The 252,505-nt window shown below is 42.4% G+C and overlaps 1 protein-coding gene across 10 annotated transcripts; it reads right to left on the reverse strand.

Annotated features, from left to right (window-relative positions):
* Window positions 1-80,821: 80,821 nt before the first annotated feature.
* On the reverse strand, window positions 80,822-243,402 carry ATE1 (arginyltransferase 1). Of its 10 annotated transcripts, none has more exons than XM_049856098.1 (12): window positions 242,846-243,402; window positions 238,116-238,179; window positions 235,781-235,843; window positions 223,515-223,618; window positions 221,108-221,359; window positions 216,419-216,648; window positions 212,591-212,719; window positions 196,684-196,716; window positions 177,478-177,659; window positions 172,611-172,710; window positions 106,953-107,073; window positions 80,823-85,306 (listed from the first exon to the last, which is right to left on the reverse strand). In XM_049856098.1, exons 1-12 carry the CDS (start codon window positions 242,928-242,930, stop codon window positions 85,128-85,130), a joined length of 1,542 nt encoding a protein of 513 aa, XP_049712055.1. In that variant the 5' UTR covers window positions 242,931-243,402; the 3' UTR covers window positions 80,823-85,127. The 10 variants fall into 10 exon arrangements, 8 of the variants coding, with proteins under 8 accessions (XP_049712057.1, XP_049712055.1, XP_049712054.1 ...); XM_049856097.1 differs by lacking the exon at window positions 212,591-212,719 and adding an exon at window positions 213,632-213,760; XM_049856094.1 differs by lacking the exon at window positions 242,846-243,402 and adding an exon at window positions 242,340-242,539.
* Between the last annotated feature and the right edge of the window lie 9,103 nt (window positions 243,403-252,505).

A 252,505-nucleotide genomic window follows, 5' to 3' on the forward strand; every position in this document is an offset into this window, starting at 1 on the left:
ACAACAAAGCCTTTCCATGCCTTGGTGTCACCATCTGGAAATATTTCCTACTTCATAAGGTTGCTTCGATGTTTATTTCATTGACTCTAAGGCGCACCATTATTGAACCAACACTAAGAAAGAAAAGATGCTGCCAAGCTAGACCATGACACAGCACTTCCTTGTCGCTAGAACACGGACTGGCAAACTATGGCCCAAGGCCAAACCCGGCCCACCATCTGTTTCTGTATGGCTCACGAGCTAGGAGTGGTTTTGACATGATTAAATGGTTGAAAAGAAACAGTAAGACAATATCTTGTTGGCAAATGTTTTGTTACCTATATAGTTACCACAATTAAAAAAAATTAATTTTTTTAAAAGCAACTAAAACAATATTTGGTGACATGAAACTTATATAAAATTCAGATTTCAGCATCCACAAATTTTGTTGGAACAGTCATGCTCGTTTGTTTGTATCTTGTCTCTGTCTGCTTTTGTGTTATAAGCAGAGACTACGTGGCCCACAAAGCCTAAAAAATTTACCATCTGGCCCTTTAGGGCAAAACTTTGTTGGTTCCTGATTTAGAATATTTATTTTATGCTTATTAAAATAATTATTTTTTTTAATCGTATGTCACTCTTTTGCATTCTTGGTGAAAGGGGAAATATAAGCGAATTGAATTGGCTAAAGTATTCCTAATTGTTGTTATTAGGTGCCATTGAGTCGGCTCTAACTCATAGACACCCTGTGTATGACAGAACAAAACATTGCTCAGTCTGTGCCATCCTCACAATCTTTGCTATGCTTGAGCCCACTGTTGCAGCCACTGTGTCAATCCATCTCATTGAGGGTCTTTCTGTTTGTCGACGACCCTCCACTTTGCCAAGCATGATGTCCTTCTCCAGGAACTGACCCCTCCTGATAACATGTTGAAAGTACTTGAGACAAAGTCTCACCATCCTTGCTTCCAAGGAACATTCTGGCTGTACTTCCTCCAAGACAGACTTGTGCATTCTTCTGGCAGTCCATGGTATAATCAGTGTTCTTTGCCAACACCATAATCCAACGGTATCAATTCTTCTTCGGTCTTCCTTATTCATTGTCCAGCTTTTGAGTGTACATAAGGAGATTGAAAATGCCATGGCTTGGATCAGGGGCACTTGAGTGCTCAAGGAGACATCCTTGCTTTTCAACACTTTAAAGAGGCCTTTTGCAGCAGATTTGCCCAACGCAATTCGTCATCTGATTTCTCGACCTCTGCTTCCATGGGCGTTAATCATGGATCCAAGTAAAAAGAAGTCCTTGACACCTTCAATACTTTCTAAGAAATAGTAATATTTTCTCACTTTAAAGTACTCCTAAAGCTTCTTCTTATTCAGAGCCGTATTTTTCTCAGTCATCTTCTTAACCAAGAGCTGTCACTGTCCGTGTTTTTCCACACGATACTGTCCTGGGTGTCTGTTGGAGATGTTGCATTTCTTTAAATCCTTATCCTGTTAGGGGTGTCACTTTTCCTAAAAGAGTGCTCCACTACTGTCTCTGGAGTTTTCGTCCAGGCTGCTACCTGACGACAGGTTTTAATACTTACGTACAGTAACACCTACATCTGTGGCTGACAGCTAAGATAAAACGATCCCGACTTTTTAAACGTTGAACCGTGTGCATTAGGGAATCTTTGAATGTGGCCTGGTGTGGAGGAGTATTAACTCTATGTCAGGTGCCCTCTCCCTGCCCTTGTCCCATTCTTACCGTGCCCGTGTCTCTGCTCAACGAGGTTGATGAGATTCTTTGGCTGCAAGCAACAGAAACCAGCCCTGACTGATTCGAGGAATCCTTTAGAATGCTCAGAACTCCTGGCTGGTGCAAACATTTAATGCTCTCAGCTGCTAACCAAAAGGTTGGAGTTTGAGTCCACCCAGAGGCACCTCAGAAGAAAGGCCTGGTCATCTACTTCCAAAAAAAACCAGCCATTGAAAACCCCATGGAGCACAGTTCTACTCTGACACCCATAGGATCACTGTAAGTTGGAGTCGACTCCGGGACAACTGGTTGGGAGGGTCTAGAGAGACTAATGGAGCCCTGATGGTCCGACGGTTAAACACTCAGCTGGTAAACAAAAGGTTGGAAGTTGGAACCCACCAGCAGCATTGTGGGAGAAACAAGCTGGCCACCTGCTTCTGTAAAAGTTAAACCCATTGCAGTCAAGTCAATTCTGACTCGCAGCATCGCTGTAGGAAAGAGTAGAAGTGCCCCACAGGATTTCCAAGGCTGTGATCTTTACAAGGGCAGACTGCCACATTTTTCTTCAATTGCCAACCTTTCAGTTAGCAGCTGAGCACTTAACCACTGTACCACCAGAGCTCCTCCTATAAAGATTCCAGGTGAGGAATCCTATTGGGCAAAACCACTGTGGCCCATAGGGTCACTAGGCGTCAAGATCGACTCGAAGGCACACAACAACAACAGAGACCAACAGAACTAAAGGAGAGGCTGAAGATTTGAATCTTGGAAAATATTAGATCCAACTTGGCTCCGGGGATCTCAGCAAGGAGAGCCAGGGGACCTTCTCTTCAGGAGTGTCCCCTCAGGCCCATTTGTTCAGATCTGATTGAGGTCCAAGAGGGGCAAAGCAGCTTTGAGGAGGGCGCCCTGACTCAGGCTGTGGGTGGAGAGGAGGAAGAACGACAAATCTTTGGAGAAATGGTCCTGTTGGGGTTAACTGGGCTCCCACTGAGGGTATCGAGTGAGGAAGCCTGAGGGCTGGCCTGGCCCATCAATTCACATCCGCATAGCCACCAAAATGATGACCACAGGCAGGGCTGGCTGCCTTCCAGAAAGAGTGGGAAACAATGTGGACTAGACGATTTGGCTCCATAGGTGACTCATCGATAAATATAACCACTGTGCCCCCAGCATGATGGGGGTCCCCACAGGGCCCTCCAAGGTGCAAAGAAACCCCCCATCCTGAAGCAGCTTGTACCTAGGCAGAATGGCAAGATTGTCCTTCTGGCTTCGCCATCTTTGAGCCCTGACTGGGTCAGATGTCCCCTCTGTGCTCCTAAGCCACATGTCCCTCACTTTGCACATTGTGTGATTCCCAGTCAATGTCCTGTTGATGGACCATATCACGGGGGCCTTCTCTGAGGAACTGGGACGGTTTTCACTTTGTTGCTCTGTAATTGGAGCTGACTGCATGCTGGCTGAGAATCACGCCCGAGAAGACGCATGTGCTGTGCCACACATGAGGGGTTTGGACGTCGGGCTCCAGGGCTCAGAGCAGAAGCAGTTCCCACAGGCCGAGAAACTCCGAGGAAGCTTCAGAAACGAGAAGGGCTGTGAAGGAGTGTTGGGATTCGGAGAGGGAGCAAGCAGCCATCCCAGCTGGAAAGAATTCATTCATTCAACACCTGTTTATTATTCAACACCTGTTCATTGGGTGCCTACCATGTGCTGACGTATGGCATTGCGCAAATCTGCTGCAAGAGACGTCTTTAAAGTGTTAAAAAGCAAAGATGTCACTCTGAGGACTAAGGTGCTCCTGACCCAAGCCACGGTATTTTTAATTGCCTCATATGCATGCAAAAGCTGGATGATGAATAAGGAAGACCAAAGAATTGATGACTTTGAATCATGATGAAGAATATTGAATATACCATGGACTGCCAAAGGAACAAATAAATGTGTCTTGGAAGAAGTACAGCCAGAATGTTCTTTGGAAGCAAAGATGGCAAGACTTTGTCTCACATTATTTGGACATGTTATCAGGAGGGACTAGTCTCTGGAGAAGGACATCATGCTTGATAAATTAGAGGGTCAGAGGAAAAGAGGAAGACCCTCAGTAAACGGATTGGCACAGTGGCTGCAACTATAGACTCAAACGTAACAGCGAATTGTGAGGACGGCATAGGACCAGGCAGGGTTTCATTTTGTTGTACATATGGTCTTTATGAGTCCAAACCAACCGGATGGACACCTAACAACAACCATGTGCTAAAAAGGAGCCCTGGTGGTGCAATCGTTAAGCACTCAGCTGCTAACCTAAAGGTTGGAGGTTGAAACCCACCACTTGCTCTGTGGGAGAAAGACGTGGTGGTCTGCTTGCATTAAAGATTACAGCCTTGGATACTCTGTGGGGCAGTTCTCTGTCCTATAGGGTTGCTATGAGTCAGAATCAACTCAATGGCAACAGATTTCACCATGTGCTGAAGTCTTTGGGTGGTGCAAACTGTTTGTGCTCAGCTACTAGTCAAAAGGTTGGTTGTGGAAATCCACCCAGTGGCACTGAGGAAAAAAGGCCTGGTGATCCCACTTCCATACCATTACAGCCACTGAAAACCCTATGGGGTGCAGTTCTACTCTGACACACATGGGGTCACCATGAGTCGGGTGCTATGCGTACAGGACCTGAGGGGAGACTAGATTGGTGGAGTGGTGGGAGATATGGGCAGGGGTTGGAGGTCAGCTTCTGGAAGGTCTTAGTAGGACCTGGGAGAAAGGGCCCAGTTTGAAGAAACAGAATCCCATCCAAGCTCAGGAAGATCTGTTTGGCTATCCTGGCCTTGGCTTGCTTGGGCCAGGAGAGCCAGCTCACCAGGTGGACATCCAGACTGTGGCCTCAGCGACTCTTCAGATGGTTCCTGTGAGAACAGAGCAGGCCCCTCTCTTCAGACCCGGTTTATGAGCCTAGATGGAGGAGTGTGCGGACACCCACTTCCAACGCAGCCTCTGAGAGCAAAGGATCGGCCTGGAAAGGAGGTAACGCAGGCAGGAAGATGCTGGGAGGCCTGGCGGGTGGCCAGCCCGCATGGTGGTATGAAGCAGCCCAGAATTTCCGTGGAGAAAGCCAAGCGTGGAAGTAGGGCGGCTCTTCCAACTCTCCGGGCAGCCAGGGGGTGCAGTGCCAGGTGCAACACTTACAAAGTGACCCAGAGGAGCGTCAGGATCAACACGAGGCTCCAGGGGCCTGGCCCCAGCTCAGCGACAACACCGAAGGAAGCGATAGCAGGAAGGGGACGCTGGGGCTCCAGAGGGGAGCTTGGAGAGCCCCTGAGCCGGCAATGTTCATGGGGAGAGAGGTGGAGGGCTCCATCTCCCTTTCCCGGGAACAATGCCACCTTTATGCCACTCCAAGAGTCACCACTGTTTGTCAGCACAGATGCCAATCTTCTCTGGCTCCTCCAGGGGAAAACGTATTTTCAAGGGGAAAATTGTTTTAGGGTACAAAATGCTACACCCATTGATCCGATTCAGTTGAAAAGCGACTCCTTCCCAATAGCGCTGTTGTTGCTAGGTGCCATGGGGTTGGCCCTGACTCGTGATGACCCCATGTAAAGTGGAATGACACGCTGCCTGGTCCTGTGCCATCCCCATGATTGTGGATCAGACCATAGTGATCCATAGAGTTTTCGTTGGCAGATTTTCATAAGTAGATTGCCAAGTCTTTCTTCCTAGTCTGTCTTAGAAGTAAAGTTCCACTGAAGCCTGTTCAGCATCACAGCCACACACAGTGGGTGGTGGCTGCACACAAGGTGCATTGCCTGGGAATCAACCCGGGGTCTCCCACACGGAAGGCGATAATTCTACGACTGAACCACCATCGCTCCCATTTTCCAATAACGGTAACATTAAAACTCTCCACCTCCCATTGCCTGTCCTCTGAAGGACATGTTTGTTGAGGTCCTTCTGTGTAAGGCAGAGGCAGCCAGAACCACCCACATACGCAGCATCTTGGTCCTAGGATACCTGACAGAGCCAAACTCCGCAGATGAATGGGAGTGGGGGCACTTCTAAACGGTGCCTTCTAAGAACTCCCCAAGTTCTTCTCATTGTCCTCATGAAACTTCCTTCCAAACTAGGTCCTCTACCTGATTCCCCAACTCTGTTAATTGAATTCAATTCAACAAATATTTATGAAGCACCTACTACGTGCAAGCGCTGTCCTGGGCTCCTGGGATCCATCCGTGAACAAAACAGATAAACATCTCTGCCTTTAGGGGCCTGCAGTCCAGCTGGAGGTGGGAGCTTGCGGAGACAGAAATTAAACAAGAAACAGGATAAGTAAGTTGTGTAGAGGGTTGAAAGATGATAAAAGCTGTATGAGGTGAGAAAGCAGAGCCAGGGAGGGGCCCTGAGTTTGCGGGTGAGGGTGAGGACAGAGTGGAGTGTAGTAATAAGTCGGGTGGGCAGGCAGGGTGTTGTTAGTCGCTGTCCAGTCGGCCTCCAAATCATGACGGCCTCATGCACAACAGAACGAAACGCTGCCTGGTCCTATGCCATCCCCATGAGCCGTTGCAGACTGGACCATTGTGATACACAGGGTTTTCACTGGCTGATTTCCCAAAGTAGATTGCCAGGCCTTTCTTCCTAGTCCATCTTAGTCTGGAAGCTCTGCTGAAATTTGTTCGCCATCATAGTAGCACCCAAGTCTCCACTGACAGGTGAGTGATGGCCACACGTGAGATGCATTGGCTGCAGGTAGAACCCGGGTTTCCTGGATGGAAGGGAAGAAGTCTACCCCTGAACCACCACTGCAGGCGTTGTTGTTGTTGTTAGGTGCCATCAAGTCAATCTGGACTCATGGCGATGCCATAGGACAGAGTAGAGCTGCTCCCTAGGGTTTTCTAGGCTGTCACCTTTACGGGAGCAGATTGCCAGGTCTTTCTCCTGTGGAGCCACTGGATGGGGTTCGAAACACCAACCTTTCTGTTAGCAGCTGAGCTTTTAGCCATTGTGCCACCAGGGCTCCTTATTGCAGGACTCATAGCGACTCTATAGGACAGACTAGAACTGCCCCATAGGGTTTCCAAGAAGCAGCTGGTGGATTTGAACAGCTGACCTTTCGGTTAGTAGCCAATCTCTTAACCGCTGCGCCACCAGGGCTCCATTGCAGGCATTGTGCTATGAAAATGGCATCTCAGATCTTGGACTACGTGAGTATAACTGACCAATGTCCCCAGGTGTTGGGCTCTGAAAACCACCTGACTTCAAGACGACCTTCCCACAGGCTCCTCTGACAGGCCACTTCGGCTCAAGGACTTCCCCATGACCTTGCTGAACGTTCTTAGAACTAACTTGCAGATTAAGGCCCTTCCACCTGACCTTTCCTCCCTCTCTTCTTCACCAGGGTCAGACCCACACTGTGGTCTGGCGGCTCTCCTGGCCTCTCTCCATTCTTGCCTCATTTTCTCTCATTGGTGGCACAGTAGCTAAGAGCTTGACTGCTAACCAAAAAGGTCACTAGTTCGAATCCACTAGGGGCTCCTTGGAAAGCCTATGGGGTAGTTCTACTCCAACCTATAGGATCGCTATGAATCGGATTTTGACTCGACAGCAACAGATTTTTTTTTTGGTTTGGAGCTGCTTCTAGTAAATCTCTTGCCAGCTAATCCCATCTTGGTGTCTGCTTCTTGGAGGACATGGCTAACACAGCAGGTTAAACGGCAGAGAGAAGGTAAGGTTAGAGATTTGAGTCACGGCTGGGAGGACAGAGATTAGCCAAGTTAGAGGTGCCACGTCCTCCCAGCCTCAAGGCTTCAGGGTCATCTTGGAAGCTTTCTCAGTCCTCACTCCTCCTCTCACGAACCGCCAGATCTTATCCATCTCCTCTGAAATATCACCTGTATTTAAGCCGTTCATGCCTATCTCACAGTTATATCCCATTAGCATCTGGTTTCAACCCCTAGACTACTACCCTGTCACCATCCTCCTCCTCCTCACCCCTGCAATCCATGCTGCTTAGAACCCCCAGATGACTCATCCTAAGCAGAGCTCCAATCGCAGCTTCCCTGCCCAGGCACCTCCAGGGATCTCCAGGAGCATAAGGGTAAACCCCAAACAATTTAGCCATTAGGGCCATCCACAGTCTGGGTGTTCAGATGGGTGGATGGATGATGGATGCGTGGTCACTCTTTCATCTTTCTTGAACAGCAGATAGAGGGAAGGACAGTGACAAGCACTGTCAGTCCTTGGAGAGTCTTGGAGTGCTTATGAGACTGGCCAAGTTCAGCTGAGGAGGTCCACAGCAGAGCTGGCAAGAACCTAATTTTCTTGACTCCTGGAATCAACACTTTTGCCTTGGAATGGGGCAGCTTCCAACCTACAGGAATCGTAAAGCCTGACATTCGGCTCTTGTACAGCTCCTCCTGCTAGGGTTGCTGTCTGTCTTCCCTGCCTGCTGTGTCTGTGACAGTCCTACCTTTCTGCTCCGCTCAGGCACCCACCTCCTCTGGGGAGCCTTCCCTGATCACCCGCCTCTTCGGGCAGCCCATAGCAGCATTTAGGGCTGTAGGTCACTCTTCTGAACTGTCCCTTAGCATACACGACCTAGCACAGTGATTCCATCCGCCTGCAGGCTGTCTCCTTTCCTCACTTGAGGATAGGGCCTGTGTTACCTGTCCCTCTGACACTGCCCCCAGCATCTGTCCCATGCCCTGGGCAAGACGCTGCTCCATAAATCTTTGATTGATTGAACTGCAGAACCAGTATGCTTGACCCACTTTATAATGCCATGGAATTGGGTCAGGTACAATTGCTCTCTCCACGTTTTCAAGTGAAACCTCCTGCTAGAGACCTAAGAATACGGCACCTTTTCTTTTAACCGTTTCTCATCTGCCACCTCTGCTGTCCCAGCTTTCAGCAAAAACTTGAGCATAAAAGCCAATCTACCACACGCCCCCAAAACGATTCACGGACCCGAAACAGCAACAAAGGCTGGAAACCGGCCACAGGCATTAAAAAAAGTCGACAAAGAAGATTAATTGCCTTTGGAAATAAAAGATACTCATCGCGAGCCCAGTGAGTGTGCGCACCAGCAGGAAAGCATTTTCAGAAATTCCGCGTTAGCTGTCGAGGAGAGCCAACTGGCCGAGGCTCCCGCGGTGACATCAAAGGGCCAAGTCCTACGACTGATGACCGGGACTGGTGGGGCGAAGTGTAATAATAGTCCTGACCTTGCCCACTTGGCACAATTTGGTATCAAAACATCCCCACCAGGGGTTGCTTCTGGAGAGGTGGGCAAAGAGCCAGGTGACTCTCACCTGGAGATCTGCTTTTAGGGCTTCCTGAGGGCTGGGGAGGAACGTGGGCCCAGGCAGGGGCCGTTAGCATGCTGACCCAGAGAGAGAGCAAGAGAAAGCAAAAGAGCAAGTGAGAGAAAACCCACTCCTGACTCCCCCTGGATCTCCCCAGTTCCGAGCCAGCTTCCCCAGCCCTCAGCTGGAGCTGGCAGCCAGCACTCCAAGGAGAAGCAGGACAGGAAACGGCAGCAGGGCCACAGCTGGGTGCTGGAAAGCTGGGCAGCAGGAGGCTGAGGCTGGGAGGAAATTTGTTTTGGATGTGGGACCCAGATGGGGCCAGGGGGTGCGGAAGATAAGAAGAAGGTCTGATTTAACTAGAAAGGGAGGCGGGTGCTCAGGGCTGAGGCTGTTAAGTCTCTCCCACCAAAGCTGCAGAAACCACCTTGTTTCTGTTCTTTTGCCAGCCTGTTGGCCCAGCCTGGTTCAATTGGCTGATGATCTATGACTTCCCTGTCCAATACAGTGGCCGTAAACCACAGGTAGCTACTGAGCACCCAAAACGTGGCTCATTCAAATAGAGAGATGCTGTGAGCGTGAAACAGATGCTGGATTTCAAAGAGTTACTACAAAAAAAAAAAATGCAAAATATCTCATTAATAACTTTTATATGGATTATAGGTTGAAATGATAAGATTTGCATACCTTGGATTAAATAAAAGATGTCTAAAAATTAATTTCACCTGTTTGTTTTTACCTTCTTAAATGTGGTGACCAGAAAAGTAGAATACATATGCGGCTCCTATTGTGCCCTGTATTATATTCCATTGACAGCGCTGGTGTGTGACCTTACTCACCACCTCTACCTCCAAGTTCCAACAAGTCCATTCAATTAATAAATAACCTGAGGTGTGGGATCCTGGTGGTGCAGTGGTTAAGAGCTCAGCTGCTAACTAAAAGGTCGGCTGTTCCACTCCGCCAGTCGCTCCTCGGAAACCCTATGGGGCAGTTCTATTCTCTCCTATAGGGACACTATGAGTTGACTGAACCAAATGGTCAAAGCTTCAGAGAAACACCATTCCTGCTAGCAGTCGGCCTCCCACCTGACAACTAGAAGGGGGAGAGTAATAGAAGCGACACCTGCAGTTTGCCCAAAGCCCTGGCCCTTTTCCCTCCATGAAGCAGCCCCTGAAGGCACGGTGCTTCCACACGTGGTGCTTGCAGAGGCCAGGGACTAAACAGTGGCCTTGTGACACCACCCTTGCCCTCGGCGCTGGGGCTTCTATTTGCTTCTCAACTCTCCTGGGGTGCCTGAATTTCCATTTCCACGCCTTGTCCCCGACAAGCGGCAATCCTCCCCCACCACTCTCACCCCCAATTTTGGGTGTCCTTACTGCTGTGGATTGAATTGTGTCCCCCCAAAAGTGTGCTGGAATCCTAACCCCTATACCTTTGGATGTAATCCCATTTGGGAATAGGATTTTCTCTGTTTTGTTAATGAGGCCGTATCAGTGTTTTAAGCCAATCACTTTTGAGATCTAAAAAGAGCAGATTAGGCACAGAGACGCAGGCATAAACGGAGGGGGATGGTACTCGCCAGGTGGAGGTCACCAAAGAACGAAGGAATGGTGGGTCTGTAGAAACTGAGAGATCTTCCCCCAGAAATGACAGAGAACAAGCCTTCCCCTAGAGCTGGCGCCCTGAATTTGGACTTTGAGCCTCCTCACGTTCTGTTCCTTAAAACCCCCCACTTGTGGTGTTTCTGTTACAACTGCACAAACATGTAACAACACATCTTCCCGCCATAAAATAGCCGACTGAAGACTTTTCCGCTTAGCTTTGCTGGCAGTCAGGGCAGGAAGCCTCTGAAGGGAACTTTCTGCTTCAACTTGTCAAAACAGTTAGTCATACACCTTCCAAGAAAATGGTCTCTAAACGCTGCCCCCATCTTTCCACCTCCAGGGTAAGGCCCACTGCAGACAGACAGCGGGCTCCGTGGCCTGCCTCACTTTCCCGCGGCCTGATGGCTCCGGCCCAGCCTAAATAAGCAAACACCAAACATCGGGTCATTATGCTCTTTAATGAAAGCCTGTCCCTGTGTCTGGTCCCTGGGTTGGGTTCAAAGAAATGCCTATTAATATTGCGAATCTTTTGCTAAAACAACCACGCCCTTTTGCAGCAGGCTTTCTGCCAAGGAGATGGTTTCTCGAAAGGAAGAATCTGTCTTGGAACACCTGGTTTTCTTTCAGAAGGAAGCTGAGCCCTTCCTTCTGAAGCCAGGCCCTCTTTCTCGTGCACTGTAATCTGCTTGCACTCGGTCCCCAGTGCTAGAGCAGAAACAGCTCAGGGCATTAAGTCCTGGGGGACGCTAATAGGATAGGGCTTAAAGAATCAAGGCCTTGCTGAGGGTGTGGAGACTACCTGCCTGTCCTGGCCTCGCTAGCCAGGCCTCTGGCTTTCCTTTCTTCTTCTCCATCCCTGAAATGCATTGATTGCTACGCATGAGAATGGTCAGGGCCAGAGAATAGGAATTAAACTTTAGCCCACTAAGCCGCCATTAGGAGAAAAGGAGTCAGTGGGGGAGACTGAAATGGTCAGCTACATTGGGGACACGATGAGCCAGTGATTCCACTCATCCACATCTACTCGGGCCAGAACCAAGAGGTGGGCGGGGCCGGCCAAGTTGTCCAGGGCAAGAGACCACCCAAAAACCCATTGCCCTCAAGAAAGAGGCCCCGAATAAATAAGGCATTACTGAAAAAGAAGCATAAAGTGGGAGGCCTTACTTTACCTGATTTTAGAACCTGTTATACCACCACAGTAGTCAAAACAGCCTGGTACTGGTACAACAACAGATACATGGACCAATGGAACAGAATTGAGAATCCAGACGTAAATCCATCCACGTATGAGCAGTTGATATTTGACAAAGGCCCCAAAACAGTTAAATGGGGAAAAGACAGTCTTTTTAACAAATGGTGCTGGCATAACTGGATATCCATCTGCAAAAAAATGAAACAAGACCCATACCTCACTCCATGCACAAAAACTAACTCAAAATGGATCAGAGACCTAAATATAAAAACTAAAACGATAAAGATCATGGAAGAAAAAATAGGGACAACGTTAGGAGCCCTAATACATGGCATAAATGATATAGAAAACATTATAAAGAATGTAGAAGAAAAACTAGATAACTGGGAGCTCCTAAAAATCAAACACCTATGCTCATCCCAAGACTTCACCAAAGGAGTAAAAAGACTACCTACAGACTGGGAAAAAGTTTTTAGCTATGACATGTCTGATCAGTGCCTGATCTCTAAAATCTACATGATACTGCAGAAGCTCAACTGCAAAAAGACAAATAACCCAATTAAAAAATGGGCAAAAGATATGAATGGACACTTCACTAAAGAAGACATTCAGGTAGCTAACAGATACATGAGGAAATGTTCACGATCATTAGCCATTAGAGAAATGCAGATCAAAACTACAATGAGATTTCATCTCACTCCAACAAGGCTGGCATTAATGCGAAAAACACAAAAGAATAAATGTTGGAGAGGCTGTGGAGAGATTGGAACACTTCTACACTGCTGGTGGAAATGTCAAATGGTACAAACACTTTGGAAATCGATTTGGCGCTTCCTTAAAAAGCTAGAAATAGAACTACCATATGATCCAGCAATCCCACGAACAGATATATGCACACCCATGTTCACTGCAGCACTGTTTACAATAGCAAAAAGACGGAAGCAACCAAGGTGCCCATCAGTGGATAAATGGATAAATAAATTATGGTACGTTCACACAATAGAACACTATGCATCGATAAAGAACAGTGAGGAATCTGTGAAACATTTCATAACATGGAGGAACCTGGAAGGCATTATGCTGAGTGAAATTAGTCAGTTGCAAAAGGACAAACAGTGTATAAGACCACTATTATAAGAACTTGAGAAATAGTTTAAACTGAGAAGAAAACATTCTTTTGTGATTACAAGAGGGGGGAGGGAGGGAGGGTAGGAGAGGGGCATTGCCTGAGTAGATAGTAGATAAGAACTGCTTTAGGTGAAGGGAAAGACAGCACATAGTACAGGGGAGGTCAGCACAATTAGACTAAACCAAAAGCAAAGAAGTTTCCTGAATAAACTGAATGCTTCAAAGGCCAGCGTAGCAGGGGCAGGGATCTGGGGACCATGGTTTCAGGGGACATCTAAGTCAATTGGCATAATAAAATCTATTAAGAAAACATTCTGCATCCCATTTTGAAGAGTGGCCTCTGGGGTCTTAAACACTAGCAAGCAGCCATCTAAGATGCATCAATTGGTCTCAACCCACCTGGATGAAAGGTGAATGAAGAACACCAAGGACACAAGGTGATTACGAGCCCAAGAGACAGAAAGAGCCACATGGGACCAGCGACTACATCATCCTGAAGCCAGAAGAACTAGGTGGTATGCAGCTACAACCGATGACTGCCCTGACAGGGAGCACAACAGAGAACCCCTGAGGGAGCAGGAGAGCAGTAGCATGCAGACCCCAAATTCTCATAAAAAGACCAGACTTAATGGTCTGACTGAGACTAGAAGGACCCTGGTGGTCATGGCCCCCAGACCTTCTGCTGGCCCAGGACAGGAACCACTCCTGAAGCCAACTCTTCAGACATGGATTGGACTGGACAATGGGTTGGAGAGGGATGCTGGTGAGGAGTGAGCTTCTTGGATCAGGTGGACACTTGAGACTATGTTGGCGTCTCCTGCCTGGAGGGGAGATGAGAGTGTGGAGGGGGTTAGAAGCTGGTGAAATGGACATGAAAAGAGAGAGTGAAGGGAGAGAGCGGGCTGTCCCATTAGGGGGAGAGTAATTGGGAGTGTGTAGCAAAGTGTATATGGGTTTTTGTGTGAGAGACTGACTTGATTTGTAAACTTTCATTTAAAACACAATAAAAATTATTAAAAAAAAAAATTGCCGTCAAGTCTATTCCGAACCATAGCAACCCTATAGGACAGAGTAGAACCGCCCCATAGGGTTTCTAAGACTATACTCTTTATGGAAGCAGACTGTCACATCTTTCTCCTTCGGAGCACTTGGTGGGCTCAACCAACCAACCTTTCGGTTTGCAGCCACGTGCTTAACCATTGCGTCACCAGGGCTCCTTTGGGGCAAGAGACACAGCCTGAGAAATTATCAGCCAAATCCACAGATTCAGACCCCACTGCCCCAAGGGAAGAATCTAAACTCAGAGAGAATATAGTTAATCTAATGATTTTTCTTCCTTGAAGTCATTTACAGATAAAGCTGATTATTATCCTCACTTTATAGATGGGGCAACAGCTTGGAGGTGATGGGAGCTGGGTATTGAAGGTATCGCAGAGTTTGACTGGAGGGCTGGCAGGAAGGGCATTCAGCAAGAGAAAAGCAGGTACAAAGGCCCGAGAAAGGCAGCTGCTTCCAGCCTGTGGTTATTCACCTCCCTCGGGGCCCAGGGAAACCCTGGTGGTGTAGTGGTTAAGTGCTATGGCTGCTAACCAAAGGGTTGGCAGTTCAAATCCACCAGGTGCTCCTTGGAAACTCTACGGGGCAATTCTACTCTGTCCTATAGGGTCACTATGAGTCAGAATCGACTCGACAGCACTGGGTTTGGATTTGTTTTGGTAGGGGCCCAGCGGAAACCCTAGTGGGATAGTGGTTGAGTACTGTGGCTGCTAACCAAGGAGTTGGCAGTTCGAATTGTTGGGCACTCCTTGGAAACTCTATGGGGCAGTTATACTCTGTCCTATAGGGTCACTATGAGTCAGAATTGACTCGACGGCACTGGGTTTGGTTTTTGTTTTTTTTTTTTAGGGGTCCAGCACAGGGACAGCCCATCATGAAGCCGATATCAGGCCTGTTAAAGTTCAGCACCACATTGGCGCTGACTTGGCATACTTCCGATAACTCTAACACCAGGAAGACAGTAATAAGCAACATCTTTCTGAAGTACAGCTCTGGTCTCCATTGACAGGCTTTATGGGCTCCTTGCCATCTAGGAAAATTCCCTCAAATGATATATAAGACCCTGAGAACCTGATGCAGGCCACCCTTCTGCCCTCAACTCCAGTCCCCCTGCCCACTTCCCCGAGGTTGTACCCTGTGACGCCGTCACATTTTGACTGGGACCCTGCCTGAACACCTTCTCCAACTTGTCTGTCGAACTCCTGTTCATTCTTCAAAGTGCATTTGAACTTACTCTTCTCTCTGAATCTTTCTTGAATCCTGTAAATCAGTGGTTCTTAATACTGGTTGCACATTAGATCACCTCAGGAGCTTTAAAAAAAATTCCCATGTCTGCTCTATCTGTCCCAAATTGTTGAATCAGAATCAGGGATGGGGTGGGGGTGGGGAGCTGGGCATCAGGGCTTTAAAAGCTTCCCGGGGGAGGCTAACCTACAGCCAAGGGTTAGGACCTGGATCTAAGCTGACTTGACAGCCAGATCTTGGTGAAAGCTACTGACAATACACCTGGGTGTCAGTTAGGACTTGCGTTCAGCTGAGAGTAACAGGACCCTGAAAACTGAATAAGCGTTTCCTTTTTTCGTAAACCAAAAGGTTGGCAGTTCCGACCCAGCCAGCAGCTCCATGGGAGAAAGACCTGGTGATCTGCTTCCATAAAGATCACAGCCTAGAACACCTGTGAGGAGTTCTACTCTGTCACATGGGGATGCTGTGAGTCGGAATCCACTCCATGGCACCCAATGACAAGAAGAAAAAGGTACAAGGATAGAAGTCCTGGCAGAGGTCCAGTTAAACTTCTGATTAAACCTCCCATGTTTTAGCCATTTTATTTCATATTGTGTATTCTTTTTCTCAAAGGTGCCCCCACACTGTAAATTCTTCAGGTCCCATAATACCTAGATCCAACCCACAAAATCAGCCAAGGGCAGGGAGAGCCACCTCCCAGCATCCTCGGGGATACAGATTCCTCCCAGCAACTCTTTCAGCCATCCTTCATGTGTGACTTTCATCATACAGGCAGTCTCATTGCGATTCTGTTCCCATTTAAACAGTTTGCTCAAAGAAAGCCCCATCCAGGCTCGTGCTGACCTCTTATTAGTGAGAACTGGGTCACAGGGCTTCCCCTAGCTGCAAGGGAGCCGGGAACTGGCTGAACAGTCAGGAGATCTTTAGTGAAGCAGAAAGGAGAATGGACTCTGGCTAGGACATTAGCAGGATCTACTTTGGTTCTCCATGTCTGTGGTGTCTGATTGGCTGCCTGCCCATTTCCCATTTAGGTCTGCTCGCTCTCAGAGGAAACACGGGAGCCATCTTGCAGGAGACAGCGGCATGTGGCTGGGATCTGAAATATGATACCACATGAACATCCAGAGATGGGGGAAGGACATCCCAGATGGAGGAACCATCATGAGCAAAGACACAGAGGGGAGGGAAAGAATGGGTTAGGGAGGGACCTGGTGGAAGGGGTGAGCCAGTGTAGTGTAGTTCCAGTACAGGGTTCCTGAGGAAAAGGAGTGAGGTAGAATGTTGGGACAAACCAGGAAGGCCTTGGCCCTCCTATAACCCTACACTCACCAGTAATAGAAACAGCTACCCAAGAGCTTCCCAGAGCAAGTGTGCAGGAAAACAACCTTTCTGGCACATAACTGCCACGTAGCGTGTGCGCCTCCACCATAGCCTGACAATTTATTCACCCTTAATTATCCATTGTGTATTCCAGATGGAAAACATACCCTTGCCTCATCCCCTATGAAAATTCCTCCTGATACAGGGAAGGAGTACCCAACAAGCAAGGCACACACGGGCTTAGTTGTGCTTACTCACTAATCTGTAGTGCATAATTTCACCTGGGTTTCACTACAGATTAGCAATTAAACACAATTAAGGCCATGTGCACCTGGCTTACTGTAAGCTGACACATCCCTGCTAACGGGTTAATCCACCCCTGCTCCTGGAGGTACATACTTGGGAGAAAGAAAGGAAATGTCCACAGGAGTAGTTTCTCCACCGAGTTTATTACTCTCCCTCCTCCCTTCCCCTTCACTCTACACACACACACACACACACACACACACACACACACACGCACTCTTGATGACTTTGAGAGCAGAGGGTGCCTGTACTGGCTTGGGTATGATGGCCTTCAGTGGCTGCTCGCTTGAGACATGTTTTTCAGAGCTGAGCTGTCAGCAGTAAATGCCCTAAAAGTTGGAGTAAGTTAGAGGCCCTGGATGGTGCAAATGGTTAACATGCTCAGCTAACCAAAAGGTTGGAGGTTCAAGTCTACCCGGAGGCACCTCAGAAGAAAGGCCTGGCGATCTTCTTCTGACAATCCTATGGAACACAGTTCTATCTGACACACATGGGTCACCATGAGTCAGAGTCAACCCGACAGCAATGGTCCTGGTAAGACACACAGTACGCAGCCAGGAGCAGCTATGGCATGGCCCTGCTTTGGTGGGAAACACAGCCGGCCATTTTCCCTCACAGCCCAGGGGAAGGATGGAGCCAGGTGGTGCTCAGAAGGGTGAGATGGAAGCTTCTGGTAATCCCCTCCCTGTGGCTGATGCCAGCCCAAAATGAGCAGGTGAGGTGAGACACACATCTGGAAGTGAAGCAAGCAGGGCCAAAGCTGCCAGAGCTGACTGGAGGCTGCCTGTCCTCAGGCTCCTGGGCCACCCTGCGTGCCGAGAGCCTGTGGAGGAAACAGCCTCTCAGTCCAGGGAGGGCCCCAAACCAGCCGATTGTAACCCCTCTGAGTGAGTCATAGCGCGACTTGGGTGGAGTCGGAAAATCTCAGACGAGGCTGATTTTTTAGCTCGAGGCAGAAGCAGGTGGAGGGAGGGTTCCTCTTCCCTCCTTAGAGCTGTCACTAAGCTGAGCTCTCTCTGAGGGGAACCCAGGGGAGCTTTCTTCCCTGGCAGCGGCTCCAAGGAGGCCTGGATCCACAGCTGCTCTAGGAGGAGCAGCCGGGTGCCTGAGGACCTAAGGGGGACCATCCCCTCCACGGCTAGTTCCCCAGGTCTAACTTTTCTAGGGTAGCCAAGCTCCCAGGGGCCCAGGCTAGTCATGCAGAAACAGGTCGCGGAAGTGGAGGAGAATCTGGGCCCCAAGCAAAAGGGCCGCTCACGATCCTGAGCACGGAAGTTTGAGTCATCACCTGGACGGTAAAGCTGCTCCTTTGAAGAACATCACTGGGAAGTGTGACTGTGACCATGGCCATAGACAAGTCAGCTTGCTCTTCTTGGCTAGTCTGTGCTATCAAGTCGACCCCGACTCATGATGACCCCGTGCATGTCACAGTAGACCTGTGCACCAGGGGTTTTCAATGGCTGGTTTCTTGGCAGTAGATTGCCAGCTTTTTCTGCCAACCAAACTTTTGCAAAAATAACTTTGTAGGAGCACTAAGGAGCCTGGTGGTGCAATGGTTAAGCATTTGGCTGCTAATGGAAAGGTTGGCGGTTCGAACCAACCCAGTAGCTCTGAGGGAGAAAGGCCTGGCAACCTGCTTCGAGGGGCAGTTCTACCTTGCCACTGTAGAAATGCAGCCTTTCCATCAGCAGTGAGCCCATTAACCATTTGCTCCACCCAGAGACACCTTACTGGAGCAGGCTCGGTCCTAAACCTAACCCCTTCTAAGTCTTGTTTAACAAAAGGACAGACTAGACACAAAGACACACACAGGGGGAAGACAGATGCCCTGTGGAGATACACCGACAAGCCCGTGCCAGGGTTGCTTGTCGGTTAGAACCCCCTCAAGCCCATAAAAGCTAGGGGGAGAGAGAAAGGGAGAGCTAGCATGCCCCAGGAACATGGTCAAGTGTATACGGGTCTGAGTTCATCAGATGATGGTGTGAATTCGGGAGAAAAGACCCAGGGATCCAAGATCTTGTTTGAACACACCAGGAGTTTCCCCCAATGGATTGTCACTAGGGTGTCCCCAAGAGTCATTCTTTCCTCTGACTCGGCAACTATTGGGGTTGAGGGCAGGTGGAAAAGGAGTCAAAGATGATCCCAACATTTTAAGGCTTGACCAAGAGAATGGGGGTGTGGTGACAGAGGGGATGGGGTGGGGCCACTGGAGAAGGGGCTGATTTCCTGGGGCTGGAAGGCCAGTGGGAGGTGGGATGTGGGGTGGAATTTGAGCCCCGTCGTGTTAGGCTGAGGCGCTGGACAAGTCCGGATGATCAGGAACAGATACTCAGCAAGAACGAGAAAAGGGGAAGCCAGAGGCCCCCTTGCCAGGCAGGAAGCCCAGAGCGGGGCACAGAAGACAGCCTGCAAGGGCGTCCCCTCCTCATGGCTTCTCTCTGCCTGGATAACCTCATAGCCAGAAGCGGGAGGCGGAAGGAGACACACCTGAGCCTTAGTCCCCCACCGTGGCTGGCTGACCTCTCTGAGCTGCAGTTTCTGCACTTGCAAAATGGCCACAAAATGCTCTTCCCCACAGAAGAGTGGGGGCTTTAAACAGGGCGATGCGTTTTAAAGCACAGCTCTCAGTGCGTAATAAGGGCTTAGTGATTATTTTATCACGATTAAATGGTGAACCACTGCATCGTGGTCAGGAGTGAGGACCTGGAGTCAGAGTGAGTGGGTTCAAATTCCCTAAAGGCCTCAGCTTGCACTTCTCTGTGCCTCAGTTTCTATATTTGTAAAATGGGGCTGTTGTGAGGATTATATGAGCTGATATGTGAAAGGCACACAGAACAGTGCTGATACAAGAGTGCTACCCATTGCTGTCAAGTCTATTCTGAGTCACAGCGACCCTACAGGACAGACTAGAACTGCCCCAGAGGATTTCCAAGGAGCGGCTGGTGGATTCGAACTGTCGACTTTTTGGTTAGCAACCAAGCTCTTAAGCACTGTGCCACAAGTGGTAGTGTAGCTAAACCGTGTGCTGCTAGCATTACTAACAGGAACTCAGAGAAGGGTTTTAGCAAGAAAGCAACCCATTTGTCTGTGATGTCACCTTCACCATCTCAATAGAAAATACAGTGTCATTAACAAAAGGCCAGTGCTTGAATGAAGTTGGGCTGGTGGGTAGAGATGCTGCCTTTCCTCCCATTTGGTCCCTCCCATCCTTCTGGGGCTGCAGGGGCTGCTGGGGACATCAGAGGCCTCCTGAGTCCGGCAGTGACATGGCTGAGCCTCCAGAAGCTGTACCCACCAGGGCCCAGTGGGAGAGTTAGGATTAGGCCCTATGGTGACTGAGTGCGACTTCCAATGGGACGGTTCCAGCATATCCCTGGACTCAGGAAACTTAAGGTTCCCCTTGGGGGAAATAAGAGTGCCAACCTTCCTTCCCCCAGCGCCACTGCCACACGAGAACCAATGAGCTCAGATCGAGGCCTAAATTCAGAAGCTGCCTCTGAACCACAGCCTGGCCATCTGCGGGAAGAAATCACAAAAGAGACAATAAGCTGGGGGTGGGGGCGGGGTGCCTTATTATCTACTGATCAAAGGTATGGGCGAAAACAAAGAAGGTGCAAACAGTGGAGAAGAGAGATGGGCTCAGAGCGTTCCCGCTCCCCACACAGCACCCCAGCTGTGGCAGAGAGGCATACCGTCACCCACCTGGCACAGACACAAAGCCGGAGAATGGAGGATGCCGGTAAGGAGCTGCGGATGCCAGGTTGGTTTTCCACAGCACTAGCAACCCTGCAGTATGAGTCTGAGTGCACTGCGGAGAAGGGACGCCCCAGGGGTCCTGACCCGCGCCCCTTAATCCCTGGCCTCTGGCTTTGGAATCCCAGGCTCATCTCCTTGGCCTCTTGGGGGCCTAATCCAGAAACCCTGTGACAAATTGGCTCTAAACTCAAAGGCATTCTGGCCAAATCTAATCCACAAGGAATTTCTGCTCTGCGCTGAACCTCAGCGCACACAGCTTGGGATTTCATCACTGGTGTCAGAAAGTCTGGTCACGTTTCACTGGAGACCTCTGAGAAGGCCCAACTCCAAATGCCAGGGTTTAGGGGAGAAGGAAATTAGCACCCACAGCCTTGGGTAGTTAACAGCTGTCAGGCCAGGATTATAAGTACAACGCCTGCAGGTACCACACAGAAATAGTTGTTGTTGCCATGGAGTCAATTCTGACTCACGGTGACCCCAGGTGTGCAGAGTAGAACCACTCCATAGGATTTTCAAGGCTATGACCTTTCAGAAGCAGATCACCCGGCCTGTCCTCCAAGGTGCCTCCGGGTAGGTTCGATCCACTGGCTAGTAGTCAAGTGCTTAGCCCGTTTGCATCGCCCAGGGACCCCTGTGGTTACAGAAATAACCATACCAAAACCCCTAGCCACTGAGTCCGTTCTGACTCATAGTGACGCTACAGGACAGCGTAGAACTGCCCCATAGGGTTTCTAAGGCTGTAAATCTTTACGGAAGCAGACAGCCACATCTCACTCCTGCAGAGTGGCTGGTAGATTCGAACTGCTGATCTTTCAGTCAGTGGAAGAGTGCTTAACCACTGTACCACCAGGGCTCCTTCGCCACAGGAATAAAAAAAAAAAAAAATAGGAGAGGATGTTTCACAGACTTCTCAGAGCCTGCAGAAGATGACAGCACTGGGCTGGTCGTTCTCGGAGCCCAAAGAGGGAAGACAGACTGTTCATCTGCTGCTGGACAATTCGCTTTCGTATTTACCGTATTTTCAGTTGCCCCATACGCATGTGAAAGCTGAACAACGAAAAAGGAAGACTGAAAAAGAATTCACGCCTTTGAATTATGGTGTTGGCAAAGAATATTGAATATACAATGAACTGCCAGAGAATGACAAGTCTGTCTTGGAAGAAGTACAGTCACAATGCTCCTTAGAGGTGAGGATGGCGAGACTTTGTCTCATGTACTTTGGACGTGTTATCAGAAGGGACCAGCCCCTGGAGAAGGACATAATGCTTGGTAAAGTAGAGGGTCATCGAAAAAGAGGAAGACCCTCAATGAGATGGATTGACACAGTGGCTGCAACAGTGGGTTCAAACACAGCAACAACTGTGAGGATGGCACAGGACTGGGCAGTGTTTGGTTCTGTTGTACATGGGGTTGCTATGAGTCAGAACCAACTCGACGGTACCTAACAACAACAACATTTATCATGAGGTTCATTACTCTGGGTCTCAAAATACCTCGATTACAACCCCTGTCTCCCTCTCAGAATGGCGCAGAGCCTCTCCTGTGCTGGCCCAAACAGCCCCACCCCAGGGCCTTTGCTCCTGCTGTTGCTTCACCTGGGTGTCCCCTGCCCCCTCCCAGAGACTTCCCCTGTGTTCAAGGTCTTTCCTTGCAGTTGTGAGAATGGAATGAATCAGCACATGCAAAGTGCTCAAAGCAGGGGTGGGGGGGGGCCACCACGATGGCCGGCACACAAGAGTCTGGGCCCTGGAGTAGTGGGCTTCAGGGCTGAGTGTGCCTGAGATTTGTGGGCACAGTGCATCAGGGTTCCTTGTGGTTCTGAGGAAGAGGAAATGGCTGAAAATTCCCCAGGTCCAGAGTAGAGGACCCCTAGTCTAGGGAAAGGGGGACCAGGTGCCAAAAGAGGGTTGAGCACCTGAAAGAGGTCAACATAAATTCATAAGCCCAGAGAAACAGCTCAGCCGAATAAGTAGCTACAGTTCCCTGGCTTCTTAAATACTATCATTTTAAATAACTTTTTATTTTGAAATAATCATAGAGTCACAGGAAGTTGCAAAAAGTAGTCCAGCAAGGTCCCGTGTAATCTTCACTCAGTCTCCCCCACTGGCGACATCACGTATGGCTGTAGGATGGTGTCCATACCAGGAAATTGGTGTGGGTGGGATCCAAGGGCCTTATTCGGGTTTAAACAATGGCATTTTAATCACCCCTTGAAAAACAACAATGACAAACAAAAAACAAGCCCATTGCCATTGATTCCAACCCATAGTGACCCTATAGGACAGAGTAGAACTGTCACACAGGGTTTCCAAGGAGCAGCTCGTGGATTCAAACTGCCAATCTTTTGATTAACTGCTGATCTTTTGGTGAGCAGCCAAACGCTTCGCCACTGCACCACTAGGGCTCCAATCACACCCTGAAATGGCCCTCAAATACTGTCCTACCAAGAATGTCACCACTCTTGAAAACGATTTGACACTGCTGTGTATGGCACCAGAAAGCACCTGCGTCCCCTCCTCCACCTATTCCTGGCCAGAGCTGGCTAAGGCAGGTGGCGAGAGACATCTGACTGTCCTTCTTTCCCTCAGTTCCGCAGGGAAAGTCAAGGAGACCAGGGTAACGGGGGATACAAAGGGCAAGTCCACATAGAGGCTGCTGTTCTTACCCAGCCCTTCAGAGCATGTGAAAGACTGGGAGGAAATGGGGTCCTGAACCTCCACATCAAGGGTAGGCTTCTTAGCCTCTCAGCAGCCCCCTTAGGAAATGTCCTTGGTGTCTAGGCCATCGCTTTTAGAGCGGCCCGTGGCTCCAGTTTCCTCATCTATAAAATGGGCAGAATAGAACCTGCCTAGCAAGCGGCCATCTAAGATGCATCAATTGGTCTCAACACACCTGGAACAAAGGTGAATGAAGAACACCAAAGACACCAGGAAAAAAGAGCCCAAGAGACAGAAAGGGCCACGTAAGCCAGAGACTCCATCAGCCTGAGACCAGAAGAATTAGATGGTGCCCAGCTACCAATGACTGCCCTGACAGGGAACACAACAGAGAGTCCCTGATGGTGCAGGAGAAAAATGGGATGCAGACCTCAAATTCTAGTGACAAGATCAGACTTAATGGTCTGACTGCACCTGGAGGGACCCCAGCAGTCATGGCCCCTGGATTCTCTGTTAGTCCAATACTAAAGCCATTCCCTAAGCCAACTCTTCAGACAAAGATTAAACTGGACTCTAAGACATAAAATGATACTTGTGAAGAGTATGCTTCTTAGCTCAAGTAGACACATGAGACTATGTGGGCAGCTCCTATCTGGAGAAGAGATGAGAAGGCAGAGGGGGACAGGAGCTGGTTGAATGGACACAGGAAATACAGGGTAGAGAGGAGGAGTGTGCTGTCACATTACAGGAAGAGCAGTTAGGGTCACATAACAATGTGTGTATGGAAACCCTGGTGGCATAGTGGTTAAGTGCTACGGCTGCTAACCAAGAGGTCGGCAGTTCAAATCCACCAGGCACTCTTTGGAAACTCTATGGGGCAGTTCTACTCTGTTCTATAGGGTCACTATGAGTCAGAACTGACTCGATGGCAGTGGGTATTGTGCAGTGGGTAACAATGTGTGTATAAGTTTTTGTATGAGAAACTGACTTGAATTTTACACTTTCACTTAAAGCACAATTTTAAAAAGAGAAAAAAATAAATACATAAAATAAACAGTTGAATCCAACCGGGGGGAAAAAAAAAGAATAGAACCCACCTACTTCATACAGTTATTAGAAGGATGAAATGAGGTGAAATTTGTAAAGAGCTTAGATGTGCTTGGCACAAAATAAATCTTCACAACTGATAAATTAATAACAAAAGTAAAGTAAAATATCTGTAAACGACTTTGCAAGACCACTAAAGGGCCTGGTAGCGCAATGGTTAAGTGCTCGGCTGCTAATAGAAAGGTTGATGGTTCAAACCCACCCAGAAGGTCTGAGGGAGAAAGACCTGGCGACCTGTCCCCAGGGGCAGTTCTGCTCTGTCACACCACGTTGCTATGAGCCCAAATCAACTGGACGGCACGTAAGGACAGCAAGCTGTGCTAAGGTCTCCCAAACAGCCGTGAGGGCAAGAGCCTTTGGGGCAGCACGGAGGTCTTAAGTAAGCATTTAATTTATAGGGAGATGCTTTTTGGGTGTAAAATTGATTGGATATGCAAATAAACTGTTGGTTAATGACAATGCAATGGAGCTGACTGGAACTGGTTGGGTTGATTGAAGACTATAAGCACATTTGTGAACAGTGGCTGTTTAAGGGCCACCACCAGCCTCAGTAAAGGCCTTGTTGGGGAGTCACGTTTTTCTTCTCTGTCCCTGTCCTCCTCCCTCACATGCCTACCAAGACCTAACCACTGCCGCACTATAACATCACCAAAGGTACACCAACAAGCTGTTGTCACTGTGTGCTGCCGAGTTGATTCCGACTCATAGCGACCCTATATGACAGAGCAGAGCCGCCCCACAGGGTTTCCAAGGCCGGAAATCTTTGCAGAAGCAGACTGCCACATCTTTCACCACAGAGCAGCTGGTAAGGTTGAACTGCTGACTTTTTGGTTAGCAGCTGAGAACTTAACCACTGCACCACCCGGGATCCTTAAATCAACAAGGTTGGGCTTGAATTTGGTATTTGTTCAATAGTCTCTAATGATTCCAACCAGAGTTCTGGTTCTGGAATCCTTAAAGCCCATTGTGTCAAATCGATTCTGACTCAAAGCGATCCTACGGGACAGAGTAGAACCGCGTCATTGGGTTTCCAAAGGCTGTAATCTTTACGGAAGCAGACTGTCACATCTTTCTCTCACAGAGCGGCTAGTGGGTTCAAACAGCCGACCTTTTGGTGAGCAATTGAGCGCTTAACCACTGAGTCACCAGGGCTCCTCGGTTCTGTAAGCCCGGCCAGGCTCCTCCTAGGCTACGATAACATTCCGCTGGTGCCATGACATTCTGCTGGTGCCCATCTGGCACCGAGACCTTCTAATGGGAAGCTCTCTGGGCGGGGGGTGCCCTGGGCACATTTCCTGATTGAGACTTCCAGGGAAGGCCAGCTGCGAAAGGGGCTTCCCTCTGGGCGGGGCTACGCTTTCCCTGGGGCAGTTCAGGGGAAGCCCGAAATCTTTTCCTGCCCAGGCCACAGCAGCTGGGATGGGAAAATGGGACCTTAAATAGATAATGTGCTTAACTGTGGAGAGTACCTAATAGACCCTATTCAGGGTGGACAGAAGACCCAAGGGACCCACAATAGAACCCCTGAGAATCACAGCCCTGTCTTTATCATGGTTGTTGAAAAGGCAAGGTGAGATTTTGCCTCAAAGCTCCACTGTCTTGGCTGCGGCCTGCAACCTGCACTAGCTCACGGAGAGAAGCTGCCGGGACTGATCAGCATGAATTAATCTATGCTTTCAGTACAGGGAGTCCCTGAGGGAGGCAAACATTTAATGCACTCCTCTGCTAACAGTGAGGTTGGAGGTTCGAGTCCATCCAACGGTGCCTCGGAAGAATGGCCCGGCAATGTACTACCAACAAGTCAGCCACTGAAAACCCTGTGGAGCACAGTTCTACTCTGACACACATGGGGGTGCCGTGAGTTGGAATTGAGTCAATAGCAACTGGATTTTTTTTTTTGTCATTATAAGAACACATATGCTTTTGACTGCAGGATGAGCGAGAAAAATGGACATGGTAGGCAGGAAGTGATGACGTGCTTCTATGGAGGAAGCCTCAGGCACAAAGGAGCCACAGTTGTTCAATATCCCCCACAAAGGTGCAAAGGTGGGGGAGGGCAGGGCTCCTCTGCCAGGGACGGAAAGCCCAGTGCAGGGTGGTACCGCACACTCCCCGTAGAAGTTACTGCCATTTGTTATCAGAAGTTCAAGAGAGGAAAACTAACTTCCGCCCCCAAACATAGGGTGATCTTTCACCAAAAAGAAGAATGAAACATGGATACACGCTGCAACATCCTTGAACCTTGAAAACATTATGCTAAGTGAAAGAAGCCAGTCACGAAAGACCACATAGCATATGCCTCCATTTACATGAAATGCCTAGAACAGGCAAATACATAGAGACAGAAAGTAGACGCGCAGTTGCCAGGGGCTGGGGGGGTGGGGAGTAAGGTGGGGGGCGTGATGGCTTAATGGGTACCGATTTCCTTTGGAGTAATGAAAATGCTGATGGTTGCACAACGATATGAATGTATTAGATTCATAGCCACTGAATCGTATACTTCAAAATGGGTAAAAAGGTCAATTGTAGGTTATGTGTATTTTACCACAATTTTTTAAAAAAAGGATAGCTGACCACATAAGCACACAGTTCCATTTTCTAAAGGTGAATTTGCCCCCATGCCACCATGGAAAATTCAGTCGGTGGCTCCAACCAAACAGTTTGGCGATATCTTTTAAATATATTCTTTTGAAGGTAGCTGTTGTGCAGCGGACTCCTGCCAAAAGTTCAAAAGAAATACAGCCTAAGGTGTAAAAGATGCTGAAATGCACGCGCCCTAACTCGGCCCCAGCACACTCGGCGCTGTTCTGAGGGAGGCCCGCTGTCAAAGTCTTATTTTTATTGGCACGACAGAGCAGGAGGTGGAAAGGCCTGACTGCAGACCTCGGGGCCTTTCTGAGCAGAGCCATTGCTCCGGTTTGCAGCAAAGAGGAGAACAGAATCTTGGCCTCCATTTCCGGCCCAGAAGCTTCCAGACGTGGCCTGTGGAATGCAGACTTGCCTTGGGCCCACAGGCCTCAGGGGTGGACTTTCTTTGCTTTGAAAGGAGCAGAGCAGTAGAAGCCATCTCAAACCAAGATGCAAGGCTGGGCAAACCCAGCTCACAGCCTGGCCTCTCCTGCCATCCTACTCTCGTGCCTAGGGCACCGGCCAAGACAAACAGCTAAGGGTTTTCAGAGCGGTCTCTCAAAGCCCTGCACACAGTGCTGGGCTCCTGTGCCCCCCGAAGGTGCAAGAACTGTACCACCACCCGGGCGGATGCTTGCTCTGCCCCTTCCCAGGGTGGACCGTCCAGAAAGGAACACTGTCGGGAATATTAGGTTAGCTGCTGGCCTGAGGGGAGAGGATGCAAGAAACTGGTGGATAGAAGGATCCAGAGTGTTTTCTTTTTCTTTCCCTTCTGTAGGCCACAAGCCCTGAGGAAGGGGTGGGCCTTGATCCTTCCCTCACTTAGCCAGCCACGGGGAAGGGAACGCCCAGGAGAGAACGAGCAGAGCCAGATGCCTGCCCCGGGTAGTGCAGACTCAGCAGAAAGCAGTCCCCTCTGGATGCGGAAAGTGTTGCCCTCCCAGTGGGGAAATTTTAAGAGCCCCCATTCTGGGTCTGGGTGGATTCTTGAATGCTCGGCTTGGGCCATAGAAACCTAGAGACACCTTGGCCGAGCATGCTGGGAAAAGGTGTCTTCTTTCCAGAGGTCCTCAAGCATGACCGAAACGGCTTGGTTTGGCCCAAATTCTTTCATTCATTCAGTGTTTACTGCACGCATTCCATGTGGGTAGAGTTGGTGCAGGTGCTGCGGGGGCCCGGTTCCCCATGGACAGAAGACGCTGAATAAATGTTGCCGTTGTTGGTAACTGCTGTCGAGTCAGCCCTGCCTCATGGTGACCCCATGAACAACAGAACGCAACACTGCCTAGTCCTGCACCACCCATCATAGGCTGCAGATCAGTCCGTTACGATCTATAGGAGCTTCACTGGCTGAATAGAGTGACTTCTTGGGCACTAATTACTGTCTGGGAGCACTGGCGACGCAGTGGTTAAGAGCTACGGCTGCTGACCAAAAGGTTGGCCGTTCAAATCCACCAGCGGCTCCTTGGAAGCCCTATGGGGCAGTTCTCTGTCCTACAGGGTCGCTATAAGTTGGAATTGACTCTACTGCAATGGATTTGGTTTGTTATTTTCTTTTAATTACTGTCTGGACACCCCACACACCCCACACTCCAACGCCACCAACAACACGGAGGTACACATTAAACAGTAACCAAAGGCCCAGACAGATTTACTTGGCTATTCTGAAAAACAAAGCAAAGCCCCCCGCCCAAAAAAAGAGGTGTCACCATTGAGAAAAAGTATTAGACTTTGGTGGAGAGAGGGGCTAGTGTTCTCCGTGGATGAACAAAAGAATGAATGAAACTTTGTCTTCAAGGAATTCACAATCCAGTTTGGATGGCAAAACATACACATGAATGGCTAACTAGATGAAATAAATAACACTGCAAGTTTATGATTAAGAGTGAAAACGTGTGTAGATAGTACAAGTTTGTGAAAAGGACTGAGGCTGCTGGTTGTTGGGAGAAAGGTTTAGTGGAAGAGTTGAACTTTACAGGAGTTGAAAGTAAGAGTCCGGAGAAGGGAGGAGAGGAAGCGTTTGAAGGCAGCCAGTCAGCACAGCGTGCTGGGCAGACAACATGCAGAACAGTCTGGAATGATAGGTGTGGAGAATAAGGGTGGAGATAGATTAGGAAGGCTGCAGGGGCGGGAGCATGCACTCTCCTGGAGGTAATGGGGAGCCATGGGGGCTTGGGGGCATGGACAAGACATGACAAGTAGGTTTTAGGTAGATTAAGCCAGTATAATGTAATATACAGGTTGGGGGACACTGGTGGTTCAGTGGTAGAATTCTCACCTTTCATGTGCGAGACCCAGGTTTGATTGCTGACCAATTGCACCTTATGCGTGGCCACCACCCACCCATCAGTGGTGGTTTGCACGTTGCTATGTTGCTGAACAGGTTTCCACAGAGCTTCCAGACTAAGACAGACTAGGAAGAGAGGCCTGGAGATCTACTGCTGAAAATCAGTCAATGAAAAGCCTACGGATCACCGCGGTCTGATCCGCAACCTATCATGGGGAATGGTGCAGGGCTGACGAGCGTTCCATTCTGTTGTGTTAGATCAACATGAGTTGAGGGCTGACTCGACAGCAGCTAACAATAGCAATATACAAGATGGACTGGAGAAAGGGACTGGAGGTAAGAAATCAGCTAGGGTGATGGCAAAGAACCTTGGGGAGATCACAGACTTCTTCGAGCACCCATTGAGAACTCTAGCCCCTCTCTCCACCAAAATCAATGGATGTCCATACAGCATCATGCTATCTCAGTGGTGGTTTGCAACCCTGAACCAGGTTCATGGATGTCTCAGTCATCTAGTGGTGCTGTAACAGAAACACCACAGGTGGGTGATTTTAATAGAGAGAAATTTATTCTCTCTCTGTCGGCTCTGGAAGAAGGTTCTTGTCATCAATCTTCCCTTGATCAAGGAGCTTCTCAGGCACAGGGACCCCAGGTCCAAAGGACACGCTCTGCTCCTGGTGCTTCTTTCTTGGTGGTATGAGGTCCCCTACTCTCTGCTTGCTTCCCTTTCCTTTTATCTCTTGAGAGATGAAAAGTGGTACAGGCCACACCCCAGGGAAACTCCCTTTACATTGGATCAGAGAGGTGACCTGGGTAAGGGTATTATATCCCACCCTAATCATCTTTTACATAATCTAATCTTTGTTCATTAACCACAGGCAAAGATTAGGAGTTATAATACATAGAAAAATCACATCAATCACAAAATGGAGGATGACCGCACCATAGTGGGAATCATGGCCTAACCAAGTTGACACACATTTTTGGGAGACACATGATTCAATCCATGACACTGGGCTTTCCAGGGTCCAGGGACCTCAGGTTAAGTTCCCCTACATCGGCGGAACTAACTTGTTCTGAAGACTTACGGGCCAAGCTGGACTCGTCATAGAAGACACAGGGTTTAGAGAATGATTTCACATGAGGATTGAAATAGGAGGGAAGGACACCCCTCTCTCCTCTGAGGATGGAAGCGTGGGAAGCTCAGAGAACAGTCCAGTCTCAAGCCTGACCCTTGCAGCAGTGGCTGCATCACTGGCTTAAAGCAGCACTGTGTGGTGGCCACGGTGCAGCACAGATGGACAACCAAAGCAGCCACGGGTGTCAGCCTGCAACACAGAGCCCAGCAGGGCCACGCTATCTCGGGAACTGAGTAAAAACATGCTACTTTAGAGAGAAAAAAAAAATATATATATATATATGATAAGAGGTATGCATTTTAAAAGGTAAAACCATTGAACACATTTTGTTTTTAAGTTAATGCTACTCAAGGAAAATACTTTTCTCAAATGTGATGCCTACTTTTTTTTTTTTTGGCTTTGTTTCGTTTTTCAAAATAGCCAGATAAATCTATACGGGCCTTTGGTTATGTCGATTGTGTCCCTCCGTGTTGTTAATGACATTGGAGAGAATAGTACCGTATGTGGCATACCCAGTCAGGTTTCCAAGGAGTGGCTGGTGGATTCGAACTGCCAACATTTTGGTTAGCAGCCTAAGCTCTTAACCACTGTACCACCAGAGCTCTGCTAGACAGGAATTAGTACATAAGAGAAGAGTAAAAGATTGTAAAGTTACATGGTGCATAAGCCCACAAAAAATATGGTAAGAAGACCAACAAGCTGGAATTCTTCACACACACACACAAAGGTCAAATAAATTGAGCACTAGCTTTCTTGTTTGATTTTCTTTTTCCTTCTGCTGAAGAGGCTTACAGCGTATCAACTCATGCAGAAAGAGAAACTTCTACAGGGTTTCAATCCATCAGCAAGAATTTATTTTCATCTCTTCTGCTCTGAAAGTCTGTGGGACCTCACTCCTCCTGGACCACAGAAGACGGGAGCAGGTTGCCACGAACACACCTGGGTGTCACAGAATGTGAGTCAGCAAGAGACCTTCAGGGCCTCTAGACTTTTAGACAAGGAAGTCACTTCCAGCTTTCCATCCCATCACGGGGAATACTGGTAACACACGGGAACATTTAAGGACAATTTTTAAGAGAAAGTCCCCTTCCCAAGAGTACGCACAAATACGTTCTAGCAGCTGGTCTCGTGCCAGGTTCAGCTTTTTCATACAAATTGTTCAGACTGAAACACATTGTATAGGTGAAGGAACAGAAGGCCTTTGAAGTTGATTGCATTTCTTTGGGTGGCTTAGATTTTCCTGGGTGACTGGTTTTCGCATATCCATCTTCTGGCTCTAACTTGGCCTCCAACAGGCTAACGGCTCAGGCCCTACCTTGTTGCTCATTAACTTGGAGGAATGCACATGGGGCATTTAGGTGCTTTCAAGAACTTTGCCATTGTAACAGACCTGATTTATGGCCCTGCTTTCACAACTCCAACTTTGTTCAGTTTGCCCAAAGATGCCGAGGTCACTCTCATGTACAATGCGCTGATTAATCATGGATCCCGGGTGAGGGACAAAGGACCGGGAAAACCAACACTACAAGGAGTTCTTTCCCTCCCAGCTTGGGAGTCCTGGATAAAATGTGGACAACTGACCTGGGCTCAACATAGGCCATCGTTGCAAGAGGAGTCTATTTTCTTCCTATGAATTCTTACCCAGGCTGAGGGCTGCAGAGGCTGTTGACAGTCTGTGCAAACACAACACCTCTGCGTAGATGTGTCTCCAGAAGAGTCTGCAGAAAGCTGTGTGTGTTATACAGAAATGCACGTTCTAAGGCAATTAATAACGCCATCAGGTAGATGGCACTGAGTTATTACTAGGATGGTTAAAATTCGATGTATTCTCACCCACATGAGGGTATTGCTTTTTTTTCAATATTTTCTTCTGATACTGCCTGATCCCCAGCACCTCAGCTGATATTTGCAATTGGACAAATAAACATGACTTGCTTCTGAGAAAGGAGAAGCCATCACATTAGCTGTGTAACTTTCTTCTGCGTAAAAATAAAAAGTGCAAGACCAGAAATCAAGTGAGAGTCAAGTCCAAAAGGCATCAGCCAAAGCCTGCTTCGCACCGTTGCTGACGCTATTAATTCTATAACTAAAAGGGCTTTGGAACCTCCTAAAGGCGTTTTGAGAGGAGCCCTGGTGGCACAATGGTTAAACTCTCAGCTGCTAACTGCAAGGTTGACGGTTCGAACTTACCTAGTGGCTCCACAAGAGAAAGACTTAGGTATCTGCTCCAGTAAAGATTGATGTTGTTCCTACCTAGGGCAAAGGATAATGAAGAACAGCAAAGACACAAGGAATATATGAGCCCAAGAGAAAGAAAGGGTCACATAAACCAGAGACTCCATCACTCTGAGACCAGAACTAGATAGTGCCCGGCTACCATCAATGATTGCCCTGACAGGGAACACAACGGAGAATCCCTGAGGGAGCAGGAGAAAAGTGGGATGCAGAACTCAAATTCTAGTAAAAAATCAGACTTAATGGTTTGACTGAGACTGGAGGGACCCCAGTGGTCATGGCTCCCGGACTCTCTGTTAGCCCAACACTAAAACCATTCCCGAAGCCAACTCTTCAGACAAAGATTACACTGGACTATAATGATACTGGTGAGGAGTGTGCTTCTTAGCTCAAGTAGACACACAAGACTATGCGGGTAGCTCCTGTCTGGCGACGAGATGAGAAGGCAGAGGGGGACAGGAGCTGGTTGAATAGACGTGGAAAATATAGGGTGAGGGAAGGAGCATGCTGTTATATTGTAGGGAGAACAACTAGGGTCACATAACAATATGTGTGTAAGTTTTTGTATGAGAAATTGACTTAAATTGTAAACTTTCACTTAAAGCACAATAAAAAAAAAAAAAAAGATTGGTGGCATTGTGTGCTATTGAGTCAATTCTGACTCATAGCGACCCCATGTAACAGAGTAGAGCTGCCCCATAGGATTTTCTAGGCTACAATGTTTACGGGAGAAGATCACCTGTGGATTTGAACTGCCTACCTTTTGATTAGCAGCCAAACGCTTAACCATTTTGCCACCAGGGCTCCTTCAGCCAAGGAAGCCCTATGGGGCAGTTTTACTCTGTAATATAGGGTTCCTATGAGTGGGAATTCTACTGAGTCGGAATTGACTCGACGGCAATGGGTTTGGTTTTGGGTTTTTTGGTACGAGTGGGAGTCGATCTGATGGCACCTAACAACACAAAAGGCATTTTAAGGCATCTTTCTTACTCTTTTACTCCAACTAAGGGAATAACCGAGCTTCAAGGCAGCTGAGAAGATAAATGCCTTCTGCTTCCATTTCTTACTACTAATACTCTTATTACTGCCTCCTACTTGTACAGCTGGGGCAGTGGTAGTTCAGGGGTAATTCTCACTTTCCATGTGGAAGACCCAGGTTTGGATCCCCAGCCAATGCACTTGGCACTCATGTTGCTATGATGCTGAACAGATTTCAACAGACAAAGAAGAAAGGCCTGGTGACCTACTTCTGAAAATCAGCCAGAGAAAACCCTATGGATCGCAACCGTCTAAGGGTGGTTGGTGTTTTGTTCTATTGTACACAGGCTCACTGTGAGTCATCGGCAGCTAACAACAACTAGCCATTATTGATCATAATAAAAATCTAGATTTTAAAGCCTTTATAAGATTATATGCCATTTTCTAGCTTTGTTTATGGGCATTCTTAGAATCAGCCTCCTCCCCTTTCATCTTTTAATTTTTAAGCAAAGCACCGATACCAACCTTGGACCCTGGAAGGAAAGTGATCTCAGGCAAGACTAAATCTGCCTGGGACTACCCCGTCCCCCAGCCCTACCTCCCCATGGTCAGCGCTGTTCATAGACTTTATCTTCAGCTATGAAAATCCCCAACAACTGCCCTTGTAGGGGAGTCTACAAAGTGCCCTGGGGTGACCACGTGTTCAAGAGGGAAGTGAACATGCTGCCAAGCTTTTCCTGTAGGGCGTTCAAACACAAAAGAGGCTTTAGTCAGAGCGCAGACCCCAATTCTCTTATGTTACAGCGTATGCTGTGGACCCCTTTACTATTTTAGATTTTTAAAATAAATAGCTCTAAGGGGAAAGCTGGCTCTGGGTCAACACACAGAAATTTAATTTTGACTTCCATGAATACAGCTATTTACAAGTGGTCCCTCTCGGCTAGGAAGGGCTCCCACCAGCAGAGGCCTTGGCTGTGACACACACGTTTCCAGAACGGTCACCTGCGTGTGTTTAAGTGTGTGTGTGTGCGTGTGTTTAACAAGGGGGCAAGGAGAACCACTGACACCACAGTGCCTTTTACTTCTCTCTCTGTTTCATTCAAAAAATTCTTTCCAGTTTATCATCTTAAATAAACTGGAAAGAAATCCCATCATCTTCAATAAGGGAACTACCGACCTGGAAACTTCCAGTGCTCAAAAATGGACACGCATGTGGGCACCAACATTGTGGGGGACATTCCCAGACCACTGCATTGAACACAGAGTGCTGACCACGGTTGGCAGGCTCTCGGAGCAGGTTGCTTTATTTCTTCCTTTTCAATTTCTTTCCTTCTTCTCTTTTAGTTTCTTTCTCTCTCCCTTCCTTCTTCCCTTTTTTATTCTCTTTCCCCACCCTCCCCCTTCTCTAATTTCATGGGCAACAGAAAGACAAATTTACCTGTATCATCTTTGATTCATTTACCCTTTGTCAAAAATATTATTTTCCTACCAGAGGTTGATCTCTAGTACTAAAAATAAACAAACCCAAATCCATTGCCATCAAGTTGATTCCAATTCTTGGTGACCCATACATTACAGAGTAGAACTGCTCCATAGGGTTTTCATGGCTGTGATCTTAATGGGAGGAGCCCTGGTAGCATACAGGTTAAAGCACTCAGCTACAAACTGAAAGGTCGGTGGTTTGAACTCACCAGCCATTCTGGAGGAGAAAAATGTGGCAGCCTGCTTCCAGAAAGATTATAGCCTAGGAAACCCTATGGGGCAGTTCTAATCTGTCCTATAGGGTCATTGAGTCAGAATGGATTCGACAGTGATGGGTTTGGTTTTTTGTTTTTTAAATCTTTATGAAAACAGATTGCCAGGGCTTTCTTCTGTGGCACTGCTAGGTGAATTTGAACCGCCAACCCTTTAGGTTAGTAGTAGAGTGCAAACCATTTGCACCCCCTAGGGATGAATCTATTGTACTGTGTCCCCCATATTGTTTTCCCCATCCCTCCATTTTTAAGAAATCAGTAACACATGCTTGGCTAGGTGAACCATGTCTATTCCACTATCAAAAGTCCGGAGCCCTGGTGGTGTTGTGGTTAAGAGCTTGGCTGCTAATCAAAAGGTCAGCAGCTTGAATCAACCAGCCTTTCCTTGAAAACTCTATGGGGTAGTTCTACTCTGTTCTACAAGGGCACTGTAAGTTGGAATCAACTTGACGGCAAAGGGTTTTTTTTTAATCAAAAGTCCTGGGTCTAGTTCAAACTTTTAAACAATGTACCCTCGATGGGATTGAAATTAGGCTCAATCAATAAAGGATTTGCTAGAGCGTACCTAAGTGTTGCCAACACATGGCCCAATATGGCAGAAGGAGCCTGCCCTGGTTCATACAGTCAGTGCACACCACTTCTCCTGCCCTGTGCCAACCAGGACAGACAAGACTGTTGGTTAAGCCAAAGGCTAGGAATATCACAACTTTCATTCTAATGTGTGGTCTTTTTTATGAGCTTGGACAAGTTCACTGACATCTTTGGGTCTTGACTTAACGTCTCTGTAAAATGGAGGCTTTGAAGTTTCAGTTACAAGCTGAAAATGAAATTATTATGATGCCAACTATAACACTACCTCGTAACTCAAGGCAAGCTTAGTTGCTTGTGAAAATTATTTCTTTGTTCCCCAGATCGCCCCACTCCAAACTTCCTCCTTCCTGCCTCTTAGCAGAAAGTCCCAGTCTTGCCTCTGAGCCTTAGAATATACCTCCTTTTCCCTTCTTGCCCTCTGCCCCCACCCTTTGAAGCTGGGGACATTTCCAAGTGCTTTTGCTAACCGTCTACTGACATCTAATTTATGATCACACCAGCTCTATCCCTGGTATGGCCTTGGCATGGCTATACAAATGGTTATCTAAACTAGACTGCTCATCACCAGAGAGCCGCACCATCTTCCTCAGTTTCCCCCTCTGTAAGGATGTATACAATAGCCCAGTCTTTTTCCCAGTGGTGCACGTGGAGGCAGCCATTTCTACACAGATTCTGAACTCCTTGGAAGATGTTAGGCTCTTATTTCCTCATCTCTTATCACATGTGTCATTTCAGAAGACGAGCAATGGGGACAATAAAAGCTGGGGGTGAAATTGTAAGGAAATGATACTAGTTACCACATATCCAGGTCAAAGCTCTGAAAAACCAGCTGAGGCCCAGAATTAAGATGATGAAGCTTTTTAAGGCTCCAAACTGTAACTCTTTGAAACCCACTATCTTCAAAAAACAGAGCCCTGGTGGCACAGTCGTTAAGCTCTCGGCTGCTAACCAAAAGGTCAGCAGTTAGACCCCAACAAAGGCTCCACGGGAGAAAAGACCTGGCAGTCTGCTCCCATAAAGATTTCAGCCTTGGAAACCCTATAAGGGCAGTTCTACCCTGTCCTTTAGGGTCTCTATGAGTCGTAATCGACTTGAGAACAAAGGGTTTATCTTCCAAAAACATCCAAATGATCTTACAATCGTGACTTCACAAAGTCTTAGGGAAACCCACAGAGGAAGGCAGGCACAACTTCTCTGTGGCAAAGAGTTTCATTTAGAAAATTAATAGAAAGTAGACGAGTCCTTACATGCAGCCAAGCTGTTGCTACAATAAATTATTACATTGTTGAAGGCTTTCATAAAATTACATACCTGGGTAGCAAGGATAATTAAGCCCCCCCGCCCCCTGCCCTGCTCCCGGACTCATTTATCAGAAGGATCAGTGGCAACTGATATAACTCTATCAGGGAACAGGATTAAATTTTAACCTTTCCAAAAAATATTACTTAAATGAAAAAGCTCATCTAAGATGGAGTTGCATGTTGGAGCCTGAGCTGACTCTGAGATATGCACCGAAGATAGGCACCCTGCTTGCCTGTTCCCGCCAATCTAAACGCCACGATGTCGTCCTTATCCACCTGCTTGTCTAGCCCCCAAGCTGGATGACAGCTAATAGCCAGCAGCTCAGAGCGGGGAGCAGCCTGGCCGCTCTGAACTAGTTTAAGATGGCACGTGTAGCTGCCTTACCAGACAGGACATTTTGATAAATTCGCAGCTCTCCTAATGGATACCGGGGAAAAATATCTTTGGTATAATTTCAAATGCTCAGCTCCTTCCTTAAGGTGTGTATCAACCATCTCAACCTAATTAAATTCAAAAAAATCTTCTAATAGGATGCCCACCAGACTCTGGAGCCCCAGGTAATGCTAGCTCGCTGGAATCTGTTTATCTGCTGGTCCTGTCTAGACTGGAGGAACCACGCCTTCGGGAATTCTTTGATGACAGGTATTCCTTCTTTTTGCTCAAAAGAGTCTCTGCCTAAACATCTTGCCTTTCACGTCTGTTTGCGCACGGGACGTACTTGATGAGGCACACAAACAGCCTGTGGACCTTACCAATGACTCCTTCTTTAACAGGTTTTATGTCTTTTCTTAAAAAAAATGGCCAGAAAGCCACCTTCTGCTTCTTCATTGCTTTACAGGCAAAAAATTCTAGTAGAGAATCCGTTGCTATCGACCCCGTATGTGACAGAGTAGAACTGCTCCGTAGGTTTTCTTGGTGGTGATCTTTACAGAAGCAGATTGCCAGGCCTTTCTTCCGTAGCACCACAGGGTGGGTTCGAGCTGTCAATCCAGGTTAGTAGTCGAGCACAAACCGTTTGCGCCCCCCAGGGGCCTGCTCCAGCAGAAAAGACAAATCCAAATCGAGACACTGAGCCACAGAGTCTGTAGCTCTTCTGAGAAAATTTGCTAGAAGGGACCTTAGAGGCAACCCAGGCAGGCCTCTCATTTTGTAAATGAAAAAACAGAGACAGGAAGAGAGGTTTTGCAGTTGCCTGAGCAGACTGCATCATTCCCCTGTCTGAAGCCCTTTAGTCGTTTCTCATCCAGTCTCCTCCCCATGGAGGCTCTGTGTGGTGCAAATGGTTAATGTGTTTGGTTGCAAACCAAAAGGTTGAAGGTTCAAGTCCACCCAGAGATACCCCAGAAGAAAGGCCTAGACATCTTTTTAAAAATCAACCATTGAAAACCCTATGAAGCCCAGTTCTACTCTGACACATATGGGGTCACCGTGACTTGGAACTGACTTGACAGCAGCTAGTTTCTGGGGATTTGACCCATGGCCCACAGGGCCATGACTAGGCCTGTGCTGCCTCTCCAACCTCACCTCCTTCTACTCTGCCTCTCGTTTGCCAGCACTGGGTCCAGTCACGCTGGCCTCCAAAAGGCAAAGCTCATTGTCCCCTGAGGGTCCTTGTCTTTGCCAATCTTGTTGTCTAGCATGATGATCCCACTGCTTTCTCCATGTCTGACCACCACTCATGACACATCTCATCTCAGATGTCACCTTCTCAGAAAGACGGTTCCTGATCACCTGCACACTTCCATTCTCTCTTTGTCCCATCCCCCTGCTGTATGCCATCATAACATTTATCACCATCTGCGGTCAGCTGTTACCAAGCTGGCCCCAGTGAACGTGCCCCCTGGGCTCTAGCCCATTGTGTAAACACACACAAACACACTGACTGTAGGCTTGAATCACCCTGGCCAATGGGACTTTAGCACTGTGTGATGCAAAAAGAAGCTTAATAAGCACTTGCCCATTGGGCTCGTCCTCTGGGAACACTCATCATGGAATATTCCCTCACGAGCCCCGGCACTACTCCATGAGAAGCCTGAGCTAGTTACATGGAAAGGCCACATAGAGAAGAACTAGGGCCTGGTCAATTGCTCCAGCTGAGCCACCAGCCCACTTGCCAGTCACATGAGTGCACCATCTTGGAAGTGGATCCTTCAGGCCCAGATGAGCTGCCCCAGCCGAGCTACGTGGAGCAAGGACGAGCCGTCCCTGTCCAGCCCTGCCGGAATTGCAGAATCCTGAGTAAATCAGTGGTGCTGGTCGTTTTAAGCCACTTTGTTGTAGGGTGTTTTCTACACAGCAATGATAACCAAAGAACTATCAGAAATGACCTCATTCATAGATGGTTTACATATCATGGTCTGCCTCCCCGGATACCCCTCAATAAGGACATAAGCTTCTTGAACTTGTGTCTCTTGTTCACCAGCAGAGCCCCGGAGCCCCGCACAGTGCCTGCAGCTCAGTGTGTGCTCAGTAATATTGTCAAGTGAATGTACGAATGATGGGAGAATGAATGGCATCATGCCCATTTTGATCCATTAGACCTAAAAGCCAGGTGTCCTGTTCCTAGTCTTCCCATGGACACCACCATCCCGCCACTTCCTCTCTCATGTATATCACCTTGAACTTGGTAGGGCTTCAAGTCCTCTACTCTGTCTAGTTTACCCAAGAGTGTGTCCTAAATTCAAGACTAAACTGTATCTCTAGCTAATCAATCAGAGATTGGGTTTCCAGTGGACACTCCTGGTAATAACAACAGGCATTTCTCAATGGCATCAACGGCCCAGCCCTGAGCTAAGCCCTTTGTATGTGTTAGCTCACTGAGCCCTCTTCACAATCCCTGAGGTGGGTGCTATTTTTTTTTTACAGACATGAATACAAGACACACAGAAGATAAGGAACTTGCCCAAAGTGAATGGCAGAGCTGGGCAGTGCGGCTGGCGGGGAGCCTCGAGCCCACACTCTGCACCGCCATGTGCTCCAGGGAGTGGGAGAAGCATCCTCCATCCTGCCTTAGAGGCTGGCGGGTCCTCCTTGGCTTGGTTTTGTTAGCACTGAGCATGCTCACTGTCCTCTCCCCCAGTCTTGATCAAGGAAATGAGATTCCCTCAGTGGGGTTGAGGACAATGTTCTCGCGAGGTTTTTAGAGCGGGGAAGTCCCCAGATTGCTGGGAAGGTAATGGAGCAAATAGCTCAGTGTATTCTGAAGTGGCAAGTTCCCAGCAGAAACCCAGCCCAACTCTTAAGGCATCGCTAGCTTTGGGCAGAGGCTAGCACCTGGGGGAGTCTCCGGGTGGTGCAAACCGTTAACACACACTCAGCTGCTAACTGAAAGATTGAAGGTTCGAGTCCACCCAGAGGTGCCTTGGAAGAAAGATCTGGTGATTTACTTCCAAAAACCAGCGGTTGAAAATCCTATGGGAATAGGGGCTGTGCAACGTGAAGAGCGTAATCAATATCATTAATTTGCACCTGTAGAAACTGCTGAATTGGCAAGCGCTTTGTTGTATATATTTCACTTTGACCACAACAAAAAAAATTAAAAAGAAGAAAAAAAGTCCTCCAGAGCACAGTTCTACTGTGACACACATGGGGTCACCATGAGTCGGAGTCGACTCGAGGGTAACTGGTTTCGGGGGGGTGCTGTCTTGGAACGTACACAGAGAAACTCAAGCAACGTGAGATGCGGTGTCATCCCTGGAGAAAGCCGCCCAGCTCTGCCCTGAGGGCTTGGCCTCCATCCAACCACTAGACCCACAGCTCAGTCCAGCAATCATGCATCAGGCATGCGCGGTGACCCAGGCACTGTGCTGGTGAGACTGCTCTCAGGTTGTCCGAAAAGTCAGGTCCAAGAGCCAGAAGGAGAGTGGTGCCCTTGGAGCCTAAACCCAAACCAAACCCACTGCCATCGAGTCAACTCCAACTCATAGGGCCCTATGGGACAGAAGAGCCTAGAAGACTTTATTTCCAAAATGTATCAAAAAATCTCCATACCAAGAAAGTAAGCAAAATTCTTCTTATTTTCTGGTCTTCAGGCAGAAAACCCAGCTGAAGGCACCAAGCAAAGATGACCCTTCTTCAGCGCCCCAGGACTTGAGGGCTTCTCATCCTCTCCCGGAATCAGAAGCAGCCACCATCTGGCCTGGCACTCGGCTCCACGGGCTTGTTCATGCCAATCTGGGTGCTTTTATCTTCCCCCTGGCCAGTCCCCAGGCCCCATGCCCTCTCTGCAGCCAGCTTCCTGAGCAGGGAAGTGATGCGTGCCTGGACGGAGAATGGGTTTGGGAGAGATGCTTCCCTCTGGGGTCTTCAGGTCACAGCCAGATCCACAGTCAAAGGAAGACAGATACCTGGGTGTGCCCTGAGGGGACCACAGCACCATGCCAAGACGGATCGGCCCCAGTGCAGCCACATGGGGCAGAGCACAGGGACAAGGGCTCGGGGCAGTCAGGGCCGCTCACAGATGCCCCGGACAATGGTCCATTCAGGCGGGCTGCTGAGGGTCATGAGAAAAACCCGCCTTCCCTGATGAAAATGAGTAAACAGCCAGTGGAGCTTTTTCAGAAAGGCTGCAGCTGACACAGGTTCTCTTTTAAAAAAGCTTCAGTATCCTTAATTAGGATTTTAAAGCACAAACGCAAGGAAAGCGTAATTATCCTTGCCTATTTATTCCCCAATATTCCCCAACGTCAAACGTATAAACACACCGTCCTGAGCCATTAACAAGGAACACCATATGTGCCAGAAGACAATAAGACCATCTTCTTTATTGCCTCCAAGTGGAGCTGAGAAAACTGTGAACGTTTTTGTAAGTTTTACAGATTTGGGAAGTGAGGAGAGACTTGGAAGCAGCGCCTTATAGTTGTTAGCCCAGCAGAGAGCTTACGTGCCCGGGCTCCAGAAATCACCAGAACAGGGTTCAGATCCTCATTGGCCTGCCCGGCGGGCTGACACTGGTGCGTGTCTTAACCCCCTCATCTCTGGACTCCTTTTCTGTAAACTGCAGAGAATCCTACCTGCCCCTTTGCAAGGCCACTCTAGATGAGTTCCTGCCTGTGGAGGCTTCCCGCAGAGCCAGCCACGGAGTCTCCTGTCATCTGTATCATTATCTGAGTCCTTCAGATGGAGAGTGACACGGGGGGTCGGGGCAAAGAAAAGTTACGCTCATTGAGTTCCCTCAAGCTTGAAACTTCACATGCGATGACCTCCCTTCATCCTGGGAGCAAGCCTGGGCATTGTTGTTGTGGTTAGTTACTGTTGAGTCGATTTCAACTCATGGCGACCCCATGTGTGCCGAGTAGGACTGCTCCATGGGGTTTTCAAGGCCGTGATCCTTCAGAAGCAGAGTGCCAGGCCTGTCTTCCAAGGTGCCTTTGGTGGGTTCCAACAGCCAACCTTTCAGTTAATAGTCCAACACAACCATTTGTGCCACCCAGGGACTCTAAGGCGGGCATTACTCAGAGCTTGTCATTCAAAGTCAAAGTGGAGGTTTGCTCCTGACCCCACAGCCAGTGGCAAAGCTGAGTGCAAGCCCACCTGCCTTCCACCTGCTGTCCATAGCACACAGAGCCTGTAGTTTGGGGTGCAACAAAGCCCAGATTGTGTGATTCTGCCTGAACCCCAGGGGATGCTGGCTTAAGGAAGGGAAAAAGTCATTGCTCCAATTGATCCCCAGAGTTCTTGCTGAAACAACCCCATCCAAAGGAATCCAGAGGTGCCTCCAGGGTGACTCCAGGTTTGAAAGGCAGAGGGAAACTCAGCACTGAAAGTCAGAGGACACATGGCCCTTGGTGCAGCTCTACAGATGAGGCAATCACTCCCTCTCGCATTCATTCATTCATTTATCTGGTCAATAAATGGATTTCCTCCCATGCACCAGGCGCCACCCTGGACGTCACGCAAGAGACTAAGAAAAAGAGTCTCTAGAACCGACAAGATCATGTTTATTGTTTTTATAACCTTTTTAGAAACCTCCAGTCTTTCTTTTGACAGAATGTAAGGAGTCTTTGTTGTTTGTTTTGTGTTTTGTTAATTTTTTTAAAAGAAAACATAGTACTCAGGATTAAAAACTTGGATTCTAGAAGAGCAGCCTGTTAAATGTGTACATTGTTAACTTCAGAATTCTTCAGTGGCTCATCGTTCCCCAGAGGGTCTTTTTCCCCATTAACTAACACAGCCAATAAGCAGGAGCCTGTGTCCCAGCCAACACGTCCCCTTCTCTGAGACACCTTCCCTGACATCCCAGTCAGAATAACACGCTTCCTCCTGAGCTATTGCAACACCCTGTTTTGTCTATAGCAGGTGTCACTTTCAGAAATGGCCTGATGTATATATGTTTACGGGGCAGTGGTAGAATTCCTGACTTCCAGGCAGGAGATCTGGATTCTGTTCCTGACCCATCTGTCAGTAGAGGCTTATATGTAGCTATGATGCTGAACAGGTTTCAGCAGAGCTTCTGCCTATGATGGAGTAGGAAGAAAGGCCTGGCAATCTACTTCTGAAAATCAACCAATGACCTTACGGATCACAATGGTCCAATCCACAATCCATCACAGGGATGGCACAGGACCAGGCAGCATTTCCTTTGTTGGGCATTCGGTGGCCACAAGTCAGGGGCCAACTCGATGGCAGCTAACAACAATCATATATGTTTGCAGGTATGTATATATCTACTTATTTATCTTCTGTCACTCTCATTTGGACTGTTGTTGTTACATGCCATTGAGTTGGTTCCGACTCATAGTGACCCTGTATACGACAGAGCAAAACACTCTGCACCTTCCTCACAATCGTTGCTATGCTTGAGCCCATTGTTGCAGCCACTGTGTCAATCCATCTCAGTGGGTCTTTGGCTGACCCTCTACTTTACCAAGCATGATGTCCTTCTCCAAGAATCCCTTCTGATAACAAGTCCAAAGTATGTGAGACGAAGTCTCGCCATCCCTGCTTCAAATGAGCATTCTAGCTGTACTTCTTCCAAGACTTATTCATTCTTCTGGCAGCCCATGGTATATTCTTCACCAACACCATAATTCAAAGGTATCAATTCTTCTTTGGTCTTCCTCATTCATTGCCCAGCGTTCCCATGCATATAAGGAGATTGAAAATACCATGACTTGGGTCAGGCACACTTTAGTCCTCAAAGTGACATCTTTGCTTTTTAATACTTTAAAGAGGCCTTTTGCAGCAGATTCTCCCAAGGCATTATGTCATTTGATTTCTTGACTGCTGCTTCCATGGGCATGGATTATTGATCCAAGTAAAATGAAATCCTTGGCAACGTCGATCTTTTCTCCATGTGTCATGATCTTTTTTATTGGACAACCTGAGGGCTGGGACCTCGGCTTTCTTGTTCAAAAAGTATATCATCAGCACCTAAAGCTGTGCCTGGCGCATAGCAGGTGTTCAACAAAATAGTTGTTGGATGAGGTAAGACCCCAAGGTCTTAAAAATGGCACCCCTTAATTCCTCCACATTGGTATTTTCAAAATCTTCTCAAAGCCCTTTTATTATACAGAAGTCTCTCAAGGCTGCCATTCCTCCCACCACTGCTTTGCATTTGGACTAGACTGAATCTGCTTCCCAGCTTTAACTCAGGAATAGCTGCTGAGAACGCAAGAAGAATGAGAAAATTCTTATTTTACCTTCTTCAATGATATGAGCAAAATAAACATGGTTTATATAAAAGGGCTCAATTCAACCTGAGAACCAGCCATTTTATTTTGCCTATCACGCCCAATGTGGCTTGTACACGCACGTGCACACACATGCACAAGAATAGGCTCATGAATGCGTACACATGAGCACACACAAATTAATCAAATAAACTCTCGCACGGCTCTACATACAAACACTCACAGGGATGTGCACACAGGAGCACACACAGATGTGCCTGCACAAGCACACACACACAAACATTTCCTACAGAGCTACATCATTAGCTCATGCCACAGATGCATACAGATTCCAGAAAGGCACAAACAAAACCTGGAGTTGAGAGGATGAATAAGTAAAATAAGGTTATATCACAGCCCATCTCCTACCCTAGGCCCTGATTCCCTTGCAACCAAGTGTCACTATAACTGCTGGCCAATAGGATGTAAAGGGAAGTGTAATGTGTAGCTTTTCCTCTTCTTCCTGCTGATTGGCAGGTGAATGTGATGGCTGGAGCTTGAGCAGCCATCTTGGACCATGAGGTGTCAAGCTAAGGTTGACAGATACGAGAGATAGAAGGGGCCAAGATGATTGTGGAGCCACCATCTTAGCCTAGATTGCCTATTATAGGAGAGAGAAACAATTTTCTTTCTCCCATAAACCCTTGTTATTTTGGGTTTTCTGTCACTCACTCAGGATTAGCCAAACTTAATCCTGCTCCATCTTTCTCCATCTCCATATATCTGACAGAACCAATGCCAATCACCATGGTGCCCCTTCCCCTATGTGATTGGTGATCTCTTTTTCTGGTTTTATTTATTTATGTATTTATTTTCTCTCTCTCACCAAATATCTGCCTTTATTTCAATATGTCAAACTCTGGAAGCAGTACATAAATGATGAACCCACATGGCAGTAATAAAATCCATTATTCTGAGCACACCTTATTTTGAGTGCATCTTATTCAGAGAGTTTGTGGACATAAAGGAAAGTCACCCTGAAGATACTTAAATGAACAGGCAAGTGGAGTCCATACAATATGGCTCCTCGGTACAACAGCTTAAGCATTCTTTGCCCTGAGGTTTCTATGGTCCTTCTGGAATAAATGAATAAGAGTAGAGCCTATTAACCCACTAGCCAAAGTCGTTGCTGTGGACTCGATTCCAACTCATAGTGAAACTACAGGACAGAGTAGAACTGCCCTATAGGGTTTCCAAGGAGCAGCTGGTGGACTCAAACTGCCAATCTTTCCTTTAACAGCTAAGCTCTTAACCACTGTACCACCAGGGCTCCAGAACCTATTGCTGTTGTTGTTTTGTTTTGTTAGATGCCATCAAGTCGGTTTCAACTCATAGCGACCCTGTGTATAACAGAAGGAAACACTGCCCAGTCTTGCACCATCCTCTCAATCATTGTTATGCTCGAGCCCATTGTTGCAGCCACTATGTCAATCCATCTTGTTCAGGGTCTTCCTCTTTTCCACTGACCCTCTACCCTACCAAGCATAATGTCCTTCTCCAGGGACTGGCTCCTCCTGAAAACATGTCCAAAGTGTGTGAGACAAAGTCTCACCATCCTCGCTTCTAAGGAGTATTCTGGCTGTACCTCTTTCAAGACAGGTTTGTTTGTTCTTCTGGCAGTCCATGGTACATTCAATATTCTTCACCAATACCGTAACTTAAAGGTATTAGGAATAATCAATATGTTCCCCAAATGGACCCAAATTGCCTTAGCTAAGAAGTTTAGACACTTCTGGTAGATTCAGTATTTGTGCTTTATGGACTCTCAGGAAGTTGACTGGGAAATCCGGAGCCTTGTCAAAGTTCTTAGGGAGATCTAAGAATCTAGTTTTTATATATCCTATGCAAAATATTCACTTATGGCTTGTGTTACCACCTCTAGACCTGAGAGTGAAGGGAGATTGATGCGTCAGGTAATTTTACAGGTGGGACGGAAATCCCCACCTTTCTTTCAGTCTCACTCTTTTCAGGCCTTCTCAAAAAACAACCCTGTATCCGGAAGTACCTGCAAAAGGCATCAAACTGCCAGCATTTCCGCCTTGTTTTTAGATTACCGAAAGAAGCTCTGTAATTCCTAAAGTTCATACAAACACAAGGGCATTTTATTTAACAAGTCATTTTGCCCCTCCCTCACCCCCAAAAGGAACAACCACACTGACCTCACTGTCCACGTACAGGGACAGGCTGCTTGGCCTTCACCCCAAAACCTGCCTAGATTTTCCCTCTAAAGTACTGCCAAGGATGTGTTTACGGATTTCCCAAAATGCAGCTGACAGGAATTACCAAAAGACATCCACTAAAGTAAACTAACTAGAAAATAAAATGTAGGCGCGTCGAACTTTCCAAGTGCCACAGCCATTCATCAGGCACTGACTCTCCTCAGGAGAGACAGGCTTGTAAACGGCCTCCTAGGCACACTCTCTCCATCACCCTTAAGAATGTGTGTGTGCGTGGGATGTCGTTTTTATTTCGTTGATATCAATTTGGACCAGTACTTAAAAAAAAAGAAAAGAAAACGTCCCTGGTAGCTCTCCCTCATTCTACCTTAGGCTCAAAATTATTTTATGACTCCATCATCAAGCTTACAAGCTTACTCGTCTGGCAACAGGGTATTTATGCCCCAGAGAGCTGAGTCTTTGGAGTCCCCTCAGAGAAGATGACAACAATGATAAAAGGGTAAGAAAACAAGGCCTAGGAAGAAAGGATCAAGGTTCGGGATTGATTCAGGCTGGAGAAGATAAGTGTATCAAAACCCTTAATAATAAAACTTTCACCTAAAACACAATAAATTTTTTAAAATAACCCTGAATAACAATGTTCAGGCTTAAAGGGCTCTGGAAAAAAAGAGTCCTCGTCTATTCTCCACCTTAAGGGAAAATATTCACAAAAAAAGATTTGGAAACCGAACTTCAAATTCTTAAAAGAATCCAGACTTACTGAACTCATCGAGGCTGGAGGAGTCCTGAGACTATTGGCCCGAGTTACTGTTCAAACCTTGAAGTGAAACTATCCCCTGAGGTCACCTTTAATATAAGTAACAGTTTAGCTCAAAAAATAATGATCGTCACCCCTGAGTACTGTGTTCTTTTTAAAAATGATCTATGTGAGACCAAACAGACAACAGCTATAGTAAAGCAGAGACGAGAAGGTTGAGGGGCAGAGAGTTTAAGACAGTGAGAGCAAAACAACTAGAACAGAAATAAGGAGAATGCTGACAAATGTGAAGAACGTAACCAGGGTCACTGATCATTACGTCCAGAAACTGTGGAAAGGGAGCGGGTTTTGCTATGTATTTTTTCACCAGAAATAAAAAATTAATATTAAAAAAAAAAGTTTGTAGCAAGAATGAAGGCATAACGGAATTATTAATAGAGAGACAGGCCCCTGAGAGAAGCTGCCCTGGCTCACTCTTAAGAATGGAGGCCATCCACCGGCCTGGCAGACCCAGCACAGAACTCCCCAAAGGCCACGGGACCAAGCTAAGGGTCTTGTAAGAACTCTCTGCTCATGGTGTGGCAACTGAAGACCACCCCTCCTCTCATCCCAGATTCCATTCCCTTTATCTCCTCAGGGTGGGCTGCTTCCTCCTCAGGTAACATTTGCCAAGTCTCTGAAGCATGGAGAGACAGGTGTGGAACAGGCACTGAGCACTATTTACCATCTGTGGGGCTCCCAGCTTGATGTAGCCCAGAGCTCCCCACCACAAGCTCTCTGGTACTGTCAACACTACACTGGTGATACGTCCAGCGCCTGAAAACGTTTACTGAATGGAAAATAAATCTCATTTGGTAAACTCAAACAAAATGCTAGGTGAAGAGGAAAATAGTCCATTTACTCCAATGTCTTTCGGGAAATGGTCACTTGGAAAATTTGAGTAAAGACCTGGAAAACCCAAGAGATTGGGGGCAGCTCCAAGGCCTTGTAAATGGTTGCTTCTTCCCCCTTTATTCCAGTTGTAAATACAGGTTGGGTTCGAAGTGTAAACCAGGCCGCTAATGCAGTTACGGCTGATGCCGTTAGAAATGCATAAAAGTGAGGAAATTCAAAGTTACGATTCCCGTTGGCACAGTAACCCAGCCACACCGTACGATCTGTTTGTAGCGTGCACTACCGAGCGCTGTGTGAACTTTTATGGTCTCCATTACATATGTGTGATGTGAAATGGTTACAGTGGGCAAGGGACTCATAATTCTGAATTTTCTGATAGTTATGACTTTAAGGTGAGTTTAAAATGGCTACTTTCTTTCATTTGATTTTTCTTGTTCTGGTTGAGTCTGTTTGTCGTTGAATTTTGGGTTCTCAGAACTATTCTGGTGGATTCTTCATTCTGATGCAGACATCGATTGTTTAGTTCATTTGAACAAGTATTCATTAAGTGCCTATTACAGGTAGAGAAAGGAGCCCTGGCGGTACAGTGATTAAGTGCTCAGCTGCTAACCACAAGGTCAGTGGTTCAAACCCACCAGCCTCTTCAAGGGAGAAAGATGTGGCAGTTTGCTTCCATAAAGATCACAGCCTTGGAAACCCTGTGGGGAGGTTCTATTCTGTCCTACACGGTTGCTATGAGTCGAAATCCAGCTCAATGCCAATGGGATACACACACACACACACATTAAATCATATACACGTATACACACATGCACACATATACATATAAATGTGTGCACACATATATGTGTGTATATGTATTTACATATCAATATATTTACATATTCATCCGCCACCCATCTGTCAATCTGTCATACCATAGTGGCTTACATGTTGCTATGATGCAGGAAGCTATGCCACCAATATTTCAAAGACCAGCAGGGTTGGTTACCCATGGTAGACAGGTTTCAGCAGAGCTTCCAGACTAAGACTAGGGAGAAATGCCTGGTGATAATCAGTCAGTGAAAACCCTATGGATCACAGCAGAATGTTATTGCTGGAAGATGAGCCTTTGTGGTGCAATGGATCAATTTTCTGTGGCCTTTCTCAGCATCGTTTTGTAACTCCCACCCAGGTGATCGGGCAGGACTGTGCAGATAGGGCAATCGTCGCCCACTGAAGGGATTGGTCAGTGTTGCCATGCTGCTGGGCTTGAAACAGGCCATCCCAGAAATGGGGGAGAGAGGATCCCACCAGGACCCCCACACTGAGAAGCTCCTGGAACCAGGAGACACACAGAGAGAGACTTTTCAAGAAGCTGTGGCAGACATTGTAGGGAGAGCAACTAGGGTCACATAACAATGTGTGACAAACTGACTTGAACTGTAAACTTTCACTGAAAGCACAATAAAAAAAAAAGCGGTGGCAGAGAAATGGCGGCAGGAGAAGGCAGGATGGGCTTCGCGGCCCATGGAGTGAGAAAGCTGAGTGTCTTTGGGGCAAGGCTGACTGGCAGAATAGGGTGCCTCTGGGCACTTATCAGCAGAACTAAAAGAGCTTTGTAACACCTACCGGAGCAAGTCAGAGGCTGAGAGCCAGAGAGAGGCATGCCTGTGAGCACAGCTGGGAAGAGGCTGCCCTGATGGAAGAACTGTATCCTAAGCATTCCTGAACCTGAATCGTAACCTGTTACTTCCCTAATAAACCCCATAACAGTAAGTATTGTCTGTGAGTTCTGTGTGGCCATTGCAATGAATTATCGAACCCAGCAGAGAAGTAGAGAGTGCCATGGGAGGGACGGTTGGTGTCAGAGTTGGTAAGGATGGTAGAAAAAGGAGACGAGACGTGTCTGACCTCTGCCTCACAGGAATCAGCTGTGGGCTGATGATCTTGATTCTCCTTCCCCCTTTTGAAGTTAGAGGAGGTCAGATGCCACCCCCACACCGTTTTTACAGCCCCTATGTGAGAAGGCACTCAAAATACACAGTGGCCACAACAATAGACTGGAGCATACCAATGATTGTGAAAATGGCATAGTGCTGGGCAACAGTTTGTTGTGTTGTACATGGGGTCACCACGAGTCAGCACCTACTTGACAACAATTAACAACAATAACAATATATCTCCATCTATTAAGTTGTGCCTGCCCCCCAGCCTGGCTGTACTGCCCTTTCCTGACCATAACGCAGTTTAAGAAAGAGATCATGGTCACTCAGCAGTGCCTTCTGCTACCAGGTTGACTTTGCTTTATCCAAGTGTTTCTGAAAGGAATTTCCTACAAATCTGATTCCTCTACATGGAATCAAATTCAAAAAACCTATTGCCATTGAGTCGATTCCAACTCATAGCGACCCTATAGGACAGAGTAGAAGTGTCCCACAGGGTTTCCAAGGCTGTAATCTTCATGGAAGCGGACTGCCACATTTTTCTTCCACGGAACAGCTGGTGGGCTCCAACTGTCGGCCTTTTGTTTAGTAACCAAGGAGTAAACTAAGGTTGGCGGTTCGAACCCACTTGGCAGCTAGACCACCAGGGCTCCTAGATTTAGTCTATTTCTAGAGAGAACTTCACTAATCTCTGCTTCCATGGACCATGTGGGATTATAGACATTAGCCAGCTCCCCAAGAAAAAGACTTAGTGATCTGCTCCCATAAAGATTATAGCCTAGAAAACCCTATTGGGTAGTTCAACTCTGTCACATGGGGTCGCTATGAGTCAGAATCAACTTGAAGGCACCTAACAACAATGACATTCCAGCTATGGAGAGTATGTGGAATAAAAAAAATAGGAGGCAGAAATTCCTCCCTCCCATCCTTTCCTCCATCATAGCCAGCTTGTCAGAAAAAATTCTGCTTCCTCATCCTACCCGCCAGTGGCAGGGCCGTGAGCCCCAAAGCTGTCTCCAAGATACCAAGTGTGTCCAGAGAGAAAAGCGTCTCCCCTCAACCCATGAAATTCATTCTCCACGCCCAAGTGAGTCCCTGGTGCCCATTCCCACTGCCTTCTCGCTCCCCCATTCTCTGGCCCTCGGGAGGGCCCTGTCAGAAGCGAGGCTGCAGCTGACAGGCTATTATGCAGGTCCCTGAATTCATAATTCAAAATAAACCCATCGAAACATTTGCTCTTACTTTTAACCCCATTGTTCCCCAAGTGGAAGTGTTAAGACACAACCGCAGAAGAGATAAACATGGCAGACAAAAGTGTTCCCACAGCCCTTAGCCCCTTCAACATTCTAATCCCATTGAGCAACTTTCTGCGGTACCAGCACAGCCACCAGGGACTGGGCTCCTGCTGGCCGCCCCCTTGCAGAGCCCTGGGCCCGGCTTTGTAGAGACCAGCTGCCTGTTGCTATGGCAATTTGGTTATGGAAGGGCAATGCAGGGCACCCAACCCAAGTGCTTTTTTAACCAAACCACATGCTTATTAAAAGAAAGGAGAAAGTTTCCATTAAAATATCTGGGCTGATTACATTTGGAAACTCAATAACATGTGTTGACTCAAATAACTCCCATTGAACTGAACCCCAGCGGTGCTTAGAGTTCACCAGGGGAGCAAATCTCTCCGATGAAGCTTGGCATCTTAACCCTGTTTAACATTTTAATTAAGACGGGAAAATTCGGTGTCATTTGCTTTTCTTTGGTCTCCAAGAGAGGAAAGGAGCCCGCTGGAGAATTCCTCCAATAGTGAGGCAGAAAGAAGTACATTAGCTAATTAGGGAGGATGCGAACATTTAGATACAAGATGTATATGCTACCTCTTAGTTTTGGTGGCCAACTTTTCTCCTGCCCTCTTTTTGTCCAGATGGGTTTCTTAGGAGAGGATGCAGAGCCCACCTTCTTATTTTTCTAATACTGCTCAGGGAGAGTTACATTGTCACGGGAGTCTTTTATCCTCCGCAGCCAGAGGAAGGCCAGGACAGTGGCACAAAACTAGAAACCTGCTCTGGGGAAATGCCCAGAATTCAGGAACTTTAGGAAACTTGTCCCCAAACCTTCATTTCATAACCATCACTACCATTAGCATTTCCCTTTTCTAGGCAGGCGAGCCCCCTGGGGACTGTTTCTTACCACGGCCCAGTTTAGGAGAAAATATTGTCTTGCCTGTTTTGCAAATGAGCTTGTGAAAGGGTGTTTAAAGCAGCAGGGGTGGGGCGGGAGGGGGGTGCAGGGGCGGGGAGGAGCAGACGTGCTGGGGTACAGGTCACCTCTACGCACACCCGGCCAAGCTACCGGTTTATCCCTGTTCTGGAAAGAAATGTAAACTGAAATAAGAACTAACAGAAGACTGATTTCACCAGAGGGTGTGTGGACATATTCAGTATATTTCCAAACTCAAAAGAAACCAGCACAGGCTTTTTCTTCGTTTTGTTTTGCTTTGCTTTTAAATGCTCAAGGCTTAACCTGAGTTTTCTGTTAGTTTTAAGCCCAGTCCTCCTTTTAATCTACAAGCCAGTCCTGCACCGTGGAGAGTTCACTTCCTGGGAATCCTCCCGGCCCCTTGGGCCCGCTGTGTCCCCCGGGGGTGGGGGGGAGCTCCCAGGAAAGTAATACTCCATCACCTCCTCCATTTCAGGGCCCCAAAGGGGTGTGGAACAACTGAGCTCTGTGTTAATTGCGTTAAGGCGCTTTCTCTAATGAAATAGTGGCTTTCTCCATAGCAACGGTGATTACAAGACACAGAATGGCGGGTCTTCCAGGGCCTGTCCGTGGGGAAGTGATTGCCACTTTACGGAACAATTCAGTCCCAGATAGAAGTTTATTGTGCACAGCTCGCCTGCTCTGACCGCTTGGGTCACACTGCCCAAAGCCCTCTTTCTCTCCCTCGGAGCAATGTTTTCAGGCTAATCTGGGGGACAGAGCCTCGGGATGCTTGCAGCCTGGCTGGGGGGTGCTAAAGGAGAGCCGTTTGGAGATGGGGAGGGGGGACGAGAAGGGGGGTGATGAGAGCTGCTCTCCCTGCAGTTCCGAGGTTGGGGAGGAGAAAACCAAAGCTTGCAGCTTGGATGTAAGTCAGGTCTAAAGCAGCCTCTTGCTTCAGTAGGCATCTTTCGGAATGCTCACTGAAATGCCGGAGGGGGCAAGGTAAATTCCCTTTGCATTTCTGTGCAGTTCGGTAAGTGATTTTCAAAGTTGGAGAGAGGGGAGGGATAAACATTATCTGGACAAAAACCTGCAGAACGGGTGGGAGAATGGTCCAGACAGACCACAGGACCCTGAACGAATGAGGAGGAAGTGTGGTAGGCTACCTTCTCTCTCTCTCTTCTTTCCCGACCTGGTCCTTTCCTCGGCTCCACTCTACAGGGTAGACCAGAAGTACAGAGGCCTAGCACACCCACAAACACAGTGGCAAGGTCCCAAACTTACACATCAGCACACATTTACTATAAAAAGAACTACTGATAACAACTACAGTCAGACACCGTGAGTTCAAAGTTGCCCCCAAAGAATTCCAGGTAGTTAAAGACACATCTTGGAATTTTAAAAGAAGCTAAATACAGTTTAAATACAGTTGTCATTTTAAAATTTAGACTCAGGCTTGAACATATCAAAAATATCTTCTCACTGTGTAATATAAGCAGATTTAAATGTATCCAATTTAAAGGCCCAGGATCTGGAGTCTTACAGCCTAGCCTAGGTTTGAGTCCTAGCTCCTTGGCTCAGCCATTAAATCTCAATTTCTTTATTGGTAAAATGGAGATGAAAATAGCACCCACCTCATAAAATTGTTAAGAGAATTAAAGAAGGGAGTTATGTGAAGTGTTTCCTTCCTGGCACACAGTAAGTACTCAAAAATTATTAGTAATATTATCATTATACAGAAGAGCGCTGTATTATGGTTTCTAGGACTTTATGTGTCTTGGAAAAAGTACAGCCAGAATGCTCCTTAGAAGCGAGGATGGGGAGACCATCTCACGTACTTTGGACATGTTATCAGGAGGGACCAGTCCCTGGAGAAGGACATCATGCTTGGTAGGGTAGAGGGTCAGTGAAAAAGAGAAAGGCCCTCAGCAAGGTGGACTGAGGCAGTGGCTGCAACAATGGGCTCAGGCATCCCTGCTACTGTGAGGCTGGCACGGGACTGGGCAGCGTATTGTTCTGTTGTACATGGGGTGGCTATGAGTCAGAACCGACTCCACGGCACCTAACAACAACAACAACAACAGGACTTTATGATTCACGAGGGCTTCCACTTACCTTGTTGTTGGTGGCTGCTGCTGTCAAGCCGGCCCCGACTCACGGTGACCCCACGTACAACAGAACGAAACGCTGCTTGGTCCTGCGTCATCCCCATGATTGGCTGCTGATTGGACCCCTGTAAGGCACAGGGTTTTCATTCACCGGTTTTCAGAGGTACATCACCAGTCCTTTCTTCCTAGCCTGTCTTAGTCTGGGAGATCTGCTGAAACCTTGTTCAGCATCATAGTAACAATCAAGCCTTCACTGACAGTTATTTTCTACTTTAGAAAATAACTCATTTTTATTATTATTATGCTAGTAGTACCATCGGAGCCCTGGTTTCCCAGTAGTTAAGAGCTCAGCTGTTAACCAAAAGGTTGGCAGTTCAAATGCACCTGCTGCTCCTTGGAAACCCTATGGGGCAGTTCGCCTCTGTCCTATAGGGTTGCTATGAGTCAGAATCAACTCTATGGTAACAGGTTTGGGTTTATTATTATTATTGTTTGGACTAGTATTATCACCTACACTTTCTGATCCTAAGGAAAAACTCCAAATTCTAAGATAAGAATTGCTTTGTCTACAAAGAGCCTTTTAATTATGCCTTGTACACTGACCCATTGAACATCGACTAATTCTTCTTGGTATAATGACTCTGTGTATTCCTTCTATCTTCTTTTGATGCTTCCTGCATCGTTTAATATTTTCCCCATGGAATCCTTCACTATTGCAACTTTAGGCTTGAAATTTTTCTTCAGTTGTTTCAGCTTGAGAAACGCCGAGCGTGTTCTTCCCTTTTGGTTTTCCATCTCTAGCTCTTTGCACATGTCATTATAATACTTTACTTTGTCTTCTCGAGAGGCCCTTTGAAATCTTCTGTTCAGTTCTTTTACTTCATCATTTCTTCCTTTTGCTTTAGCTGCTCCATGCTCAAGACCAAGTTTCAGAGTCTCCTCTGACATCCATCTTGGTCTTTTCTTTCTTTCCTGTCTTTTCGATGACCTCTTGTTTTCTTCATGGATGATGTCCTTGATGTCATTCCACAACTTGTGTGGTTTTCAGTCACTAGCATTCAATGTATTCTTGGGATAGTCTCTAAATTCAGGTGGGATATACTTAAGGTCATATTTTGGCTCTCGTGGACTTGGCATATGATGAGGAACCAATGGTACTGAAGGAAGAAGTCCAAGCTGCTCTGAAGGCTTTGGAGAAAAACAAGGCTCCGGGAATTGATGGAATATCAATTGAGATGTTTTGACAAATAGATGCTGCGCTAGAGGTGCTCACTTGTCTATGCCAAGAAATATGGAAACCAGTTTTCTGGCCAACTGACTGCAAGAGATCCATATTTATGCCTATTCCCAAGAAAGGTGATCCAACCGAATGTGGAAATTATAGAACAATATCATTAATATCACACGCAAGCAAAATTTTGCTGAAGATCATTCAAAAACGGCTGCAGCAGAGCAGTATATTGACAGGGAACTGCCAGAAATTCAGGTCGGTTTCAGAAGAGTACATGGAACCAGGGATTTCATTGCTGATGTCAGATGGATCCTGGCTGAAAGCAGAGAAAACCAGAAGGATGTTTACCTGTGTTTTATTGATTATGCAAAGGCATTCGACTGTGTGGATCATAGCAAGCTATGGATAACACTGTGAAGAATGGGAATTCCAGAACACTTCATTGTGCTTATGAAGAACCTTTACATAGATCAAGAGGCAGTTGTTCGGACAGAACAAGGGGATACTGATTGGTTTAAAGTCAGGAAGGTGTGCGTCAGGGTTGTATTCTTTCACCATACCTATTTAATCTGTATACTGAACAAATAATCCGAGAAGCTGGACTGTATGAAGAAGAATGGGGTATCAGGATTGGAGGAAGATGCATTAACAACCTGCATTAAGCAGATGACACAACCTTGCTTGCTGAAAGTGAAGAGGACTTGAAGCACTACTAATGAAGATCAAAGACCACAGCCTTCAGTATGGATTATACCTCAACATAAAGAAAACAAAAATCCTCACAACTGGACCAATGAGCAATATCATGATAAACAGAGAAAAGATTGAAGTTGTCAAGGATTTCATTTTACTTGGATCCACAATCAACAGCCATGGAAGCAGCAGTCAAGAAATCAAAAGACGCATTGCATTGAGTAAATCTGCTGCAAAGGGCCTCTTCAAAGTGTTGAAGAGCAAAGATGTCATCCTGAAGACTAAGGTGTGCCTGACCCAAGCCATGGTATTTTCAATTGCATCATATGCATGTGAAAGCTGGACAATGAATAAGGAAGACCAAAGAATTGATGCCTTTGAATTGTGGTGTTGGCAAAGAATATTGAATATACCATGGACTGCCAAAAGAACAAACAAATCTGTCTTAGAAGAAGTACAACCAGAATGCTCCTTAAAATCAAGGATGGTGAGACTGTGTCTTACATACTTTGGACATGTTGTCAGGAGGGATCAGTCCCTGGAGAAGGACATCATGCTTGCAGAGTACAGGGTCAGCGGGAAAGAGGAAGAGCCTCAACAAGGTGGATTGACACAGTGGCTGCAACAATGAGCTCAAGCATAACAACGATTGTAAGGATGGCGCAGGACCAGGCACTGTTTCTTTCTGTTGTGCATGGGGTCGCTATGAGTCGGAACTGACTCGATGGCACCTAACAACAACAACAACACTGCCCCTTTAGCCGAGTATTTAATATGTATATGTAACAACCTCCAAAGGTGTTTGCTGGGCACAAGGTGCCTTGGCCAGAAATCAAACCCAGGTCTCCCACATGGAAGGCGAGAGCTCTACCACTGGACCACCACAGCTCCCTGTTCTACTTACTTTTTCTAACCACCAACCAGTTGCTGTTGAGTTGATTCCCACTCATGGCGACTCCATGTGCATCAGAGTAAAAATTGTGCTTCATAGGGATTTCAGTGAGTGATTTTTCTTCTGAGGCAAACTCTGGGTGAACTTGAACCTCCAACCTTTCAGTTACCAGCTGAGCATGTTAAACCTTTGCATCCCCGGGGGGACTCCAATCTTCCTAACAACCCCATGCTATTCTGACAAATCCTGGCTGCGCCCTAGGGCAGTCAAGGCCCCGCCACCAGAGGCTACCAGGTCCTGGAGGAAAGGCCAATTGCTGGGCAAAAACACACTGAGAAACCAAGCCCTGGGTACAAGGAATGTTCAAGGCAGCGGGACACAAGGGAGAACAAGACCAAGAGAGTCAGACCTGCCATCCTGGGCTGAGTAGTCAGGGCCATGAGGGGCGTGAAGGGCACAGCAGAAGCTCCGAGCAAGAAAGATTCCCAGGGATGTTCAATCTATTTTTATTAAAAGCATTTTAAAAATAACATACTTAAAGAACTCGAAGTGCTAAGATTTCTCTAGGAAATAAAAATGCTATTTGTGCTGGCATAAAATATAATTTTTTACACTTTCAAGTATTTGAGGAAAACTGGATAAAGGCCACAAATCTAAATATTTATAGTGCCGAGAAATCTGTGTGCTACTGTGATTTGTTTTCTCCTTTAGAAAATAACTCATTTTTATTATTATTATGCTAGTAGTACTATGGAAACCCTGGTGGTGTTAAGTGCTATGGCTGCTAACCAAAGGGTCGGCAGTTCAAATCCTCCAGGCGCTCCTTGGAAACTCTATGGGGCAGTTCTTCTCTGTCCTATAGGGTTGCTATGAGTCGGAATTGACTCAACGGCAACAGGGTTTTTGTTTTTTTTTTTTTACAGTGGCTGCAAGGAGCCTTGGTGGCACTGTAGTTAAGCCTTGGCTGCTAATTGGAAAGGTTGCTGGTTAGAACCTACCCAGCAGGTCCACAGGAGAAAAGATCGGCAATCTGCTACCGTAAAGGTTACAGCCTAGGAAACCCCATGGGGCAGTTCTACACTGTCCTATAGGGCCGCTGTGAGCCAGAATCTACTCAACAACAAATAAGAGTGACTGCAAGGCTAGGCCAGTAGAAAGACAGACAGGCCCCCAGGTGTTGCCCTTGAAGGGAAGGCGCGGCTCTGGCCTTTCCACCTCCCATTTCTTGCTAGCTGGAAGCAAGCAATATGGCAGGAGATGGAGCAACCATCTTAGACCACAAAATGGAATCCCCATGCTGAGGTTGCAGAGTGAAGAAGGGACCTAGTTACCTGACGGTTACATACTAACTTTATTTCTAGATGACTACAACCCATCTGCATTTCTGTACTCTCACAGGACACTTGCTCCTGATCAAATAAACCCGATTCAGTGTACATTTAAGAAATGTTCGCTCATACGGAAATTCTGGTGGCGTAGTGGCTAAGGGCTATGGCTGCTAACCAAGAGGTTGCCAGTTCGAGTCCACCAGACGCTCCTTGAAAACTCTGTGAGGCAGTTCTACCCTGTCCTGTAGGGTCGCTATGATGCAGAATTGACTCAACGGCAGTGGGTTTGGTTCACTCACTACCTACAATGTAGATGTGTGACCCTAATCCTCTTTGCAAGAGAATTTAAATAAAATTAATTCATGGACGTGGTGAAAAATCTAAACAGTTAAGAAAAGAAAGGTCTAAGATAAAAATGAAAGGCCGTTTTCCAGTTTTTCTGCCCTCAAACCGTAACTATGTGCAGGACCACCTGTATTCTTCCAGAAAACACTTTATGCAAAGACAGCATAAGTACGTATAGTCCTTAGGATTATTTTTACACAGTTTGTACATGGTATATGTGCAGGTCTTTTGTTGTTGTGAGTTGTCTTCTAGTTGGCTTCCACTCATGGCAACCCCATGTACACAGAACAGAACAGGGCCCGGTCCTGGGTCATCTTCATGGTCACTGGTATGCCCGAGTCCCTTGTGGTGGCTGCTGTGTATTTTGAGTGCCTTCCAACCTAGGAGGTTCATCTTCCAGCACTGTATCAGACAATATTCTGTCGGGATCCGTAAGGTTTTCATTGGCTCATTTTTCATTGGTCAGTGAAAATGAAGAAGACCTTTAACGAGATGGATTGACACAGTGGCTACAACAATGGGCTTAAGCATAACAATGATTGTGAGGATGGCACAGGACCAGGCAGTGTTTTGTTCTGTTGTACACAGGATTGCTACGAGTTGGAACTGACTCAACAACAAAAACAATTTTTGGAAGTAAATCACCAGGCCTTTCTTCCTAGTCTGTCTTAGTCTGGAAGCTCCACTGCAACCTGCCCCCTGCTGGTATTTGAAATAGCTGAGACATAGCTTCCAGCATCACAGCAACACACAAGCCACCACAGTATGACAAACTGACAGACAGGTGATGATGATATTAAATTTAATTAAGGAATTATTGAGATTGCCACAAATTGGGAATGTGGTGAGGAGTGCTGGTGATTTTATGGTTAATTATTTTAATAAAACCAAATCCGTTACCATCAAGTCCATTCCAACTCATAACGACATTATAGGACAGAGTTGAACTGCCCCATATGGTTTCTAAGACCGTAATCTTTACAGAAACAGACTGCCACATCTTTCTCCCGTAGAGCAGCTGGTGGGTTCAAACCACCAAACTTTTGGTTAGTAGCTGAGCATTTTAACCGTTGTACCACCAGGCTCCTTTAATTATTTTCACAGCCTATATCTTTTAAGCTACACACTGCAATATTTATTGATGAAATGACATGATATTGGGATTTTATTCAAAATAATTCAAGATAGGGAAGGGAAGTTGGGGTAAGGAAGGATAGATGAAGCAAGACTGGCCGCGAGCTGATCATTATTGAGGCTGTGTAATGGGTACCTGGGTGTTTGTTACATTACTCTCTCTAATTTACTTATGTTTGAAACTTTCCGTAATACAGTTTTTTGTTTGTTTAATAGAATAACCAGCAGTTCCAAAGGTGCTAGTCTCTACTTTCTGGTCTCACATCGAGCACCTGACAATCCTACTGACATTCAGTAAGCTGGATAAGGTCCTAACATCTGAAACTTTTGGTCACAACTCTCATTACCATGTACAAATGTCTTGGACAAATGTCTCTTTGAGACCTAAAGAAATATTTCCAGACCAGAGATACTGTCTTAGTCATCTAGTGCTGCTATAACAGAAATACCACCAGTGGATGGCTTTAACAAGGACAAATTTATTCTCTCATAGTCTGGTAGGTTACAAGTCCAAATTCAGGGTGTCAGCTCCAGGGGAAGGCTTTCTCTCTCTGTCGTCTCTGGGGGAAGATTCCTTATCATCAATCTACCCCTGGTCGAGGAGCTTCTCAGGCGCAGGGACCCCAGGACCAAAGGATGTGCTCTGCTCCCTGCACTGCTATCTTGGTAGTATAAGGTTCCCAGCTCTCTGCTCACTTCTGTTTCCTTTTTATCTCTTGAAAGATAAAAGGTGGCAAGGGCCACACCCTAAGGAAACTCCCTTTACATTGGATCAGGAATGTGACTTGGGGAAGGGTGTTATAATCCCACCCTAATCCTCTTTAACATAAAATTACAATCACAAAATGGAGGACAACCACACAGTACTGGGAATCATGGCCCAGCCAAATTGATACACACATTTTTGGGGGGACATAATTCAATCCATGACAGATATCCTGAGGGGAAGATGGGCATTGTATTAGTTATCTAATGCTGCTATAGCAGAAATACCACAAAGGGGTGGCTTCAACAAACAGAAATTTAATTTATCATGGATTAGCGGGCTAGAAGTCTAAATTGAGGGTGCTGGCTCTACGGGAAGGCTTTCTCTCTGTCTACTCTGGGGGAAGGCTCTTGGTGATCATGTGACCTGGTGTCTATCTTCTTCATCTCTGCTTGCTTCTCTGTGCCTAGTCTGCTGGTTTTATACCTCGAGGGTGATTAGTTTAAGACACACCCTACACTGCTCTGCCCTCACTGACAAAAAAAGAAAATCCTATTCCCAAATGGGATTACATCTACAAGTATACTGGTTGCCGCAGAGTGGATCTAGACTCATAAAAAAAAAAAAAAATCTAGACTCATAAAAAAAGAGACCCTATAAAACCAAAAAAACCAAACCCATTACCCTCAAGTTGATTCTGACCCTATAGGACAGAGTAAAACTGCCCCCTGTGGTTTCCAAGGAGTGCCTGGTGGATTCAAACTGCCGACCTTTTTGATTAGCAGCCGTAGCTCTTAACCACTATGTCACCTTACAGGATTGAGTAAAACTACCCCATAAGGTTTCTTAGGCTGTAATCTTTACAGAACAGAAATCCCTGTAGATCCTTCACTATTGCAACTCGAGGCTTGAATTTTTTCTTCAGTTCTTTCAGCTTGAGAAACGCCGAGCATGTTCTTCCCTTTTGGTTTTCCATCTCCAGCTCTCTGCACAGGTCATTATAATACTTTACTTTGTCTTCTCGAGAGGCCCTTTGAAATCTTCTGTTCAGTTCTTTTACTTCATCATTTCTTCCTTTTGCTTTATCTGCTCCATCTTCAAGAGCAAGTTTCAGAGTCTTCTCTGACATCCATCTTGGTCTTTGCTTTCTTTCCTGTCTTTTCAATGACCTCTTGCTTTCTTCATGGATGATGTCCTTGATGTCATTCCACAACTCGTGTGGTTTTCGGTCACTAGTGTTCAATGAGTCAAATCTATTCTTGGGATCGTCTCTAAATTCAGGTGGGATATACTCAAGATCATATTTTGGCTCTCGTGGACTTAGCATATGATCAGGAACCGATGGTACTGAAGGAAGAAGTCCAAGCTGCTCTGAAGGCACTGGTGAAAAACAAGGCTCCGGGAATTGATGGAATATCAATTGAGATGTTTCAACAAACAGATGCAGTGCTGGAGGTGCTCACTTGTCTATGCCAAGAAATGTGGAAGACCGCTTCCTGGCCAACTGACTGTAAGAGATCCATATTTATGCCTATTCCCAAGAAAGGTGATCCAACCGAATGTGGAAATTATAGAACAATATCATTAATACCACACGCAAGCAAAACTTTGCTGAAGATCATTCAAAAACGGCTGCAGCAGTATATTGACAGGGAACTGCCAGAAATTCAGGCTGGTTTCAGAAGAGGATGTGGAACCAGTGACATCATTGCCGATGTCAGATGGATCCTGGCTGAAAGCAGAGAATAGCAGAAGGATGTTTACCTGTGTTTTATTGACTATGCAAAGGCATTCGACTGTGTGGATCGTAACAAATTATGGGTAACACTGCGAAGAATGGGAATTCCAGAACACTTCATTGTGCTTATGAGGAACCTTTACATAGATCAAGAGGCAGTTGTTCAGACAGAACAAGGGGATACTGATTGGTTTAAAGTCAGGAAAGGTGTGCATCAGGCTTGTATTCTTTCATCATACCTATTCAATCTGTATGCTGAGCAAATAATCCAAGAAGCTGGACTATATGAAGAAGAACAGGGCATCAGGATTGGAGGAAGACTCATTAGCAACCTGCGTTATGCAGATGACACAACCTTGCTTGCTGAAAGTGAAAAGGACTTGAAGCACTTACTAATGAAGATCAAAGACCACAGCCTTCAGTATGGATTATACCTCAACATAAAGGAAACAAAAATCCTCACAACTGGACCAATGAGCAACATCATGATACGCGGAGAAAAGACTGAAGTTGTCAAGGATTTCATTTTACTTGTATCCACAATCAACAGCCATGGAAGCAGCAGTCAAGAAATCAAAAGATGCATTGCATTGGGTAAATCTGCTGCAAAGGACCTCTTTAAAGTGTTGAAAAGCAAAGATGTCACCTTGAAGACTAAAGTGCGCCTGCCCCAAACCATGGTATTTTCAATCACATCATATGCATGTGAAAGCTGGACAATGAATAAGGAAGACCAAAGACAGGAAGGAGGAAGACCCTCAAGGAGGTGGATTGACACAGCGGCTGTAACAATGAGCTCAAGAATAACGACGATTGCAAGGATGGCTGAGGACTGGGCAGTGTTTCGTTCTTTTGTGCATAGGGTCGCTATGAGTTGGAACCACCTGGACGGCACCTAACAACAACAACAACAACACCATGAGTTAGACTCGATGGAAAGGAGTTTTGGGTTTTTAATCTTTACAGGAGCAGATCACCAGTTCTTTTCTCTCCTGGAGCCCCGGTGGGTTCAAACCTCCAATCTCTGGGGTAGGAGCCAAGTGCTTAATCTTCAAGCCACCAGGGCTATTTACCCAAAATTATTGTTGTTGTTGTCATTGTTAGGTGCTGTGGAGTCACTTCCGCTTCAGTGACTACTATGTACAACAGAATGAAACACTGCCCAGTCCTGCTCATCCTCACAATTATTGTTATGCTGAAGCCCATTGTTGAAGCCACTATATCAATCCTTCTTATTGAAGGACTTTCTCTTTTTCTCTGACCCTCTATTTTACCAAGCATGATGTCCCTCTCCAGACTGATGCCTGCTGATAACTTGTCCAAAGTACTTGAGACATAGTCTCGCCATCCTTGCTTCCAAGGAGTATTATGGCCGCACTTCTTCCAAGACAGATTTGTTTGTTCTTCTGGCAGTCCATGGTATATTCAATATTCTTCACCAATACCACAAGTATAGGGGTTAGGATTTACAACACATATTTTTGGTGGACACAGTTCAATCCATAAGAGGCATTACAAGGAAAATGACTGAAGTCCAACTCTGCTTTTTTTTTAATCATTGAACTCTGAAAACCCAAACTTTCCTCCTTTGAGACTCTTCATTTCTAGAAAAATGAATATATGTTTCAGAAAGTAATAGCACAGGTAATGTTTTCAAGAAGTTTAAGCTAGCCCTCAATTTGCAGATGACACAGCCTTGCTTGCTGAAAGTGAAGAGGACTTGAAGCACTTACTGATGAAGGTCAAAGACCACAGCCTTCACGTGGATTGCATCTCAACATAAAGAAAACAAAAATCCTCACAACTAGACCAATGAGCAACATCATGATAAACGGAGAAAAGATTGAAGTTGTCAAGTATTTCTTTTTACTTGGATCCAGAATCAATACCCATGGAAGCAGCAGTCAAGAAATCAAACGACGCATTGGGCAAATCTGCTGCAAAAGATCTCTTTGGAGTGTTGAAAAGCAAAGATGTCAACTTGAAGACTAAGGTGCACCTGACCGAAGCCACGGTGTTTTCAATCACTTTATGTGCATGCGAAAGCTAGACAATGAATAAGGAAGACCGAAGAATTGACACCTTTGAATTGTGGTATTGGCAAAGAATATTGAATATACCATGGACTGCCAATAGAACTAACAAATCTGTCTTGGAAGAAGTACAGCCACAATGTTCCTTAGATGTAAGGATGTAAAGACTACGTCTCACATACTTTGGACATGTTATCAGGAGGAATCAGTCCTGGAGAAGGACATCATGCCTGGTAAAGTAGAGCATCATCAAAAAAGAGGAAGACCCTCAATGAGATGGACTGACACCGTGGCTGCAACAATGGGCTTAAGCATAACAACAATTTTGAGGATGGTGGAGGACTGGGCAGTGTTTCATTATGTTGTACCTAGGGTCGATTTGTGTTGGAACCAACTCGATAGCACCTAACAATAAAAAAACAAGTAAGGCATGGTGCCACGCCAAACAATTGTGAGGCCATTCTTCCACACTCATCCTGCACACCTTGTTTCTGACTATTTTGTCTATTTTCTCATATATTGTTCAGCTTCTTGTGCAACAGTAATTTCCACCTGCTATTGCTGCAGCGTTTACATCATAACTCCCCCATTTCTGCAGAGGGACATTTTCTTGGGGACGGCTATCTGTGAAGCTGTACTATTTAAATAATTTGCAGCATAGAATCAAAGGGATATTAATGAAACTACTAGGTTATCTCAGTTATTATAGGGTATTGATTTATAACATAAAGTCATATATAAATTCATCTTATTTTAAAAGGTAAAAGATAATTGATTCATATAGGTTATTAGCAAGTTAGGAGCCGTGGTGGCATGATGGTTAAGTGCTTGGCTGCTAACTGGAAGGTTGGTGGTTGGAACCCACCCACAGGCTACTAGGGAGAGAAACCTGGCTGATCTGTTCCTATAAAGATTTCATCCTAAGAAACCCTATGGGACAGTCAGAATCAACTCCATGGCACCTAATAACAACAATAAATTTACAAGTTAATTGTGTTCTCCTTCAATTCTTTGCAATCACCAACTTCTTTTTCTACTGGAAAGGGTGAGAGAGTGGAATGGGCTGACTTGCTTAATCAGTGGTCAGAAATTAAGGAGTCTATGCTGCTGAAATGCAACAAATTTGTGGCCCTAGACTGGAAGAAGAATTACTATAGAAGACCAAAACCAAAAACCAAGCCCTCTGCCGTCGAGTTGATTCTGATTTATAATGGCCCTAGAGAAGAAGACATTACTGGGGAATTGGTAGAATTTGGTGTACTGTAGACACTATTGTGCAATATTTCATTTCTTCATTCTGATCACTGTCCCATGATTGTAAGAGTGAAAGAGAGAAGTAAAACCTTAACCACTGACGTATCTGGGTAAAAGGTATGCAGTAGTTTTTTGTGCTATTCCTGCAACTTTCCCGTAAGTTTGAAATTATTAATATATATATATATATATATACACATATTTAATGACATGGAATCTGAGGCCCAGGCGCCCTGGCATTAGAACCCAGAACTATTGGGGCAGCCTAGCTCTTCCCTTGCTCCCTGGGGTGGATCGGCTGAGGACGATGTGTCATGTTGCCTCCTGAGCAACGCAGAGTGTGTGCGTGTGATTGGACGAGAGGAGAGTGCTATGCAGCCAAGGAAGAAATGGTTCCTTTTAAGAGGCAAGTGAGGGGTGGCATCAAAAGTTAGAGCCGTCAGCACTCTTAGGCCAGATGCCTGGGGACTTTTACTAGCAAAACAAAATAACAGCATTCAGAACAAAACAAATATTCTGTAGAGTTTAATCTTTATTTTTACAGGATTTGGCAGGAGCCATCAGGTCTGGAACAGTGGGGCTTTGAGGGAACTTTGTATTTATTAAAATGGTCTGGACACTGGTTCTTATTATTCTTTCTCTTTGAAATGGGAATGGAAAGTCTCCTGATAAACAAGCAGAGACTGGTCCTGATTCTCGTAACCCACTACTCTCATATCCTTTTGTGCGCCAATTCCAAAATGTACGTCCACAATTTACCTTCTTGATATTCTAGGTTCTCAGCCCACTAAAACCCAAAACCAAACCAAACCCGTTGCCATCAAGTTGATTCCAACTCATAGTGACCCTACAGGACAGAGGAGAACTGCCCCATAGGGTTTCCAAGGAGCACCTGAGGGATGTGAACCACCAAAGTTTTGGTTAGCAGCCGAACTTTTAACCACTATGTCACCAGGGTTTCCCAGCTCACTAAACATGATGAAAATTCTGAGCCAAGTAGAACACAGGGACCCTTGGTATAAAATAGCCATAGTAGTAGTAATAGTATCTGAAGTAGCGCCAGAACCAGTCTAACTTCAGGAGGAATAAAGCAAATCAAGATCAGTCCAAGGCTTAATCCTATGAGGTGGAAGTCGGACATACCTCCACTCTCCAAACTTTTTACCAATTCTGACACCAGCCATTCCTCCCACGGCACTCTCTCCTTCTCTTCTGGGTTTGACAATCCGTCACAATGGCCGCACAAAACTCAGAGACCATACTTATACGTAAGTGGTTTATTAAGGAACAGGGTACAACTCAGGATTAGGATCAAGAGGCTACAGCTCAGGAATCAGGATTAGGAAGCATACAATCAAAGTCTCCCTCCCTCAGGGCAGGATAGCTCTCTCAGCTCCTCAGTCGTGTGCAGGGCTCCTCAAGGACCCCTCAGGACAAGCTCCTCTCAGGCCCCTCAGGACAGGTTCCTCTGGCCCTGTGCTCTGTTGCCACTGGCTCTGCCACTAGACCCCTTCTGGGCCTCTCACTGTCTTTGGTGTTACAGCCCTTGACTGGTGTTACAGCTCTTTTAGGAGGTTCCTGGACTCTCTCTCTCTCTATGCTTTTTCTCATCTTTCTTCGTTCTCCTTCTTCCTATTGCTTCTTTTTGTTTGCCTCAAACCTCTGTGGGGTTGGCTGTATATATACAAAAACTCCTCATAAATTTCAAGGCATGGCCCTCCCACCAGGGCCACAAACTGACCAATCCCCTCTTGCTAGACCAGAGACACTCCATTTGCATAGTAGGCACGACTGGTCTAAAACCCACCTTATTTGCAGAGTCTATTGACCAATCCCTGCAAGGTACATACAAATCACAGAGCAGGCTGCAGCCCAGGGCCAGGCAGGAAGTATCAAACCAAGTTGTTTACAATTTACCCAGGGAATGTCAATCAACCTGGACAAAAGTAACAAACTCTCTGGGGCAGAAAACTAGGGCAAAGGTAACTCCTCAGGGTTTAGGGGGAAAATCTGTCAAGCTATTTTTCCAAAGAACCAAGGCAAAAGGCCACATAAAGGAACTCATTTCACCACACTCAGTCACTTCAATATCAAACCAAAGTTTTGATTGGAAAGTTTCATCTAAAAGAATCATATAAATATTATAAATTTACTACGCAGAATCTCATTCATCCTTCTTAGAAGACAGATGAAATCTCCAACTTTAGAATTTGTATTTTGCTATTCTACAAGTTCTGCATAGTTTTCAGAGCTAACTTCTGCCAAATACTGAACTTCATCTTCATGAAACAGTATAACAAACAACCCGGGCTCTATGTCATAATATAAGTTTAATTTAATAGTTTGAATTTCTCATTTAATTGCACAATAAAAGGCTAAATTGGTCAAAGAAATATCAGGAATCCATAAAAAGGCACGGAAGGCATTTTATTTTATTTTTAGGAAGGAACATCCTTTTCCTATTACTTTGCAAGATATAGGTTGGATTGGAGAGAAAAGACAGAAGTTTGAGAGACCAGACAGGAACCCATTGAGATAGTTAAAGTGAGAGCTAACAGACGGCGAACTCAAACAGTGCCACCGGAACAGAGGAAGGCGAAAGATGCTAGAGCTATTTGGGAGGTGGAATTGACAGGGCTTTTCAAGCGACTCCATGTTGGATTCAAAAGAGAGGGAAGAGTAAAGGACAACAACAAGGCTTCCAATGTGGGTGACCAGGGGAATTGATGCCATTCATGGGAACACAAGGAGACCTGGTAGTGCAACCATTAAATGCTTGGCTGCTAACCCAAAGGTTGGAGGTTTGAACCCACCCAACGGCTCTGCAGGAGAAGGACCTGGTGATCTGCTCCTGTCAAGATTACAGCCTAGGAAACCTTTTGGGGCAGTTCTACTCTATCGCATAGAGTCGCTATGAATTGGAATCAACTCCACGGCACCAAACAACAACAAAAATAACATGGAACATGAGTAAAGGAGGAGGAGCTGGCGTTGGAAGAACAAGTGGCAATGAAGGGGTCCGACAGTTATTAGAAAGCGGAGCTTGGGGCAGCGGTGAGAGAAGGGGGTGGAGAGAATGACAGGTGGCCCCAGAGAGTGGATGATACCATTGAAGAAGATAAACAGAGAAATCAGGGGGCCTTTGTGAGAAGAAAGGAATATTTATGAAGCTATCCTACATAGGGTGTACTGCCAACTCTTTCACCCAGAGCAGAGCCAAAAACCCTCCCTGACTTTGGCCGAAGCTTTGCAGCTAAAGCGTGCAAAACGATCGGTCGAGTCCTGGGCTGGCTCATGAGCGACACTCCACACCACGGCCACAGCTGGCACACCACTCTCAGCGAGGTGTTTCTCAAGTTGAGATCCATTTGTCACAGGGGGGCCTCAGGCAAAAGCCCTTCTTAGAAAAGTAATGCGAGGCCAGTCATTCCTGCTCACTGCGTAAGAAAGTCCTGTGTGTTCCCAACTACAGAGCCACGATTCTAAGTCTCAGAAGTGAAACATAAGACTTTTTGAGTATAATTTCAAAGTTGAAAGCGCATGCCGCCTTAGATACAGCATTTTGTCAATGGAATATGAAACCAGCTGTCCTCCCACTGCATATCATTTGGCAATTAAGACAATGTGTTTGCAGGCATAGCAGGGAGCAAGAATGTGGTGGTGTAGGAATTGTTCACATCCCGAGCATTCTGCCTTCTATGGAACCATCAGCAAGTCTGTATTTCAGCTATACTAACTAGCCCTGACCTTTCACACGTAATTAACACTTGCAAAGTTTTTTTTTTTTTTCTTTTTTAAATATTGATATAGGCTTGCATGGAATGTAGACACATTTGGTTTTGATTCTCCTTGACTAACTCTGGGAGTAGCTAAAGATCTCTTTTCCCTGAAGATAATACATAGGTCACCTCATGAATTCTCCAAGTACATCATGTGGGTTCACTCGCATGTCTTTTGTGAAAGTCAACGTGAGCCATGGGGCTGTGTCCTGGGAGTCTGGGAAAGCATGGCCCCCCAACTCCCTGAGGAAACAGGGCATTGGTAACAGATTCGGTAGAGGGGACAACATGTGATGGGTGTCTTATTCCTGGTCAGGTCCCCAACAGTCCTGATATTGATGTCTTATGAAATGGTCCATTCCCCCAAGCAGACCTTGCGTGTTGGTTACGTATTTAAGATGGTAGCACATGAAAAGAGGGGGGTGAGCAACTCAAGTGTCCATCACCTCAACAGATGAACGGATAAACAAATGCGACCCATCCATACAACGGGATATTAGTCAGCCATAAAGAGAATGAAGTTGTGATACATGTCACAACATGGATGGACCTTGAAAACACTATGCCGAGTGAAATGAGCGACACACAGAAGGATAAATGCTGTATGATCCCACTTACATGAAATATCTAGAATGAGCAAGTGCATAGAGACTGAAAGTAGACTGGGGTTTCCAGGGACTGGGAGAGAAGGAGGTAGTGGGGGGTTATTACTTAAGGGATTCAGAATTTTTGTTTGGGGCGATAAAGTTTTAGGGGGAAAAAAACAGTTGCCGTCGAGCTTACTCCAACTCATGGCACCCCGTGTGTGTCCGAGTAGCACTGCGCTCCACAGGGTGTTCAATGGCTGGTTTTTTGGAAGCAGATTGCCAGGCCTTTCTTCTAAGGCACCTCTGGGTGGACTTGAACCTCCAGTCTTTGGGTTCGCAGCTGTTTGTGTGTAAACTGTTTGTACCATCCAGGGAGTCCTTGGAAATAAATAGTGGTGATGGTTGCACAATATGGTGAATATAATTAATGCCACTGAAATGGGCACTTAAAAATGGTTAAAAATGACAAATTTTATGTTATATATATATTTTTTCCCCAATAAAAAATAAATAGAAAAAAGAGGAGTGGAGAAAGGTAGGGAGAACATCTGGGATTGCTCTGTCTCTGGGGGCTTCGGTCTCAGCACGTGGGCCCATGTGGGTGGGTGGTCAGAACAGGGAGAGGCCAAACAACTCCCCCCATACCGCCTCCTCTACACAGGCCCAGGGAAAACAAAGGCCCAGGCAGCAGACAAAAATCACCTTATGCATAAGAAAGATGTTGGTGGGGGATTTTCTGGGTTTCTTCTCACAAACAAGGGGGAAGAAAAGCCAACAAAGCCACAATTAAAAAAAAAAAAAAAAGATTTGTTTTTTCTCTGCCATTTGATACATGAACAAATCACCAAATTAAACAGCACACTGTTCCATTTCCCCTGCCTGGATGTTCTGACCTTCTTTCCCAAAATCGACTTTAGGTCAGAGGTCAGCTCTCCACAAACCACTTTGCCTCCAAATAAAAAAAACCAAACCCATTGCTGCCCATTGCTGTCCAGTTGATCCCTTAGCAGCTGAGCTCTTAACCACTGCGCCCCCAGGGCTCCGCCTTCAATCAGAGGTAAGCTTTTCTCCCCAAGAACCTCTGTGGGACCTCATCTGTACTCTCTCAGGCCAGTTCTCGACCTCGATCCATCATGGTTTGGGTCTACCCTCCCCAGCTGTGAACTCCCCAAAAGCAGAGATCCTGACTGCTCCAATTCTGGCCCTCTGCCCTTTGTGCCTTGACCCCACGAGTTCATGGTTTCATCACTCAACACACATTTACTGTCACTGCCTCAGGGAGGTCCACTCGTCCGTTGTCTGGCTCTCCTCCTACAACACAATTCCAAGAGAACGGAGACCCAGTGTGTCTCGTTCACCTCAGTGGCCAGCACAACATTGGACACAAAGAAGGTGCTCAGATATTTGTTGGGTGGGTGTGTCAATGAATGAATGAATGAGCGAAGCGCATGTGTGCGATTTGGCTTTCAAAGAGTAAGCAGATTGAGAGCCACGGGCCTCTGCAGGGTGTCAGTCTGCAGCCCAACAGGTGCTGGCTTAGTGTAGGGCTGTGGCATACCCTGGAACCTCCTCTCCTTGCCAGTTAATTCTGCGACCGGGCCGTCTGGTGACTGCCTGTAAATGTTATCGTGCGCTTGACTCTGTAAGCGGGTCACACAGTTGGGTCTGCTTTTAGGTGTCTGGCTAGCTTCTAGGGAAAGCAACCATCTCATAAAATCTAGGAAGAGTAAATAGAATTCAAGGCCCAAGAAGGAGTAAAGTGAAAAAGCGATGAAGTCTTCACAATTAATGTTTTGCCTTGATTCCTCATTACCCTTCACCCTTCAAACATCAGGGAACCCATGGACACGTGAAGCCCTGAAGGGAAGCTGAAATTCGATTACAGATGCCACCTGGATGATGCGGGGGGCTCTTTTCTGCTCTCACAGAGGTTTGTTTGTAGGTTTCTCCCTTCCTGCAGGAACTCAGTGAGGTGCCAGTGAACAATTCCCAGGGGAAGAGTGTGTTCACATGTGTAAGAACGCCTTTGCGGCCGTTGCAAGAACCTCTTACCAAACACAAAATGAATTTAAGAGGCAAAGTCCAAATTAGCTAGAGATTACACTGATGCCCTTTAGAATTCATAGCGGCACCTTCTATTTTTTTGGTGCGTGCGCTAAACCAAAACCAGGCTGCTCACAAGTACAGGACCCATGCGCTCATTAGGTCAGAAACTCATTATGTAAAGCAACCGCTCTACCAGCAGCCAAATGTCCCTGACCATCCCTCCCCATGTGTCCCCTTGCCTACTCAGAGGGTCAATCCGAAGCTGTTCTTGAGGTCCTTTATTTGTTCCATTCTCTCACTGATCACTTGGCAGCAGGTGACCACGACGGTCCCTGCCTAGACGCAAGTCTCCACAAGTGTCACCTTCACCTTTTGGTGACATAAGAAAGGGCACATTCACGGAGCACCTATTTATCCCCACCCACCTGCCCGTTCCTTTCAGGTGAGCGGACAAGCAGGCAGATCAAAGGATGGCTTTCTTAGTGATAATCCTTAGTCAGTACACCTTAAAAAGCAAACAGACTGGGCACTTTTCTAGAGTGATAAAGCAAAACTATTTTATATGGCTCCAATTTACAACTCTGCCTTATGGGCGTTTCAAGGGTTCTTAATGAGTTAAGAGCCTGTGGGTTTCAATATGGTCCAGTTTGGACTCGCTTCTCAGGAATGCTTCCTAAACATTGCCACTGAGTGTGTGAAACTGACCCCGAGGAGGCGAGGCAGCCCAGCGTCCCAGCAGCATCCACACTGCACACGCCTGTTTTCTCCAGGGAGGTTTCACCAGCCATCCAGATCTTGGCCTCATTTACTGGCACCAACGTGCATCCTTCTTATGGCTTCAGTTGTGTGGGTATTTTCTAGAGCCTTAATTAAGAGAGAATTGCCAAGTGGAGAAAAGGTGCCTGATAAGGTCCTTGACAATTTGAACCTGTGAAACTTGAAGGGGTTGGGGTGTGAGGAAACAGACCCAGAAGACCAAGAAATAGGAAAGAAAAGACCTCCGGGTTGGTGTTTATGGAAGGAAGAGATAGGAAATAAGGCAGAAAAAGGAGCCGAGGCACACCAGGTAGGGGAGTTCGTGAGGATCTGTGTGAAATCTCCGACTGGGAGAGGGATGAGGTCAGATGGACGGTGCGCTGAGAAGATTAACCTGGTGGCTTGTGCGACATGGGCCTGGGGAGGGCGGGAGGAGACTGGTGGAAAGGCTACCGTAATAACCCAGAAAAAAGCACTGGGAACTGCACCAGCCTAGTAAGGCCGGCAACAGGGAGGATGACTCGTGAGATGCTGGGATACTAGGTTAGCATGGCGAGCTTGTGACTAAATCACAAACCAGCAAAAGATGCTGCTCACAGGAGGGTCTCCTGCTCACAACCACCTTAATTACGGAAGGAAGAATGAGTTCAAAGCCAACTCAAATCTGACCAAAAAAATGGAAATATGGGAAATGGGAAACGGAATTTATATGAAAAACGTTGGCCAGTGGACCAAAAGAAAGGCCTTGCTGTGCAGATTTAGTCAGAACTAAAAAAAACGAAGAAAGAAAAAGAAGGCACGGAAGCTTCTTTATGCCCCCTGGTGGCCTTTGTGAAAACTTAACTGCAAGGGCAAAAAGAGGAAAGGGGACCAATTTCCTCCACTTAGTACCCAAAATATCAACCGAGCAAATAGCACTGGGAACAGTAAGGACATTTCAGGATACACATTCCCTGGCAATAGCTCCCTTCCTGCCTGCGGTTGGCATGTCGAGGTCCGGCCAAAGCCGGGGTCTTCTCCAGTATATCTGAGCAGGTGGTCCTGTCCACTTCCTAGCTGGATGGTGGACTTGGCTTCCACTGAGGCTGCTCTCAGAGAAGTTGCTAGAGTGTGATCTGTGATCACAGCGCTTCTGACAGAGCTCGGGAAGCAGCTCGACCAACCTTCGTGTCAAATCCCCCCGACCCAGGGGGTTGCAGGAAAACACTGTTAATGTATACTTTTTTGAAAAGAAAAGCAACGAATCTATTTCTAAGTCTTCTCTTCCACCTCACATCCTCCCACCCTACCCTACCCCCACGAAGAAGCACCCTCAAATACTACGTAATGGCACTCTTTTTCCATTCTAAACAACGTGCTTTTGATTTCCTGACCCATTCAATAATGCCCTCTGGCTAACCTATGGCTCGGTGAAAAGCCAGTTTTAAGATGTAATGCCTCCTACAGAATTGGCCTCCATGAAGAAGAATGCAGGAGAAAGAGGAAGAAAAGCCGGAGCCATTGGGGGCGAGATGAAAACAGTCCAGACATTATCAGTTCAACTGTAACTGGATATGGTGGCCTGCTGGGCAAAGCAATCAGCGGAGCCCACGCAATGCTGCTGGTTGTCCAGATATCCTGTTGTTTAGTTTTGTCTCAAACAAAACAAACAGAAATGCGCATAATTGTACTGAGGCCTAAAACCCGTTTTATTCCCTCATTATACCAAGGAAATCCTGAATAGCTGCACCACTGGACTGTGGCTCTCTCCCTGGGTTCCTATGAATAATTGTTTATCCACATTCTATTAGAGAAAGGCAGCCGTCAGAAAGTTCTTACCCTTTAACATCAGAGTATCCTTTGTGAACAGGCATTTAAAATGGATTCAAATTCCATGGTCTTGAAAACTGGTTCCATATTGTGAGTTTTGCAGACCACTGTAACTTATCCAGTAATGGAATCTTATTACTTTAATAATGCTGAATGGAAATATTTTAGATACATTAAGCTTTTTCCTGTATAAGAATACACTGAATCTATTATAATCATTTCCTTGACAACTCGGCATGGTCACTGTGAATGTCAAGTGTAAGACCGACCGAAAACTGCTGTTTGCTCAGATGCTGTTGAGATGTTTAGGTGCTGAGATGCCTTGGACTGGTAGGGTTTACTCCTTCTCTTTTCTTTAAAATTTTGTCAGAATTTTATTTTTATTACCTTCTTTTTGCTGGCGCCTCTGCTCTGCTTTGGGAAGGTTTAACAGCTAAAGCAGCTTGCAGCAGCAAGGCAGAGCGCCAATCTCACCAACTCCTGGGACCTGGGTACAAGCCCGCCCAGTTCACAGCTCCTGAAGAGGAAGCTGAAGCTTGACTTTGTGGCGCTTGTTCAAGGTTACACAATTAGTAAGCGATCCTGGGGCTTGTACTCAGTCCTGTTTGTCTTTGGAATCCAAGCCTCCTGTCCCCTGCCCCGATTTTTTTTTTTTTTTTTACCTAAGGGCTAGTCAATGGTGGCATGTGGTCAGGTAGTCCCACGTCTGATGTCAGGACTCCCTGCCACACAGTCCTTCCTTCCCTCCTCCCAAGTCCAGCCCCATTGTCTAGGTGGGCACTGTGCACTGCCAGGCAGCACAGTTGGGCACACTGTGGGAGCTGGCCAGGAGATGATGGGCACCTTCCTGTTAACATGTCCAACTCTATCATTCTTCTTTGGCACCAAAACTCTTCAGAGATGTGTCTCTAGAAGCCCACTCTCCTCCCCTTGGCCACACGGAAATCCCACGGAGACCGAAAGGCTGCCCCACAAGTACAGCGTAAGCGCTGGTCCATTCTAGCCAATTGTAGCTGCCAAGAGGCAATTCTTTCTTCCTTCTTTGCCTTCCTTTTTGATACTCCACCTATATTCCAGAAGGGGAAGTGGTGAGATAAGCGACCTGCAGATAAACCAGGTCAAGTGTGCATCACACACCGATAGTGCTGACAAAGAAGTTTCCCTATCTCAGCAAAGGCAAAAAAAAAAAAAAAAAAACCCGGAATAAAAATGGGTAATGCACTTGTAACAAGGTCAAACCTTTCCCTTGGCTTTTTCTCTAAACTTGCTTCCTTTATTTCCAAACTTTCCCAACAGTATCTTCTTAGATATCATTAGAAATATCAATTAGTGCAAGTACAACCCACCAGCTGCTGTGGACGCACGGCCCTTCATTGCACACAGCTGGCCATACACCAACACCTTTCTGGCCTTCTTAGTAAGGTAGCGAATCGGATGGTACTAAGTAGTGTACCATGTGGCTCTCAAGAATAGGAGAAAACCAGGGAGACTAGAGAGAGTAATTTTTAATAATTACATTCACTTGAAAATGCCTTTCTGTAGACATCGCCCATCATGCTGTGGACCTGGGACCTGGACCTCCCTTCAGATCTGCCACAGCCCCAAGCTCTGCTTAAGGGGTGGTGGCAACCAACGTGGCCAAGTCAGTCCAATCCAGCTTCCCTGCACCTAAATTTACAACCTCCACTGAAATTCTCGAAGAGCTCTGTCTTCAACATTGACGTATACTTTTGGCTAGAAGTAGACCGTGCTAGGAAAACATCCGCAATCACCACAACCTTAAAAAATACAATAAAGGAATAAAACATCTTCCAAAGGTAAGGCTGTAAATCTATGTAACCTGTCTTACAGATTGGCTTACTCAAGAGAGTTTCCGCCAGCTGTACATTAAATGGTATAATAGGGAGTCATATTGATGATTTACTTCTTCCCACCTTTCTTTTACAAAGTCAGGTCAGCCCACGTTTTTGGGTTGACTTCTTCTTGGAGATGCACTGAGATCCTTTGATGGCTGTAGATTTGAGACTGTTATTGATAAAGTCATGAACTTTTTTTCCTTTTTGATCAAAATCAACATGTAACTAGAACAACAACTAGAAACCTGGGAGAAAATTCAAACTGAATTTAAAAAACAGGAAATAATAAAACAGCAGGAATCGTGTATGAATATTTCTGAATTACTCTTTCAGTCATTCAAATTGGTCTTTAACGAAGTGTCTTCTGTGTAAACAGTCTACCTGTAGGTGACAGTGACACAGCAGTTATCTTAGGAAACTGACATCATCAGCCCAGTGATAACAAGATACTATGGATTCACACATTTGGAATAAAGACCTGTTGCCGTCTCACAGAGACCCTACAGGTCAGAGTAGAACTGCCCCACAGACTTTCCAATGAGCACCTGGTGGATTTGAACTGCTGACCTTCTGGTTAGCAGCTGTAGCACTTAACCACTACGCCACCAGGGTTTCCATACATACGCATAGTGTTATTTTAAATAAATAATAGCTGCTCTTAAATCTAAGAAGGAACTAGATTGCACAATGGAAATTACAAATGGGAACCCAGAAAGTGTCAAAATAAGTCGCCCCAAATGTTTTGCTATAAAAGCTCCGTGGTGTTTTGCCATCTAGAAACTCAAAGAAAGGTATGATGCATTTTAATTTTTTAAATCACCTTACCACAGCTATCCAATAGAACTTTCTGCATTGTCCAATATGGTAGCCAATGGCCACAACTGGCTACTAAGTACTTGAAGTGTGGCTAGTGAGGCTGAGGAAATTGATTTTTAATTTTATTACATTTTAATTAACTTTAATAGCCACATGTAGCCAGTGAATTCCTTATTGGATGTTGAGTGCTGTCGAGTCAATTCCAACTCATAACAACCATATGTGACTGAGTAGAACTGCCCCATTGGGTTTTCTTGGTTGTGATCTTTACAGTAGCAGATCGACAGGCCTTTCTCTTGTGGAGCCACTGGGTGGGTTCAAACAGTCAACATTTTGGTGAGCAGCCAAGCACCAGGGCTCCTAAAAAGGTTACTACAGCTTAGAATTTTTTGAGAAAAATTAACCCATCAAATAATATTGAGGGTGCAATTTTTATTTTTTGTGTCTCACATATTGGATAGTGCGGCTTTATCAGTTGGTGTGACTCCTTACCGTAGTCTTATAAATTCAAACTCTTTACCAAGCTGATCCTTTGAATCAAAACTGGGAATAAATCACACTAGTTACTAGCTTTAATTAAGGATGCTGTCCTTCTCTTCCTCTTTCTCTGTATAGAAATGTACCTATCATCTTTGCTTTAATGGTTAATAACTTACATCAGTAACCATTAGCTTTCAAACTGCAGTCTTGGCCACCTCTCAATATTTTAAAATATGCTGGGGAAGCACAGAGGTCTGTCCACATACAAGTGAGCTAAGAGCCCTGAACTCTGAATTCACAAACCTGGAATGCTATTTTTCTTCTTTCTTGATGATCGAAAAGCTCCATTAGTTGAGAGATGCTATTCAGACTCGCTGAGTACTGAATTGACAAAGTGTGATGAATTGGACTTCATGAAGTATTCATGAGTTCTCATTTAACACTAATTTAAAAAAAAAAAAAAAAGGCCTATGTGAGATGATTTTAAGACTCTGGCAGAGACCTCCGAAAGCGTGCAAAACTGAGGTTCAGGGGGAAAATTCAATCCAAAATCACACAGTTGAACTACACAAGTCAGGAGCACAACGTTGAAGCTTTTTTTGTGATAATGCTTCTCTTCTGCAGCAGTAAAATAAAACATTAATGTCAAATCCCACTTTTTGCATTCTGATCTAATCAATCTTTAATGATGAAAGAAACAAAATATTCGTGCTTGTCACTGCTGGTCTGCTCTATGCCTGCCAGGCAAGTGAGGATGCTTTGCTCTGCTTTTCCAGTAGGTTAAACATTTACATTTCAGTATCTTATTATGAAGGAGCCCTGGTGGCATAATGGTTACGCACTTGGCTGCTAACCAAAAGGTTCGTGGTTTGAGTCCCCCAGCTGACCCATGAAAGAAAAGACCTGGCAATCTGCATCTGTAAAGACTACAGCCTAGGAAACCCTACAGAGCAGTTCTTCTCTCTCCTGTAGGGTCACTGTGAGTCTGAATCAACTCGATGGCACCCAGAGACAGCAACAACATGTTTTGGCCTGTCTGTCTCTTTACTGCACTCCAAATTTCAGATGAAAAGATACGAGGAGGAAACCAAACTATAAAAACTTGAGAACTATTTTAAAGCTCCAAATGAAGAACAATTTGGCACACAAAGCATCTTCGGCAGCTCTACGTCTTCGTCTAATTGAAAAATAGTTAATGGGACAATATTTCCTAGATAGGACTGATGACACCAACTGTGACCACCAACTGGATATAAAAAACATAGTTTTACTTAGAATAAAATCTGAAAATAGCCAATGCATTTTAAAAGGTAAAGAACTTAGCTAAATTAATAATAGTGGTGGTGTTCTCCACCCTTTTCAGTAAACCCATCTAAAGACCTTTCTATTAAGAATCAATACATCAGAAGCTTAATTTGTTTTGGGGTCCCTGGGTGGTGCTATTAACATGTTTAGCTGCTAACCACAAAGGCCGTAAGTTCAAGTCCACCCAGAGGTTGGAAGAAAGGCCTGGCAATCTACTTCCCAAAAAGCAGCCATTGGAAACCCAATGGAGCACAGTTCTACTCTGACACACACAGGGTCATTATGAGTTGGAATCCACTTGACGGCAACTGGTTAATTTGTCCCAAACAACCCTAAGTGTTCAAGTAAGAAATTTTTCCAATCGGAAATGTTAGAGAAGAACACACTGTAAAAACCACAGTTAGGTCTCCCAGTAAATGTTTAGTAGAATGGACAAGAAGAGGGGCACCGTTCTAAAAGCTACGTCTTCTGAACCTTTAGGTAAAGAGAAAATGCCTACTGCCCAGTGACAGGCAAAGGGAGCTGGGCGATGGGAAACAAGAACAGTGTTACCAAGGGTAGCAAAGTGCTAATAAAAACTAGTAATGCAGGTCAATTACAACTCCTAGTACCCAGAAATAGAAGCCCTGGTTGCGCAGTGGTTAAGCACTCAGCTGCTAACTAAAAGGTCAGCAGTTTGAACCCACCAGACCCTCCACAGGAGAAAGATGTGGCAGTCTGCTTCCATAAAGATTACAGCCTTGGAAACCCTGTGGGACAAGTTCTGCTCTGTCCTGTAGGGTCGCTATGAGCTGGAGTCGACTTGACTATGGGTTAGTACCCATAAGGAAGAGACAAAGTCTGAAACCCTCTTTCTCAAAATAGACACAATGAAATATTATGCAGCCATGAAAAAGGATGATTTCTACCTCATTTATTTTCATGTTCACAACAGATCAAGATGTTCGCAATATATTGAGTAGCTAAAAAAGATTATGAAACAATACCCATCAAATAATTCCATTTTTATTTAAAAATAAAACTTATGCACCTATGTACATAGGAAAAAGATTGGAAGGATAAACACCAAGACGTGAACAGTCGTGAGTAGTAGTGATGGGATTATAAGTGATTTTTATTTTTTCCAATATTCTTTTCTACACAGTCTAAATATTCTCTGGTGAACACTGTCCATTTAAAATAAGGAAAACAGTAAAGCGACTTCCATTCTGGAAAAAAAAGAGTCAGTGGGAGTAAGTCACCTGGAAAATAGGATCCATTTTATCCCAACCTATCAGATCCTCTTTATTGTAAAAAGAACACTTGTAAATGTATTGCATAAATATATTGTAGACTATTAACAATTAAAGTATACTTTGCTTCATGAGATATTTATGAACATTGCTCTATAAACTTGAAAGCCAAAATTTTCTTGGAGTGTTTTCTAGTTAACTTTTAATTCAAATCCCTTTGGATAAATGAATTATCTATTCTTGTGGAAACCCTGGTGGTGTAGTGGTTTAGAGCTTGGCTGCTAACCAAAAGGTCGGCAGTTTGAATCCACCAGGTGCTCCTTGGAAGCCCTGTGGGTCAGTCTGACTCTGTCTGATAGGGTTGCTGTGAGTCGGAATTGAGTCCATGGCAACGGGTCTTAATTTTCTTGTGAAAATCCAGAACTTTGTTTACAGAGACAGCTATTTTACATTGTTTTATTCCTGAGAAGAGAATACATTGACTTAGGTAACCAGATGTCTGCCAGCTCCAGTAACTGGAAATGAAAAATGTTCAGTTCGTACAGTCAGTCAATGTTTCTCTCTGATTGCTGCACAGTCATTGCAGGTGAAATTTATTAAAAAATTTAAAAGATGGAAACATGTCTTTTAAGTATTGACCAGCAGAGCCACTGCGGATAGAAATAGCTTTTATTTTTTTCCATTCAAGTTTTACCAAATGGACTGTTCAAAAAGCATAAACAAGAGCAAAACAAAAACAAAAAACAAAAAAATCACAGGCAAGCAAACTTGTTTTGCCTTAGAGTCAGTCACTGGCTTTCTTTTGGAAAAGAACGCATACTTGAATAACTTCTGATTCAAACATTTCTCATTTGTTTCCAATTCATTTCCTTCTTTTAAGTTAGCACTAATACACTTTAGTCAACAAGTTACAATTCTTTCTCATCTTGAAATAATACAAATGCCCATAAATCAAACCACATCTTGTTCAGAAATCTGAAATTGTTTATTAACTAATAGATTACAGTATGTTAAGAAACCACACACTACTGATATTTGCAAAATGGATAAAAAAATAGGAAAGCCATTTTGGAAACCCTCATAAACAGCAATCATTTCTTATCTAAATAATTTTAAACAAATAATATATTCATCTGAGAATAGCCTCTATCTTTTAGAATATAAAAAAAGTGCTCAGGTTACATTTAAAAAATAAGATAATGAAAACGTCGCAGAGCTGAAATAAAGTTGGTGAACTGAAACGAAAATCTTCAGATAAAGATGGTAGCCTGGCGAATCTCTATTCCACCTGTCCTCCCCAGCCAGGGAGGCAGGTGTAAATCTATTTGAAGTCAGAAGGAGACTACAACACAAAGATTACAGACACTTTTACCTCGAAATGATTTCTATCGTAACTTGTCTTTGAAAGGCTCTACTGAACCTTCTTTAGATGAAATCCATCATCCATATAAAATCAGATCTCTCAGCTAGATTGCTTGTCAACTGACAAAATCGAGACCCTTCCCATGACAGTCTTTTTCTAGCCCATTATCAATATTCACTCAGCTAGGGAAGAACAAGTAACTCTCCTGGGAAGATACCCTGCTCATTAGGGCAATGTACTATCTATTCCCCAAAAAATAATGCACGGTAGCAACCAAGAAAAAGAACTTTCAAGCACAACTCATTCCAGAGCTTCATGGAGCCAACCTATAAAGCCACCCTCAAGGGTCAACACCATGGTTCCTGGGCAGGGTAGAAGGAACCCCAAATAGAATCTGCAGGAAGACGCCAGAATTTTAAGATTCAAGCTTCTCTTCATTTGACACTCAAGAGTTGTGACCTTTATGAAGATCATTCCACAAGCTCATCTCTAAGATGAAAGTTGGATGTAACAAACCTGCTAAACATCAATAAGCTGAAAACCAAATGCCAGCAGCACCCTGTACTGACCAGGCCCTGTTTATTTTAACAATACTGAGCACGCTCAAAACATTTTCTGAAATTTCTTTCAGATAGGTGCTCATAATTTATTGTTGAGGAAATCAAAGACCGTAATTTTACTTATATTAAAATTATGCGTGTGCGTGTATATCAATTCTGTCTTTCTCTCTCTCTGGATGTGGTGGGATTTCAGATGATTTTTACTTTCTTATTTATGCAAAGGAATAAAGAATGCTCTATGAACCCGAAGGCAGTTCCAAACAAGAATCTTTCAAATGGTCTTGGGAGACTATTTTGAAGGACAAAACTCCAGAAGAACGTGAGATCCATGTGATCAGAGCAATCGTTTTTGCTCGCTATCCTATCTGCAGTTAGCGAATTACCTGGCAGATATTACACACACACACACTCTCTGAGTGAATAAATATAGTTTATTTGGATGTTGAATTACTAGACATTTCAGTTTTAAACATCACTGTTTTATAATCCTTCCATATATTCTGACTAGCTGAAGGTTTGGAAACCCCGGTGGTGTAGCGGTCAAGTGCTACAGCTGCTAACCAAAAGTTCAGCAGTTTGAATCCCCGAGGCGCTCCTTGGAAACTCTACGGAGCAGCAGTACCCTGTCCCATAGGGTCACTATGAGTTGGAATCAACTCGATGGCAATGGGTAGCTGAAGGTTATTTTTTAATATTGTATCTAAATTCAGTGGATTGTGGAGAAAGTTTAAAATCACACATTTAACTGTCTACAATAGTGGGATTCACTCCACTAAGCATTATAATATGGCTTTTAAAAAAATCAATAGAAAAAGAGGCCAAATGGGGGCTGATAAGGGCTCCGTGGCCACAAAGCTGGCAGCAGAGGTTGGGGATCTGCTGAGAAAGGGAACCCGGGAAAATGGCCCTCCCCTGTTCTTCACCATCCCCAGCACACCTGGATCATGGCGCCTGCCTCTCTGTGACACTCATGGACATATCTGCATCTCCTCCTGGCCTGGGGCCTCCCGAAGGCCCAGGGCTGGCTCATCTTTGTACCTAGCGCAGCGCCTGCCACCATGACAACAGTGGACAGGGGACATTTGCTGAATGGGCGAAGGACTGACCCAAACAAAGGGCCAGTCTCTGCTCCCAAGTACTGAGGGTAGCGTCTCCTCCCTGACTCCCACGGCAAAGGGCAAGGAGTGGGCTGTTCCACCTTTTGCTCTAGAACACAGAGGTCAAAATGACCCCTACGCTTCATCAAATGTGATTCTCGGCATCGCAATAAAACAGTCAGGGAGTAACTCATTTTCATCAATAACCAAAGCCGAGTATCCTGAGTCCTAGGAATGGAAAATGAGCCTATATTTACATTTTATGAGGCTCAGATCAAGGCAGGAGCCACCCTTTAAAAAATAAAACAAAACTGAATTTCTTAGATTTTTGGATATATAGCAAATAATTTAATGCACAACATTTCATTGTCCATACTGGGATACTTCTGAGAGAAAAACGGAGCACTGGTAACAATTATTCATGGGAAAAAAACCATGTCAAGAGAAGAGACATGAGCCGAGCCATCCCGAGCAAGCAGACGCTGGTGCTGATACAAGGTCTTCTTGGGGGGTTGTATTTTCTTTTTTCCTAGTTCTCTATTAAGCTACATAATATAATATTAGGCAGTAATACTGAACATTGAGTAACAACATAGTTTCGCTGTCTCAGATTTTCTACGTGATAAAACGGACTTTCAACCTTCCTCTCTATACTTAAGGTTTTCTAACGTAAACTAATGTCTTAAATGGGTCTGAGGAAAGTTTAATTTCTCCAATTGGAAAAAAAAAAGCACAACTGTGATTCAGATTACTTCCGTTGATTTCCTAATTTCTTCTTTCCAAAATATTAACCAGAAAGGAAGCTTAGCACACTCTCGCTCATAAAACACACCCCCGAACTGATCAACCCCAATTAGGAGGCTCGGTCATAAAGTATTTTAAAAATCTTTATATGGGTCATGAGAATCTCACAAATACACTGCCACAAAATCAATTAGAAAAGCCGTGGAACGGTGACAATGAGAACGTCTAGGTGCTGGCTGACGATGGGGCTGCCCCGAGGTGAGGACGGCACGCGCTGGGCCCGAGGCCGGACACAGGAGGATGGGACGGGGCGCACACGAGCCTCTCAGCTTCTGAACAGCAGCATCCTCTCGGAGCAGCGCTGGCCCACCAGGCTGGCGTACTGCAGCACGGCCGCCTCCTCCCTAGGGTCTGGCCGCTGTCTCCTGTACACGCCGTAAGGTAGGACGGCTTTCCTGTAGAACACCTGCAGCCGGTCAGGGTCCTGACTTCGGCCTTCATCCCCTGCAACAGCAAAGAGAACACCCATGTCACCTATCCAACTACGATTAAGTTTGCCATTTGAAAATACAATTCCATATGTAAATTTTCACTGGAAAGATAATTACTTATTAACTAAGACGTCTACTTTGCATTAAGACTTTGGAAACCCCTGGGGTGGTTGTTCTTGTTTAATATTCTGAAGAGTATGGTGCTGGCTCCATCAGCAACTCGCTGAATGATGCTGAGACTTCATGAAAACCTTTTATTAATTTATTGAAATACAAATTAGTTTTCTTAATTGTGCCAAACTGTTTAGTTTTCCCATATGACACTTTGGCTATAAAAAAGGCACTTTGACGTCATTTAGATAATATGTGCAGCCCGCATCCGCCAAGCTTCTGCCCGTACCTTTCTGCAAACCTAACCGTTGCCCTGCGTTAACGCCCACCACACCCGCACACACTGGATTCTCACATTTCATAAAATCCTTGACGATGACATCAGAGAAGAAAAACCGCATCATCGTAATTCTCCAGTTACATCAATTTGAACTTAATTCCACATTCTCTTAGGAATAATTTGATTTAGTCAACCTAGTAAGCATTCTGTGGAGACACCAACATATAAACAAACAAACAAAAACTAGGTTCCTTTAAAAAAAAAAGAAGCACTAAAGAAAATTCTTCCACTTTCTTAAACTGCAATTCAAACCTGGACTGCAAACTTAGAATTCTGTGTACCCAATGAAACCAAAAATATTCATCTAAAATTGCCTGTACTCTGAAAAAAGGAAATGCGGCTCAACGAGACAAGACATATAGTAAGAGAAACAAAGGAAAGACAGACTACACATTTTTAAAAACTTTTGATATTTTATTAACCTGAGGTAATTCAACTATTGTTCTAGAATTAGCGATCAGTGAATTCAATAAACATTCAATAATAATCACATTAAAATTTTACTTTATATCTTTTTTGTAAACACAGAAGTAATGCTTTTTGTAAAAACTCAAAAACAGAAATATACACAAGAGTGACGTCAGCCCCCCATAATCCCTGCTTCTACCACCAGCCCCCTCCCCAGCCTACCGCACTCTAAGTTATCAGTGTTTTAACAATTTCATCAAATGCACTTAAATATTCAAACACAGAGTTCTGGATCACATTCTAGACACACACCTTAAATCAAGGTTGAAAAACCAAATCGGTCGCCCCTCAGTGGCTTTACTGTGTTAATTCGAGGAACCACTGGTTATCGCTACAGACAAAATACATTTCTGTTTTTGGGGCTTGACAGTCTTTGGTTTTATGATCATTCGATTGCATTCTTGACGAAAGCAGATTCTGATTCTTTGTACCTTCTATATAATATTAAAAATCAATTAAAAATCTACACAAACAACCCACACCTCTATGATCAACTGGTTTTTGACAAGGGTGCTAAGTCCATTCAATGGGGAAAGAAGAATCTCTCCAGTAAATGGTGCTGGGAAAACTGGATTTCCTCATGCAGAAAAATGAAACAGGATCCATGCCTCACACTATACACAAAAACAAATTCAAAGTGGATTAAGGACCTAAATGTACAAATTAAAACAATAAAATTCTTAGAACAAGCAGGGGCAATGCTGTCAGGCCCAGCTTTCAACAATGGATTATCTAAGGTAATAACAAAAGCACAAACAGCAAAAGACAAATAAATGAAACCTCATAAAAATTAAAAACTTCTGTTCATCAAAAGACTTTACAAAAAAAGTGAAAAGACAAGCTACCAACTGAGAGAATAATCTTCGGAAACCACATATCCAAGAAGAATCTAAAAACAAATATATATATATATAAACTTCTTTTACTTCATCATTTCTTCCATTTGCTTTAGCTGCTCGACGTTCGAGAGCAAGTTATAAAATCTCCTCTGACATCAATCTTGGTCTTTTCTTTTCTGTCTTTTCAATGACCTCTCACTTTCTTCATGTATGATGTCCTTGATGTCATCCCACAACTCATCTGCTCTTTGGTCACTAGTGTTCAGTGCATCAAGTCTATTCTTGAGATGGTCTCTAAATTCAGGTGGGATATACTCAAGGTCGTATTTTGGCTCTCGTGGACTTCCTCTGATTTTCTTCAGTTTCAGCTTGAACTTGCATATGAGCAACTGATGGTCTGTTCCACAGTCAGCCCCTGGCCTTGTTCTCACTGATGATATTGAGTTCTTCCATCGTCTCTTTCCACAGATGTAGTCAATTTGATTTCTGTGTGTTCCATCTGGCAAGGTCCATGTATATAGTCACCATTTATGTTGGTGAAAGAAGGTATCTGCAATGAAGTCATCGTTGGTCTTGCAAAATTCTATCATTCAATCTCTGGCATTGTTTCTATCACCAAGGCCGTATTTTCCAACTACCAATCCTTCTTCGTTTCCAACTTTCACATTCCAATCACCAGTAATTATCAATGCATCCTGATTGCATGTTTGACCAATTTCAGACTGCAGCAGCTGATAAAAATCTTCTATTTCTTCATCTTTGGCCGTAGTGGTTGGTGTGTAAATTCGAATAACAGTCGTATTAATCGGTCTTCCTTGTAGACATATGGATATTATCCTATCACTAACAGCACTATACTTCAGGATAGATCTTGAAATGTTTTTTTTGACGATGAATGCAATGCCATTACTCTTCAAGGTATCATTCCCAGGATAGTAGGCTACATGACTGTCTGATTTAAAATGGCCAATACCAGTCCATTCAGCTCACTAATGCCCAGGATATCAATGTTTATGAATTCCATTTCATTTTTGATGATTTCCAATTTTCCTAGATTCATACTTCATACATTCCAGGTTCTGATTATTAATGGATGTTTGCAGCTGTTTCTTCTCATTTTGAGTCACGCCACACCAGCAAATGAAGGTCCCGAAAACTTTACTCCATCCACATCATTAAGGTCAACTCTACTTTGAAGAGGCAGCTCTTCCCCAGTTATCTTTTGAGTGCCTTCCAACCTGCGTGCTCATCTTCCAGCACTATATCAAACAATGTTCTTCTGCTATTCATGAGGTTTTCACTGGCTAATGCTTTTCAGAAGTAGACTGCCCGGTCCTTCTTCCCAGTCTGTCTTAGTCTGGAAGCTCAGCTGAAACCTGTCCTCCATGGGTGACCCTGCTTGTTACCCGAACACCAGTGGCACAGCTTCCCGCATCACAGCAATAGGCAAGCCCCCACAGTACAACAAACTGACAGACACGTGGGGGCGGCAGGACCAGGCAATGTTTCGTTCTGTTGTGCACAGGGTCGCTATGACTCGGAACTGATTCAACTGTACCTAACAACAACATATAAAACTTCGACAACAACAAAAAGACAAATAACCCAATCATACCATGGGCAAAGGACTTGAATAGGCATTTCACCAAAGAGGACATTCAAATGGCCACCAAACACATGAAAAGATGCTCAGCATCATTAGCCACCAGAGAGATGCAAATCAAAACCACAATGATGTTAACATTTTACTCCCACTAGGATTGTTAAGATTAAGAAAAAATAATAACAAGTGTTGGTGAGGACGTGGGGAAATTGGTGAGAATGCAAATGGTACAGCCATTGTGGAAAACAGTGTGCTGGTTCCTCAAAAAACTAAAAATAGAAGTACCATATGACCCAGCAATTCCACTCCTAGGTATATACCCAAAAGACGTGAAAGCAGAGGCTCAGAGGCTTGTACACCAGTGTTCACTACAACACTATTCACAACAGCCAAAAGGTGGAAACAACCTAACTGCCCATCAATAGATGAATGGATAAACAAAATGTGGTACACACATACCATGGAATACTACTTAGCCAGTAGGAGAAATGAAGTCTTGATACATGCTACAATATGGATGGTAGTGGAAGACATTAAGCTGAGTGAAATAAGTCAATCATGAAAGGATAAATATCGTATGACCTCACTTACATAAAAAGACAAGGAAAAGCAAACGCATAGAGAACAAATTTTATTAGTGGTTACCAGGGGTGGGAGGGATGGGGAAAGGGAAGTTAATGGAGGTGGGAATATTACGTTGATTAAAGGTAGGGCTGCACAGCCGATTATTGTATTTGCTCTAAGTTGTATGCCTGTAAAAAGTTGAATTGGCATAAGTTGTGCAATAGGTATATTTACAACAATGACCAAAAAAAAAAAAAAAAAAAAAGCTGCTTATACTGCTTATGTACAAAAACCTCATGGGATTTAGTTCCATGGTTTGGAGACTTAGGGTCATGGTTTCATGGGTAATCCTGGTTAATTGGTCTAATAACATGTTTAGTGCTTCTGTTCTACCTCCTAGTCCGATGATATAATGCCTGGGGTCTTAAAAGCCTGCAAGTGGCCATTCAAGGCACAACTGGTCTCTATTTGGCTGGAACAACAGGGGAAGAAGAGTCAGGAATAAAAGGAGAATATGGAATGTGTGACTAACTGCCTCCATGAACAATAGCCTCCTTTGCCATAAGACCAGAAAAACTGGATAGTACCCAGCACCATGACTGAATATTTGGATCAAAGATTCCACGTAAGAATCCTGATCAAAATGGGGAAAATACAGAACAGAATTTCAAATTCTTATGGACCCCAGCCTTCCTAGAGCCATGAAGGTTGGATGAACCCCAGAAATTATTGCCCTCAGATAATCTTGAAACCTTAAACCAAAAATATATTCTGAAGTCTTCTTAAAACCAAACAACAGTTTAGCTTAACTAGTAAAAAACATCTGTCTGGAGCATTGTGTTTTTTTTTGAGCATTATGCTCTTTTAAGAACTATCTGTATGAGATCAAACTGACAACAGCAACTCAAAAGATTAGATAAGAATCTTAGGGGGGCAGGGAACTTATGTTAATGGGGGAGAAACAACTCAGAAAAGGAGGGTGAGAATGATTACACAACCCGAAGAATGTACTCAACGTCACGACATGGTACATGTAGTACTGTTCAACTGGTATATGTTTTGTTGTATATATTCTCAACAACAAAATAAATAAAATTATATTAAAAAATAAAAATAAAACCTACACAAGCAAACAAAAATCCTACCAGATATATAAGGAGCCTTACAGTCTAATGCATAAGCACTTGGCTGCTAACCGAAAGATTCAAAGTTCGAATCCACCAGCTGCTCTGAGGGAGATAAGACCAGGCAATCTGCTCTTGTAAAAAGGCAACAGCCTAGGAAACCCCATGGGGCAGTTCTACCCTGCCCTATCCCACTAAACCCGCTGAGGGCCGCTATAAGTCAGCACTGACTCGACGGCACACCACCACCACGGTACTTAAACACTGAAAATAGCACCATGATTAACTTACTAACGTAAAAAAAATGCAGCCCTAATTCTCATCAAACCTTTTATGATGATCTTGAATTGTGTGATAAATGCCGTCTGTGCTCACAAGCATCTACATAGCTAACTCCACACGGCACACCTTGTGCTAATGCAGGCGGGGCCTCTTCTCGTGGGGACCTTGAGGTTAACAGCAAACTAAGCCATTCTGAGGTCATAGACCATTTGCCATCTCGGCTAAGGGAAACTGCCCGCTTATTGAGGTGTCTTGGAAATGTGTTCCAACAGGGACTTCCTCTACCTTCTCTGACATATCACCATTTAATTTCATAAAATAAAAACCAAGGCAATCCTGCAAACCCTTTTCTGAGAGGAGCATCTGATTACTACTGATACAAATATGTTGTCAACTCTATGATATTTTAATCTTCCAGGAAAATTCCAGGGGGCAACAACTGCTAGCTTCCCCCACCCCCGAGTTTATATTCACAAGAGAAGAACCGTGCATCACAGGTGCTTTCAAAGGAAAAGAGCCCAGAGATCAAAGCTTGCCTTCTCCTCGTTACGGGGATTTAACTCATTTGTTATTCTTAAAGAGACTTTGTAACTTCTAGGCTTTCCAGAAAATGATGAAACGGTCTTTTTTTTTTTTTAAACTTCATTATTTTTTGCTACAGCATTATTATACAAACATGAAAACAAGTTAGGTTCTTCACAGTGTCTCGTAAAGACAGGTGTAGTAATGTTAACGAAGCTAACTGTAGTTGGGCAAAACTGATACAACTAAAGACTTCAAATTTTGAATTAAATGCATCACAGAGGAAGAAACAATCAACAGATATCCAAGTCTGGAAGTTCAAAGTCAAATATGATTGCGAATATTTTAAAGAGACAGGAGACATGAACAAATGTTTTGACGGCTACGGGGGGGTGGGGGTGGGGGTGGGGAGATTTTCCTCTGGGATGTCAAAAGGCCAGGCAGGGAGTAACGCAGAGTGGGCCCGACAGAAACCGCCGCTCAGCCGCCCAATTATTCAGACCCGTTACTTGGTGGCGCGTTCAAAAGCTGCTTTGGGAATCCATCACGGAGAATTACACATTTTCACATTCTAAGAAACACTGTTGCTAGTCACCGCATTAAAATATTTCTGGTAAAAAACGAAAACTAAGAAAAAAATTTAAACTTACCTTCTTTGTCAAATATCATTTCATAATAATAGTGCCACTGAGATATAATTCATATACCATACATTTCACCCCTTTCAAGTGTATGACTCAATGGTTTTTAGTATATTCAGAGTGGTGCCACCATCACCACCATCGCTATTAGGACATTTTCCTCACCCCAAAAAGAAAGTCGTATCCATTAGCAGTCATTCCACTCTTCCCCAAACCCCTCTGTACCCCTGGATTTGTCTATTCTGGATATTTCATATAAACAAAATCATACAACGTGTTGTCTTTTTAAACGGGTTTCTTTCACTTAGCATCACGTTTTCAGGGTTTATCCATGTTGTAGCATCTATCAGTATACTTCATTCCTTTTTGGAAACCCTGGTGGCATAGTGGTTAAGTGCTACGGCTGCTAACCAAAGGGTCAGCAGTTCGAATCCACCAGGTGCTCCTTGGAAACTCTATGGGGCAGTTCTACTCTGTCCTATACGGTCGCGATGAGTCTGAATCTACTCAACGGCACTGGGTTTGATTTTGGTCCATTCCTTTTTATGGCTGAATAATACCACATTGTATGGATATGGAAACCCTGGTGGCGTAGTGGTTAAGAGCTACGTCTGCTAACCAAAAGGTCAGCAGTTCGAATCCACCAAGTGCTCCTTGGAAACTCTATGGGGCAGTTCTATTCTGTCCTATAGGATCACTATGGTTGAAATGAACTTGACAGCAACGGTTTTTCTTTTTAATGGATATACATTTTGCTTCTTCATTCATCAGCTGATGGACAGCTGGGTTGTTTCTACTTGTTGGCTATTAGGAACAAGGCTGTAATGAACAGTCATGTACAAGTTTCTGTGTGAATGTATGTTTTCATTCTTCTTGGGTACACACCTCGGAGTGGAATTACTGGGTCACATGATAATTGTTTACTTGTTTGAGGAACTGCCAAATTGGGTTACAAGTGGCTGCCCTGACTTTTAAAAGGCCCCTCTGGCTGTTATGTTGAGAACAAACTCGGGGTGGGGTGGTGAGAGTGGAAGCAGGGAGATCACTAGGAGGCTTCTGCAGTCACCCCCAGAGTGGCAGTGTCACTCAGAAAATACAAGCACATTGTGAAAAAAGGAAAACCTTCATTGGATCATAAAGCCAAATTCCCATTTGCAAGGAAAGCTAGCCATCATACTAATGTCCAAAGAATGCATTTGACATGGGGTTGATCTCTGATTCCATCCAAGGGAATTCAGCTAGAGGTGTCTTCCTGAAGTACCTATGAGCGGCTCTACCTGGAGAATTTCCTGGGGCAAAAAATCAGAAATTACATTGCGTTCCTGAGGGCATTAACACATTCACTTGGTTTTCTTATGGAGGCTGGGAGGAGTGGCAGAAATGGCCTAACTCCAATTTGCTGGGAAATTGAGGATGCACTGATCTCTGTTAACTGCCCAAGGTCCTTGTGTAGAAGTCCATTCTTTGGCCCAGGCTTGGCCTCAGCCCAACCTACATGTAATCATAGATTACAGTACCTTCTGTAATCAGTTTTCCTCTCTACTAGTTCCTTTTCATCAACCTTATAAAAGCTTAAGCCTCTGCCATCTGGCACAAACAAGCAAAACTCTTTGTGACCCCTACTGACCTGACCCTCGAGTTAGTTTACTCAACTTTTCTCTCCTCCTTTAAAGAGTAGTGATTTAACAGGCACTTCCCCACCTCCCACTCACTCCAAAATCTAGCCCAGTGTGTATCTTGGCTCAGTCACCTTCACTCTAGTCACTAGGGTCAAAGGGTCTCCTTGTTCTCAACTCCAATGGGTACATCTCTGGCTGCATCACTCTCAGCACTGTATAAGACCAAGGGACAACTTCCACCTCCTTGAAACCCACTCTGTCTTGATGTTCCCAACACAACTCTCCTGGTTTTCCTCTCACCACCAGGGCTATCCTTTTACATTCGCCGACTTCTCCCTTCTTTGCTTGACCGATAAATATTGGGAGGTACACAGCACTCTGTTCTAGGGCAACCTTTCTGCTTGTTCTACACTTTCTCCCTGGGAAATTTCATTCACGCCTGTGGCTTCAGTACCATCCTCCAAATCTTCAGATCCGTCCAGCCAAAACGTTTCTCCTGAGCTTCAGAAGACTTGAAAATTCTAAAGGTGGCTGAGGCTGGGACGCTATCGTGTACAAACTGCCTTTTGGAGGGCAAATCCACATGATCTTGGACAGAGAAATCCGACTTTTAGGAATCTGGCCTACAGATGCATACACAGTAAAACCTGCGAAAGCCAGAGCCTGCGTAAGGTGGAAACCTGTCAGAGAAGGAAAACGCAAATATTTTCCACCAAAGGCAGAAAACTTCCGAGACCCAGAAAAACAAGGCAGTCCTGTCGAGTTTCCGGCTCCCAAAGGTTCCACTGCATTTATGAGTTTGCTGTAGCACTGTAATAGGAGAAAACTGAAAACTTAAATGTTCCTCAAGGGGAACTCATTATCCATACTACATCACAGTATCCAACCACTAAAAAAGTATGAAGACAGATGTAAGGTGTTAGTAACAGGAAACTGGAGGTGGGGACATGAGAACACTACTATTTTCGCAACTTTTCTATCTACAGCTATTCTGAAATATAAAGTTTACTTTTAAAAAAGAATGAGAAAGTTCTTTATATAATAACAAAAAGATTTCAAGAGATCCTAAACTTAAAGGAAAAAAAAAAGCCACAGAATATTTCAGTATGATTTATTTATATAATTAAATATTTAAATCAATTACATAGTTAAAAATTACAAAACACATGCACAGAAAACGATCCCAAAGCCCCCTACCAGCCCTCAACAATGCTCACTGCCGGTGTGTGAAGGTGTGTGCTCGTGTGTGCCTGCACACTGGATGTGGTGTGGGAGCTTCACTTCCCACGAGATTTTAATAATATTAAGCATATAATCATACGCTGATTGTTTGCAGTAAAAAGGAAAAAAAAATTTTTTTTAAATAAAGTCTCCTAGAGAGTTAAAGGAGCCCTGGTGGCACAGTAGTTGAGAGCTCTGCTGCTAACCAAAAGGTCGGCAGTTCAAATCCACCAGCCACTCATTCAAAACCCTATGGAGCAGTTCTACCCTGTCCCATGGGGTCGCTATGAGTTGGAATTGACTCTATGGCAATGGGTTTGGTTTTTGGGTTAAACAGTTAAAATGCTGGTGAATGTCATAGATTGAACTGTGTTCCCCTAAAATGTGTGTCAACTTGGCTAATCCATGATTCCCTGTAGTGTGTCCACCATTTTATCATCTGATGTGATTCTCCTATGTGTTGTAAATCCTACCTCTATGACATTAATGAAGCGGGATTAGCAGCAGTTATGCTAATGAGGCAGGGCTTAATCTACAAGACTGGGCTGTGTCTTAAATCAATCTCTCTGGAGATATAAAAGAGAAAAGCAAGCAGAGAAACATGGGGGACCTCATACTACCAAGAGTGCAAAGCCAGAAGCACGCGTCCTTTGGACGGGGGGTCCCTTCTCTGAAAAGCTCCTAGACCAGGGGAAGACTGATGACAAGGACCTTCCCCCAGGCCCAACAGAGAAAGAATGCTTTTCCCTGGAGCTGGCACCTTGAACTCCAACTTTCAGCCTCCTAAACTATGAGAGAATAAATTTCTCTTTGTTAAAGCCATCCACTTGTGGAATTTGTTATAGCAGCACTAGATTACTAAGGCAGTGAACAAATAAATACGACCTGTCAGGCTCAAGGTAGGTGGTACAGATAGTGGGAGCCATTATTACTGCTGATCTCAGTAGAAGTAGTGCTACTGCTTCTGGTTGTTTGTGAATTCTCACCTTGGGTCAATTCACCTTTTTTTAAGGAGCAAGCTCCCATCTGCTGTTGTGGGCTGAGCTCTGTAGGAAGAACGTGGTCCAGGTCAAGCCCTGCCTCTAGAGTTCTCTCCCTTATTCTTGCTTGAGAACAGAGAGGAGGGAACTTGCCCAGGTGCTGGGAATGAGTGCTCACAGCCAGGGAGCCCCAGGCAGTGTGGGTCTCAGGCAGGGGCTGCCTCTCCCTTAGAAGAGGGCTCATCTGACCTCCAATGTCAGGCTCTCAAAAAGAAAACACACTGAGCAGAGTAAGCTAAGTTCTAGTGCTGTGGTTCTGGATCTTGGCTGCATGTTAGCATCACCTGCGAAGCTTTAGAAGCTCCTGGTATCAGGGCCCACGGGAGAGCCATGAGAATCTCTGGGAGTGAGGCCTCTGTTAATTACGTACAAAAAGCCCTCATGCTGTGTTCAGACACATAAGACACCTTACAAAAACTACCAGCACGCAAATCTACGTGTGTATTCACAGTCTACTGCCACCTGGCTCTAAAAAGTGTTCCAGGACAGAGAATTATTAAAACCCAGGGATGATATGGCAGAAAACTCCCACACTGCCACATTTGAAGGGCCATTTTTCAATTCTGCTCCCATCAAGGCTTTAGAATGGCAAGAGTGTCGCTTGTGGGTGCCTTACTAACAGTGCAAGTAAGAACATAAAACATAACTTCAGTTGTCATACCTTATTCAGTACAATAATGTTTTGATTCGGTATTTTTCTATTAGAAGTTAGCACACTTCCTTTTAATTTTATTTGTAGTTTGATGAAGTAAATCTGTGGAAACTAAAAAAAACCAAATGATTAACAATAGATTAAAGAGAGATATTGTTGTTGTTGTTGTTAGGTGCCATCGGGTCGGTTCCAACTCATAGCGACCCTATGCACAACAGAACAAAACACTGCCCAGTCCTGAGCCATCCTTACAATCGTTGTTATGCTTGAGCTCATTGTTGCAGCCACTGTGTCAATCCACCTCATTGAGGGTCTTCCTCTTTTTCGCTGACCCTGTACTCTGCCAAGCATGATGTTCTTCTCCAGGGACTGATCCCTCCTGACAACATGGCCAAAGTATGTAAGATGCAGTCTCACCATCCTTGCCTCTAAGGAGCATTCTGGCTGTGCTTCTTCTAAGACAGATTTGTTCATTCAAGAGATATTGATGGCTCTAAAAAATCAATTTAAGAACATCAAAGTCTCAGGAGTATGGGGCTGTTACAATTTGTTATGATCCACACGATCAAATGCCTTTGCATAGTCAATAAAACACAGGTAAACATCTTTCTGGTATTCTCTGCTTTCAGCCAAGATGCATCTGAGATCAGCACTGATATCCTTCGTTCCAAGACTTCTTCTGAATTTGGCCTGAATTTCTAGCAGTTCCCTGTCGATATACTGCTGCAACCACTTTTGAATGATCTTCAGCAAAATTTTACTTGTGTGTGGTATTAATGATCTTGTTCAATAATTTCCACATTCTGTTGGATCACCTTTCTTTGGAATGGGTACAAATATGGATCTCTTGAGTCAGTTGGCCAGGAAACTGTCTTCCAAATTTCTTGGCATAGACGAGTGAGCATCCATTTGTTGAAACATCTCAATTGTTATTCTATCAATTCCTGGAGCCTTGTTTTTCGCCAATGCCTTCAGTGCAGCTTGGACCCCTTCCTTCAATACCACCAGCTCTTGATCATATGCTACCTCCTGAAATGGTTGAACATCAACCAACTCTTTTTGGTACAGTGACGCTGTATATTTCTTCCATCTTCTTTTTATGCTTTCTGCGTTGCTCAATATGTTGCCCATAGAATCCGTCAATATTGCAACTCGAGGCTTGGATTTTTTCTTCAGCCCTTTCAGCTTGAGAAAGGCCAGGCATGTTCGTTCTTCTCTTTTGGTTTTCTAACTCCAGCTCTTTGCACATCTCATTATAGTCTTTACTTTGTCTTCTCAAGCCACCCTTTGAAATCTTCTGTTCAGCTTTTTTACCATATCATTTCTTCCATTCACTTTAGCTACTCAGCGTTCAAAAGCAAGTTTCAGAGTCTCTTCTGATATCCACTTGGGTCCTTTCTTTCTTTCCTGTCTTTTTAATGACCTTCTTGCTTTCCTCATGTATGATGTCCTTGATGTCATCCCACAACTCATCTGGTCTTCGGTCATTAGTGTTCAATAAGTCAGATCTATTCTTGAAATGGCCTCTTAACTTCAAGTGGGATATACTCAAGGTCATACTTTGGCTCTCGTGGACTAGTTTTAATTTTCTTCAGCTTCGACTTGAACTTGCACATAGGCAATTGAAGGTCTGTTCCACAGCTGACCCCTGGCCTTGTTCTGACTGATGATATTGAGCTTTTTCATCTTTCCACAGATGTAGTCGTTTTGATTCCTGTTTATTACGTGTGGCCAGGTCCACATGTATAATAGTCTCCATTTTTGTTGCTGAAAAAAAGTATTTGTAATGAATAGGTTATTGGTCTTGCAAAACTCTATCATTCGATCTCCAGCATTGTTTCTATCCCCAAGGCCATATTTTCCAACTACTGATCTTTCTTCTTGGTTTCCAATCATGTATGAATCAAAGTATAAATCTAGGAAAATTGGAAGTTGTCAAAAATGAAATGGAACGCTTGAAGATAGCTATCCCAGGCATTAGTGAGCTCAAATGAGCTGTTATTAGCCGTTCTGAATCAGACAATCATATGGCCTACTATGCAGGGAATGGCAAATTAAAGAGGAACGCCGTCACATTCATTGGCAAAAAGAACCACCAAATCAGAGCGCTCAAAAACCCCCAAGAAGGCTGAAATTAATGAAGCCAAAGTTACACACAGCCACTGACAATGGTAGGAGTTCAAAGGCCAATGAACAGGGTTAATTGTTACAGTAAATGTTTCTAAGATCTTTTATGCAATTAGAGAAAGTGTTAACTCTTATGTCCTTTAAAAAAAAAATACAAAGACTTCACATTTCCATTAATTTCCATCTATTTTAATTTAGAGACTTGAGATGGAACAAGCAAGGAACTCCACAGTTTAAAAAGTAAAAAAGTAAGCCACAAGGAAAATGTGTGCAGCCTTCATTTTATACTTTGTCAACGTCACTTGGAAAAATAGTTAAAACATCTTAGCAATTTCAGTCCTGTAAGCCATCTTATTGTTAACTTACAGTTTCTTCCCCTTTATTATGACCACTTAAAAATGGTGCTATTTAATGAAAAAAAAAAATTCAGGTATTGATAGGAATAATATTCTGGCTGACTTTTTCATTTTACTCTTGGATTGCCTCCCCGACCTGGCAGTAAACTCTTTGAGGGTGGGAACCCAATCTTACACTTCTTTGTACTCCCAGTGGCAGATACCGTATCCGTCAGACATCAGGGATACAAAGACACATACGACATTGTACCAAGTAGGCAGCCAGTACATGCTTGTGACTCACGATGATCCTAATCTCACGTCCTTCTGAGACAAGCCACAGAAGGCATATCTTCATAGCAACTACCCTGCTTTTATCAACTTTCTTGTTAATTAGCAGCACATGTTTATTACTCAATGTCTGAATTCCCAAATTAAATCATTCTTGGATTATTTTCCTTGGTTTCTGAATGTGTTATAAATGTTGAAATCAATCTGGTCACAATAGCTTTAAATTGTGTTCCAGGCTGACCTGTTTTTAGTGCTAGAACGGTATCTGAAATCTTCACAAAACTCCTGTTAATTAACCACAATAAAATATAAGAAACTCATGTTAATGCAAACAACCCATCAAAAAAACCCTCGGCTTATCTGGGAGAAAAGGCCCTGTCTGGTGCCTCAAATTCTAGACAAGTCTATGTCTGCTTCTCCAGAGAGGCTGAGAATTCCAGAAACAGAGACACTTCCCAGAGAATACCCATGCTTCGGAACTTTCAGGTATTGGCAAAGCTTAACTGACGATTTGTATGAAGAGAGGGGAATTTGGTCCAAACCCAGTAGTACACCCCAGCCAAAGTCAACTGCTTCAGTAGAATTTACAGATACTTTCTGAGACAGCCATGAGCTACAAATTGCTTTACCGCTGCTCAGAAACCCTGTTGGTTATTACTCCTAAATTCAGTATGCATAATCACCCGAAGTTCTTTGATTCTCTTTGGATACTCGATTGGAACATACAATCCACCTCCACAAAGTGCACTTCTCTTTCAAGGTGATAAACAGAAAGTACTAAGTAGGATAAGCTTCGCCATGTTTCTCCTGGTACTTCATCCTCTTGCTCAGAGGAAGAAATACTTTCTTTAACCTCTTACAGCTACCAAGGTTTCGGTGTTTCTGCTTTAAGCTTTCTTTGTTAGGTCCTCTCACCCTCATTTTTGTGTACCAGAGCTACGCTTTCATTAATTCACGTCTGCTTGTGATGGAATTCATTTGTTACCTGCTGACCCAGATCTCCCCCAATGACCCAATACTTTTGGTTTTATTTCATTACATTGCACTTTTCAGGTCTACTGTGGAGCAAAATATTTTAACAGGGAAGATGTGCGTGGCACTGTCATAAGAATACCAAAGTTGGTTGTGGGTGGAGCAAAATGGCTTAAGAAACCCTTGGAATGTTACAGGTCTGTCTGTGGGGACAAATACCTAGTAGACATTGCACTGAATATCAAATTACTTAGGCCCCCAAATATAGCATCAAGTAGCCTTGAAGAATTTTTCTCAGTTAAGCTGATTATTCATATTCTATTACTACAGAGCCATAAGTTAAACTAAGAATGTTGTTGTTAGGTGCCACCAAGTGGATTCCAACTCAGCAACCCTATGTACAACAGAAGAGAATGAACACTGCCTGGTCCTGTGCCATCCTCACAATTGTTGTAATGCTTAGACCCATTATTGCATCCACTGTGTCAATCCATCTCGCTCAGGGTCTTCCTCTTTTTTTGCTGACCCTTTACCAACCATCAAGTCTACTTTACCAACCATCAAGTCCTTCTCCAGGGTCTGGTCCCTCCTGACAACATGTCTGAAGTATGTGAGATGAAGTCTCGCCATCCTTGCTTCTAAGGGGCATTCTGGCTGTACTTCTTCCAAGATAGATTTGTTCCTTCTTCTGGCAGTCCATGGTATATCCGATACTCTTCGCCAACATCATAATCCCAAGGCATCAATTCCTCTTCAGTCTTCCTTATTCATTGTCCACCTTTCGCACGCATATGAGGCGATTTGAAAGACCACGATCCTTACTAGCAATTCACAATATAGAAAAATGTTCAATCAGTTGCAGATTCAATCACAGCTGATGACAAGCTCGATGATATTCTGGGATACCATCTTTTGCCCCCTTCTTTATTAAATACTTGATCATTCCATCAACTGTCAGAGATAGCTGAATTTATTTGCTGAGCAAGGTTTTTAAATTCTCTACTTTTATTGCTGCCTTCCAATATCAAAGAAAATTTTTAAATTTTTAATTTGTTTAAAAAACAGAATGTATTGAGATTCATCAATGTTTGCAGAATTTTAATGCCTTCTGGGCAGTAGAAAAGTTTTACTTTCATTACAATAAAGTATCTTTGTCAAGTGGTTACTTGGCTTCTCAAAATTTGCCTAGGAAAAAAAAAGTACCTAGCTCACAGTATTATAAGAACTCTATTATTATACATCAATGATGGTTATCTTATTTTTATATAACAGTGCCTGAACACAAACTCTGATACATAAAGGTACATTCCATCTACAATATTTCTAATGCTAAGAATTAAGAGGCCATAAAGTTTCCTAACATATAAAAAAATGAGTCTCCTAAACACTCCATAGCTTTGCTGGGTATTACAGACTGACATTTATTCTATGTGAACATTCACATTTTGACATCTCTGAAACCCAGATACATCTTACAACTGATGGGGTTATAGTCTAATTGGCAACATTTTTTGTCTTTCCTAAAGGTACATAAAGTAAAGGACTTAAAACTGATTTTGTCTTAGATCCAACAGACTATCAGAGTCCAACTAGCATCTATAAAGCAGGCATGGTTTTTATTTTTACTCTTTAAATGAAATTTTGGACAATCCCCTCATTACATGAAAATGTCAGTTTCTCATTCAAACAAGCAAAACAAAACAAAAAAACACAGTAAGATTCCACTTACCAGAACTATTTATAAACATGCTCTAAAGTGTCATGATATTTTTGAGCTTACTGAAGTGGTACTGAAATGATCTGTATTATTTATTGTGGGATTAGTTTAATCAACTAAAAATAGGGTGACTATAAAAGAAATTGCTTATTTTGCAAATTTTATCTATTCCACAAGAAAAGCAAAATGAATCAGAGAAATATTTCTTCAGTAGCTAGATGGAAATCTTAAGTCAGCTTTTCAAACCTTTTAAGTGGTATTTCAGTCTGTCCCTGGGTCAGGGCACTAATGATTTTCAATTGCTGGCTTACTGTTCATGCACAGCATATTGACCAAATACTGGCTGGTAAAAATTTATGAATTTTTAAAATTTCTCTGCAAGACTAACTTAAAAACAACCTTTTAAAAAATGAGAAAAGTCACTGACCACTGTTGACATTTATCTTAATAAATCTTAGTTTTCAAACCAAAGATACAATAAAAATATTAGTTCAAAGGACTAATGGACACTATGAACCACAGCCTCCACCAGCCTGAGCCCAGAAGAACTAGATGGTGCCCTGCCACCACCATCAGCCACTCTGACAGGGATCACAACAGAGGGTCCCAGACAGAGCAGGAGAAAAATGTAGAACAAAATTCAAATTCACAAAAAAAGACCAGACTTACTGGCCTGACAGAGACTAGAGGAACCCCCAAGACAACTGCCCCTGGACACCCTGCTAATTCAGAACTAAGTTACTTCCAACGTCCACCTTTCAGCCAAAGACTAGAGTCTATAAAACAAACAAGAACGCACATGAGGGATGTGGTTCGTAGTTCAATCAAATATACGAGACCAAACGGGCAACAACAGCGAAGAAGGTAGGAAGGGACAGAAAACTGGACAAATGGACATAGGGAACTCAGGGTGGGAAGAGAAAGGGGGACAGAGCTGACACATTGAGCGGACTGCGAGCAATGTCACAAAACAATTTGCATATACATTTTTGAATGAAAAACTAGTTTGCGCCATGAACGTTCACCTGAAACACAATAAAATTAAAAATTCTTAGTTTCCACATTTTTTTAATGAAAAAACGCAAATTATGAAATGCTATAATATTTCAGTCATGTGCACAAGTAAGGTAGGAAAAACCGGTCTTTTTGCTCTGTAGTGTCCTCACTACGGAGCCCTGGTGGTACAGTGGTTAAGTACTCAGCTGCTGACGAAAAGCTGGAGAAAGATGTGAGTTTGCTTCCGTAGAGATTACAGCCTCGGAAACCCTGTGGGGCAGTTCTACTCTGTCCTACAGGGTCGCTGTGAGTCGGAATCAACTCTATGGCACTGGGTTTTCTTGTGATTTCTTTATCCACCATTGGTATAGTTGGAACCAACTTGACGGCAACAGGTTTGGTCTTTTGGGTTTTGGTACAGGGTAATGCTAGCCTCATAAAATGAGTCTGAGGTACAGAATTTTTGAAATTTATACGTATTCAACATCAATTTAAGAACAATCTAACAGGCCTTTACTTAAAATTCATTTGGTAAATATTTAAACTCCCTTCTTTGGAGCAGAAGGCTGTGGTTAGTTGCTGTTGAGCTGATTACACTTCATGGTGACCCCAAGTGTGCAGAGCACAACTGCTCCATGGGGTTTTCAAGGCTGTGACCTTTTGGAAGCAGATCACCAGGCCCGTCTTCCGAGGCACCCCTGGGTGCGTTTGATCTGCCAAGCTTTCAGCACTTGCAGTTCGTGACACCCAGGGCCTCTTTTGGAGTAGGCAGAGATCCTGAACTGAAAGCTGAAAGACTCATTTGTGTAATAAGAGGAGTTCAGCCTCCTTTAGAATATTCCAAGTTACTTCAGTTTGTCAGCCCCTCCCCCAAACAGTAAACCTACAATAGATTTTTATTGTTACACAGACTTCCTAGTTGAACAAATAACCACAGAACCCTAACCTCAACTCCAGGGGGGTTAGGGGGTGAAGAATAGGGTTATCAGAGGCTTACAGCAGTTCAGGATGGGGAAAGTATCCTCTGTCTTACAACTTTTTTTTTTTTTTTTCTTACAACTGGCCACTGCTGCACTCTGAAGCCATCTTTTGTTTTACAGACAACTACCGTGACTTTCGCTGAACAATTTAACTACTGACAGCTGGGAGGAAAAAGAGGCTTTGGGGGAAAAAAAGCACCACTCTGACTAACAGTATGGCCCATATTAAGCTCTGTATTTTCTCTGAGTCACAATCTGGGTCACGCAAAAGTAAAAGTGGCCCCAGAGAAGAGAGCAGTTTCTCACAGACTGCCACTGAAAACTCAAACGACCGGGCCTCTCAGCATGCTCAGCCTGTTCCAGCACGTGACTGGGTTTTAATTTCCTAAAACCACAGGCCTCAAGTCTCACTCCAAACACTGTCTGGACTGTGATACTCAATACTGATAAAAGTGTATAGTCTTCTCTTGAAAGATCCAAGGACTCAGGGTATGGGAAGGGATCCTCATTTTCTTCCAGGCACTATCCTCCAAGAAATGGACGCATGCGACTTCGGTAAATGAGTCCTAAACAATGAACAGTAAGAGCTAAAGCTACTTAGGAAATGTCACTTGTGAGATTACAGGAAAAGTGCTTGCTATATATTCATCACTCACCAGGGTATATTACATACTTGACAAATACAGTCAAAGGGAGACTTTGCACTTTAGTCTCAATACACACCTTCATCAGCAAATTCTCATTAGTGCTTATTTCAGAAAATAATGTAAAAATCGATTAACTTGAATGAAGAGTTACTTGACTGTCCATCCAGTAGGAGGCACAGTGCTTAAGCACTCGGCTACTAACAGAAAGAAAGGTCAGTGGTTCAAACCCACCAGCTGCTCCGTGGGAGAAGGACGTGGCAATCTGCTTCTGTAAAGATTTTCAGCCTTGGTAACCCTGTGGGGCAGTTCCACCCTGTCCTACAGGGTCGCTGTGAGTCAAAATCAACTGGACGGCAGTGGGTTTGGTCTGGGTCCATCTGGTGCATGGAATGGATTCAGTCACCTTCTCAACTTTCTAAAACAGTGACAGCTTATGGTTTAATCTCCAAGTACCAGAAGAAAAAAAGCAGCCTTTAAAATAGATCAAGAAGAAAAAATGGAAGATGAAACTGTCCCATGAGTTTGGGTGTCACAAACAAATTTAAGATCATAATATTACTCAGCTGGAAGAAATTTTTAGATAAACTTTTATACGTGAACATGAAATAATTCAGTAAGGTTTTCACCATACGTACGGAACAGCTCTGCCCTGTCCTGACTGAAACTAAAAGGAGGACTTCTTTTTTTGGGGGGGGGGGGGGGAGGGGGAAGGAAATGGATAAGTCTATGCTTTTTCTATTATACTATTGCATTTGGCTTTAAACTTGATTTCAGACAAATTTAATGTTTGCTTTTTAAGCAACAAATGTTTGTTCAATGAGGTATAAATTTGCTTAGAATGAAATGACCAGATTCTAATCAATAGTTTCAGATAGAAGGAATACAAGTTCCTGGTTATCCCATGAAACCTAAATCTCTAGAAAAAACGTGCCTGGCTGATGAGTCAGCTGGGTCCCTGTGGCCGTTCTTCAGATTCTAAGGTGCCACCATGTGCAAGAAGTACCCAACCTTGATTTTGTAAGAACTTCTGAAGGAGGTAACAAAATACAATGTTATTATGCACTAATTTTTTATGAAAATTATAAGAAAAAGATTTGTGGGGAAATAAATGCACAATTTAGGACCGAAGCAATTATTGTCTTTATTTCTTTACCCCTTGTCTTCCTATTTGATTCCATTTACTCTTCCCCTCCTCTTGATAGTTTTTATTTACTCTCCTCCTCCCTCTTTTCTATTTCTCTTGCCTTTTTTCTCCTTGTCCCCAAACTAAAGCCACAGGTGGTGGTAGCAAAGTGTTCACACAATGAAGACTATGTATCATCTCCTCTGCAGTGGGCTCTGAAAGGACTCAAAGCTTAACTAAGCACAGATCGGGAACATCAAGGAATGCCACTCTGATGGAAGAGACACACATCAACACGATACAGTAAAACCAGCGAAAGCCAGAATATGTGCATGGCAGAAGCCTGTCAGAGAAGGAAAACTAATCTTTTCCACTAAAATGAGTGACAGAAAAGTGGTAAGACCACACCCTATCAAAGGCGGAAAACTTGTGAGACCCAGAAAAAAGGCAGTCCCATCAAGTTACAGCTCTCACAGGTTTCAATGTACAATCTAGCCATCATAAAACCAAAAAAACCAAATCCGTTGCTGTCGGGTCGATTCCGACTCTTAGAGACCCTGCAGGGCACAGTAGAACTGCCCCATACGGTTTCCAAGGAGCAGCTGGCGGACTCAAACCGCCAACCTTTTGGTTATCAGCAGCACTCTTAACCACTGTGTCACCGTCCATCGTGAGAGCATCAAAATCCATGCCGTTTACCAAAGCCCTGTTGAATCCGCTGAGGATTCGGAGCACAGCACAGAGGAGGACTACTTTAAACTGTGAGTAGTATGCAGACTACAGGGAGGCGAACGGAAGCGAACACTTTCCTGGAGCGATGAACGAGAACAAGTAACGGCAAATGCAGAGGAAAGCCCGTGGCATGGATGGGATCCAGTACACTGATGTGGCTAACAAACCCTGAAACCACAGTAATCAAAGGGGAGAGTGGAAATCAACGCTGAAAACAAAAAGGCTGGGGCTCTATTGGGCAAGAAGTACAAGAGGGATGGAAAAACAGAAGCTGTCACAAAACCCGTCACAGCCCGCTGCACATGCTTCCACGTGCCCCTTCTAGCACTTTCTTCAGCTGAATACAACTTCTTCTCTACACTGGCTACATAATCAAATACCGCACAATTCCCATGCACTGTGACAGTTGTGAAAGAAATGGAAAACGGTGTCAGCCCCCAAAGCTCGTAAAAATTCTTATCTAATGGGAAAAGCTAGGTCAGGAAGTGGCACAAACACACGAGGTTCCTGCTTTGCAGGACTGTGAGTGTGAGTGTGGGGGGTGGGGGGGTAGGGAGGGCATTTCCTTCCACCTCTCACGTGAGCACACACACTCACTAATACTGCGCAATACACAAAAATCAACCTGGATCCTAGGAGGAACTACGGTCACATGCACACGGACCCCAAAAACAAAGCCAACAGCTTCCAGCCCAGCTCTGCTACACACGTACCTGCTTCTGGGTCCTGGTTGAAGCGGCAGTACTTGGAGTTTTCAAGTGAGGGCAGGCACTGCTCAATGGGCACCCAAACATATGTCTCAGGACACAACAAATCCGAAGGTCTGTACTGACCCTGAAGAGAAGTGAAGAAAAATGGACAGGCATTACTAACACCATAATCTCCTAGTTGGACGGCTCCAGAGTTCCAGGAAGGGTTTTCATCACAAGTTTAAACAAGGTTGGTCAGACACGCTTTACTGTAAATACTAAGTGTCCCTCCCTGCCAGGTGCTCTTTCCAGCCTCACAAACACACGCTTGACTAAGAGGCTCTCTGTGAGTTACAGGTCACCATGTGGAACGCCTGTGCTGACTGGAAGATTCGAGTGCTTACTCTCTTTTGAAGTAAATACTTAACGTAGGATTCTTGCTGAGCTGACTGCTAACAATACCGTTCCAAAATCAAACTGTCTTTGATTTATTTATTTTTCCCAACTTGGAGTCTACCAAGTGGCTTACATTTCTAAGATTCCTGGACCAAAGACATAAAAATAGCATAACTGGATACTGTATTAGGAAAAGCTCATAAAGGGCTTCTGAAAAGGTTTACAAATACAATATAAATATTTACAAAGGTAAATGGAGCCTTTTTTGTCCTCCCCAGTAGCTTCACTATCTTTTTTCTTTTCTTATTGTACTTTAGATGAAGGTTTACAGAACAAATTAGCTTCTCGTTAAACAATTAGTACACATACGATTTGTGACATTGGTTACCAACCCCATGACAACCTTGGATTCCCTTCTCAACCTTGGATTCCCTGTTACCAGCTTTCCTGTCCCCTCCTGCCTTCTAGTCCTTGCCCCTGAGCTGGTGTGCCCCTTTAGTCTCATTTTGTTTTATGGGCCTGTCTAATTTTTGGCTGAAAAGTGAACCTCAGGAGTGACTTCATTACAGAGTGCAAAGGGTGTCTGGGGGCCACACTCTCAGGGTTCCTCCCATCTCTGTTAGGCCAGTAAGTCTGGTCTTTCTTTTGTGAGTTAGAATTGTGTTCTGTATTTTTCTCCAGCTCTATCCGGGACCCTCTACTGTGATCCCTGTCAGAGCAGTCAGTGGTGGTAGCTGGGCAACCGTCTAGTTATGCTGGACTTGGTCTGGTGGAGGCTGTGGTAGTTGTGGTCCATTAGTCCTTGGGACTAACCTTTCCCTTGTGTCTTTGGTTTTCTTCATTCTCCCTCGCTCCGTCGAGGCCAGTGCAGTATCTTAGATGGCCACTCATAGGCTTTTAAGGCCTCAGACGCTACTCACCAAAGTAGAATGTAGAACATTTTCTTTATAAACTATGTTATGCCTATTGAGCTAGATGTTCCCCAAGACCATGGTCCCCACAGCCCTCTAAAACTGTCTTAATAGAACATGTTCTTTTAATAACAAAATGAAATTTCTTTTCATGTATTAGAGCATTATATAAAGTGAACATATTTTCCAAAGTGGCATTTCATTGTCCGCAATCACAAAGGAAACCCTGGTGGCACAGTGGTTAAGAGCTGTGGCTGCTAACCAAAAGGCCGGCAGTTCAAATCCACCAGGTGCTCCTTGGAAACCCTATGGGGCAGTTCTACTCTGTCCTATTGGGTCACTATGAGTTGAAATTGACTTGATGGCAATGAGTAATCACAAATTTTTTAATTTACAGATGCAGTTCATAATTTTTATTCTCTTCTAATATATTGAAAAACACTGCCTTCTCAATATACCATATCTTTCATGCAAATAACACGCGCCTTCTACATATGCTGCCAACCTTGCCCTCCCTCTGCCTAGAATGCTTATGGAAATACCTTGGGGAAGGGGCACGGTTGGCAAAAAACATAGGTATGTGTTAATGTTTGTAAAAATACAGTACTTCCATAGCAATTTAAACTGATAAATGTATAATTAAAAAAAAAAGGAAAAGGAGGTGGAGCCAAGATAGTACTATAGACAGAAGCACCATGCCATCCCCCTGTAGCAAAGATCTGAAAAACTAAGTAAAACAGACATAAACATCAATCCTGGAACCGTAAGTACCAAATGAAGGAATAAAGAACTTGATCAAGCACCAACTGGAATAAGAAAATGACAGAGAACGGAGAATGAGGAGGGCTACGGAGTGGAGGTCCCACATCAGCTAATGTGGCCAATTTACCAACTTGGGCTTCAGCTGCCAAAGAACTCGGACAGGGAGTACAGGAAGGCAACTTGATGGAGCTCCCAGCAGGAGACAGGGCACCTGGTTACCGTGGATACACACTTTCCTTCCTTTTATTTGTTTGCTTTCGTGTTTTTTTTTTTTTTGCTTTTTTAATTGCTATTCTTTCTCCCTTGCTTCCTTTTCTCTCTCCCACCCAGCTGGCTCCACGTGCTCTCTCCCCTCCCCTTCATGACAGGCTGTGATTTTTTTGGTTTGGTTGCTTTGTTCTTTGTTTGTTGATATATTTCTCAGCCCTTTTAACTGCTTCTCTTTCTCCCTTCCTTCCTTTCCTTTCTCCCACCCAGTTAGCCCCTTGTGCCATTCCCTCCCCTTCTTGACAGGCTGTGATTTTTTTTGGTTTGTTTTGCTTAATTTTTTTCTTTTCCTCTCTTTTTTTCTGTTTCTTCTCTCTCTCTCTCTCCTTTCCTTTCCTTTATTCCACCCACTCAGCCTTGTGCACTGCCCCCACCCCTTCTGGAGGGGCTGTGCTGCACAGCTCAGTTGAAGAGTCACTGCAAGCGGCCTCCCCACGTCTGTGCCGCCATCACTGACAGGCACCATCAGTGCCATTTTATACATTTGTTTATTTATTTTTGTTATCGTTTCTTCTCTCTCTCTCCTCCTTCCTTCTTTTCCTTTCTCCCATTCACCCACCTGGATGCTTCACCCCCAACTTCTTGGTGGACTATGCTGTACTGATTGACTGGAGAACCTCTGGCACGCAGCCTCCCTGAATCTGCAGCATCACCAAAGGAAATATTTAAAAAATTTTTTTCTTTATCTTTCCCCTTCTCCCTCCCACCTAAGCCCTGCACTGTCTCTGCCCCTTCCTGATGGGCCGTGCCATGCCACTGAACGAGAGAGACATCAGCTCACTGCCAAATTCTGCCCCACCCCCAAGAGCCAGTACAACCACCACCATATATTTTTGTTGTTTGGTTCTTGGTTTCTTCTCTCTCTTTCCCCTGATCACGTAGCCCCGTGTACCACCCATGTCACTTCTTGACAGGCTGAGCCACACCATTTGGCTACAGAGCCACCAGCATACAGCTTTGCTGGATCTGCCCCAGTCCCACCCACTGAATCCTACCATACTACCATTTTACTTACTTTCTTTTTATTCATTTTTTGCCCTTTCTTTTCTTTTTACTTTTTTTGCCTTTGTTTCTCTTTCACCCACCCACTTAGCTTTGCACGTAACATCCTCTCCTTTCCCTCCTGCCTATTTGCACTGTGTGCTGAGTGCCACGCCCCCAAGCAGTACCAACATGGTCCCCCAGGCCCTGCCCTGCACTGCCCCTCCAGCCCCACCTGTCTCCCCCAGTTCATGCTGCAAATTACCCATCTCTACCCCTCCACCTCTGTTGGACATGCCTTGCTGCACCATAGCATACCTGGACAAGATGGTGAGAAGTACTGTGTCCGCTGACTAGCAAAAACAAAACACACTCAGCCTGCCTGCCTGGACATAACCAAATGAAGCAAAAAAAAAAAAAAAAAAAAGGACAAAACAAACCCACAGTCAATAAAAAAAAGAATATAATTTCTGAATTTCCTGGAGACAGTGGACAATATCAAAACATGTAATAGAATAGGAGAAGATGGCTCCAGAAAGTGACCAAAATAAAACACCGTAAACCTCTGCTACAAGAAAAAGCACTGGAACTACCTGATAGGGAATTCAGAACACTAATATTCAGGGTTCGCCAACAGATGAAGGAAAATGTAGACAAAAATAAGGAAAAAATAGACGAAATCACGGAAAAAACAGACAAAACAATGGAAGAAATAAAAAAAAATAGGAACAAAATGTTAAATAAATAACTAGAAATCACGCAGAAATAGCAATTAGAAATCCAAAAGATAAACAATAAGATTTCAGAAACGGACAGTGCAATAGAAGGTTTTAGGAGCAAATTTGAAACAATGGAAGACAGGGTCAGCAAACTGAAGACAAATCCTTGGATACCACTTTGAGGAAAAATCAGAGAAAAGAATGAAGAAACCCTGAGAACAATATGGGATACAATCAAAACAAAAAATCTGTGTGTGATAGGAATTCCAGAACAAGGGGAGAAAACGGAAAACATGGAGAGGATCATTGAAGATTGCTGACAGAAAACTTCTGCAATATCATGAAAGATGAAAATCCGACTATCCAAGAAGCTCAACAAACCCCATATAGGATCAGCCCCAAAAGAAAAACACAAGACAATCACACTCACTAAAGTGAAAGGCACATAGAATCCAGAAAAACAAAAAGTCACATACAAACGGGAAACAATAAGACTAAACTCTGATTACTCAGCAGAAATCATGCAGGCAAGGCGGCAATGGGATGACATATATAAAACCCTGAAACAAAAAAAAAGCCAACCAAGAATAATATATCCTACAAAACTCTCACTTAAATACGATGGCAAATTCAGGACATTTCCAGATAAATGAAAACTACGGCAATACGTAAAAGCCAAATCAAACTCACAAGAATTATTAAAGGGAGTCCTTCACTTTGAGAACCAACATCAGACAACAACCTGAATCTGCCACATAAGACAAAATCAGCCAGACACCAATCTAGATAATGAACTCTCAAGGATAAAACAAAACTAAAAAGTTTACAACAGGGAAGCAGAGACATCTATAAATGACAACAACATCAGAACAATAAAAGAGGGAATAAATGGTATAAGGTATAGAACTTTCAAATGGAAAGGAAATCCAGGTGTTAACAAGTAATAAAAGACTGGTTTAAACTTAGGAAAATAGGGGTAAATTTCTACTTAAGCGCAAAGAAAGTTAACAAACCTACTCATCAAAATAAAGATAAACAGAGTCTCAGTAAACGCAAAATCTACAAAAAAGAAAAAAAAAAAGCACAAACCAAAGGAATTCGGCACATAAGAGTAAGAGGAACAACAACAACAAAAAAGTCAGCACCACAAAATGACAGCAATAAACTTACACCTATCAATAATCACACTGCATGTAAACGGCTTAAATGCACCCACAAAGAGACAGAGAGTGACAGAATGGATAAAAATATGCTGTCTACACCTCAGAAACAAAGACATAAATTTATTAAAAATCAAAGGATGGAAAAAATATATCAAGCAAACAGCTACCAAAAAAGAGCAGGAGTGGCAACACTAACCTCAGATAAAATACACTTCAAAACAGAATCCACCATAAAAGTCAAAGGAGGGCATTATGTACTGACTAAAGGGACAACCCACCATGAAGACAACCTTAATAAATGTCTACGCACCCAATGACAGGGCTCCAAAATACATAAAACAAATGCTAACAGCACTGAAAAGAGAAATTGATACTTCCACAATAATAGCAGGAGACTTTAATGCACCACTCTCAGTAAAGGACAGAACATCTTGAGAGAAACTCAACAAAGATACAGAAAATCTAGAAGGCCACAGTCAGGCAATTTGACCTCATAAACATACATAGAACACTCTACCCATGAGCTGCAAAGTATACACACGTTCTTTTCCAACACGCATGGAACATTCTCCAGAATAGACCACATCTTAGGGCCACAAAGCAATCCTCAATAAAATTCAAAACACTGACATAATACAAAGTATCTTCTCTGATCACAACACCATCAAAGTTGAAATTTATAACAGGAAGAGTAAGGAGAAAAAAATCAAATACATGGAAACTGAATAACACCCTGCTTAAAAACCACTGGGTAATATAAGAAATCAAAGATGGAATAAAGAAATTCCTAGAATCAAAGGAGAATGAAAACACATCATACCAAAACCTTTGGGACACAGCAGAGGCAGTGCTCAGAGGTCAATTTATAGCAATAGATGCACCCATCAAAAAAGAAGGGATGAAATCAAAACATTAGCTATACAACTCAACCAAATAAAAGAATAGCAAAAGAAGCCCACAGCCACCAGAAGAAAGGAAATTTAAAAAAAAAAAAAATTTTTTTTTAGAGGAACATTTGTAAGAATAATTTCCTAAAGCTTCTTAAAAGCTGTTTCTTTAGAAAAATGCTTTATCTAAAACAAAAGCTATATAACAGATGCCAAAGAAAAAAATCATTCACTTAAGAGCAATGTGGTGGTCACCAGTTAACAGAGGAGATAAAGAAGGTGGGAGGATTTAGTGAGAATTTTCAGAAATGTCAAGGCTCTGTTATTTGAACTTAATTAAAATTCCAAAGGTTTCTTCTCTAAGCTTTAAAATTTATTACACTGAGGTTTTAATCTAGTATTGTGTTTTTCAAACTTTTTGAAAAATGCATTTATTTTGTTGTTACTGACAATATTCACAGCAAAACACACACCAATTCAACAACTTAGTGACATTGATTATATTCTTGGAGTTGTGCAGCTATTCTCACCCTCCTATTCTGAGTTGTTCCTCTCCCATTAACATAAACTCATTGCCCCCCTAAGGCTCCTATCTAATCTTTCCAGTTGCTGTTGTCAATCAAGGCAGACATTTTTTACTAAAAAAAATAAAAACTACTGTTTGGTTTTAAGAAGACTTCAGTGGATAGTTTTGGTTTAAGGTTCAGAGATTATCTCAGGGCAATCAACTTTTTTTTTTTTTTAAATACCACAACCCATAGTAAGAAATATTTTACTTTACAATCTAGTAAACACATATGCATATATAAAACTGAGCACAAGTCTTTTACTATTCAATGTTTACCTATGTTATAGGGAACCTTGGTGGTGCAGTGGTCAAAGCACTCAGTTGCTGACCAAAAGGTCAGCAGTTCGAACCTACCAGCTGCTCTGCAGAAGAAAGATGTGGCAGTCTGCTTCTGTAAGGATTTACAGCCTTGGAAACCCTATGGGGCAGTTCTACTCTGTCCTATAGGGTCCCTATGAGTCGGAATTGACTCAACAGCAGTGGATTTCTTTTTGATTTGGTGGTGCAATGGTTAAGCACTTGGCTGTTAACCAAAAGGTCCACAGTTCAAACCCACCACTGTCTCCGTGGGAGAAAAGACCTGGCGGTCTGCTCCATTAAAGATTACAGCCTAGGAAGCTCTATGGGGCAGTTCTACTCTGTCATATAGGGTCATTATGAGTCGGAAACGACTCAGTGGCACACAACAACCTATGTTACATAATCCTTTATTTTCTATTCTGTTTCATTTTTTAATGATGCTTTTGAACCATCAAAGTTGCTTTCACCAGCAGCAAATGGATTGCAATCCTAGAGTTTAAAAATTACTGTCTAGTGTAAAACTTATTACAAAGACTATTGCTTAAGGGCTCAGCATTATTTCCACTGCTTTCTATCAGAAAGGCACTCTACGCCAAGCCTGCTCTGTGCAGGTCACTGTTGGAAGCAGCACACAGATATCAAAATAATGCCATGCCCTTCCAACAGTCAAAGCACCCCAAAAGCCTGTACTCTCATGGGAGAGACCGTACATAAATAAAACGTAAGGAAATAAATCAATTCCTGCTTGAGGGTTGGGAGAGAGTTCAAGGAGGATATGGAGTTTTACTGAGGATTTAAAAGACTGGCTGGATTAAATCTAGGGCGGGCTGAAAAGGAATGAGGGCAATCTAGATGGAGAGAGCAGTATGAACGAAGCCCCAGAGATGGGCCAAGTACAAGACGGCTCTGAGAAACCGGAAATAGCAGGGCGCTGCAGAAATGGAAAGGTGGGTGGGATTCGGTTTTGCGAAGCTGTGCTACCACACTTTGAACAACATTCTACATGAAATGAGAAGCCTTCCCGGCTGAAAAAGGAAGAACCGTGTCCTGCATTCCAACAGGAACAGGCAACAGGACGTACACCAGGACTTGGTTCTCTGGCCTCTTATTCCCCTGGAGTCCTCACTGCGTTATTCAAGCTTTACTGCCCTGGAGCAGTAAGAGGTCACCTGTAAGGGGCGGCGCCAAACGGACCACACATGTGCCTAACGTTAAAATTCGTAACAGTGGATTATTTAGAAATGAATTAATTTACTTGGGAAGTATAATAAAGCCAGCTATTCTACTGGTATCTGTTTTAGCAAAAGCAGTATCATCTCTACATTAATTCCGTAACTGCTTTATCAGGGCTCAGGGATAGCATGATGTGATGTTATCCATGCTACCGATACATCTGAAAAACTAAACAGCTGCCTAAAGCAGTGACTTTAAATCTTCTTCCCCCCTTTTTGCTTGCAGACCTTACAGATTTGCTTACAGAAAATCTGAGTAAAAAACAAGATAGGCCATTTGCTCTGCCACGTGCATATACACACAGAATTTTGGATAAAATCTCAGGGTATGGGGACCCCTGGAAACCCACCTTTGGCCATAGGAGATCCTAGGTTATGAATTCTAGTCTACAGTTGAGGGTCTTATAAGAAAGGAAAGCGATTCTTAGCAACTCTTACTCTTGATAAGACCCTGCCAAGGGGCAAAGAACGTGAAGGAATAACTCAAAGAAAAAAAAAAGTGTGTGTATGCATGTGTATATGACATCTCCCCAAATGACCACATATCTGGCCATAAAGCAATTCTCAACAAATTTCAAAGGATTGGCATCACACAGATCATCTCTCTGAATATAAAAACACGATAAAATCAATAACAAAAAGACAAGCAAAATCACATTATCTGTCTGAAAATTAAAAAAAAAAAAAAAAAAAACAGTCCTAAATAATCCAAAAGGAATGCTGATGATGGCACAGGGGTTAAATGCTCAGCTGCTAACCGAAAGATCAGTGGCTCAAACCTGCTAGCGCTTCGCGGAAGACCGGACAACTTCGTTCCATAAAGATCAGAGCCTTGGAAACCATATGGGCAGTTCTACTCTGACCTGTAGGGTCACTATGACTCGGAACCGACTTGACGGTGCACACAACAGCAAATAATCCAAGGGAAAAGATGAAAATTAGCAAATGTTCATAACTAAACTGTAATAAATATACTGCGGGATACAGCTGAAGCAGTGAAAGGCACTTAGGCTCTCTGGGCATACATACAGGTGGGCTATATTTCTAAACCTTTTTCAGTTAGTGTGGCCACAGGACTGAGTTCAACCCAATGGAACGCTGGAAGAAGTTAAAGGCACTACTTCCAGGACTGGGTCATAAAAATCCACGCACATGCTTCTTCACCCATCTCCCCTTCCAGCAGGTTGTAATGTAATGAGTCCCACAGGGTGACCTTGGAAGTCACATGCTGAAGACAGCAGAGCCTCCATCAGCCTGAGTTTCTAACTGCACAGAGAAAGGCTGTCCGGCCCACTGGTTCACCCACACTGTACTGTTATGTAAGTAAGAAATAAACTCCGACTGTGTCTAAGTCATTATATATTTTGGAGGCTTTTTTGTTATAAGCAGCTTGTGGTACCCTAAGCAATATAACTGGTTTAATATACATAAATCAATTAGTGTTATTCACGTAATTCACAAATTAAAGGAGATAAATCACAGATTTATTTCAATAGATTTTGAAAAGGTATTTTATAAAATTCAACATCCATTCATGATCAAAACTCTTTAGCAGACTGGGAATAAGAGACAACTTTTTAATCTAATAAGATTAATATTAAGAAAAAACATAGGGCACAAATCAACGTTAACAGTGAAAAATTTAAGTACTTCTAGAGTAGGACGAGGGTAGCATCTTTCCCCACTTCCACTTAACAATGTACAGGGAGCCCTAGTCAGCACAGTGAGACAAAGAAAAGAAATAAAAAGCATAAGAATGCAAAAGAAAGCAATAAAACTGATTTAGTAGTAGCTTTGGGTTCAGTAGTAGCTTACATGACTGTATAGAAAACCGAGAAACCTGCAAATGAATAGAACTGAAGTATTTAGTAAAGTTACTGAATTAAAAAAAAAAAAGAGGTACAAAAGTCAAACGCATTTCTATACCTCAGGAACAAAAAAATAAATGACATTTTCAAAACGGTTCCTATGTTTAAAGGAGATTTGTATTTCCTTTTCTATGAACTTGACCCATTTCTCTTGTTGTACTGATGATCTTTTCTTATTAAGTGAAAGAACTCTTTATATATTAAGGAAATTAACCCTTGGTTTGCAATTGTTATATTTTTCCTACTTTATCCATCTTTTGACTTGGTATGCCACGTGGAAATCTAACACAAAGTCAAGTTTGTCATTTTTTAAACAGCTTCTAGGTTTGCACCATAATTAAGAAGGTGACCCTCACTTGAAGATGATGAAAACATGCTTTCATGTTGTCTCCTAATACTTTTATGCTTTCATATTTTACACTTACATTTATGCTCCACCTGAAATTTATTTTAGTGCAAGGTATAGGAAAAAGATTCAACCTTATTTCTTTCAGATGTTTGCCCAGTGGCATCAGCATCATGTTTTGAACCATCTTCATTTCCCCACTGATTTAAATGCCTCCTTGATAGTTTACTAAGTTCTCATTAAATTTTAATCTCGTTCTGGATTTTCTATTCTGCTATACTCACTTGTTTACAACTCATGTGCCGGTACCATACTGTTTTAAGTATTAAAAGCTTTTTATCATATTTTAATATCTGGTAGATCTAATTCTCCCTCACCACTGTTCACTGCAGAATGTAATGCCTTGTCTCATTACTCTAGGATCCTGTATTTACTACAAAAAAATCATCAACATGAGTGAGAAACAGTTATAAAAACAGAATGGTGTATCATTTCTATTGTGTTGGCAGAACATGAAAGAAGAAAATTCCAAAAATGTACAGTAATAAAAAGAAACACATCACCTTAAGTTAAAATAACAATCAAAATAAAATCCAAAATAGATGACGTTTTTTCCTCATTTAAGGCGGAAACTGACTGCTGACTACCTAAGGAGGCACAGGTCAAATACTGGGGGACAGGAGAGCAGGGAGCTGGCATCAACTCTGTGCCCTCAAGGTAAAAACAGATGTGGTTTTTCTCATTACCATATTCCATGCAGATTCATCAACAGCCATCCGAACCCGGGAACTGGACTTAACGAAGATGCTGACCATCAAAAACATCCAGTCAATATCCATTTGCTGAATCCTCACTGTGAGACAGGCACTAGGTAGTGCAGTAAAAAGATAAATAAATGCATGCCTCTACATACTTCATACTCTAGTGGGAATGACTGATGGAGTACACATAAAAATATATTAAGGGCGATAGGGTACAACTGACCAAAGTTCCTGAATTTTCACAGTGTTCTCTTAAAGATGCTGCTCTTAAGAGCAAGTCAGGTTTTGTTTTGTTTTTTTTTCCTCACTTACAGAAAAAAAAACTTATTTCTTGTATACCTGCATTACTGAAGTGGGAGTCAGATGTTTGATTTTTAACTCTTTACTCCCTTGAAAGACCGTAAATGTACACATTTTAACATCTGCTTGTTATCTGAAATCAAACTTTCAGTTAGGTTAAAACAATATTTTCTCCTAAATGCAGGCTTTTTTCAGTGCTTCAAATAGTCTCTCAAGCCATCAAAGAATGCAAAGAGTTTTATTAAATAAGCCCCTTTGAAATGTTATGCTTTCGAAACTCAGCTGGCTGAGAGTTATGTGACCAAAGTGCCTGAAGCTCAATGTTCAGTCACCATCACGCAAGTGAAAAACGTAGGGGCTTGAAAGCCACCCTGTCTTTTCAGCTGGAAGAAGAAAATGAGAACTGTTTGTATTAAGAATGTAATTACTTAAGGATTTGGGCCTGCTTTCCTGTGGTCAGAACAGAAAATATTTAATCAACTTCTAAGTACATTCATTCAGAATGGAACAATGAAGTAAAAGCAGATTAATTCTTTCCTAGGGTGCTGACTTTTTGTAAATAAGAAGAAATCTGAGTTGCCAAAAATTTCTAGAGTAGTCAAATTTTTGAAACTGCAACTGGTCTGACAGGGCTTATCTCACAAATTTTTTTTAGTGCATTCTCTCCATTTGATCTACCATTTTAGAAGATAAACTCTGGACTCCCCCCATGCACACCCCCAAAGACAACAACAACAAAATATGAAATCTTACAAGCATGGACACTCTTTCAAGAGGGGAGGCTACAGGAGAGATAAGAGGCGTAAAGTTTCCTGGCAACGCTAAACACACATTTTTATTTTTTTAACCAATAAAATGTGGTTTTTCTTTATTCTTTTTTTTTTTTGTACTTTAGATGAAGATTCACAGAGCAAACTAGTTTCTCATTAAGCAATTAATACACACATTGTTTTGTGACACTGGCTGCCAACCCCACAACATGTCAACACTCTCCCCTTCATGACCTTGTGTTGTTAGTTGTTGTTAGGTGCCGTCGAGTCAGTTCCGACTCACAGGGACCCTATCTATGCACAACAGAACGAAACACTGCCTGGTCCTGCGCCATCCTTACAATCGTTGCTATGCTTGAACTCATTTTTCCAGCCACAGTGTCAATCCAGCTCGTTGAGGGTCTTCCTCTTTTCCACTGACCTTGTACTCTGCCAAGCATGATGTCCTTCTCCAGGGACTGATCCCTCCTGACAACTTCTCGGCCTTGGGTTCCCCATTACCAGCTTTCCTGCCCCCTCCAGCCTTCTCGTCCTTTCCCCCAGACTGGTGTGCCCACTTAGTCTAATCTTTGGCTGAAGGGTGAACCTCAGGAGTGACTTCATTACTGAGTTATAAGGGTGTCTGGGGCCACACTCTCAGGGTTTCTCCAGTCTCCATCAGACCCATAAGTAAGTCTGGTCTTTTTTTTTTCATGAGTTAGAATTTTGTTCTATATCTTTCTCTGTCCACGACTCCCTATTGTAATCCTTGTCAGAGCAGTTGGTGGTGGCAGCTGGGTACAATCTAGTTGTGTTGGCCTCAGTCTGGTGGAGGCTGTGGTAGTTGGGGTCCACTAGTCCTTGGGACTAATCTTTCCCTTGTGTCTTTGGTTTTCTTCATTCTCCCTTCCTCCTGAAGGGGTGAGAGCAGTGGAGTATCTTAGATGGCCACTCAAGCTTTTAAGACCCCACATACTACTCACCAAAGTAGAATACAGAACATTTCCTTTACAAACTATGTCATGCCAATTGAGCTAGATGTTGCCCGAAACCATGATCCCCACTGCTTCTGGTCCAGTAATTTGGTCCTCAGGGAGTTCAGATGTGTCTATGGAGCTTCCATGACCTTGCCTTGGCCAAGTTGTGCTGGCTTCCCCAGTATTGTGTACTGTCTTACCCTTCAGCAAAGTTACCACTTATTTATTGTCTATGTAGTATTTTTCCTCCCCCCCAACCCCTCCCTCACCACCATCAAAGATTGTTTCTTTTTGTGTGTAAACCTTATCATGAGTTTTTATAGCAGAGGTCTCATACAATATTTGTCCTTTTGTGATTGATTTATTTCAGCATAATGCCCTCCAGATTGATCCATGCTGTGAGATGCTTCGCAGATTCATCGTTGTTCTTTATCGTTACGTAATACTCCATTGTGCGTACGTACCATAGTTTGTTTATCCATGCATCTGTTGAGGGGCATCTAGGCTGTTTCCATTTTTTTTGCTATTGTGAATAATGCTGCTATGAAAACATGCAATGCACGTATGTCTATCTGTGTGACGGCTCTTATTTCTCTAGGATATATTCCTAGGAGTGGGTATTTCCAGCTTTTTAATGCCAATGGTGCAAGGTGAGATGGTATTTCACTGCAGTTTTGATCTGCATTTTTCTAATGGCTAATGATCATGAGCATTTCCACATTTATCTGGTAGACACCTGAATGTTTTCTTTGGTGAAGTGTCTGTCCGTTCACATACTTTGCCCATTTTTAAATTGGATTATTTGTCTTTTTGTTGCAGAGGTGTTGGATTTTCCTGTAGATTTTTGAGATTAGACCTTTGTCAGATTTGTCATAGCCCAAAATTTTTTCCCAGTGTAGGTTCTCTTTTTACTCTTTTGGTGAAGTCTTTTGATGAGCACAAGTGTTTAATTTTTAAAAGATCCCAGCTACCTAGCTTATCTTCTGGCCTTTCTGTACTGTTAGTTACGGTTTGTATCCTGTTAACACCGTGTATTAGGTCCTCTAGAGTTGACCCTATTTTTTCCTCTGTGATCTTTATAGTTTTTGGTTTTATATTTAGGTCTCTGATCCATTTTGAATTAGTTTTTGTGTATGGTGTGAGGTATGGGTCCCATTTCATTTTTTTTTTTTTTTTTTTTTTTGCAGATGAACATCCAGTTTTGCCAATACCATTTGTTAGAAAGACTGTCTTTTCCCCATTTGATGGACTTTGGGCCGTTGCTGAAGATCAGGTGACCATAGGTAAATGGATTTACATCTGGGTTCTTGATTCTGTTCCATTTGTAAAAGTGTCTGTCATTGTACCAGTACCAGGGTGTTTTGACAACCATAGCTGTGTACTAGGTTCTGGGGTCAGGTAGTGGGAGTCCTCCTACATTATTCTTCTTCAACAGTATTTTACTCATCTGGAGCCTCTTCCCTTTCCATAAAAAGTTAATGACGAGTTTTTTCATCTCTTTAAAGAATGTTGTTGGTATTTGGATCGGGATTGCATTGTACTTGTAGATTGCTTTGAGTAGAACTGACATTTTCACAATGTTAAAAGTCTACCTATGCATGAGCATGGTATGTTTTTCCATTTATGTAGATCTCTTTTGGTTTCCTACTGTGCTGTTTTGTAGTTTTCTTCGTACAGGTCTTTTACATATTCAGTTAGATTTATTCCTAATTTTTTTAGGGGCTATTATAAATGGTATTGTTTCCCTGACTTCCTTTTCATTGTTCTCTTTGTTGGTATATAGGAATCCACCTGATTTTTGTATGTAGATCTTGTATCCTTCTACTCTGCTGAATTTTTCTATTAGTTCCAATAGTTTTCTGGTGAAGTCTTATGTATTTTCCATGTATAGTACCATATCATCCACAAATAGGGACAGTTTTACTTCTTCCTTACCAATTTGGATGCCCTTTATTTCTTTTTCTTGCCTTACTGCTCTAGCTAGAACTTCTAACACAATGTTAAATAGGAATGGTGACAAAGGACATCCTTTCTTGTTCCTATTCTCAAGGGAAATGTTTTCAGCCTCTCTCCATTAAGAATGATGTTGACTGTTGGTTTTGTAAGATGCCCTTTATTATGTTGACCTACTTCCCTTCTATACCTATTTTTATGGAGAGTTTTTTTTATCAGGAATTGGTGTTGGACTTTGTTGAATGCCTTTTCTGCGTCGACTGAGATGATCACATGATTCTTCATGTGGTGGATTATGCTGATTGATTTTCTAATGCTGAACCATCCTTGCATAGCTGGTATGAATCCCACTTGGTCATGGTGTATTATTATTTTGATACAACACTGAATTCTACTGGGTAGAATTTTGTTGAGAATTTCTGCATCTATATTCATGAGAGATATTGGTCTGTAATTTCATTTTTTTTTCTTTTTGGGCTGCCTTTGCCTCGTTTTGGTATCAGGATTATGTGGCTTCATAGAACGAATTTGGATGAATCCCTTCCATTTCTATGTTCTGAAATACTTTGAGTAGTACTGATGTAAGCTCTTCTCTGAATGTCTGGTATAATTCTCCAGTGAAGCCATCTAGGCCAGGGTTTTTTGGTTGTTGTTGGGAGTTTTTTTTTTTTTAATAGCTTTTTCAATCTCTTGTTATGGGTCTGTTCAGATTCTCAACTTCAGTTTGTGTTAGTTTGGGTAGGTAGGATTTTTCTAGAAATTTGTCCATTTCCTCTAGGTTTTCAAATTTGTTGGAGTATAATTTTTCATAGTACTCCATTATTATCCCTTTTATTTCAGTTGCTGGGTCTGTTGTAATGTCCCCCATTTCATTTCTTATTTGGGTTTTTTGCCTTCTCTCCTGTTTTTCTTTTGTCACCTTGGCCAATTGTTTGTCGATTTTGTTGAGCCTTTCAAAGAACCAACTTTTGCTTTTGTTGATTCTTTCTATTGTTTTTCTATTCTCTGTTTCATTTATTTCTGCTCTGATCTTTACTATTTCCGCTCTTTTGGTGGCTGTGGGCTTCTTTTGCTATTTTCTATTTGAGTTGTGTACCTAATGCTTTGATTTTGTCCCTTTCTACTTTTTTGATGTGCACATCTACTGCTATAAATTGGCCTCCAAGCACTGCCTTTGCTGTGTCCCAAAGGTTTTGGTGTGATGTGTTTTCATTCTCCTTTGATTGTAGGAATTTTTTTTATTTCATCTTTGATTTCTTCTATTTACTCAGTGGCTTTTAAGCAAGGTGTTATTTAGTTCCCACGCATTTGATTTTTTTTCCCCCTTGCTCTTCCTGTTACTTATTTCTACATTGATGGCTTTGTGATCAGAGAAGCTACTTTGTATTATCTCAATGCTTTGGATTTTGTTGAAGGTTGCTTTGTGGCCTAAGATGTGGTCTATTCTGGAGAATGTTCCATGTGGGTTGGAAAAGAATGTGTACTTTGCAGCTGTTGGATGGAGGGTTCTATATATGTCTATGAGGTCAGCTGGTTGATTGTGGTCTTCTAGATCTTCTGTATCTTTGCTGAGTTTCTTTCTAGATGTTCTGTCCTTTATCGAGAATGTTGCATTGAACTCTCCTACTATTATCGTGGAATTACCAATTTTTCTTTTCAGTGCTGTTAGAGTTAGTTTTATGTATTCTGGAGCCCTGTCATTGGGTGTGCAGACATTTATTACGTTTATGTCTTCATGTTGGATTGTCCCTTTAATCAATATATAATGCCCTTCTTTGTCTTATATGGTAGATTTTGTTTAAAAAAAAAAAAATTTTTTTTTTTTTAATCTGAGATGAGTATTGCCACTCCTCTTTTTTGGTAGCTGTTTGCTTGACAAATTTTTTTCCATCCTCTGGTTTTTTAAATAAATTTATGTCTTTGTTTCTAAGGTGTCTTTCTTGCAGACAGCATATTGACAGGTCCTGTTTTTTATGCATTTTGTCACTCTCTCTTTATGGGTGCATTTAAGCCATTTACACTCAGTGTGATTATTGATAGGTATGAGTTTATTGCTGTCATTTTGTACTGCTTTTTTTTTTCGGTGCTGACATTTTCTTTGTTCCTCTTACCGTTCTCTGAATTCCTTTTGTGTGTGTGTGTGTGTGTGTGTTTTTCCTGTTTCTTTTGTTTTTGGAGATTTTGTGTTTACTGAGACTTTGTTTTTCTTCTTTACTTCAATGAGTAGGTTTAGTAACTTTCTTTGAGCTTAACTTGAAATTTACCCCTATCTTCCTGAGTTTTAACCAGTCTTTTATTACTTGATAATGCCTTGACTTCTTCTCCATTTGGAAGTCCCATACCTACACTGTTTATTTCCTCTTTTATTGTTCTGACATTGTTGTCATTTATAGATTGACATCTCTCGTTCCTTGTAAATTTTTCAGTTTTGTTTTTTCCTTGAGAGTTCATTATCTGGGTTGCTCTCTGGTTGATACTGTCTTATGTGCTAGATTCAGGTTATTGGTCTGATATTGGTCCTCGAACTGAAGGACTCCCTTTAATAATCCTTGTATAAGTCTGGTTTGGTTTTTACGTTTTCCCATAATATGTTTATCTCAAAATGTCCTGATTTCGCCATCATATCTGAGTGAGAGTTTTGCAGGATGTATTATTCTTGGTTGGCAGTTTTTTTTCTTTAAAGACTTTACATATGTCATTCCACTGCCTTCTTGCCTGTGTGGTTTCTCCCGAGCAATCCGAGCTTAGTCTTACTGTTTCTCCTATGTACGTGACTTTTCATTTTTCTTGAGCTGCTCTCAGGATTCTCTATGTGTCTTTGGTTTTATCAAGTGTGATTATGATATGTCTTGGTATTTTTGTTTTCAGGTCTATCCTGTATGGGATTTGCTGAGCTTCTTGGATAGTCACTTTCTGTCGTTCAAGATACTAGGGAAGTTTTCTGACCACAAATCTTCAATGATCCTCTCTGTGTTTTTCACTTTCTCCCCCGTTCTAGAACTCCAATCACATGTAAATTATTTGTTCTGATTGTATCCCACATCTTTCTCAGGGCTTCTTTTTTCTTCATTCTTTCCTCTGATTTTTCCTCAAACAAAGTGATATTTAAGGATTTGTCTTCAATTTCGCTGGCCCTGTCTTCCATTGTTTCAAATTTGCTCCTAAAACCTTCTACTGCACTATCAATTTCTGAAATCTTGTTTATCTTTTGGATTTCTAATTGCTATTTTTGTATGATTTCCAGTTATTTATTTAAACATTTTGTTTCTGTATTTTTTCTTCCATTGTTTTGTCTGTCTTTTCCATGATTTCTTCTGTATCTTCCACGATTTTGTCTATTTTTTCCTGATTTTTGTCTGCATTTTCCTTCACCTGTTGGAGAGCCCTGAATATTAAGAGTTCTGAATTCCCTATCAGGTAGTTCTAGTGCCTTTTCTTCTACCAGAGGTTCACCTGGTGTTTTATTCTGGTTGCTTTCTGGAGCCATTCTCTCCTGTTTCTTACTATGTTTTGATATTGTCTGCTGTCTCCGGGATATCCAGAAATTATTTTCTTTGTTTACTGATTGTAGATTTGATTGTTTCATCCCACTTTTTTGCTTTATTTGGTTATGTCTGGGCGTGTTTTGGTTTTGCTCATGTGTGGGCATGACTGCACCACAGACCCACTAGCATCCCTGGGTGGGCTCAAACCACCAACCTTTCGGTTAACAGCCGAACACGCTGACCACACCCTGGTGGTGTAGTGGTTAAGTGCTACGGCTGCTAACCAAAGGGTCGGCAGATTCAATCCGCCAGGCCCTCCTTGGAAACTCTATGGGGCAGCTCTACTCTGTCCTATAGGATTGCTATGAGTTGGAATTGACTCGACGGCACTGAATTTGGTTTTCTGATTTTTGTGGGCATGATACTTCTCACCACCATGTCCAGGTAGGCAGGCCCACTCAGTTGTGGTGCTACAGGGCATGTCCAGTTGGGGTGGAGGGGCAGGGATGGGGGGGCAGTGCCAGGTGGGGCTCAGGAGATCATGATGGTAATGCTCAGGGGAGTGAAGCCACCTTTTTAAAAGCCTAAAAACCGAGGAGGGTAATGCATAATTTTCATCACATATTAAGCATTTTTGGTGATGGATAATCACTTAATTCCAAATCCCCGAAAGGAAAGAAACAAGTTCAGCAAACCCTGTGATCTATAACCTCACCAAGCTGTTTTAGAACTGGAAACAAAACAAAAAATGATAAAATGCCTCTGTATTTTGAGTTGCCACAGAAGATTAAATGTTTTGCTCAGAATATGGCTATAATAGTCAATGGTTTTATTTTCTCTTAAATAAAATCATTTAGATTATTTATTTGTAAAACCCAAAGTATACGACACACATACACAAACACACAAGTAGGAAAAAACATATGGCCACATAATATTTCAATCAATTTTAATAGGTAGTCATAGAATAAAAGTCTAGGAAATTCCAAAGCTAAATCTAAAACACTGCAGGGGGAAACAGCCCTGGCTAAATACAAGTTCTGTTCTATTTCTATTAGAAATGACTGCTTTTTCCGGAAGAAGAGATCACACAATTTTGGATTTTGGTCAAAGAAATGAATAAAGGCATTCTTTTCAGTTGCATGCTTTAGACTTTAATTTAAAAAGCATTATCATATTGATCTAATTTTCCAGTTTATAAAAGAATCACCAGATCTATTCTATGAAAAATATCTTCGTTTAGCAAAATATAATAATCAGAATTAGGCCTAAAAATTAGATTCATTATGATTCCATTAAAAAAACAAACCTGTTGTTGTTAAGTCAATTCCGACTCATAGTGACCCTATAGGATACAGCAGAACTGCTCCATAGGGTTTTCAAGGAGTGCATGGAGGATTCAAACTGCTGACCTTTTGGTTAGTAGCCACAGTGCTTAACCTCTACGCCACAAGGTTTCCTCATTATGACAGCCTGAGGTAAAAATATTTCACTGTAATATCTTACTAAATAATAGTGAACATAGATATCCAAAGAGTAATATTAAAGGGGTGAATATTTGGAAAAATTTGATTTCCCAATCATTGATAATTTCAGCAAAAGTACTTTAAAATAGACTAGCATACTTTACTTCTAACAAAAACACTAAGAGACCTTCCCTCAGTTAAGTTGTTGTTAGTTGCCGTTTAGTCAGTTCCGACTCATGGGGACCTTATGTATAAGGGAGCGAACCGTTGCCCAGTCCTGTACCACCTCTGTGATCATTGGTAGGTTTGAGTCCATCAGAAATCTGAATTACAAAGGCAAAAGCTATATGAACAAGATGGAGGAGGAGCAAAAACGGTTCTGGCAAGCATTGGCAATGTTTTTTTCTTTGTCTTAATGAGATATAATTCACATACCATAAAATTTACTCCTTTAAAGCATACAATTCAGGGTTTTTTAGTATACTCACAGGGTGGTGCAACCACTGCCATTATCTAATTCCCGAACATTATCATCATCCCCCAAAGAAATCCCATACCCATTAGCAATCACTCCCATTCCTCCTCCCCCCAGCCCCTGGCAACCGTTTATCTACTGGCAATACATTTTAAAAGGGACTATTTACTTATGTTGCCACACTTCCTATTGCAGTCAGAGTAAAAGCCAAAGGCCTGACACAGCTTATACGGCCCTAAGTGATGTTGCCATGCTACCTTTGGGCTAGTCTTCCACTACTTTCCCGTCTCGACATTCCGCCCTGGCCTCCTGGCTCCCACCTCAGGGCTCCTCACTGACTGTTCTGTCTTCTGGTCTAACAGACACTCTTATGCCTAACTCTGTCACCCACGCTAAGTTTGTGCTCAAATGCCACCTCCCAACAAAGCCTACACGTCCCCCCTACTTTTCAATCATGGACTTATCACCTTCTATCACAGTCATTAACAGCCTTTTTTATTATATCTATAGGAAAGGACTTGCTAGAACGTAGAGTCAGGGATTTCAGTCTGATTCATTCACTGGTGTCCTGTAAACTGTTCAGTAAATAACCACTGGATGGATGAACAGGGAACTCGGTAAAAACCCAGTTGTACCTCTCCTACTACTTCTCTCTCAACATCATAGACACTACTTTAATAATATCCTCGAACTTGCATAATGATATGGCACATGTGAATCACTCAATCAGTATTTGCTGAATTTGTATTTCTGATATAGCTACACTCTATTTTTATTGTATAAGAATAGGTCCCAGACTTTGGGAATTCAGTAAATTATCACTGAATACAAAAGTACAAGTATACTATCATGAGGGAGTCTATGAGTATTACTGAAATTAAAAAGGAGGTTCTCATCCTCAAGAAGGTTAGAAGCTACTGGCACGTGCCAATTTAGGTTTTTTACTCAAAGCTGCAAATACTTTTTTCCTTATGTCACTGACACGCACTGTCCAAGAAGAAACAAAGATTTCAGTAATAAGTTTCATTAACAAAGGTGGGAGAAATGTGACTTGAGAAAGGCTGTGGTTTTCACCTTTCAGAGCTGAGCACAGCTACTTTGGAGCCCTGGTGGTGCAAAGGCTAAGTGCTGGGCTGCTAACTGAAAGGCTGGCAGTTTGAACCCACTAGTGGCTCTTGGGGAGAGAAGACCTGGTGATCTGCTCCCGTAACGATTACAGCCTAGGAAACCCTATGGGACGGTTCTACTCTGTCATGTGGATGGCTGTGAGTCCAGGTCAATTTGACAGCACACAACAACTCTGGTTGTCAATAACATAATTATTATTATTTCTCCCTATGCTTAAGAACATAGTCCTTACAACAATTTCACATAGAATCTAACTTAAATCTCATAATGACTTAAAAAGGTAACAAAAACAGACATGATTTCCACTGCACAGATAAAAAAGTACAATCATGCCAAGGTACTGATAGATCCTATGATATGCCCCCAAATCACATAACGGTAGTGCTGAACTCAGAATCAGACTCTTGATTTCTGTTCTCATTCCACACCTAAATCTAAAAATATTCACAATTCTTTAAAGTAGCTTCAAAATCACTTCCACATATCTTAAAAACCACAGCCCAATTCAATACCCACAAGGACTCTGCTTGGCATCAAGGGCGAAGAGATGAGAGGAGCCTGGGGAGTCAGGCACTCACTATCTGCGGGGGTGGGGGGGCTTCAGCACCGAGAGGTCACCGCAGGGTGCCAGCACTGGGTGCGAGGAAGCACCAGGGAGATGCAGCAGGTCAGCATGGAGACACTGCTGAGACGAGCAACAAGGAATCCGCTTTTGTTGGAGTCGCGGCGGGAGCTTTCTTGAAGCCGGCCCTTCTGCAGTGTGTCTGAAAGGCTGAGTAGCACCACGTTTGGAAAAAAAAAAAAAGGGAGGCACTTACCAACAGCAAGTACAGATCCAAGACCTACATAGCTGTCTCCTTCCTGAGCTCCCAAATACCTGTCCATCGTAACTTCACCACACGGGGGTGACGTGAGCTCTGCAGATCATAGATGGGCCTGTGTCTACAGCTGGGGAAGCTTTATCTTTAGTCTCCCATTTAGAATGAACTGACTAGGTCAGTTATAACAAGAAACTCCATCTTCTCGCTGAACAAATGCCAATATCCATAAATTCAAATTTGTTACCAGTAGATACCTTTCCTCTTTAATACAAAATGATGTATTCAAAGCAATTTTCAAGTTCATGAATGGATCCAACTATAACCTGGTATTATTAGGAGGGATATTATCAAATTACATTCTGGTTCCTTTCACCTTACTACATATTCCTATCTTTCTAGGTTTCCACAGAAGGACTTTTTATAACTGAATGCACAATTGATGAAAAATAAAAGAAAAACTTATTTACATTATAATGGAAAATTCCCCAAACAATCCCGAAGAAAGCGCTGAAATTATTAACCATTGTTTTTTTTAAACAAATTCACAATATTATAAAAGTCTACTCTTTGATTATAACACAGAAATACATGATTTTAGTTTTTAAAGGGTTTACATCTTTTAAAAATCTTACTTATTTTTTGACCTTTGTAAGAAGACATGTGAACCTCTATGCATTCAGTACCTCGTGTGTTTGCAAATCTGACACAGAGAATTCTCTTTGAATAGTAAATATTTCTTTGTATGGGTTTAAACAACATGCAAATGAGAAGTCATTTCTTTAATTAAAGTTAAAGGACTTGAGACATTTTTTTTCCTCAGGAAAAAAAAAATCAGAAAGTAAAGAAATGCTTTCATATGATATTCAACCAAGTTAGCATTCTTGGCTTTTAACTGGAAACATCTGGGGATGGGCTTGGCCAATTGCAATAAAATTGAAGTTACCAATTCACACCCTGCCATTTTGATGATATTTTGTTTTTACAGTTTTCAAATCAAAACCAAACAGCCTTTCCTTTGAACTCTGGTCCTGAAGCAAAGATCTTTACGAGATTTCACTCTCAAGAATACTTTATAAATATTTTGAAAAATAGGACAGATTTTGTGAGTATCTGAGAAGACAATAAACCAGCAGAGTCTGTTTTCTAAGTTCAAGTTAAATTAAAATGTAAGAACTCCAGAAAGACAATTATTATTTAAATACACAGATGCACACACACACACACACAGAACACCAGTAGCTCTGAACAAAGAAGAAAGATTAAACAGACATTTAAGTCTTTTATCGGGAAGGTTGATGTGGTATCCCGTTTTTCTTCCATAAATCTGTTGATTTTACTAAAACTAATTGCTTAAAGGGAAGCTCTAATGCTACATAAACAAAAACAGTTCAGAATAATCACTGGAGTGGGGCTGTACCTCCAGAGAAGGCAAAGAAAACTAAGGGCTTATGAAATCCAGCCTTCTCCCTGAAAGACAACACCAGTGGAATCCTGTCCGCAAAGTACACGGCAGACCCCCTGCTCCCTGACTTCATCACATAAACAGGGACTGACTTTATCAGTCCCCAGGAGAGTGCTTGAGAAGTAACTCTAGCCGCTCGGTTTTCAAAAACTGTGTTTGGATTGTGCCACACTCAGTTGGCGAGGTGAGCCAAGACCCGGGAAGACAAAGGGCCTGAACATCTGAAGCTGTTTGTGTTCCCAAAACTCTCCAAGCCGACATATGTGCTCCACGTGCTGCTGGCTACGCTATGAACACTTAAAAATACAGATTTTTTCCACGGACACAGAAAGTGATGGTATTCTGTGTTTCTTTAATTAAAATCCAAGGGTTCTCAAAGGTTGCAGGACTTACTTTAAAGCTTCTTTAAGACTGGGCTATTTATTTTACTATTAGCAAATAATAGAGAGTAAAGATTCTAATTCAGTTTTAATCACAATTTTTGCTTTTATTCTGGAAACCTTGGGTTAATCTTTTTTTCTTCCAGAAAATACAAAGAAAGCCTGTGAAGGAAGGATTCAGGGAGTCAATTTTCAGGCCAAACTTAATTGCAAACTTAAGGGTCATAAGTTGAAAGGGACAAAAAAGAAAAAAAAAAAGATAAAGACAAAATGCTAAGGCTAAAGAAAAGAAAATGAAAAAGATAAACTCCAAAGCTTCTTATTTTCTGTTAAAAAATTAAATATGTATACGAATATTTATGTGTATATGTGTGTAAATACATACGTGGCCTTCAATCATATTGGTCAAAAGAATCGCTTTTGATATTTGTTTGATTTCTTAGGCTACTGTTGGGAAAATGGCGCTTAGAGTCACTGATTCTGACACAATGCTAGCTGAGCCGCCCTCCTCATCTGGACAGGGTTCCTGAGTGGCGCCAATTGTTAAGTGCTAGACTGCTAACCGAAAGGTTGGTGGTTCAAACTCACCCAGAGGTGCCTCAGAAGTAAGGCCTGTTGATCTTCTGAAAGGTCACGGCCCTGAAAACTATGGAGCAGTCCTACTCTGCACACATGGGGTCGCCACGAGTCAGAATCAACTCGATGCAACTAACAACCACCACACCGGCCAACAGTGAAAGGGGCCTGATGCCAATTCTTCCCCTCGAATCCATTGTCCTGCTGCCACTGAGAGAACTGATGGTGCAAATTCCCTACTTAAAAACCCTTTATGGGGTCTCCAATAGTGTAATTTTAGTTACAACTGATTAGAAATTACAAAGATAAAAAGCCACCACAAATTCTCTGAAATGAATGTGGCATTTACTTACCACAACAGAATACGTTTGTAAAGCAACAGTCCTCTCATGTCCATGTATTTATGCTGCATCCAAAGTGCGCGTGCGCAGTCGTCGGCCTCTTGCTGAAGCTCCCTGGTTGAGAGAGGGTGCAATCTCGAAGGCAGGGATGAGACCTGCTTTCAGCCTGGACGTCCTACCCCAGCACTCTCACCCAGGGCTTCCTGTTGAGGCACACGCGATTCACCCGCCTGAGGCGACCTACCTGTTCCATCTAATGCCTACCCCACTTCTGCTCCCTCTTTAAAAAGCCTTGCTGGGACTCTGTCCACCTCACCACCAACTGCTCCTATCCCCTACCTCTCACCTACCCTCCTATGCCTGCATTCGACACACCATTACTACATGCCTGGCACAGGCTAGGCTCTACACGAAGGACCTGGGTTCACCACAGTAGTGAGTAACACTGCCAGTTTCTGTTCTCTGGGACCTTCTCATCTAGAAGAGGAGACAGACTTTAAGGAAAGAATCATACAGAAACATATCATCACAAAGCGTGGGGAAGATGCTGTCAGATAATTCAGTAAACCGAAAAAACCAAACACACCGCTGTCTATGGAAGCAGATCACCAAGCCTTTCTAATTTAGATTGGGGAGGGTCAGGGTTGGCCTTTTTCAGAGATACCTGGGTTTCCACACAAACCTACTGCAGAGGTTATTACAGTCCATGGGGGTTGCCTGTTCACACACTGTACTTCTCTTCCCTCGCGGTACCACCCCTTCTTCCTCCCTCCCAACAACCCAACTGAGTTTCTTTAGAGCTGGGAGTACATGTTTTCTCTGCACGCCCGGCCAGGCAGAATCCCGTGTATGGCCTGAGTTCTCAGTACATACGTACTGAATATTTATTGACTTAAACTGAATTGAGTCAAACTGTATTTCTAAGAAATAGAGAATCAGAGACTCTAAACCAGAAGGGCCTCAGACCTCTGTAGTTAGTATCCAGTTTCTTTTTAATGATAAAAAAAAAAAAAAATTGGGAAGGGCAGGAAAGTTAAGCAGCTTGATTAAAGCCAATTACTGGTAAAGCCAAGATAAAACCTCGATCTCAATATTCTTTCTCTTAAGATTTCCAAGCTAAAACCAGACTTAATATGAGCACCGAAACTGTGTCAGCGATGTCCTACGCCCTAGTTTACGGGGATATGCCTACTTAGAACCATTCAGGGTCTGGCTCCTTTAAAAACATACTGGTTTTACTTTTCAACATTCTTTTTTAAATCAGTATGCCCTGAATCAAACAAATGCTAGGAGAGTTACCAGCAAATACACAGCTGCCAAAAGATCAGCAAGCTGCCTCTGACAGATCATGACTCTAACCAAAGCTATTAAGGTTTCTAGAATATGAAAATAGTAAACATTTTTCAATGCCTGAAAACCTTAATCACAAAAGTCTGTTTAATTACACCCACGAGGGAAATCAGAAGTTAGCTGTAACCTCATATTTATCCCGGGGGTGCGATCTTTGCTAATCATTCCTCTTTTTCTGCCTGATGGAAAATTCATCATAAATGACTTAAATGCTTCAAGTTGGAGGATAACCTTTCCCCCCTCGGCTGTGCGGCAGGAGGTGTCCTGCTGGGGTTTACACCCCCTTTCTTGGATGTCATCAGTATTGCGGGCATTACTGCAAGGAGGGCCTTGGACAGAGGGTAAAGTAATAGCTTGTTGTGAACTTTCTACACGTCAGCAAGTTCAAAAGATACCTAATAGATTACATCCCCCCTGCCCTTTCCAAGTGGTCATCAGTCATGCAACTATGAAGAACATGATCATTTTTAACTTAACAGAGTTATTCACAGGGTAAGCACATCAGGCCTATTCACAGAATTTTAGTTACATTACTGCCAAGAATTTCTTATGTTACAAACATCAAAGGATCTTAAATGCTAACTTGGGAAATCTTGCTTCTTCATTCCTTCGAAGGCATCCAGCCTAAAGGATTATATTGGTCCAAATCCTATTAACCACATTGTTAGCACAGAATTTAGAGTTATGATAATCCTCAAGATCACAGTAATCATTAATGTCGCTGTAAATTTATCATTTTGTTCATTTTTCGGTTCACTACAAAATCACATATGTACTAAACACAAAGATTTTTAGTATTTTCATGCATGATTTTTAAGTGTTATTTAGGACTTCATGTTAAAATATATGTATACAAAGAGAAAGTTTTCAATGGCTATACCACTAAAAGTTCTTCTATAACGGCACCTATCTTTGACTTTACACACACAAGAATACATTTTACCCTGGTATTTTAAGAAGCCAATCATCACATTTCCATCCAATAGCAGTTTGAAGAAATCAAAATATAATAATTATCTTATCAGTTTACCATGTCAGAACCCTCTGGAAAGAGTATAAATAAAATCGAAGCTGAAATCTACACAACTTCCAGATGTAGGAAAGTATAATCTTGACAAGTTACTATTATGCAGAGCCTGAAATTATGGTCGTTGTCATAGAGATGCCTCTGGTTTTCAGCTTAAAAGTCTGGAGCAATGAGAGTACTTGGAAGCTGCTGATCTGCAGAGTATCTGTCAGCTTCTGGTGACGCACGACCTGAGGAACACGAGGTGGCATACAGCGCTGGTTCTGTAAACGTATCTTTGGTATCATTATGAACTCACAGATTTAAAGATATTTAACGTATTTCAATCCACTAGTCACCCTCACTGATGCTTAAATTGTTACAATCGTGGCCCGTGGGAGCCAACTGAAGTTGGCTCCTGAGTCCTTTGGACACAACCCTAGTAGTTTATGATACCTTCCATTTTGCTAACATCTTTTTATCGTCACACAGCCTATTTATGAAAGGAGTTTAACTATCCGCAGACTTCACTGTGTGTTCATGAGCCACTGGATTTGAAAGTCTAGTACTGAATAAATGAAGCTGGCAGCCAGTTATTTAACCGTAGTCTATGAGTGGCTAAGTCTCCTTTCTGTAATAACAGCATGGAGCACTCTCAAGATGACTATGAAGAATCACACAGGCAGAATTAAATGTCAGCTTTCCAAAGCACTTATAGCAAGTATCTACCCTCAATGGAAGGGCATATTAAAAAAAAAATCTGAAAACTAGAATACACCAAATGCTTTGGGAACATGAAAAGGAAATTAATTATACCTTCAAATCAAACTTTAATAAAAGAACTAAATAAACTAATGTTTAAATTTTTATGTCTATAACAGAAGTCACTAATTGGCAAAAATACATAACTTTTAGTAAAAAAAATTTAAACTAGTGTTATTAAAAAAGAAAAAAGAACACTAATAAGCTAATATTAATTGAGTGCTTACTATGACTGAAACACGATACTAACTGCTTTACACAAACTACCTTATTAATCTTCACAATTATAAGGAGCGGTGATTATTATCCCCATTTTACAGATAAAGACACTGAGGCTTGGAAAGGCTGTACACATAATAAGGCACGAAGCCAAGATATGAGCTCTGCTATTCTGTCTTTGGGAATTGGATCTTAACTCTGCTGTCCGCCAGAAAAATGGTAATTAAAAATATCTAAATTCCATAAGGAAATATATTTATAGTCCACCTTTCTACGGTATTTCATTAGGAGAACACATAGGAGGCGGAGCCAACATGGCAGAATAGACAGACGCTTCCAGTGAGCCCCCCTTTACAACAAACCCAAACCAAAACCCACTGCTGTTGAGTTGATTTCAACTCATAGCAACCCTATAGACCCGAAAAAACAAGTGAAACGAGTATATTTGGGACAAGCTAGGAGCCCTGAGCATCAAAGGCAAGCTTAGACAACCAACTGAGGGGCAGGGGGAGGAAGAGGCCGTTCAGAAGTGGACCGGAGTTACCGGACCCGAATCATGGGGAACCCTCAGGTGCTATTCCTGGAACGGCAGTGGCAGCAGTGGTGGCAGACTGCTACTAGCATTAGGCCACAGTTTCCTCAGGGAGAAGAAGCCAGCCACACAGCCTACTCACACCTCTGGAACCTGAGGAGAACGGTGCTCTTGAAAAAGCTAAGTACTTGTGTATATTCTACCGCGCCACCCCCCCCACGCCCAAGCTGGCTTCAGCGACTGAATCCCTGGGCCTAAGAAAGACCCTGGTGAGCACCTACAGCCATCCTCCTGGCCTTGGGGAAGGAAAAAATTTGCAATTGGGAGGAAAAGATAATTTGCTAGCACCATTAACTGGGGGAGCTCAGGACAGAAGCGGCTCCTGTCCAGGCATAAACCCTCCGTGGACCTTAAGAACCTTTCCCTTCTGCATGGACCTCTGTGGGCCTATTTCAGCAGAATAGGCCCTTGTTGGCAAACTCCAACCATTTCAGCTGTGCGGTAGAGAGATGGGTGTTTGACATTTGACACCGCATCGCCTACTAAACAAGGTCCTCACCTACCCACATCAGGGACCTAAGGACTGGTAGCTCCACTCAGGTCACCCAGCCACCCACGACAGGGGTCCAAAGATAACTGGTACCTTCCAGTACTTACGAACAAAAAATTTGGGTGCCCATGGTCCCTCTGCAGAACCCACCCACCAGCACCCTCTAGGAAACACAGACGTGTTTTCCTCAGAGACACTTTGGGGTTGGTTCTCAGCCCCCTGCCTTGTTCAGAGTGTGACCCCCTGCTGCAATCAGATACCGGTATATACGCCAATCACCCCTGCCCCTCTAAGACTGTAGGACAGAGCCTGTACCACACACCTGATGATCAACTGCCTGGAAACCTGAGCTGAATTCATACAAGAAAACTGAAGGGACTCCTAGACTGATATAACTGATAACAGCTCTCGCCAGCTGGGGACAGGACACCAGAGCTCCAAAGCAAAAATAATCAAGCTAGCTCACTCAAGCAACCCACAGGGGTATACCAATACAAAACAAAGCAAGCAGCTACAACACAGTAAGCAAGCATAAACTAATACAATAACTTAGAGATGGCTCGGAGACAACAGTCAATATCAAGTCACATAAAGAAACAGACTGTGATCAACTCAACAGGCTCTCAAAACAAAGAATCCAGGGATCTTCTAGATCAAAGTGCATTCCTGGAATTACCAGATGCAGAATACAAAAGTTTAATATACAGAACCCTTCAAGACATCAGGAAGGAAATGAGGCAATATGCAGAACAAGCCAAGGAACACACAGATAATGCAACTGAAGAAATTAGAAACATTATTCAGGAACATAATGAAAAGTTTAATAAGCTGGAAAAATCCATAGACAGACAGCAATCAGAAATTCAGAAGATTAACAATAAAATCACCGAAGTAGACAACTCAACAGAAAGTCAGAGGAGCAGAACTGAGCAAGTAGAAGCTAGAATTTCTGAACCCGAAGATAAATCACTTGGCACTAATATATTTGAAGAAAAATGAGATAAAAGAATATTAAAAAATGAAGAAAACTTAAGAATCATGTAGGACTCTATCAAGAGAAATAACCTACAAGTGACTGGAGTACCAGAACAGGAAGGGATAACAGAAAATGCAGAGAAAATTGTTGAAGATTTGTTGGCAGAAAACTTCCCTGATATTATGAAAGATGAGAAGGTATCTATCCAAGATGCTCATCGAACTCCACATAAGGCAGATCTAAAAAGAAAGTCACCAAGACATATTATAATCAAACTTGCCAAAGCCAAAGATAAAGAGAAAATTATAAAAGCAGCGAGGGATAAACGAAAAGTCACCTACAAAGGAGAGCCAGTAAAAATAAACTCGGACTACTCTGCAGAAACCATGCAGGCAAGAAGGCAATGGGATGACATATTTAAAAAACTGAAGGACAAACATTGCCTGCCAAGAATCATAAATCCAGCAAAACTGTCTCTTAAATATGAAGGTAAAATGAAGACATCTCCAGATAAACACAAGTTGAGGGAATTCGTAAAAACCAAACCAAAACTACAAGAAATACTAAAGGGAGTTCTTTGGTTAGAAAATCAATAATATCAGGTATCAACCCAAGACTAGAACACTGGGCAGGGCAACCAGAAGTCAACCCAGACAGGGAAATCAAAAAAAAAAAAAAGCAAGATTATAAAAAAAGAAGAAAAAAAAAAGCCCAAAACAGGGTAACAGCGAAGTTATTATATAAAAGAAGACAACATTAAAATAATGAAGAGGGACTAAGAAATGTAATCATAAACCTTCCATATGGAGAGGAAGATACAGTGATACAAAGAAATAGAAGTTAGTTTTAAATTTAGAAAAATAGGGATAAATAATAAGGTAACCACAAAGGAGAAAAACTACCCTACTCATCAAAATAAAATACAAGGGAAAAATAGAGACTTAGCAGAAACAAAATCAACAACAACAAATATGAGGAAAGGACAATATATAAACAAAATCTACTCAGCACACAAAATCAAGTGGGAAAAAGAAGCTGTCAGCACATGAAAAAAGACGTCAAAATGATAGCACTAAATTCATACCTATCCATAATTACCTTGAATGTAAATGGACTAAATGCACCAATAAAGAGACAGAGAGTGGCAGAATGGATTAAAAAACAAGATCCGTCTCTATGCTGCCTACAAGAGACACACCTTAGACTTAGAGACACAAACAAACTAAAACTCAAAGGATGGAAAAAAATATATCAAGCAAACAATAATCAAAAAAGAGCAGGAATGGCAATATTCATTTCTGACAAAATAGACTTTAAAGTTAAACCCATCAGAAAGGATAAGGAAGGACACTATATAATGATTAAAGGGACAACACACCAAGAAGATAGAATCATATTAAATATTTATGCACCCAATGACAGGGCTGCAACATACATAAAACAATCTCTATCAGCATCGAAAAGTGAGACAGACAGCTCCACAATCATAGTAGAAGACTTCAACACACCACTTTTGGTGAAAGACACGACATCCAGAAAGAAGCTCAATAAAGACATGGAAGATCTAAATGCCACAATCAACCAACCTGACCTCATAGACATATACAGAACACTCCACCTAACAGCAACCAAGTATCCTTTCTTTTCGAGTGCACATGGAACATTCTCTAGAACACACCACATATTAGGTCATAAAGTAAGCCTGAGCAGAATCCAAAACATTGAAATATTACAAAGCATCATCTCTAACCATAAGGCCATAAAAGTGGAAATCAATAACAGGAAAAGCAGGAAAAAGAAATCAAACACTTGGAAACTGAACAATGCCCTGCTCAAAAAACACTGGATTATAGAAGACATTAAGGATGGAATAAAGAAATTCAGAGAATCCAATGAGAATGAAAAAACTTCCTATCAGAACCTTTGGGGCACAGCAAAAGCAGTGCTTAGAGGCCAATTTATATCAATAAACGCACACATCCAAAAAGAAGAACCAAAATCAAAGAATTATCCCTACAACTTGAACAAATACAAAGAGAGCAACAAAAGAAACCCACAGTCTCAAGAAGAAAACAAATAATAAAAATTAGAGCTGAACTAAACAAAACTGAAAATGGAAAAACGATTGAAAGAATTAACAAGACCAAAAGCTGGTTCTTTGAAAAAAATAAAAAAAATTGATAAACCACTGGCCAAACTGACTAAAGAAGAACAGGAGAGGAAGCAAATAACCCAAATAAGAAATGAGATGGCCGATATTACAACAGAGCCAACTGAAATTAAAAGAGTCATATCAGATTACTATGAAAAACTATACTCAAATTTGAAAACCTAGAAGAAATGGATGAATTCCTAGAAACACACTACCTACCTAAACTAACACAGAGGTAGAACAACTAAATAGACCCATAACAAAAAAAGAGATTGAAAAGGTAATCAAAAAACTCCCAACAAAAGAAAGCCTGGGCCCAGAGGGCTTCACTGCAGAGTTCTACCAAACTTTCAGAGAAAACACCACTACTACTAAAGGTATTTCAAAACACAGAAAAGGATGGAATACTACCAAACTCATTCTATGAAGCCACCATATCCCTGATACCAAAACCAGGTAAAGAGATAAAGACACCACAAAAAAAGAAAATTACAGACCAACATCCCTCATGAATGTAGATGCAAAAATCCTCAACAAAATTCTAGCCAATAGAATTCAACAACGTATGCAAAAAATAATTCACCATGACCAAGTGGGATTCATACCAGGTATGCAGGGATGGTTCAACATTAGAAAAACAATTAATGTAATCCACCACATAAATAAAACAAAAGAATCACAGGATTTTATCAATTGATGCAGAAAAGGCATTTGACAAAGCTCAACACTCATTCATGTTAAAAACTCTCAGCAAAATAGGAATAGAAGGAAAATTCCTCAACATAATAAAGGGCATTTTATACAAAGTCAACAGCCAACATCACTCTAAATGGAGAGAGCCTGAAAACATTCCCATTGAGATTGGGAACCACACACGGATGCCCTTTATCACCACTCTTATTCAACACTGTGCTGGAAGTCCTAGCCAGAGCAATTAGGCTAGATAAAGAAATAAGGGCATCCAGATTGGCAAGAAAGAAGTAAAAGTATCTCTACTTGCAGATGACATGATCTTATACACAGAAAACCCTAAGGAATCCTCCAGAAAACTACTGAAACTAATAGAAGAGTTCAGCAGAGTATCGGATACAAGATAAACATACAAAAATCAGTTGGATTCCTCTACACCAACAAAAAGAACATCGAACAGGAAATTGCCAAATCAATGAATAAATCTTACCAGAGATGTAAAAGACTTATACAAAGAAAACTAAAGTACACTTCTGCAAGAAACCCAAAGAGACTTACATAAGTGGAAGAACATACCTTGCTTGTGCATAGGAAGACTTAATATTATTAAAATCTCTATTCTACTAAAAGCCATCTAAACATTTAATGCAATTCCGATCCAAATCCCAACGACATTCTTTAATGAGATGGAGAAACAAATCATCAACTTCATATGGAAGGGAAAGAGGCCCCGGATAAATAAGGCATTACTGAAAAAGAAGCATAAAGTGGGAGGCCTTACTTTACCTGATTTTAGAACCTATTATATTGCCACAGTAGTCAGTACAGCTTGGTACTGGTTCAACAACAGATACATGGACCAATGGAACAGAATTGAGAATCCAGACATAAATCCATCCACATATGAGCAGGTGATATTCAACAAAGGCCCCAAAACAGTTAAATGGGGAAAAGACAGTCTTTTTAATAAATGGTACTGGCATAACTGGATATCCATCTGCAAAAAAATGAAACAAGACCCATACCTCATTCCATGCACAAAAACGAGCTCAAAATGTATCAAAAACCTAAATATAAAATCTAAAATGATAAAGATCATGGAAGAAAAAATAGGGACAACGTTAGGAGCCCTAATACATGGCATAAACAGTACACAAAACATTATAAAGAATGTAGAAGAAAAACTAGATAACTGGAAGCTCCTAAAAATCAAACACCTATGCTCATCCAAAGACTTCACCAAAAGAGTAAAAAGACTACCTACAGACTGAGAAAAAGTTTTTAGCTATGACATTTCTGATCAGCGCCTGATCTCTAAAATCTACATGATACTGCAAAAACTCAACTGCAAAAAGAGAACCCAATTAAAAAATGGGCAAAAGATATGAATAGACACTTCACTAAAGTAGACATTCAGGTAGCTAACAGATACATGAGGAAATGTTCACGATCATTAGCCATTAGAGAAATGCAGATCAAAACTACAATGAGATTTCATCTCACTCCAACAAGGCTGGCATTAATTCAAAAAACACAAAAGAATAAATGTTAGAGAGGCTGTGGAGAGAATGGAACACTTCTATACTGCTGGTGGGAATGTCAAATGGTACCCACCACTTTGGAAATCGATTTGGTGCTTCCTTAAAAAGCTAGAAATAGGACTACCATATGATCCAGCAATCCCACTCCTTGGAATATATCCTAGAGAAATAAGAGCCTTTACACGAACAGATATATGCACACCCATGTTTACAACAGCACTGTTTACAATAGGAAAAAGAGGGAAGCAACCAAGGTGCCCATCAACGGATGAATGGATAAATAAATTATGGTATATTCACACAATGGAATACTACGCATCAATAAAGAACAGTGACCAATCTGTGAAACACTTCATAACATGGAGGAACCTAGAAGACATTATGCTGAGCGAAATTAGTCAGCTGCAAAAGGACAAATATCATATAAGACCACAATTATAAGAACTGGAGAAACAGTTTAAACTGAGAAGAAAACATTCTTCTGTGGTTACGAGAGGGGGAGGGAGGGAGGGTGGGAGAGGGGCATTCACTAATTAGATAGTAGGTAAGAACTACTTTAGGTGAAGGGAAAGACAGCACACAATACAGGGGAGGTCAGCACAACTGGACTAAACCAAAAGCAAAGAAGTTTCCTGAATAAACTGAATGCTTCAGTGGCCAGCATAGCAGCAGCAGGGGTCTGGGGACCATGGTTTCAGGGGACACCTAAGTCAATCGGCATAATAAAATGTATTAAGAAAACATTCTGCATCCCACTTGGAAGAGTGGCGTCTGGGGTCTTAAATGCTAGCAAGCGGCCATCTAAGATGCATCAATTGGTCTCAACCCACCTGGATCATAGGAGAATGAAGAACACCAAGGATACAAGGTGATTACAAGCCCAAGAGACAGAAAGGGCCACAAGAACCAGTGACTATATCATCCTGAGACCAGAAGAACTAGATGGTACGTGGCTACATCAATGACTGCCCTGACAGGGAACACAACAGAGAACCCCTGAGGGAGCAGAAGAGCAGTGGGATGCAGACCCCAAATTCTCATAAGACCAGACTTAATGGCCTGAGACTGGAAGGACCCCGGTGGTCATGGCCCCCAGACCTTCTGTTGGCCCAGGACAGGAACCATTCCCGAAGCCAACTCTTCAGACATGGATTGGACTGGACAACGGGTTGGAGAGGGATGCTGGTGAGGAGTGAGCTTCTTGGATCAGGTGGACACTTGAGACTATGTTGGCATCTCCTCCCTGGAGGGGAGATGAGAAGGTGGAGGGGGTTAGAAGCTGGCGAAATGGACACGAAAAGATAGAGTGGAGGGAGACAGCAGGCTGTCTCGCTAGGGGGAGAGTAATTTGGAGTGTGTAGCAAGGTGTATATGGGTTTTAGTGTGAGAGACTGACTTGATTTGTAAACTTCACTTAAAGCACAATTATAAAAAAAAGAGAACACATAAAAATATTTAATTTCTAAATGTTCACAATAATTGGAATCACATAATACATTTTTAAGATCTGAAAGTTCAGAAGCAACTATGAAAAAGAAAGTGATTCTACCACTGCGTAAAGGTTGTAGGGGGAGGACAGTCAGCCAGTCTCGAATCATGACCTCACACATTACTTACTAAGTGCCAAGTGAAAAAAAGGAGCTTTTACAGGGGAGGAAACTGGCAGATCCACCGTAGCCAAGTGAGCTAACTTAACTTCATCAATACCACCAAGGACAGAAGCATCAAGGACAGATGAAGCCAACCTTAAATGACTCCTGATGCGATGCCCAAGAATGGCCCAGCAGCTTCTGGGTAGTATTTCCACCAAAAAAGTTTAACCTGAATAAAATTATGCAGAAATAATTAGACAAACTCCAATACTAGGATATCGAACTTTTCAAAAATGTCATTGTGAGAGGGGAAAAAAAAAAACCCCAGTTATAGTTCTAGATTAAATCATACTAAAGAAAATTTAAAATTAAATGTAACATGTGATTGTTGATTAAGCCCATGATTGATGGAAAAATAAAAGACATTATCTCCAAAACTGGGAAATTTGAATATGGACTGTAAATTTGATTGTATTATTATAAGAATTTTTAATTTCTTGAGAGTGATATTGGTATACTACAGCTAAGTAGGAAAGCATCTTTGTCCTTAGTAGATCCATGCTGAAGTGCTTAGGTGTACAATGTCACAATCTCTGAAACTTACTTTCAAATATTTCAGTAGAAAAATTATGTACACACATACACTTCCATATACTTCTATCTGTATACATACAAAGAAATAAAAGCAATGTGTTAAGATGTTGATAACTGGTGATTCTGTGTGAAGGATCTGTACTATTGTTTCAACTTTTCTGTACGTTTGGAATTTCAAATTTTGGGGGAAAAACATTCGATAAATACATACTTCAACTATAAATATTATAGAATTACAGTAAAAGCCACTTCATCCAAAGTGGATAGGACTAGTAGTGGTAAGTTAGCTGAAAATGCCCTTGACACTGTGTGTGTGTGGGGAAATACATACATACATACGTACACACATACCTTAAATATGTTAAGTTAAAGCCTGTAACTGCACATGCACACATTCATTAGTCTTCTTTATTTCGGGCCAACGTTTTCTTTGAGGATGCATCCCTGTGACTTTCAGTTACGGGTTCTTTAAAGTACAGTGTGAACTTTACAAAAATACAGAATCTTTCTGAATTTTTATGGATTTTTTCCCCCAACCTCTTTCAGTTATATCGTGTACAACTAATTTCACTGTAATTTTTTACAACTCATCTTTGAGTCTGTCTGAAGAATTCAAATTAATTTTAATGGAAATCATTATTTTAAAACTCTATCATCAGTTTGGAGCCCTGGTGGTACAGTGGTTAAGAGCTCGGCTGCTAGCCAAAAGGTCGGCAGTTCAAATCCAACAGCCACTCCTTGGAAACCCTATGGCGCAGTTCTACCGTGTCCTATAGGATCGCTAGGAGTCGGAACAGACTGGATGGCAATTTTTTTTTTTATCATCATTTTACTTAATTAAATTCTAGCATTACAACAAGTAAAACTGGCACTAGAAAGATGATCAAAAGAGACATGCGTGTGTACTAAAGCACAATCTATCGGTCATCAGCCATCACGGGGAAGTTTTGCAGAGGGAAGGAAGGGGCATCAACAGAGAAACCGAGAGCACAGGAACCGTGTCAGGGACCTGGGCAGGGACCAGCAAGCTAGAGCCTAGTCACTACGCCAGGACATGATGCTGACACAACAGTTACAAGGGTTCTCACGTCCCAAGGGGCTGAGGGCCACAGCTGAAATGGCACATCTGCAGGGGGACTGGGTGACCCTGATTAGGGGCTGGAAGAAAGTGGAACAAAGCCAGGACAGAGCTGCTGCAGCACTGCAGATGGCTTAAGAGAAAATAAAGCTAAAGAATGGGAGAAAAAAAAAAAAAGACAATTATCTATTTTCATATTGTTCAAAGTATTCCTCATTTTTCCTGCCAACTTGTCCTCTTAAGAGAAATAAATTTAAAAGAAGTAGAACTTTTATTTCCTTTATTGCAAAGGAGCTGACATCACTGAGTTATTCAATTTTCCTTATAATTCTCTTGAGAACTTGCAAAACTAAGCTTGGGAAATACTGAAAGAACAAAAGTAACCTTTTAGTACTTCAACTTGAAACTAAAATAGCCTCTATTAAAGAAATATAAAACTAAACAACTTAGAGATCAGCATTACTGGCTCCTCAAAGGTAGTTAAAAATGTGTCAGCACCTAAATAAATCTCAGAAGTTATAGGAACAGAGAGACAGACTTACATTTTATCAGTTTATAAAAAAAGAACTGAAGGCAATCATGTGAGTTTTTAGTGCAACAAATTTAACAGGAGTAAAAATAAAACTGGAAATCAACCGGTTTATTCTTTTCCAAACAGGAAGTACCCTTTGTTATACTCCTGTGTATGTTTTCAATCTAATTTTAAACAGCATCTATTAAAGTTTCCTCTGCTCTCCTTGGAAAGATAGTTCCCAAATGGACAGACGCTCAGTAAGTATGGAATCTTTACACTTAGCAGAAAGAGCTAATTCCTCCTGCAAAAGAACTAATTCTGTGATAATGTCTCAAAAAGACATACACAGACAGGTGTCTGCCACGATGTTATTTATAACAACAAAAAAGGAGTGAACTTAAACGTCCAGAAAGAGACTCAGTAAGCTGTGGCACATCCTTATATTAGAACATTTACAGTCATTTAAAATCATGTGTATGCAAAAGATTTAGGGAAAATACTCTCAATACAAGCGGCAAAAGGTAGAAAAGAAAATTTATACATCATCCAGTAACAACTGTGAAAAAAAAAAGTATGCACATTTATAAACATCTAAGGAAAAGTGTCAAAATCTTACAAAGCATCAACAGGGATCCTGTTGTTGTTAAGCTCCGACTCATCACGATCCTTTGCACAACAGAACGAAACACGGCCCAGTCCTGTATCAGCCTCACAATCATTGCTATGTCTGAGCCCACTGCTGCAGCCACTGTGTCAGTCCATCTCGTTGAGGGTCCTTCTCTTTTTTGCTGACCCTCTAACTTACCAAGCATGATGTCCTTCTCCAGGGACTGGTGCTTCCTGATAACATTTCCAAAGTACATGAGACAAAGTCTCACCATCCTCACTTCTAGCTGTACTTCTTCCAAGACAGATTTGTTTGTTCTTCTGGCAGTCCGTGGTATATTTAATATTCTTAAGCAACACCATAATCCAAAAGCATCCATTCTTCTTTGGTCTTCCTTATTCATTTTCCAGCTTTCTCATGCATCCATGAGGCAACTGAAAACACCATGGCTTGGGTCAGGTGCACCTTAGTCCTCAAAGTGACATCTTGCTTTTTCACACTTTAAAGAGATCTTTTGAACACATTTGCCTAATGTAATATGCCATCTGATTTCTTGACTGCTATTTCCAAGGACCGTGATTGTAGAGCCAAGTAAAATGAAATTCTTGACAACTTCAATCTTTTCTCCATTTATCATGATGTTGCTTATTGGTCCAGTTGTGAGGATTTTTGTCTTCTTTATGTTGAGGCATAATCCATACTGAAGGCTACAATCTTCGATCTTCGTCAGTAAGTACTTCACGTCCTGTTTACTTTCAGCAAGCAAGACTGTGTCATCTGCATACCGCAGGTTGTTAATGAGTCCTCCTCCAATCCTAATGCTGTGTTTTTCTTCACACAGTCCAGCTTCTCAGATTATTTGCTCAGCATACAGACTAAGTATGGTGAAATGATGCACACCATTCCTGATTTTAAACCACGCGGTATGCCCTTGTTCTGTTTGAACAACCGCCTCTTTGTCTACATACAGGTTCCTCATGGGCACAATTAAGAGTTCTAGAATTCCTATTTTTCATAATGTTTAATTAAACCCTAGGTTAGAGAATTTGAGGCAATTTTTATTCTTAATAGTACCTTTATTTACTCCTCTTACCACAAGAGGACTTATTTAAAAAAAAAAAAAAAGAATAGACTGGGAGGAGGCAAATGGAAGAAGGAAATAACCACAAGGATGGTAAACCTTCAATTGTGGAAGTTGTTCTACTCAATCAAATCTAATAATTCTCATAATCCCAAAAGTGATATAACTTCGTGCAGTAAAGAATATTTAGATGTCTTTCAGAAACATTTCTATATTTGTGAAAATCCAGCATGCCTGGTATCATGGATTGAATTACGTCCCCCGAAAAATTTATGTATCTATTTGGCTGGGCCGTGATTTCCAGCATTGTGTGGTTGTCCTCCACTTTGTGACTGTAATTTTATGTTAAAAGGATTGGGGTGGGATTGTAACACCACCCTTACCCAGGTCACATCTCTGATCCAATGTAAAGGGAGCTTCCCTGGGGGGTAGCCTGCACCATCTTTTATCTCTTCAAGCGATAAAAAGGAAAGGTACGCATGTAAAGAGTTGGGGACCTCCTACCACTAAGAGAGCAATGCTAGGAGCAGAGCTCGTCCTTTGGACCAGGGGTCCCTGCTTGGAGAAGCTCCTAGTCCAGGGGAACACTGACGAGAAAGCTGGCCAAGAGATAAAGCCTTCCCCTGAAGTTGACACCTTGAGTTTGAACTTTTAGCCTACTTTATTGTGAGAAAATCAACTTCTCTTTGTTAAAGCCATCTACTTGTGGTATTTCTGTTATAGCAGCACTAGAGAACTAAGACACCTGGTCTTCAAGCAGGTCCACAATATCCAATAAAATATGAGCGCCTCCCCCATCCCTTAGAGCAGGTGATCTAGAGTATCATTTTCTCATCCAAGTGAGAAATGGAAAACACACACACAGTATCAAGAGGTTTCAGTGGCCCAAGCATGCCACCAGAAGTAACAACCAAGATTGCACACACACACACACACACACACACACACACACACATTGATAATCATCAACCTCTAGGATTAAAAAATGTGAACACGAGAAAATCAAAACAAAAAAAACTTGCATGCCTTGGAAGAGATGAAATACAGATGTCTATGGCCTTTGGGAACTCAGAGTGCTTCTAAAACCTACATGAAAGATTTAAAACTGGAAATTTCCTACCAGGGAAGCAGCAGGGAATGGGCTCCTCTCAGACTACCTGAGTTCAAATACTGACTCCAACAAGAGCTATCTGTGTGGCCTTGGACAAGTTATTTAACCGTTCTGTGCCACAGGTCTGTCATCTATGAAATGGTAAAATAATAACACCTATGTCTAGAATGGAGCCCTGGTGGCGCAGTGTTTAAGAGCTCAGGCTGCTAACCAAAAGGCTGGCAGTTCTAATCCACCAGCTGCGCCTTGGAAATCCTATGGGGCAGTTTTACTCTGTCCTCTAGGGGCCCTATGAGTTGGAATCAACTTGAAAGCAATGGGTTTGGCTTGGTTTTATGTCTAGGATTGTTGTGAGCATAACATGAGTAATGATTATAAAATGTTTAGAGAGCACGTGACACAGAGTAAACACTCAGCAAATGTCAGCTGCTGTTACTGTTATTATTCCTATAATACAAATGGCCAAATACACTCAACTGACTTTTGACAGAGGTGCAAAGGTAATTCAATGGAGACAGGATAACCTTTCAACAAAGGATATGCAAAAACGGGAGGATCTTGCCACATATCTCATATCTTACACAAAGATTAACTCAAAACGGATCACAGACCTAATAAACAGATCATCTAAAACTATACAACTTCTAGATGAAAATATAGTAGAATGCCTGCCTAATTGTGGGTTTGGTGTAAGTTCTTTAAACACCAAAAGAATGATCGAGAAGAAATAAAAATTGATAACTGGACCTTATCAAAATTAAAAACTTTTCCTTTGTAAAGACACTGTTTGGAGAATGAAAAGACATGCCACAGACCGGGAGAAAATATCTGCATACCACATAACTGATAAAGGACTTGCATCCACAATATACAAACAGCTCTTAAAACTCAACAATAAGGGAATACAAAGCCAATTAAAAAGTTAGCAAAAGATCTCAACAGGCACTTCACCAAAGATGTACAATGGCAAACAAACACATGAAAAGATGCTCAACATCATCTGTCACTGGAAAAAAAAAACAAAAAACCAAACCTGCTGCCGTTAGGTTGATTCCTACTCATATCCACCCTATAGGACAGAGCAGAATTGCCCCACAGGGTTTCCAAGGAGTAACTGGTGGATTCAAACCGCCGATCTTTCAGTTAGGAGCTGAGCTCTTAACCACCGGACCACCAGGGCTCCTCGTTTGTCATTAAAAAAAAAAATTGTCATTAGGGAAATGCAAATTAAAAACACAATGAGATATTACTGCTAAGTATGTTTCTCTAAGAGCGAAATTGTTCTGGAATACTAAACAGGACTAGTAGAACTGTATCAATACCTTCTTCTTACTTAAATCAAAATCTATTTAGTGTTTAACTCTAAATTAAGAAAAAAAAGTTTTTTTTTTTTTTTTTAAAGAAAGTCTAACCATGCACAAAAACTAACTCGAAATGGATCAAAGGCCTAAATATAAAATCTAAAATGATAAAGATCACGGAAGAAAAAACAGGGACAACGTTAGGAGCCCCAATACATGGCATAAACAGTATACAAAACATTACTAACAATACAGAAGACAGACTAGGTAACTGGGAGCTCCTAAAAATCAAACACCTATGCTCATCCAAAGACTTCACCAAAAGTGTAAAAAGATTACTTACAGACTGGGAAGAAGTTTTTAGCTATGACATTTCTGACTAGAGCCTGAGCTCTAAAATCTACATGATACAGCAAAAATTCAACTACAAAAAGACAAATAACCCAATGAAAAAATGGGCAGAAGATATGAACAGGCACTTCACTAAAGAAGACATTCAGGCTGCTAACAGATACATGAGGAAATGCTCATGATCATTAGCCATTAGAGAAATGCGAATCAAAACTACAATGAGATTCCATTACGCTCCAACAAGGCTGGCATTAATTCAAAAAACAGAAAAGAATAAATGTTGGAGAGGTTGTGGAGAGACTAGAACACTTATTTATACACTGCTGGTGGGAATGTAAAATGGTGCAACCACTTTAGAAATTGATTTGATGCTTTCTTAAAAAGCTAGAAATAAAACTACCATACGATCCAGCAATCCCACTCCTTAGAATATATCCTAGAGAAATAAGAGCCGTTACATGAATGGATATATGCACACCCATGTTCACTGCAGCACTGTTTACAATAGCAAAAAGATGGAAGCAACCAAGGTGCCCATCAACAGATGAATGGATAAATAAATCATGGTATATTCACACAATGGAATACAACACATCGATAAAGAACAGTGAGGAATCTGTGAAACATTTCATAACATGGAGGAATCTGGAAGGCATTACGCTGAGTGAAATTAGTCAGCTGGAAAAGGAGAAATATTGTATAAGACCACTATTATAAAAAAAACTCCAGAAATAGTTTAAACAGAGAAGGAAATATTCTTTGATGGTTACAAGAGGGGAGAGGGAGGGAGGGAGGTTTTCATTAATTAGATAGTAGGTAAGAACTATTTTAGGTGAAGGGAAAGACAACACACAATACAGGAAAAGTCAGCACAACTGAACTAAACCAAAAGCAAAGAAGTCTCCTGAATAAACTGAACACTTTGAAGGCCAGCGTAGCAGGGGCGGGGTCTTGGGGACCATGGTTTCAGGGGACATCTAAGTCAATCGGCATAATAAAATCTATTTTAAGATAACATTCTGCATCCCACTTTGGAAAGTGGCGTCTGGGGTCTTAAATGCTAGCAAGCGGCTATCTAAGTTGCATCAATTGATCTCAACTCATTTGCAACAAAGGAGAATGAAGAACACTAAAGACACAAGGTAATTATGAGCCCAAGAGACAAGAAGGGCCACATAAACCAGAGACTACATCATCCTGAGACCAGAAGAACTAGATGGTGCCCCGCTACAACCGATGACTGCTCTGACAGAGAACACAACAGAAAACCCCTGAGGGAGCAAGACAGCAGTAGGATGCAGGCCCCAAATTCTCATAAAATGACTAGACTTAATGGTCTAAGTGAGATTAGAAGGACCCCAGTGGTCATGGTCCCGAGACCTTCTGTTAGCCCAAGATAGGAACCATTTCCAAAGCCAACTCTTCAGACAGGGATTGGACTGGACAAGGGGATAGAAAATGATACCGGTAAAGAGTGAGCTTCTTGGATCAAGTAGACACAGGAGACTATGTGGCATCTGTCTGGAGGGGAGATGGGAGGGCAGAGGGGCGTCAAAAGCTGGCCAAATGGACATGAAAATAGAGAGTGGAGGGAAGGAATGTACTGTCTCATTAGGGGGAGAGCAATTAGGAGTATATACCAAGGTGTGTATAAATTTTTGTATGAGAGACTGACTTGATTAGTAAACTTTCACTTAAAGCACAATAAATTTTTTTTTTAAAAGTCTACCATTTAATGTTATAAAGGACATTACGCGCCAATTGATGAAATAGGAATACAGAGAGTAGATTAACGTATTGATGTTGAATTTACTGAAATTGATAAGTGCACTGGGATTTTTTAAGAGAATATTTCCATTCTTGGGAAATACACATTGAAGTATTTCGACGTTCAAGGACCACAATATATGCAACTTACTTTCAAATGATTCAAAAATAAGGTGTGTGTGTAAACACATACACATATATATGCGTGTGTGTGTAAGGAGCTGTGGTGGCACTGTGGTTAAGTGCTCGGCTGCGCATTACAAGTTCAGTGATTTGAACCCACCAACCACTCCGCAGGAGAAAGAGGTGTCAGTTTGCTTCCACAAAGATTTACAGCCTTGGAAACCCTATGGTGCAGTTCTTCTCTGTCCCATAGGGAAGACTGACTTGACAGCAATGGGTTTAGTTTCTTAGTTTTTATGTGTGTAGAGATACAGATAACAGATAAAGCAAAAGGAGTAAAATATTACCAGTAAGTGAAGAGTAAAGCGTATGTAGATAGTACCATTTTTATTTCTGCAATTTCTCTCAAAGTTTAAAATTATTTTTTAAAAAATTAAATAAAGTTTACTATGTACAAATTAATTGTAATTCACGAACATGGGAGAAGCCCTGTGGTTTTACGGTCTCATTTAGAATAGTAATTGCAGGTCTTGGCCAGGGCTGGAAACAACAACGTTTCCCAAGCAGAGCTGGATTAGTGAAAGCAGACATTCACCCCTCGCTCAGAAAACAAAACTGCCTGCCAGATCTCATCCAAGACTCACCAATCCCACTAAGCTGACCCCGCGAAGAATTCAGTAAAGCCTCTGGGAATGAGTTCATTAGGTTTCATCTGAACTAAAGCAATAAAAATACTTAGCATCTCACTAGATTCTTCTTTCTAGGAGTCTGTATCGAGCTGTATGAAAAAGCTTAATCACTCTCATGATGTTTTCCTCGTGATCGAGTTGTGGAACTGTTCTGGAATGTGGCACCTTTAATACAGGGAGGGCGGAAATCCCCCTTCTGTGTGCCTTATTCCAAATTGCTAAATAAAATATGCAGCCAGTCTCTGTGACTCCATGATAACACCAGAGGCAGACAGCATCCCACCGAGTGTCTTTTGTTAATTTTTCCTCATCCCACCCAGAATTACTGGGAAGAAAATTAAAAAGTCAAAGAAAATCAATAAATGGTAACAAAGAAGGGAGAAACGGATAATTTTAAAAAAGGTCTTAGTCTTCTAAGACTCCCTAGAATTGATTATGGCTCCTGGCCCACCTCTTGACATTCAGAGGAAGGCAGTCTGCTAATTTAAATAAGTTATGGTTCTAATTTTCATGTTTCAACTTACTTCCTCCCTTAAGAAAATAATTAATGGGAAGAATAAACATGTTACTGGGGAACTCGGGAAAAACGAAAATTCACATCTTCTAGTGCTAAATTTTTAACGACAGAGTCTTTTCTCTTCTCCTTTCCTTCGCCATAATTTGGTTCAAAAAACAAGTTCAAAAGTATGCCTAGCCAGGCATGCAATAAAAAGCAGCAAACCGCCTAGATAAACTACTGTTCAAATTAAGTTAAATGAGGGCAGTTGCAAGTTATGAAAGAAACTATTACAAATCTTAGGAAAAAAAGGCCACAAACTCATCACCACCACCTTGGTCTTGGTTTTCACAGATTTAGGCCCAAAGAGCCAAGATGTTTCTCTGTCTTTCATGTATGAAGGCCATACACCTCCGTCATGACAACCAAGACTCTGTTTGTCATTGATTCTGTTTTGCAGAATTCTTAAGGAAATCCTCAACCTCAGCAATCTTTGCAATATTTTAAAACTTCAATTGATACAATAAAAGCCGCTGCTGTTGAGTTGATTCTGACTAATAGCAACCCTGTATGGCAGAGAACTGCGTCATAGGCTTCCCTGGACTGTAATCTTTACAGAAACAGATCCAGGTCTTCCTCCCGTGGAGCAGTTGGTGGGTTTGAACTGCCTACCTTTCAGTTAGCAGCCAAGCACTTACCCATTGCCCCACCAGGACTTCTCAATTGATGTAATAACCAAAAACCAAACCAAACCTGTTGCCGTGGAGTCAATTCCACATCATAACGGATTGGTATAATAACCAATTGCTCACATCAGTTTTAAAATAAATGTTTTTAATACAGCGTTTATCACACTAAATACTGTATCAAACCCAAATACAAGCATGGGCAATCAACTACTCTCCTGAATCCTCCGTCACAATCCCAAGGACAGCATCTGAGAGCATGAAACGTTTCACTTACGGGAATGACAAAGCACAATTCGTGACGTGGGATCTTATCACTTCTGGTCTAACGGAGTATTTTATCAGCTCTCCTGCTACCTCTCCGCCTCCACCTTATGTGGGTAGGTCATTTATTTACATGGACACGTCTATGTATGTACTGACCACAATACTGACACTTGTGGAAACAGAAGCCGTGATGGCACAGCTGCTGTCTTGTCCAAAGCAACCACGCTGCTGGTGGGCAAGGGTGCTAGTTTGGCCCTCTGGGTTGTAGAAACAAAGCAATTCCTTCAAGTGACCCCACTAACTGACTGGCAGTAATGGTGGAGAGGAACATAACAGCATAGGGAGCCACATAAAGACATGAGGGCAGACACACTGGTCTTGTAGATTCAGGTCTCAAAAGAGCCCCTAGGCTACACTGGAAAAAGAGGAAACCCAGCCCAGAAGGCCTCAGGGATCTCAGATCCTAACTGGAGAACTGGAAAGCAGGACTAACAAGAGGCTATCTGTGTTCCCACAGCAGTAGGAGCCCCCACAGATTTTTTATCTGTTCCCCCACCATCTCACTGCACTCTTCTCTTGATCTCTTCTGACTCAGAGACCCCTTTGAAAACTGGATGAAAGAAATCTCTGGGCTCTCTAGTAGAGATAAACATTCATGTCTATATAAGTTTGCCTACGCATTCAAACTTCACGGACCCATTTTTTTCAAGCTCTAATCTAACTGAGCATTTGCTTACTGTTTCTCTGGTGGGCTCTCCATTTGAACACCCACCACTAAAGACTGATCTTCCAGTGGGTTTAACTCAAACCTTCTTAAGAGAGAGGGTCTGATTGGTTTGGTCATTCTCTATTCATGGGCAAAGCTTTCATGATGGGTCTTGCCAGATACTAACCTACCCTAAGTTAGTGCTCTCTGGTCCCATCAGTAGTGGGCAAGATGTCACGGTACAGGGTACTATGCACGGTGACCTACACTTGAAGTGCTACACTTCCTTCAGCAGAACCTACAGGAAGGGCAATTTCCCTCGGAAAAGGGGTAAGTGGGCATGGCAGACACCAGAGTACAATGACCACCTCTGCGCAGGACAAACACAATGGGGAAAAATGTAGGACTATTTGCGAAGCACTGCACAGATCACAAATTAACTGTAAATCGCACACATGTATACTTGACAGACTACTGGCAGAAGAGGTGCTCTAAAAAAGGACAGTAAAAGTGGGATAAGATGGAATATTAGAGTCTTAAATTTTATTTTGCAAGAGAGAAGAAGAGCGAACTGGTGGAAAGGAAAAAATGAAAGGAACCATACCTGGGTGGGCAATCAGGAAGAAAAAGGAGCCTTGAAGATCAAGCTAAGGAATTTGATTTAAGGGAACTGTGTGAGACCCCACAGATTTTCCAGCAAAACGATCTCACACAATGTAAATCGTCCTTGAACAAGCTATGGGGAGGCTGGCACAGGATGGAGGGGAGTGAGGAGGCTGGCGACTACCTCCTGCAGGGGACACTCAGGCCTCCACTGCTGCTCAGCGCGGTCATTTATAAGTGACTGCTGTACAGCTGTGAAAATTACGCCCCTCGAAGTAGCTTCCCACTAGCTAACACTACCAACCGGACAATAAGGCTTTTGAAAGTGTTCCACATGGAAAAGACAAAAACAAAACCTTATACTTCGTCTGTTTCTGAAGACCGAAGATGAAACTATAGTGTATAGAACATATACAGACTTAAGAACATAATTAACAATGATGCAAACTGAAGGGGGGAAGGCACACAGATAACGTAAAAAGGGAGTTGCCTTGAAGTAAGGTTAGACACAGAATCCTGGAGAAAGAGGCTGACCAAATACCAAGCAGGACCTCCAGGGAACAGCCTGGGAAATGGAGGAAAGGCGACCTGAGCTGGGATGGTGTCTGGAGGGGTGGGGGTGGCTTTAATTCTAACATCAACACCAAAGCAAGAAGAACAGACCAAAAGAGTTAACCACATGTGCACATCCCATCTCTAAAACATCCCACTTCCCACCACGCTGGGTTGAAGCATACGAGCATAGTATGTGCCAGACATCCTGCCTCAGGAAAGCTAGCAATGAGTACAACTTCCATCCCGCAGTGTATACGGCAATGCTGTGCTCTTCGCTCTAAAAAAGATGAACTGGATTTAGCTGTTAGGGTAAGAATAATTCAATTCACTTGGTTATTAGGATGCTGCCAAGTTTCTTTTTACTTCCACAATGGCAAGGAAAACAGGATGATTTATAAATGCCAAAGGCCGAGCCTGCCATGGACATCAGGGCTGGAGAAGGAAGCGTCTTCTCCTTGGGAATTTCAGCTGTATTTGTTGCTGCTGCTGCTGCTGCCGGGGTTGCTTCTAAGAGACCTCAAGGTTCGCAAGCCATCTTGCACAGAAACATTCACTGCCTCTCAGTTGACATGGAGGTCACACATAAGCCCCCCAAAGAAAATTTAAGACAGTCCTGGGGTCATGGGTGAGTTTACGGCTGCACGGGGTCACGAATGAGACATGAGAGACTTCCCTCTGGTGTGTCACACACAGGATAGTTTATTTCAGCCTTGTTATGGTGAACTTAAAATTAATCTTTCTGGCAGTTCCTTTTGGACAGCTGTACTCAAATTACCCACAGTAGCTCTGCACTTGTAAAGCCCTACAGACTCCAATGGCAATTTGGAAAACCTTTAGAGCAGGTTTTCTCACCTTCAGCAGTGCTGACATTTTAGACCAGGTTGTTCTGTTGAAGGCGTTGGTCTGGGCATTGCAGGATATTTAGCAGCATCCCTGGGCTCTGCCCACCAGATCTGGTTAGCACTACACCCTCAGCTATGATGATCAATAATGTCTGCAGACATTGCCAAAGGTCTCCTGGTGGCTGGGGAAAGGGAATGGGTGTGTGCAGTGAGGGGTGGGGATGACAAAAATGCCCCTTTAGAGCAAGCAGGAACAGGGACTCAGGGTGGGAAGCCACTTCACTGTCCTGCTCCTAAGAAAAAAACTGTTAGAAGCAAATATATTTATTTATTATTATTTGCTATTATTCTAATATATACTTATATACAGTAGAGCAAATACATTAGATCATGAAACAGATTTAATGCTATTTAGTTAAAATAGTGTTTAGATTGTAAGTTTACATTATACAATTAACCAAAATTTATGATTATACTCCCTAGAAAAATTTGTTTTACGCTGTATTCTACTAGTTATTTCAGAAGTTTTAACTTACAATGAACTGTATTTAATTACATACATTTTTAAATCAACCTATTTAAAAATAAGCCTGTGATTCAAATACAAATCACGTGTTATACAGGATGAGCTTTTCAGAACTATAAACATTCCAAATTAAACTTATTTTCAACTCATACTGCCAAAATGACATATATATATATATATATATATCAGACTCTGTAGAAATGCTAAATGATGCCACTTTGTTTGGAATACACAGGCATTTTTCCCCTAACCAGTGACCAAATGATTGATTCCTTATTCTCACCCATCTAACTGCCCATCCGAAGATTTATTAAACATTTACATAAAGTGAGACTGCTCCTAGAATAAAAAATGAGGTCAAATTCCACCTCTCCAGAAACTGAGAGTCCAAGGAGACGAACAGACAGGAAGACAAGTAGTTACAAAACAATGCAGTAATTTTAGCTATATGCACACAAGTTGCAATGGAAGCATATACTTGAATCTTGGAGAGTCAGGCGAGGTTTCACAGGAGAAGCAAATGTGAGCTCAGTCTTGCAGGGTGGGAAGGAGTAGAAGGAGGATAAGCAGAAGGAAGCTACCACTCACAGAGCCAGCACATGTTACACAAAGGTTGAAGACAAGACGCCTCATTCAAAGTCCATGAGGAGATTCTTCTAATATCAACAAGAATGGTGCCAGCCCTAGGGCCCTGGCATAAAGTAAAAGAGGAATTAAAACTCAGATTCCACTTAAAGGCCTAAACGGACAAAAAGACATTGTAATTTACAACTAAACTCACAATTTCCCTTTCAAAAATAATTTGATTCTTGAGTAAGGTTAACATTAAAACCCACCAACCCAGTGCCGTCTAAAGATAGTCAGCTGCTAAATTTTAGTACTAAATTATTGGCTGTTCTATTACCATATCAAGAAGCCTTGGTGGCTCAGTGGTTAAGGTTGCCAGTTCGAACCCACTAGCTGCTTTGTGGGAAAAAGATATGGAAGTCCACTTCCATAAAGATCACAGCCTTGAAAATTCTACGGGGGCAGTTCTACTCTACTCTGTTCTGTAGGGTCACGTAAGTCAGAATTGACTCCACAGCAAGGGGCTTTTTGTTGTTAACATGTCACTTAGAGAAAATTGGGCTAGTCCGACATGTAACGTTTTGGCAAAAATGTTAGCACGTGAATATAAAAGCTATGCTTCCATGACTGTAATGTTTTAATAATAATTTTAAAAATACTCCCCAAGAAAGCAATTTAGAGCAATGAATTCCTATGGCTGAGGCAGGCATTCAAAAACGCAGAATTATGGCACCTAGAACAGGCTGCAGAAGTTATATCTTCAAAGCAAGTCAATGGCTACCTGCCGGGGGAAAAAGTGTATCCTTTAAAATGAACACACGGATTCTAACCCAAGGGTTCGTCTTTGTTCCAAACAACACCCGTTTGCTGGATTACATCTTGGGAGGAAGAAACTGCTACTGGAAGTGAGAGCTACAGCCTTGATATAGCAGAATTTATAGAAGCCTTGTTTCACAAGAGAAGATTCCTGGATACAAAAGCAGTCTAATTCATTTTCCACTTGAGCCACATTAAGTATAACGTACATACATGGAGATGCGTATAACCACACAACTTGTCCCAGATCATAAGGGCTGGAAAACGATCTACAAGGACAACTGTACTTCAAAAAAGCCAGAAAGCTACAGGTGGGTAGGCGAGAAAAGGATTCATGGACATTATAAACTCTACCATTGAGGTGGGAGTTTCAAACTTTTCCTAAGCCCTAAGTTTCCACTAGAACAACATGTGAGGTCAGCTCTATGCTCAGTTCTCAATACTTTTTGTTCGCTTCCCTGTTCCATTCGTGCAGAGAGGTCTGCCTCCCCCATGCGAGGCCCGTCAGCAAACTCACTGGGTACCCTCTATCTGCCTATTGGTTTGGTGGGCACTGGGAGCAGTGACAGATGAGACACGGTTTGCTCTAGGACCTAACAAGGACGGACCATGTCTCATCATGTTCCTTTTGCCTCAGCATCTAGCATGATGTTTGACACAGATTCCAAATACTCACTGCTGTTGAGTCGATTTCGACTCATAGTGACCTCATAGGACAGAGCAGAACTGCCCCACAGGGTTTCCAAGGACGTAAATTTTGACAGAAGCAGACTGCCAAATCTTTCTCCCACGAAGCAGCTGGCAGGTTCAAACTGCAGAACTTACGGTTAGCAACTAAGTGCTTCAACCACTGTGCCATCAGGATCCTTTTATACAGAGATTAGGTCCTCCATAAACATAGGCTAATCACATATTTAAAAAAAAAAAAATTGTCGCCGAGTTGATTCTGACTTATAATGATCCTATAAGACAGAGTAGAACTGTCCCATAGGGCTTCCTAGGCTGTAAATCTTTATGGAAGCTGACTGTCACATCTTTTTCCTGCGGAGTCGCTGTTGGGTTCGAACAGCTGACTTTTTGGTAAGCAGATGAGCTCTTCCTCACTGTGCCACCAGGACTCCTTAATCAAGTATACCTACAAATAAGTAGAGCCCAAGCAGAGCTGATAAAGCAGTTAAAATGAGAGATCACCTTCAGCTTCAGCAGGTAGGGAATGAGGTGGGTAAGGGATGAAGTGGGAGCCGCAGAGAAGGTTTCATGGAAGAACTGGTGCGTGAGCTTGGTCTGGAGAGGAAGATACAACATGCACACGCAGGGCTTAGTGAAAGGCATTTAGATGCAAGAGGTAGCATAAGGCACGGAGCAGGGAAGTTCAAGGGCATGTAAAGGAGTGCCTGACTGCCAGAGAACGGGCTATGTAAAGCATACGTTCCTCTTTCATAGGTCAGGGGTGGAGCTTCGACATTAGTATTTTTCAAAAGCTCTGTGGATGATCCTGATACCTTTCAAAGGCTGGGAATCATGCAGTATTCACCAACCTTTCTATTTCACTGTGGAGCCAGAGATGAGAAAGATGAGAAAAACAGGGCACATGATTCAACATACTTTTATTTCCCAGGTAACATACACCTTTAAACAACAGGCCAAGCATTTTAGGATTCTCCAAAATTAAGTTATATACACCTTATCCTAAACCTGATAAGCAATACCATTTATAAGAATTTCAATTCTTCACTTCAAACGGTCCCTAATGCTGCTTGAAGTTAAAATCAGAGTTCGTGCAAACCCTGGGAAGGTTAACCATCTTGAGTTCAAGTTTCTCAGCTCTAATGAGGTGCTTGGGACAGATGGCCTCCAAGGAACTGCTCCTGCCTCTGATGTCACATGATTCCACATGTGAGGACCTTGGAACAAGAATCTGTGATGAGCATGAGAACCTACATACCTCCCACTGCCTCTAGGAGGCAGCACAAATCCCTTACTGAAATGATTTTGTGGTAATTTTTTCTACTACGTCTCACTCATTGGACATCTGACATCTATAAAAATAGATGCTGAATAAAAAAGAATCGAGCATCTTGTTCTGTGCTGTGGGTGCTGTGGGGGCCTGAGATCACCCAGCAGTAGCAGTCACAGCCACGTGTCGCCATGTGCACCACCCGGAGCTGCAGGACTGCTGAATGGAAACATGAACCCATCCCTCTGCTCTGGAAGCTCTGAGAAGCCTGGGGGCTTGGGGATTTCACTCACACTTGATTTTGCAGATGCGGCTCCGAAAACTACCTTTCTGTGGTAGTGTCTTTTGTTAACAGAGATGCCAAGGACCTTCTTTTGGGCAAAGTCCTATAAACGTCCAGGGGTGCTGTTTAACCGTGGTCCAGCTGAGGCATTCGGTTGAAGAATGATTAAGCACAGATGAACCAGGCTTTTGCTTCTTTGCTGACATTTCAGTGCCCTTTCTGGTGTTTCGGCTATCTGATGTCTGGCCATGTCACGGAACCAAAGCCGCCTGCCTGAAATCACTGTTTATTTTGGCCTGCGCACAAGTCTGGATGAAGAATTCTGTCTAAACACTTCATTCAGATGGCAGAGTGGCCTAGAGCAGCACTCTGAGAAATAACATGGAGAAATGTTCAAATTATGCTTAACACCATTTCTAGATGTTCCAATTTTCACTTAGAAATAAAGTATTTTCTTCAGAAATGTATGGGAAGGGGTCAAAAGAATATAAGCTAAGCTTTACATGAAAATAATAAACAGTCTGAAAGCGTAGGAAATTCCATTCAGAAAACAAACGAAATAAAAGAATTCAAAGTAAAATACAAAATATAAATAGCAATTGTCTAGCATAGACAGAAAAGAAGAAAAAGACAAACAGAAAGAGGAAAAAAAGCCTATGTATAAGATTTTGAGATGTGACATTAACAAAATATAGGATTAATTTATAAAGGAATAGAAATGCTAGGAAGGAAAATTAAAATGAGCTTAATACCATGAACCTCACTATGCACAAATTTAAAACCTGAAAGATAGCTGAACAGAAGTGTTTTTAATAAAAGTTTACTCCTTCCACAACACTAAACCAAAAAAACCAAACCTACTGCTGTCGAGTCGATTCTGACTCATAGCAACCCTACAGGACAGAACAGAACAGAACTGCCCCATAGGATTTACAAGGAGTGGCTGGTGGATTTGAACTGTCGATTTTTTGGTTAGCAACTGAACACTTAACCACTGTGCCACCAATAGCTCACTTAAAAAAAAAAAAATGCTGGTGGTTAGGCAGAACGGAAAAAAAATCTGTTCTGGTGTTTACCTCTGCAGTGCCACGAGCTCAAGGACGGGGTTTCTCCTGACACAGATCACAGTTAGCTTAAGTCAATCCTATTCTCCATGCCAGTGACTGGTTAAGGCATAAACATGTCTGTAATTCCAACCAATGAAATGCATGACATCTGCCAGGAGGATTCTGAATAAGGTTCCCCTCTCTTAAAAAGAGACACATGAGGAAATTAGTCTTTTCTGGTTCTGATCACTCCTGTCAGCTGATGGTGCCCAAACGGGCAGCAACCACCTGGAAGTGGGGGAAGAGCCGAATCAAGAGGACAAGTAGCACTGAAGATGACAGGCAGGAAACTGTGCCCTCCCCTCCCACTCAGCAGTGTAACACCTCCATGAACAAACTTTTCCAAGTTGAAAATATACTTTCCATCCATTTCGGCCAGTTCCTGAATTTCCAAACGAACACTAATTTATGCTAAAACAGTACCATGCCTCGTTAAATTGGCCACCATTACTGTTAATGTGAATGAACGATAACACAATGTATCAAGACAATTTCTTTTCATTAATATTTCTATATACCAGCTCTCGTTAAATTCTTTTTTGATTACTCTATGCCTTACATCTAAAACTATAGCCACAAAAAGAATAACGTATATGTTCCAAAACCCATTGCCATCCAGTCGATTTTGACTCATAGCAACCGTATAGGACAGAGGAGAACTGCCCCGTAGAGTTTCCAACGAGCGCCTGGTGGATTTGAACTGCTGACCTTTTCGTTAGCAGCTCTACACTTAACCACTACACCACCAGCGTTTCCAATGTTTATGTAATTCAACCTTTATTTAAAAGACCACACACACATTTAACAGTAAACCCGAAAGAATCCAGTAACGACACATTTTAGGGAATAGGGTGTACGAGAATGTTAACTGCTGTAAATGACAAACTATGAACATGCAGAGAGGAAAATTTAACAAAGCACGTGTCATCTATATAATTGTGAAGATGACTACATGGTGACTTTCATCTTGCAGGGCTCGCCACTAGCAAGGCAAAGAAAATCCAAACTTGTCATCATGTTAAAGAACTGCCTTGTAGACCCAAGTCAGGGTATTAAATGAAATACCTTATTAAAGTTGAATTTTCATAAGCCAAATGGGCACATCTCCGGGTATGACTGCATATGGAAATTAAGAGACTCTGCCAAAAGTCTCTCACACTGGGCATTGAGAAACTGCTTAGCTAGGCTCAATTCAGGACATGAGTCTGCAGAGCTCAACAGAAAATGAAGTATGATTCCCCTACCTACACCATATGTTTCAGTCATCCACTGCTGAGTGAAGAAACCACTCCAGAACTTAGTGGCTTAAAACAACAATCATTTATTGTTCCTCATGATTCTGTGAGCTGGCTAGAGCTCAGCTGGGTGGTTCTTCTGCTGGCCTAACCTGGGCTCAATCACGCGGCTGTATTCAGTCAGGAGCCTGCTTGAGTCTGAAATATCCAAGATGGCTTCAGGCCTCTCCAAGGTGGTCTGTCTCTCCAACAGGGTTGGACCTCTAACATGATGGCTGGCTTTAAACAGAGAGGAAGTGAAAGCTGCCAGTCCTCTTAAGGCCTAGGCCTGGAAGTCTTAGACAGTTATTTCATGGTATCCTATTATTAGTCAGTGCAAATTATAAGGCCAGCCCAAATTCCAAGCGAGGAAAGTACACTCCATCTCTTGATGGGCAGACCAGCATGTGCATGCAAGGATAAAAAGAACTGATGGTGGCTACCTTTGGAAACCACAGTCCCTTCTAGCCATAAAGATAAACCCATTATTTCAGCATACCTTTCTGATAGCTCATTACCCAATAAGAGGGGAATACAATGAGCTTTTCTATGTGCATATCTCAGACCTGCTGTTAAATATTTTAATTTGCCCTACCTCATACAACACATGTATTATATGGTGAAGACTGCAACTTAACATATCCAAATCTACTCAGGAAAATTCAGATGAAACAGTAATCTAGGCCACTAGATCTAGGTCACTTTGCACCACTTTATGCACTGTATTGTAATTATCTACATGCTTCCCTCCAAGGGGCAGAGGCCATATCCACACGGCTTATGGCTGAAGTCCCCGTGTCCAGCATGTACCAGGCACTTAACAGACTGTTTCTTCTTAGTTATTAAAAATATTCCTATTTATAAACATATAAATTTAAAAAACATATAAACCAAACCCACTGCCAGAGAGTCGATTGTGACTCATAGCGACACTATAGGACAGAGTAGAACTACACCACAGAGTTTCCAAGGAGTACCTGGTGGATTCAAACTGCCTACCTTCTGGTTAGCAGCCATAGCTGTTAACCACTACGCCACTAAGGTTTCCAAAAATATACATAAGTATACAAAACAGAAAAATCTTTTCTTTAACGTCAATTAAACATACCTTTCGTAGATTTTTCCATGTATATTTATAACGTGGCAAAAATACACTATTACTAATGTTTTAAAAGCTTATTTGTGTTCTAGGAAAAAGAATATAATTGTAATTGTAGTTACATGTTAAATTTACCCCCATTCAATCTTGAAAGTGAGAGATTTTACAATAGCATGCAATTCATTTTCTGAGTTATTTTTTGTTGGTCACTAGTTCTAGCCCTTCGACTTGCAATTAAAAATATTTACGTCTGAGCCAATATCTATCTTACAATTCTGAACAACACTCTTTCTGATTGAAAAGTTCCATTTTTATAATCAAATGTGCTACTGCTTCATAACTGAACGTTCTCATTTGCTCAAAACATAATAAAGCATCCTTAACTGAAATGAAAATATCTTTACTCCTCAGTTACCTAAAACTACTTATCCTCACTCATAATTCAATGGAAACTATTTTCTTAAACTAGCAATACAAAAATTAAAATCAGTATGTTCTTAAGAACCACAAAAGTGTTCAAACAACTATGCCAGGGAAATGCTGCCTTTATGAAATTAAATATTCAAAAATTTTATCATTCTTATCTTACAAATATCTACAAAATCACAAAATATTCTATATTCAGAACTGTCTCTCACAGGAAGATAAACTATTAATACAGTATACTGAGGGAAATTTAAAGTTTTGTTTGGATGGTTAAATGTAGTCCCAGATCTTCTTTCCATGCTGCTGGTTTTACAGGATTCAGTAGTGTTTCCAAACTCCCAAGAGATAATTAATTTTGGGGATTTGGGAATGAGAAACTGGAGTTCCCAAAATCGTAAGTTATTCCTAAAATGCTTCCAACATTCTTCGTACTTTTTACTCATTACTATGGATATCTTAAAAGTTGCTTAATAAATAAGAAACATTTAGTTTAATAGTATTTACAAAGAACTATAGCTCATAGCAAACATTCAAACACTGGAAAATGCCAGCAACTATTATGGGATCCAGTTAAATAAGGTAACATTTGGCTCTCCTAGCAAGTTAGCAGCACTACACAGACTCACAAGTTGAACTTGCTAATTTATGGAGTTATTTTCCTTCCAAAACTTGTTATTTCTTGGAACATCATGCATAGGACTTGTGACTTGTTTTACGTGTACTTTGTATATACACTTATCAATATTTATTTTATTTACATTGTTATCAGCAGACACACTCAATAACATGGCAACAGCTAGGAAAGACCAACTTACTGGCTCATGACAGCTGCGTGTTCCACGTTTCCTGCTCTGCACTCCTGTCCTGGTGCTGGGAGATGTCAACCTTAACTGTCAGCTCCATGTGTCAGGGTTTCCTGCTCGGGGTTTCACCTTGATGTCAGTGGATTCCTTAAAACCAGTAACATTCTATGTTGATGGTTAAACTTTAATTCTTGTGGGAGGATACTTCCTGTCCCCCAATTTCTGGATTTTCAACCCATTTTTCTCAGGATTCACGACTGAGAAAAATATAAAATTCCTGAGAAATACTAGGAAGAGATTCCCAAATGGAAACCCTTGTTTTCATGTTAGCTTAACTCCGTTTAAGGGAAGACCAATCTACTTTTGAAGTTATTCTATCAGCTTATACTTGGTACTAATACCAGTACAGTGGCACAGTGGTTAAGCATTCGGCTGCTAACGAAAAGGTCGGCAGTTCAAATCCACCAGCCTCTCCTTGGAGGCCCTATGGGGCAGTCCTACTCTGTCCTACAAGGTCGCTATGAGTCGGAATTGACTCGATGTCAATGTGTAATACCAGTAAACATGTATAATCAAAGTTACACCTGTGGCTCTAGGCTCTTCTAGAGACAAAATAATTTACTATTTTAATAACAGGTATGAAATGGCATTAGTCTCTAGAGACCACAAAGCATTCTGAATTGTCTATCTTTATCCCTAGGTAAAGAAGTCACAGCCTTAATGCTTCTGATGCAGCAACAGTTGGAACAGGGACCAAACCAATGACGTGGTATCCAGCCACATTCCCTAACTATCCGTTACCTGTTGCCATGGGGTTGATTCCAACTTATAGTGCCCCTGTAGGGCAGAGCAGAACTGCTCCATAGGGTTTCCAAGGAGCAGCTTGTGGATTTGAACTGCCAACCTTGTGGTTAGCTGCTGTAGCTCTTAACCACTGTGCCACCAGGGCTCCATCCCCTCCCTAGTCCTCCTGAAATTCAATGGCTCAGTTTGTGGAATAACAAGAATATTATACTTAGGCTAGTGTATAAAGATGCCCTTTTCTGATATAAACGGCCTTCAGCTAAATATTGGTCAGACTGTCATTAATAATGAGATGCAGCTTGGAGTCCTAGTAAAACTATACCAAATTCTCCTCACTTTATCTAGTACAACAAGATGGTACCTGGCTACCACCACTGACTAATCTGACAGGGATCACAACAGAAGGTCCTGGACAGAGCTGAAGAAAAATACAGAACAAAATTCTAACTCAAAAAGAAAGACCAGACTTGCAGGCGTGACAGAGCCTGGAGAAACCCTGGGAGTATGGCCCCCAGACACTCTTTCAGCTCAGTAATGAGGTCACTCCTGAGGTTTACCCTTCAGCCAAGGACTGAAGAGGCCCACGGAACAAAACAAGACTAAAAGGGCGCACCAGCCCAGGGGCAGGGACTGGAAGGCAGGAGAGAACAGGAAAGCTGGTAATAGGGAACCCAGGGGTGAGAAGGGAGAATGTTGACATGTCGTGGGGTTGTTAACCAAAGTCATACAACCATGTGTGTACTGTTTGATGAGACACTAGTTTGTTCTGTAAACCTTCATTTAAAGCTCAATTAAAAAAAAAAAAATTCTCCTCACTTCAATAGAATAAAATAGCCAAGTTATTCTGCCAACAAATACGTGGCACTCCAAGAGACTTTTTTTTTCTGCCCTAAACAGATTAGGCCAACGCTGACAGACACCCTGCGGCACAATGCAGGACCCATTACTAAAGGTTCACCATGGAACACCAAGCCCTAATCTGACTCAGAGCCACTTCTCTCTAGGCCAAAGCCAAGTGTCCATAATTCTGGGAACTTATTTTCAGAGGCAGTACTGGTATTCACCAGCAGAACCCTCTCTTTTTCGCCAGCATCTAAACTGAACTAAGATGACTGGCTAATAGCATGAGCAGGCATTGTGCAAGTTGAGGGGCCGCTTACCAATATACAAACACAGAACCTTGCTGGGCCCCAACACAAGCACAGGTAACGGTTTTGAAATGCTACCCAACTACAGAGAATCAAGAGTGAAGGGGGGCTAACAATGCAATCTCTCTTGTTCCTACATCATACCCAGTTTGCAGGTGCAAAAACTGAGCCTAGCTGTAGCTAAGCAACTTCTCTAAACTGTTATACCCTCCTGTGTCACCACCTCCCTTGGTTATCAGAGTACTTATGAGTACTCTGTGATATCCCATCACAGTACTTATTCTATCTGTTATTACTCTCTGTGTGTCTGCTACTAAGTTATAACCTCCTTGAAAAGTAGAAGTTGTCCTATCATCCCCAATAAATATTTGTTAGGCAAATGAAGGTGTTTCTCACAATCCTACATACTTCTCACCTGTTGCTATTAGTACTCTCACTTTTTAATTCTACAAGTATCTAAAAAAACTTATTTGTTAGGCAAATGAAGGTGTTTCTCACAATCCTACATACTTCTCACCTGTTGCTATTAGTACTCTCACTTTTTAATTCTACAAGTGTCTACTAAGTACTAAATACCTATTCTGTGCCAGGCACGCTGTTAAGGGCCCAGCACACATGATGAAGAAGACAAACAGCATCAGACCCTCATGGAATGTATGCACAGGAGACAGGCTTGAAGAGTTTGGGGGAAGAAATGCAAAAATCTGTGGGAGCTGGGGCAGGGGATGGGTAGTCCCAGGGTCAAGTACAGATTTCTGGAGAAAGTGACTCTTCGTCTGAGAAGCCATGAACAAGGTGACTGCAGTATGGACAGCAGGCAGAGAGGAAGAAAAAGGAAAACAGCCTGGGTAAAGGCCTCTGGTGGGAAAACCCGACTGAAGGCCTGCAGGTGGGTGGGCCTTCTATCAGCATTATGTTCTAGGCCCCAGATGACAAAATACAGATATGTGCTTCTTCAACATGAGCAGTTGTGAATTTAATAAACAGAAAACAGCAGACTTTAAAATGGGTATAATCATCTTTTCAGCTCCTCGTTAGCTTCTCAGAGGTTAAAAAATAAAATGTCATGCAGCGGGTCTCAATCCTGACTTCATATTAGAAACTTCTCAGACTTAAAAAAAACAAAAAACAAACCTGATGCCCATGGTTGACCCCAGACCAACTAATCAGAATCTCTGAGTGCAGGGTCCAAGCATCGGTATTTTCAAACAGTCAAAACTGATGACCACCGACCTAGTCGATTGGCAACTTCAAAAGCTAAGGAGTGCTGCACTCAGGAGCTGTTCCTTCAGTCTCTAGGGGAAATGTCCCCCACCCCCCTCCTCACTGGCTGACTTCCTCTTGTCATTCAAATCTTAGCCTAACCTTGACTTCTCAGAGGCCCCCTCTGACCACCCAATCCAAAGCAACCACACCCAGTCAATGTCTCCACACGACACAGCACGTACCCCTATCTGACCCTTGCCCTCTTTATTAACTTATTAGGTCCCCCACCAGATGTGACCCTGGGGCTCTTGCTGTATTGTTCATGGCTGTATTTCCAGTAGGAGCTCAATAAATACTTGATGAACGAAGGAAGAAACCAAGCCAGAAGGCAAGCAGGCCTGAAGCCTCCCTCGTGGAACTGGAATTTTAAAAAAGTAATGTTCTGAAGCTGTAGCTCTGGTGGATTTAGGTTGGACACGATAAAGCCAGATTAAACAGCATGGAGGGCATTTTTAAAAACCTAAACCAAAAACGAGATACAGGCCAGGTTTTCACTTTCCAAGCCGAGCTCTACCTAGGGAGAAGACTAAAGAACATCAAATATTTAGGCTGGACAAGAGTCAACAAAGGTGTGAGTTAGAAGTCTCATGAAGAGGAGGGGAACGATGAATGCTCAGCATTTCCACTAACCACAGGAAAGGAAGAAATGGCTTCAAATACAGAACATCTCGGAATTTAGCTGAGGCATAAGGAAAAGTGCGCTGAGGGAAACGCTGCGATCTGAGAGTGAACAGCCCGTTAAAGACGGTGAGTTACAAACAAGATCCCCACAAGTTCCTAAGGCTGGTATAAAAATACCTCTGTGTGGAATGGCTCACAAACAAGTATTACATACAGGAAGACAAATATATAGGGCAGCCAGTTTTGAGTCCCATAATTATTTTACCATAACTTGAGGACTTCAATTTCCTGCAGTGAATTAATTAAGAGTTGTTGTTAGGTGCCGTCGAGTCAATTTTGACTCAGAGTGTCCCCACGTGACAGAGTAGAACTGCACCAGAGGGTTTTCGAGGCTGTAATCTTCATGGGAGCAGATCACCAGGTCCTTCTCCCACGGAGGTGCTGGGTAGGCTCAAACTGCAGCCAACTTTTCGGTTAGCAGCCGAGCGCTTAACTGTTGCGCCCCCAGGTCTCCTTAATTTAGAGCTAGTATTGCTATGAGTCAGAATCAACTCAACAGCAATGGGTTCGGTTTTGTTTTTTTATCACTGAAATTGGAGCCCTAGTGGCACACTGGTTAAGTGCTCGCTGCTAACCAAAAGGTCAGCAGTTCGAATCCACCAGCCGCTCTTTGGAAACCTGAGGGGACAGTTCTACTCTGTCCCACAGGATGGCTATGAGTCAGAATCAACTCGATGGCAACGGGTTTTGGTCGTATCATTGAAATTACCTAGACAGAGAAAACACTAGTAAAAACAATACCAAGTTAGGTATTTATGGTGAAAAAAGTATGTTCATGATTTTTCCTTCTGTATAAAACATATATCTAAACCTACCAAGTAAATGAATAATTCAAGCAAAAAGAAAATGTTTGAAGAAGACTGAATTCAGAAGTTATCTACAAGGCCTTAAATATGAGCTTGAAAGAGAACCTCCAAATGCCAGCGGGAAACCTCAACTAGACCATCTGGGTTATCAACGTAAACCCAGTAGGCAGTGTGTCCTTTTAGACTCCACAATTTCTGACAATGGAGTTGCCACTTCCCCAGCCATTTGGAACTCAGCCTCAAAGCTCTGGAATCATTCTTGATGAGTGCCACATTTTGTTAATCACCAGATCCTGTGGATCATTTCTTTGTGAGAAAAAACACAAGGGGCAGCTTCACAGACTACAGAAATTCAGGAGACACAATCGCACTGCACAGACCACAGAAATTCAGGAGACACAATCGCACTGCACAGACCTTGTTTGGGTCCTAATTCAAACAAATCAACCATAAAAAGGCTTATGAGACAACTGGGCAAATATGAATATTGGCTAGGTGTCAGAAATATTAGAAACACTGCTAATACTTTTAAGCGTGATGATGGCACTGTCATTATGTTTTCAAAGTGCCTTTATTTTTCAGAAATACATACTGAAATATTTACAGATGAAATGATATCTTGGATATGTTCCAAAATAATTCCAAAAGAGGTGGAAGTGGGAATGAGAGAAGAAATAGATTAAACAAGATGTGTTGTTAATTGTGGAAGCTGGCAATGGGTACACAGCGGTTCAATTACACTTTCGTCTTCAGTTTGAAGTTTTAAAATTCCCGTAACTAAAAAAAGTCCTACTTATGTACATGAACACATTTATACTTTTTGGTTTACACGTGCTATGCTCCTGGCTTTAAAACCATCAATGACTCCCAACCGCCGAAACACCTTAGAGTAGCTTTCAAGGCCCATCATAGTCCTCTGGTCACCCTTTTTCCTATGAACACATCATGGGCACCGTCACTTACAAATCCTTAGTTGTAATGCTCTTTTCCTGTGGACGTACATTCCCAACACACCTACTCTTTTCTTGAGCCATGGGTTCCTTTTGGTTAAATCCAATCTCTTTTATATACCTTTCCTCTTCCACCCAGTGTGTAGTAAACTACCTCCCCTGACACCATTTCACAGACCACGATACTGGTATGTTTTTAAAATATAAAATGCCCCAGTCTTCACCTAGGTCACAAGTCTGTCAAGAGGAAGATTCGTGTTTTCATCTTCAGAGCTTTGCTCAAAGGGCAGGAGGTGGTGTTTGGTTACCCTTATGATGGCAAGTGGAAGGTGGGGAGTCTGTCCCTCACTGGTCTATACTTTCCAGAGTCTTTACAGTGGGCAACAAATACTTAGAAAACATTAAAGAGTTTCATTAAACAGAGTCATAAACCTTTTTTTTAAAGGGAAATTTTTATATTTAAACCTCAACAATAGTACGACGGCTTACAAGAGCAGTGAAGGCTGCGGTGCTCAGTACAGAAAGCTTAAAGGCAATAAAGAGACGTCCTTATTAACCCATTCATCCTTCCTTCAAAGCTCCAAATCCTATGCCCTGAGATAAAAATTTAAGATTCATTTTTCCATAATAAAAACCTTATGAACATTTTGCAAATACTGTATCATTGGGAGTATCTCACTGCTGCATACACAGAGCTCCGGGTTTCCTGGACTGTTTAACAGGTACAAAGAAAGTAAGGCTAGAGACGAACAGAGGGGGAAAGAAGGGGGCTGGGGGGATTAGGATGCACAAAAAGAAGGCAGATTTCCTAGCGGGCTTCCTTGCAGTCACCCAGGCACCTGAAGGAAACAGGCCCTATGGAAAGTTGAAGTTTCTATATAATCATTTAGTTTCTAGCAATTAATTTCTCAAACACATATTTATTAAGTGCCGATGTGTCAGGCATCATTCTAGGCAATGACGCTGCTAGGCAATGAACATACGAGGTTTTGTGAGAAGTTTAAGACACGTGCAGAATTGATAATAATTATGATCTACATTAGAAATGTCCAAGCAAGTTACGCAGATCTGATAAAGAACTACAAAACACCAAAGCACCAACTGTTATCACCTGAATTCACAGCAGACACACATGAGAAATAAAATCCACTTTACCTTGTATTTCATTTTGGGGCACGAGTGAATGTAGAAACCCATGTAATAATAGCTGAGTTGAGACGTTTTCTCATGAAGCTGCTTAGTAAAGGCAATTTCCCTGCCAAAAGAAAAAAAAAAAGGACAAAGGTACATTTAATTCTGTTTCCAATATTCAAATAACTCTAATTTTATGACAAATATTTGATGAAATCTGGTATTAAAATCCAAGCCTTGAAAGAAAAACAATTTTAAAAACACTGTAAGATGATTTTTACTAAAGAGATACCAATGAAACTCTAAATAACTTTGAACAAACGCATCTAAGGTCTAGGTTTTACACTTCATTGGGCCAAGTAGCTGATCTAAAATTCAAACAGCATAAAAGTAAAGGGATCTACTTAATATAGCTTCTTGCTATTATTCATTATGCCCTAGAGTTCTCAAAGAATCTGGGCTTACTAGGTTAAAAACAGTACAGCAAACTTAGGAAAACGAAAAACAAATTTTCAGAATAAACAACATTTATTACACAATAATTATTATCCCGACTATTACATGCAAATGCTTTCAGCTGTATATGATACATAACTCCTTCCTATATCAACCTATAACTTTAAAATATTTTTTATTCGTAAACCTAAAAAAAAAAACCTAGGGAGGGGAAAAATCATGTTACCTCACTACTTTCTATTTGTTGGCACAGGTGAGGAGTTCTTGAACAAAGATCGTCAGCGCCTTCATTGCAGTGGTTTTTATTTGTGCCCAGATACGCCTGGGCACAGAATTTCACCCTACCTAGTCCAGGTGACCGATTGGTTGTATCTGACAGCTTTAAGCAAAACATGAATACATTTCTAAAATACGAGGAAAATTGTTTGCTTTGTTTTTTCTTTGCTTGTTTTTTGTGTTTGTTTCTTGAAGTTTTTCTTTCCTTTCTGTGTTTTATTTATTTTTCCTTCTGGTAACAAAGGATGCTTGAAATCCAAGGAGAAATTAATTTTTTTACGGAATATTCTGTACATTTTGCAGTTTCAAATTTAAATCTTTGACGGGTTGCTGCCCTAAAAATAATACTTCTAAATCCAAGCAGAGTAAACAGTATCAGGATATCATAGAATAAATCCTACTACTCCTAGATCTACTCCCAGGGCTTGAACTGAGGAATGAGTGCACTGATCCAAACAAATGCAGGACCATCCAACTCTAACAAAAAGCCCTAGCCACAGCGGTGCTCCTTCCCCTGGGTCCTGCCTATCACAGTTCCATCACTGGTCTTCCAGCTATTCACACTCAAAACCTACACCAAGCCTGCCAAGCCCAAGTCCACTTCCATCAAGTCAATTCCGACTCACAGACCCTACAGGGGTTACAAAGGACAGAGAAGAACTGCCCCACAGGCTTTCCGAGTCATTCTTAATTGCTCCTCCTCTCACTCCACGCTGTAAGTCCTCTTGGCTCTACCTCCAACATCTACTATGAATATGACCCTTTCTTATCCCCCTCCTCCTCAAAAATCAACAACTACAACAGCCTCCCAACTGGTTTCCGGTTTTCTTTCTCATCCCTCCATAATCCCTGCCCCCTCCCCCACCCCCAGCAGTCTAAGCAGTCTCTTCCAATGTTAGTCAGATTGGGCAACCTCCTCACATCCCCCTTACTGAGTTGGTATGGCTCTTAGATAAAATCCACACTCCCTGTAAGTCCTGCTCCATCTGCCACTCCTCCTTACCAGTGCCACCTGCTTCCCTGCCCTCCTTGTATAACACTGTTTCCTATGACCTCACCCCTAAAACCTTCTTTCTCCTTATTCCAACATGTTACAGAATGCCCCGCCTCAGCGCACTTGGACTGGCCGCACCTTCACCTGGCTTGCTGCACCTTTACCTGGACTTCTACCCTCAGATTTTTACAAGACTGGCTTTTTCTTTCTTCTCTCCCCAAATGCCACCTGTTCAAAGGAGTCTTTCCTGACCACCCTATAAAAACCAGGCCCTATGCCTATCACCACTGATGATTTTATTTTCGTAACAGCTCTATGGAGTATCTAAAATTATGTTGTTGGTTTTCTAGTTAACAGTGTGCTCTGACTAAGCTGGAGCCCTGATGGCAGAGTGGATAAGAGCTCAGCTGCCAACCAAAAGGCTGGCAGTTGGAATTCACCAGCTGCTCCTTGGAAACCCTCTGGGGCAGAGTTCTACTGTGTCCTATAGGGTCACTATGAATCCGAAGCAACTGGATGGCAATGGGTTTGGGCCTGGGTTGACAAAAAGCTGGAAACATTATCTTATTTGCTTCTATGAACAGTAGCAGGACCCACAGACTGTGCTTAATAAATATTTGTTAATTATATTTCAAAAATTCATCTTGCTAAAATACGTAAATAAAAGCCATGTTCATGATCCCCAATTCAAACATTTTTTTAATCTGCAGACTAGATTACATAAAAACATAAAAATATAAAACTCTATATTGATTGTAGGACTATTTAAGAAACTGAGGAAAAACTACTAAACAGGTGTCACTGAAATACATTCAAATCAATAATGGAATTGGTACTTATAACCTAAAAAAAAAAAATTCATCCCAAAATGTCAATCTCGCTTCTAAATGTCAATCTCCTAGCTGCCTTTCCTCTTCTACAAACTCGGCAACCCATATCCTCAAGAGCTCTGAGAGGAAGTGACAAGGCTGCAGGGCAGGAGCAACCAGGCTCAGCTAGCAACAGCTCTCCAGCTTACCAGACTCCTCAGCTACCACACCTCAAAGCTCTCCAGAGTGAGGATTTTCAAGGGGTACATCAAGCGATAAACAGAACTCTTTCCAATTTTACTGGGAATTGATTATTTACTCCTTCAAATGTACCCGGATTTCTAAACCATCTCTTATTGAGCCATGAAATAATATTCCACACAGAGGCTGAGTTTATTATATAGGAAATAAATAGTATTCTTAATATTTATCTGAGAAGTCTAGAAAGATTAATAGCTACACAGTGAAAAGTCAAAGATTTAAAAATAAAAAAAGAGAGAAAACAGCAATAATTTCAAAGTCCTGACTAATTTGGATACAAAGCTGTATCTTTTCTAAAATAAATATAAACTTCGAAAGTTACATAATTTGAATAACTATGAATTTCTAGTTACAAAATGTGAATGCTTTAAGTGATCTGTTCCAACTTCAGTGAGATCAAGAACCACTAACGCTTCTGAATTACTTTATACAAACAATGCCATTAAATATATGAGAAAAATAAAAGATCATTACAGACCTCAGTTAAAAACACCATATAATTGTGAATTTATTATAATTTGGTATTAAGAGTCAGATGGAAAGTACCAATATATAGACCTTCTTTATACAGTGGCCATCGAAACAGAGACCGGACTCTTTTTTCAAACCAAAGTGCTGACTGAAAAGGAACATAAACACTTCTACTTTGATGATTAAGAAAATGGCACATATGCAACCAGGAAAATAAATATCTGGAAGTACATTTTGTCATCACTTGAGAAATGTGACCCTCAGACACAGAGTGGAAAATGTAAAGAGAAAAAAATGACACAATGATAACGAGGAAGACAAAGAGTCAAGCTCCCCACCAAATGGAAGTAAAGTAATTCCCCTCCCTTCCCTCCCTTCTGTACCAATATACACCAAGAAACAAGTAGGAATAAAAATAACCCCGGCGCTGTCAAGCGTTCCGACTCTTAAGGACCCAACAGGACAGAGTACAACTGCCCCATAGGTTTTCCAAGGCTGTAAATCTTTACTGAAGCAGGCTGCCACATCTTTCTCCCATGGAGCGGCTGGTGGGTTCAAACTGCTGATTTTCAGTTTGCAGGTGTGTCACCAGAGCTCCATTAAAAAAAAAAAACTGCCATCGAGTCGATTCCTACTCATAGTGACCCTAACAGGACAGAGTAGAACTGTCCCATAGAGTTTCCAAGGCTGTAAATGTTTATGGAAGCAGACTGCCACATCTTGTCTCCTGCAAAGCAGCTGGTGAGTTCAAACTGCCAACCTTTTGGTTAGGAGCCCAGTGCTTTAATCACCGAGCCACCAGGGCTCCCTCAGGCTCCACTGGGAATAAAAACAGGAACAAACGTTTTCATGAAATAAAACTCTATTATTTCACCACTAGGATAATGCACCTAAAAAGTTTTGTGTTGCAGTGCATTTATCTGTGGCCATAGACATAAAAGGGGAATCATATTTTGATGAAGATCACAGAGTCAAGAGGACAGCCCAGGGCCCCGGCCCTGATCTGCATACTCACGTCACTGTCTATTTCTTCCAATGGGCTAATACTGCTTTAATTCACTTACACTAGATTCATTTTGGAAACCCTCGTGGTGTAGTGGTTAAAAGCTATGGCTGCTAACCAAAAGGTTGGCAGTTCAAATCCACCAGGCGCCCCTTAGAAACCCTATGGGGCAGTTCTACTCTGTCCTACAGGGTCGCTGAGAGTTGGAATCGACTCGACAACAACAGGTTTAGATTCATTTAACTTTTAATTAATAATGAAAAAATATCTCATAGTGATGACACAAAAAAGAATATAAATAACACTTTAAAAACATAACTTCTGACAGGGGAGCTTATAAATGGATAAACTTAACAGCAAAAGCATCACACAAATACAACAGCTTCTCACACACTACTCTAGACGGATACCTTAAAAAGACAGTATTATCACCAGACGTTGGCATCACTTCCAAAGGTGGGGCTTCTAAGGATCAGTATGTGGCTAAAGGACTACTCTAGTAATTAATCGTCAGAATATACTATCAAACAGGATTCCTGCTGCTACATAATGAAATATAATCAAACGAGGAATGACCGTAAGTTCTATATGACCCAAAATACCTGCCGAAAGCAATCTTACCTTAGTGCAGAGTAGACGCCCAAAGACAGAAAAGAGTAATCAGGATCATAGTACAAATACACGGACGACACGCAGTGCGGAAGGATATCAATCACCCCCACGGCAATGATCCTGCCGTCAAGCCAGTACTGCTGGTGAAAGGAGCCGTAACCACACTCTGGTCCATCCGGGGGGTTCTCTGCCTGTGAAAAGTAGACAAACACCAACAGTTTGACATGTTTCCCTTTATATTAAGAGTCTTTAAAATTTGTCTGACAGAGACTGGAGAAACCCCGAGAGTATGGCCCCCGGATACCCTTTTAACTCAGTGCTGAAGTCACTGCTGAGGTTTACCCTTCAGCCAAAGATTAGAGGGGTCCATAAACAAACAATAATACACATAGCTCAACCATGTACACCAACTAAATGGGCACACCAGCCCAGGGGCAAGGACTAGAAAGCAGGATGCAACAGGAAAGCAGGATGAATGACAACAGGGAACCCAAGGTCAAGAAGAGGAGAGTGCTGACACATGGGGTTGGCAACCAATGTCACAAAACAATATGTGTATTAACTGTTTAATGAGAAACTAATTTGCTCTGTAAAGCTACAATAAAAAAAAATTTTAAATCTTTAACAATCGATTACAGTGGTACTTTCCTCAGGTTAGTAGGTCCTAAAATTTCCTCACCTTCCCTGGTCAAACTCTAAATTATGAAACTTCTTCTTATAGAAACACTGACCCAACAAACGTATGAAAAGAGAAATCTTAATTTTTTTCCCAACTCACTTGTTTTCAAGTTGGACAGTAAAGAATATAACATTTTATAAAAGTAACCACTGAACTGTATTTTTCCGATCCATGTAAAGGCTAGGAAGTAAATAGCGTATGAAAGAAAAATGGAGAACATAAAAGGAGAGGGTTGGGTGAGAATGCAGAGCTGCCCCATACTTCCGGTCAGGCTAATTCTGTGACTGCCCCGATCTCGTTATTTTTTTCTAAGCAAGTGTTGCTATGTAAGTACAAAGGTCTTCTGATCTGGAATGTAAAGAGCTTAGAAGTCATCATTCCGGTCCTCATAATAAGAAAAGAGCTGAAAAACTAAAAACCAACAACTCTTCTTAGATCCATCAGAGAATGGAGGTCACAGGGTAAACTGCCACCCCAAAGATCAGAGAGACAGACAGGCTGATGCGGAGAATCACAGCTCACTGCGGTAGACACCGCTGCACTGGACTCAGCATCAGGTAGGAATACCTAAAGGGTCACTGCTGGAGGTGGACTAGCTTGAGACAGAAAGCCTCCTGGAGGCCCAGCCTTTAGGGTGGGGGGTTCCCAGCACTTTCCTGAGTTTCACCTCCAGGAGCTCTACCACACTCCAAGAAAAATCCCCTTGAGCTTCTCTTAGGGGGAGGGGAAAGGCAACCATTTTGAAACAGTGTTCTGTTCTTAACAAGGGCCTGCCTCAAGAGAAGCTAGAGCCGAACCAGTGGGTTTTATCAGAGCCTTCAGATTATAACCCAAAGTATGAAATAAATCTCTGTGAGTCCATATTGATATAAATGACTGAATAAATTAATAAATGGGGAGAAGAGACAGATCTCCCATGCAGAAAAATTCCGAACAATACATGGAGCTACTCTGCCCTAAGGAATGGGGGCATAACTCCCCACTCCTTAAGTGTAGACCACCACAGTGACCTCCTTTCAAAGAGGACAACATGAAAAGGTGGAGAAAGACTAACTCTCCAGTGGAGGAGCTTGACACCACTACCTCAGCCAGGTGGTCAAGGTCAACAACAATGGAACTGCAGGTCTGCTAAGGTGTTAGGGATATCAGTGATTTCCCAAACTTCCACTGCTGTCATTAAAATGTTGTTTGGGTAATAAATACATCTTTAAACTTTTAAGGGCTTACCCAAACTATAAAAAATTACGTCAAAATCCAGTTTTGACGTTCACGGTCACTACAGCATTTATCTTTAAAAAGTCACTTCTATTTCCAAAGAAACAGTTTGAAGAGTAGAGCAGTGACAGACAGAAGCCTCCACCAAAAGGAAACAGGAAAGGACATCAGCCTGTTACAATGACAACAGCTGAACCCACACCAATACTTTAAATTGCTACACTTGAAGCCTAATCCCGCCTCCGAAATTAGACTGCTCCAACTGTGTAATAAAAAACAAACGAATGTGTATAAATGACTGCATTTTATGAAGCCATCTTTTAAACACTGAAGCCCCAAGGCTTAGAGGAATGGAGCTCTCTATCATTAAAAATAATCATGCAAGAAAACAAGCACTCCAGTGACGTGGAAACAGAGAAGATGCCAGCTCCTGAGATGGAAGGAGGGGAGCCTGTCACCTGTTAGGAAGCCTCCAAGTCAAGAGCTAATGAGATGACTCTGAAATCAATCTGAACTGTTCCATGAGTTCACCTTCCTGCGTCAGTCATTCCAGGACTCGGTAAGTCTAATGTGTGTCTTTATTCATTCATTTGAAGATGTATTTATCGAGGACATAGTCGATAAGAAATTAATAAGCACACTATCAATAAACAACCAATGCATTCTGCTAGCCCTAAATATAATTCGGTCCTACTTGTGCCAGCTTGAGATGTATTTTCAAACTGCAATTACCTTCCCAGTTTCCAATTGTTACACTTCCTCTCATCCCCTGGCCCTTCCACCTGATAACATGGCTTCTTTACTGTTCACTGGCTTGTTCTTTGCTCTGGTCAATCTAGCCATGGCCAGTTTGTCCTCCAATGGGCATTATTCCCAGCACTCAAATCATGTGGAATCTAGGGCTCTGCCCACTTCAAAGCACTTAGCAGAGACTGAGCTGCCTTATAACTACCAAAACATGTTATCAGGACGGATCAGTCCCTGGAGGAGAACATCATGCTTGGTAAAGTAGAGGGTCAGGGAAAAAGAAGAAGACCCTCAACAAGATAGACTGATAGAGTGACTGCATCAATGGGCTCAAGCGTAATGATCGGGAAGGTGGCACAGGACCAGTCAGTGTTTCGTTCTGTCATACATAGGGTCGCTATGAGCTGGAACCGACTTGAAGGCCCCTAACAACAACAAGTAACTACCAAAGCCCAAACCTATTGCCATTAAGTCAATTCCAACTCATAGCTACCCCATCATTGTCTTAAATGTGGCTATATTTATCTACTGACTTGGGTATAGCAGGGATTTTTTGAAAAGGGAGTTTATTTAAACATGTTTGGTTAGCTGATTTTCTGATAAGCAGCATAAATATACCACTGATCCTAGGGGCTGGGGGCCCGGTTGTGAGTCAGCTTTTAACTTGCTGGTTTTGTGATCTCTGCACTACTTAATCAACTGATTACTCAGGACTTCACATTTCCTCCAGCTGTGAAGTTATGGGGGTCAGTAGATTATATGGTTTATTCCTTGCTTTTAACCCTGGTGGCACAGTGGTTAAGAGCTCGGCTGCTAACCAAAAGGTCAGCAGTTCAAATCTACCAGCTGCTCCTTGGAAACTCTATGGGGCAGTTCTACCCTGTCCTATAGGGTTGCAATGAGTCAGAATCGACTGAATGACAAAGGGCTTGGTTTTGGGGTTTTTTTTTTCTCAATCTGTTTAGTAAGTCAATTAATACATTAAAAGTTGTTCAACAGGTATTCAGTAGGTGCTGAGAATGGGCTGGAGGTGAACCTGAGATACTAATTTCCTTTGCCCTTCTTGTGGTGGGAGCAGCCAGAGACTCACATCACTCACCTGTGGCTGGAAAACTCTAAAACAAAGTCAGTGCCTATCACGTTTCCAATTGCACAAATTGAACCGATGTGACTAACATGTCTGATGTATGTCTACAAACACACACACATCTGTTGTATCGGTGCAACCCTTTCAACTGACATGCAACTACCGTAATAGGATTATTTTTCTCTCAAAAACAATTCCTTGCTTCAAATTATTTAAACACTTTAAATCATGGAAAGAATATAGGAGTTTGACGAATGGAGACCAGGAGATAAAAGTGTGAAGTACAACAGCAATAACCCAATCTGTGAAATCGGAAATCAGAGCTCGTGGTGTGGCTCTCCATTCATTCAGTAATATCCCTGAAGCCCAGGCTCATCGAGCTTTATCGTGCCATGTGCTTCCATATGTTATTACTTGGATGCCTACTGATTAAAAACGTGTTCCTGCATAGCAACTAGAAGCTGTCTCTACTGCAAATTTATATAATCAATGCAGATTTATCAACCTAATTCCCCATTCTAATACCAAAAGCTTTTGGTGTTTTGAAACATTGTTCATAAGCAAGATTAGCAAAATGTTGATAACTATTGCTGGGAAATAGGTTCACAGGGGTTTATTATACTATTCCGTCCATGTATATTCAAAAATATCAATTTTTAAAAATACAGATGCATCTTTTCAAGATTAAAACCAAGTTTCATTTTTAGCCATATTCCATTGCTTCATGTTTACTGTTAATATTCTCCCGTAGATGTTATTGAATAGTTCTGACGAGTGTTATTAATTACTCAAATTAGAAGTTTTGAATAGATTTATCTCATTTGGTAAATCTATCCAAAACTTCTAATTTGAGTAATTAATAACACTCGTCAGAACTATTCAATAATATCTACGGGAGAAAATGTTAGCACAGTTTATCACAACCGAAAACATTAATGTCTATGCTCGTCAACTTCAGACACTCAAATGTGCAATATATACACCAACTTCAACTTTTTAAATTTGGGTAAAAAAATCGTAGAAAAAACACAAAGAGTCAATAAGCATATGACAGAATGTTCAAACTAATAAATAACTAATGAATCTAATTAGACAAGATACTTTTTGTTTTGATCTCACAAATTGACAGAAATTAAAAATATTGGTAACATGCAATGTTGGCAAAGGTATACATTCCTTATGTATTATTTGTGCAAGTATAAATAGGTATACTGTTTTTGGATGGCAAAACTGGCATTATTTATCAATTTAAAATAAACATACATGGTTACACTTTAATAAAAAGGTTAAAAACAAAAAATAATAAACTTATCCCTTGAGATTCATCAATACCACAGCTGGGACTCAGTCCTCTCAGACTTACCAACATATTTATCTATAAGAATGTTCACTGCAGTATTGTTGCTGACGTGAAAAACCACAAGCCACTAGCTGTTGCTGTGAGCTGCCGACGAGTCGATTCTGACTCGTGGCGACGCGATGTGTACATTGTAGAACTGCTCCACAGGGTTTTCAAGGCTGTGACCTTTGGGAAGCAGATCACCAGACCTGTCTCCTGAGGCGCCTCTGAGTGGGTTTGAACTGCCAACCTTTCTGACTAGTAGTCAAGCATTTAACCATCTGCACCACCCAGGGATCCAGAAGCCACTAACCCACTGTCAAACAAGGAATTGGTGAAATACCTTAGCCACTCCATACGGCCACATAGAGTATACGGAGCACCAGTAACAGAAAGAATTTGTTCTTTTTATGTCCTGACATAGAAAGATGCTCAAAAATACTTTAACTGATAAAAACAGGCTGAAAAATGATCCATTTTTATCATAAACAAAGAAACAACAACAACAAAAAAAAACTTAACCAATCGAAAAGGAAAACAAAACAAAACCCTTTTGTGTTTATTTGTGCATGTTAAAAAAAAATTTTGCAGGGATTTCAAAGATAAAAAATTTGTTTTTTTCCAGGGAGTTAGATTATAAAAGATGTTAGACTGGCTTTCACATTTTTTACTTGCTTCTGAAATGTCTGAATTAAATAAATGAAAACGTTTCTTTGTAATTGGAAAAAAAATCAACACTAAAAAATGTATCAGTCATTTTGCCCACTAAAAAGAGGGGTGTTCTCCAACCTCTCACACTCTCCCCTACCACTCTCTTCTTTAATTCTCCGAGAGGCTCTAGCCCCCAACATTAGAGAAGCTTCTCCCCAAGTCTCTGACTCTTGTATGTACTTCCTTGACAGTCATGAGAGAATGGAAACGAAACAGCAAATAATGACTTAGTGTTAGACCTTGAGAACCCCCTGAAAAGGTCTCAGAAGACCCCAAGGGTTGGCACGCCACACTTTTGAGAACTGCTAATATAAATGTATTTTTGAAGTAACTACAGAAAACCCACTGAAACCCAATGCTACTGAGTCAATCCAGACTCACAGCGACCCTACAGGACAAAGCAGAACTGCTCCATAGGGTTCCCAAGGAGTGGCCAGTGGATTCGAATTGGCCGACCCTTTGGTTAGTAGCCAAACTCTTAATCAACTGTACACTGCAAACAGAGAGGCAGCAGGTTATAGTGACCTGTGTCCAGGATTCGGAGTCAAAAGATCTGGATTTGAACCCTAAATCCACTGTCCACTTCCTGGCTGTTTTATCTTTGCAAGACAGTAATTTAACTTTCTTTTAAAAGTATCAGTTTCTGCCTGTTTGAAACAGGAATTACAGCACTGCTCACCCTCACAGGCGGCTGTGAGAGACAAGTGACAATGGACAAATAAGAGCACTATGCAGACTGTGAGCAAACGTGAGTTTTGGCTTTTAGTTTTAAGGGCTCTGAATGGCATACTCTAAAGGATTATTCCTACAAAATTACATAAGTGGCTCATTGGATAGCAAAGTGATTTACCCTAGGAGCAACAATCTTTAATGTCCTCATCAGTAAATCCGGGGTACTATTAGGAATATTTAATGCTTTATCTTTCTTAAGTCTACGGCTTGTAACCAAAGTTATTTTTCAGAAGTTCCTCAATTACATGGATTTAACTGATAACAGGGACAAATTAATAAAGCTCACCTCTAGCCATACAGAAGAAACACATTTGAAATGTTAGGGAAGGATGGCCTGGCGTCAGTGATTAATGAACTACGCAGTGCAGTGCCAAAGGAACAATGTGGAAATGACATAAATATTAATAGACCAGTCCTGGCTTCCAGCCAAATGACTCCCAAAATGAGTGTATGTTTACTCTGATATAGCACACCTGTCTCCTGACCCACCTGCCTCCATGCGTCTCAGTTACACCCAAAACAAACACTATTGAGGCTCAGAGGAACAGGGCAAAAGGAAGTCGTGTGCCAGGCACCAGGCCATTATTTGAGGGATTTAACAGGGGGTTCAGACAGCAACTCTGAGAGTCTTCAGGGACTTTCAGGACAGCAAAACCTGTGTTCTCCTCCCTTCCAGACAGCCAAAAGGACCTCAAATGGCCCTGAGCTGCTGAAGACTGCCTAGTCATCAGAGAGGAGCACAATGAACCATCTGCCTCAGCTCTGCTAACAACCTCAAGAAACCACCCTCAGGAGGGTCTAACTTCAGATATGTAGTGGGCTCATATTAAATAAAAACCATGACATTGATAACATAACTTCTAGTCACTTCCAAATTGGGGAAAAAAATCAAACAAGATTGTAGAATAAGATAAGTTAATTATAGTACACTCATATAATAAACTATTATGTAGAAATTGAAAACCATGCTTACCAAGACTTTTTAATAACATTATAAATATTTCTCTAAGTGAAAATAGAGCAATATAAAGTGGGGTGTATGACCCCACTCTTATAAAAAAAAAAAATCTGTGTGTGAGCATGTGTGTATGTGTGAAGGGAAGAATAAGCAAATGGTAATCCCAGACTTCAGAGATTTAATTACAGAATTCCACCTGGTGCTTCTAACCCTGGCCAATAGCTACCTTGTCTACTCAACCTCTGATTCTACAGTATGGGACTCAGCCTGAAAAATGACATGACTTTTCCCAGCCCACACAGCTACAAAAACAATCCCCACCCATACTTCTGCTTTCACCCAGTGATCAGGCCACCCCCCAGCTTCCAGTTCTGATTATTCGGAACTAATCCCAGACTGCCAACCACTCTCTAAGGAGATCTAACTTCCCCAAAGTTACCTCTGCCTGCCCTGGCCCGGGCTCTTTAAACGTAACTAGTGAGAATACTGAATATACCATGGATAAACGAATCTGTCTTGGAAGAAGTACAACCAGAACACTCCTTAGAAGCAAGGATGGCAAGAATATGTCTCACGTACTTTGGACATGTTATCAGAAGGTATTAGTCCCTGAAGAAGGACATCATGCTTGGTAAAGTAGAGTGTCAGCGAAAGAGAGGAAGACCCTCAATGAGATGGATTGACACAGTGGCTGCAACAATGGGTTCAAGCATAACAACGATTCTGAGGATGGCACTGGACTGAGCAGTGTTTGTTCTGTTGTACACAAGGTCACTACGAGTCAGAACCACTTGACGACACCTAACAACAACAACAGCCCTCCCAGGCATTATACCAGAAAGCAGGTAAAAGCTTCCCCACCTCACCAGCTCAACCCTCTTCCTAGCCTTATGGCCACAGCTCCCCAGTTAAGCCAGCTCTCTGAGGACTGATTCACACCATCCTCCTCATTCTACAAAACTGCTTGAACTCCCTTCCCGAGCCCAACAACTCAAACTTCTGCAGACCTCACTCTCCGCTGCTGCCTCTACAAACTCCCTTCATTTCTATGAGACACAGTTGTGGGTAACAGTCACTTCTTCCAAATTCTGACTGTTAGAGATAGCCTGACGTCTACCAGAGCCATGCCAAACAAAGGTATTTCACACTGACAGACTAAAGACGTGGTTAGGTTTCTTATGATCCGTTAATTTTTTTCTGACAGAAAAATGAATGCTACCACTAGCTGTGAGGCCAGGGACCATGGTATTTGCCCATTGTTGCTACCTGCAGCCTGCCGTCAGTGTACAAACACACACCCAAATACACACACACACTGTCTCCCAGTCTATCACAAAGCTTTCCGTGAGAAGCCAAGCAGCTCTGCACTCCAAAAAGAGCTTTGAAACGTTTTATAAGCTATCAAAGAACACTAATGGCTAACATTATTTAATATTAAGTATATTAACTGAGTAGTTATAATTAAAATATTAATGAAAATACATCTATTTCAATACACACCACTTTCTTGATGACTACTAAAGCTGCTTCTGACAGCTATACCAGGACTAGAGATACCGTGTAGAAGCAGGATATCAAGTCACCTCAAAACTTTTCTACATTTTAGGAAACTAAAAGATAAAGCAATGGTATACACTTTGTACGGCTTCAATGATGTATAGATATAATATTCACCCATTGTGAGTGTAGAATTCTATGATTTTTAGCAAGTTTATGGAGTTGTGAAACCATCACCACAATCTAGCTTTACAACATTCTCCCCCAAATTCCCTGACGCCCACTTGCAGCCAGTCCCCACACCTCCCCAGTTCCGGAAAACCACTGATCTGCTTTGTGACTCCTTAAATTTCCCTCCTCTGAACAATGCAGATCAACGGAAACTCCTGTGTCTGGCTTTTTTCAGCTAGTATAATATTTTTGAAGTTTATCCATGTTGCCACAGGTATCAGTAGTTTCCCATTTTACTACTGCATAGTATTCCATTACATGCATATACCATATTTTCTTTATCCTTTCACCAGCTGATGGACATCTGAGCTGTTCCCAGTTCAGGGCTACTATGAACAATGCTGTTATGAGCATTCACATACAAGGCTTTGGGTAGACGTATATTTTCATTTTCTCTAGGTGTGGCATTGTTGGGTCACATGGTAACTGTATCCTTAGCACTTTGAGGAAGTTCCAAACCGTCTTCCAAAATGGCTGCATCATTTTACATTACCACCAGTAATGGATGAGGATTCCAACTTCTTCAGAACCTCACCAATACTTTGTCTTTTGATTACAGCCACTCTACTGAGCTTGTAGTGGTGGCTCATTTTGGTTTTAATTTTTATTTCCCTAATGACTAATGATGTTGAGGACCTTTTCATGAGCTTATTAGCCTTCTCTGGTAAAATGCCTATTCAAATTTTTTAGTGATTTTTTTAACTAGGTTGTCTTTCTTGTTTTATTGAGCTTGAGAGTTCTTCTTGTTAGTGATTTCTAATTTAACTGTATTTGAGTCAGAGAAAATTTCAATCCTTTTAAGTTTATTGAGGTTTGTATAATAGCGCAGCATATGCTCAGTCTTGGTGAATGTTCCCTGTGTCCTTGAAAAAAATATGTATTTTTTTCATTGTTGGGTACACTGTTCTATGGATGCCAATTAAGTTGATTAATAGTGTTGTTCAAGTATTCTACCTTCCTTCTAATTTTTTTGCCAACTTGTTCTATCAGTTACTGAGACAGCAGTGTGGAGTCTCCAACCATAGCTGCGGAATTGTCTATTTCTGCTTCCAGTTCCATCAGTTTTTGCTTCATGTCTTTTGCCCAGATACGCATTTCAAATTAGCGTGCACTGATGTGATAGACTGATTTTTTATCATTATGAAATGTCCCTCTTTCTTTTTGGTAACAGTTTTTGTCCTGAAGTCTTCTTTGTCTGATATTAATATAACCAATCCAACTTTCTTATGATTACTTTTTTGCATGGTAGATCCTACTCTATACTTCTAATTTTTAACCTATCTGTGTCTTCATATTTAAGGTGGCTCTTGCTTCTTAAAAACATTAGTCTGAGAATCTCTGGTTTTAATTGGAGTATTGAGAACTGTATTGTCCAAGTGCAGCCAGTGGCACATGTGGCGATTAAAACTTTAAAGTGTGGTTCCTAAAGAACTCAGTAGCCACTCGGGACTACTGGCTCCAGTTCACACAATGCACACAGAGAGACTTTCCATATTACAAGTTTTGGTTAGACCATTTCTATCTAATGTACTCATCATTATGGATGAATGTAAGTGAATCCTCTTTTTCATTTTTTGGTCTCACTTGTTCTTTGTTCCCTTTTCCTTCTTTTTCCTGCCTAGATTGAAAACTCTTTATCATTCCATTTTATCTTCATTAGTGAATTATTCTACTGCTCGTCTGTCAGTTTGTCATACTGTGGTGGCCTGCGTGTTGCTGAGATGCTGGAAGCTATGCCACCAGAATTTCAAATACCAGCAGGGTCACCCATGGTGGAGAGGTTTTAGCAGAGTTTCCAGACTAAGACAGACTAGGAAGAAGGAACTGGAGATCTACTTCTAAAAAAACTGGCCAGTGAAAACCTTATGAATGACAGCAGAACACTGCCATAGTGCTGGAAGATGAGCTCCGCCCCCCACCCCCCGCCATTGGAAGGCACTCAAAAGACGGCTGGTGAAGAGCCGCCTCCTCAAAGTAGAGTCGACCTTATTGACATGGATGGAGTCAAGCTTTCAGGACCTTCATTTGCTGATGTGGCACAACTCAAAATGAGAAGAAACCCATTAAAAGTTGGAACCTGGAATGTACAAATTATGAATCTAGGAAAAACAGAAATCGTCAAAAATGAAATGTAATGCATATCCTAGGCATTAGTAAGCTGAAATAGATTGGTATTGGCCATTCTGAATCAGACAATCATATAGTCTACTCTGTTAGGAATGACAACTTGAAGAGGAATGGTGTTGCATTCATTGTCAAAAAGAGCATTTTAAGGATCTATCCTAAAGTACAATGTCAGTGATACAATAATGTATATACGCCTACAAGGAAGACCAGTTAATACGACTATTACTCAAATTTACACATCAACCACTAAGGCCAAGAATGAAGAAACTGAAGATATTTACCAACTTCTGCCATCTGAAATTGATCAAACGTGCAATCAGGATGCGTTGATAATTACTGGATGAATGTAAGTGAATCCTCTTTTTCATTTTTTGGTCTCACTTGTTCTTTGTTCCCTTTTCCTTGGAATGCGAAAGTTGGAAACAAAGAAGGATCAGTAGTTGGAGCTGGAAAATACGGACTTGGTGAAAGAAACGACACCAGAAATCCCATGATAGAATTTTGCAAGACCAGAGACCTATTCACTGGAAATACTTTTCTTCAACAACATAAATGATGACGAGACCCACGGACTTCGCCAGATGGAATACACAGGAATCAAATCAATTATATCTGTGGAAAGACACGATGCAAAAGCTCGATAGCATCAGCCAGAACAAGGCCAGGGGCCAACAATGGACTAGACCATCAATTGCTCCTATTCAAGTTCAAGTTGAAGCTGAAGAAAATTAAAACAAGCCCATGAGAGCCAAAATACAACCTTGAGTATATCCCAGCTGAATTTGGAGACCATCTCAAGAATAAATTTGATACACTGAGTACTAATGACAAAAGAAGACCAGATGAGTTGTGGGATGACATCAAGAACATCATACACAAAGAAAGCAAAAGGTCATTGAAAAGACAGGCAAAAAAGAAAAGACCAAAATGAATACCAGAAGAGACTCTGAAACTAGCTCTTGAATGTAGAGGAGCTAAAGCGAATGGAAGAAATGATGAAGTAAAAGAGCTGAACAGAAGATTTTAAAGGGTGTTTCGAGAAGACAAAATCAAGTGTTACAACAAAATGTGCAAAGACCTGGAGTTAGAAATCCAAAGGAAAAGAACACACTTGACATTTCTCAAGCTGAAAGAAACAGAAGAAAAAAGTCAAGGCTTGAGTTGCAATTTTCAAGGATTCTATGGGCAAAATATTGAATGATACAGGAAGCATCAAAGGAAGATGGATGGAATACAAAGAGCCACTGTACCAAAAGAATTAGTGGACCATTTCAGGAGGCAGTATATTATCAAGAACTGATGGCTGATGGTACTGAAGGAAAAAGTTCAAGCTGCACTGAAGACACTGGCGAAAAACAAGGCTCCAGGAATTTTGACAGAATACCAATCGAGATGTTTCAACAAACGGATGTTAACACCTGAAGTGCTCACTCATCTATGACAAGAAATTTGGAAGACTGTTACCTGAACAATTGACTGGAAGAGATCCATATTTGTGTCCATTCCAAAGAAAGGTGATCCAACAGAATGTGGAAATTATCGAACAGCACCATCAGTATCATAGGCAAGTAAAATTTTGCTGAAGGTAATTCAAAAATAGTTGCAGTAGTACACTGACAGGAAACTGCCAGAAATTCAAGCAAGATTCAGAAGAGAACGTGGAACAAAGGATATCACTGTTGATGTCAAATGAATCTTAGCTAAAAGCAGAGAATACTAGAATGATGTTTACCGGTGTTTTATCAAGACTATACGAGGGCATGCGACTGTGTGGATCATAACAAATTATAGTTAACATTGCAAAGAATGGGAATTCCACAACCCTTAATTGTGCTCATGAGGAATCTGTACATAGACTAAGAGGCAGTCATTTGAACAGAACAAGCAGATACTGCCTGATTTAAAATGAGGAAATGTGTGTGCCAGGATTGTATCCTTTCACCATACTTATTCAATCTGTATGCTAAGCAAATAAGCTGAGAAGCCAGACTATACAAAGGAAAACATGGCATCAGGATTGGAGGAAGACTCATTAACAACCTGTAATATGCAGATGACACAACTTTACTCACTGAAAGCAAAGAGGATTTGAAGCACTTACTGATGAAGATCAAAGACTATAGCCTTCAGAATGGATTACACCTCAACATAAAGAAAACAAAAATCCTCTCAATTGAACCAACAAGCAACATTACGATAAAGGGAGAAAAGACAGAAGCTGTCAAGGATTTCATTTTACTTGGATCCATAATCAACGCCCATGCAAGCAGCAGTCAAGAAATCAAACAACACATTATCTTGGGTAAATCTGCTGCAAAGGACCTCCTTAAAGTGTTGAAAAGCAAAGAGGTCACTCTGAGGACTAAAGTGCACCTGACCCAAGCCATGGTATTTTCAATCACCTCATATGCATGCAAAAGGTGGACAATGAATAACGGAGATCAAAAAAGAACTGACGCCTTTGAATTATGGTGTTGGTGAGGAATGCTGAATATACCATGAACTGCCAGAAAAATGAACAAATCTGTCTTGAAAGTAGTACAGCCAAAATGTTCCTTAGAAGCTAGGATGGCTAGACTTCTTCTCAGGTACTTTGGACATGTTATCAGGAAGGACCAGTCCCTGTAGAAGGAGGACACCACGCTTGGTAAAGTAGAGGGTCAGCAAAAAAGAGGAAGACCCTCAATCAGATGAACGGACACTGTGGCTGCAATAGTAGGCTCAAACATAGCAACAATTGGATGGCGAAGGACCAGGCAGTGTTTCGTCTTGTTATATACAGGGTCGCTACGAGTCAGAACCATTTCAACTGCACCTAACAAAAGTGAATTATTATCTACATTTCTTTGGTCTATTTCTTTCTTCGAGTTGGTCTAGGGCAGTGGTTTTCAACAGAAGACATACTGCACCCAGCAATATTTAGCAGTATACAGAAACATTTTTGGTTGTTGCAACTTCAAAGGGGAAGGAGTGAGAGGTGCTCCTGTTATCTATCAGGTAGAGGCCAAGGACGCTGCTAAACATCCTACAATAAACAGGACAGTCCCTGACAACAAAGAGTTTTCCATCCCAATACTGCCAAGCTTGAGAAACTCTGCTGTAGCGTTTACTGAACGCATCTCTAACATTAACTGTTTCCTTCAAATAACAGTACATCAAGTCATGTACAACGTAAGAATCTTATGGCAGTACCATTTCAATTCCTCCTTGCTATCCTGCTAACACTGTCATACACTATTAGCTGTTTGATACTGAGCACTTAGCTCATCTACCTCTCTAAGGCTCAATTGTCTTCATGAGAAAACTGGGAATATCTACCTTATAGGCACTGTGTGAGAATTAAATAGGCAAAGTGCATATAACTGTGCCTTTACACCATGGGTACTAACTTCTTGGTAACAGTATTATGATTACTATCAATGTAAAAGATTGTAGTTGACTTGAAATGATGGAGGAACAGATTGACATTTATATGACTAAAGGCCCTAGGTATATTAGGAAAATCACTAATACCTGAAGAGAAACCCAAGCGCCCTGCACCCACACACGGTTAGCTTTCCTCCAAATGCCTCTCTTGTACTCTCAACCTCCAAAATGATGATGACCCTGTACCCTACTGGACTGGCTGGCCAGGTCTGACGCAGAGGAGAATTCCAAGAATCTTCTGGCCTCTGATACATAATCCCCTTTATTTACCTATGCTTAATTGAAGACATCTGTAAGTGGTGCCACACAAAATGTAATTCAGACTTAGAAACGTCAATAAAAATGTCGGTAAGGGAGGGGTCCAATGTAAAGTGTGGGGCGGGGGGGCACACCAGCAGCTACAGAGCCACACGGAATCAGGAATAGAATGGAAATATGTTGGCTGACTTGACGAGGTGATAAAAGCTCTTTTCCCATAAAGCTTAAGAGTTCTATTAGTCTTGCGCTTACAGGAATGTAAAAGGGTCAGCCCCACAGAGAGTAACCGACTCCACACACATGGCTCCATTCAAATGACAACATATCAAATTACTGATGTAATTACTATAACCTGACAATTTCATTAGATTCTTGTGGCAGTTAACTATTTAGAACTTAGAACAAAGGGACATGCTCATTCATTAGTAGTTTTTGTGGACAAAATGAAATTTAGAGCCTCCTTCATTTTCAAATGTAAGTTTCGTATATTTTATGATCTCTGCCAGAAATTATTGTTCCTTTATTCAAAATTAGAGGAGGTGTCTGGACATTTACCATACTTGTAATTTTCCTTCTCCAGCTAAAACATGAGCTTAGCAGCAAAATTCCCTATTTACAGGCTGATTCAGTTTCCCAACATTCTCCCGCCTTGGCTTTGCTTTGGCTTCCAGCTCAGTGCTGCTGGGGGAGTCTTGGTAGCACCCACCACTAGCTAAGCCATCAGGTGGCCACTGTGAAATTCCAGGCTAGAAAAATATCAACAAAAAGCCCTCAAAGTATTTCCCGCCAAGAAAAGAGAAGCACCTTGGTCTGAACTTTGATCATGATACTTTCCCTTCTGTTCTCCACCAAAGAGTAAAGTGTCCCCACAGATCCCAAAATTTAAACAAACTAGAAAGATATAATTCAAAAACATATTTGTTTGGCATACATAAAAAATGGCATGGTGCTGTCAGACCTCGTCACGTAACCTCATGACAGGGGAGAAGAATCACCATCAACAACAGCCCAAGGCTGATTCCTGTGAAGCCTACCTCCTCTGTCCAACCTTTTTACCAATTTTGACACCAGCTGTCCCTCCCACGGTATTCTGTGCTTCTCTGCTGTATTTCATAATTTGTTGCAATGGACTCCCAAAATTCACAGACCATACTCACGGTTAATTGGTTAGTTGTAACAGGGTACAACTCAGGATCAGGTTCACGAAGTATGTAGGCAAAGTCTCCCTTTTTAAGTGTAGGACAATTCTCTCAGCTCCTCTCTGCCATGCAGGACTCTCACAGCCCTCTTAGGACAGGCTCCTCTTGCTCCCCCTCAAGACATGCTCTCTCTCTTAGTGCTTGGCCTCTCAGCCCCTCAGCCTGTGTCCTGCTAGGACAAGTGTTAACAAAGCTCTTTAGCTCTGCCAGTAAGTACCCGGAGGCACCCCACTCCACCAGTAAGCCTTAGGACCAAAGGTGCTCAGTTCTCTCACTCTGTGGGTTGGCACACCCACTATCGCTGCCTCACTCCATGAGCTGGGAAGCCCACTACACCATCTCGCACCAGTCTCCTGGTTCTGCTGCCACCATTTCTCTGCCATGCTTCTCATCATCTCACGCCATCTCTGGTTTTACAGTCCCCTTCTCTGTCTCTTGGGTCTAGGAGGTTCTCAGCACAGGGACCCCAGGTCCAAAGGATGCACTCTGCTCCTGACTCTTCTTCTGATGGTAGTGAGATCCTTTCTCTGTTCTGGGATTGGCTACCTTTTAAGTCTAGTAGGATGGCAAAACTGACCAATCCCCTTGTTAAGGTTCCATACACCTTATTTGCATTGTCCCATCTGCATAAGGATTCCATGAACCTTATTTGCATTATTAGCAATGCTGTCCAATCCCCTTTGGAAGCCACATGGTCCCAACCAATCATTTTGTGGGGGGTCACAAAAGAGCCATACACAGCAATTCACTGCACTGCAGCTACCATAGGTACCAGGTCCTATCTATAACTGAGAGACCCATAGGTGGAAAAGACAATGGTTCTGTTCTTAAGGAGCTACAATCAAGCTGGGAAGACAGAGTGTTAAATATAAACGTCAGACCTTGTCTACTTTTAGTTTAGTCCTGACAAATTATGGTCTATGCTTACTACTCTCAGTCTCATCCAATTCACTTGTTCCTTTGTTTGTTCATTCATTCATACTACAAATATTTTTTTGGTGCCTCCTATATAGCAGTTATTGTAAGTAAGAATAGAAACACAAGGCAACAAGAAAAACAGGGCGCTCTTTTCACTGAGCTTATATTCGAGAGACGTCTCTCGGTGAGTGCTCCTGGGAGCACCTTGCCATTAGTCAGCATTATCTTCAAACAGCCGGCCACCTGCCCAGTGAATGGACATCAGGTTCCCATCTTACTACTCTCCATACAGGTTAGCCAACCCGGTCTGCCTGCCTTCTGCTGAATACCTTTATTCCTGGTCACTCCTCTAAGCTCTTATCGAAACAAGAGTCCAGCCTTAAACATTATCAGCATTATCTCTTCATCTAAGTTACTACCAGCTCTTTTGTCGTCAAGGCTAGGCCCTGTTTCTACATCAAATGAGAGATTGCCTGGATGGGAATCTGTATTCGTTTCCTACAGCTACAATAACAAATTATCATAGGCTTGGTGGCTTAGAACAGCAAGAATTTATTCTCTCACAGTTCTGGAGGCTAGAAGTCTGAAATCAAGGTATCAGCATGACCATGCTCCCTCTGACGGCTCTAGAAAGAATCTTTCCTCATCTGGTCCAGCTTCTGGTGGCCCCAGGCGTTCCTTCGGTTGTGGCAGCATCACTCCAACCTCTGCCTCCGTCTGCACATGGCTTCTCTGTTTCTGCTCTCTGTATTCTCTCTCTTCTTCTGATAAGGACACCAGTCACTGGATTTAGGACCCATCCTAAATCCAGGATGATTTTATCTCGAGATCCTTAACTAGTTACATTTGCAAAGACCCTATATTCAAAAAACATCACATTCTGAGGTTCTAGGTGGACAGGAATTTTGAGGAGGCACTATTCATACCACTACAACATCCTAGTCAAATTCCAGGTTCCAAGAACCATCATCAAAAATGCTCCAATGTCCTGGACACCCTTTTAACTCAGTACAGAAGTCACTCCTGAGGTTCACCCTTTAGCCAAAGATTAGACATGCCCACAGAACAAACAATACATGTAGCTTAACCATGTACACTAAACTAAATGGGCACACCAGCCTAGGGTCAAGGACAAGAAGGCAGGAAGGGACACGAAAGCTGGATAAGTGGAAATGGGGAAACCCAAGGTCGAGCAGGGGAGAGTGTAGGCACGTCATGGGGCTGGCAACCAATGTCACGAAACAATATGTGTATTAACTGTTTAATGAAAAACTAATGTGCTCTGTAAACCTTCACCTAAAACACGATCTTTTCTTTAAAAAATGCTCCAATGCATCTCCTTCCCCATTGTGGCTCCTTCATGGACGAGCAAAATTGTATATCACTGTTGCTGTGAGTCAGGATCAGTCGACTCAACAATGATGGGTTCCCTTTTTCAAAGGGGCTGGTTGTCTTAAGCTGCAGCTCAGAATGCTATCTCATTCTCTGCACATCTGGTAGCTTTCCTTTATCTCGGAATTTCACCGCTGGATTCTCTGTTCCATACTGCAGAATCATGATGAGGATTCAATGAGAAGGCAAATAAAGTGCCGAGAGTGGTCCCGATGCTTTAACAGGAGCTCGATACAGGCTACGTTCTTTGCTCTTCCCTGATCAATACATGGGTTTTAGAACAGTCTCCCCAATCAAAAGAAACTTCCTCAATGACTACCTCTGCCTGTGACCTCTCCAGCTCTCTTTTAACACCAGAGTAGTTTATACATAACATGGCTGATTTACACAGTTATGGGAATGATGGAGATACAACAAGGCTGTTTAAAATGAAGGACTGATTGTACTTTAATTACTGAAAATGTAATTAAAAAACAGTATAGCCAATGACCTGTTATGAAAATTCCTATAAAACCTGAATAGCTGTAACTTAACAAAAATTTTCATCAAAAAAGTCTGCATTCATCCATCAGTGTTTTTTAATATATGTGCCCATCAAAGTGACCACTCCTAAATTATCAAATAAATGCCTAACAGACGATACCAATGATAACATTAAATTAGTAATTCTAGTATTAAGATCAATGAGGAAGTTCTTACCTCCAGAGGTGAGCTGCAAAGGAATCTTGTGAACTTCAGGGTTGAATTTGAATAGAATCAATTTCACCCAATAAATGGGCAGCCAAAGAGAACAGAAAAAAAGAAAATTATTATAGTCTTCCAATAGTAAACCTAAAAGTCTACATAAAATTAATGTTTTCATACACTGTATAATTCATCCACAGAGTACAGAAAGGTTCATCATCCTAGTCCATATTAGGTACCCAACTATATGAATTAATTTAAACAAACATTTAAAAATGTGTATGAAAGCAAATACGATACAACAAATTAGTCCTAAATATTTCATTCTTTTTAGTTTTCTCTCATAATCCCTACATAATAATACACCCTCCAAGGGAGGAATCAATATTTCCCTGACCCTAAATGTCAACGGTAAAATTTAGTAAAGGCCAAGAGATGAAGCAGATATAAAACAGTGGGAGAACTAAGAAAAGGAAGAAATAAAAAAGTCAGGACCCAGTGAGGAGGCCGTGTAAGCAAGAGTGAACAAAAGAGGAAATGGAATCCCAAACTCCATCTGAGGGCACAATTAGGCACTTTGGCCTCGATATTTACCCTGTCCCACCCTCTTTTCCTCAGTCATTTATGCAGATTTTCTTTTTTGCTCCCCATAAGCACATACAGGCTTCTGGAATATCATCTGAAACTAAGCGCTCTCTGCTGCCTATTTCTTAGTTCTTAAATAAAGAAATATGAACTTCTTGGGGTGGGGAGGGGCGGGCATGAACAAACAACAAAGCAAATTACAGCTCAGCCCTGAAATGAGGACTTCATACATAATACATGATGAAATGCCTAATATTTCCCTCTCTGATATTACTTACAGAACCAACATTTCAAATCTTTAGAGTTACTATAATAATAAAATACCCAAGCAGTATAAATTCTCGATCTTCTAAATGCAAATTAACTACAATAAAACGTAGTGCTAAGGACTGTTTCCAAGCACTCTTGAACTTTTCTCTCCACAACAAAGCTAGCATGTACTCACTGGGAATATAAACAATTTGTATTCTCTTTTAGAGATACACATTGAGATAGTTACCAATGAAATCATATGACATCTGAGCTTTCCTTGAAAATCACTTGGGGGAAGAGTAATAAAAGAGAGTGCCATAGATAACACAAGACTAGTGATGATGGGAGATGAAGACAAAAAGCCCGAGGCAACAAGCAACATTACAGGGTTCTCTCTACTTTGTGAACATTTAAAGTTCACAAAATATATCAGACACCCCCCTGAAAAGCAAATACATTCCCATTAGTGCATGCCAAACCCATGCGATTTAACTAATAACATTTAGGGCCCTGATGGTAAGGCATTTTAAAACAGACTATACAAATTTTTTCTAAATTTAAATTACATCAATAAGCAATTCAATTATACCAACTGTTAAGAGAACTTTCTGAAAGTGCAAGTTATACCAAAATATTAATTTTCATAATGCTGATCTGACACAAAAGATTCTATTGAAACTTAAGATGCAACCCTTGTGGCCTTCAATTCTTTTTATGAAAGCCACACTAGGGCAAACCCCACCTTCCTTCCACCAGTAAAAGGCACTAATTCAAAGACTGGCCAATTTTAACAGTGGAGAAAAATGAGACATAGGGAGTTTTTTATTTTAAAATGAGAAATCTGATGTCTTCAGGGTTTTTATGCTTTTCCCCAGTATGTACATGTAAACTACATTATACACATTATAGGTTTGAATCTAGAAAAGTTCAAGTTCAGTAGCAATTGCTATATCAATTAGGGTGGAAGTTATTTTAAATAACAATAAAGAGAAGCATATAGAGCTTCTCCAAGAAAACGAGTGTCTCCCTGAAGCTCCAACCATCTGTACACATCTTTGTTGTCTGTTGTGTAACGTTTGTATTATCATAGCTATTTCAAAAAACACCTAAAAATTCCTGTCCTGTTTGAAGCTGCCAAAACATGAAATACATAAATAAAAGTTCTCCATCCCTAAAGCAGTAAAAACAGAATAACAAATCACAAGACACAATCTCGGTCCTGTTCACAGGACATGAAAAAGGTTTCAAAAAATGCTGCTTCTCTATTACAGTATCAGAAAAACCCACAGCTGTTTCACTTCAGTTAATTACGTGGTAAACTCTTTCATAATGAAATTACACATACTACATGCAATCCAAATGGCAATACTTAAAAAAGAAAAATAAAGCACACGTAAACGCAGACCACATTTTGTATTCATACTGAAATTTAGCAGTAGAAACAGGTACCTTTTAACAAATACCACCATGATGTCTGATCAGTATAAAAAAATGAAAAAAAAGACAGCGGCCACAGCTGATGGCCCAGGTTAATACCACTGTTCTAATACAGCTCTCCTATTCTATTCAATAAGGAATATTGCACAATGGCTCTGGTTAATAGGTGTTGAGAACAACCCTATTCTAGAAACTTAGACATAATATTTAGACAATAGAGAACTATATCTTTTAGACACTATCTTACTGATATTACAGGCAGGAACGTCCATCTTCATTTCAGAAACAACTGGAGGTAATCACAGCCATACTGCTCTCTTTCTGCATATCCATTTTCCATACCACCTCTAGGAAGCATCTCCTCCAGGCGGCCCCTGAGCAGTGCCAGATCAGCAGTCAGGAAGTTGGATGATCAAGCCCCTAGTCCTGCAATACGCTTTAGAATGAACATCTTCCTTGCATATGGACTCACATATGCCGTGCTGCCTGCCTGTGTCGGCTTGGTGAACTACCTATTTCATCGACTACAGATTTATAAAAGGGTTCACGGCTCCTCTCTGATACCCCTGCAGCTGGCCTTCCTTTAGGATCTGAGCCCGTAGGGTCGCAATGACTCATTAGTCAGGGGCCCTGCAGATGTTAACCTCCAAACCAGGAAGTGTTTCATCAATAAGAAAAAAAAAGCGCACACCCACGGTCAAGTCACCAACAACACCGGGAACAACGTGTCATACAGAGAGTACCTGATACTGCACTCAGAAACTGTTATCACAAAATGAATGAATTCAGACTTCTGAAGATAGCATTATCTTATACTTTTGAAATACAAACCATTCCTTTCCCTAAACCCTACCATCAAGTCAATTTTAAAAATAAAATGACCTAACACAAAAGCACTTGAAGAGCCTTACCAACGTAGACAAGAGTATTATTCCACCAGTGGGATTCGATTTGTATGCCGTGTAGGTAATGCGTAAAAAACACTTTATAGGGGCCTATTAAAGCAGGACTCCACTTAGAGTTTATGGCTCTAATACATATGAAAAAAGGAACAAGATGACTGATGGTGGACTTCTCAACCTTAAACAGGCAAGGTTTTTTTTTTTATACCAAAGGACAATAATTAATAGTATTATCAATTTGATTCACTTTATAAAATTCATAAAAATTTTAAATCATTAATTATTCTATCATACCTTGAATCTTTTAAAAAAGCATAAGGACCATGATCTGTTTAGAATCCAGGCATAAAGGGCAGCAGTCCAAAAAAAAAACCAAACCTATTGCCGTCGGTCGAGTCCATTCCAAACTCACAGCAACCCTATAGGACAGAGCAGAACTGCTCCACAGGGTTTCCAAGCAGTGGCTGGTGGATTTAAACTGCTGACCTTCTGGTTAGCTGCCACAGCTCTTAACCACTGCACCACCAGGCTCCAAAGGCAACAGTACTACTTTAAAAATCTTTTGGGCCTCTAAGAAAAGAGAAGGATACACAGAGATCAACGCTCTTGTTCTGTCGTTACTTACCGACCTCACTTCCCTTAGAGCACTCTCACGGACCACTCCCGGGGCCACGCTCTAGTCTCTACTTATAGCCTGTCTCCTAACCTTGTCTCATTCCCTCCAGAGAAGTCTAAAGGGCTTTATACTCAATGTTCACCAAAATTTTCTATCCAGTTTTCCAAGTGCACAAAATAGCAGTTAGACTTCCCATCAGTTACAACTAGTAAATTTCTTTAGTTTCCCGTGGGAAAAATTCCTGCCAAGTATCCCTTCTGTGGAGTAACTGCCAAGAGATACCGAGGACAAAACTAGCAATCACTTAGATGACGACAGGTTGAGTAAAAAAATTCAAGTTGACCTTGAAGAATTAGACGTCATCTAAAGATCAGAATGACGTGAATTAGGGAGAAGCACAAAAGACACACAAGTGAGAAATAAAAAATTAAACAGGACACAGGGCAAAATTTATCTTAAAGGCCCTCTGGTCAAAGTGATAAGAAATGGAATATATTATCAGATTATCAGCAATTTTAATTTTTATGCACTTTTAACGTTAATACAAACCTATGAAAAGCTTTTAGAAGTGTTTTGAAATTAATTTGTTAGCTAAAATGTGCAAGGACCATCCAGGCCTTACCCATCAGTGCATTCCCAGGGTCTACCATAGTGAGTGGAACATACCAGAAATTAAATGTTTATATGAGTGACTGGAGAGTAAAATCACGTTCTTCCACAGCCCCGAAGAAAGAAATATGGAAGCCATTCTAAGTATAAAACTCTGAGCTATTTCTAGGATATATAAACGCTAACAAATATATAATACACCACTATTTACAGACCTGTACAAATCCATTCCCTATTCTTACATGTTCTTAACAACAGAATTACGCTCTGGATAAATAATCATATATATAATATGTTCACTTGCCTTTTAAAACTAACTACTGACTAGCGCGAAATCAACAGTTTTTTAATCATGTAAGCAGTTACCAAAAGTTATTTGGCATATAAAATGAATTACCACCGGAGAAACACCAACTCCCCTTATTGAGACCAGTCATCAATAGGTAGTATTGTTCACTTGTCAAGTCATTACCAGGGGGTCATAAAACTTGATGCTCCTTAGATTTAATGGAAAAAACAGACCTAAAATACAAAAGCTAGAGACAAATGGCGCTCACAGCAAGATCATTTCTATCACATGAGCTTTGCACTCACTAAAATGTGCTTAACTCGTTGTGGGCGAATTGCTCAACACTCTCGCTCAGGAAATTAAAAGCAGCTTTTACTTATTATAGTAGGACAACTGTCAAGAGCTTTCGACATCATTCGAATATTCCTTTTTGCATTACAGCACAAGTTTCAAGAACACGATTTTTTTCTGAGTAGTTTTCCATGCAGCAACAACCAAGCTCTCACTTCAGCAGTTTCTTGAGAACAGTCGCCTCAGCGACTCCTTCACTCAGTGAATATTCACTAGCCATCAACTCCATTCCGGGCACTCAGCTGGCCACTGTGTGTGTCTTCTGCCTCTGGCACGCTAGTCTGAGAAGTGGGTGTAACAAGCGCAAAGTAGGCAGTAGATTAAAAAAAAACAAACCAAACCAATTGCCTTCAAGTTGATTCCGACTCATAGCAACACTACCACACAGAAAAGAATTGCCCCACAGGATCTCCAAGGAGCGGCTGATGGGTATGAACTGCCAACCTTTTGGTTAGCTGCCAAACGCTTACAGTATCATGCCACCAGGGCTCCATGCACTAGATTAAGCATCAGGATAAATAGATTTCTCAAGGATTTCATTTTACTTGGATCCACAATCAACAGCCATGGAAGCAGCAGTCAAGAAATCAAAAGACGCATTGCATTGGGCAAATCTGCTGCAAAGGACCTCTTTAAAGTGTTGAAAAGCAAAGATGTCACCTTGAAGACTAAGGTACACCTGACCCAAGCCATGGTATTTTCAATCACATCATATGCGTGCAAAAGCTGGACAATGAATAGGGAAGACTGAGCGAGGGTTGACACCTTTGAATTGTGCTGGTGAAGAATACTGAATATACCCTGGACTGCCAAAACAACAAAACGTACCTGTCTTGGGAGAAGTAAAACCAGAACATTCCTTAGAAACAAGGATGGCGAGACTGTGTCTTACATACTTTGAACATGTTGTCAGGAAAGATCAGTCCCTGGAGAAGGACATCATGCTCGGTAAAGTACAGAGTCAGCAGAAAAGAGGAAGAATCTCAATGAGATGGAATGATACAGTGGCTTCAACCATGGGCCCAAGCATAACAACGATGGTGAGCATGGCGCAGGAACGGGCCGTGTTTCGTTCTGCGGTATACAGGGTTGCTATGAGTCGGAACCGACTCGAAGGCACCTAACAACAACAACTCTAAGTATAAGGAAAAAACTCATTACCAGAGTTAAAAACAGAAACACCTATAGTTTCTCTGTCTCCAATTCTAAGAAAAGCAATTAAGTAATGTACATACAAATATTTACTGGATAATAATACATTTGACCTGTTTAATATGGCATGAAGAACAGGAAGAGTCAACAAAGTATTAAAAGCTATTACTTTAAGACTGAATTACATATTTTTTGCATACATTACTTTTTTCTTTGAAAAAACTGATCCTAATTTAATATTAAAATTTAAAGCGTGTTTCTTAATTTCAACAAATATTTGAGTTAAAATGGAAAAACAAAGAAAATTACAATTCCATTTGCAAGTGTTGACTGAATAGACCAAAAGCATTACCTATTTGTCCTTGTCTTATCTCTGATGATTCTGAGCAACTAAAGTTTAGTCAACAATTACCCGACCAAGCACCTTATGTGTGTGAGCTTATTTAATCCTCACAATAAGCCCTGTTGTACTACGCCCTGCCCCAATGTTTACAAATTTGAAACCTGAGGTGCAGAAAGTTGAGGAATTGGGGGACTTGTGCCAGGCCACACAGGTAATAAGTGGGGGAGCTGAGATATAAGGCTGGAATGTCTGATCAGAGCTCATACTTGCACTCTTGCTCCTCAGCGTTTGTATCATCCATATTCTTATTTAAAAATATATGCAACTGTAAATATAACAAGCTGTCACGTGGTAGTACCGGTATCATCTTTACGCAATTCAACCCAAATAATTTATCACTGGACACAGTTCCCAAGCAGGTAGTTAATCAAGACACAAAATCCATTTCATTGCAATCACTCCATATGAATAAGTTACATCTTAACTAGGGGTCATTTACCAAGCTACCTCAGAACTTCAGATGTTTAAACCAAAGGCAAAACCCCAGAAGAAAGCAAAAAGAATTAAAATAAGGAATCAAAAAGGTATCTTCCTAACGCTTATGGCCCTGACTCACAGAAGACCCACGTCCTTCTCCCATTTCCCTCTGCACTATTACTTTACTAACACCTCCAACAAAATTGCTGACCTAGTTTCCAAGCCAATGACCAATACGCCCGAACTCCCACCCCTTACACCTGGTCTACTTCTTCCATAACACTTGCTTCCTCCTAACCTATTACTCAATGGCACCTAACAACAACAACCTATTATACAACTTACTAATTTATTATGTTTATTATTTATTGACTATCTGAGCATCCCCATCCTCACCCCAGAATGTAAGCTCCATGGGAACAAGGGATCTTTATCTGGATCTACACACTCATTTGCAGACTATTCCAAGTGCTGAAACAGTACCTGGCAGGTAGTAGCCGTTCGATAAACAGTGTCGTTAACACATTTGTTGTTGTTGTTAGCTGCCATCAAGTCAGTTCCAACTCATAGTGACCCTATGTGCAACAGAACAAAACACTGCCCAGTCCTGCACCATCCTCACAATCATTGCTATGTCTGAGCTCATTGTTGGAGCCCCTGTGTCAATCCACCTCACTGAGGGTCTTCTTCTCTTTCGCTGACCAAGCATGATGTCCTTCTCCAGGGACTGATCCCTCCTGATAACATGTCCAAAGTTGTAAAATGAAGTCTCATAATCCTCGCTTCTAAGGAGCATTCTGGTTGTACTTCTTCCAAGACAGATTTGTTTTTGTTAGTTAACACATTAATAAATCACAAATTAGGAAGGGAAAGAATGCTAAAACTAAACAACACAACAAGAGCTGAGAGCACAGAAGAAAAACAGATTAAAACACAGGGCAACTTTACAGAAAAAAGCAGTGATCCGAGGATATGTGGCACACCAAAAATTCAGCAAGAGCAGAATAAGAGCAACACAGTAAGATCCTCCTGATGGCCCATGAGGGCCATGAGCAACAGGCAAGTCTTGCTCAGCGCTCTGCTGGAGAAGGCATGGAAGAACGCACTGTACTTGGGGAAGACTGCCATTTTAAGTGATTAAAGTACATAAACCCTTGGAAATAAAAATATGTCAACGCTCTGAGAAATCTGCTTATGTTGAACACTCATTAATTCAACATGTTAACGATGTTGAACACTGTTATGCTGAACACTGTATTAATTACTCAGGCCCACTTCAACGTCTTCATAAAGCAACAGCACGGTCTAGCGTAAAGCACTGACATTTCTAGACATTGCTCTGCCACTAACTACCCACGTTATCTTGGACAAATTACTTTAGTTCTCTAAATAAGAGTGGTTAATTTACACTCATTTTTTTTTTATACACAGAGTTATTATACCAAAAAGAATTAGTCGCTATTCAACCATTTCAAGAGGTGGCATATGATCAGGAACCGATGGTACTGAAGGAAGAAGTCCAAGCTGCTCTGAAGGCACTGGCAAAAAACAAGGCTCCAGGAACTGATGGAATATCAATTGAGATGTTTCGACAAACAGATGCAGTGCTGGAGATGCTCACTTGTCTATGCCAAGAAATATGGAAGACAGCTTCCTGGCCAACTGACTGGAAGAGATCCATATTTATGTCTATTCCCAAGAAAGGTGACCCAACCGAATGTGGAAATTATAGAACAATATCATTAATATCACACACAAGCAAAATTTTGCTGAAGATCATTCAAAAACGGCTGCAGCAGTATATTGACAGGGAACTGCCAGAAATTCAGGCTGGTTTCAGAAGAGGATGTGGAACCAGGGATAACATTGCTGATGTCAGATGGATCCTGGCTGAAAGCAGAGAATACCAGAAGGATGTTTACCTGTGTTTTATTGACTATGCAAAGGCATTCAACTGTGTGGATCATAATAAAGTATGGATAACACTGCAAAGAATGGGAATTCCAGAACACTTCATTGTGCTCATGAGGAACGTTTCCATAGATCAAGAGGCAGTTGTTCAGACAGAACAAGGGGATACTGATTGGTTTCAAGTCAGGAAAGGTGTGCGTCAGGGTTATATTCTTTCACCATACCTATTTAATCTGTATGCTGAACAAATAATACGAGAAGCTGGACTGTATGAAGAAGAACAGGGCGTCAGGATTGGAGGAAGACTCATTAACAACCTGCGTTATGCAGATGACACAACCTTGCTTGCTGAAAGTGAAGAGGACTTGAAGCACTTACTAAGGAAGATCAAAGACCACAGCCTTCAGTATGGATTATACCTCAACATAAAGAAAACAAAAACCCTCACAACTGGACCAGTGAGCAACATGATGATAAACGGAGAAAAGATAGAAGTTGTCAAGGATTTCATTTTACTTGGATCCACAATCAACAGCCATGGAAGCAGCAGTCAAGAAATCAAAAGACGCATTGCATTGGGCAAATATGCTGCAAAGGACCTCTTCAAAGTGTTGAAGAGGAAAGATGTCACCCTGAAGACTAAGGTGCGCCTGACCCAAGCCATGGTATTTTCAACTGCATCATATGCATGTGAAAGCTGGACAATGAGTACGGAAGACCGAAGAAGAGTTGACGCCTTTGAATTGTGGTGTTGGCGAAGAATACTGAATATACCATGGACTGCCAAAAGAACAAACAAATCTGTCTTGCAAGAGGTGCGGCCAGAATGCTCCTTAGAGGCAAGGATGGCGAGACTGCGTCTTACATACTTTGGACATGTGGTCAGGAGAGATCAGTCCCTGGAGAAGGACACCATGCTTGGCAGAGTACAGGGTCAGAGAAAAAGAGGAAGACTCTCAATGAGGTGGACTGACACAGTGGCTCCAACAATGAGCTCGAGCATAACAACGATTGTAAGGATGGCGCAGGACCGGGCCATGTTTCATTCTGCGGCATACAGGGTTGCTATGAGTCGGAACCGACTCGACGGCGCCTAACAACAAGGTCCTTTCCCCTCTGTAGTTGTACAATGCTATGAGTTTATGATCTTAGGTAAGATTTTAGAAATTACTGACCAAAAGAAACTTTAAGGAAAAACGTCCCCAGTGCTAGCTTTTACTCCACCTCTTCAGGTCTCCCCCAAAAGTAACATTATGCTGGGAATACAAGCATGCCTCATACAGAAGCTTTGGTAATTTAAACCACCACCAGTGACAGATGCCTCGCCACACACCTTGAGACAGACCACAATACAGCAGTGCACCCTGACCTAGTAGCTGCTCCTGAAAAGTCGTTTTTGTTTTTATTGAATTATTCAAATAGTTGCCTAAGCCCTCTACTTTATTCAGCTAAATCAGCCCAGGCCTTAAAAATACAAACACATAAAAACCCCAAATGCTCAGATCTTGGCATCATTCAAATTCTATTAACTCTATGCCAGAGTCATATATTTATAAAATGGTCCCTGTCTAGACATGATACAGTCTGGCTTCTTAGGAGAACTGAAGGAGAGTATCGGTCTCTACGGTGAACCGCTTTCTAGATATGCACTGTTATTGTTTTCAGATACATAGAGTGCAAGGAAGTTAAGAGGGAAAAATGAAACTCAAGTTCGGAAAAAAATATTTAAAACCTTTAACAAGCAAAGAATCACTTGTAATGATCCCATTCACTGCTTCAGTGCAAATTACTTCTAATCAATGGCAGAAGAAAAGCCTTTATCCCTATTTCCTGGGTCGCAAACACGCAACTTATGCATCCACACAGGAGCAGAAGGGAGCCACGATGGAAGAGCAAACCCGTGCTAGGTCTAGAGCACCCCCTGGTGGTTGGAGTGAGACAGTACTCCAACATTCGTCCATCTTTTATTTCTACATGGGGTTAGAAGAGCCCCCTCGTCTCTTTCCCCCTTTTCCACACTCACTGTTCAATCGTGTATACCTGCATGTAAGATAACTTTCTCAAAAACAGTCATCTCTTAGAAGCTGAGGTCTTCTATACCTACATCTCTCCTACAAAGTTCTCTGAACTAATTTAGAAAAGAGTGCTTTCTGGGAAAGCACAGTATCCTGAAATGATCTCAATCGATGTAAGTTTTAGATTCACAGATCACCTGATGGAATTAGGGAAAAAAAAAAAATACTGAAGCATTTATGGTGAAAGGAAATGCTATCAGGTACTCGTTTTCACATAATCCAGCAAAAAACAAAAGCCTCAAAAATATCACACCCCATAGTTTTTCTAAACAGCAAAGGAATAAAACCCATTGCCGTCTAGTCGATTTTGACATATAGTGACCCTACAGGACAGAGTAAAACTGCCCCACAGGGTTTCCAAGGAGAGACTCATGGATTCAAACTGCCGACCTCTTGGTTAGCAGCTGCAGCTCTTAACCACTGTACCACCAGGGCTCCAGCCAACGGGATAGTGCACCTTTATAATGAATATCCCACGGACTGCCAAAAGAACTAATCTGTCTTTGAAGAAATACAACCAGAATGCTCCTTATAAGCAGGGATGATGGTGAGACTACACCTCATGTACTTCAGGAGGGATCAGTCCCTGGAGAAGGACATCGTGCCTGGTAAAGCAGAAGGTCAGCAAAAAAGAGGAAGACCCTCAACAAGATGGCATGACACAGTGGCTGCAACAAGAGGCTCAAGCGTAACGATTTTAAGGGTGGCACAGGACCCAGCAGTGTTTCAATCTATTGCACACAGGGTCGTCACTATGAGTGGAACTGACTCAATAGCACCTAACAACAACAGAATTTTCTGTAATACAATGTCAAAAAAATTTCAGCTAAAATCCATGTTTATATCATACAGAATTACTGGCTACTCTGAGGAACAAAGATTCTTAAATGTTGGTTATCTATTATACACAAGCTAGGCCATACATTACTCCAGCAATTTATATTGCATAATTTTCTGAAAATCTATTATCTACCTGAATGATTGAAAATAGTAATGGAAACAAACACACCGGGGTAACTGATCAAGTCCTCTATAAGCTCACTATCTTCAGTCATGTGCTACTTTTGTAAAAGTGTTACTAAAAATTGACTTGCCATTTTGGGATATCCAAACAATCTATATTTATTTATGTTCTCATCAAATATCTCAAAAAATACTGAGTGGTTTTTAGATAATTATTTTACGGTTACGAACAGAGTCAAAATGGACTCAATACCCTGATATGGTTGCCTGAAGTCCCCAGATTACTCTGCTGCCTGTTATTTACCTTAAATGTTTTACAACAAGAGCAAAAACGTACTTTCTTGAACATAATTAAATCAGTTTCCCCATTATGTTAACAAAACCACACCCAGTGAACTGCTGCTCAAAGCCCCTGAAGAGAGTTAGGAGAGCAGGGAAGCTCATCAAAGACGCTTTTTTTCGCTTCTCATTCTGCCGCAGCACAAGAACAAGCACACTGGCTGTCTGCTCATATAGAAAACAGCAGTCACGTGCAGGAGGAAGTTATTTCCGCCCTCCAGGGTGAGAATTAGCTTCCTTCAACATAAAACACCAGACTTCGAGGCTGAGAAGCAAAGTGTTGTTAGCTGCTGTCGCGTCCCACAGCAGAACAAAATGCTGCCCAATCCTGTGCCATCCCCATGACCAGATGTAGACAGGACCACTGTGATCCACAGGTTTTCATTGGCTGACTATCAGAAGTAGATTGCCAGGCCTTTCTTCCTACTCCATCTTAGGCTGAAGTGCCACTGAAACCTGTTCAGTATCACAGCAACAGGCACGCCTCCACTGACAGGTGGTGGCTGTGCCTGAGATGCAACTGGTCAGGAATCAAACCCAGGTCTCCCGCATGGGAGGCAAGAACTCCACCACTGACGCACCAAGCTTCCTTCAGTATAAAACATCAGACTTCAAGGTTGCAACGCAATGCAGTATGCCCAAATCGGTCTCTCTCGCAGCTGGCCCCACCGGCAGCGGGCACTCATTCTCTAGTTGCGAGCAGGGGAATCAAGACAAGAAGGTGAATACCAGTTGGACCTTCGGTGAATCACTCCTCAAAGCTTCCATTTCCTCAGAGTAAAAGGGAGTAACAGCAGCCCCGTCCCAACATCACAGAGTTGCTATGAAGATCAAGTGAAATAAAGGTTCTAAGTACTTTCAAAATTGTTATAAAAAGATAAACTGAAGTTATTTTTAGCCCATATAGAAATTTCCTCAAAAATCACACAAGAAAGCCCCAGAAATACAGCCCAAGAGACTGACCAGACACAACATTTAATATTAACTGAGATCTCTCCCTAAACACACTCCTTTAGAATCTCCTTGACAGCGTTGCAAATTTAAGAAATCACAAAATAAAACTTCTATACATCTCTGTGGAGCCCTGGCAGTGCAGTGCTTAAGAGTTTGGCTGCTAACCAAAAGGTCAGCCGTTCAAATCCACCAGTCACTCCCTGGAAACCCTATGGTACAGTTCTACTCCGTGCTAAGGGTCACTATGAGTCGGAATCAACTAGATGGCAACGGGTTTGGTTTTGTTTATAGATCTCTATATTTAAAGAAGAATTAATCCCAACTATTTGTAAACTTTTCAAAAAAAATAGAAAAGAAATACTTCCCAACTCATCCTGCGAGGCCAGAGAAAGACATCACAAGAAAACCACAGACCAACATCTTATAAATACAGATGCAAAATTCTCAGCAACATACTAGTAAACCAAATACAGAAACATATACAAAGGATTATATGCTATGATCAAGTGAAATTTATTCCAGGTTGGTCTACTTACTATCCAAAAATCAATTAATGTAATACATCTTTATCAATAGAATAAAGCACAAAAACCCACGATCATCTTGATAGATGAGAAAACATTTTGACAAAACCTAACAGCCCTTCAGGAACTCGGAACAGAGGGAATCTTCTTCAACCCTATGATAAAAGGTACCTTCAAAAAACCCACAGCTAACATACTGGAGTCTCCGGGTGGTACACATGGTTAACAAGCTTGGCTGCTAACCATACAGTTGGAGGTTGAGTCCTCCCAGAGGTACCTTGGAAGAAAGGCCTGGTGATCTACATCCAAAAACTGAGCCACTTAAAACCTTATGGAGCACACTTCTACTCTAACACACATGGTGTACCATCATACTTCATGGTGAAAGACTGAAAGTTTCCCCCCCGAGATCAGGAACAAGACAAGGATATCTGCTCTTGCCACCCCTGTTCAATACTATACTAGAGGTTCTAATCAGGATAATTAGGCAAGAAAATGTATTACAGGCATTCAAAACGAAGAGGTAAAACTATCTGTTTGCAGATGACATGACCTAGAAAACCCTAAGGAACCCACTGAACAACTACTAGATAATGAGTTCAGCAAGGTTATAAGTACAAAATCAATATAAAAAAATCAACCGTATTTCTATGCACTAGCAATGAACACCGAAAAAATGAAATTAAGAAAAGAATTCCATTTACAATACTATTTACACTCTGAAAACTATAAAACAGTTAAGAGAAATTAGAGGAAAAAATGGGAAGACAGCCTACATTCATAGATCAGAAGACATAAAATAATGTTAAGATGTCAATACCCCCAAATTGATCTACATACGTAAAACAAGCCCTATCAAAATCTCAGCTGACTTCTTTGAAGAAACTGATAAGCTGATCCTAAAATTCTTACAGAAATTCAAGGCGCCAGGAATAGTTAAAACAATTCTAAAAAAGAACAAAAGAGTTGGAGGGCTCACACTTCCAGATTTCAATCTTACTACAAAGCAACAGTAATCAAAACCATGTGATACTGCCATAAGGAGAGGCACGTAGACCAAAGGAATAGAAGTGAGGTCCAGAAATAAACCTTTACATTTACAGTCAACTGAGTTTAACAAAGGTGCCACGGCAATTCAATGGGAAAAGAAGATGTTTCACAGATGGTTGTGGGTAACTGGATGTTCACATGCAAGAGTGATGTTGGGCCCCTTCCTCACACCATACACAAAAGAAATCAAAATGGATCACAGACCTAAATGTAAGATGAAAACTATAAAACTCTTAGAAGAAAATATAGGAGTACATCTTCATGACTTTGGGTTAGGCAAAGTCTTTTAGCTATGACACCAAGACTCCAATTCAGAAGGTCCGAAGTGGGGCCTGAGATTCTGCATTCCAGGTGCTGCAGAAGCTGCTGGTCTGCAGACCTCATCCTAACTAGCCAGGCTCCAGGAGACCCAGAAAGTCATACCGCTCTCAGGGAGCATGAGCCACGAATGCTACCATATTGTCTCTTTTAAGCTTATGCACTCTGTGTCATTAAACAAACTGAAGACAAAAATCAAAACTTTAATTCACTGGCATCTTTCTTCCACCCACCCCTCTCCCACTCTGACAACTATGAATCTCACTCGTCTCGATATCCTCAGCACCTAGCACACCCCTGGAAAATAGCAGGCCCTCAATAAGTGCTTGTTAAATGATGCCCTCTATACACTCCCCACATGCTTCATTTCCACCTGCTTCTTGGTAAGATGTTTTTGTTGACTGGCTTGTCTTTCTTGTTTGATTATAAATTCCTTGAAGACAGATTCTTCCCTTTGTTCTGGGGCACACATGGGCACTCACTAAATGTCTAATGACATAAATGGGATGCCTGAACATAGTAAGATGCTACATTCAGGTTCCTGGAGAGACTACATAAGAAGAACATATCCTGAAGTTGCAATCCTTCCTTCTGAGGAATTTAAAATGTTCAAATGCATGACTTGTGTTCATAAAAGTTTGGTATTACACACCGAAAGGCTTACCAGCTCTACTTAATAAATAAGAAAATGGCAAGAAAATATATTACGCCATCATATTATGCTTCTTCACAGACAACCTCATCAACATCGGAAAGAACGTTTAACAAACGGTACCTCAGTCTTCCCACATTCATCAGGCGGATCCTGGTGTATGGTCATTTGATACTTGACATATAAAGAAAAGGACTGGCTGAAGGACGACTTGAACTCTGGGTCCTCAAAAGAGACAGGTACTAACCTCACCTTCAGAGCAAGGAAAATACAAGCAAAGGCTATTGAAACATTTACACTGGACGACGTGCTTCTGAAGGTGAGGCTAGAGTAGCATCTCCGCAAATCCACTTCCAAAGCTCAGCACTGGAATTTGTCACGAAATGGAATAAACCCTGGAACGGGTTGACTGGCACAGAGCCTGGAAGGCTAACTTTATAGTAATTGAGATAAAAACTGTAAATTCCTAAGGGCCAGAGCAATGGTTTGTTTCTCTAGTCGCCTATTATAATTTTCTGCAAACACTGCAGTCAAAATCACCACTGCCTACTATGAGAAGTATCCTCGCGGCTACTTTTCTGACCTGACTCACATTGGGTGTTTTAGGCTGTCTCCCCTTTGAGGTTTACTCCTGGGTAACGTAATTAAGAAAATTACAAGCATATTAGGACTTCTATTAAAACATTTTACTATCTTAATTTTTTAGTCTCAGTTATGTACAGGAAGTACATTAACAAACACTTCAGCCGCTATGAACTTTTTCTGAATTTTACATGTGGATGAAGCATATTATCAGTGTTGTGCAAAGTATGCCGACCAAAAAAATACAGTGTTTTGCTTTTTTTAACTCAGAGCTCTATGAATACTAAGTATTATTACTAACTTTTAGACGAATGCAATCAAACACAGCAACTTTAAATAAAGACAATTTATCTCATGTGTTACTTTCCAATTTAGAATTATACATGGCTGGCACTTAGCATGGCAACAGGCGAAACTGGCACTTTCAGAATGCTCCTTAATTCACAGTCCTATCTCTTTGCAGTAATGCTGCAAAGTGACTATAAATAAAATGTACCAGAAATAAAGAAGGAATTCATAGGATGACAGCAATTGGAGGGGAAAGTTCCGTTTGCACGTAAGAACCACGCGTGGCCCGCTGACCTGGCTCACAGTTGGTTTATCAGGTGGATCCTTGTGAACAATCATCTGGTAACGTTTATAGATCTGATAAGACTCCTGAAATGTGGCTTTGAACTGAGAACTTGGTGGAGATGACCTCACCACCCTCACCTTCAGAAGGAGTTAAAAACAATGCTCATTAATTCATTCATTCATTCCACAGACTAGGTATTCACAGTTACTCCCATCCAAAAAGATACAAAACAAATATTAATGTATAAACATATTATAATAACATTTTAACATTAAAAAAATCAACCAACGAGTAAATAAGTTATTTCTCCAGCTCACAGAACTTACAGGAACACAAGGCAGGGGATCCTCTTTAAATTCTACGGCTCAGCTCAGAAGCTGACTGAATTATGTAAGCCCGCCTGTATTACAAAATCTCTAGCACACATGTCACAAAAAAAATACCCTTTTTGTTGTACATAGCTCACCTTCATAAGTCTTTCCAAAGAACTAAAACTGTGAATATACTTTTCGGAAACTTCTTTATTCATTCTTACTAAGTCTAACCTTAACAACGTTTTTGTAAGTGTAAAAGTCAACCCTCACAAGTGTTCCTGTTTGACGGCAGTTAGGAATGAAGACTCTGAAGTCAGATTCCCTTTGTTCAAAATGTGATGCCGCCATCTTGCTCAAGTACCTCGGCCTCTATGTGCCTCAGTTTCCTCCTACATAAAACGCAGATAAGTCATGGGCACACAGCAATTGGCTGCCATTTGTTGAACCCTATTACTTTAGTATCACTGTTATTACTACCAAAAACTACTAATAAATAGCTAAGATACAACGCTTTAACTTTTTATAAGACTATCCAAAACCTGCTGCCCTAAAGCATCCCAGCATGTGGGCTATGAAGCCGACTTTATTTTTGGGCTCCAAAAATCTATAACAAAAGAGGCACAGGAAAATGAAGCTTAACTGTAAAACTTCAAATGGAAGAACAGAATGACAAAATATTCATGCTGACACTAATAAAATGTACTACATGGAAAACAGCTAGAAGGATAAAGGAGATACTGATCAGTTAACATGTATTAACAGAACTGGAAAAAGAAAATCGAATGCAATATAATAAAGGCATAACTGGAAATTTGTGTGTGCGCATGTGTACACAGCACACGCACACGTTTTGAACAGTTCTTCTGTGAAGAAATGCAGCCCTGGTGGCGTAGTGGTTAAGAGCTTGGCTGCTAACCAAAAGGTGAGCAGTTCAAATCCACTAGCCTCTCCTTGGAAACCCTATGGGGCAGTTCTACTCTGTCTTATAGGGTCACTAGGAGTCGGAATCGACTCAACGGCAATGGGTTTGGCTTTGGTTTTGGATTCTGTGAAGAAGGAGTGACACCCAGTGGCTATTAAGTCTCTGTACATCCTGGGTATCACAAAAAAAGTAAGAGGCTGCTATAGAGCTGTTGTTAGCAGAGGTGGATTATCCGATAGACAAGGCAAGCACTGTGCATACGTTGCTCACCAGGTCATCTATACTGAACAACTTCACTACAGATTAGTAAACACAAGTAAGTCTGTACTTAGCCACCTTACAGGATCCTCTGCCCCTGCCAGGGACTGTAAATTTGAAAAGAGGTTTTGATTCTGTAGGAAGGAGCTGTGGGGTTGGGTGACAGATGCCAGCCATCCTTAGAAGCAGAATCTTTGATGTGGTGAAAAAATGCAAAATTGTTCACTACCAATTCACTACAGATGATCAGGTAAGCACCGTGCTAGTGCATAATGCACCCCTGGTTGTTAGGTATGCTTGGTTTCCTGAGGACATTACTATTTATGATGCAAAGACAGCAGGCTTCTCATAAAATATTTTAAGAGTGTGTCAACTAAAAAAAGCAAACACCTAACAACCTCTCTTCAAAATTTTGGAAGGAGAAAGACCAATGCTAAAATCAGAGCAGCCAATGAGTTATAATAGTTATTAAAAAAAATTATTTGTGATAATATACATATTGTCGTAACGTTTAGGCTGTGCCAAAGTTAATTTTTTAGTATCGGATCTTTAGCAGTGATATTCACAGATGATATTAAGCTACAAATTCAAAGGCTGACCTGTCACTAATTAAGTACGAGAAAATGTTAAAAATCATTACGGCTAATGCTTTTTAATTTTACTAATACTGAGAAATCTAGAATTGATCTGAAAAGTGCAGATCAATTTGGAAAAAAAGAAAAAGGAATTAGCTCTGAAGTGTTCACATTAGGCATTCACATTAGGCCTAAATTGCTTTGGGGGAAACTAATGAGACAGGATTATAGCAGAACTGGGGCAATGCAGTTCTCTTTATCTGAATTCCTTCCTAACTGCTGGCTTGCTCAAGATCAGAATATTAGATGGGTAAAGCGGTGATTCGCCAAGTGTGGTCTATTTGTTCCCTTTCAATACTTAAACCAAAGCTGCCAAAATGGAGTTGATGAATATTTTTCTCCTTTGCTTTAATGATTAAATTTCCATCACGGGAAACAAAAAGCTAGACGAATCTCCAAAATAAAATGCTAAAGCTAGAACTGCTTCCATAATTTTCATATCCAATCTGCCTAATGTATTCTTTTAAAAAATCTTTTTTAAAAAAAGTTCCCCTTAAATAGCAATTAACCTAGTAAATGCATATGCTATTTTACTCTAATTCACTTTAATTTCTTGTTTGATAATATCAAAACATTAATTGATTACCATAAACTCAAAAGAAAATAAACTAGGTGACCAACAGAGAACAAGAAATAAAGCACAAATGAAAACACCCTCCAAAATACCTCTAGCTTGTGTGATGCATCCTCTGGTAAAGGTTCAAAAATGAAATCTTCCAGGGATTTGGGCACGTTGGATTTAGCCTTCGGTGGGATCAAAGATGGCGGTTCGCCTTGAGCCCGGAGGCCCTGCGGCTCCTCAGCTGAGCTTCGCTGCATGAGCTTCAACCTCTTCCTTTCTTTCCGGATTTCCTTTGCTTTTCGACATGGAGGCTTAGTCAAATCAGCCCCTTTGCCTAAAAAGAATGTCAAGATATTAGACCAATCACACGTGGCTCTAGAAACATTTTTTCCAAAGTCTCCAAGATTCTATGCAATCAGTGCAAAGAGTTCTGGTGGGTTAGCTCTGGGACAGCTGCTTCAGACGGTCCTGCGGATCCCTCTCTAAGTTGACCTTGAAGATTCTACCTTAGAAGTGGGAGCCACCAAAGAAAATAGTCACAGAAACTTTTTGAGGCAGCTCTTATTGTTGAAGGTCTTTTTTGTTTGTTTTTTATAGTTTTTCAATCTTCTTTTAGTCCTCTAGGTAGAAAGAACATAATCAAATGTCTTTTTTCAGGAACTGCTGCCTCCAGTCAGTACTTCTGAGGGATACCTCTCTGACAATACTGATGACGATAAATACTTAGGAACTGAGTGTGAATGAGTACGGTAGCAGAACACACCCTGGTAATATAAATCCTTGCCTAGTGGACGTTATTTGCGCCTCTCTCCTTTAACTAAGGGGTCTCACTGGTTCAGTTCTAGTTAATTAAAGGTTTGATTTAATTAGAAGACCAAATATCAAAATGATAACCCTTTAAAATGTTAAAAAATAAATTTTTATTTTAAACTATTAAAAACCACTAATTTTAGTGACTACGTATTATACAGGACAGCAAAAGGAAAATATATCATGTTTGAACTAGATCATTTGTAAATTATACTTTTACTTATCTTTTAAAATATTCATACCCTTTAACCTAGTAAATCTTCTTCAAGGAATCAATAACAAGAACAAAAGAAGGAACAAATACTGACAAACACAAATGAGAACTCAAAAAAATCTAAATGCTCAATTACAAAATTACACAATTTTTAGAGTAACTAAGCAAAAAAATATCATATAGTCATCCAAAGTGCTTTAAAAGAGGGCACAGAGAATTTCTCATCATACAGTGTTAAAAAATAATTCTATTTATGTATAAGCATATACATTCAAAATATTTTTAAAAGCCTGGAAAGAAATTACCACCATGTTAACAGTCATTTTACCTTTCGTATGCTGAGAATTTGCCTGTCTAACAAGTTCCCTGGCAATGCTGCTGGTTAGGGACCAATTCTGAGACCCACTAGCAGAGCAGTGGTTCTTAAAATTTATTATACAGAAGAATCACTGGGTATCTTGTTAAAGTGTGGATTCTGATTCAGTAATATCTGGGGTGGAAATGCAAAGTCTCAGCAGGGGTTCGAACTGAAATGAACTGGTTCAATTAAAAACCAAGTTTACCTACTTAAAAAAAAAAAAGACTGAACAGATCTAATGACCAGGTGGCAAAAAGCCTGATTCTATAACTAATGCTGCCTTTGTGGAATGCATTTACGTAGGCAGGGGCCATGTGTTTTCTCAAATATAGTCTACAAGCCTACTGGTTGAGAACACAAACTCTGAGGTGGACTGCCTGAGGTCACCAGCATGCTCCGTCACCTGGCTGGCTGATGACCTTGGCTTTCCCACTGAAGTTTTCTCTTCTGTGCATGAGCTACTATTAGTTAGGATTCCTGGTTATTACTACCTATTATTTGCATCACCAATCCCTAAAACAATGTTTTACCTATAAAGGCATCCATAAATGGTAATTTTTCAACAACTGCATTTTCCAGTAGGTACTCAAAATTGTGTCCTCTACATAAGCTTAAAATTATGAACAAATTATTTAAAATTTTTAAACTACATCAAGTGACCTAAAAAAAAAGCTTATCAGTATTTTTATCAAAGACTACATATGTCATCTTAACAGTAATTCGTTCATTGGATTAAGCAATCCTTATCCTGATTGTTTTTCTCTACATTTAACAGCCAACTGCAATGGACAGAAAATTTGACCTCATTTAAGGGTTACAGTTCTCCCTGGATCAATTTCTTTCGGCAAGAATGGAAATGCATCAATGTACAATCAGTACACCACACCAGTCCTGCATCCACAGAGGTTCAAACCAAGTCGAGAATTAGTACCAACTGATTTGAACAGTTTAGTAGACGTGCAGAATTTCTAATAAATCTAATACAATTCCATTTTTTAAATAAAAGGAAGGCTTCCTGAGAAATTTAAAGACTCCTGTTTTAAGAGTAATTCAAAATTTCTAGTGAGAGATATCCTAAAGAAAAAAGAATGCAATAAAAATGCCAGGATTTCTTGGGGAAATGACTGAATCCACAAACACACAACATGAGCCCAGAGCATCATGTCTTACCAGATAGCGAAGAAGCTATCAAAGACTACTAGGATTTTGTCAAAAGGACTCAGCAGCCAATATAAAGAAGCTCTCACAGGAGCAGTGGATTGCAACACAGCAAATATGTCAACGTAAATCCATGAGTTTACAGTGATACCAAAAAAAAAAGAACCCTAATTGGTCACTGTCAGAAGATGTTATTTGAAAACTCAAATAAAACAAATGAATCTAGAATGTATTCCACCTTTAAGTTCTTACAGCAATCAAATAAATGAGGAAAAATGTCTGTTTACAGAAGCAGTCCAGTCAGTAAATTAATAACAGAGTATCAAACCAGTCGATGAACCTCGGCACTAGGCATCAAGAGCTGTTGGCACTCACAAAAAGAGGTAACCAGACCTTGTGTGCCTCCTGAGAGTACACATCACTATCCATGAAGTAACCTTACTTACCCTCAAATAAATAAATAAATAGAAAGCACATCTGCTCTCCTCTCTTCCCCTCCCTGCAAACGAACAAAAATTAACCCGGTCCAGGCTCTAGATTCAATTATCAATTTACAGGTGCCGGGGAGAAGCATGTTAAACTGCACAGTGCAAATGCAATTGGTAAAATACCGAGAGTGGTACAAGCAATCTGAGATAAAACATCCAGTTCCTTCAACAAGTAAACTGCAAGTAAACAAAGGCAAGCAATGAAAGGGGAACCTGTAGCTCAAAAGAGGTTTTAAAAACATATCAGTCAATTGCAACATCTGGACACTATCTGGATCCTAATGCAAGCAACTGTTTAAAAATTGGAAATTTGAATGCTGAATATTCAATGACATGAAGGAATTTTATTTAGGTGTAATAATGGTATTGTGAATAAGTTTTTTTTTTTTTTTTAAGTTATCCTTTAGAGATACCTTTTGAAACAGAAAACGAAAAAAATAGGAGAGAACTGGATATAGGTATGGGTGAAGTAACAGTGGTCATCGGGAGCCAATAATTGTTTCAAATGAGGATACGGTACATAAAACCAAAAACCAAACTCGTTGCTGGCAAGTTGATTCTGACTCATAGTGACCCTACAGGACAAAGTAGAACTGCCCCATAGGGTTTTCAAGGAGTGGCTGGTGCATTCAAACAGCTGCCCCTTTTGGTTAGCAGCTGTCACAGACTGAATTGTGTCTGCCAAAAATATGTAAACTTGGCTAGGTCATGATTCCCAAAGTTGTATGGCTGCCTACCCTTTTATCATCTTACATGATTTCCCTATGCGTTGTAAATCTTATCCCTGTAGTACGATGGACTAGTGGCAGTTATATGGATGAGACCTACAAGACTAGATAGTGTCTTAAGCTTCTCTCTTTTGACACATAAAAGAGAGAAGCAAGCAGAGAGACAGGGGGACCTCATATCACTGAGAAGGCAGTGCCGGGAGCAGAGCACGTCCCTCGGACCTGAGGTTCCTGCACTGAGATGCTCCCAGACCAAGGGAAGACTGATGCATCACAAGGGCTTTCCTCCAGAGCCGACAGAGGGAGAAAACCTTCCCCTGGAGCCGGTGCCCTGCATTCGGACTTCTAGCCTACTGGACTGTGAGAAAATAAACTTCTCTTTGTTAAAGCTATCCGCTTGTGATATCTCTGTTATAGCAGCACTAGGTGACTAAGACAGCGGCCGTAGCTCTTAGCTGCTGCACCCTCAGGGCTCTGTAGGGTACCTGAAAGTTCCTCATATGATTGTTTTCATTTGTCTCTGTCTGCAATTCCCCATAACAAACTTTTCTATTAAAAAGGTAAAGCTTAACATTAAAATCTGGAAATTTTTAAACTAAAATTTATTAGGATTATGTAAGAAAAGAAATGCGATGATAAACTGAAGAATTTCACAATGTCTGTATTTTGGGCATAATAATATAATTTATTTTGCCTCGCTTATGCCAAAAATAAAATGTTCAGCGTATCTTTCCAATGACAAAAATCTGATTCTAAAACTTCTAAGGCCCCCCGGTAGTACGAAAAAATGGGAACCTCTTTAAAATATCAGTATTTAGAGACAAAAAAAAGGCTACTATTTCAGGCTCTGTAAACATAAACCAAAAAAAAAAAAAAAAAACCCAAACCCATTGCCGTCGAGTTGATTTTGATACAGCAACCCTACAGGACAGAGTAGAAGTGCCCCGTAGCTTCCAAGCAGCGCCTGGTACATCAGTAATGCCCGGATTACACTGACTCAAGCACAAGGAAAAACATTTCATACAGGATTTCACTACCTGGTTTAGGAGCGGTCTGAACTTTAACTGAAGGTGATGGTTCACCAGAGCCCAACTTCTCTTCTGCACGTTGTGACTCAGTTAACTCAGTGGATTCTTCTTTCTTTGCATTTTTTCCTTTCTTCTCTTCACTCTCTAAGCTCTCTTGGAGGTCATCACGTAGTGTTTTCAGGTCACAGCGTATATCCAGTTTATTTATTAATGCAAAATCACCTGCAACAGTATCCTCCGCTGTGGAATCCATGGGCTCATCTACAAATCAGAAGAAAGGAAAGTCCATCAGCCAGGTCATCTGACACAATCAGACACACACAGGAAAAAAAGACCCCTTTATCCACGCGGCAGAGACTGCCGGGGATCCACCAAATCCATCCTCCCATCTTCCAAAGTCATGCAGCTGTCACTGGACTGTGGCCCTCCAGCAGGGGACTATATTCCCCAGGCCCCTCTGCAACTGGTGACTAAGCTCCTGCCAATGGAATGGGAACAAAAATATTATGTCCAACTTCTGCCTCATTTGCTTTCAAGGAAATGTGTGGCCCTGGATTTCCCTTTTCCCTCTTCACTGGATGCAACAGTAAAAACCGGAGCAACTTTGGAACCCGAATGTGAAGTCCCAGAAGGGCTGAGGGAGGGAGCTACAGGCCAGCCTGGGAGACCTGCAGTAGGCTGTTATGTGAGGGATGAAATGGACTGCTATCATTTTTGAGTCATAGCATTTTGGTGTCTCTCCCTTGTAGCTATTCAGCCTTTTACCCTAATGAGTATATCACTCTTAAGAACTAAGTCCCACACACAAATAATTCAGAAGGCCATACCAAGTCAAATAAAGGACCCCCAAAAATCCGTTGCTGCTGAGGCAATTCGGACTCACAGCAACCTACAGGACAGAGTAGACCTGCCCCATAGGGTTTCCAAAGCTGTAAATCTTTATGGAAGCAGACTGCCATATCTTTCTCCCACGGAGCAGCTGGTAGGTTCAAACCGCCAACCTTCTGGTTAGCAGCCGAGTGCTTAACCACTGCATCACCAGGCCTCAGTATAGAACCCCCATCCAGAATGAAATACAAAAGCTATATAATAAGAGAGACAGTCAACAATTTACAAATGGACATTATCCTCAAAGCTTAACTGCACAGTGGTTTTTGGAACTCAGAATATGATTCCCGCCCACCTCAAGAAAAAGAAAAAGTTACACTGATGCAGCCCACGGAGATCTATTAACCATTAAGATTATGCACTGACAGTAGTCATCAGAGCTACACCAAAATTCTGATGTTTCCAGTGCTCCAACTGCCCTTGAACCTCTCTGATCCAAGTCTTGCAGCCTCTCTGGAGCCCCGGCTCTGCCAAGTTCGCGCCACGTCCTCCTGAGTACTGACTCAGTAAGGGCAGTGCCCAAGGGCAAAGAATGTGTTTGTCTTGCTGCCTCTCCAGTGCTGAGAACAGGGGCCGGGGCTTTGTAGGCATTTCCCACACGCTTGTTGAACAGATTAATGATTAGACTGAGATAGGGGTTCCCAGGACTGGGCAGCTCCTAAGGCAGTAGTGAGAAAGAGCACTAAGAATGGGTGGCACTAAGTTCATGCGTTAGGCACTATGGGAAAACTAAAAAAGATCTGTAACCAAAGTTAAGAGCCACTAATTAACTTTTAGAAAATTCACTTGCAATTCAAAATGTATCTGACAAATAAGAAACAATTTCAGGCAATACAATTTACTAAAGTAAGACCTTACTCAAACACAGAAAAACCCACTGCCATCCAGTTGATTCCAACTTAGAGCAACCCTACAGGACAGAGTAGAACTGCACCATACGGTTTCCAAGGCTGTAAATCTTCATGAAAGCAGACTGCCGTGTTTTTCTCCCGTGAAGCGGCTTGTAGGTTTGAATCGCTGACCTTTCGTTGGTAGCCAAGTATTTTAACCACTATGCCACCAGAGCTCCTTGAACAAAGAAAACCTGAGCTTTCCTCAGTTCTAAAAGTGGTTGTAAAATCTTGAATAAGCTGTATCTAATCATCTGATGATAATACCACACAGCAAGCGATAATACCACTTTCTATATATTTCATTAGGATATTATTAGGATGGTGTAAAATAGAAGTTGTTGAAGTGCTGTATAAACTAAAATTTAAATGAACTCCAAGAAATGACAAAAATTTAAAAATGGTCTTCAACGATCTTCTTCCCAAGCTAGACACTCAGGCACATAGTCCCTGGATCCCGGCGCTGCAGACCAGTGGTGACAGTTGTAAGAGAGCTACCAGGACTACTGCTCATTCATTCTTGTAAGCAGTGCATGACTGTGGCGACGACCCCCATCCCTGCCTCAGAAACTGTGAGTGAGAACCTGGAAAGATACATGGACTCAGAGTCAACAGTTTTAGACCCCCCCACCCCTTACCCTCACAACTTCCTTTGGAAATCTCCCCTTTGGCCAAAAACTTCAACATTTTTTTCAAAACCTTCTTGTGAGATTTTGAGGGCTGAAACTGCAAAGGTCGGCACCTAGGAAAGCAAAATAAATAAATAAAGAGTGAACTCAAACTTTGAAGAAATAATATGGATTCTAGTTAGTATCTGCCATGGCAAGGCAAACCTTACGCCTGGGATTTGTGGTTACAGACGGAGCCTCATGTGGCCTCTAACCCCGTCTCAGACCTCACTAAAACTACAGTTAAGTGATTTAACAAAAAAAAAAAAAAAAAAGGATATAAACTCACTAGGACCAAGAGCATGGAGAAAATCTGAAAGCTGGAAAATGGACATACAAGCAGTTACTGACTTAGCAGAACAACAAAAGCTGAATCCTAAGTCAAGAGTAGGAAAAGTCAAAAAAGGTACCCAATTTTCTCCACATTATACCTAGAAGTCTCAGGGATTGGCAATGTTGGTACTTCAGGAAATATGACTGAAGGTGTGTCTAAATATGAGGAACCCCTCGAAAGTGTGTTTCCAAAGCACTCAGATGTCAGGTCCCTCCTCCCACTCTGCACAGCCAGATGACTGTCCCTATGAACTGGCAGAAAATTACACATTTTTAGAAAAGAGTAAAAAGTAAGAGCTCTGCTAACCAAAAGGTTGGCAGTTCAAATCCACCAGCCACTCCCTGGAAACCCTATGGGGCAGTTTACTCTGTCCTATAGGGTTGCTATGGGTCAAAATCAACTTGACAGCAGTGGGTTTGGTTTGGTTTTTGGGTACTTGGAGGATACAATGCACAGCTGAAAAATGGTACTGTGCTAGAAAGAGGAAGTGTGAATGAAACCCTACATATTGAATGTTGAGACACCCGACTTCTTTCCCAACCCAGCCCTCAGAGCACTGGCACAGAGGATTCTGCTTTCTCTCTGGATTGTGATCAGACTTAAAAATGTTGTTACCAGGGATTCCCCAAGAGAACAACCCAACCAGATCACCCTGCCCAAAGCCCACAGCAAACATGCACCACTCAGATGCACAGAATTCCCAATGTTGCTAAGTTAGACTCACAAGAAACTTGCAGAAGGTCTCCAGTACAAAGACAGATGCCAAACAAACTGCATAAAGTAGGTTGGAGGATAGGGACTCGAAACAAAAACAAAAGAGCCTCAGAAGTAAAGATATGATGGGAGAAATGAAAAATTAAAGAGTTGAAAAAAGAAGTTAAGGAAATTTTTCGGAGATTCACAAAAAGAGATGAAAAACGAAGAGAAAAACAATTAGCAGAACAGTCAGAAAGGTCCAGTATCTGAATTAAAGGCTCAGAGGAGATCAACAAAATAATTCAAGAAAATCATTCTGAACTGAAGGTTATGACAGGTGGAGCTCCCAGATGAGAAGGGCCTCTCGAGTCTGTATGTAATAGATAAAAACAGACCCACAGCAAAACTCATCATGAAATATTAGAACACTGAAGAAAAGGGGAAGATCCTAAAAGCTTCCACAGAGAAAGAACAGGTTTCAAACAAAGGAACAATCAGAATACCACTGGACCTTTCCACCACAGTAGGAACAATGGAGTAAAGCCTTCAAAATTCTGATGGGAAATCATTCCCAACCTACACTTCTGTACCCAGCCAAACTAAACATTAATTTTGAGCACTGAATTAAAACATTTTCAGACATGCAAAGTCTCAAAACATTTCTCTCTCATGCACATTTTCTCAGGAAGCTACTCAACGTGATTTGCTAAAAAGAGGGGTAATCCAAGCAAGAAGGCAGAGGGCACAGGAGATAGGGAAGCAACTAGAGTGACAAAGAGAACCCCCAGAGGACCAGGAAGAGCTGCAGGACAGCGGTACTGGGTCAGGTGAAGAGAGCAACCTGCCTAGATCAGAGCAGGTAATGGGCTCTGAAAGAAAATGACTTTCAAGGAAATAAAAGTAATAAGGCAAGAGGCGGGGCCAAGATGACTGACTAGGTAGAAGCTACCTCGGATCCCTCTTGCAACAAAGACTCAGAAAACAAGTGAATTGATCACATACATGACAATCTACGAACCCTGATCATCAAACACAGATCTAAAGAGTTGACCTGAGTGACAGAGACTGAGAACGAACAACCACGGGGAAGCAGCGACTGTTTTCGGAGCCTGAAGCCAGCGTCCCAGTCAGGAAACCTTGGCACCGGGCTTTGGACTGGGCACAGGGGAGCTGAGCACGGCATCCTGAGACGTCACAAACATGGGACGCGGCCCTAGCCCCCAGAAGTGACCTTGGGAGAAGCCCAGCCAGTGCACGCAGGCAGCGCAGCGACGCAGCTGACAGGAGGAGAAGTCACCGGGAGGCAGCAACTGGTTTTGGAGCCTGGAGTGCGGCGTCCCAGCCGGGGAACCTTGGCGCTGGGCTTTGGACTGGGAGCGGAGGAACTGACCACGGCTTCTGAGACAGCGCAAGCACGGGACGTGGGCCTGACCCTTGGGGGCAATCTCTACCCAGCCAACGCACACAGTCAACACGCCCCACTGGAATCTCAGATAAAACAGTCATCACAAGAAAGATAAGTAACGTCATCTATTTTCTTTTTTTTACTCTCTCCTATTTTTTTTTTTACTCTCTCCTATTTCTCTGACCTCTCCCCTCCCCTTCAAGGCGGCTTCATTAACATTGGAATTTCCTGAGCCAGAGAGTGGAGTGCACTGCGGGTTTTTTTTGTTTTTTTTTTTTTGGTCTTTTCCTAACCCATTCTCCTGGCCTGAGAGAAGCAGCTACAAAAAACCCAGGGACCAAAAATCCTTCCCTAATTGGACTAAAAACACAGAACCAGCTCCAGCCAAACATATGTGATCCACAGTCTTGGGCTTTCATCCCTACAGGGAACAAGGTGACTATTACAATGCAAAGGCCATTCTGATAGGGATCTGACTGTAATTGTTTAAGCTTATTACTGGAAAGACAAGTTTCCCAGGTCTCATATCTCTGCGTATTCAACAGAGCCCTCACTGACCCACAACAGGGAACTTAGGGCTAAAGCTCCCCCCAGACCACCTAGCCTCCTGCCTTAGGGATCTAAGGAGGGTGACACCTACCAATCTGCACAGGTACTTGCATTGGGGGCCTAAGGTACAGCTGCAGAGCCCACCCACCAAAGTGCTTTAGGAATAGAGACACACCTACCTCACTGGCACTTGGGGGAAGCCTGTCAGCATCCTGCCCCCTCTGAAGTGTGAAAACCTGCTACTACTAGAATCTGGTGCACACAACTATCACCACTACTTCTCGAGGTGGATAGGTGACAGTTTGCACCACACACTTGATGACCCAAAATCAGATTCTACTCAAGAATGGTGACTGGACTCTTAGGCTTATATATCTGGTAACAGCCCAAACCAGCTGGTAATAGGACATAAGTGACTCAAGGGCTACAACAATCAAGACAGTGCAATCTAGTAGCCCATCTACGTATACTGAAAGAAAACAAAACAAGGTAAGATTCAGTGAGCAAATACAGAATAAATCACTACAATGTCTTAGTGATGGCTCGGAGACAGCAGCCAATATCAAACCACATAAAGAAGCAGACCATAATTGCTCTACAACTCCCCAAATTAAAGAATCAAAATCTTTCCCAAATGAAGATACAAGCCTGGAATTGCCAGATGCAGAATATAAAAAACTAATTTACACAATGCTTCAAGACATCAGGGATGACCTCAGAAATGAAATAAGGGAATCTACAGAAAAAGCCAAGGAACATACTGATAAAGCAGTTGAAGAACTCAAAAAGATTATTCAAGAACACAGTGGAAAAATTAATAAGCTACAAGAATCCATAGAGAGACAGCATTCAGAAATCCAAAAGATTAACAGTAAAATTACAGAATTAGACAGCTCAATAGGAAGTCAGAGGAGCAGAATCGAGCAATTGGAATGCAGAGTGGGGGAGGGGGAGGATAAGGCAACTGACACCAATGTAGTTGAAGAAAAATCAGATAAAAGAATTTTAAAAAGTGAAGAAACACTAAGAATCACGTGGGACTCTATCAAGAAGAATAACTGGCGTGTGACTGGAGTCCCAGAACAGGGAGGGGTAACAGAAAATACAGAGAATAGTTGAAGATCTGTTGGCAGAAAACTTCCCTGACATCATGAAAGATGAAAGGATATCTATCCAAGATGCTCGTTGAACCCCATATAAGATTGATCCAAAAAGAAAATCACCAAGACATATTATCATCAAACTTGCCAAAAACAAAGACAAAGAGAAAATTTTAAAAGCAGCCAGGGATAAAAGAAAGGTCTCCTACAAAGGAGAATCAATAAGTTCAGACTAATCAGCAGAAGCCATACAGTCAAGAAGGCAATGGAATAACATATACAGAGAACTGAAGGAGAAAAACTGCCAGCCAAGGATCATTTATCCAGCAAAACTCTCTCTCAAATATGAAGGCGAAATTAAAACATTTACAGATAAACACAAGCTTAGAGAATTTGCAAAAACCAAACCAAAGCTACAAGAAATATTAAAGGAAATTCTTTGGTCAGAAAACCAATAATACCAGATACCAGCACAACACAAGGTCACAGAACAGAACATCCAGATATCAACTCAAATAGGGAAATCACAAAAACAAATTAAGATTAATTTTAAAAAGGAAAAAATGCTCAAAACAGGGAATCATTGAAGTCAATATGTAAAAGATCACAATAATCAAAAAGAGGGACTAAACACAGGTGGCACAGAACTGCCATATGGAGAGGGAAACAAGGCGATATAGGACAATACAAGTTAGGTTTTTACTTAGAAAAATAGGGTTAAATATTAAGGTAACCACAAAGAGGTATAATAACTCCATAACTCAAAATAAAAACCAAGAAAAACGTAATGACTCAGCAAACATAAAGTTAAATACCATGAAAACGAGGAACACACAATCTACAAAGAAAAACATCTCAGCACAAAAAAGTAAGTGGAAAAATGAAACGGTCAACAACACACATAAAAAGGCATCAAAATGACAGCACTAAACACATACTTATCCATAATTACGCTGAATGTAAATGGACTAAATGCACCAATAAAGAGACAGAGAGTCTCAAATTGGTTAAAGAAACACAATCCGTCTATATGCTGCCTACAAGAGACACACCTTAGACTTAGAGACACAAACAAACTAAAACTCAAAGGATGGAAAAATATATATCAAGCAAACAACAATCAATCAAAAAAGAGCAGGAGTAGCAATATTAATTTCTGACAAAATAGACTTTAAAGTTCAATCCACCACAAAGGATAAAGAAGGACACTCCATAATGATTAAACGGACAATTGACCAGGAAGATATAACCATATTAAATATTTATGCACCCAATGACAGGGCTGCAAGATACATAAATCAAATTTTAACAGAACTGAAAAGTGAGATAGACACCTCCACAATTATAGTAGGAGACTTCAACACACCACTTTCGGAAAAGGACAGGACTTCCAGTAAGAAGCTCAATAGAGACATGGAAGACTTAATTGCTACAATCAACCAACTTGACCTCATTGACTTATACAGAACACTCCACCCAACAGCTGCAAAGTATACTTTTTTTTCTAGTGCACATGGAACATTCTCTAGAACAGACCACATATTAGGTCATAAAACAAACCTTTGCAGAATCCAAAACATCGAAATATTACAAAGCATCTTCTCAGACCATAAGGCCATAAAAGTGGAAATCAATAACAGAAAAATTAGAGAAAAGAAATCAAATACTTGGAAACTGAACAATACCCTGTTCAAAAAAGACTGGGTTATAGAAGACATAAAGGAGGGAATAAAGAAATGCATAGAATGCAATGAGAATGAAAACACTTCCTATCAAAACCTCTGGGACACAGCAAAAGCAGTGCTCAGAGGTCAATTTACATCCATAAATGCACACATACAAAAAGAAGAAAGAGCCAAAATCAGAGAACTGTCCCTACAACTTGAACAAATAGAAAGTGAGCAACAAAAGAATCCATCAGGCACCAGAAGAAAACAAATAATAAAAATTAGAGCTGACCTAAATGAATTAGAGAACAGAAAAACAATTGAAAGAATTAACAAAGCCAAAAGCTGGTTCTTTGAAAAAATTAACAAAATTGATAAACCATTGGCCAGACTGACTAAAGAAATACAGGAAACAAATAACCCGAGTAAGAAACGAGATGGGCCATATCACAACAGACCCAACTGAAATTAAAAGAATCATATCAGATTATTACGAAAAATTGTACTCTGACAAATTTGCAAACCTAGAAGAAATGGATGAATTCATAGATAAACACTACCTACCTAAACTAACACGATCAAGAAGTAGAACAACTAAATAGACCCATAACAAAAAAAGAGATTGAAACAGTAATCAAAAAACTTCCAACAAAAAAAAAGCCCTGGCCCAGACAGCTTTACTGCAGAGTTCTACCAAACTTTCAGAGAAGAGTTAAGACCACTACTACTAAAGGTATTTCAAAGCATAGAAAATGACAGAATACTACCTAACTCATTCTATGAAGCCACCATATCCAGGTAAAGACACCACAAAAAAAGAAAATTACAGACCTATATCCCTCATGAACATAGATGCAAAAATCCTCAACAAAATTCTAGCCAATAGAATTCAACAACATATCAAAAAAATAATTCACCACGACCAAGTGGGATTTATACCAGGTATACAAGGCTGGTTTAATATTAGAAAAGTCATTAACGTAAGCCACCATATAAATATAACAGACGACAAAAACCACACGATCTTATCAATTGATGCAGAAAAGGCATTTGACAAAGTCCAACACCCATTTATGATAAAAACTCTCAGCAAAATAGGAATTGAAGGAAAATTCCTCAACATAATAAAGGGCATCTATACAAAGCCAACAGCCAACATCACTCTAAATGGAGAGAGCCTGAAAGCATTTCCCTTGAGAACGGGAACCAGACAAGGATGCCCTTTATCACCGCTCTTATTCAACATTGTGCTAGAGGTCCTAGCCAGAGCAATTAGGCTAGACAGAGAAATAAAGGGCATCAGGATTGGCAAGGAGGAAGTAAAATTATCTCTATTTGCAGATGACATGATCTTATACACAGAAAACCCTAAGGAATCCTCCAGAAAACTACGGAAACTAATAGAAGAGTCTGGCAGAGTCTCAGGTTATAAAATAAACATACAAAAATCACTTGGATTCCTCTACATCAACAAAAAGAACATCGAAGAGGAAATCACCAAATCAATACCATTCACAGTAGGCCCCAAGAAGATAAAATACTTAAGAATAAATCTTACCAAAGATGTAAAAGACCTATACAAAGAAAACTACAAAGTACTGCTGCAAGAAACTGAAAAGGACCTACTTAAGTGGAAAAACATACTTTGCTCATGGATAGGAAGACTTAACATAGTAAAAATGTCTATTCTACCAAAAGCCATCTATACATACAATGCACTTCCGATCCAAATTCCAATGACATTTTTTAATGTGATGGAGAAACAAATCACCAACTTCATATGGAAGGGAAAGAAGCCCGGATAAGTAAAGCATTACTGAAAAAGGAGAAGAAAGTGGGAGGCCTCACTCTACCTGATTTTAAAACATATTATACAGCCACATTAGTCAAAACAGCCTGGTACTGGTACAACAATAGGCACCTAGACCAATGGAACAGAATTGAGAACCCAGATGTAAATCCATCCACATATGAGCAGCTGATATTTGACAAAGGCCCAGTGTCAGTTAATTGGGGGAAAGATAGTCTTTTTAACAAATGGTGCTGGCATAACTGGATATCCATGTGCAAAAAAATGAAACAGGACCCATACCTCACACCATGCACAAAAACTAGCTCCAAGTGGATCAAAGACCTAAACATAAAGACTAAAACGATAAAGATCATGGAAGAAAAAATAGGGACAACGTTAGGAGCCCTAATACAAGGCATAAACAGAATACAAAACATTACCAAAAATGACGAAGAGAAACCAGATAATTGGGAGCTCCTAAAAATCAAACACCTATGCTCATCTAAAGACTTCACCAAAAGAGTAAAAAGACCACCTACAGACTGGGAAAGAATTTTCAGCTATGACATCTCCGACCAGCGCCTGATCTCTAAAATCTTTATGATTCTGTTAAAACTCAACCACAAAAGGACAAACCCAATGAAAAAGTGGGCAAAGGATATGAACACACACTTCACTAAAGAAGATATTCAGGCAGCTAACAGATACATGAGAAAATGCTCTCGATCATTAGCTATTACAGAAATGCAAATTAAAACTACGACGAGATTCCATCTCACTCCAACAAGGCTGACATTAATCCAAAAAACACAAAATAATAAATGTTGGAGAGGCTGCGGAGAGATTGGAACTCTTATACACTGCTGGTGGGAACGTAAAATGGTACAACCACTTTGGAAATCTATCTAGCTTTTTCTTAAAAAGTTAGAAATAGAACTACCATACAACCCAGAAATCCCACTCCTCAGAATATACCCTAGAGAAGTAAAAGCCTTTACACGAACAGATATATGCACACCCATGTTTATTGCGGCACTGTTTACAATACCAAAAAGCTGGAAGCAACCAAGGTGTCCATCAACGGATGAATGGTTAAATAAATTGTGGTATATTCACACAACGGAATACTACGCGTCGATAAAGAACAGTGAGGAATCTGTGAAACATTTCATAACATGGAGGAACCTGGAAGGCATTATGCTGAGTGAAATTAGTCAGAGGCAAAAGGACAAATATTGTATGAGACCACTATTATAAGATCTTGAGATATAGTATAAACTGAGAAGAACACATACTTTTGTGGTTACGAGGGGGGAGGGAGGGAGGGAGGGAGAGGGTTTTTGACTGATTAATTAGTAGATAAGAACTGCTTTAGGTGAAGGGAAGGACAACACTCAATACATGGAAGGTCAGCCCAATTGGACTGGACCAAAAGCAAAGAAGTTTCCGGGATAAAATGAATGCTTCAAAGGTCAGCGGAGCAAGGGCAGAGGTTTGGGAACCATGCTCTAAGGGGACTTCTAAGTCAATTGGCAAAATAATTCTGTTATGAAAACATTCTGCATCCCACTTTGAAATGTGGCGTCTGTGGTCTTAAATGCTAACAAGCGGCCATCTAAGATGCAGCAATTGGTCTCAACCCACCTGGAGCAAAGGAGAATGAAGAACACCAAGGTCACACAACAACTAAGAGCCCAAGAGACAGAAAGGGCCACATGAACCAGAGACCTACATTATCCTGAGACCAGAAGAACTAGTTGGTGCCCGGCCACGATCGATGACTGCCCTGACAGGGAGCACAATAGAGAACCCCTGAGGGAGCAGGAGATCAGTGGGATGCAGACCCCAAATTCTCATAAAAAGACCATACCTAATGGTCTGACTGTGACTAGAGGAATCCCGGCGGGCATGGTCCCCAAACCTTCTGTTGGCACAGGACAGGAACCATTCCCGAAGACAACTCATCAGACATGAAAGGGACTGGACAGTGGGTAGGAGAGAGATGCTGAAGAAGAGTGAGCTAATTATATCAGGTGGACACTTGAGACTGTGTTGGCATCTCCTGTCTGGAGAGGGGATGGGAGGATAGAGAGAGTTGGAAGCTGGCAAAATTGTCACAAAAGGAGAGACTGGAAGGGCTGACTCATTAGGGGGAGAGCAAGTGGGAGTAAGGAGTAAGATGTATATAAACTTATATGTGACAGACTGACTTGATTTGTAAACGTTCACTTGAAGCTCAATAAAAGTTAATAAAAAAAAAAAAAAGAAGAACCACTTAGGTGAAGGGAAGGACAATACTCAATACACGGAAGGTCAGCTCAACTGGACAGGACCAAAAGCAAAGAAGTTTCCGGGATAAAATGAATGCTTCAAATGTCAGCGGAGCAAGGGTGGGGGTTTGGGGACTATAGCTGAAGGGGACTTCTAAGTCAATTGGCAAAATAATTCTATTATGAAAACATTCTGCATCCCACTTTGAAATGTGGCGTCTGGGGTCTTAAATGCTAACAAGCAGCCATCTAAGATGCATCAATTGGTCTCAACCCACCTGGGTCAAAGGAGAATGAAAAACACCAAGGTCACACGATAACTATGAGCCCAAGAGACAGAAGGGGCCACATGAACCAGAGACTCACATCATCCTGAGACCAGAAGAACTAGATGGTGCCTGGCCACAACTGATGACTCCCCTGACAGGGAGCACAACAGAGAACCCTTGATGGAGCAGGAGAACAGTGGGATGCAGACCCCAAATTTTCATAAAAAGACCAGACTTAATGGTCTGACTGAGACTAGAGGAATCTCGGCGGTCATCGTCCCCAAACCTTCTGTTGGCCCAGGACAGGAACCATTCCCAAAGACAACTCATCAGACATGGAAGGGACTGGACAATGGGTTGGAGAGAGATGCTGATGAAGAGCGAGCTACCTGTATCAGGTGGACACTTGAGACTGTGTTGGCATCTCCTGTCTGGAGATAGGAGGGTAGAGAGGGTTAGAAACTGGCAAAATTGTCACGAAAGGAGAGACTGGAAGGAGGGAGTGGACTGACTCATTGCGGGGAGAGTAAGTGGGAGTATGGAATAAGGTGTATATAAGCTTATATGTGACAGACTGACTTGATTTGTAAACTTTCAGTTAAAGCACAATAAAAATTATTAAAAAAAAAATAATAATAATAAGGCACTTGATTCCAGTGAACATATTAAGAGGAAACTTACACAACTATCCTAGGGGAAGCGGGCATGGGAAACCCAAACGACTATGAATAAGTAAGAACTTAGCAGAAAGCAGCCATCTGAGATGTATCAATTGGTCTCAACCCACCTGGATCAAAGGAGAATGAAGAACACCAAGGACACAAGGTAATTATGAGCCCAAGAGACAGAAAGGGCCACATAAACTAGAGACTACATCAGCCTGAGACCAGAAGAACTAGATGGTGTCCGGCTACAACCAATGACTGCCCTGACAGGGACTACAATGGAGAACCCCTGAGGCAGCAGAAAAGCAGCGGGATGCAGACCCCAAATTTTCATAAAAAGACTGGACCAGACTTAACGGTCTGACTGAGACTAGAAGGACCCTGGTGGTCATGGCCCCCAGACCTTCTGCTGGCCCAGGACAGGAACCATTCCAAAAGCCAACTCTTTAGACAGGGATTGGACTGGACAATGGGTTGGAGGGGGATTCTGGTGAGGAGTGAGTTTCCTGGATCAGATGGACACTTGAGACTATGTTGGCATCTCCTCCCTGGAGGGGAGATGAGAGGGTAGAGGGGGGTTAGAAGCTGGTGAAATGGACACAAAAAGATAGAGTGGAGGGAGGGAGGGAGTGGGCTGTCTCATTAGGGGGAGAGCAACTGGGAGTGTGTAGCAAGGTATATATAAGTTTTTGTGTGAAAGACTGACTTGATTTGTAAACTTTCACTTAAAGCACAATAAAAATTAAAGAAAAAAAAGAACTTAGCAGAAAAATGGATTTTTTTTAATTAAAACTTTCCATTTAAGAAAACTAGACACTGAATGTATACAGCAGATTAAGTTTAAGACCCTCCTACTCTTCCTACTGGAAACCCTGGTGGCGCAGTGGTTAAGTGCTACAGCTGCTAACCAAAAGGTCGGCAGTTCGAATCTGCCAGATGCTCCTTGGAAACTCTATGGGGAAGTTCTACTCTGTCCTGTAGGGTCACTATGAGTCGGAATCGACTTGACAGCACTGGGTTTGGCTTTTTTTTTTTGGTTTACTCTTCCTACGAAGTAATTTATAGAAACCTATAATACAACTTGTATAAAAGCCCTGTGTCAAGTAATACCCTAGAATGTGGGAAGCCCTAAGCTAAATGCTGTTTTAAAAGAAAAAAAAAAACTGGTACCTGAAAGTAATTTAAATATTTACCAATATTTTCCCAACATTTTGTGATATCCACTGACTAAACTATTCAATCAAAAGCATATTTTTAAGTCATATTTATATACAACCCAATTAAACAGTAATATTAAAAGGTACTTATCAGAAAACATCAATATAGCATCAGTATGTAGAAAAGATCTAACACATTTACTTTTCCTTTTAAAGAATGTCTACCTAGAGTGGAACTAAACACTATGGAAAAAAAAAACAACATTCTACTAAAAAATTTACAGTCTTCATAGTACAGATTCTTTCTATTCATTAAAACACGAAATTCTTACCTTATCGTGTACTGAGGACAGCATGTTTGATTCATGACAGGTTTGTACACATATTTCCCACTTCTAAAATACCAAAACAATTTTGTTAAGTTCTTACACATTTTTCATATGTACCAATATAGGTTAATACAGGCGCACTGAATTAAGGATAAATATCTAATAGTGTAAAATTGCATTTAAGTTAAATAATCTTGCAAAATGCAAATACCAAGGACCAGAGCACAGCCTTTATTGGCCCTTATGCTGGCACTCCAAGGTTAACCATCTCTGTGACCTCTGACCAGTACTGGTGCTCCCTCCGATAAGCTGACCTGCCACCAACCCTCGGTCTCACCCAAGGGCACTGAGAGAAAACTGCCTGAGATGCTGGGGGACCAGTGCACATTGCTTGAGTGTTTGACATACACCAGTATAAAGGCCTCAAAAGCAAACCCAATCCTTTCCGTGCACTCCAGATCTGTTAATGACCCAACCGTGCACTGAGCTGCTCAAGTCAGAAACCTGGGAGCCCTCTTACACATCTCCCTCTAATTCACCTTTGTATTCTTCTATCTTCAAAATATCTCTTACTTTTGTCCCCCTATATGGGGCAGATGGAAACGAGTTTGGTTTTTTGGTTTTTTTATGGGGAAGGAGTCCTGGAGGTGCAGTGGTTAAGAGCTACAGCGAGCTACAGTCACTAACCAAAAGGTCAGTACTTTGAACCTACCAGCCGCTCCTTGGAGAAACCCTGTGAGGCAGTTCTACTCTGTCCTATAGGGTCGCTATGAGTCAGAATCAACTCAACGGCAACAGGTTTTGGTTTTTTTATGGGGCACTTCTACTCTGTCCCATAGGGTCACTATGAGTCAGAATCGAGTCAAAGGCAATGGGTTTTGGTTTTTTTTTATGGGGCAGTTCTACTCTGTCCCGTCAGGTCACCATGAGTCAGGATCAAGTCTACAGGGTTTGATTTGGCTTATTGTCACTGCCACTGCCACAGACACCAGTCCTCACCATCTCCCATGTGGATACTGCCATGATCTCTGGAATTCATCTTCCCGCCTCCAGGATCACCCCTCAGATACCTCACTGCCATCTGAATGATCTTTTCCAAAACACAAATTCTACCACATTTCTCTCCTTCGATGGCTCCCTCTACCTTAAAAAAAGAGTTCCATAGCATGGCAGGCAAAGTCCTTCAACATCTGACCAATACCTCTATGTTAGAGGCCTCCAGATGAAGTTTGAAGAAAGCTATGAAGCTTCATTTGCTATGCTCAATCCCGTGTCTTTTGAAGAGTTTTGGCATAGGGTACTTGGCACTGCTTACATTTGCAGGAGGAACAAGACCTTTTTGAGACAATCAGGGAAATCTAATTGACTGGGTAACAGGTGACATCAAGGAATTATTCATTTTGTAAGGTACAACAGGGTCTTGTAGCTATGTTAAAAAGCGATAAAAAGTCCTTTACCCAGAATCCAGAGCACATGGCCAACACCCAGAGTATGGACGGTGGGCCCATTGCCCAGATGGTCTCAGAGAACACAGGACTATTTTCAAGCCTTGAGAGCTAACGTAATTTGTTCTGCTGGGTTTTGGGCTTGCTTGGTACCCGTTATCCCTTCTTTCCCTCCAATTTCTTTCACGTGTAATGGGAACGTCTACCTTGTGCCTGTTCCATCATTGTGCTCTGGCAGCTGATTAATTGTATTCTCGTCTTCACAGGTTCACAGATGAAGAGGAACTTTACCCAGGATTGAAAACGCCTAAAGTCTCATGCATATTTGATTCAGATGATTCAGAAGATAAGATTTTAGACTTGGGGTTGATTTAAGGCTTTGGGGATGAGATGATGTGGTGCGTGTGGGAAGGGCATAATCTTTTTTGAGAGTCAAATGGTGGAATGTCATGGATTACTCTGTATCCCCTAAATACTTATTAGAAGGTACTGTGCTCCAAATACCATATTATGATATGGTGTCTGGAATGAACTATAAAGTACTTTTGAGGTGGGAGGAGGAGAGAGCAAGGAGAATTGACGAACCAAGACTGGCAAACCCTGATAACGACAGAAACTGAGTGATGGGCACACGAGGTTCATTATAACATGCTCCCTACCCTGCATATCTGAAATTTCCCTAATAATTATTTTTCTTAAAAGAGAGATAAGAAAGTCACCAAACAATTTTGCTTTTTAGCTTTTTGTGCATATTAATTCACCTGATTTTTACATGTGTTTACAGCACAGATTTGAAATTTGGAAAAAGAACAAACGTTTGAAAGGTAAAATATTTTTCAATTAAAAGAAGAACATAAGTAATAGCAGTAAGCATTTGTATTAAGGGGTTTTACCTTCGCCACCCTCGGTCTATAAGATCCTGATAATCCTGAGCCGTCAGGGAATGTGCCCACATGCCTGGAAAAATAAGTGCTGTGTTAATGACAGCAGGTTGAACTTTTCACTTTTTAAAATTCAAAGCATTATTTTATTAAATGTGAAGATTTAGGCAAACAGAACACCAACACTGGAGAAATTCAAGTTTGTACCTACGTCACACTTTATCAGTTTGACGTAATTTATACACAAATGTAAAATAAAGTGTATTTTATTTAAGGGATCAAATACATCAAAGTGATTACTTTTAGTTCAGGATTAATCAATAGCCTCCATAACATCACAAATCAGGTCCTGGCTGCAATGAAACTACGTTTCACCTTTAAACCTTGGTAACATCTCCAACGGTTTATCTGGTATCTGCAGGAGAACATAAAGGCACATGTTTTTTCATGCACCTTAATTCTTCTGATTTTCATGTATGTTTACAGCACACTCTTGAACATTGGAAAAAGGACAAACATGTAGAGCAATATTCCTTCTATATGAAAAAAACTGAAAATACCTTAAAAGTCAGGGAAGACCAAGAAAAAACACCAAAAGGCATACTGAAATTAATGTTAAATGAGAAACATTAAGTATTTTTGTAATCACTAAATTGCATCAGAGCTACACAAAGACAAAGGCAGGCTGAGAAAGCAGGATGCAGTGAAGAGAATGGGTCCTGGAGTCTATCAGAAATTATCTGAAGTCTAGGAGTGTTCATTAACTCCAACAACTTACTCTATGAGCCTCGATTTCTTCATCTGTAAAACAGTAGTAATAAAACATTTCTTTTTTTATAAGGTCACTGCACATCTGTCAGTTTGTTGTACTTCGGTGGCTTGTGTGTTACTGTGATGCTGGAAACTATGCCATCAGTATTTCAAATGCCAGCAGGGTCACCTACGGTAGACAGGTTTCAGCAGAGCTTCCAGACCAAGACGGACTAGGAAGAAGGAACTGGAGATCTACTTCTGAAAACACTGACCAGTGAAAACCTAATAAATGGCAGCAGAACACTGTCTGGTACAGTGCCAAAAGATGAGCCCCTCAGGTTGGAAGACACTCAAGATACAACTGGGTAAGAGCTGCTTCCTCAAAGTAGAGTAGACCTTAATGATATAGATGGAGTAAAGCTTTCAGGATTTTCATTTGCTGATGTGGCACAAGTCAAAATAAGAAGAAAGAGCTGCAGGTACCCATTAATAATTGGACCATGGAATGTACGAAGTTATGAATCTTCTGACAAATCAGAAGTTGTCAAAAATGAAATAGACGCTTGAAGATAGATATCCTAGGCACTATAGAGCTGAAATGGCCTGGTATTGGCCACCGCGAATCAGACGACTGTATGGTCTACCATGCCGGGAACGACAAACTAAAGAGGAACAGCATCACATTCATTGCCAAAAAACATTCCAAGGTCTAACCTGCAGTACAACGCTGTCAGTGATAGGATAACATCCATACATCTTCAATGAAGACCAGTTAATTTGTTTCAAATTTACACACCGACCACTAACGCCAAAGACGAAGAAACTGCAGATTTTCACCAACTTCTGCAGTTTGAAATTGATCAAACATGCGGTCAAGAAGCATTGGTAATTACTGGTGATTGGAATGCAAAGATTGGAAACAAAGAAGGACCAGTAGTTGGAAAATATGGCCTGGGTAACAGAAACAACACTGGAGATTACATAATAGAATTTTCTAAGACCAACAACTACAGCTTTCAGTATGGATTGCACCTCAACATAAAAAGAAAAAAAAAAAAAAATCCACACAATTGGGCCAATAAGCAACAACATGATAAATGGAGAAAAGACTGAAGTGGTCAAGGCTTTCATTTTATTTGGGTCCACAATCAATGCCCATAGAGACAGCAGTCAAGAAATCAAATGATTTATTGCATTGGGCAAATCTGCTGCAAAAGACTTCTTTAAAGCATTAAAAAGCAAAGATGTCACTTTGAGGACTAAGGTGTGCCCAACCCAAGTCACGGTATTTTCAATCTCCTCATATGCATGGGAAAGCTGGACAATGAATAAGGAAGATAGAAGAACTGACAACTTTGAATTATGGTGTTGGGAAAGAATATTGAATATACCATGGACTTCCAGAAGAACAAACAAATCTGTCTCAGAAGAAGTACAGCCAGCCTCAGAAGCAAGGATGGTGAGACTTCATTTCATGTACTTTGAACTTGTTATCAGGATCGATCAGTACCTGAAGAAAACCATCATGCTTGGTAACGTAGAGGGTCAGCAAAAAAGAGGAAGACCCTACTGAGATGGATTGACACAGTGGCTGCAGGGATGGCTCAAATACAGCAACGATTGTGAGGACGGCACAGGACTGGGCAGTGTTTCGTTCTGTTGTACACAGGATCACTATGAGTTGGAACCAACTCAATAACACCTAACAACAACCCAACAAGGAAGGAGCCCTGGTAACACAATAGTTAAGCTCTCTACTGCTAACTGAAAGGTCAGTGGTTCAAATCCACCAGCCTCCTGGGTAGAAAAGACAGAGCAATCTGCTCCCGAAGATTCAAAAAAAAAAAAACCAAACCCAGTGCCGTCAAGTCGATTCTGACTCACAGCAACCCTACAGGACAGGGTAGTGCTGCCCCAGAATTTCCAAGGAGCGCCTAGTGAATTCAAACTGCTGACTCTTTGGTTAGCAGCCACAGCACTTAACCACTACACCATCAGGGTATCCCTGTAAAGATTACAGCCTAGACAATCCCATGGGGCAGTTCTACTCTGTCCTACAAGGGTTGCTGTGAGTTGGAATCAACTCCATGGCACACGACAACAATAATGCAGTAAGTAGGATGCTTCATAGTAAAGATAATTATTAGATTTAAATTGAAATAATAATAGAAATTTACAATTATCTTTGTAGGTGAAAAAGATTCAAAGCAGATTCCTTCCATAGGACTTAAAACATAGGTCAGTATTAACCAATTTTCCCTTACTAAACAATTGGAAGAAATCTGATAAACTAAGGTCTATTAAAACATTAACTTTAGACATTTAACATAACTCATTTGTTATACAAATATTATAATCACAATACTAAAATTCTGGAGAAAGGAGAAACCTCTCATGCCCTCGGCTGACACTGTCACCATTCTAAGCACATCTAGAGTCCTCCCTCTGTAGCTGTAACCACGCTGCACGTGCGTTTTGCATCTTGTTTATTTTCTCCTTTTATCCCTGCACTATAAGCATTTCCTCGCTTAGCGGGTTTTCACAATCATCACCGCTCCTAATGGCTGCAATCATTTTCCACTTCCTCCGCCCACAGAAGTACCATATAAATACTTGTACTGAACGGGAAATGGCCACATCACACTGTAGGGCACTTGTAAATTTTTTTTTTTTTTAATAGGAACTCCTAAATATATGTCTTCATGGCTATCTCGTTTCCCAGCATGCTAGATTATTCTATTAAAATACTAGATTCTACGTTCTACATTTGCCAGTACGTGACACGGCAGGAAATAAACAGAATGTTTTGTTAACAAACAACAAACGTCCCCCCAAAAAACTGAATCCTCGGGCGGGGGGGAGGGGGGAGGATCTGTAGGCTGGCTTTGATGTCGTCCAGGTGCGCAGGAGGAATGATATGGGATAGCAGTACCTGGGGAAATTTTCAAACAGATTAATACAAATGTACGTTCATCAGCGGCATTTTTCCCGTTAAGCGTGCGCACACGCTCACACCTTCTTCTACACAGCGGCACCGCACACCACGCCATGTCCTGCGCCCCCGTTTTGCACTTACTATCGGGGCTCCCCCCGCGTCAGCACTTACAGGTCGGCCTCAGCCGTAACACTACAGCACCCTCCGGCACCGGCATGCCGGCATTTAGCCAACCCGGACCCCGCTGACGCGCATCACTTCCCAGACTTCTCCTGCACGACAATCACCACCTCGCGCGTCCGAGTAGCCAGGTGCGTTTTTCCGAGGAATAAGCATCCCTGCTGCATCCGCGGCGAGGTCCGTTTTGCACCCTGACAGCCTCGGCCCTCCCGACGGTGTCCCGTCCGCAGTCCCTCCAACCCGGCAGGCCAGGGGCTTAGGCCGCCGCGCGTCCCCCGAGCGGTCCGCCGGGGTCGGGGCGCCGCGACCCCACAGCCGCCGCTGAGACCTCGCCGAGCCCGCTACGCCCGCCGGCCCGGCTCGCTCACCATTGGAGAGACTCCCCGACTCGTTCTTGCAGTAGCCGCAGCGGTAGAAGTCCTCGCCCTCGAAATACTCCACGATGCTGGGCGAGAGCGCGGCCCAGGAAGCCATGGCTTCGGCCACCAGCGCTCTGCGGCCCAGCCGAACGCCGCCACCCCCGCCGCCACCCCACAATGCACCGCGGCGCCCGGGGCCCCGAGGCTCGCGCGAAGCCGCTCGGGCGCCTGCAGGCCAGGCCGCGCCGGGAGCCGCTGAGGCCGACGCCGCTCGCGCCATCTTAGGCGAGGGCAGCAGTCCGCTATCTCCGTTCCTTCTCCGCGAGTAGCCGCCATCTTCAGTGAGGGTGAGGCGGAGAGACGGAGCGTGAAGGGAAATCGTCGCGGAAGACGCGAGTAGGAAGGAACAGAGGGAGCAGGGCGTCCGGGCCTGTTTTCTCCCCGGCCAACGGTGGCCGGGCCGCGGCGGGCGCGTGCAGGCTCGGGCGTGAGGCGGCAGCGACCGGGACACTCACCGCAGGACGCCTTGCCCTCTTCGGAGTCGCAGTAGCCGCAGTGGTAGCCGTCCTTGAGCCCCTTGTACTCCACCACCGAGGCCATGGCCGCCGGGTCTGCGCGGGCCGGCCACGCCTCTCGTCGCCCCGGGACGGCCTCGGCGGATCGCGGGCCCCGCGGCGGGGGCGAGGGAGAGCGAGGCCGGCGCGGAGGGTCCCTGCACCCCGGCCCGGCGGGTCCCTGCACCCCGGCCTGGCGTCCGGAGCGCCTGTGGGAGCTGGGAGCCGGGCAGCCGGGGACAGTAGAGGGGGCGGTAGGCGTGCCTCCAGGCCGGGGTTTGCCCAGCACTTGGCACACTTAATGGCCAAGCCTTCCCACACCTGCGCCTTATCAGCCCCATTTTACAGATTAGGAAACTGAGGCGCGGAGGTGGGGACTCACTCAAAGCTACTGCTTACGGTTCTCCGTTTGAAAGACCCGGCTCGGGCCGCTTCCCACCTCCGTACCATGTGGGTGGTGGGAACGGCGTTTTCATTTTCGTGGATTTCCGGATTCCATGGAGGGTGAGGTGACCCACCCAACTGTTGCTTTGAGATGATCTTTGAGCTTTGAGGAAAGCCTGGTGGCATAGTGATTAAGCTACGGCTGCTAACCAAAAGGCTGGTAGTTCAAATTCACCAGATGTTCCTTGGAAACTCTTATAGGGCAGTTCTGCTGTGTCCTGTAGGGTCGCTTTGAGTCGGAATCGACTTGACGGCAATGGTTTGGTTTTTTTGTTTTTGAGCTTTGAAGTCAAAGAACGTTTTGCCCTGGGCATTGCGCTCTTTTGAAGAATCATCCAAAGTTAGACTAGAGCTGTGTTTTAGGGTCAACCAGTAATTATCTGAATTGTTCTTCGGGAGACTGTTGCCTGTCCACAATCTGTTCCGGCCCTGTTTCCACGGTATTGTGGAAATACTAGCAATAAGCGGGAGTATAAGAATCTGTAAAATATTCTTTTTTGGAGCATTTTTTTACTCTAGTCGGAAATGTTACCCCAATATGCAAAGTGTGTGTTAAATAAACTGCTTAAATTTTTCTTTTAACAGTAGTAACGAGAGCTTCTTCCAAACCAGCAGACGCACACTTAAATGCCCATTGACATAAGTACACACGTTTTCAGGTATCTTGTGAGACGAGTTTTGGCAAACTGAAAGCCCATGTCCCTGTTAAAGGAGACACTTCTCATCCTGAGCCCGCTGCTGTTACATGCAACTATAAACCCAGTGTTGCACTGTCGTTTAAAGAGAAGCTGGAAATCTGGACTTTTTTAATGTAAAAATTTTAAACGTTACTTCAGAAAATTTTTTTAAACTTTACGTACCAAACCAAGTACACATGCAGGCAGAATTCAGCTCATGGGCCTCCAATTTGCAACCACCTTTTTCAAAAGGATTCCTTTGGAAACAGAGGCTAGGCAAAGTGTAAAATGAGTACCTCCAACAAGATGATACTCCATTATCTTTCAGTGTCTTTGCACAGATCATTGAAGCCTATCTGTCCGCATGTGTTTCCCAGTCGGCAGTAAAGCTGAGTGTCTTCTTGCAGTGTTTTAAAAAAGAAAGCGAAATCATGAATCTCAAAATAGAGGTAAACTTTTGAGGTCAGTTCCAACCCTATTCCACTGTGCTGGACGTGTGTCTCCTTAAGTTGAAGAGGTTTCTCCCTGTCGAGGCAACTTGTCATATTGCTCAGGTGACTTGTGCCTCACACACTGGGGAAGAACCTGAGGATGACTATGCAGCATGCATGGAGCCCTGGTGGCGCAATAGTTAAGTGCTCAGCCGCTAACCAAAAGGCTAATGGTTCGAACCTACCCAGCCGTTCTGCTGGAGAAAGACCTAGAGAGAGACCTAGCCATCTGGTGCCATAAACCATATGAGTCAAAAATTGACTCTGTGGCACCTAACAGCAACAACATGCAGCGTACAGGAAATTATCAGGGTTTCTCCTGCTCTTTCAACTCTAGTCTTGAAGGCTTGATGCTATATTTTATATGCATATTTTTATGACAACCTTGGCCCGTTTTCTTCTCTATGGCAGATTTGACTGTCCTTTCCCAGATAGCTTCTCATTCTGAATAAAGGTGGAGGCCTATAGAATGAAACAGAGGGAGAGCAGAATGCCATGCTCTGGACTGAAGGTAGGAAGGCTTTGGTCTCTCACTTCTCTGCACCACTTCAATTCTGTCTTTTTGAAGCTTCAGCCTTTCCTCAAGTCCTAAATCATCCTCAGGCAGGCCACTCAGATGTGCCAGCCTCAAACAATAGTAATGAGAATCTCTGAAGTCTTAGGTACGTGTGTTAACTCATTTAATCCTTAAAGCAACATCATGCGATAGGAAGCTAAAGCCAAAGAGGCTAAATAACCTGCCCAAAGTCATACACCTAGTAAGGGGCGAGGAGAAAAGTAAAGGGGAAAAGGTGAATAAAAGAAATAGAAGAAGAAACCAAAAAATCTGTTGCCGTTGAGTCTGTTTTGACTCATAGCAACCCTACAGGACAGAGTAGAACTGCCCCATAGAGTTTCCAAGGAGCGGCTGATAGATTCGAACTGCCGACCTTTTTTGGTTAGCAGTCGAGCTCTGTAACCACTGTGTCACCAGGGCTCCAGAAGAGGAAAAGAGGTCAACAAATACTAGGCTTGGGCCTGTGTGGGCCAGTGGTTCCCAGACATCGTTTGTGCTGAAGGTCAGGGGCAAAGTTCTCATCTTCCAGCCTTGAGGAGAACAAGGTCAATATGGCAAAGCTTCATTTAGTCTCTCCTTTTTTGGGGTGCCAGGAGAGGCCACACTATTAGAATGCCCTTTTATGAACTGCTAGTAGTAGACAGCTGTCTTCGTTTTGAATTTGCTTACTTGGCAGAATAAGATGCTGGCAACACTATGTTCATTTTTCACTAATATTTTTTACATTGTTGTTGGGTGCTGTTGACTTGATTCTGACTCACAGCTGCCCATGAGACCCCGTATGACAGAGTAGAACTGCCCTGTAGGGTTTTCTAGGCTGTAAACTTCATGGGAGCACATCAGCAGGTCTTTTCTGCCAAAGAGCTGCTAGGTGGCTTCAAACTGCCAGCCTTTCAGTTAGCAGCCGAGGGCTTAACTGTTGTGCCACCAGGGCTCCTTGTTATTATTTTTTTACATTACTGGATGTGAAACTTAGTTGGTCAAGCAGAGGGGGCGGCTCAGGACTAGGCCCTGGTGATGTGAAGGGATTTTGCATAGCGATAGCAGGACCCATTTGTGTTTCTTGAATTAAAGGAAAGTGCTCTTCATTCCCTCCAAAGCGGGCACTGAGTAGATGGGACCTGAGCTCAGGCAGGCGAAGGTAAGAATCAGAGAAGCTGAGGGCAGAGAAGAGGGATGCTCTAGGAAGGCCGAGTGGTGTGAGCAGAGGCGGAGAGTGGACAGGAGCAGCAGGGGACTTAGGTGCCCAGCTGGTGGAGTCCCAACAGATGTTTTGCTCTGTGGGCCACTCACTGCCCGGAGGTCTCTCGTGGGACCTCTCCCTCCACCGTCTGGACCTGCATTGTCCAAGTCTATAGCCACCACCCACTATTGGCATGACATTTTAATTGAATTTAAATTAATTTGAATATTAAAATTGCAGCCAAGTAAAATTGTTTATATGAGTTATATATTTTGGATGTGTGTATATTAGGTGCCATGGAGTCAATTCTCACAGCCAGCCCATGTGACATAGTAGAATTGCCCCATAGGGTTTTCTTGGCTGCAGTCTTTACAGAAGCAGATCACCAGGTCTTTCTCCCCAGGAGCCGCTGGTGGGTCAGAACAACCAACCTTTCAGTTAGCGGCTGAGCACTTGAACGTTGCACCACCAAGTCTCCTTATTTTGGATATGTTGTGTTGTTAGGTGCCGTCAAGTCAGTTCCGACTCTGTACAACAAAACACCACCCAGTCCTGTGCCATACCCACAATCTGCCATGCTTGAGCACATTGTTGCAGCCACTGTGTCAGTCCATCACCTTGAGGGTCTTCCTCTTTTCTGATGACCCTTCACTTTACCAAGCCTGATGTCCTTCTCCAGGAACTGGTCCCTCCTGATAACACGTCCAAAGTGCATGAGATGAAGTCTCACCATCCTTGCTTCTAAGGGGCGTTCTGGCTGTACTTGTTCCTTGGAAAGTCAAATCTTGACAGATTTGTTCATTCTTCTGGCAGTCCATGGTATATACAATATTTGTCACCAACACTGTAATTCAAAGGTGTCAATTCTTCTTAAGTCTTCCTTATGCATTGTTCAGTTTTCACACGCATACGAGGCAATTGGAAATACCATGGCTTGGTGATCCTTGCTTTGCAGCACTTTAAAGAGGTCTTTTGTAGCAGATTTCCCCAGCACAATACGTTGTCTGATTTCTTGACTGCTGTTTTCATGGGTGTTCATTGTGGATCCAAGTAAAGTGAAATCCTTGGCTACTTCAATATTTTCTCCATTTGTCATTAAACGAATCATTTCTAAGAATCAGCACAAAGCTGGTTCCTATGAGGTGGAGGTTAAAGATGTCCCAAATGTCCACCTTTTCCAAACTGCTGTATCACTCCATCATCTCTAACATCAACTACTCCCTCTCCCTTCAGTACCCTCCCTCCTGTCTTTGGGTCCCCTTATTCACTGCAGTGTCTCACAGAACTCACGAACCATGTCACACAATTGTGGAGGCTGGCAAGTCCTGTGGGTCAGACAGACTTCTCCTGACCCGTGTGGCTGCAGGGGCTGACAAACCCATTCTGGCAGTTCAGACCCCAGGCTGCTGGCTCAAGGCTGCAGAAGCTGGTGAAATCAGGTCAGAGGATAAGCCACTGGCCCACAGGGCTGTGGAGGCTGGTGAATTCCAGAATCATCAGGTCAGACAGCAGGCCTCTAGCTCAAGTCCCAAGAACTGGAGGTCAATTGATCACAAACCAGATACAGGATCCAGATGCAGAGAGAAACCTGCCAGGTCATCCACACATATATCTTAGATGCAGGCCACAGACAGGGAAGGGCATAACTTGAGTAAGGATGGGACTTGAGTCACACCCTCCTGCAAGGCTGAGACCCAAGACACGCCCTATACCAATTCTGCCTCATCAACATGTAGAGGTCAATGCATAAAGTGGAGGGCAACCATATAATATTGGGAATCATGGCCTAGCCAAGTTGACACATGACCCTAACCATCACAGGTTCTATATACCTTATTTGCGTAGCCCCAGTCAGTCATTGTGTGTGAGTCACAAAGACCATGGCTAGAAGGGCCATATTAAGTAACTCTACACTGCAACCATGTTGACTATTGATCCAGCTGTGAGGATTTTTGTTTTTTTGTTGTTGAGATGCAATCCATACTGGAGGCTGTGGTCTTTGATCTTCATCAGTAAGTGCTTCAAGTCCTCTTCATTTTCAGCAAGCAAGATTGTGTCATCTGTATATCACAGGTTGTTAATGAGTCTTCCCCCAGTCCTGATGCTGTGTTCTTCATGTAGTCCATCTTCTCAGATTATTTGCTCAGCATACAGATTGAATAAATATGGCGAAATGATACAGTCGTGATGCACACCTTTCCTGATTTTAAACCATACGGTATCCCCCTGTTCTGTTCAAACAACTGCCTCTAGGTCTATATACAGGTTCCCCATGAGCACAATTAAAGTGTTCTGGAATTCCCATTCCTCTCAATGTTATCCATAATTTGTTATGATCCACACAGTTGAATGCCTTTGCATAGTCAATAAAACACAGGTAAACATCTTTCTGGTATTCTCTGCTTTCAGCCAAGATCCACCTGACATCAACAATGATACCCCTCATTCCACATCCTCTCCTGAATCCAGCTTGAACTTCTGACAGCTCCATCAGTGTACTGCTACAACCACTTTTGAATGATCTTCAGCAAAATTTTACTTGTGTGTTATATTAACGATATTGTTCGATAATTTCCCCATTTTGTTGGATCACCTTTCTTTGGAATGGACAAAAATATGGATCTCTTCTAATCAGTCAGCCAGGAAGCTGTCTTCCAAATTTCTTGCAATAGACAAGTGAGCACCTCCAGCACTGCATCTGTTTGTGGAAACATCTCAGTTGGTGTTCTGTCGATTCCTGGAGCCCTGTTTTTCTCCAGTGCATTCAGTGCCTCTTGGACTTCTTCCTTCAGCATCATCGGTTTTTAATCATACGCTACCTCCTGAAATGGCTGAATGTCGACCAATTCTTTTTGGTAACTGTGTAATCCTTCCATCTTCCTTCGATGCTACCTGTGTTGTTTAATATTTTCCCCAAAAAATCCTTTAGTATTGCAACTCAAGGCTTGAATTTTTCTTCAGTTCTTTCAGCTTGAGAAATACCGAGTGTGTTCTTCCCTTCTAGTTTTCCAACTCCAGGTGTTTGCACGTTTCATTATAATACTTTGTCTTCTCAAGCCACCCTTTGAAATCTTCTGTTGAGCTCTTTTACTTCATCATTTCTTCCATTCACTTTACTTACTGTAAGTTCAAGAGCCAGTTTCAGAGTCACTTCTGACATTCGTTCTGGTTTGTTTTGTTTTTTTCTCTTTCCTGTCTTTTTAATGACTTTTTGCTTTCTTCGCATAGGATGTCCTTGATGTCACCCCACAACTCTTCTGGTCTTCGTTCATTAATGTTCATGTGTCAGATCTCTTCCTGAGAAGGTCTCTAAATCTAAATTCAGGTGGGATATACTCAAGGTTGTACTTTGGCTTTCCTGGACTTGTTCTAATTTTCTTCAGCTTCAACTTGAGCTTGTATATGAGCAATTGATGATCTGTTCTGCAGTCGGCCCCTGGCCTTGTTCTGACTGATGATACTAAGCCTCTGCATTGTCTCTTTCCACGGATGTAGTCGATTTGATTCCTCAGTATTCCATCTGGCAAGGTCCACATGTATAGTAGCTGTTTATGTTGTTGAAAAATTACTTCCAAAGAATAGGTCATTGGTCTTGCAAAATTCTATCATGTGGTCTCCACTGTCATTTCTATCACCAAGGCCATATTTTCCAACTACTCATCCTTCTTTTTTGTTTCTAACTTTCGCATTCCAGTCACCAGTAATTATCAATGCATCTTGATTGCATGTTTGATCAATTTCAGACTGCAGAAGTTGGTAAAAATCTTCAATTTCGTCATGTTTTGGCATCAGTGGTTGGTTCGTAGATTTGAATAATAGTGGTAGTAACTGATCTTCCTTGTAGGCTGTAGATATTATCCTATTACTGACAGCATTGTACTTCAGGATAGATCTTGAAATGTTCTTTCTGACGATGAATGCGACGCCATTCCTCTTCAATTTGTCATTCCCAGCATAGTAGACCCTATGAATGTCTGATTCAGAAAGGCCAATATCAGTCCATTTCAGCTCACTAATGTGTAGGATATCAATCTTTATGCAGTCTAGTTCATTTCTGACAACTTCCAATTTTGGATATACTTGGTTAAAATAAGGAGCCTCGGTGGCACAGTGGTTAAAGCAGTCATGTGCTAACCAAAAGATCAGCAGTTCAAAGTTATCAGCTGCTCTGCAGGAGAAAAATGTGGCAGTCTGCTTTTGTAAAGATTGCAGCTTGGAAGCCCTGTATGGTCACTATGAGTCAGAATCAACCTCATGGCAATGGGTTTGAGTTTTTTGGTTTGGGTTAAAATATATCACTAAAATTAACTTTACCTATTTTTGCTTTAAACATAGCTGCTAGAAAAATTTAAACTACATACACCTGTGGCTCACATTATATTTCTGTTCAGCATGCCAGTCTAGAACCAGGTTCCTGCAACTGCACTGGACCAACCAAATTCCCACTTGTCTGCGCTTCATTGGTTAAGAGCTCAGGCTGCTAACCAAAAGGTCAGCAGTTCGAATCCACCGGCTGCTCCTAGGCAACCCTATGGGGCAATTCTGTTCGGTCCTGTGAGGTCACTATCAGTTGGAATCAACTCAACTGCAACGGATTTGGGTTTTTTGGTTTATCTCTTCTCAGAAACCACTCCTTTTTAGTCACTTATTAACAGCATTTTAGAGTTCTTTGGGGAAGTCACCAAAATTCTGTGTGTCATGTGAGACTGTGGGCAGCTTCTGTCTGGTAGTGAAATGAGAAGGCAGAAGGGGACAGGAGTTGATTGAATGGACACGGGAAATACAGGGTGGAGAGGAGTGTGCCATCACATTAGGGGGAAAGCAACTATGGTCACAACAATGTGTGTATAAGTTTTTGTATGAGGAACTGACTTGAATTGTAAACTTTCACTTAAAGCACAATTAAAAAAACAAATTCTGTGTCATATCCTGGCCTTCAGTGTCCCTCTATCAAGTGCTGTGGCCTAGGCAACCTCCTCCGCTTACCACCACTCTGGCTGTCCCTTGGGAGTGTCACACATTTCTGCCACTCAGTGTGTGCTCCCCAGACAGGCCTGCTCCAATCCACTTCAAGCAGGACTTCCACTTCCAAGAAGTCCTCCTTGCTCAGTCCCACTTCACAGAAATGATTCCTTCCCCTCATTTCCCGCCATACTTAAGCATCTCGTTTGAACCACTGAATCACGTGTATGTTTGCATACATTTCTTGTCCCCCTAACTGGACTCTAAGCTCTACAAATGGAAGGACCTTGTTCTCCTTTAGTGTTCTCGGGCTAGCTGGGATGGAATGTGCTTAAGATCACAAGCTTTGGTTCCAGACATCCCTGTTCCAGTCCCCATCTGCCACTAAGTGGCGGTGTGGTCTTCAACACGTCGGTTAACTCTCTTAGCCGCAGTTTCTGCCTATGTAAGATGAAGGTAATAGCTCAGAGGGTGGTTGGATTGTCAAAGCTCTGTTTTGTACAGATACTACCAGAGCCACTTTTGCTTTTTATTTAGGTTTATTTTCAAACTCCTGTGAAATGGAGACAACAGGTGGTGTTTCCAATACCAGCAATGGTAGTGAGTATACTGTGAAGTTCATTCTTAGTTCAGCTACACATGAAGTGATTGGTAAGTTCAATTCGGGAACAGCCATCATATCCTTCCCCAACTAGGACTTCTCTTAACTATCTCAGCATGTTTCATGATTTTTGATGAAGGATGAGCATTTAGGAACCTGTTAATGTATCTGTTAGCAAAGAGTCTGTTTCTTTTTATATTTATTGCAGAAAAACACAACCCAGGCCGTGTTTCACTCGTGGAAGAGCAAAGTCTATTACTGCACATAGTTTTTCTCAACCCAATTTGCTATCAGAAAGTTCCTTGTTTATCTCCCTGGTTTATAAATACTCTTTATCCCTGTGGTTTCTTTTATTAGGAAAGACCAAAAAAACCCTATTGCCGTCGAGCCAATTCCAACTCACAGCAACTCAGTAGGACAGAGTAGAACTGCCCCCTAGGGTTTCCAAGGAACAGCTGGTGGATTCAAACTGCCAACCTTTTGGTTAGCAGGCATAGTACTTGGCTGAAAAGTACTTTTAGGTCTATATGATTTGCTTTATAAAAAGTTTGTTTTTTTAAATTAAACAGATTCCTTGCTTAAAGGGAGGCTCACACTCAGGATAGTGTATTTTCCTTTATTAAAAATAAAAAAAGAGGCTTCTATTATTCTATTTCCACAGCAGGATAAATAAGACGCTGCCTTTTACAAGTTCACACTGTGCCTGG

This window comes from Elephas maximus, chromosome 16 (genome assembly GCF_024166365.1).
Source record: "Elephas maximus indicus isolate mEleMax1 chromosome 16, mEleMax1 primary haplotype, whole genome shotgun sequence".
Taxonomy (NCBI): domain Eukaryota; kingdom Metazoa; phylum Chordata; class Mammalia; order Proboscidea; family Elephantidae; genus Elephas; species Elephas maximus.

Bases quoted from the DNA above. Each gene is read 5' to 3' on its own strand.
- ATE1 (XM_049856094.1), bottom strand. From the start codon at position 242,445: ATGGCTTCCTGGGCCGCGCTCTCGCCCAGCATCGTGGAGTATTTCGAG. The intron at 107,074-172,610 runs GTAAAGTGGATT...ACTTCTCTTCAG, and splicing joins GCCCCAAAATGAAATACAAG to GGTCAGTACAGACCTTCGGA. The intron at 85,307-106,952 runs GTACGTGTGTAG...TTGCTGTTGCAG, and splicing joins CAACCAGGACCCAGAAGCAG to GGGATGAAGGCCGAAGTCAG.